This window comes from Dipodomys spectabilis, unplaced genomic scaffold (genome assembly GCF_019054845.1).
Source record: "Dipodomys spectabilis isolate Male_0828 unplaced genomic scaffold, ASM1905484v1 ptg000125l, whole genome shotgun sequence".
NCBI classification, from domain to species: Eukaryota; Metazoa; Chordata; class Mammalia; order Rodentia; family Heteromyidae; genus Dipodomys; species Dipodomys spectabilis.
Window position 1 is genome coordinate 11,876,399 of NW_024870802.1, and position 288,358 is coordinate 12,164,756.

The 288,358-nt window shown below is 43.0% G+C and overlaps 1 protein-coding gene across 7 annotated transcripts; it reads right to left on the reverse strand.

The window, feature by feature from the left end:
* Nucleotides 1-17,607: 17,607 nt before the first annotated feature.
* On the reverse strand, nucleotides 17,608-183,129 carry Btrc (beta-transducin repeat containing E3 ubiquitin protein ligase). 7 transcript variants are annotated; one of them, XM_042689278.1, is made up of 16 exons: nucleotides 182,990-183,129; nucleotides 148,933-148,989; nucleotides 140,675-140,782; nucleotides 107,117-107,194; nucleotides 86,434-86,523; nucleotides 43,152-43,383; nucleotides 39,504-39,690; nucleotides 33,351-33,447; nucleotides 32,725-32,862; nucleotides 31,991-32,109; nucleotides 29,338-29,587; nucleotides 28,627-28,745; nucleotides 26,127-26,237; nucleotides 24,652-24,730; nucleotides 22,455-22,647; nucleotides 20,569-20,906 (listed from the first exon to the last, which is right to left on the reverse strand). In XM_042689278.1, exons 1-15 carry the CDS (start codon nucleotides 183,035-183,037, stop codon nucleotides 22,486-22,488), a joined length of 1,875 nt encoding a protein of 624 aa, XP_042545212.1. In that variant the 5' UTR covers nucleotides 183,038-183,129; the 3' UTR covers nucleotides 20,569-20,906; nucleotides 22,455-22,485. The 7 variants fall into 7 exon arrangements, with proteins under 7 accessions (XP_042545216.1, XP_042545212.1, XP_042545213.1 ...); XM_042689282.1 differs by lacking the exon at nucleotides 140,675-140,782 and having other exon boundaries at nucleotides 17,608-20,906; XM_042689279.1 differs by lacking the exon at nucleotides 148,933-148,989.
* Nucleotides 183,130-288,358: the final 105,229 nt, after the last annotated feature.

Here is a 288,358-nt window from a genome sequence, read left to right on the forward strand (position 1 = left end):
CTCAGCACTCATCCTGCCAGAAAGGGAGAGTGAATTTCAGAGCCCTGGGAGGAAGCTGGTGCTGTCTAGCAACCCAGCTTCCCACAGACCTACCTTGCAGTCATCTCTGGTTTTGATAGGGAAGAAAGGGACCCTACAAATCTGCCTCCAGCCTCAATTAGACCACACATGAGGTAGGGAGAGTAATGGCCCTTAAAGAGACCCATAACGGTATTCCTCGAGCCGGTGGATGCGCTCTTCCTTGACTAGCAGATAAGGTTAAGCTTTCTGAGATGAGGCCCCAAATAAAAAGTCCTTAGGAGTGGAGAACCTGTCCCCATTAAGAGAAATGTGCCCATGGCTGGAAAGTCAGAGAGATGCAATGTTCCTGGTGTCAGTGTGGAATGGGAACCACCAGCCTAGAATGTGTATGATCTAGAGAAGCTGGTGAAGGTGTCTCCAGAATTCTTCCAGATTCTATTCTAGATCCTCCAGAAATGACGCCACCTTGCCAACAGCCATTCTTCCCAGTAAAACCCTATGTGTTTCCAACCAGTAGAAGTGTGACATAACTAGTCCATGTTGTCTTAAGCCATTAAGTTTGTGGCCGTTTGTTCCTGTGATAATGCCGCATGCAGAGCCGGGGCGGGTGTGTGTGTGTGTGTGTGTGTGTGTGTGTGTGTGTGTGTGTGTGTGTGTGTGTGTGTGTGTGTGTGTGTGTGTGAAGTGGGCTGGGGACGGTGGGTGTGCAGTACAGTGAGGTGGAAATCCTCTGATGTACCTGCCATGGTATGGGAGAAAGAAGCCTCTTTTTTTTTTTTTTGATTGGTCGTGGGGCCTGAACTCTAGGCCTGGGCGCCGTCCCTCAGCTCTTCAGCTCAAGGCGAGCACTCTACCACTTGAGCCAAAATGCCACTTCGGGTTTTCTGGTGGTTTATTGGAGGTAAGAGTCTCACAGACTTTCCTGCCCGGGCTGGCTTTGAACCATGATCCTCAGATCTTAGCCTCCTGAGTAGCTAGGATTACAGGCGTGAGCCACCGAGGCTAAAAGAAGCCTCTTGAACCTGAGCCTCAGCCCTCTGGACCTTCTGCATTGGCTGCCTCAGTTGCCCAGAACTCAAGTCCTCTCTGGGCTATCCTGCCCTGGCCCTGCCAAGCTTGGCAACCTCGCCTTTACCCAGGGCCTGAGATGACGACGTGGATCATGGCCATGTCTTGCTATGAAAGGCAAACAGGATAGACCAAACTTGGCCTGTTGGGTTCTAGGTACACATGGGGAGCAGCGAGGGGCAGTGGGACAGGGGCCTCCCAGCAGCACCCACAGTGGGCATTGCAAGGTGAGCCAGCCCAGCCATATCCTATCCTGAACTGCCCCAGCCTAGGCTGGGCTGCTAAGCTCAAGACCTCCAGTGTGGATATGGCAGATAGATTTCCAGAATCCTTGAGCTGCTGGGAAGTCCTGCTTCTGAAGACCTCTGGGCCCAGAGGTGAGAAAGCTCTAAGCATGCGTCTGGGGGATGAATCAGAGCCAGGCAAGGAGGGCCACTACCGCTGCTTGTGTGACTGAAGCCAGTGGTGGCACCTCTGTCTGCAGGCCGTGGGCTTGGCCTTGAGTAAGCAGGTCCAAAGCCCCGGACATAGTGCACCTCCTGTAACCTGCCAGCTCAGCGCATCTGTCCACACCCACCCCTCAGTTTGGCAGCACTGTGTGTTTGTAGGTGCCCCTGGGTATGTGTCCATGTGGTCATTGTCTGCTTACGTAATATCCACTCCTGGCCCTGTGTTTGTGTGTTTGAGACTACCCGAGTATGACCGTGGCTGCACATCCAAGGCCTCTGGGGATAGCCCCTGTGTCCTGAAGGTCTCAAGTGAGCCTGAAGGCTGAAGAGGATCCCTGGTGGTGTTAGCCAGGGACTGTGGAAGGTAGTGGCACCCTAGCTGGGCTCCGGGCTCTGGGTCCTCGTGTCCATGGAGGAGGCCGCAGGGCGGACCGCCTGCGTCAGCCTTGAGCGGCCATCAATAGCGCGCGGTTAATTAATTTGATGGGAACAGCAGGGACCGCCGTTTGCATTTAGTGAAGTTCCAGGAACTTCCAACCTCATCTTCATAATTGGCCTCATAAATTGTAAGAAAGAGAGAGATCAGCAAAGCGGGAGGGAGGAGGGGCCGCCCGTCCGTCCTTATTTAATTTTATTGCTGAAATTCATCTTTTTAGCCTCCTCCGCCTGAATCGGCTCTCCCTGCCGGATTTGCCTAATCATGATAAATTAATATTCATTTCCCTGCCTCTTACCCAGCTCCCGCGCTTGGATGGAGTTGGGGAGGGTCTCCTTCCAGCCCCTCTTCTAAGCCTTGGTGGGAGCCTGCTGGGGTAGGGAGCGCACCACCACACAGCTTGTGTGCAGCACTGAAAATGGCCCCTGGGAAGGACAGGTGGGATCCTAGGAGAAACATGGGACTCTGCTCCATCTTTGTGTGGGGAGTGGGGGCTCAGAAATCGATGGGGACTGTCACAGGGCCCAGGGCACTAAACCTGCCCGTGCAGACCTGGGTAGGAAGGGCAAGAAGAGCTGAGAAGGCCTTCTGAAGACCCAGAGGCTGAAATGGGGGTTGATAGCATGAGCTTGGGAGCAGAGACCGGAGGCCTGCTGGATTAAGAGGTGAGGTGAAGGAGGGGGGCTCACTGACCGGCCCTTTGCCCTCAACCCCCTCAGCAGCCACATGCAGGCCACTTGCCACGTGCAGACTGCAGGAAGATTCTTTGTGGTGAGTAGGCCCCATAAGCAGCTGTGGTCTCAGACTGACTGAAGTCGTCGGTACTCCTCGCAGCCCAGCCAGCTGAATGGGTGGGCCTCTTCCTCCTCCTGTGCCGAGCTAGCCGAGCTGAACGCTAGGTGGGTGTAGTAGGTTTTTTTGTTTTGTTTTTTTTGTCCATCGTGGGGCATGAACTCTGGGCCTGGGCGCTGTCCCTCAGCTCTTCAGCTCAAGGCTAGTGCTCTACCACTTGAGCCACAGCACCACTTCTGGTTTTTCTGGTGGTTTATAGGAGATGAGTCTCAGGGACTTCCCTGCCTGAGCTGGCTTTGAACCACGATCCTCAGATCTCAGCCTCCTGAGTAGCTAGGATTACAGGCATGAGCCACTGGTGGCCGGCTAGCTTTTACTCATCCTCCACAGAGCCCTTCAGAGGTCAGCATGGAAATGGTTCTGCTCTTCTCTGGGCAGTAGGACCCACTCCTGCAGTCTGGTGCCACAGTTACGTGAGTCCTGGGAGGAGTATTCCTATTTCATCCAGCTCCTTTCCCCATTTACAAATGAGGAAACTGAAGGCCAAAGATGGCCAGGTGACTGGCCCAAGGCCTCCCATAGATCAGACGGGAACTATGTGGAGGCTGAATATGGTGGGGCAGAAGTCTAAGCAGTGACTCTTGCCTTTCTTTTATCTCCTCCCTTTTGAGCATGAGTGGAATCTTTGACTTTTAAGTCATGAGTCTTGTGTTATGTCACATTACATGGCAAAAAGGACATTATCTGGGTTGCATCAAGTCTAGCCACATGAACCCTTGAAAACCAGAGCAGATTCAGAACATAAGAACAAGAAAAGGTCAGACCCTCTCTAAGGAGCTGACAGCCAACAAAGGAAGCAGCAGAAACTGTAGTCCTGCAACCACAATGAACTGAATTCTGCCAGCAACAAGAATGAACATGTAGCAGTTCTTCCCCAAAACCCCAAAGAAAAGCCCTAGCTGGCCAGGACCCTGACTTCAGCCAGTGGGGCCCTGGAGAGAGCTCAGCCTGGGTAACCATAAAATGTGTTTATATAGGGGCTGGGAAGTTGGTTCAGTGGTAGAGTGCTTGCCTCATATGTATGAGGCCCTGGGTTCAATTCCTCAACACCACTTAAGCAGAAAAAAGCCGGAAGTGGTGTTGTGGCTCAAGTGGTAGAGTGCTAGTCTTGAGCTGAAGAGCTGAGGGACAGTGTCCAGGTCCAGAGATCAGGCCCTATGACCAACAACAACAAAAAGATGTGTTATACAGAGTAGGAACAGGTAAACAAGGGAAAGGGGTCTTAGGCCAGAGTTTTCAAAAGTACTTTTTTCATGGGGCCCCGTGGATGCTTTGGATTTCCACTGGGGGGCCCAGCTTGCTTAAAGGTTGGGGAAGAGCAATGAATATTCAGCAGGTTGTAGGAGGAGCCTCCAGTGAGGAGCCCAAGTTGCTATGCCATGTGTCTGCCTTATGTGTTGGTTGAAGGCTCAGTCCAGCCCGGCTACATGTAATTCAGCCCCACACATGGCTTGTATCATGTACCCCTTTGGATATTTGTAGGATTCCCATTTTTTACATGAGGAATGTGAGGGCCAGAAAAATTCATTCACAAGTCTTGAGGCACACAGTATGTGAAGGTCAGAGCTGGGTGTTTCCTAAGATCACAGCAGATTTCTCCAATCCACCATGGGACTGGCTGTAGTCCGGATCTAACTGGGCTTTTTGTCCCAACCTCTCCCCCCTCTCTCCCACAGAGCTAACTCAAGGAAAGTTGAATTTCAGAGTCTGCAGCGGGATCTTGATGCTAATGTTGAAGGTCACAGTCCCTAGCCCTGGAACCTGGGTTTATGTGCTTTTTTAGACTAGGTCTTGTTCTATGTGGCCAGCTCAGTCTGGCCTCAAACTCAGAACTTTCCTGTTTCAGCCTCCCTAGTGTTGGGATTACAGATGTGTATCCCCCATGTCTGGCTCATACCTGGAGTTCTGAATCAGCATTGTCTACTGCCCTGAAATGGGATTCCCTGACCTCACCTCCTCCATTTTAGGGAGTTAGTATGTAGGGGGGGGGGGGGGGGGAGAACGACCCTCAGGAATTAAGCCCTGACCTTGCCAGGGGTGTATCCAGGCTCTGTGGGTACACATACCTCTTTGTACATGCTTCACTGGTCTGTCTTCCCCTCACAGGGCCTCTGTACACACTTGGCCCCCCAGCCCCACATCCCCTTACACACACACGCACACACACCTCTGTTATGTTTCACAGGGATTACCACAGTACTGATGGTGCATTGCTAGCCGGAGACATTCTCCCTCTATCTCAGGCTTAGTACTTGGGCCTTGGTTAAGTCTCTCACCTTGCCGGCCAGCTAGACCCCAAAGTGGAAATAAATAAGCCTCCCTTGGCTTCCCTTCGTTTCAGGCTACCCAACGGGGAGAAAGCCCAGGCCCCTCAGGGTGCAGTTTTAGGGGAGAGGATCCAGAGGCTGAGCCCTGTCCCTCTGCCAGCAAACGGTCCTGGGACATTGGGCAGTCTGGCCTTCCTCCAGTGAGGAAGAGGAATCCGGGAAGCCTCCACCGCCGCCCAAGCTAAGAGTGAATCTGGACTGTAGATCCCCTGAGGGCCTGGCTCACAGAGTTCAGTACTCGTTCCACTGTGAGCAAGTCTGGCTTTGTGGCCCTCGCTCCGTCCACCCTCAAGGAACGACCAAGCCTACGGAGTTAAGAAGAGGATGGGAGTGGGGGATGACTAGGCTCGGAAGTCCCCAGGGTGGGGAGGCCTCGGGCCAGGCCTGGCTGGGAGAGGGTGCCAGGGTGCCAGGTGCGGGGGGGGAGGGGGGGGGCGTGCGGGGGGGAGGGGGCTGGGGACGGGGTGGGCACTGAGGCTGGGGTGCGCTTCCCGGACGCTGCCAGCAGAGGGCGCCTGAGGACCGGCGAAGAGGCCGCACAGGGCCCGAAGGCAGGTGGGGTGCAGTGGGGCCTCTGAGCGGAGGGGGTTTGGGGGAATCCCCGATCTGCAATGGGCTTGAGGGGACACCCCACCCCCGGCCCGCCGTCTCCTGGAGTTCTGGAAGCGCCCAGACCTCGCTGCCACGGCGCGGGCGTGGCGGCCGGACGGGCCCGCGGCCCAGCGCGCCCTTCCTCGGGGCGCTCGGCCGGGGAGCTGGGACTGCCGATCCGAGCCTGGTGGCCTAGCGTGCAGGATCGAGAGCGCCCCCCCCCCCCCCCCGGTTCACCTTCGCTTGGGACTCTGTGCCTCAGTTCCCCCTGAAGGAGTTCTGTCCATGCTCCTGGAAGCCCGAACTGGGGAGCGTGGAGGAGTGAGCGCCGGAGGGGGAGGCTGCGTGGAGGCCGACCGACGCCGGGAGGAAGGAGAAGGAGGGACACACGCAGGAGGGACCGGCCTTCCTCCGGAGTTGAGCCTGCGGCCCTCGGCGCCTCTCGCGGGCTGAGCTTTGCGATGGATCCCGGGATTCTCCGCTCCGTCCAGCGGCCATGATTTATGGCTGGGCCAGGCCTGGTGACCTTGGACGGATAACTAATGCCGAGTCAATAACGCTACAGAAAAGTGACCTGGGAAGGGTGGGAGGAGGAGGAGGCCTTAATGAGCCGGCCCATCCCTTTCCCCAGGCAGCTCCCCTCTAAATCTTGGTGCTTCTCCCGGCAGTTCACTTGCTTGGAGCCCCCCAAGGCCTCCTGACAGGTTTGAGAGGTGGTGGTTAACATCAGCTGAAAGGGAGTGGCAGACCAAAACATCTTAGAGAGGGCGGAGGGGGGGTTCACCTGAGAATGAGGGAGGCTGGTGGGGGGGGCACAAGGAATGCACCACCTCGGGCTGAAGACAGGACAGAGTCACGCGTGGGGAAGCAAAGTTGGTGGCTCGGATTCCTGCCAGGCACGAGGCAGAGCACCGCCGGCCAAAAAGAAAGAAGTGAGGTGACCCAGTGCCCTCCACTTCCCTCCACCTGGCTTCCCGCCCTGGCCATGGCCTGGTGCTCTCTCCCATTCCCAGCTACCCCAGGACTGTTTTTCTTAGTCTTGGGGGACTCCCTCATTTGCCCCATGGCCTTCATGTGCATGAGGCTTGTGGGAGGCAGGCCAGTATCTTAACTCCTGTGTCATCTGCTTCCTATTGGGAGTGGACCAGAGCTGCCTCCTTCTTCCCGTCTAGGGGTTACCTGAGTCATCTGGGGGCCCTAGTCTATTTTTGACAGCCGAAGGAGAAAGCGGCCTTCCATGTCTGACGTGAGTTCATCACCCTCTGTTCACAGAAGCATCCTGGAGGCAGTGCGATGCATTCGCATCTCCCAGACCCGTTCTGTAGCTGAGCAGCTGAAGGCTAGACAGGGAAACAGCCGAGGGAGGTACACCCTCATATTGACACTGGTGCCTGTGTATGTGTCCATCCATCCAAGCAATTCACATATTCATTCAACAAATATGAGCCACATGAGGGAGCTTGTATTCTAGTAAAGAGAATAAGGTAGGTGTCCACTATGTATCAAGGGGCATCGTTGTTGGTGTCTAAACTCGTTGCAGAATAGAAATAACCATCGGCAGAGGGTATCCAAGACTGCAGTTTAGGAAGTGGAAATCCCAGGTCTTCCCCATCACCCACTCCTGCCTTTCATTTCCAGCTTCTCACAATCCCCCACCCTGAAACAAAGTCCCCATCTTCCATAGAAGAAGATGACCCTGGCTCCAAATGTGGCTGCATAATTCTGCAAAATAAAAAGCCAGGGCTCCTTGACTGATTGCAAGACAGAAACAACAAAGCATTAAACCAGTCACGAGGTTCTTAGAAATGCAAGGCTCCATGGGATTGCCCAGGTCACATGCCAGTGAGATCAGCCCTGCATGTTGCCTTGCTCAGGCTTTACTTTCCTAAACCATGACTTCCTGCTGGACTGGCCCAGCCCTTGTGGGTCTCTCACTGGGATCTGCTGGGCTTCCTGGTCACAAATCTGGGAAATCTCATTCCCACCACGCTCACCCAACACTGTTCACCTGAGCTCCTGGCCCCTAAGATTCCTGGCCCCTCCCAACACTCCCTGCACTTTCTTGGTTCCATATCTTCTGTTTAGAATTCAATTCTTCTAGAAAACCCACTCTTCCAGCCATCTATGGCTCATGCCTGCAATCCTAACTACCCAGGAGGCTGAGATCTGAGGATCATGGCTCAAAGCCAGCCCGGGGCAGATTAATCGCCAATTAACCATCAAAAAGTTGGAGTGTAGGGGTGGTTCAAGTGGTAGAGTGCCAGCCTTGAGCCAAAAAGTCAAGCAAGAGCAAAAGTCCTGGATTCCAGCCTCAGTACAGTTTGCATGCACATGTGCACACATGTAGAAGGGAAAAAAGAGAGAATCCACTTTTCCATTGGTCATCTCCTCCAGGAAGATGCCTGATTTTCCACATCACAAACTATGTGTTTGGGTCAAAGCACAAATCTGCCTTCACTCATAGCTGAGTCAGGAAACCTAGCATTCTAGAAGAGAGGGATAGTCTCATATCATTGTAATTCCCCTGCCCCTAGCTGACACCACACGGTGAGGGCTCAGTATTTGTTGAAAGAGCTGCAGACATCTTTCATCTGTTCATGTGGCTGTGTTTGGACACCATGAGCCCGGTTCACAGAGAAGAGTGTACATGGCTTGGGTACAAGCATCTCCTGTGGGTGCACAGTTCCACAGGAGTGCATATGCACTCGCGTTAGGGGCATGCATGTGCACTGACCAGGGGCACTTTCCTCCTTTTTCTATCTGTTTTGAAGCAGGGTCTTGCCACGTAGCCCAGGCTAACCTGACCTCAAACTTAACCATCTACTGCCTCAGACTCTCCCCGCTGGCTGGCATTACAGGCATGCCTCCCCAGGCCTAGCTCCTGAGTGGTTTGGGTAAGCATGGGCATGGTTGGTCGGGGCACAGGCATGCCTGGCTGTGGTGTGCGTGGATTTCTGGTGGTGGACGTGTACCCAGACCCAAGCCTGGCACAATGGGACCTAGATGGACGATGGGCGCAGTCCTGTGAGGTCAGGGCTGTGCCCGGGCAGGGGCTGCGGGCGTGCTGTGCAGGCCGTGTGCGTGCGCAGCTGCGTGGCGTGGCCCCAGGCAGGTTGGACTCCCAGGGCTTCCCCGTGTGAGCGGGGCTGCTTTGTTCCTTTGCCGCGGGCAGCCACGAGGTTCTCGGGGGCTCCCTGGCTTGGGTGTCTCGGGGCCCCGCGGCGGCGATTGGTAGCCCGGGCCCCCTCCCGTTCCGAGCGCGGGGTGGGTGGGGGTGGGGGGGCGCGAGGCCATCCATCTTCTGTTATTACAGCGTAATGGGGCTGCTCGGGCGCCCGCCCATTTGTCATCGGCCTCGTTCGCTGATAACGGGCATTTGTCATCACTTTCCTCCGCGCCAATGTCATCAGCGCGCTGACAGCGGGGGAGTGGGGGATGCGTGCCTGCACTTGGCCTGCCCGACGCGCGCGCCGGCACGCACACGCGTGCCCGCGGGACTGGGGGGGGGCACGCCGGTCCTGGGGGGGGTACATGTCCCCGTGTGCGCGGATCCGAGCCCCTCGGAGATGGACACACGCACGCAGCTGCGGCTTGGAGCAGCCTAATCCGTCAAGCAGATATTCCCAGCTGCAGATCCTTTTTCCCAACCAGGAAGGGGGGGCGGGGGCGTGGTTAATGGCAGCTTGTGTGCAGGTGGCTCTCTGCCAGCTCCCCGTGTGCACACGTGTGACATCCGCCGCCAACACTTATCAGGCCCCCACGGGGCTGTGTGTCCTAGTGGCAACACAGAGAGGATTGGGGGAAGAGTCCACAGGGCGGGGGGGGGGGGGGGGGGCGGGGGAGGTGGATGCCAAGGGGATAGTAGTGGTTCCGGAAATGCCTTCCTCAAGAGTCCTCCAAAGGCAGCACGGCCCAGCTGTCAACCTAATACTCAGGCTGATCTGCAGCAAGAGGGACTTAGGAAAGACTCCAGGAAGAACTTCTCAACTGTTAAGGGTACAAGGCAGATCTGGGCATGAAGCCACTGGTAGGTAAGAGGAGGGCTCCTTTATTTCTGTCCTGTGCCCTTTGGTGGATCAGATGCCCACCGGGGACATGGCTGTCTTCCCAATGTTGCTTTCTAGCATGTTTACCTCAAGATGGCAGGGGGGACTCCTTTGGCCCTTATTAAGCAGAACTCCACCCCTCCCCCCCAACACTCCAGTCCCTGGTCTTTTAGCACATATTAGGTGCTCAATAAGCAGCTGCTGCATGAGTAGATGACAGGACATTGGGTGTGGAGGGGAAGTGGTTCTTCCCAGTGCCTTTCACGATGGCCACCGCTGCCACTGGCCCAAATCTCATCACACACCTTCCCCCTGACTCTTCTCAATCCTGCAGCCCCCCAAATTTCCCCTTCCCTGGCCTTTCCCTCCTGGGCAGAGGAGGAGGGGTGGAGGAGGGTCCCCTGGCAGAGCAGGGCTCGCTTGTTCCTTGTAAATGAAGACCATAATTAACATTAAATTAAGGTAATACAAATGAAGGCAACATAGAGGCTGACAAGATGAGCGTTTGGGGAGGCAGTGGGGAGAAGTGATTCATATTTTTAATTTACTGTAGGATGGGCCGTGTGGCTGGGGAGCGGGCGGCTCTGGTGGAGGGGGTGTCGCCCCGCGATGTTTGCTTGGGCTCTGAGCAGCACACAATGACTATTAAACTCAACTGTCCATATAATAGGACAGATTCCACACGACGCCCACCGGGGCACCAGGAGCCCAGCCGGCCAGGCTGTAAATCCTGCCCACCTGCCTGCCTCGCTGGCCAGGCCTGGGGCCGGCACACCTAGCCCCAAGCAGGTGGAGGGGTGTGTGTGTGGCCGGGAAGGGGGGGGAATCCTGGAGGGCTAGGGGGCCAGGCTCCTTGCCCTGCTGCTCTGAAGGCTTGGGGCATGTGCTGGGGTGAGATGGGTTCTTGTCCTCCATGCAGGCTGAGCCTCAGTGCATTCTGGGAATGGAAGATTCTAGTGTCCCATTCTAGAAAGGGAAATTAGCCCTCATTATCATCGTCCTCCTCCTCATTGTCAACACTGCTTATTACTCTTACCAAACACCTACTCTGGACCAGCTTCTAGGCAGATCTGAGTGAGTCTTACATTGAGAGGATGTCAGGTGGGCGCTGGTGGCTCACACCTGTAACCTTAGCGACTCAGGAGGCTGAGATCTGAGGATCATGGTTCAAAGCCAGCCCTGGCAGGAAAGTACATGAGACTCTTATCTCCAGTTAATCACAGAAAAAGTCAAAAGTGGAGCTCTGGCTCAAGTGGTAGAGCGCTATCCTTGAGCATAAAAGCCCAGGGACAGCACCCAGACCCTGAGTTCAAGTCCCAGGCCCAACAAAAAAATAAACACACAAAAAGGATGTCACAATGCTTTTCACATGGAAAAATGCAAGAGACACAGGAACCGTGTGGTCATGGAATTTGTACACATCTGGGGCGCCACTGGGTACCTCCACCCCGTCTTGGGGTGCCTTTCATCCATCCTCAAACTCCATACAAGGCATGAAGACCAGGATCACACACACTTTCCCTTTCTGGGTGCTGGGGTCACAGTCTCAGAGCACTGAGGACTGGGGGGAGGTGCGGGCAAGGGTGTGGCTGTGGGTACGTGCACCCCCATCCTCCCCCCTTTTCACTTCAGCCAGAAGAGAGGTGCCAAGAAATCCCTGGTGGGCAGAGGGATTCCTGCTTACTCACTCCGCAAACAGCCAAAAGATGAGCGTCCCTGGGATGAGAGACGCAAGTGTAATTTAGGTTTTGATATTATGAAAGTCTCGCTGCTCTAAAACAGCGGGGCACTCGGTGCCTCATTAATAAAGGATAAACTCGGAGTCTATTTACAAGGCGCTTTTTGGGGTTATTTACTCTCCAATATACATACGTAATGTTGCTCATACTTACCGCTAGGTACAGCTCATCCGTCCAGCCTGGGCCTCCCAGCCATCCTGGGGAGGGGTGAGGTGGCCTTTGGAGGACTGGAGGACCCCTGGGGAAGAGCCGGTGCCTAGAGGCCACCCCTGGGAGCAAATAGGCCCCATGGGCAATGCCAGGCTTCACAGGGCATCACAGAACTGGGAAGCAGAGGTATACCTCTCTGTCCCTCTCTAGCCCTGCTCTTCCCAATACCCCATTTCTGCAGCCAGACCTGCTATCTCCAAGGAAGAGCTTACACTCCTCCTCCAGACATTTGAGGTCCTCTCTGCCCATGCCCATCCTGGTATCAAACCAGGGCAGCTCCATGCCTCCTGGCACCGCCCTGGCAGGATTGGCTTATGCTAAGGAGGACTGCATTCAGTTTCTTGTCAAACAGCAAGTTCTTCTCAGAAGGATGTTCAGGGCAACACTGCAGCCATCCTACACCGGTCCCAGCTCTGCCATCCCTTTCACTCTGTGTCCAACAGTGTCCGGAGTTGGCAAGGTTTTCCTCAAACCAACAAGGAGTCCATCTCCTAGCTCCTGGTGCCCATTAGTACAGCCACAACGGGAATCATAGCCGCCCAGCGCCCTCTTGCCCTGCAGTGGCCATTAGTCTATATTCTTCACTTAATGGGTTGATCTCAGCAGGCATCCTCTGTGTTGGGTTATTTTTCTGTTCTCATCTTCTAAGTTGCCAAAGGTCAGGGAAGTCATCCAATGTTACTGAACCAGTAAGCAGTAAGGCTCTTACCCTTGGCAGGCCTCCTTGAAGTTCCTGGATCTTCACTACCAACCAGCCTGTGGCCTCAGTGAGAGGCATGATTTCCTTTCATTGATGGACTCAGTTTCACTGAGACATTCAACACGCCACTGTAGCTTTGTGTCTGGGCAAGGTGTCGTAGGTGTTGTGGGAGTGTAGGCCCCTGCCTTGGTTGGAGATCCTGGTAATTCAGAGGAGAGCTGGGCCACTTGGGTTTGTGCAGCCATTTGGGAATTGTGAGACTTTCTATGCTTGGCAGGTGTATGGTCCAGGGACCCATCTAGGGAGGGTAATGGGGTATGAATGGGCACAGTGATGCTGGGGTCAGGGTGTCTATGTGGGAATGGGAGTCTGGCCAGCTTGGACCAAGGAGACATCTGGTGGCCGCTAGGAGACCTGCACCCTTTCTGCAGGTGATATAGGTAGTGGTTTCAGGTCTAGCTTAGGGATCTGAGAAGACATCAACACCCATGAGTTGGAGCTCTAGGCAGCTCCAGGCCATTGTGCCTGGGTTGCAGTGGGAAGACTGCTGGTTCTTGAATCTTCCCATCCCTAAAGCCAGAGGAGAGTTGACCTGGGTGGTGGTGGGGGGGGGGGGAGGGAGGGAGGCAGAGGAGAGGTCTAGATAGAGGGAGGATGGCAAAGAGGAGAATCCGATCCATCATTGTTGGTGGACAATGAGCCGTCACCACCCTAATTAAAGATATAATCGCAGCAAATACATTCTGGGATGAGAATGACAGAGGTAGAAGGCACCTTGTGACTAGTGGCCAAGAGATGCTGCTCTTCAGAGCTGGGGAGCCCACCCCTGAGCACCCCAAGCTAGTTGCAAGGAACTCTATGTCTCCAGACAAGAAGGACTGAGACAGGAGTTGGGGGGGGGGAGTGAAGGACCAGGGATGGGCCTGAGGTGAAGGAAGGGCAGGAAGGCAGTCGTGAGGCCTGGCTGAGACTGGGCTGCTGGCGTTTGGGGTGAGCAGCAGGGTGGGTTAGGAGTGAACATCTCTGCCAGTGAAACAGTACAAAGTAGGATTTCTGGGCACACCTGCTTGCAGGTAAACCAGGCCCTTGCCAAGGAGGCAGATGGGTGCAGGGGCTAGGCTGGGAACTTACTCTATACACATAACAAGGCACAGGCCATGTTAGCTTTTGGTTAGGTTTAGACTTCAGAGACCAGGACAGGATGGGGTAGGGGACTGTCCTGGGGGCTGGTGTGCCCTTTTCTGGGCATCAGGATACAGACAAATGACCAACCACTGGCAGGCAGACAAGATGGGCTTTCCTTAGCAAGATGTTTCTTCTGCTCCTTCCTTTATCAGGAAGGTGTAGCCACCCCTTACTCTCTGGCCTCCTCAGCTATGGATACTGATGACCCCAGAGAGTCTTGACACTTGGGGTGCTGTTTCTTCTCCTGAGGGCTCCAAGGCCTGACTGTTTACCTGGGCCCCTGGCCCCTCTTACTCACCAAGAACAGAGCACAGGGTCAGGTGTTCTGGCACAAAGGCCTGCCCTAATAGGAAGTTTCGTGGCCTCTGCTTCATGGCTCCATTTGCTGTGGTGGCCCCTGGCCAGGTCCTTCAGGGTATATGGACTGGCCCCGGGGGAGTCAGGGTGGGTGGGGAATGGTGGGGAGTCGGGAAGGCAGGCAGAGAGGGAGGGAGGGAAGGCTACTGACAGCAGAACAAATGCTTGTAATTTTATAACCAATCTCAGCGAGTCCGTGGGGGGCCGTTTGTGCCTCCACTCAGGACCAATCAGCCTGACAGAGCTATGAGTCTGCCTGAGTGAGTGTGAGCAGTTCCCCCCAATGCCACTTAACTGCAATCTCATTACCCACCCAGCCCAAGACCGGCCGGAGCTGAGGGGCTGCAGCAAGGGGGGGGACCCCAGCCCAAATCAGAGCAGTGCTAAGCCTGAGCCAGACCCCTGCCAGAGTCCAAAGGATGGGGGTGCCAGGGACCTAGAGACTGAGAAGAAAGGAAGCAGAATCTCAGGAAACAACACTTAGTAAGCATCATTGGGTGCTGAACGCAGGGGCACAGCCCCTGCCTGCAAAGGGCTTGCAATCTGCTCTGAGCAGCTGGAGAGTTTACAGATGGAAGAGCTCCGAGGAAGGCAGCGATATAAAGAGGCAAGAAAGAAGCTGAAGGACAAGCAAGATAGGGCAAGAAGGGCGATCTGGCGTTGGGCCAGGGGCTGGAAGGAGAGAGGGACGGGGGATGAGGGTGCCATTGAGTGCCCGGAAGATACAGAGCTCGGAGGGAGGGAGATCGCCACCCACGGGAGAGTGAGGAGGGGCAGCTGGGGGGAGGGCGGCTGGCCAGCGATGGATATTACAGGCCTGCCTTGCTGGATATCTGGCTCTGGGGATGGCTGTGTGCCCATTAGTCTCTCTAATTGTCAAAAATCTAATTTAGTGTCTGGAGCCCAGGCCGGCCTCGGGTTAAATGGAGGGAGGCAGGCCTAGCTATAAATCTGCCCTTCCAGCCTGGGATGGTGCTAATTCTGCAGTTAAGTGAGTGGGTGAGGGCGGCGCTGGAGAAAGGGTGTCCTTGGTAACCCTGTGTGCCAGCCTCAGTCGGGTTCTCCGCTCCAGCAGGAGGGGCTTGGCTACCCACGGGAAGTGCCTCAAATCTAAGGACTAGTCTCTGGGGATCCATAAACCATCAATGCTCAAGGGCTGGAGGGGGGAGGTGGTAAAAGGCTCTGGGTTCCATCTCCAGCACCATAAAAAGACAAAACAAAAATCAAACAGGTAAACCCATGAGCACCAACTTCATAACCCCACTCTAGGTATATGATTGATTGTACTCTCTCAAAGCTCTGGGGGGCAGTGAGGTGCCTGGGAACCTGAACAGGCCCCTCAGGGCTGCCTGTGGTGAGGGCTCTGGACCTGGGCTCCTAATGACCTCACTCCCCTCAGAGCTGCTAATTGAAAGCAAGGGGTGTGGTAGGCGCAGCGGGAGAGGTTGGGAGACCAAGAGGCCTCAGCTTCCATGGGGGGAGGAAAACAATTTCTCCCAGCTTCAGCTCCATCTCACCAGCCACCACCCAGCTTTTCCTGCTGCTAACCGAGCGCCTTTAATTAGCAGCCTAATAAAATGCTCTTAATTGGCAAGAACCAATCAGGAGGAAGGGAGGTCCCTTCCCCAGTCATTGCTGATGGCACCACAGCCACAGAATTAAGGGGGAGAGGGACCCCAAGTCCAGCTCAGCATCAGGAAGGGTAGCTGAAGGGCTGTCTTCAGGTACACCTGGGACCCCCATCCCTGAGGCAGGCCAGCACTGGGTTTTCAGCGAGGCCTACCCTCCATCAGGAATTCGTAGGGTCACGCCAAAGTAACAGGTGTTGGTGACCCCAAAATGGCTGTTGTCTTGACTGCCCATCCCCTCCCACTGACAGGGAACAGACACCAGGGGGGTTGTGAATGTGGATCCCTTTTCTCCTGTTCACCACCTGTAAAAGGTTGGGTTTATCTAACGGACATTTCCCCAGCTTTACTAGGAGTTCTGCACAGAGCCCCATAGTGACCACAGCCTGGACTACCTTAGTCAGTCCAGGTAAGATGAGGTCCAGGCCCGTGGGCTCATGGAAGACAGGGAGCCTGGTCAAGTCTATTATGAAAAGCCCAGAGGTGTAAGCATGGACCCACAAGAGCCCCGCTTGTGATACCAGAGTGGGCAGGAAGTGGTGCCCAACTCCTGACATGGTTTAGGGGGAGCAGAGGGGCCACTCCCTCAACTCAGCCTGCACTACCTCAGATAACACTTCTGAAGGTGAGCTCGCTCATCTGTGATAGGAATGCAGAGGAAAACTTATAAAACATGACGTGCATGTCAGGAACCATGCATTTCTTCCCATCATTCACGTCAGATATGCTGGGTCAAAGAGACAAGACACTTAAAAAGTTCACTTTAATCTTATATTTGTAATTTAAGTTACTTTTTTTCTGAACAGTTAAAAAAAACAAACACACACTCTATTACCATGATCCTAGGTTATGAACATATTGATACAATGACTACACATCACCATAACATAATCACAGAAGTCAAAGCAGTCAGTATTAAGAATCTAGAGAATGAAGAGCTGAACCAGCTGAAAGCTCTCAGGGGACGCTCACGTGTTGGCAGGCCCTTTTCTACCAGTGGAGTCCACTGAACACCCCTCACATGAGTCAGGCTGGGTTTGAGTGGTCACTGTTTTGGGAAAATGTTGGTTTCCTTGGTACACAGGAGTCTGACCTCCTGGTTGGTCTTTTCCTTCAGTGTTCAAGAATAGGAAGCTTTAGGAGGTAAGTGAAACACACGCGTGCACACACACAGACACACACAAAACCAATCAGGGGTTAAGTCAGCTAGGCTGACTGAAGAGCACATATTTTAGAAGTCTCTTGCCTCCGGAAAATTTTAGATCATAGGCACTGGACTTCCAACAGGAGTTTCTAGTCATCAATGTAGTAGTTCTACCCAAAAGCAGGCAGCCATGCTCATACTGTTTTGGTTTATCTCCTCAGCACTAAGGATTCTGATATCAAAAGTGAAATAAAATGGTGAAAAATAACCAGAAGCAAAGCTCACTTTTATTCCCCTGAGATGGCAGTCTTTCTGGTACTGACTAAGACTGGGGGTTCTGGACTGTCAGTGATCAGATATGTGGGATGAGGTCCCGGGAGATGAACCCAGTGGGTTGTGTCCTAGTCTGTTCAATTTACCCAAGAAGATAAAGAGATCGGCAATGTGGATTAAAATTATACAGTAAACCTCATCACCAAAAAACATGACAGTCTCAGGGATCAGATGTTTATCTGCAAGTACCCTGGATTACTTACTTCAGTCTAACCCTCAGGGCTGCAGCACTGTTCTGGGTTGGACTGCTTCTACTTCTGAGCTGGAAGGTGTTACCATCTAAGGCAAAAGGAAGATGCTAAGGTCAATAATATTGAGGTATCCCAATTCTAGGAAGGAAAATGATAGCCCCAATTATTTCCAATATTCTTCACTCACTTCTTACCCCAAACCTTTTTCTACACACACACACACACACACACACAAAATAAGCAGCAGACCAATGGCAGCTGTTCAAACAATAGTAAGGAAAGATGGCAAGGGATGAGTGCCTAGTTCTTCTCTGCAGCTTTAGATAGTAAACACACACACACACACACACACACACACACACACACACACACTTTTTTTTTTTTTGAATGATCTAGGAGTCTCAGTGACTTTTCCAGTTCAGAAACAAGTTGAGGGCCAGACTTTATTACTTGTCAAGAGTTATGTCTCCATAGTTAGGACAAATCAGAAACAACTTAGTCAAGGAGTAAGTGTTAAAAGGCCTCCCCCATCCATAATTCACATCTACTTTCAAACTGCACTTAAGAGAGTAAAAGGATGCTTTCAGCAGTGACATGCACACAGGCGCAAGGCATGCTGGTCTTGTGCAAGCAGTTTAGTGTGAACTGAGAGGTCACACATGTGCCAGCAGGTGCAGCCATGTGTACACATGCCACACCTGCTTAAAGGGTTTTCAGCCCATCTTGGGAAAGGTGTCTCTCAGGCCCTACATTGAAAAGTGGACTTTAGTGAGAAGAGACTCATCTCATAAGAGGACGCTTCATTTCAGAGCCAACAGACACTTCAGCTCCTTTTCTAACATTCCTTTAAATGCATTGAGACTTTGTTTCTTCTTTTTAAAAAGGTCAAACTTTACATTTATTCTAGCCCAGTTGGGGATTCGTGATAATCAATTCCCACTGAAATCATGCAGAGATGGTAAGTGCGGTTTACCTTCTTTGGAAATGAACTTCTACTTACCTGATTATTTCTTCTACAATCAACTGGTAAATGACCCCCAGAGCTGAGAAATGCGAACGATTCAAGTTTTTCAGACCACTTAACTTCATTCCCATTTCCAGCAGAAACAGAGGGACAACTTGGGAGAGCAATCTCAGCGAAGCTACTGGCTCCCTATCTGCAGGGTCCATCCCTGAGCTCGTCCAGTGGGCTGGATGAGCTTCACCACTGGCTTAGGGATAGTATACTTTGAGCTGAGCCTAGATGGGAGAGCAAAATCCTGGGCACCAGTGAATATTCAACAGCTCCCACTTTATTGTAATTTTTTGCAACGCTAGGGACTGAATTAGGGCGTCACACAGCCAGGTAAGTGTTCTACTATTGAGCTGTATCCCTAGCCCTGCTCCCACTTTAGAATAGCAGCATATAACAGAAGGGCTACTAGTTATGGCTATCAGACAGTATTTGAAACAGCTTGAAACCCATGCCTTTTCATGTCTGACCTATATGTTTTTTAGGGCTGATATCTGCTGCAGAGTCCTTAACCAATCAAAGAGCTATTAATAGTCAACACAAGAAACAAGGAAGCCTGATAGTGGCTAAGTAGAAAACAATTCTCTGTAGCATTTGGGTAGTGGGAAAGTCAGAAAGGGAATTATACTGAGAAAATACTTCCCAGGCAACAGTGTATCATTACACTGGGAAATATTTTCTAAATGTAACTTGAGACTAAAAGCATACAAGTACTCATAAAGCAGGGAAGGAAAACTGACCCTCAATATGCAACATGGCCTAGATGTATTTTATGAAGGGAACACCTTGCAGACCAGTGATGCCTTGCTCTCCCCTCAGATGAACTAAAAAGGTGGTCTCTGGCTGTAGGCTACTTTTAACAGGCTCCCATTCTTCTGTTTTATAGCAACTGGCTAAAAAGTAGCTTTCTTAAACTCAGCTGTGTAGATTAAGAGAACAATGGGTCTGACAGCTCAGCTACCAAAGGACCTGGGAGACTGCACTGCAGCCTCAGAATTTGAGGGTGTGCCCAGTCACTGCTCGGCAGGCCCACTTATGCCCAGGGAGACAAGCTGCGTATGCAGTCACAGTGCTCCAGGCTGGTGTGGCACGTATGCCCTTGCACCTGGAGCCCGCTGGCGAGAAAGCCCACACAGCTACCTTCCAAGTGGCCAGGGCAGCCTGGCTCTTGGGCAGGTCCATTTGCTTACATTGTTTGCCAATTGTCAATGAAATTTTATTGGTTGGGGAAAGTGGAAAGTAAAAATAAGGCCAGGAGGAAGAAGAAAAGGAAAGAGAAGGCAGTGTCTGCCCTATTAGTAAACCCTGTGTGCCAAACTTCACCCTGGTACTCTCTCTGGTAGCTTTGCCTTTTTGCAAATACTGAGTTTGGGAGAAGCAGAAGGAAGGTTCTGCAATACAATGCTGGGATGGTTAGACTGACTTCTAAGAGATGACATTTACTGACCTAGACGAAAAAGAATCAGCTTGCTTTCCCAACCATTTGTTAAGCTATTCCACTTGAGGTCTGGGCTCTTACCGGCTCAGATGAGGACATGGAGATAAGAGCCACGATAAGAATGCACTGAGCCACGGGCTCTGGCTATTTCAAGCCTTTCTGTAGGCCAAGCCTTGCCAGTGATTGAAGATGAAGCACAATGCTTTTTATTACACATCTAATTGTTAATGAGAGGAAATGCAATCAGCAGCTCCCTTCCACACTCTACATGGAATCAAGGAGACTGCTGAGTCCGGAGGAGATGCCCAGGCCATTTCTGTCCCCTTCCCCCATCCCCCTAGGCAGGAGGAAGAAGGGCAAGGGAAGACTGGCAGATATGATGAGAGTGTCATGTCTGCAAATCCACTGCTGCCACAGAGTCACTTACAACAAAAACCTGGGCTTGAAATCATGACTGAACACACTTGACTCTTCCAAGTGTCACTTTTTATAGCAGATCCACCTCATGCAAGCTGAAGGACACTCTCTTCACAGCTTCCCAGGTTGATGTAGGGTTGAGGGGAACAGGGAAGGACAGAAACAGTTGAGGGAGGCAGCAGGCTAGGTCTTCCAGTATGTGCTTTCCTTTTCCCTCTCTTTCTCCCTTTCTCCCCAGGGTGGTACAGGGAGCCCCACAAAGTGGCCTGAGCTGCTCTGGCCAGTTGCCAGTCACTCCTGTAGTTAATGGGGGGGAAGGGGGAATCACGGGCTATTTGCCTGGAAGCTGCTGCTCTCCCCAGTCCCCTGGAAGTGGGCCATATGGGGAAAGTAGTTCTTCTGCTTAATGGTAAAGCAAGAGAGATTCTGGCAAAACACTAAATATATTTATAAGTCATCTTTTGTCTGGAACTCAGTGAGGGAGAAACAGGTGCAAAGGGGAAGGAGGAGGAGAGAAGAGGGGAGGGTTAAAAGTTCCAATCATTCACTCAAGATAGAAGACATCTTCTGATAGCAGCACTGAAGCAGTCGGCTATGCTGAGCAGACCATCCTGATCTGCTGCAGACCAACTGGGTCCCAACAGGAGTCTCAAAGCCCTGCTCCTCGCTGGTCCGGGGAAACCGGGTAGGAGTTTGTTTGTTGCTGTTGTTGCTCATCCTGGTCTTGGCAGATATGTTAAATACTGCAAGTTTTAATGAGTCCTGTGTGCAAACAGAGTGAAGTCCATTAGTCCTTTTTCCTGTATTTCCTCACTTACTCAACGAGAAGAAAAAAGTGCTCAGCCAATTGGGAAAAAGGCTGGCCATGGGGGTGCCGGAGCTTCTGCCCGAGGCTACCTGGCTTGACTGGGGCCACACACAAAGGGCACTTGTGCTCAAGCAGAGATGTCTTGAGGGTGACCCACGGGCTGGGTTAGTGTGTAGCAGCTAGGAAAGCCAGAGGGGCAGGAGCACAGTGGCATCACTGCCAACGGTAGGCAGATAGGAGAAGCTGGCCAGGGTCTGACTAGAGGAACTGTGTGTGGGGGCACTGGCAGTGCTCCTGGCACTTTCAAGGACAAATGAGTAGGGGGTAGCTAGAAATTAAAGTGGCTAGAGATTAAAGCTAACGTCTTGGGAAAAGACAAGGCCGACAAAGAAGGGAGCTTAGACAGAAATGCCAGAGACAGACTTTTAGGGGATGTCTGTGTTGTAGCAATGAGAGGAGAAAGGAGACATAAACAGGAAGAATAAATAGTACAAATTGAAACTGGGGTGTAGGTCACTTGTAAAGCATACAAGGCCCCAGGTCCAATATCTAGTAAACATCAAAACCTCAACGTCTCTAAATAAAAGGAAACATAGGCAAAGAATGGATAGGTAACATGATGATCTATAACAATGGCCAAGGGCTTATTATGTGCTAGACACCAAGAATTTTCCAACACAGTACTCTCAGAGAGAGGTAGGCCTGCGTGGTGCCTTCTGCTCCCATCATCTCATTCTTTGGGTCTGGTGAGATCAGAGGAATTGAGCAGAGGCCAGCTTCACAATCACTCTGCAGAAGCTTAGTGAATGTGTATTCCGATCGTAAGAATCCTAAGGATCGTGATGTTCCCTACTAGTGGATGCCATAGTTCCCAAATCCTCATTCACCTTATGAATTTGATGAGGCTGGACACCAGGTATCATCTGGACATGCTCTAATACAGTTGGATCTGGCTATTTTAGGATATGCCTATCCTCTCTGAGGGCTTGCAGATCTGAGGGAGAGGACACAGAGTCCCCACCAACTTCAGAGCTACTGTCAAGATAAGCAGGTATTCTTTTTTATGAAGGGGCTGGAGGATGGGATGAGGATAAGGAAGCTCCCTTTTATATCCAATGACACTGACGAGGGAGAGCCATGAGATGTCAGCTGGAAATTTCACCAAGAGGTACTTCCATTCACGTTAGATTATCTGCTAGGTTTAAAGGGACACTTCAGGCTATGGCTTATCACTTAGATCTCAAACTGATTCAAGTCTCATTTCATTGTCATGCCATCTTGAAGGAATGGTTAGTTCTACTATACAAGCAGTCCGCAGAATCCTCTAGAATAGGGGTTGGCTGGCCTGGTGAAGGCAGCGTCCCCTGGGGCAGCCCCGCTATGCCTCACACCGTCTGTGTCACCTGTCTCACAACGGGCCAGAGGATAAGGAACCTTCTTTCTGGAACTGGAAACACCTTCCATCACCACCCATGGTGCCATGTCCACAATTCTTTCCATACCTGGACAAGTATGAGGTCAGTGTTTGGTTATTTATCTGGAGATGTAGGTGTATGTTCGAGATGGGGAGCGGGGAGGTTCAGCTTGGGTAGCTGGGTCATTCAGAAAGTCCCAGATGAGGATTGTGTCATCATGAGAACTACTGACAATCTGGAATTCATCAAACTGTAGTCGGAAAACTCTTCCTGAATGCTCCTGGAAACGCAGAAAAAAAAAGGGTAAGAATTTCAAGGAAGTCAAAACCAAGAAGCACACAAATTCAGCAACATGTTCCGAAGAGCCTATGGAAAGGCTATCTATGGTGAGTTGCTTTCTCTCCACTATTTTGTGGTTTCAAAAAACTGTTGGGCGTCAGTGGCTCATGCCTGTAATCTTAGCTACTCAGGAAGCTGAGATATGAGGATTGCAGTTCAAAGCCAGCCCAGGCAGGGAAGTCCGTGAGATTCTCTAATAAACCACCAGAAAACTGGAAGTGGTGCTGTGGCTTAAGTGGTAGAGTGCTGGCCTTGAGCTGAAGAGCTCAGGGACAGCGCCCAGGCCCAGAGTTCAAGCCCTACAACTGGCCCCCCCAAAAAGTTTTTTAAAAAAAGTGAAATACTGGGTAGCTGAACAAAGTGAAGTGGTGTTATTAAGGTAAGCTAGTTGTTTCTCACTGCCAACTCTCATTGGTTTAGACTAGAGGGAAAGCATCCTTCATACCTTCGTGGTATTCTCTCTATAACTCTAAATTTCTCAAGGCCTAGGGATGGTGAGCAATAATAAGTGGTATACTGGAAAATCAGGCCTCCAACTCTACTACTTGAGCCATATCTTTAGCCTTTTTTTTGGGGGGGGGGTAGCGGGGGTCTGGTCATGGGCCTGAACTCTGGGCCTGGGCACTGTCCCTCAGCTCTTCAGCTCAAGGCTAGTGAGCCACAGCACCACTTCTAGCTTTCTCTGCTTATGTGGTGCTGAGGCATGGAACCCAGGGCCTCATGCATACGAGGCAAGCACTCTACCACTGAGCCACCTTCCCAGCACATTAACTACCAAACAGCTAGAAGGATCTGTGGCTTAAGTGGTAAGGATCAAGGCTTAAGCCTTGATCAAAAAAGCACAGGGACAGCACCCAGGCCCTGAATTCAAGCCCCAAAACTGTCATACACATATAATAAAGACAGGTGTGAAGCATGCAAATGAAGTATGTTTGCTACTGAAATAATGTGATTTATTTATTTGTTTGTACTAGTATAGAGAGCTCAGGACTGTGGTCTGAACTTAGGGCCTCCTGTTCCCACTTGGCTTTTTTGCTCAAGGCTGGCACTGTACCACCAGTTGAGCTACAGCTCCATTTCTGGCTTTTTGCTGGTTATTTGGAGATTAAGAATGTCCCAAACTTTACTGCCTTGCTGGTTTTCAACCAAAACCCTCATATCTCAGCCTCTAAAGTAGCTAGCATTATAGGCATGAGCCACCAGTGTGCAACTAGAGATAATGTGCTTTAAACCCAGCAAGGAAGGGCTGAGACTGCCTAAATGTTGATTCAGAATTTAAAACAACGGACTTGAAATGTTTGTTCTCATATTTTCCTTGAGATACTGTTTGGTGCACCACTTTCTATTTGACTGAAGTGGTATTTGTTAATCTGGCTAACAATATGATAAAGAATTTAGTGTTTTTGAAGGTGACATTTCTCCTAGGACTCACTTCTTTCCTCAAGTGTTCAGACAAGGGGATATACATGGAATAGCAAAGATGGGATTCAGATTGCTGGAGGCAACATCCTCTGAATGGGATGCTGAACTAAGGGCTGACTACTAGGTGCCTGGGTATTCCCACGGCACATTTAACAGGCACAGGTGTGTTAGGTCCTCTGATTCTGGACAGTTTCCAATTTGAGTAATTATATTATCTCTCCCTTAGTACCTCCTGCTGTTTCTAGTGGATACAGAATTCTTATTTACTTCCTGTATTGCACTGTTAGAGAGCTGCCATGCAGCTGTTAAACAGCTGCCACATTCTTTACCATATATAGTCTCTAAAGCACTTTTGGATGAAAGGCACTAAAATGTATCTTATTGTCATGTACTGGTTGCCTTTCAACTTAATAGATTTTCTGAGATACTAACTATAAAAACCAGGTCTATATTCCATAGCACATCAACATTCAACTTCTTCCCATATACACTCTCCAACCCTCTTAAATAACGGAGCTCATACCACAAGGGTCCGTAGACAGAGAGTCCCTGCAGGAGCACGGGGGTCCAAAGCAGCCATAAGATCCCAGACTTTAATTTTTCTAAAAACCAAAAAGAAGACCACAGCCTTAGTTAAAAGCAAAATAAAGGGAATACAAGGATCTAACAGCAAAAAAGTTAGGGACACAAATATGGATGGAGAATAGAGTTCAAATGATAAAATCTAGTTCACAAGGTGTCTTCACAAGAAAAAAAAATGACAAGAGTCCTTCATAAGTAATACATTTTGTACTTTTTTTTTTTGTCGGTGTAGGGCTTTAACTCTGGGCCTGGGCACTGTCCCTGAGCTCTTCAGCTTAAGGTGAGTGCTTTACCACTTGAGCTACAATGCCACTTCTGGATTTCTGGTGGTTAACTAGAGATAAGAGTCTCAGACATTCCTGTCCAGGCTGGCTTTACACCACAATCCTCAGATCTCAGCCTCCTGAGTAGTTCCGATTATAGGCGTGAGGCACCAGTACCCAGTCCCATTTACACGTCTTTTGTATTTAGTATCACTGAACATGGGATTCACTGACAACACAAATGGTGCTATCAGTACTGGAAATTAAACCGAAGAAAATAAAGAACCCATTGTAAATGAAATGCTAGAAGAAATGATGAGACCTACTATTAAGAATCACTTAAAAAACATCAATCAAATAGGTAAAATTTAAGATCTTACTACTCATCTAAGCCTCAAAACTATTGCCCTCTAGTGTTTTCTTTTTTTTTTTTTTGGTCATGGGGCTTGAACTCTGGGCCTAGGCGCTGTCCCTCAGCTCTTCAGCTCAAGACTAGCGCTCTACCACTTGGGCCACAGTGCCACTTCTGGTTTTCTGGTGGTTAACTGGAGTCTCATGGATTTTCCTGTCTAGGCTGGCTTTGATCCTTCTGAGTAACTAGGACTACAGGTGTAAGCCACTGGCACCTGTCCAGAGTTCAGTTCTCTTTCTCTATCTTTCTTCCTTTCTCCTTCCTCTTCTTCTTCTCTTTCCCTTCACTTCTTCCCTCTCTCTACTTCCCTTCTCTTTCCATCTACCGACCATCTGACTGTCCACCCACCCACCATCCATCCGTCCGTCCGTCCGTCCGTCCGTCCGTCCATCCATCCATCCAAAAATCTTACTATATATAGCCCAGGCTAGTCTGGGACTAGCAATTCTCTTGCCTCAGCATCCCAAGTAAGGGCTGGGATGACAGGTATGTGCTAGATTTTATTTTTAATTTTGTTAGCAAGGGCTGGGAAGGTGGCTCAGTGGTAGAGCACTTGCCTTGCATGCCTGAGGTCCTCAGCACCACAAAAGCAAAAAGAAAAAAGCCAGAAGTGGTGCTGTGGCTCAAGTGGTAGATCACTAGCCTTGAGCTGAAGAGCTGAGGGACAGCACCCAGGCCCAGAGTTCAGGCCCCACGACCGGACCCCCCCCCCCCAAAAAAAAAATTTTGTTAGCAACTCACCCATCATAGGCGCCACTGACTATTCTTTTGTTATCAAATCGAATACAACGCACCAATTCTTCATGGCCTTCCAACACCCGTAAACAAGCACCACATTCTATATCCCATAATCTGAAAGAGAAAATTTAGTCAGGCAAACTTTTATGTATTAATTTCTAAATGTATTTCATATAACTATGAAAAATCCTCAAAGGAGCTAGATGCATGGCTCAAGTAGTAGAGAGCCTGCCTGGCAAGCACAAGGCTCTAAGTTCAAACCCTGGTACCACCAAAAATAAATAAAATAAATAATAATCCACAAAAATAGTATATGTTTGGGTGACAGGTATAGCAAATATGTTAAGTCTGTATACTTCAGCTGAATTTCCCAAGAGAAATAGAAGGCCCTATCTAAATCCATTTTATCCTTTGACATGGTAAAAATCTGGGAACTTTTCATGTTTAGGTAAAGACAAAAGAGAGCAAGACATGCAAGACAATATCAAGTCCAGAAGGTTACCTGTGTTTCGGGTGGCCCTCACCCATCATACCCACCTAGAATCATTGTCTAAGTTAGATTAAGAGCTGCTTGATGACATGGCATTATACATTTTCCAAGCTTAAAAAGTACAAAAGCTACAAATGGAAACTGCCATTTTGAGTTTTTAACTCTCATTTCCTCTCTGGGGAGCAGAAAATGTTTCTTTTCCGTTTCTCTGTACCTTAAGCATATTCTACAATAAATTCTTGCTAAGACATTAAAAAGATCCACAAAGATAAAATCAATCACTATACATATTGCTTCCAGAAGAATTTCCTTTTTTGCCATACAACCTGGGCAGAAAAACATATGATTTTAGTTCAAATATATGTAGGATAGCTGAGAATATGGCTTAGTGGTAGAGTGCTTGTCTAGCATGCATGAAGCCCTGGGTTCTAATCCTCAATATCACATAAGCAGAAAAAGCCAGAAATGGTAGAGTACTAGCCTTGAGCAAGAGAAGCTCAGGGACAGTGCCCTGGCCCTGAGTTCAAGCCCCAGGACTGGCAAAAAAAAAAAAGAAAAAGAGAAAAGAATGAGTCTATAGCATACACTTGCTTGAAAAAGAAATGACTAGGTCATGAGAAAAATGCTTTCTGAAATCACCAGTGAGAATAAGATGTATGGGTTTTGTGGCCCTCACAAAACATCGTCATCTCTGCCACAGAAGACTCTCTGTTTTCACCCACTGTCCAGGAAAGTTGTTTTCATATAACAGAAATGCAAGGCCAATTCTCAAGAAGTTTCCTGTAATAATTTAAAAAAACTGTATGCTTCCAGACCAATCGAAGTGCTTTCTAGAAATGATAATTTCCTTAGCGACGATAACAGCTTTGGTTTTTGGCAATAGGGAAGTTTGTGAACTCAGGACCTGACTAGGCAGACACTCTTCTACTAAGCCCCTCTGGCCCTTAACAGTTGCTTCAAAATTTTTGTCCTGGTACTAAGATTTGAACTCAGGGCTTCATACCTGCTTGGCTAGCATTCTGCCATTTGACTCAGGCCTCTAATCCATATTTTGCTGGTTATTTTAGGGATAGAGTTTCATGGACTTTCTTCCCCAACTAACTCTGAAGCATGATTTTCTATATATTAGCCTCTTGATTAGTTAGGATCATAGGCATGAACCACTGATGCCCAGCAATGGCTATTGCTTTTGCTTAAGATATATCTACCAAATTCTAATCTGTGATATTCATCATGGTGAAGGGATTTATGGATTAAAAAAATCTTAAAGAATATTAATTCTCTGGCCAATTGTGTAATATGAAGAAAACAGTGCTTAATTTCTAAGTAGGGACACAACTCTTTTTTTTCTTTTTCTTTTTAACAATAGTGAGTAGGAGAAAAGGCTTTTATTTATTATGACTTTTCAAGTAGAGACAAAAGAAATGTAAAAAAGATGTTACTGGGCAGAGTACCAATGGTTCATGTCTGAAATTCTAGCTGTATGGAGGCTGAGCTCAGGAAGACTGCTGTTTAAGGCCAATCTGGGGAAAAAAAGTTTATGAGATCTTTTTCTCAACCAACAGTTGGGTTTGGAGGTATACAGCTGTCACCTAGCTATTGTAGATAAATAAAGGTGTGAGCCCCGGAAGGAAGTGTGAAAAATGGTTGAGGTATGACTTAGTAGTGAAGCATCTAGTTTGCAACTCCTGAGTTCAAATCCCAGTATCACCTACCCGCCTCTGAAAGAAAGGAAGAAAGAAAACAAGCCCTTCAGTGTCTCCATATGGCTGTCTTCCTTACGTAAGTAGTACCTCGGATATAGATTTACAGGGTGATAAAACTATTATGGGAAGGAAACACAAAGACTTTGTTGTTGTGCCTGTCTGAATAAGGAAAATTTTGGCTTGCAAGCTACAGAATGGAAAAAAAAAAATTGATTATCAACGTAGTTGAAGATCATAGGATCTGTGCACAAATAGCAAATGGGAGGGTAACAGTGATCCCTTTGGGGAAAGAGCTCCTGCTGCTCACCTGATAGTGTTGTCAGAGGAACCACTCACCACCAGCCTATCTCTGTACTGCAAACAGGCAATGCCTCGTTTGTGTCCATTTAGGGTCCTTACAAATTCACATGTACTTGTGTTCCATACCTGAGACAGAAATTGATATTAAGAGGTTGATTTGGTGTTTTACCCGGCAAAATCTATGGCAACTGGAGTCCGATATGCAGAAACAGGACTAAGCAGGGATGGGGAATTTTTTCTGCTCAGGGCCACTTAGATATTTGTTATATAATTTGAGAGCCATACGAAATTATCAGTACAGGCAGATGGCCATGGGGAGTAGATGAGAAGCATTTATTTCTGTCCCATCATGTACCAAATAATATGGTGGGTCTAATATAGTCTGCAAGCTGGACATTCCCCAACTCTGGCAGTGTCAACTTCGCAAAGAGAACAAAGCAAAAGCATTAAATTAATGGCAGTATAGGGCTAATCTGAGCTAGATGCAATGAGACTTACTATTGAGGATAATCTGATCTTGCAGGTATATTTTATTAAACTAAAACATTTTTCTTCAGCCAAAATTGTTGCACACATTCATCACCCTTTTACACAAACCAGACTTTGAACTTAATTTTACACTATTTTACAGTGACGCTTAAATATGCAGTTGTCCTTAATCAAACTTTTACATAAACTTCCTATTCCAAGATGGAAACTTAGTGAAAACTCTTACTACCTTTATAGTTCTATCCCCAGATGCAGAAACAATATACTTGTCATCAAAGTCTACAACGTTGACAGCAGCTCGGTGTCCAACCAGTACCCTTCGGAGGGTGATGTCAGTTGGGGAGGCCATATCCCAAACCGCAATAGAACGATCTTTGGAGCAGGTCACCATCATACCATTATTGAAACGCAAGTGCAGAACTGCTTCACAATGGTGAATCAACGTGTTAAGCATTTCACCTGTATTTACATCCCATACTCTGGAAGAGATAGCTGAGAGTTAGATGGTATTCAAACTACACAATATGTTAACTCTATTTAGCCAAGATGTTCTCCATCTCCCTGTACTTTCACGGGAAATGTAATATTCCTTTCCTTTTGCAGCACTGAGGGGGAAATCTGATAGACCACAGAGAAGTGGTAGACAGAAAGAGGATTAGATAGGAACAGAAAGAAAAGGAAAGGGATGGGAGTGCTGTCAGGGTAGAATCCTTAAAGCTTAAAATCTAGTTAAGCTGTGGAGGCCAGGGAGAGAGTGGCAGCTACCATTATCTGACAATTTGGCCCAGACAAATACTTTCATTAGTTAGTTCTAGACCAGCTTGGATAATATATTAAGATCCTGTTTCAAAACAAAACAAAATGAAACTTGTGACATTCAATTTGACACCCAAAAGAATATATATTTTTATGTATGATATATGTATATATGTATCCATGTATGTTTTTTTCTGAGACAAGGGTTTTGTTAATGCACTCAGGCTGGCTTCAAATTCCCTAGGTAACTCAGAGTGGCCCTGATCTCACAATCCTCTTGCCTCTGCCTAGTTACTGTCCCTGACCTTTTTCTCTCAAGGCTGGCATTCTACCACTTGAGCCACATAAAGCTCAAGTTTTTTTGTTGTTGTTGTTAATTGAAGAGTCTTAGGGAACTTTCCTGCCCAGGCTGGTTTCAGACTTCAATACTCAAGCCTTTTGAGTAGTTAGAGTTGAGGCTGGTTTACGGAGAAACACTATAAATGAAGAATCTGATTAATAATAATAGCATTAGTGTTCATTCTTAGGAACCAGAACTGGTAAGGACCAAGAAAATTCTATCACAGACTTACATTGTCATGACACATTTTATTTTATCTTGACTATTTTTATGTATTGATTTTGGTTTTATAACATTTTATTTCCTTCTTCCAGTTTTACTTCTGCTTCCCTTTAAAAAAAATATCATTTTCTAGGTTGGGTTGTGACTAAGTGAGGTCCTGGGTTCAATCCTAGTACCATGGGGGGAAAATAATTTTCCCCTTACCCTATAAATGATGCAGGCATTTATAATGCTTCGGCTCCTGTGAGGTACTCCATAAACACTGATAAATGTTCAGTGTTGACAACTGCAAAGACCAAATTTGCTATGCCTTAAAAGTCAAAAGACAAGAACTAGGGAGTTACTGTTTTTATTCACAAAGGGTAATTTATAATGGTAAACATTTAACTTCAGAGAACTTAACACAGTTAACTACTTTTTGATCCAAAGGGTTTTTTTTGTCTTTTTTTTAAAGTTACTTTTGATGCATTATGTTTGCTAAATCCTTTAGCTTAAGGCAAAACCTCTAACAGAGGTTTCCAGCAGTGTTGCTAGTACCCAGAATTTGAACTGCACTGGACTCCAGCAGCATAATGGCTGTGTCATCAAATCACTGAATGCATCTGGAAATTGAGGGCCCCTCCCTGAGTGAAGCATGCAATTATACACTGCAGGAATAACAGAGTCTCGAGAAGCTGGCAAAGAGAGAGAGCACTGCTCACCTGTACACACTTTAAAGAGATAATGCATGCCTCTGCCAAAGTTATAACCACCTGACAGGAAGGTTTCACTCCATTCCTGTCATTTCCCCTTTGAGGTAATGTTTGTTAAGAAATGCAAGATTTACCATAAAGGCAAGTTTCTATAATGGACGATTCTCCAAATTAAAAAAACAATATAAAGCCAAGCCCCAGTGGATCATGCCTGAGATCCTAGCTATTTGAGAGGCTGTGATCTGAGGATCATGGTTCAAAGCCAACCAGGGGAAGGAAAAATCTGTGATTTTTATGTCTCATTAACCACCAAAAAGGTGAAAGTGGAGCTCCAGGACTGGCCTTGAGTTCAAGCCCCAGGACTGGCAAAAATAAAAACAAACAAACAAACAAACGAACAGAGCCGGGTACTGTTGGCTCATGCTACTCAGGAGGCTGAGATCTGAGGATTGCAGTTCAAAGCCAGCCCAGGGAGGAACGTCCGTGAGACATTTATCTACAGAGTTAACCAACAGAAAACTGGAAGAGGCACTGTGGTTCAAGTGGTAGAGCGCTAGTCTTGAGCTGAAGAGCTCAGGGACAGTGCCCAGGCCCAGAGTTCAAGCCCATGACCCACAAAAACAAAACAAAACAAAAAAAAGAAAAACCATAAAACATATAAAATTGTTTCTTTATTGTGCAAAAATGTGAACTTACCTCAATTATTCCTTTATCAAGTTTACTGATCTAGATTAACAAATGGTGTGTGTGTGGGAGCTGATGATTAAGTCTTCTTTTGTTTCAATATTATATTCATGCATTATATATAGAATTACTATCTATGACAAAGATCTGAGGGTTCACAATTCAAAAAATCATTTGAAATTTTCTACCTGACTGTGGAATCCGATGATCCAGTTATGATCACTCTCTCATCATACTGGAGACACAGGACAGAACCTGTGTGGCCTGTGAGAATTCGCTTGCATTCCAATGTGCTTTTATCCCAGATCTAGAATGGCAAACAAGATCCTTTTAATCACTGTGATAATGGGGTGTTGTGGAGACTTGTTTGCTCTCTTATGTGTTTGATTCCCCCAAAGCATGAAAGCCTGGAGTGGCAGTGGAGTGCATTCTTTTCTACAGATATAGTTAAGCACCTGTGTATATACAGCTTCAGTTCTAATGCAAACTTGATCCTTTTCATTAAGGTACAGGGAGAGCCTATAATTATGAGGGCCAAAGAGTAATGGTCCCCTTAGTGTACTTCAAGAAGGGAATTTAACCCTAGGACTACTATTTGTGTGTTATCCTGGTAGAAAGCAGACTCTGTCCTTCAAGAAAATTATGTTGATGGGGGGAGGGGGGAGTATGGGAAGGGGAAACAAAGAGGAGGCAACAATGCTTGATAAGAAATGTCCTTGCTATCTTGCCCATGTAATTGTAACTCCTCTGTACGGTATTCTCACAATAAAAAAAGAAAAAAAGAAAATTATGTTGATTTTGGTACTTCCACCAGTATAAAGTTTTTATTTTCTAAATGCTTGGAGTTTATGGCTCAGGCTGTTTTGTGAACATGATCAATATTGCTCCCTTAGCTTGCGCCCCTCAATCAATGAGACCTCACCTTGATTGTGTTGTCCCGAAGGCCGCTTACTATTTTCTGGTCATCATACTGTAAACAGTAAACTCCTTTGCTCGTTTCACTTCGGCAATGGATTCTCTGTAAACTGTGTCTTCCACATCTCCAATTAGATTCTATTGTCTAAGAAGAAGAAAAATAGGTAGTTCATGAGGAAAGAATCTGAAGCAAAGTCTTTCTTAGGTGACATCAATGGCAACCCATGGCTCATTGTGCAAAAATGTGAACTTACCCTTAAGGTAAACTTAAAGGTTAACTAAAAATATATGTACTAAGTAAGGCTGTATACTTAGTTCTCCTTATACATAAATGGTGGCCATTTCTACCAAGGAACTCCAGGGAAACTCAATTCAAAAGACAATATTAGCTTTGGAGTATAAACTTAATGGTCTTACTGCTATTGGAAGAAATCTTATGTATATATCATTAAAAACTTTCTTAAAGCTTTACAAAATTTGGCTGGCAATTTATTACTGATTCTATTCACTTGTAAAGATATTGGTTTTAACCCACAACGATAAACTAATGGTTTTCTGTAATAACACTGTAACTAAAGAATACTAATGATTCTCTATCATTTGGTAAACATCCAAAAATACATAGATTCTTACCTCAATATCTTGTATAATTTTAGGATAAAGTGCTCTGTAAAAAGAGTTGGGAGGAGCGTTCCCATCAGGGGGTTTGTTTTTGAATAAATACTGTCCCCTAAAAAGCAAAAATGTTTCCAGTGAATGGTAATATCATACATTTACAAGCAGCTTCATATTTCTTCAGTGTTTCATTTATATTTCTTCTAATATCCATACTATCCTGTCTAGTCCCATGTCAAGAAGGAGTAATTTTCTGGGCTGTAAGGAATTTGACTGACAGTGATTTGCTTTTGGGTAAATCATAGTGCAGAATATAAGGTCTTCTGGGATATTATCATGTCCAGAGAGTATAAGTGCATGAGTGCATGTGTATATCAGAATTTTTCTGTTAGTCTATTAGACCTCTGCATAGATCCACTGGCCTATCTTCTGAAATTTTTGTTAGTAATGGTAATGCTAGGTAAACACTCAACATTGAGCTATGTCTCCAGCCTATTAGTTTTAAATGAGGACAGGCCCCAGTCTTTTACAAGTCAAGTTATGCCATGTTAGAGGAACATGGAGGGTAGTAGAGGTGCCTGTCAAAGAGATCAAGTTTCCAGGTGTTTATCAGGTGTGTAAAGGTGTGTTGCTGGCTGTTCAGTCACTTAGGCCATTTAAGATCAGCATGGTAGCCGGGCGCTGGTGGCTCACGCCTATAATCCTAGCTACTCAGGAGGCTGAGATCTGAGGATTGCAGTTTACAGCCAGCCTGGCAGGAAAGACTGTGAGACTCCTATCTCCAATAAACCACCAGAAAACCGGAAGTGTAGCTGTAGCTCAAGTGGTAGAGTGCTCGCCTTGAGCTGAAGAGCTGAGGGACAGCACCCAGGCCCAGAGTTCAAGCTCCACGACCGACAAAAAAAAAAAAAAAGATCAGCACGGTGGTAGTCTTTTTTTTTTTTTTGCCGGTCCTGGGGCTTGAACTCAGGGCCCAGGCGCTGTCCTTCAGCCGTTGTGCTCAAGGCTAGCACTCTACCAGAGCCACTTCTGGCTTTTTCTGAGTAGTTCAGTGGAGATAAGAGTCTCATAGACTTTCTTGCCCGAACTGGCTTCAAACTACAATCCTCAGATCTCAGCCACCTGAGTAGCTAGGATTACAAGTGTGAGCTACCTGAGTAGCTAGGATTACAAGTGTAGCTCCATAGTAGTCTTCTACAGGGGGCAATTGAGCACACTTCAATAGAAGGATTACACAAATGTCCAGCAGCAGAAATGGAAGAAAAGAAATGCCTAAGAGCCTGTATCAAAACTATAAAACTGACTTTCACAGGTAGGTTCCCAGCTATGTACACACATATATACATTTATTGCCTTTCCTTGATTCCACTGAGCTGCATTCGTTAGATCTCCTTCCTTATGACAGCACATTTCTGGAATACTCATATCCCAAGCTAGATCTTTGGTACCAAAAAGCCCCCAGTAAATGGCAATCACTTCCTGCTGGGTAAAAAATTTAATTCCTCATCCTGAAGTTAAGAACCCACCAAACACGGTGTGGAAGCTAGTAAACCCCACTATGGGTGTACTAACTGCTGTTCTCACTGGCACAGTGCCTTGAAAAGTGGAGATAGGCAGAAATGCCTCTGAGTGTAATCCTGGCACCAGAGAATCATGTTTTCTCTGGGCCAACCATCCACTCCTCCTCTACAGCTCCATTAAAATATAATTAATTGTTCAATGTCTACAGGAGTGCTTCTTCCCTGCCCTCTTCCTATTATCTACTTTGAAAATTAGTGTGTTCTGACTTTTGTGATATTTTTGAAAAGAAAATCTACAATGGGTGTACCCCCCCCCTCACATGCGTGCGTGCGTGTACACACACACACACACACACACACACACACACACACACACACAGAAAATCTACAATGGTGAAGTGAAAATAACAGTTTTTTCAAAGGTGATTAATGAAACATGATATACTCATATAAAGAAAAGGCCAAACAAGATACATTATCCAATAATTCTGGATTAAAGAAAGACATACTTACTGAACAATCAGTCTATTTTTTAGTTTTCAAGTATTTAAAAATTTCTAAGTTCTATGTATTTTATTTTGCAAGTGTTTAAAGTTATTGAACACTTTACATTCAAATAACAGACTTTATTTTAATTTTTGTTGGTTGTGGGGCTTGAACTTGGGGCTGTCCCTGAGCTCTTTTTTGCTCAAGATAGCATTCTACCACTTTGAGCTACATTGCTACTTCCGGTTTTCTGATAGTTAATTGGAGATAAGAATCTTACAGACTCTCTGGCCCCGGCTGGCTGTAAACGGCAATCCTCAGATCTCAGCCTCCTGAGTAGCTAGGATTACAGGCATGAGCCACCAATGCCTGACAATTAATAGATTTTTAAATGGGAAGCTTGTAGACAGACCTACTCCAGAGGCTCCATTCCTAACTACGTCAAAAGCCATCATTCCTGATTCCTGTCTTCCTCTCCATCTCTGGCACTCTAAGATTTCTTCATATTAGGAAACAAATCATATGAACTTCTGATATTTTTATCATGACAATAGATTATCTGAATTTCTTCATCAAAGGTGCTACAAAAGGGATGGCTAGATATTGAAAACTTGTTTCTCAGTCTGTACTTATGTTTTCAGTAAAAATCTTCTACAATGTAAGCTCTTGACAACAGGGACCACTTCTATGTGAAATGCAAAGTACATAGGAGAGTGGGAGTAGATGATAAATGTGAAATATTAAATTCAGAATGTTATAATAAAATGTGATCTGCTGATTAAGAAAATGGACTTTTCCCAAGTGGTTTTTTATTATACTTTTAAGAGATACCATTAGAGAAGAGAGAGAAACATATTCAATATTATTCAAGGAGAAAGTGGCAAAGTTCATGCCCTAGGGAGCAGACTGTCAAATCCATCTAGGTATAAAATAAAACAGTAAAGTGGTAAGTTAAATCTTAGAAACTCAAAGCTTTATTGGACAATTATATTTACTTATTTATCACTAGTTGAAAAATGAAGAACACTTTTAGAAACAGCACATGGGGAAAGATCTAATAGATTTTATCGATGTCATCAGGCTTAGTAAGGTGACTTCAAAAGAAAACAAGAAGCCCATCATAAATTATTGCAATTATTATAATTTTATATTTTAAGAAAGAAGACCAAGGCATGCCTGCAATTGTAGCACTCAGGGGGCTGAGACAGGAGGACTGAGTTTGAGGCCAGTCTGGCCTATCTTTTAAAAAAAAATCTACAAAACCCATCAACAAACAAAAGGGAAGATCAATTAACACAGGAAGCAAACTGAGTGGACAGGTAAGTATTTGTGTATTCATGGGAATATATACCAAGTTAAGTGGATAAATGTGCCAAAGACGGGAATTCAGAATTCTGAATCATAATAAAAACAGCATAGTGGATTTCTTGGTTGAAGAGGGGAAAAGAGTGGTAATTACTGAATCCTGAAATATTTATATATCTTTATATTCTCTGTAAAAACACCCAAAAGCTTTAAAGATTTTTATTTTATTTATTTATTTTTTTAGTGGTGGTTATTGCCTTTGTAACTAATATAAAAGATCTTGCTGCTCAGAGTAGAGTTTATTAAGCAAACTTGTAGTCTACCTTACCTTTGGTATTTTCACATTCACATAGCCCAAACCCCACTTATTTCTAGTTCTTCTTGCATTCTAGAAAAGACTTAATAAATTTCCAATGTCTGGGGTAGATTTACTGTCATTTACAGTCTAACTAGAAAGGAGCAAACCTTTACAGCTAAGTTGTATTCTTTACAGTGCATTTTAATGTCAGTCAGTAGTTGTGTGGAAGAGAGTTCCTTGTCTTTTTCTAGAGGGCTAGAAAAAATTTCCCAGCTGCCCCTTGCTCTATTTTTTTTTTTTTTGTTGGTTGTGGGGCCTGAACTCTGGTCCTGGGTGCTGTCCCTCAGCTCTTCAGCTCAAGGCTAGCATTCATTCTACCACTTGAGCCACAGTGCTACTTCCGGCCTTTTCTGCTTATGTGGTGCTGAGGAATTGAACCAAGGGCCTCAAGCATACAAGGCAAGCACTCTACCACTGTGCCACCTTCCCAGCCCCCCCTTGCTCTACTGCCAGTGCTGTTTTTGGCACTCAGCAAAATGATGAACTGTGAATGTCATATAGCTACATACTTATGTATTTGGCTATGTATATTACAAGGGAGTTTATTTCCATAGTACAAAGTTAGTTATGAAAGATTAAATTTCTATTTTTCTACATAATGAAACAAAGTAGCAAAGACATCTGGGAAAAATAGCAATTTGAATTTATTTTTACAATTATATAGACAAAAAATTATTTGTATTTTGTTTCTTTAACCTTTTGAGATAAAAGGTTTAAAAAGTCTTTCTGAAAGCCCGAATGGCTAAACCCTTAACAGTGAGGTATCTTTATATTTAATGTGCTAATGAATTTCAAAGATACTAAAAAAAGACAGCTAATCATATTTTGATAAAAATTCCATGAGGAATTTTATTTTGTAGCATATATATAAAACTCAGGCTTGGACTTAAACTCTTGATTCTCCTGTCTTTGCCTCCCACGTGCTAGGATTATAGTGTGCAATAGCATACGGGGCAATCTTAATATTCTTAACTGTTTTGCAGTTCTTTATGATCCAAGATAAATAATTGATACAACTAATTTTCAAGGCTTTTACTGAGCACACTTATGCCATTTATTTTCTATCAAATATAAGACTTAATATGTCATCTTTATTTATGATCTACTCAAACCTGATCTTGTGTGCGTTGATACTAAAGCCTGAACTCAGGGCCTTGAGCTCTCCTTAAGCTCTTTTATGCACAGATGGCATTCTACCACTTGAGCTATACCTCCAGTCCAGTTTTATTTCCCCCCCTGGTTAACTGGAAGTAAGAGCCTCCTGGTCCAGGTGCTGATGGCTCAAGCTTATAATCTTAGCTACTCAGGAGGCTGCCTGGGCAGGAAAGTCTTATCTCCACTTAACCATCAAAAAACAGCTGGAAGTGATAAATACTAGCCTTGAGCAAAAAGAGCTCAGGGACAGTGCCCAGGCCTGAGTACAAGTCCCCTTTGCCCCCCCAAGAGTCTCTCAGGCTTTTTTCTGCCTGACTGTGTACCTTGCACCTAGTTTCAGACTTTCTTATACATTTTGAAACAAACAAAAATCTTCTAGAAGACCTAATGAAATAGTATCATTATATTAAAAGAACACCAACATTGTTGAACTCTTTTAGGCTGCTAACTACATAATACCTTAGGGAATTCAGATTTCAACAAGAAGAGCTAAAGAAAATATGAGTCTTAAGAAGAAACAAAAGGCTGGGAATGTGGCTTAGTAGTAGAGGGCTTGGCTAGCATGAATGAAGCTCTGGGTTCGATTCCTCAGTACCATACAAACAAAAAAACCTAGAAGTGGCACTGTGGGCTCAAGTGGTAGAGTGCTTGCCTTATCAAAAAAAAGAAGCTCAGGGGCAGTGGCCAGGCCCTGGAGGGAGGGGGAAAAGAAAGGGGGAGAGAGAAAAAGAGGAGAGGGGAGAGAGAGAGAGAGAGAGAGAGAGAGAGAGAGAGAGAGAGAGAGAGAGAGAGAGAGAGAGAGGTGAAGAAACAATGATTTATACCAAGTATCATTTTCATTCTTTTTGGTAGTTACAGTTCTTATTCTAGATGGGCATAAAAATAGTCTTTGATTACAAAGGTGATAAAATGCCACAGGCATGGAAAAAAACATCCTCAGGAGAAAACAGTCATTTGTCTTAGATTAGGAAAAAGCTAGATATGATTGTGTGTATCTGTTTCAAAGCCATCTAATTGACTAATAAATTGCCCATTATCCTCTTTGCAGAATACCAATTTGTACCCAGAGAGCAGAATGTTTTAAGCAGGGGGCAGTTAGCTTTCTATTATTATTTTTTTTTTTTTGCAAAGCACTATTAACATGGTACTCTGTCATTTTATGATTGATTCATCAGAAGAAAAACTGGTAAGTATATGAAGTATTCTTTTACATTTTTTAGTTACATACAAATCAGCAAAATAACCACATTAAATGATCAGTGGTCTTACTCGATCCCACCAATCTTCCCATGATTCTGAATGGCCAGGTGTGGAAACTCTTAACAGGAAGAAAGTTAAAAGGCTCACCACCCTCTTCGTTCTGCCAGGCCTTTCCACAGAGAATCTGTCCTGACCATTCTTTCAATGAGCTTCTTCCATAACATGCCATCTGATGTCACTCGGTACCATTCTTTACATACAAGTTCAGCAGCACATAGTGATTTGGCATCCAAGTATGACAGAATGTTCTCAGCAATATGATCCAAACCTCGAGCTTTCAGTGGGAGGAGGGGAGAACAAAACAAAAGAAGAGAGGTGGTGAATGCTTTTTTTATACTTTTTGCTGTTCTGTCATTTAAAACAGAATAGTACTCTTCAGCTATGAAGACATACTATTGTCCCTAGTGCAGTCCAGTTTCTTTTTCAAACAGAGGCTTGGGTAAAATGAGTGTCAATAATTTTTCCATAAGGTTACAGAAATGAACAGTATTTTCCATCTTCCTTTAGATAAGGAAGTTAAAGCTAACAACCAGCAAAACCCCCAAGACATTAAAAATAAAAAGGATTCCAGGAAACAATTCACATCTATCTATATGGATTTCAGCACTAGGGGATGTTCTATGGATGGCATCTCAAACTCTGTGATTCAGACTCCCCCAAATCTTGATATTAGGTCCATTTCTCATTCTGTTCCTATTACTGCTGCAGTTCCAAAGCTATTCAGTAAAAGAAATATCCTTGAAATGTACTGAGGGAGAAACACTAAGTCAGAATGTGCTGGGTTATAGAATTTTGGACATGTAGAAAGGAGAGAAGGAGGAAATGCAGACTAGTAAAGAAAAACCCTGAGAGGAAAGACATAGAGGTATCTTTTAAATTCAAGGATTTTAACTTCATGTTAAAAGAAACTATATTTGAGAATTACTACTATTACAAAATCTAAATGACAGGTGACCAAAATGAAAAAAAAATTCTACATCAATAGATAACTTGGCTAAGCATTTCAGAGAGTATTGTGTAGGATGTGCAAAGGAAAACACTGGCAATTAGATCTTGAGCTGTATAAAGTGAAGTTCTTCCTAATTAAAGTTCTTCACTACTCAAATCTATTCTAAGGCCTTGATGGAAAGGACACCCCTTGTAAGATAGGATAACTACACTAATAAGCATATTTTTTTTTGGCTGCTGCTCTAAGTTTACAAGTAAGGGAGACAAAAATATCTGAAGTTTTTCCTCTATGAGGAAAACTTAACACTTTTTGTCAAGTACAAAAGGATTTCCTGGGGCTGGGAAGGTGGCTCAGCGGTACAGTGTTTGCCTTGCATGCATGAGACCCTGCACTGAAACTGGTGCTGTGGCTCAAGGGGTAGAGCACTAGCCTTGTCCTGGAGAGCTGAGGGACAGTGCCCAGGCCCAGAGTTCAAGCCCCACGGCTGACAAAAGAAAAAAAAAATTGACTTTGTGCTTTTCTCCTGAATTATACAAAGAGACACTTGCATGCTATTAGTAACAACACAAATATGTTTATTAAGCATAATTCTAATTATAAAAATTATATGGCTATCTGTCACATTCTCCAGCAGACAGGGAAAAGAAATGGATCTTGTTTGGCTTGCATCACATGTTCATGTTTAGGCATTAACAGATGGAGGCATCAATCACCTAATTCTTATTAAAGGAACATGACTAGAAGCCAATTAAAAATATAATAATTAGTTCTTCATGCAAAATACAATTATGGTACAATTCCTGAATCTATTGAAACTTCCTACACCATCAGAAGTTTCCAAAGGCAGTCCAATATTTTTAATGGCTGCCATCAAATTGCTCTGATCATTTACTATGTACCTGTAATAAGTTGTTGGAAGTAATTTCACCTAACACTTGAAACAAAACCATTACATTAATGCATTACAGGCATTTTTTTGAAGTAGTTTGGTTTACTAAATGTAGCCAGATGGTGGAGGTTTAGAAGTGTAAATGGCCACAAAGCATTAGACATGATTTAATACCTCATAAGAGTGGTCAGCAAATACACGCTAGGGATCAGTATTAGGCAAAATACACTGGTCTAATCAAGTCCTGTTCAATTCTTAGTGGTATAAACTTGAGATAGTAGCATGTCTCAGTGATTGGGGAGAACACAGTAATAGGTACAGTCAGATTGTCTGTACAAAGAAAACTGCCTGTGGCTAAAACAAAATCCAATGTATTATAAGAGGGCAAAATCTATTCTATTAACAAAAGATACAGGTAAACTTCAGTTTTAAAATGGTTCTAAGATATAAATAAGCATTTCTTTAATTTTCAAGGACAATTTAAATTCCAAGTTTAGGAAAATAAAAATTTTTAAAGGTGTAACGAGCAACTATTAGAAGTCACAGTATGCAGTTTTGAGGAGGCTATTAAATTGGTATCCTTTTTAGCAGATAGTCAGCATGTACTGAAAGTCCCAAAATGTTCTAACTCTTGGGCTGGGGGGAACAGATCTGTGATATAGCAATTGTCTAGTATGTGCAAGGTTCTGCGTTTAATCCCCACGACTGAAGAAAAGACAGAAGAGAGGACTGGGAAAGGAAGGAGAGAGGGGAGGGAGAGAAGAGTAGGTAGGCTGAAGGATTCATACTCTTTAATACAGTAATTTCCCTTCAGGTATTTCTCTCAGTAAGATATTTGCAAGACTAATACATACGACTATCCTCCATGGCATAGTTTATAATAGGAAAAAAAACTCACAAAACTACTTAAAATATTCAATAAAGGGGTTAAATAATATGAGTTTTAAACCACTGGGGGAATATTAAGGGAGCTAAAAAAAAATCTAGATAAAATTTTAAGAAGTTTAAAAAGAGCATACTTAGGAAAAGCATGTTAATATATTTAATGAAAAGACAGGACTGGGAATGTGGCTTAGTGGTAGTGTGCTTGGCTAGCATGCATGAAGCCCTGGTTCCATTCCTCAGTACCACAAAACAGAAAAAGCTGGAAGTGGCACTGTGCCTCAAGTGTTAGATGCTAGCCTTGAGCAAAAGCAACTCAGGAACAATGTCCAGGCCCTGAGCTCAAGCCCCAGGACTGGCAAAAGAAAACACATTAAGAGAATACATTAAGAAAAGGAAGGGGGCGGGGAAGAAAGGAAAAAAGGTTAAAAACATATCATAGCTTTGTAGGGAAATATATATATATATACACACACACACACACACACATATGTATACACATACATCTCTGTGTATATACACACCCATACCTGAACAAAAGGGCTATATGCCAAACTACTAATTAATATTAGTAGTTCTTGGGGTGGGGAACTCTGTCCCTCAGCTCTTCAGCTCAAGGTTAGCACTCTACCACTTGAGCCACAGCGCCACTTCCAGCTTTTTGCTTATGTGGTGCTGAGGAATCGAACCCAGGGCCTCATGCATGCAAGGCAAGTGTTCTACCACTGAGCCACCTTCCCAGCCCCTATTTTTATAGTTTATAATTTGTTTCTTCTAAATTTCCAATAACTTCTATAATCAGGAAACAACAATCAAAAGGGAAAAGATGGGTAAAGGGGGGATATCTTTGTTTTTTAAATTTGATTTTTCTTATACTTTTATGAACAAGGTGCAATTAAAACACTTAATATGTAAAAGTCAAGCTAATAAAGACTTTCATAAGAGGAATATAAGGCTGAAGACCCAATAGCATTACCACTCTAGCAAATTGATTTATAGATACATCTACACATACCTGGCAGAGCAGTTATGAAGTCCCTCTGCAACATAGGTTTAAGGTATGAGTTGATGTGCCCATGTTGGTAATGACACATTTGGGATATAAGATGTTCCACAAATTCCACTTGATCAGACTCTGACCACTGCTCAAAATATTTGACACACAGTTCCTTTTCCTTCTCATAGCTTGCTGAGAGTTTCCGCTGCTTGGGCACAATCATGCTGGAAGTGCCATTGGCAAGTTTTGTCTGTGGAAAGAAGGATTGAAGAAATGCACAATAGTGACTATTAAAAATGAAGGAAATATATGTAATTTTCTGGCCTGATGTATTAAGTTGTGTCTTTATCATTTTGCCCACTCTGTTATTTTCCAGTAACTGGACATTGTGAATCACAATTACATGGAAAGCCTCAGAAATACCAAAGTAATGTACACTGCAGAAAAACTAAACATCCATTTCCAAAAGTTCACAAGAAAGCATTCTTATTCTACACAGATGAAAACTGAAAGCCAAAACCATATTATTATTACTAGTAAGCAAAAAAGCCAATCTGCGGGGCTGGGAAGGTGGCTTAGTGGTAGAGTACTTGCCTTGCATGCCTGAGGCCCTAGGTTCGATTCCTCAGCACCACATAAGCTAAAAGAAAAAAAAAAGCCGGAAGTGGTGCTGTGGCTCAAGTGGTAGAGCGCTAGCCTTGAGCTGAGGGACAGTGCCCAGGCCCAGAGTTCAGGCCCCATGACCGGACCAAAAAAAAAAAAAAAAAAAAAAAGCTAATTTGCTTTGTTTATAGCAATTACTGGATATTTATAAAACTACTTGCTTACAACTTATTTTTAATAGTCAAATAAGTCCTCCATGCAAAGAAGGCCAATGATTATTTTGAGACTATGCCACCTTGGAAAGTAAAGCTTAAATAACTCTTTTTTAAAAATCCACTTTCATAGCCATCAAAATTACAAGCCATAGTTATTAACTGATTCACTCAATAAATATTTACCAAGAATCTACAATGTGTCAAATATTATCCCTGTTGCTAGGAATAACAATGAGCAAAACCAAAAGCCTCTTATCATTTGGATATTCTACTAAAACATAAACAACCTGGGTGCCAATGACTCACACCGGTAATACTAGCTACTCCGGAGGCTAAGATCTGTGGATCCTGGTTTGAAGCCAGTCCAGGCAGGAAAGTCTGTAAGACTCTTCAATAAACTACTCAGAAAAAGCAGGAAGTGGTGCTGTGGTTCAAGTGGAGGCTCAGGGACAGTGCCCAGGATCCTCAGTTCAAGACCCAGGACTGCCCCCCCACCCCCACCCCCCCCCAAGACATAAACAAGTAATTAGCAAATATAATCTAGATAGTGCTATGAAGTGTATGTTATCATGGTAGGCATTCTAAGATGGTCTCCCCAAGATTTCCATCATACATGTGGTTCCCCTCAATCATTCAAACAAACACTAATGTAGGTACTATTGTGGTTAAAGTAAGGGCTTCAAAACAGTTAACTTTATGATAGAATACTAAATATGGCATAGTGGTGTGTGGGCCTGTCCAAGCACGCAAGAGGCTAAGGGAAGTGGGTTGGAAGTTTAAGGCTAGCCTGGGCGATGTATACAGTCTCTAAAACGAAAAAAGAAAAAGAAAAAAGGCTTGTAGGGGGGATGGGGGAGAAGGGGGAGGGTTAGGATTACTTAGGTGGGTCTGACCTAATTACATGAGGTCTTTAAACTAGAGAGGTTTTTTTCCCTCCACACTTCAATGGTGTAGAAGAGGAAGGGGATAGGACATGTGGGTAAGAGGAATATGATCAGATTCTTGGAGCTAAATGACCTGAGAGGATTTAGGAGGTTCCACATAAGAATTAGACTGGCCAACATAGTGATTTAAGACTTGTGATACCCTGAGCAACAAACACAGCTAAGCTGGGCCAGACTTTCTACCTGTAGAACTCAGGGTCTCAGGCTCTCGATTGGCTTTTTGTTCAAGGCTGTAACTCTATCACTTGAGCCACAGCACCACTTCTTGTTTTTTCGTTGTTTAATTTGAGATAAAGTTTCATAATTGTTCTGCCCAGGCTGGCTTCAAACCATGATCTTCAGATTTCAGCCATCCTGAGGATCTAGGATTGCAGGTGTGAGCATGCTTACCTGGCAGTGAGGGGAATTTTGACAGCAGAGGTCCTTGTGTGCCTTGTGTGACTGGAATTGAGTGAACAAGACATAATCCGAGTTGTGTTGTCCAGGTCAATCAGTAATGGTAAATAACTTTTAGAAGTGTCTCCAAACAATTCTAGCTCCTTCTCTACACAAGTGTAGCTCTTCCCACCAGGAATGGACTTTATGGTCTCTCTGCTGACTCTGGGCTTTGACTAATAAGATATGGAGACTAGATCAACCAAGTAACAAAAGTGTGGAGGATGAGAGCAGATAGGGACAATCAGAGGCATGAGATACATGTAAGCATGAAAAGACCTCTGCTGTGAGAACAAACTCAAGGGGACAGGAGTGATCCTAAGGAGGGCAACTAAGAGATTACTTATATTTCAACTTCCCACAAAACACAAAAGAATCTTTTGGACTAGAGAGGCAGCTGTAAGGTAGAGGGAAATAACTGGGATTCAATGTATTTTGAAGGCAGATTCAATTGAATTTGTTGATGGATTGGATAAATTGAGACAATGAACATATCCAAGTTTGAAGTTGGAGGACACTTGGAGAAACAACAGAAATTTCTAATACACTGAAGAAAAATATGCTTTGAAACGTGTTGGATCTTTGGTTATTTGCCTGAGATGACTCCAATCTGGCAGGGAGATCCATGTTACTCTAGAATGCATCTCTGCTTACACATTCAAGTGCAAGATATAGAAAATTTGGATAATCCGCTATTTAAAGGTAGTTTGCCTCTTTTTATCAATATTAAGTTCTATATGCAGACCTTTTTTACAAATGGTACCTGAATACACAGCAGAAATCAGTGTATTTCAAGAATAACATGTAAGTTGGGCCCATGCCTGTAAGCATAGCTGCTAAGGAGGTTGAGATCTGAGGATAGATGCTCGAAACCAGCCTACGCAGGAAAGTCTGTGAGATTCTTATTCCTGATTAACCACCAAAAAGCCAGAAGTGGTAGGGTGCTAGCCTTAAGCAAAACAAAACAACAACAAAACCTCAGGGACATTATCCAGGTGCTGAATTCAAGCCCCAGGACTGGCCAAAAAAAGAACATGTAGTCATCTGTTTATAAGGAAAGAGCTAAAACCAATAAACAACAAGCTGGGATGTGCAGCTGGAGGTTGTCTAGCATAAATGCCCACTGTCTATGAAATAGACTTAAAATGATTGAGAAGAACTTTGTTGAACACAAGCCTTGGGGACTTCAGGGATGCTTTTTGTGTAAGGTATTTGTTTGCATCAGAGCAAAGCAAAACTCGTGAAATGTGGTGTAGTTTAGAGGGCTAACAAATATGTGAGTTTATAAGCTTGACCAAATGCCACTTACTCATCCCAACAACCAAAATCACTTTGTTTTTGTTTATGTATTTTCTCATCTTTTAAAAGGTGGAAATGGACCTGAGTTCTGTGTTAAAATCTTTGCTGGTTAAAGCACAAAAATGCCAATAGCAAGGTAATAAAAATGATTCTGCCTTTTTTTTTTTGGGTCTGGTCGTGGGGCCTGAACTCTGGGCCTGGGCGCTGTCCCTCAGCTCTTCAGCTCAAGGCTAGCACTCTACCACTTGAGCCATGGCACCACTTCCGGCTTTTTTCCCCCTCTGCTTATGTGGTGCTGAGGAATTGAACCCAGGGCCTCATGCATGCAAGGCAAGCGCTCTACCACTGAGCCACCTTCCCAGCCCGATTCTGCTTTTACTCTTAACAAACCAGGTATTTCTATAATCACAGGAAGCTATTCTTTCATCAGTGGCTCTCAGATTAAACTGCCTAAAGACTTAACAAAGTTCTTTATTTTGCTGTAAAAGCTAACCTTCATTCAAGACTTTGGTACCTTTCTTATGATTTCATAAATAAGACAAACGTTTGGACATTAGAAATAAGGAGTAAAATGTAATCCCATGTATTGCCAATTATTCTAGGTGATTTTAGCAACTTTATAGTCACTAACCTTCCAAAAAAAAATAAAGAGTGTCTCCTCATAAAGAAAGAAATATACTTGAGAGCCCTTGTTACTTCAAATAGCTACTTCTAAACACAACCCCATACTGCGCTGTTTTAAAAGCTTTACCTGAGCAATGGAAAGACCTACTTTCAAATTCTATCTCCTCAATTTACCAGTGGTGTGACATAGAATAAATAACTTCATCTTTCAGTGTCTATTTCTCTCATCTATAAAACAGGGGATAATACTAGAATGTAGTTCATTAGATTTTTGTGAAGATCAAAAACAAACAGGAGCCGGGTGCTGGTGGCTCACGCCTGTAATCTTAGCTACTGAGGAGGCTGAGATCTGAGGATCGAGGTTCTAAGCCAGCCTGGGCAGGAATGTCTGTGAGATTCTTATCTCCAATTAATCACCAGAAAACTGGAAGTGGCGCTATGGCTCAAGTGGTAGAGTACTAGCCTTGAGCTGAAGAGCTAAGGGACAGTGCCCAGGCCCAGAGTTCAAGCTGCACTACCCACCAAAAAACAAAAAACAACCCCCCCAAAACAGGAATGTACTGGAGTAGTTAAATGATAGAGCACCTGCTTAGTAAGTGTAAGATGCTGAGTTTAAACTCTAGTACTACAAAATAAAAAAAAACCACAAGAAAGCAAAGAATACTTCCTGAAAAGCACAATTTGCACCCCACCTAGCACACATAGAACTGCTCAATTACTCCCAGGCCTCATGTTAGGGATCTAACCAAGTACCTCTTGCAAGATAGGCAAGCACTCTATCATTGAACTATATTCCAAAACTATAAATCTACCCTCTTAAAAACTTAACTCAAGGCTTCATACTTATTCGGCTGACTTGTTTAGCCAGGCACCCTGTCAGCCCAGCTTTTTGCTTGTTATTTTGGAGATGTAAACACAGTGCCTGGGCCCTATTCCTGAGGTGTTTGTTGTTGTTGTTGTTGTTGTTTTCTTTTGCTTAAGGCTAGCACTTACCAACTTAAGCCACAGGTCCACTTCCAATTTTTTGGTGGGCACGTAGAGATAAAAGTCTCATGGACTTACCTGTCCAAGATGGCTTTAAGCAGAAATCCTCCAGATCCTAGCCTCCTGATTAACTAGGAATATAGGTGAGATATTGGTGATTGGCTTAACACTATTAATAATTTATGACACTGAATTAGGCTTTTCCCCTCTTTTTGCAGCTCTTGTTTCTTCTTACTACATAATAGAAACTTTTCCATTTTTATTTTTATTTAACTATAATATACACAAAAGGGCATAATGTTAAGTGTACAGCTCAATGAATTTTCATAGGTACACATGGCCCATGTAGACAACACCCAAGTAAGATAAGGAACAGATCATCCTAAGTTTCACAGTCCCTTTTCAGATCACTAAATACCTTAAGACTAAACACTGACCCATGCACTGTTGGCTCACATCTATAATCCCAGCTATTCAAGAGGTTGGGATATCTCAGGATTGTGGTTCAAAAGCCAGACCAAGCAAGAAAGTCTCTGAAACTCTTATATCTCATTAACTACCAAAAAGCCAGAGAAAAGCCAGAAGTGAAGCTGTAGTTCAAGTGGCAGAATACTAGCCTCCAGGGGGGGGAAAAAGTATTCATTTCACTTTTGAGACAATCATGCTGACATTAAGGTTGCAACCCTCCTCTATCTTAGCCTCCAAATGTGTGGCACAATACCTTGAGAAGGTATTTTTTAAAACCATGGCCCATAATTTATAGAACAACAAAAATAAACCAAGAAACAATCTGGGAATAAATTTTCCAAATGTATAATACCTGTAAAACTATAAAACATTGTGAGGAAAATTTTAAAGAGATTTAAATGAATGGGGAGATATATTCATAAATTGGATTCAATATTGCTAAATGCTCATTCTTTCCAAATTAATTTAAAATATTAGTATGGTATCAATCAAAGTCTCAGCAGGCAAATTGACATACTGATTCTAAAAATCTGTATAGGAATGTAGAGGGTTTGAGGGGAAAGGGCAACGAGCATGAGTACAGGAAAGGAGGAAGGGTAAGCAAATTCAGGCATTATATTTATTGTACATTATGTAAAAATTGAACTATGTAATTTGAAGGTAGGGATGGGAGGAAGAAAAATGAGGAATGATGGAAGGGGTGGTATTGTTCAAATGCATTCTACTAATACATGCCATGGAATTGTAACCTCTTTATACAACTACTTAATAAAAACTGCAAAGGAATTACATATAGCAAACATGCTCTTGAAAAATAAGTGATAGAAGGCTCACAATACTGAATTTCAAGGTTTGTAATAGTAATCAAGACAGATTAATTTTTGTGAAAGGTCAAAGTATATTACCAAAGGACTAGAACAGAAACTCTAGAAACATTCATATATGACCAGTTGATTTTTTTTTCTTTTTAATGTTTTCTCTCTTCCTCAAGACAGGGTCTCACTCTATAGCCTAGGCTGGCCTGCAACTTACTATGTGCCCCAGGTTAGCTTTGATTTAGGATCATCCTGAGTGCTGGGATTACAGCTGTACACAATCAAACCTGGTTTCAAACCACGACCCTTAGCCCTCAGCCTCCTGAGTAGCTAGAAGTACAGGTGTGAGTCACAACTGCCCAGCAGACAACTGACTTTTGATAAAGATGCTCATGGGGAAAGAGTTGGAAGATGCTGCTTAACATAATTTGTTTAACAGAAATTTTTTGCCACCCCTACATATCTTCACTGCTTTTTGTTGTTGTTGTTGTTCTGGTCCTGGGGCTTAAATTCAAGGCCTGGGAGCTGTCCCTAAGCTTTTTTTTGCTCAAGGCTGGCTTTCTACCATTTAAGCCACAGCTCAGCTTTTTTTCTTTTCTTTCTTTTTTTGGCCAGTCCTGGGGCTTGAACTCAGGACCTGGACACTGTCCCTGAACTTCTTTTGCTCAAAGCTAGCACTCTACCACTTGAGCCACAGTGCCACTTCTGGCTTTTTCTGTCTATGTGGTACTGAGGAATCAAACCCAGGGCGTCATGCATGCTAGGCAAGCACTCTACCACTAAGCCTCAGTCCCAGCCCAGCCTTTTTTTCCCCCCTAAAGTGTGGTGTGGGGAAGGGGGTGAGGGTAGTTAACTGGAGAGACTCCTGGGCTCCTTTGAACTGTAATCCTCAGATTTCAGCCTCCTGAATAGCTAGAACAGCAGTGAGCCACCTGTGCCTGGTTTTCTACTGCTTTTTCTTGTATAGTTAACAATTATCTTGGGATAGAGGGATGGAAGAATGAATGAATGATGGATGGATGGAAGAATGGGAAGGAGTGTAAGAAAATGGGAAAGAGCTGTTAAGTCAGATGATAAGCACACAAAATAAAAAGAGTTAATTATTACTAGGACTTTCTTCCAGCATAGTTCACAAAGGCTAAGGAGTAAACCCCCTCCCTCCAAAACCCAAACAGACAAACAACAAAACCAACCACATGACATGTAGTACTTAGTTTCAAAATGACCAATAATGTCCCTGTAGCTGCTGCCTAAGTCAGGAAGAGAAAGTGCACATTTGTGTATACCAACTGGCCTAATAACTACAACTGTAAAATTAAGAGTGTTGATTTTGCTGTCATGTACAGACTGGAAAATATATCACAGACTGGCTGAACTTCATGATGAAATGACAAATGTTTATAGTTTTCATGAACCCCCTGCTTTGAACAGAAGGAAGAATGGGGTAAATAAAAAAGGACACTGTCTCAGACATAGGACACCATTTGCATCTGCATTGTAAGAACTAGATGAAGGGACTATAACCAGTGAAATACAAATGATTAAAGACATCTAGGGATTCTACTTGGCTTTCAGAAAGGTTCTGGCATGAATATTGTGAAAGGAGAAAGGGGACAGTATGATTAAGGTGATGAATTGCTTCATGAATAAAAGGAGCAAGGGTTGTGCTAGGGATGAAGATGCTCTGAGGAGGGACAGAATAAGAATTCCCATTAAGGCTGGAACTTGGACAGTATCAATTAACCAACTACCACTTACTGAGTGACTACTCTCTATGCTGGACACTTTACCAGATGCTAGGGGGAACTTCAGTGAATAGGTACACAGTTCGTCTTCTCGGGGGAAGTTGGGGTAAAATATCGAAAAAATATGACAATTTCAGAAACTAATATGTATTGTGAAGAAAGAATAATAGTCCAGCCTACTTTAACTGGGACATTCAAGAAATAATGCTGAAGGAGGCAACATTTTAACTGATATCTGTATGAGAAAGGGTCAGTCTTGTAAAGACTTGGTGAAAAAGCCTTCCAGACAGAAGACTGAAGGCTACCTAGATAGTTCAAGTGAAGAGCTGCAAGAAAGCCGATGTAGTTGTTGCAGAGTAAGTAATATGGGACAAAGTGGTAACAAATGAGGCAGCCTTGGGCTAGATCTTCTAAGACTGCTGGACCTTCATAAGGAGTCTGGGTTTCTTCTGAAGTGTAAAAAAGCTTGAGGAGGTTTTTGAAGTCATTACATGTGACATTACCCTATGTGTTTCGTATCAATATCTACACTAGGGCTGGAGGTATGGCTTAAGATGTGGCTGCAGGTAGGTACCAGTGGCTCATGCCTCTAATACTAGTTTCTTAGGAAGCTGAGATCTGAGGATCACAGTTCAAAAGCCAGCCCAGGCAAAAAAGTCTGTGAGATGCTTATCTCCAACTAACCATCAAAAAGCCAGACGTGGAGCTGTGGCTCAAGTGGTAGAGCACTAACCTTGAGCAAAGAAGTTCAGGTCCTAGTTTATGCCCCAGGACCAGCCCAAAACAAAACAAAATAACTTTTTAACTTTCAGTGATCAAGGAGTACTACTTAACTGGGTGCTGTTGGCCTATGACTTTATTCCTAGGTACTTGGGAGACAAATAATAGAATGATCATGGTTTGAGGCCAGGCTGGGCATAAAAATTCTCAAGACCCCTTCTCAACCTATAGCTGGGCTCAGTGGCATGCACTATATGGGAAGATCCAGGTTACCCTAGGCAGAAAAGTCCACCAGACTCTATCTTAAAGGAGGGATGCTAGCCTGACTGTGTGAGTGCTTGCCTAGAAAGCATGAGGCTTTGAGTTAAAACTCCAGTACTGGGAAAACAAAAACAAAGACAAGTATAGTCCTTTACCTTTTGGAGGGTAGGAAAGGGAGTGGGAATACAAATAAAAAGAAATTATGGCTAAACATATAAAATGGGCCATACATTTCAGCAGAAGTAAACATCATATTTCTCAGTGGAATTATTGTATTAATATTTTAACAGCTTCTTCTAAATATGATTACATATTAGGTGAACTCATAAATATGTCAGATCTGATTAGTGAATGTGGAAGACAGGAAGGGGCAGATTTGTCAGCACAGAGAAAGTTCACATTATGAATATGACTAGTTTCTAATAACCAACAAGACAAAGCTTGCAATCATTTCAATTGTGTTAAATAAAATTCACTAAGAAATGAACTCACAATGGCCCAGTACATATATGATTATTTAAGGATGAGACACGGGCTAATCTTTTTTTCTATCATTTTGGTTGTTTCCTAGTTTTTGATCTAGATAAACTGACAGGTTGATTCACAGTTTTAGGTTTCAAAACTGAGACTTGTTTCCTTAGTGTGTTCTCTCATGCAACTTTATAGCTTCCAGGGTGATGGGTTCTTTTGTTCTAACCCAAGAAACTCACAGCAGTTTAATTTACTGCTGCATTACTATAGCTACTAACTACACACACCTCCAAGGCTGGTAAACCCACTGATGTAGACAGTGCCACCTTAAAAGGATTTTTTTGGATGGGTCCTAGTGAAGAAAGAAAAAAAAAAAGGACATAATGTTTAATTATAAGAAATGATTGAAGCAGGCACAGACATACCCCGGGTGCCTCTGCACTGCAGCAAGCTCTAAACTTGTTATCGTTAATGGTTTAAATTTCACTGTGCTAATCATTTCAGGACACAAGCCTTTCTTGATAATCTAATGAATTATTCCAACATCCTTCAGCAAAAAAAAAAAAAAAAAAAAAATCCTCCATGACAGCACTAATTACAAGACGTTTTCCCAGTGCTTATGTAAAATATGACAGAGCAGCAGCTTAGGGAATTGCAGAAAACTGCTTCTAATTTCCACTGAGAAACTGACAAACACCTCTCTTTCATCTCTCCCAGCTCTCAAGTAAGATTTAACTTTCTCATTTAGTTAATTACCGAGTGAGGATCATCATTTCCCCGGATCGGAGCGGCACAGAGCCTTTATCGTGTTAACTTGTGAACTTGATCGATGGCTGCTGCTAAAACTTAATAACTTCACCCCCTGGCAAATTGTAAGATAAATATAATAGGAGAAACTCTGACAGTAAAAACCTGCCAGAAATGAGCGCTGTGTTTATGTTTCTTTGCAGGCAGCAAAAAAACAACCGACAGCTTATTACTGGTTGCGTGTTACTTATATTTAAAAGACTCCAGGCAGTTAACTTTCTGTGTATTGTTAAAACTTTCCTCATGAAATAGTCAAAAAACAGGGGGAAAAGTGCAGCAGACTTGGGGAAGTAAGTGGTGAAAAAACAGAGAGAAGCAATACAAGGGACCAAAGACATTACATAAGATCTTTTAAAATGTCACTGTCATATAAAATATCCAATCAGCATAAATAGGCATAATACCCTCTTAAAAATAATTCTTGCCTTATAAAACAATGCATAAACTAGAAGCAAAGCAAGACAATTTTTGCTCACTCAAATTTTTTCAATGACCATGGGTCTATGCCTCAAGAATTCAATTAACAGCTGAATTCCTACATCTCTTTTCAAAAACCCCTGCAGCTAAAAAACCATTCACTAACTCTACCAGTTAACCCTTTAGTGAAACAAGGAGTTCCTATATCTAGGAACTGAAATAACCTAAGTCTAGAACCTTTTATCTAATCTGACATTCACAAGGCTAAGTCAATCCATTAAAAAAAAAATCTAATTGTGAGCCAGGAATTCTAACATTTAACTGTGGCAGGGTTGGTATTGTGGATAAATCTAGCATGAATTTTTTTTAAACAAAAGTTCACTAAAGATAATACATAAAATGTAAAAAGGAAGCATAATAACACTAGAACTGCTTTTCACCAATACCTGTTCCTCCCACTCCCAAGACTGATCATAGTAATGAAAACAAATCTGTATATACATTGCCAAGACTATCAGACTAACCATACTCATAATATACAAATATTATGGGGAAAATTAAATTTTGGGGGAGGATAAACCCAGAAGAGGTCTTATAGGACCCCAGTTTTGTGATTGTATTTAATATCCATCATGTGCTACACCAGTACCAGTGAACTGAAGCTTAATGCTGGCAGACTAAAGGGTCACCATTTGGAAAGTTGAGAGGATCTGGAAAACTGAACATCAAAAATAGCAAACACCTCAGGAGGCTGAACTGGGAGGATAGCAGTTCAAGGCCAGCTCAGGCAAACAGCCCTCAAGAAACCCATCTCAACAGAAAAAGCTGTGGTGCATGCCTGCTGATGAGCAGCATAAATAGAAAGATCTCAATCCAAGACAGCCCAGGCAAAAAGCAAGACTATTTGAAAAATAACTAAAGTAAAAAGGGTGGAGGTATGGTTCAAGTGGCAGAGCACCTGAGTTCAACTCCCTTTCCTCCACTGAAAAGAAAAAACAACAACAAAAAAGTACTTCAACAAACAAAACCATAGGTGCACAATCACATCCAAAGCTGCTGCTGCTTTTTTTTAGTGGCAGTACGAGGGTTTGAACTCAGAGCCTTGTTGGCTTTCTACATAAGCAGCATGCTAAGCCTGAAAGCTTCTTGAGTGAGAGGAGGTAAAAAGAAGGAAGAGAAGAAGGGATCATAGGTCTTAAAGCCTGAGAAGACGTGTGGGAGTCAAAGTGGAAGCCTTGTGTAACTGCTTAGGAAGGATCTGAGGGGAGAGATCCAGAGTGCCCTCTTATGGGGAGAAGTTGTATACAAAGAGTCTTACCCTATCACATTCAATAGAGAAACACTGATCTGAAAATAACTATTTGATTAAGAATTAGTGTTCAAGGATTGTCACATGTTTTCTCTTGATCTAAAGTAAAATACAGAATAGGTTTAGTTAGAAATTTAGTACCTTTAAAATTTTTGTTTGGCCATTTTGTGCTTAGACTTCCTGAGACAAATAATCATTTGGCTGAATTCCTCCTTATAGAAGTAATCCATGACACATTTTTTTTTTTGTCTTTTTTTGTAAAACATGTCCAACTTTATCTTAGAAACAAATGATCAATTCTTAAAAAAAAAAAAAAAAAAAGACAATAGCCGGGCACCAGGGGCTCACGCCTGTAATCCTAGCTACTCAGGAGGCTGAGATCTGAGGATCCAGGTTCAAAGCCAGCCAGGGCAGGACAGTCCATGAGACTCTTATCTCCAATTAACCACCAGAAAATGGCAAGTGGTGCTGTGGTTCAAGCGGTAGAGCGCTCGCCTTGAGCTGAAGAGCTGAGGGACAGCACCCAAGCCCAAGTTCAAGCCACATGACCTATCAGAAGAAAAAAAAAAGGACAATGGATAAAATGTAACTCACTCTGCTTTGTTTTTACTTTCTTTAAATAAGAGTACGGAGGGTCAAGAGGAGATTCACTGATTTTTGTTTTGTTTTGTTTTTTGGTCCTGGGCTTACTCAGGGCCCTGGCTGCATTTCATCTTTTTCTCTCAAGGTTAGTACTCTACATACCGCCTGAGTCACAGCTCTACTTCTGTCTTTTTTTAGTGGTTAGTTGTAGTAAGGAATGATGGAGGCAGGACTGGTAGAGGAAAACAAAAACACATTTAAAATGCAAAGGGTATGTAGGAAAAATAAGGAGGTGATTTTTTTGGGGGGTGGGTGGGGAGAAGTGGTCCTGGGGCTTGAACTCAAGGCCTGGATGGTGTCCCTGAGCCAATTTGTGCTCAAGGCTAGCCCTCTACCACTTGAGCCAGGTGTCACTTATGGCTTTTCTGAGTTTATTGGAGATAAGAGTCTTATGAGCCAGTGGCTCACACCTATAATCTTGGCTACTCAGAGGAGGCTGAGATCTGAGGATCGTGGTTCAAAGCCAGACTGGGCAAGGAAGTCCATGAAGACTCTTATCTCCAATTAGCCACAAGAAAACCAGAAGTGGCATTGTGACTCAAGTGGTAGAGCACTCCCCTTGAGCTGAAGAGCTCAGGGACAGTGCCCAGGCCCAGAGTTCAAGCTCCATGATTGACCAAAACCAACAAATAAACAAAAAAAGGTTTCATAAACTTTTCTGCCCAGGCTGGTTCAAACCATGATCCTTAGATCTCAGCCTCCAGAGTAGCTAGGATTACAGACGTGAGCCATCAGCACCCTGCTGAGAGTTTTAAATAAATAATTTTTAAAAAATCTCATGTGTGAATTCTTGGATTTTCATGTCTTATGTAAGAAGATCTCAATGACTTAGTAAAACTTGCTCCTGAAGAACTTAACTCAAAGTCTGCCCCCTCTTTGTTTTTGGAGGGGAGGGACAGGATCTCAAGAAGCCAACTCAGCTTTCTAGAAGAAATTCAACTCTTTCCAAATGCTTGTTAATGCATGTTAAATGCAGCAAGAAATAATCCTATGAGGCAGCAGCACAGGCCTCTCTTAGCTGCAGTGAATGAAGTAAATGACTTGTAACTTCTGGAAGTCTTGGTTATCTGCAGGTAAAACTTTAATAACCCTTGGAGCATCAAGGGACTAAAGACATTTCTCTCTGGAATACTTTGGTAATTGTTTTCTTAATTTATCCCGGAAAAGCTTAGTTTGGATGTAGCATCTGTTTTTTTTTCTTTTTTAGCAGAGGTGATCAAAATAACTTGCTTAGATTCATATAAATTAGCAGAGTTCAGACTAAGTTTCAAAATGCCATTGTTATATAAGCTGTAGTTTTCCTAAAATGAAATTCTGGCTCTTTTTCTTTTTAATGACAATGTAGCTAACTCAAGAGTCAGAGTAAACAAAGAAGACCAGGACTGTTTTGCATAAATGGAGAAACACATTTTCTTTTTCTTTTTTTTTTTTGCAGGGGGGGGGGGGGGGGTCCGGTCCTGGAGCCTGAACTCTGGGCCTGGGCGCTGTCCCTCAGCTCTTCAGCAAAAGGCTAGCGCTCTACCACTTGAGCCACAGCGCCACTTCTGGCTTTTTTCTTTTTGCTTATGTGGTGCTGAGGAATGGAACCGAGGGCCTCAGGCATGCAAGGCAAGCACTCTACCACTGAGCCACCTTCCCAGCCCGGAGAAACACATTTTCTATAACCAAAAGAGGGTTACTTTAGCATCAAGACCACAAATATCACACTTAAGCCAGCCCAAATGAACCTTTGGAGCTAGAGGCAAGGCTCAAAAAGAAGAGTGTCAGCCAAACAAGCTGAGCAAGCATGAGGCCCTGAACTGAATTCAAGCCCCAGAACTGGTGGGGGTGAGGGGCGCAAACAAAAATATACCTGTAAGGTCCGCTCCTGGATGGCTAGCAGACTCCACCCTCCTCGCAGCAAAGTCTCCACCCAGTACCTGCGTTACCTAGGCAACTGGGACACCTGGAAGAGGTCACATCTGCATCCGCTGAGGTCACATCTGAATTTGATGTGGCCACACCTTTCCCCGCCCATACCCTAGATAAGGGCTAGCCCAGCCCAGACTCTCTCTTTCTCTTTCTGTTCGTTTCTAGCTCTCTTGCTCTTCTTTTCTAGCTCTTGCTCTTGCTCTTCTTTTCTAGCTCTGTCTGCTCTCTCTCTGCTCTAGCTCTTTCCTCTCTCTTTCCCAGCCACGTGGAGTGCCAACCTTGCCTGGTCCCAGCAGGTCTACTGAATAAACCTACCCCTTACCTGAATACCACGTGCGTGGTGCTGTTCTTACTCGGCTACCTCTTTTTAAAAACCTAACATAAATGGTGCCGTGACTCGGATAAAGGCTGAAAGTCAGGATAGCTGGGATTTCTCTGTTTTTTTCCTCTTTTTTCTCTTTTTGTTCTTCCCTTTTTGCTCTGAGGAATACCCACAGTTCTGACGGCCTTTTGCGAACCAGTCTGTCTGCGGCGGAATCAGCGCATCGATACCATTGCTGCCTTCACATTCACGTCCACACCACTTCTCTACTCTGGTGAGTGAAACTACTCTACGGCTCTCTGTTACTCAGTCTCTGTCCAGACGTGGCGCCACGCCAGAGAGCTCCTACGGCCTTTAGCTGAAAGGCCGGTCACCTCTGCAGCCGAGGACGCTTGGCTTTGGGGGCTTGGCCATTTCTCTCTAGACGGCTCTGGGGGAAGTCGGGACGCCGCTTCTGCCTGGTCAGCTCTCCTTCACTCACCAGACTGAGTCTCCTACTCATTTAATGGGGTGCTATGAATCACGCCTGAGCCGTGAAACCCCTTTGAAATGTCTCCTGCACTCCCTGGAAAGCCAGAGAGCCTCATTTTTATGCCATTCTCAGAAGTACAGTTTTTGCTACTGCAATGGTAAATGATCAGAAGTCTGTTTACTTTCGGGCTCTCTTTGCTCTCTCTCTGCCATTCATGTCCAACTTTCCCTATCTCTCCCTTTCTCTTTTCTACATTTTGGCTTGTGCCCTGAAGAGTGCGACGCAGGCTGGGTCCCAGGGACCCCCCTCTAGGTTCCCTCTCAAAGGCTAGCCAATGTAGGCTTGATCTATTTGTTCAGGCTTTCTTTGCATTTTTTCAGAAATTCGCCATCTTGAATTCGCCATCTTGGCCACGTGGTAGGTTAAGGGTTTGGCTCCATCTGACCCTTAACCTTCCACTAAGTTTACTACTCCATCTATTCTAAGGTGCCTTGCTAACAAGTTGCTCTTTTCACAGGCCCTGGTAACGGAGGCCCAACCATCTGATATGCTTTGTTAGCAAAGATGTCTAAATGTTGTCGAAATTTTAGGTTTTGAGTTTTGCCTTTTTTGTTTTGTGTTGTATATTCTACTACTGACTACATGGTTCTAAAATACTGGGCATATCTATGCTAAAATTCTCATCACATCTAATGAGTTTTGTTATTTCAGAATATTTGTTGGTCAATTCTTGATAAGAACCAGGTAAGCTCTACTTATTCTACTTGATCTCCTTGTTGCTTTAATTGGAAATAATAAAGGGCTTTTGTGGCAAAGATTTTGGTTCAAAGCCAGTCCAGGCTGAAAAATCCCTAAGACTCCATCTCCCAACTAACCTGCAAAGAGCCAGGCTGGAAGCATGGCTCAAGACTCTTATCTCTAACCAGCCAAATACTGGAAGTGCTATTGTAACTCAATGTGGTAGAGCACTAGCCTTGAGCAGAAGTGCTCAGGGACAGTGCCCAGGCCTTGAGTTCAAACCTCCTTAAATAATAGTGGTACTATAACTCAAAGTGGTTCAGTGCTAGCCTTGAGCAGAAGTGCTCAGGGACAGTGCCCAGGCCTTGAGTTCAAATCTTGAATACCAACTGGGACAAGCCATCCCAGCAACGAGTACCTAGACTCAGCCAGTCTGGGGAACAAGGGAACATGGAGAAGAGTAAGAGGAGATAATGTCACATCAGCTACTTTGTGCCTGCCATTTCAAAATTAACCAGAGCCGGGAGGTCAGTGGAAGTAAGAAGCCTACCCAGCTAATGTCTATACCTGTGTACCTATTAACTGAACAGGAATTTATATTCTTGCCTTTGTCACCTGACTTCTCTACCTAGTAGCCAGATGTCAGAAGTAGCTAGGGACATTTCTAACAACATTTTCAGCCCAAGTCCTTCCTCTTGCCATTTATTTGCTCTCTAGTATTTTTTTCCAGCCCCTCAATGCTCATGAGACTTCTCCAGACTTCACCTAAGGACTCACGCCACCAAGGGACAGCTGCTGCTCACTGCCTTCTCTGGGAGGAGACTAAATTCCAGCCTTTTACCCCTATTGTCGACGCCCCTTGTCAGCAGGAAGTAGCCAGAGAGAATCCTCGCCCTATTTCATGATTATTAAAAGGCTGGAATGTAAGGTCCGCTCCTGGATGGCTAGCAGACTCCACCCTCCTCGCAGCAAAGTCTCCACCCAGTACCTGCGTTACCTAGGCAACTGGGACACCTGGAAGAGGTCACATCTGCATCCGCTGAGGTCACATCTGAATTTGATGTGGCCACACCTTTCCCCGCCCATACCCTAGATAAGGGCTAGCCCAGCCCAGACTCTCTCTTTCTCTTTCTGTTCGTTTCTAGCTCTCTTGCTCTTCTTTTCTAGCTCTTGCTCTTGCTCTTCTTTTCTAGCTCTGTCTGCTCTCTCTCTGCTCTAGCTCTTTCCTCTCTCTTTCCCAGCCACGTGGAGTGCCAACCTTGCCTGGTCCCAGCAGGTCTACTGAATAAACCTACCCCTTACCTGAATACCACGTGCGTGGTGCTGTTCTTACTCGGCTACCTCTTTTTAAAAACCTAACAATACCAACTCACCAAATGTCTCCTTGAAGTTTGTTAATGTAAGATATTGTAACAAAACCACCATCATTGGACACCAGTGGCTCATGCTTATCATCCTAGCTACTCAGGAGGCTGAGATTTGAGGTTGAGGTTGAAAACCAGCCCAGGGAGAAAAAGTCCATGAGACTCTTATCTCCAACTAATCACCAAAAACCGGAAGAGGAACTGTGGCTCTCAAGTGATAGTGTGTCAGTCTTGAGCAAAAAAGCCAGGCCAAGTTCAAGCTAAGTTCAGGAACATACACAAAGAGAAACACATCCTGCCCCCCTGAAAAAGTCCCAGCCACCATTATGATTATCCCAGCATTTCCACTTACTTGGTGTGCCTCAAATTCATTATCTGTAAAATGCTGATATTTATAATACTTAGCTAGAAGTATAAATGTTAGGATAAACATGCTTCATATAAATGCACTAAAAAGAGTACCTGATACACATAAGAGCATAGGGTGCCACTATGATTTTTAATAGGATACATTCCCCACATAGTTGCTGGTTATAATCAGCTTAATACTTTATTTTCATAATAATTTTATGTTTAAACCTTTGCTTCCAAACTAGATCTTAAGCCATGGAGAGCTATATAAACATAGCAGCAGCTCAAAAATATCCAGTAAACTGAAATTTTAATCCAAACAAAGCTAAGGCGTAGATATTGCTTGGGGAGGACATATTATGAATGGGGTAAAAACATACTATGAAATTTGCCACTATCAATGTATTGATCTATTACGAATAGGTAAATCTGACAATCTATAACCCATTTGTTAATAAGACTGTTTTTCATCTAATACAATATTTAGTATATTATTTTGCAAAAATAATTTTATTTGCATACATTACTTGTACAATGTTAATATTTTCACCCATGTATACAATATATTCTTATCAATCTCACCTCCTCTATCACTCTCCCTTAGCCCAGTCTCCCTTTTTAAAAACAACTTCAACAGGCTTAGCCGCTCTATTTTCATACTCGCTAATGAACACTTCACCCATATTCATCCTTATTCACACTGTTAGCCCTCCTTCCTGTTGTTACCTACTCCCCAAAAGAAACTGCAACAACCAGTAGTTTTTTGGTAGTGCTGGGTTTGAACTCAAGAACTATGTTTCCAAGAATTCTACCACATGAGTCATGCTCTCAGCCTTTTTTGCTTTAGTTTTATCAAGAGAGGATCTTGTGCTATGGGCATCAGACCAACAATCCTACCTTTGCCTCCTACTTTGATTCTTTTTTTTTTTTTTTTGTCGGTCGTGGGGCTTGAACTCTGGGCCTGGGCACTGTCCCTCAGCTCTTCAGCTCAAGGCTAGTGCTCTACCACCTGAGCTATAGCACCACTTCTGGTTTTCTGGTGGTTTATTCGAGATAAGAGTTTCACAGTCTTTCCTGCCTGGGCTGGCTTTGAACTGTGATCCTTGGATCTCAGCCTCCTGAGTAGCTAGGATTACAGGAGTGAGCCACCGGCGCGGCGCCCGGCCCTATTTTGATTCTTAAATTTTTTTTTTTTATTCTTAATAATCCCATATACTCAGGAGGTAGAGACTGGGAGGATTACAGTTTAAGGCCAGGCCTGGACATGGTGGCATATGTCTGTATTCCACGCTGGGCAAGAGGTATAGGTAGGGAACATCATGGGTCCCAAGGTTGAACCCAGATCCTATATTAATAAAATGAAAGCATAAACAAATTAATACATAGGATAGGGGTGTGTGGTTCAAATGGTAGAGATCCTGCCTAGAAAGCAGAAGGCCCTGAGTTCAAACCCTAGTAGGTTTGCCTCTACAAAAAGTAAAATTAAACTTCCATAAGGAATGAGGATACTAGGTGAATATTCCCATGAAATAACTGGATAAGACAGAAAAGAGCAAAAGGAAATCTCGAAATATTTTTTGCAATCTGGATTAAAAGACTTTTGCACACTGATTCTGTTTCCATAATTTTCAATCTTTCAAAACTACTGCCAAAACACATTTCCTTAACACCTAAAGTTAGTGAAGGAAGAACAGTAAAGAAACTATCCAGAATGCTAACTATACCCTCACTGCATTATTCTAATTTTAAAAAATCTACCAGAGAGCTAAGATCCTGTAAGACAAAGAATATGCTTCACTTTCTTCTGACCTCCTACTTTTAGTAATGAGCAAAGCAAAGCTAGGCCAGAAATCAGACTAAAATTCTAGCTGCCAGGAAAACCCACCCTAAGTTTATTACTCTGAGTAACAAGGGTAGGATTGAATGGAATACACTGTAAACATGGGTGTGTGGAAATATAACAATGACATCTCCCAAGGTATAATTAATATAATCTAATCTAAAAACAACAACAACAACAAAAAAACACAACAAAACTGGTCAGCCAAGCACCGATGGCTCAAGCCTGTAATCCCTAGCTACACAGGAGGCTGAGATCTGAGGATCAAGGTTCAAAGCCAGCCCAGGCAGGAAAGTCTGTGATACTTTTACCTCCAAATAACCACCAGAAAAATGGCTCAAGTGGCAGAGTGCTAGCCTTGAGCTGAAGAGCTCAGAGACAGTGTCCAGGCTGTTCAAGCCCTGTGACTGACAAACAAAAAACCTGGCAAAACAAAACCTGTTCCTTAGTTGTTAGACGATTATTTACATTCTCCCTACATGTGTGTGCGCGTGTATGCAGGCATGCATGCCCAAGTGCACACAGCAATTCTGGGGCTTGAACTCAGGGCCTGGGCACTATCTCTGAGCTTCTTTTGCTCAAGGCTAGTACTCTACCACTTCAGCCACAGTTCTACTTTTTGCTTTTTTGGTAGTTAATTGGGGATAAGAGTATCACACACTTTCCTAACTGAGCTGGCTTTCAACTACAATCCTCAGATCTCAGAAGGCATGAGTCACCAGTGCTAGGCAATTCACTCAGCTTTAAAAAAATTGGTTTTAGGGGCTGGGAAGGTGGCTCAGTGGTAGAGTGCTTGCCTTGCATGCATGAGGCCCTGAGTTCGATTCCTCAGCACCACATAAGCAAAAAGAAAAAAGCCGGGTAGAGCGCTAGCCTTGAGCTGAAGAGCTGAGGGACAGCGCCCAGGCCAAGAGTTCAGGCCTCACGACCGGACCCAAAACATAACAAAACAAAACAGAAAAAACAAAAACAAAAAAATTGGTTTTAGGCTGGGACTGTGGCTTAGTGGTAGAGTGCTTGTCTAGCATGCAAGAAGCCCTGGGTTCAATTCCTCAGTACCACATAAACAGAAAAAACTGCAAGTGGTGCTGTGGCTCAAGTAGTAGAGAGCTAGCCTTGAGCAAAAGAAGCTCAGGGGCAGTTACTAGGCCCTGAGTTCAAGCTCTAGCACTGGCCACAAAATAAATAAATATAACAAAAATTGGTTTTAATAGAGGTATCTCTGAATGTTTTACATGGGCCATCCTTGACTATTATAAACCTCTCAATCTCAGTCTCCTGAGTAGCTGAGAAGCCACCAGTGCCTGGCTTCAACTGGTCTTATTTAGGGCTACATGAAGAGTCTATAAACATTTACATTAAAAAACCTATTAGTCTTCCTGACAAGTTCCAAGCTAGCCCAGGCTACATAGGAGGAAGGTAGGAAGGGAAGAAAAGAGGGAAGTAGAGAGGGAAGGAAAGGAAGAAGGGAGGGAAGGCAAGTGGGAATCAAAGTGACTATATATTCAAGATGGATTTTACCCACTATAATAAGCACAGGACTGCCTTTTTTTTTTATTGTGAAAATACTGTATAGAGGGGTTACAATTACATGGGCAAGATCTTCCTTGTAATTTTTAAGAATTATTTCATTGAAAGTTACAAGAATTTCTGGCATGACCTTCTATATGGTGATAGCATTTTTTTTTTATAGTGAGCAATCTAATATACCTGTACTCACTCTACGCAAGGAAGACTAAAGAGGTGGGCTGACAGTAGAATGAACATGAATTAGGACAGTGAAAAATGGGGGCTAGGGAAAGACAAGGACTTAAGACACTTAGAGTCTTAACAAAAACATCAAGGAGTCAGAGCAGTATTTGTGGAAGAAGTAACAGTTTCCATATGTAACTCAGGCGGGCCTCCAACTCACAATCTTCTTATCAAAGCCTCTGGAAGGCTAGAATTATAGGCACGAAATCCCATAGCTAGTGTGGTACTGAAACAATGTATATCAACAACTGAGTAGTTGTATTAGAACCTACCTATCAAAAAAATGGAGCATTATTTTTGGCTTGTTGTTTGCTTTTTTTCAGTAGATAAGGACTATATAGCATAGGGTGGCCTAGAATTCAATGTAGCCAAGGCTAACCTCCAACTTGTGATTCTCCTGCTTCCGACTCCCAAGTTGTGCGATTACAGGTAGTATATCTAGCAAAACTGAAGTTTTAATGGAAACTTCCTATCAATTTCCCAGGAAAGGGAATGAGTTGTAACACTTTTTTTTTGTCTGTCACGGGGCTTGAACTCTGGGCCTGGGCACTGTCCCTCAGCTCTCTAGCTCACGGCTAGTGCTCTACCAGTTGAGCCACAGCACCACTTCTGGTTTTCTGGTGGTTTATTGGAGATAAGTCTCAGGGACTTACTTTCCTGCCTGGGCTGGCTTTGAACCGGGATCCTCAGCTCTCAGCCTCCTGAGTAGCTAGGATTATAAGCTTGAGCACTGGTACTCAGCTGAGTTGTAATGCTTTTACAATATGCTAACTTAAATGAGATTAAAGACAGAACTGAGAAAAAAGAAAATTTAAGATGTGTTTTAGACGGTAAAAAGTAGTTTCACAGAACCAAGGGTCAAAGTGGACAAAATCAGTGGAAACCACAAATTTAAGTAGTGTGTGTGTGATTTTCTCTCTTCCTTCAAGCAGATTTATGTATATTTCAACACATTTAAGGATATCTAGTGAGAGCTTTCCATGTATAAACACTATACTAGACAATGCAAAGGTTATATAGAAGGGAAATACTGACAAACTGATTCTAAATATTTACAAGGAAATGTAAAATAGCCAAGAACCCAGGTAATTGTAAAGAATAACAAAGCTGCCGGGTGCTGGTGGCTCACGCCTGTAATCCTAGCTACTCAGGAGGCTGAGATCTGAGGATCGCGGTTCAAAGCCAGCCCGGGCAGGAGAGACCGTGAGACTCCTATCTCCAATAAACCACCAGAAAACCGGAAGTGGCGCTGTAGCTCAAGCGGTAGAGCGCTCGCCTTGAGCTGAAGAGCTGAGGGACAGCGTCCAGGCCCAGAGTTCAAGCCCCACAGCCGACCAAAAAAAAAAGAATAACAAAGCTGTAGGATTTACCAGAGCTCAAGATTTTGATAAAAAGTTCCATGTATACAGGGTCACATAATTTATGGCAAAGGAAACAATTTCATAGAATCGGAAAAACATACTTCAATAAGTGGTGCTAATATCAAGTAGATATTACACTGAAAAAAGATCATATTTATCTCCCTTATACTACACAACAATTAAATGGACTTTAGATTTATAAATAAAAGGCAAAACAATAAAGATGTAAAAAAAAAAAAAAGGAATCTCATGACTTTGTACCCCAAATTTATTTTTATGATCAGTCATGGTGCTTGAACTCTGGGCCTGGGCACTGTCCCTCAGCTCTTCAGTTCAAGGCTAGCACCCTACCACTTGAGCCACAGCACAACTTCCAGATTTTTCTGCTTATGTGGTGCTGAGGGAGTGAACCCAAGGCCTCATGCATGCAAGGCAAGCACTCTACCACTGAGCCAATTTGCCAGCTCCCAAAATTTATTTTTAAAATTCCTTTAAATCCTTAATAAAGATATAAAACTCAAAACAAAAAAGATCAAAATGTGACTTTACAGTTAAACACCCAGCCAATATAAACAAAGATACCTGAGACCTTAGTATTCATGCATTGTATTCATAAACCCTACATATAACTACTTATTTTTTAATTTTTAATTTTGTTTTTTTGACCAGTCCTCAGGCTTGAACTCAGGGCCTGGGCACTGTCCCAGAGCTTCTTTTGCTCAAGGCTAGTGTTCTACAACTTGAGCCACAGCACTACTTCCAGGTTTTTCTGTTTATGTGGCACTGAGGAATCAAACCCAGGGCTCCATGCATGCTAGGCAAGCACTCTACCACTGAGCTACATTCCCAGTTCTCCACACAACTATTTAAAGATAATTTTAAAAATAAAACAGATTTAAAAAATGAAAATGCTAAAAAAAAAATGAAAATGCTAAAAAAAAAATGAAAATGCTTTAGGTAAACACACAAAGATATCTGACTTTAAATAGATATAACAACAGTATAGATATACTTAATGTTACTGAACTGTATCCTTAGAAATGGTCAGATGGGCTAAAAAAGCTCAAGAACAGTACTCAGGCCCTAAGGTCAGGTCCTAGGACCAGGAAGGAAGGAAGGAGGGAGGGAAGGACAGAGGGAAGGAGAGAAGGAAGGGAGAGAAAGAGAGAGAGAGGGAGGGAGGGAGAGAAAGAAAGAAGGAAAGAAGGAAAGAAAGGGAGGGAGAAAGAAAGAAAGGAAGGAAGGAAGGAAGGAAGGAAGGAAGGAAGGAAGGAAGGAAGGAAGGAAGGAAGGAAGGAAGGAAGGAGGAAATACAAACAACACCAAGCCAAATCCTATAGTATGATATGCAATACTTGTACACACCACCAGAATGCTACAATGAAAAGGTCAGGTAATACCAGAGGTTGATTAGTGAGGAAAGGAACAACGGAACTCTTATTCTCTGTGTCAGGAGGATATTTGTATATGAGTTGAAAATCTGAGTTCTGTTCCTAACTGTGATATTCACCTTTAATGAAATACTGCATATCAATGAGAGCTAACAAATTACAAACTATAATACAACAATGTGAATGGCTTTCAAAAACATTGTATCTCATGAAGTCTCACACAAACCATATGGTTAAAACCAGACCAAACTGATATACACTGTTAGCAGTAAAGGTAATTTCTTGGCTTAAAAAAAAAATCTGGGTAGTAGTTATACAGGTATGTTTACATTGTTTACATTGTGAATATTCACTTAATTCAGAGCACTGCTATGAGAATATATTCCTACAAAAGGAGGTAAGTCTGAAAAGTCTTGTTAGGTTACTGATAGATCAACCTACCTCATTTTCTGAAAAAGGAAGCAGAGATTTCTAATAAACACAATTTAAATTTTTGCCACAAAAAAAGCCTGAGCCTCTATCTTTACTTGCAACCCTGTGGTCACATACAGACAATTGTTCCCACATTCCATTGTGCTGTACAAGGTTAGAGCTCCCTCTAGCACTTTTAACTAAGGAAATCCTACAGGCCCTTACAGAGCTGACACAGTTTGGTGCTGCCCATGGTTAACTGCAATATGGCGATTTTTATTTTTAATTCGCTTTAATTGTTGCTATGATATGAATAATTAATAGACTGCCTACGCCTGTTTTGTAAAGTTCACAGTAGAGAAAGCCAGGAGAGAAATATCTACTTAGGAAGGAAGCTTAAAAATGGTTATAACTGCTATAATATTAGTGAATTCAGAATATTTATTCATGATTTGTAGCAACATTATATTCCCCCAACAAAGAAACATGCTACTAAAAGCGTTTCCTACAAAAAAATCTTCCATCTTATCTATTTTTCTCTTCATGGCTGCATAACCACTGTAACTATAATATGGTACTGTGTATAAGCAAAGTAGGTCAGTGTTAGAAGAACCTTGCTCTTTGGTATAGGAGAATAGGAAGGTCCGGCTGTAAACACAACCTTGTTACATCTATTTAAAAACCCCCTGAACAACAGAAACTATTCAACGTGAAGCTTGAATCATTTCCCCGTGTCTTGCAAACACCTTTTTTCACTGACACTTCAACCTTTGGAAATTATGACAGTATCAATGCTTGTACCCAATGTCTACTCTGTATTTGGGTTACCACTAGAAAATATAATTTGAGCACAATGTTGTAATCCTACACAATTAACACAGAACATGAGCAGGTGCTAAATGTTCAATGATTATAATATATACAATCATTCTGGGAATGTAGTTGGAAATAAATGGAGATTCATTTTCCATTGTTGGATTTCCAATCTCTCCTTTCCTGAACAAAACACTGCTTTTAACATTCTTGTTAAAATCAATTCATATAGAAAGCTGCTATTTAATAAGCTTTTTGAGTCAAGGAGCAGAAAGGATAGAAAAAATATAGTCACTTTGCATTCTCAAAATTAAGAAACAAACAAAACATTTATGTGCATATATATACATGTGTCTTATGTTTGCAACAGTACTGAGGCTTGAACTTGGCTTGGACACTGTCCAGTAGCTTATTTGCTTTAGACTGGTGCTCTACCTCTTGAATCACACTTTTACTTCTGGCTTTTTGGTGGTTAACTGGAAATAAAGAGTCTCAGAGTCTCACAGACTTTCCTGCCTGAGCTGGCCACCGATGGTAATCCTCCAATCTCAGCATGAGCATGAAACACCATCTTCTGGTGAAATTATTTTTTGAGTTATAGTATGAAACAAACATTTTTGTTTATTGAGACAGAGGCTTACTATTATGTAGATTAGCCTGGTCATAAAGTTGCTTAGACCAGGCTAGCCTCAAATTCTTATTCTTAATCTTTGGCATGCTGATTATGAACTACCATATCCAGCAAACATTTGTTATCATTTTTTTTTTGGGGGGGGGGTGGGTGGGTTTGGTCATGGGGCTTGAACTACGGGCCTGGGCACTGTCCCTCAGCTCTTCAGCTAAAGGCGAGTGCTCTACCATTTGAGCCACAGCACCACTTCTGGTTTGCTGGTGGTTTATTGGAGATAAGAGTCTCATGGACTTTCCTGACGGGCTGGCTTTGAACTGGGATCCTCAGATCTTAGCCTCCCTGAGTAGCTAGGATTACAAGTGTGAGCCACTGACACTTGGCTTGTTATCATTTTTAAAGCATATGGATTCCTTGCAAAGTATATCCACAATGAAAGTAGGTTTTATCAATTTTCAAATGAAAGAATTTTTTTTTTTTTACAATTTTTTTGTTTTTGGTGGGTGGGTCCTGAGGTCTTTTGTGCAAGGCTAGCTAACTACTTTGAGACAGCACCACTTCTGGTTTTGTGGTGGTTAATTAGAGATAAGAATCAGAATCTTATAGACTTTTCTGCCCAGTCTAGCTTTAAACCACAAACCTCCTATCTCTTTGCCTCCTAAATAGGTAGGACTAGCTGGGCGCTGGTGGCTCACGCCTGTAATCCTAGCTACTCAGGAGGCTGAGATCTGAGGATCGCGGTTCAAAGCCAGCCCGGGCAGGAGAGACCGTGAGACTCCTATCTCCAATAAACCACCAGAAAACTGGAAGTGGCGCTGTAGCTCAAGTGGTAGAGCGCTCGCCTTGAGCTGAAGAGCTGAGGGACAGCGCCCAGGCCCAGAGTTCAAGCCCCACGACCGACCCAAAAAAAAAAAAAAAAACTAAATAGGTAGGACTACAGGCATGAGCTACCAGCGGCAGGCACCATTTTGGTTTTTAGCATTAGAAATTAAGATTAATACCAGTCAGTATGACTTCTATAGTGCTCTAGTTTTGGACCTGTACTCTCTGGATCTTTTTGCATATACCATTAAAGCCATGATGGAAGTTGCCACCTTAGTTTGGTGTCGTGTCTACTGGTCACATTTACTACAGCTACACTCATTTCAAGAGCAGCTCAAAGTAGGGGTGAAATATTGTCTGAAAGAAGTTATTCATTAATCTACCGAGAGGATCAATCATGAGTTGTGTTCTTCCTAAAACAGGATTCACTATAGCTTCTTTTTCAGTTCACCTACTATCTGTTGGGAGCTGTATATCATGAACTAGAACAAGAATGACAGGTCTAAATTAACACGACAGGAAAGCAATTGGATGCTGCTTCTTGGTTTCTCCATTTCTTTCTCTTTTGCGACAACCAAAGGCTTCAGAGCACTGGCATTAATTAAGCAACAGTTTTATTACACACAATCAAAGCCTGAAAAGAAAAGCCTAACAGACAGCAAGAGAAGATTACAAGGTTCAATTAACCACTGTAGCTTTTTTGTGGTTGCTAATTGAAGTATTTTTAATTTTTTCATCTCATATGAAATGCTGTAAAAGGAAAATACTTTGCATGCAAACCTACAAGGTCTTAAATGGTAATTTCATCTAACCAATTTGCATATTGATATGATTTCCAAACCTCAACTTATTGTCAATAAACAACATTTCATAGGTGCCATAGAAGTCTTTAGTTGATTCCTCTACTTACTATATAGTTAATATCTATGTTCTAAAATTCATAAGCAATGGTTAAAAGCATAAGATCATGTAGTAAGACTATCTGGTTCCAAATTTCAGCTCTACAAGCTTACAATATTACTTTGGTCAAGTTGCTTGATCTGGGTTCTAGTTTATCCATATGTAAAATGGGATGATATGAAGTGAAACCCCTAGTCAATGCTAGCACACTATAAATATCAAAAAATAATGGCACAAAAAAGTTATTAAATTTGATGACAATCACTGATTTTAATACTTGAACATGTCTCACAAATTTTGTTTGAAATATATGATTAACTTCAAATATAACTTTGTTACATTTCTTTGTTAAATGAAAACTAATCCTACTTAAACCCTGCAACTTCTCTTTGTGACAATTCACCCTTCATAAGTAACCTGACTAATTTAGGTGAAGCAGGGAGTAACTGACAATCTGAATTTGAATATATTAAGAGCACTAATGACAGTTTAACACACAGCTGACTAAATAATCACAATAAAATTCTCAGTACTTATCCTTACTCCAAGTTACCACGGTAGAAAGTTTAGATGACTTCTATAACACCCAAAGCAAGATGTCAAGTTTACATTATATAGTGCCCAAATCCTTTAAAGCAAACCACATTAAAAGAAAAAAAAACAACCAAAAAACTTTATTACTGTATATGGAATCTACTATAATTGACCATGTGGTGTGTGTACTTCCTCTATTTTTCAGAACAAAGTAGAAAAAATAATTGTATTCCATGGAGATAATAGATTATAGAAACCATCATTTTTGCCTTCAGTTACCCAGAGAGTTAGGGAAAACTGTTCCTTCTTGTCAATTTTAAATCTAAAATGACTTAAGTATAAAGCAAGACATTTTTTAAAGTTCCCTAATTAAACTGTCAGGTTTGTAATAACTCCAATCACAAGAATAAGAAGAGATATACAAACTGAAAATGAACCTCACACATAGATGTAAATAAAGACACTCTTTAGGTTGCCCATTAATCCACAAGTGGCATATTCATCTTATTTACAGTATTATACCCCCTGCCAAGATATTCCATTACAGAGTCACGCTACAGACTTCATAGTTAACACTGTAGGAACCATTACTTTTTAAACATGTTTCTCTCTCTGTATTTCCCTTCTGGTTTGCTCCCAGGTTAAAAAAAAAAATGTATATAATTTAATTTCTTATGTTCTCAGATATTTCTAGAAAATGTACTAGAGAAGTGTGGTATTTGACATATAAAACAATTAAAATATATACCCTTCTACAAACATAGATTATTCCAGTTCATCATAGTCTTAGTGCTCTATAGAAGCAAGTACTTATACATACTTAAAAAAAAATTCAGACCTGGGCACTGGTGGCTCACACCTGTAATCCTAGCTATTCAGGAGGATCTGAGGATCATGGTATAAAGCCAGCCCCAGCAGAAAAGTCTGTGAGACTGTTATCTCCAACTAAACACCAGAAAACTGGAAGTGGCACTGTGGTTCTAAGTGGCAGAATGCTAGCCATGAGTGAAAAAGCTTATAATAGGACAGTGCTCAGGCCCTGAGTTCAAGCCCCATGACCAAAACCCCAAAAAAATTTAGTGCAGGAAATTAATTAGCTGTCAAAAATTGCTATTTTTCCATGAGAGAATACCCAAGAACGAACACAACACACACACACACACACACACACACACACACACACACACACACACACACAGAGTCTTTTTATTTTCAGAAATCAATTTATTTCAATTGGTCGTCTTTGTCTCAAGCTTTTTCACTGAAAGGATTTCAAGGTCCAATTAAATTCTGATACCCTTACCATTTCTACATAATCACCAGACTATATAGAAGCATAAATAGAAATACAAAAACATTTGTTGAAATGTAATCAGACAGGCCTGAGTTTTTAAAAACTAGGGGATACTTTTTAATTGACAAACAATAAGTCTTAAGTGGGAAAATAATTCTTTAGTATGAAAGGAATGATGATGTATGTTAATACTTCAAGTCTTAACAGACAAGAGGATGAGAGATGTATACCAGAACAACTTTGGAAACAATTACCAAACTGTTAGCTACCACCTTAAACTTTTCTAATAAAATATTTCATTTTCTATTCAAAATAACTTAGTATAAAGTCATGACATCATCTTAGATCCTTTAAAGACTTGTATACTATGTTTATAAATATTATTCAATGAGCAGCTAAAGCCCTTTAGGTATTGACTAGGTAGCACAGAAAAGATATAGTACATGGCCTAGATCACCTCTTCAAGATTTTATAAGCAGGGTGAGAGAGAGAAAAAACAAACAAACAAGGAAATAACTTTTGTCAGATGTCAAAAGTACTACAGCTAAGGCACGGTGGTGTGTACCTATAATCACACAATGCGTGAGGCTGAGGCAGGATTGCAGTTTGAGGCCATAGCAACTGACTCAAACAAAACAAAACAAAACAAAACAGGGGCTGGTAAGGTGGCTCAGTGGTAGAGTGCTTGCCTTGCATGCATGAGGCCCTCGGTTCGATTCCTCAGTACCACATAAGCAGAAAAAGCCAGAAGTAGGGCGAGGCTTAAGTGGTAGAGCGCTGGTCTACAGCTAAAGAGCTGGGGGACAGCGCCCAGGCCCAGAGTTCAGGCCCCACAACCGACAAACAAAACAAAACAACAACAAAAAACCAAAATATAAAAGTAGCCAGGTGCTGGTACCTCACACCTGTAATCCTAGATACTCAGGAGGCTGAGATCTGAGGATCCTGGTTCAAAACCAGCACAGGCAGGAAAGCCATGAGACTCATCTCCAATTAACCACCAGAAAACTGGAAGTGGCAGAGCGCTGGCCTTCAACTGAAGAGCTCAGGGACAGCAACCAGGCCCAGAATTCAAGCCCCCCACAACTGCCAAAAAGAAAAAAAGAAAAAAAGTAAGGTCTGACTTCTCTTAATCTTCAAGTTCCTCATCTGTAATATAGGGGTAATATTCATCCCCTGAGGTTTGCATGAGGTTTGAAACAGATTAACACACAGAACTAGCACTAATAGTGTCTAAACACTAAGGCTCAATAACTATTAATATGTTCTCTCTTCTCAAACTTTTTGGTAAGAAATCAAAAAAAATCTGAAGGTATAGAGGAAGAAAGTGAACATTAAAAAAAAATTATCATATGGTGGTTGGCACCTATAATCCCGGAACACTGGAGTGAAGCTGAGATGAAAAGGTTGGAGAGTTTGAAACCAGACTGGGATACATAGTTAAGATCCTGTTACAAACAAAATAAACCAAAACTGAAGCCAACTAAACAAATCCCAAACCTAATTTACATAAGAACACATCCCCTAAAAAAGTGCCAAGGAGAGGGGGCAGAAAGAAAATTTAGGATTATAATAGGTACAAAAACTGAACTGTTTCCATACAGAAGATACAAGGGGTTACTACGTGAACTCTAAAGGACAAATAAAAATTTCTCCAATGTAAGCCCAGTGATTTACATTGAGATTAGTGGAATTTAAGATGATCTGGTAATTTACCCCTACCAGGAAATTACAAGGGAGTTTCTTGGTCATTTGGAATAAGTTAGACATTGAGATTATTAGTATAAGTAAATAACAACAAAAAAAAAATGCTCTCTCAAAAATGGAACATCTACTTTTAACATTGATCTGAAGGAGCAACTCTTTCTGGAAAAAGAACCCTAGCAACAGGAACAAATATTGGCACAATCCCAAGTCAGCAGAATTACAGACTCTCAGGGCAAGAAAGAAAATGCTATTTTATTTGTGTACAAACTTGGCATAGAGTGGGAATATCATTTAAATTCATAGCCTATTTGCCTAAGCTGAAGTCATGATACAAGAATAAAATTTTGCACGTATGGATCCTGAGCTCATTGGTACTAAAGGTTCAAAAAGGGGTTCGGGTTTCACAAGCTTTGTAAGTGATCTTTTTATACCATATGACTAAGAACATATTTATTCATGGAAAGCTTATGAGCCCAGGCTTCTGAAGCTATCAAACTAGGAGAGGGGAAAATGTTTACACCCATAAACAGCCACAAAAGTCTGCAATAGCTTTAAGAATAATTTATCTTCGAGATTAAGTAATAGTGAAAAAGATCTTACAATTACAAGTGAGCTTTAAAACAGTAATATTAAAATGTGTTTGGAGGAGTCCAGATATTATTTACTAGCATGTCATTGTCCTAAAATATTAATCTGCACATTAAATTAATATTTTCAGAAAAGCTCACTGTTGGTTTAAAAAATTGTTTTTGCTGTGATAGAATGCCAAGCTGTATTAAAAAAGCTTTTGTAAAGGAGGAATAGAGAGACACAGTACGAGGGGAAAGAGAAGTGTGAGTTTTGCATGGGATCATATTAGGGACTTTTAAATTTCTGCGTATGCAGTATCTCACAGGTGCAAAGCTGGAGAGTTATACACTGTATGACAGGAATATCCACATTAGTTATAAGTATGATGAAACAAGTCGAGTTATATGCTGTATGACAGAAATAATCCACATTAGTTTTAAGTATGATGAAACAAGTCCTATTAACAATAATGAGAAAAATTCATCTTATATCTAACCTAAATATTTCATATATTTTTTTCATATTAAGTCTATACTCAGATGGATATCTGATAACCAGCTTGTATTAAGTCAATTAACAATACTGAGAAATAAAATTTATTTTATATGTTTAGAAATTATATGAATTGCTGGGCACCGGTGTTTCATGCCTATAATCCTAGCTATTCAGGAGGCTGAGATCTGAGGATCTAGGTTCAAAGCCAGACTGGGCAGGAAAATCAGTGAGACTCTTATCTCCAATAAACCACTCAGAAAACTGGAAGTAGCACTGTGACTCAAGTGGTAGAGCACTAGCCCTGAGCTGAAGAGCTTAGGGACAAGGCCCACTACCAACAAAAAAAAAAAGAAAAGAAAAGAAAAAGAAATTACATGAATTAATTATATACCTCATTATATTACTTGCTTTTATGATTAACTACTAAGCTTAAAGTAAGTAAGCCCGCCTCACATGTCGATTTATTACATGCGATTTTGACCAAGGGTGACTAAAAAAAATTTCAGTAACAAAAATTAAATTCTTAGTTGGGTGCTGGTGGCTCATGCCTGTAATTCTAGCTATTCAGGAGGCTGAGATCTGAGGGTGGTAGTTCAAAGCAGCTAAGGAAGGAAAATCTGTAAGACTCTTATCTCCAATAGACTACTTAGAAAAAGAAGTGGTGCTGTGGTTCAAATGGTGGGTAGAGCACTAGCCTTGGGCAAAACAAGCTCCGGGACAGCATCCAAGCCCTGAGTTCAAACTCCCAAGACTGGCAAAAAATAAAAATAAACAAATAAATTCTTCACACACAGTACATAATTTAACTGATGAGTTTTCAGTCATTCATACATTATTGTCAGTTGTGATCTGCTGAATGCTTGTTTCCTTACCTTCATTAAGAAAAAGCAAACAAAAAATGCCTCCCAAAAAGAAAATGGTGCCCTCAAATCAAAGTAAATACTATAGTACTCCTCCTAGGACAAAAGGGGTATATATGTGACAAAATGAAAATTTAAGATTTATTGAAAGGCAGCATATTTTTAGTGGAAATTGGATGGCATTATGGGAGAAAGTACAATGCTGAACTCTATGCATTCAGAAAGATGAGAGTTTTCCCTCTATTGTGGTTTCCTTGGAACTACATGGAGATGTCAAAGATCTATTTTATAAAGATTAAAATACTGTGAGTGGGGCTGGGAATACGGCTTGGTGGTAGAGTGCTTGACTGCCATGCAATGAAGCCCTGGGTTTGATCCTTCAGTACCACATAAACAGAAAAAGCTGGAAGTGATGCTGTGGCTCAAGTGATAAGAGTACCAGCCAAGAAACTCAGGGACAGCGCCCAAGCCCTGAGTTCAAGCCCCAGGACTGGCAAAATAAAATTAAATACTGTGAGTGCTGATGGCATCACATTCTTTCCCAAAACGATGTCGAAAACATGCACTGATTTGGTTTAAAAAGTTATTCATCAATATCTTCTATCACTTTATATCATTTTTTTCTTTTTTTCCCCCATCCTGGGGCTTGAACTCAGGGTCTGAGCGCTGTTCCTGAGCTTCTTTTGCTCAAAGCTAATGCTCTACCCCTTGAGCCACTGGCTCAAAAAGCCACTTCTGGCTTTTTCTAAGTAGTTTGTTGGAGATAAGAGTCTCACAGACTTTCCTGCCTGGGCTGGCTTGGAACCATGATTCTCAGATCTCAGCCTCCTGAATAGCTAAGATTACAGGTATAAGCCACCAGCATCTGGCTACCATTTTTTTATTATAAAGATGATTAACAAGGTTGCAATTTTAGCATAACTGCACTTTAAATGGATGATTCTGCCTTTAAATCAATAGATTTTTCCCTTTTATAAACACACTTGATTGATATTCAATTCTCAATTATATGAATTGAAATAACACAGCACCAACACTGAGAAGTCAATGGCATAGGAAATTAAAAAAATAAAAAACAGTATATTTCCTAATACACAGAATAAGGAAAGGGACACAATTTAAATATTCCATTGCTTACCACACAAATTGTATTCCTCTTTTAAATAACTCAAAGTAACAGAAGTCTTCCAAACCAGAAAACCTTCATGTTACTTGCAAGAAAAACTCTACATTGGAAAGATAATTGAGGGGTGGAGGAGGGAGAAAGATTTGACAAAGTAGAACTTTACAAAATTTAATTCCTGACTTTATAAAAATCAAAATGTAAACCCCAAAGTATAATGCCCCCCCAAAACCCACTAGTAATCAAAATCCTAAATGATTCATGATAGAATGATAGTCCATAGATTATTAATCAACCACATTTGTGTCATTATTTTGACAAACAGGTAATATTTCTTAACGTTTGTAAAGACGCTGTAGGGTGCAAATGAAATGCCTAAACACTGCAGGAAAAAGGCAACATGAAACCCATAGCTTTTCTTTTTCCTTTCAGAAACTGTGCCTGGCACTGTGCAGCTGTGGTATTGCCTTTATCATGTCCTCCATTTCCAGTCTTGCTAATTAAAAGGTTGATCACAGCACAATGCTCTTCTCATTAATTTCAGTGTTCCGATTGGGCAGGATCCCTGCTTACCCCACCTGATCTTTTCACACTGCTGAAGTTAATGTGACAGCAGCCTGAAGATGGATTACCTGCTGCCATATTGCCCATCGCCTCCAATCAGGAGCTATCTGTGTAAACTGATTGTTCTAATTTGCTCTCATTATTTTTACAATATCAGGAGAAAATAACGCACACAGCTCACTGTCAAAGTCATGAAAATCATCCATTAGTTAAACCCAGACACTGAGTGGCTTTATTAGAGGCACTGCAGTTTATTGATGTAGCTCCACTCCAACAAGGCAGCACTTGCTCCAGTAAAAGGAAATGTTTATAGTGAAAGTAAATATTTATTATGATAATACCCATAGCAACAGGATATTTTCAAGAATCCTGTTTTTATTTTAGAAGTATGGTTTGACGCAAATTATACAGCAAGGAAAGGTTGAACTGACATAAGAAAGTAGGCAACATTTAATACATGTTCAACAGCATGAAAAATCTGTCTACAAGCTCAAATCTGTAAGCACTCTTCTTTACCTCCTATACCTTATATAAATAAGACACCCAATTCCATGACTATTAATGCCAACCAATAAATAATGGTAGCTCTAATCTGTGCTATAGAGGATTTCACAAAACAAATGTTGGCAAGGAATCAAAATTATTTTATAATGATCACTGAGTTTTAGATTAAAATTTTCTTCTTATACAATATTAAGTTTTTAACAATATTTGTAATATTAGAGTCACAGATATTCACAATATATATTTTGAATTAGAAAACAGAACAGTAAAGCAGGCTAAGCAAACAAGCTGTGCTTAAAACCTTGTAGCAAGTAATGGTTTCTTAGAGCACAAGGCAGAACTCTACAAAGCAGGTTAGTATCCAGTGAGATACTATGTTTAAAAGGTTTGCCGTCCAAGGCATGAAGAAAAATACATTTTCATATTACAAAGAAAATGTTAAACTTCCAAAGACATCGATTTAAACCTGGCTTTTCTAGGCTTGAGTGGCTCAGAACATTTTGTAAAAATGTTAGCTAAATGATGCCTGAACAACATTTTAGGGAGCCAGAAAGGAGTGTATAAATAATAGAACTGATGTCTTTTAAATAAAGGAATTTAATCCACACACTTCCCCCGAATCTCCCCTCTTCATTAGAAGGGAACATAGCTTCCTTCTGTTTTCTTTCTACACTTAAGATTTCTAGGTAATGTGAAGGCAAAAGAGTATGCCCTTCTTGCTGCTTCCCTTTTAATGGCCACTTTTCTTTTTCTAAGAAACATGTGCAATGCTTTTCTCCTTAAAATTCCTGCACTAAAAGACTGCACCATACTGCACTCCGCAAAACGTGCTGATGGCGCCAATTACAAGCCCCCAGCCGAATGCTCCAGCCCCCACCATTCGGGCAGATTTATGCGGACTCTTGCCGACGTTATTACAAGTCAGAGTTTATTGGGAAATTGTTACATTATGCGGAGTGTCTAACAAATTGCTTATGCTGCTATAATTGGATTACAACAGCCGCTTGCTCCCACCGGTAAGATTAGGCAAGTAGGACTCCTGCCGATCTCTGAGCGTTAGCAGTAATTTTATTTGCCTTGCCTCTCTCTTTCCTAACAACATGCCTCTCTCCCTGCCAGCTGTCTGCTGAAAAGGCACAGGCTTGTTCCTTGGCCCTAACAATGCAATTACAGCCCCGCAGATCGCACTGTTTGTGCATTAAGTACAGAGCCAAAACGAGGCGAATTGATCGTTTGACTTTTGGAGAAACCATGTGATCTCTCTGTGCGGGTGATCCGACATGCATCAGCAGGCAATACTGCAGTCATTCTTGATGAAGAACTTTCTTCTTTCACCCTTGTTGCCCCTAACCTTTCCTTTTTTTTTGCCGAGGAAGACACTGACTGGGCTCATCTCATGATAATCTAGATCAATCCACAAAGACAAACTCAATCTTATTAGCTCCCTGGCTAGATAGAAAATGTGAATAGGTTCTAGAATCTTGAAGTGCCTCAGTCAGATCAGTGGTTCTCAGTAGTTGAACGGCTGCTGCTAAACCAGACAAAAAAGGTTCAGAAAGAGTTCATTAAGAAAGAGTTTACAAAAACTCTTTGTAGTTCAAAAGAACTACAAAACCTTAGGTTTTATCAAACAAAATTATCTTGGAATGTCTTCATCAAAAGTTGTGTTTATCTGGGTGCCAATGGCTCATGCCTGTAATCCTAGCTACTCAGGAGGCTGAAGAGCTGAGGAGCAAGGTTCCAAGCCATCCCAAGCAAGAAAGTCCTTAAACTACCAAAAGCCAGAAGTGGATCTGTGGCTCAACTGGTAGAGTGCTAGCAAAAGTATCTCAGGGCTGCGAGTTTAAACCCCAGGACTGGTCCATAAAAAAGTTGTGTCTATATTAAGGTAAATCAACAGCCTGCACTAAAACTTACACCCTCCTTTTCTGTACAGTTCTAGTCTGCTAGAAGATGTTACTGGGCAATGTGCATCATCAATGCCAAGTTTTTAATACATTTTGTGTACAACTTTCAGTTTCTTGTTTCTTTTATGTTTTCAACAATGAGTATCAATAGCAAGTAGACCTCTAATTCTAAGGCATTTATAAAGATTCAGGGCTAGAATCTGGACTGATTACACAACAAATACAGTCAATTCTCTGATCCATTTTTGGATTTCATATGTCTGTATTCTTAAATACCACACACTTCTACAAGAAAATGTATTTATACATCCTTAACCTGACAGATGGATCTAGTCTTAATAATTCAAAGTGACCTAGCTGGGCACTGGTGGCTCATGCCTGTAATCCTAGCTACTCAGGAGGCTGAGATCTGAGGATCATGGGTCAAAGCCCCAGCAAGAAAGTCCAAGAGACTCTTATCTCCAATCAACCACCAGAAAACAGGAAGCTGTGGCTCAACTGGTAGAGCTCTTTGGATTGAACTGAAGAGCTCAGGGACAGTGGCCAGGCCCTGAGGTTCAAGCCCCATGCGGACCAAAACAAACAAAACATAAAAAGTAACCTAGACAAAGTCAACTTGCTATATATTTCTCAAAACTTCCGAACTATTAGCACATTTAAATCCATAATAACAGTTTCTTTCATTTAAAGATGAGAGAAAAAAAATTTTACTTCTGAATATAATTCCTGGCTTCTTGAAACAGTGATAAGCCTAACACATAACATGTTACACTCTAGATTTCCCAATTTACATCAGCCTTAATGATACGGTTAAACCTCACTATGTATCCCACAAAGCAAATATGTACACCTGAACAGAGGCAACTTTGAACAGACCAGCTGACACACTACTTGTGGAAAGGTATATTAAAGGAGCCTGTTAACATGTAGTCTAAAACTCAAAAGAAACTCTGAACAGCTGAAATGCCTTATAAATAGCGCAGACCCAGAGGAAGTGCAAACGTCTGCATTGTGAATTGTAGATCTTAATTACCGACAATGGCTGGTACAGCAAGTAGCAGGGAAAAAAAAAGTGAAACAGTTGCACTGTTCATGGTTGGCAATAATTCTTCAGGAAAATATTTACTATCAATCAGTTATGAGAAAAGGGACTCTGTGCTCGTAAAACAGCACGTTGCTTCTCATACCAGGACCATTTTGCTTCAGCATAATCTGAATTTAAACAGCTTGTTTCCTGCGGATATAATTTTGGAAATAAATAAAACAAGTCTTCTATCAAAATCTGGAGTGAGTGAAAAGGAACATCACATTTTTCTGTCTCAGTCAGTTTGAAGCAGATTATTAGTCTCAAGTAAAAAACAATAGCAACAAACAACAACAAAACAGAATATCTACACAGGACAACTGACTGAGTTTATTTCCAAGCATAAAAAGAACTACTCCTATCTAGGTCAGGTACTGAGATAGATATATTCAAATAATTCAGTTTAAATGTAGGGACTTGTAGGGATGTTTGTAAATGTAAATTACAGAAAAGCCTAAAACCAAAAATTTTAGTAGTAATTCAATAAAATCAATAAAAATAATATAAAAAAGAACAGAGTTTTTCAGTTTTCCAGTTAGTTTTCTTTCCTAATTAAAAAACATCACGAAGGTTGACAATTAGGTACAATGTAATTATGGATTTTAAAGACTAAGTTGACAGTCAATAATGACTATCCATTTAAAGCTACAATAAATATAGAGCTCATCCTGTTACAAACACAAATCTCATAAACTACTGAGCTATAATTAGAAGAGGCTTTCAAAAAATATAAATAACATTCCAATGCTACCAATTATTACCTATATTAAATTATACTGATAAAATACCCCCTCCCCATTTTTATTTCTAAATCTTTTCTTAGGACTCTTTCTTCACTTTGGAGATTCAGCAGATTACTGTCAATTTAGGGTATATTCTAACAAGGTACCCTTTTGTAAAGCTATTGTAAGACTAAGGTATCTGGCAAAGGAGTTATATTAATACTAAAGGGATCTGAAGATAACATTTTTGCTTTTAAGAGAATAACTGATATTAAAACTCTAAAATTCACATAAGCAATATTCAATAAAAAGGTTTTGAACTGTAATTAAGATCTCAATCCAAACCAAAATCACTCCGATCAGAATCTGAACTTCATAGGAACAAAATGATTTGCCATCACCATGTTATAGTGTTCTTATGTGGAGAGAGCTGAACAGCCAGACCACTCTGGAGCACAATCAGAATCAACAATAATTGCTGTTATATCAAGTTTGATAGAAAAACCACTGCAATCATATCAATGTTGCAGATGAAACTGTTAAGGGCTCAAGGTGTAGAATAGGAAATAGGGAAAAACTTGCAGACCTACCAGAATAATGATCTCTTTTCAAAGGTCATGCAATAAATGAACCCAAAAGAAACAGTATGGAATTATGAGACAGATATAGTGCATATATAAAGGAGAAGAAGAGAGCTATCCCTGAGCTTTTTTTGTTCAAGGCTAGCACTCTAATAGAAGCCACAGCTCAAGTGTTAGGGTTTTTTGGTGGATAAATAGAAATAAAAATTCCAAAGACTTTCTAGACAAGGCTGGCTTTAAATCATAATCCTCAGATCTCAGACTTCTGAGTAGCTAGGATTTCAACTATGAGCCACTGATGCCTGGCTTCAGCTATGTATTTTTATTTGCTATGGATCAATGGATTATTTGGCTCAAATTGGAAACAATGAACTGGAAGAAAATACGGGCCAGGGGCTGGGAAGTTGGCTCAGTGGTAGAGCGCTTGCCTTGCATGCCTGAGGCCCTGGGTTCGATTCCTCAGCACCACATAAGCAAAAAGAAAAAAGCCGGAAGTGGTGCTGTGGCTCAAGTGGTAGAGTGCTAGCCTTGAGCTGAAGAGCTGAGGGACAGCGCCCAGGCCCAGAGTTCAGGCCCTACGACCGGACCCAAAAACAAAACAAAAAAAAAAAAAGAAAAATACGGGCCAATAAAAGGAACCTGGAAGTTAGCTGTGTTCCAAATGGGAATTATAGGACTAATTCCAGGACTATTGAGTATTTACAGGATAAAGGAAGGAAATTAACATCAGACTAATGTTAAAATACACCAGAATAGGAAGAGAAGACCATTGTTTGGGAACAAGTGAAACACTGATGAGCAGCAATGAGAAAACTTATTTCCTCACCCAAGAGCATGGAAGGAATTACACTGCTGTGCCAGATGCCAAAGATTTCTAACTATGTACCACCATAGTACAGAGTGGGAGAAGAAAAACAAACCCACTCCACATCAGATACACCAACAAAATTATGTAACTTAGATACTAGCTTATAAAAAACAGGAAAAACAAAAGGAACAGATGCTCATTTGGCCAGCTCTCAATGACATTCATTAAAATTGTCACCCTGTCCCTGGATTAGCATTCATGTTAAGATTTTACCTTGTTGAGCCAGAAGTCACTGGTTGGTGCACAAAGTGAGAACATCAAGGCCCGAAAAGGGAAAAACAATAGTATTTACTTATTTATTTATTTGCCAGTCATGGAGCTTGAACTCAGGGCCTGGACACTGTCCCTGAGTTTCTTTCGCTCAAGGCTAGCACTCTACTCCACTACTTGAGCCACAGTGCCCCTTCTGGCTTTTTCTGTTTAATGTGATACTGAGGAATTAAACCCAGGACTTCATGCATGCTAGACAAGCACTCTGCCACTAAGGCACATTCCCAGCCTGAACCAATGGTTTTTAAAAGTTCCAAATAGTTACACCCCTCTCTCCACACAAATGCTAAATATAAAATAAGGTCAATTAGCAAATGCTAATCTTGACTGAAAAAAGAAACGTGTAACTTACATTAATACATTTTGTAGCAATTTAAGATTCAACTGGTGAATTTTATCTTTTGTAACTGTACTTGTAAATAAATTCTGGTATTTCTTATATAAATCATTACAATGATTATTTAGTGTATGACAATATTCCCAGTTAATGAATAAGCAAAGACTATAGCATATTGTAAGAAACAAGATACAAATAATAAAATTACTATGGTTGGGCTGGGAAGGTGGCTCAGTGGTAGAGTGCTTGCCTTGCATGCATGAGGCCCTGGGTTCGATTCCTCAGCACCACATAAGCAGAAAAGGTTGGAAGTGGCACTGTGGCTCAAGTGGTAGAGTGCTAGCCTTGAGCTGAAGAGCTGAGGGACAGTGCCCAGACCCAGGGTTCAGGCCCCACGACCAGCAAAAAAAAAAAAATTATTATGGTTCATATGGTCGGAATGTTTGTACTTTCCCCCCAAAGCATCTACAAGTTCAAAGAATTCAGAAATAAAACTGGTATTCTTTTTTTTTTTTTTTTTTTTTGGTCCAGTCATAGGGCTTGAACTCTGGGCCTGGACGCTGTCCCTCAGCTCTTTCAGCCCAAGGCTAGCACTCTACCACTTGAGCCACAGTGCCACTTCCGGTTTTTTTCTTTTTTGCTTATGTGATGCTGAGGAATCGAACCCAGGGCCTCATGCATGCAAGGCAAGCGCTCTACCACTGAGCCACCTTCCCAGCCCAAAACTGGTATTCTTAAAGCAAAGAAACAAACAAATTAACTGACTAGCTAGCAACCAACAAAATAAAATGAAATGAAATCTCAGAGAGCATGGTTGGTCCCTCCCATCATGAGAGACTATAGAAGAAAGGTGCTATTTATGAAGCACAGTGAGCCCTCAACTAGGCAGCAAATGTCCTGGACTTTGATCTTGGACTTGCCAGCATTTAAAACTATAAGAAATAAATCACTGTTTATAAACCATCTAAATTTATGGTATTTTTGCTACAACAGCCCAAAAGGACTAACACAGTTGCCCTTAGATTTTGTAGTAAAAGGTGGAAACAATATGACACCAGTTTTGGCTCAAACACTAAGAGTAAGTATGTGGCTGTGTGTATGAGCCAACAGAATAAATTAAAATGTTAGAAAAGTTGTAATGGTGAAAAATTTTTAAATGGTAATAAAGTCATTATTTTTTCAGATTAGTGAAAAGTCTAGAAGCATACCCCATATTAAACATTACTCTTGAGATAACAAAAACAGCTGACACTTAAATTTCAACGTTCCAGATTTGATTAATAGATGAAAGCAAAAGCTCCTGATCTCTAATACTGAACATTATTTTTACATTTACGATAGAGATATAACATGTTTATACATGAACAGGCAGCACATACGCAGCACCAAACACACTTATCCACTCAGATCAAGAACACTAAAGGCATTATTTCTTAACATTAGCCACTCAATAAACTAGTGACCTAACAATTTTTCTGTAGTGTATTTCACATTTCTTGCAATGATATCCTCTATACTTATATTTGAAATTACTTATATTTTAAAAACATGAAAAAACTTATAAAAGCAGTTGTACATTCTTATATAGATCTTACCGGTGATAATCTATAACTAGTGTCAAACAATAAAAATGAATCTGTTTAAAGTAGGACAAGAGTACACAAACGATTCTGTTGGGAATGAAATGATAGAAAGTACAACTTGTGCTCTGTATAAAATGATGTCTTTACTCAGGAGGCTGAGATTTGAGGATCGCAGTTCAAAGCCAGGCCAGACAAGAAAGTTCGTGGAAATCTTACCTCTAATAAAACACTAGAAAACTGGAATTGGCGCTATGGTTCAAGTGGTAGAGTGCTAGCCTTGAGCTGAAGAGCTCAGGGATAGTGCCCAGGCCCAGAGTTCAAGCCCCAAGACCAAAAAAAAAGTCTTTTTATTCTTTTCTTAAATATATAATCTTACATAGTAGTCTTTAATAGCAATAGGGAGTAAAGCAGTATAGACACAGAAATATTTTGATGTATGCATTTTTGAATAATATTACTTACTTTGGCCACACAATTTTCAGTCTTCATAGCAGTGCTTGCTAGGCATACTGTTTCCTGGTTTATGCAGAGTCTGGCACAGCTGTTGTAAGTCTGTAAGGATAATTTTTTTTATTCAGATTTTTTTTCTGGATATTGAAGTATTGGTATATTCAATGGTCAAATTCTGCTCTAGTTTTCAAAAGCAATACACAATATATCCTATTTATAAATTCCAGATTGATAGGAGTTGAAGGACAAGGCAAAAGGAGGGTTGTCAAGACATTTAGAAAACCTAATGGTTTCCTCATGGTTCCCATGAGGAAGTATGTGGACTTCCTATTTCATTGTATGTATGGAAAGTGGTTATGAAGAATCTTTAAAATCCAAGTATTAGGAACTTAGGTTTATTTAAAATAGCGATTACTGTTCTGAGATGTTTATTTTTGTTCCTTTTCCTTTAAAACAAAACAAAACAAAAAACATCAAGCCAGGCTCTAATGGCTCATACCTGTAATCCTAGCTACTCAGGAGGCTGAGGTCTGAGAATCCAGGTTCAAAGCCAGCCCAGAAACAAAAGTCCGTGAGACTTTCATCTCAATTAACCACCAGACAACTGGAAGTGGCGCTGTGGCTCAAGTGGTAGAGGGCTAGCCTTGAGCTGAAGAGATGAGGGACAGTGTCCAGGCCCAGAGTTCAAACCCCACAAATGACAAACAAAACAAAACCAAAAACATTGAGACCTGAAAGGATGGTTTGATCTTCAGCACTGAAGGAAAAAAAAGAAGACCAAAAAGAAAAAAAAAAAAGGAAGAGAGTATTCATTTAGAACAGATTTAAAATGTTCAAGACAAAAGGGTGTGATTGTACATGCCTATTGTCTTAGCTACTCAGGAAGCAGATACCTGAGATCAATTCAAGACCAACCTAGTCAAAGACTTAGTCAGTGAGATCGCCATCTCAACAAATAAACTATACGTGGTGGTATGTACCTATAATCCAAGTTATGTTGGGAGTGTAGGTAAAAGAATCAAGGTCTAAGACAATCCTAAGTAAAAATACAATACGTTCCTAGAAGGAAAAAAAAAAAGAAGCAAAAAATTCTAAACCAATCACAAAATATTTTAAAGAATCTCAATACAAATATATTAAGCTTTGAATTTTTTTGTGTATATGTGACAGGTCTAGGGATTGAACTCAGGGCCTCAAGCGCTTCCTCAGCTCTCTTATTCACAACCAGTAGTCTACCACTTGAGACTGATCAGACTGGCTTTGAATCAAGACCCTCCTAGGTCTCACACTTACAAGCAGCTAGGATATTACAGATGTAATTCACCAGTGCCCAGTTTAATCTTTGAATTTTTTTTTTGCACAAAAGATATATAAAAAAATCAAGAGCTGTGCTGGCAGAGGTGACTCTTGCCTATAATCCTAGCTACTCAGAAGACTGAGATCTGAGGATCAAGGTTTGAGGCTAATCCAGGCAAGAAACGTCTGTGAGACTCTTTATCTTCAATAAACTACCCATAAAAATCGAGAAATGGGGCTGTGGCTCAAATGGTAGAGTGCTAGACGAGTAAAAGAAGCTCAGGTCCCAAGACTGGAAGAGGAGAGAGAGAAGAAGAGACTAGGGGAGGGGAGGGGAGGAGAGAGGAGGAGAGGAGAGGACCTAAGAAATTAACTTGGCACTAATATAAAATACAGACCTTCTTCAAGGTTTACCAGTTCTAACACTTAAACCAATTTTTGTTCAAAATCTAATTCAGGATACCACACTGCATTTGTCACATCTCCTTATTTTCCTTATACCTAGGACAACAATTTGTCTTTCCTTACTGACACTGGGAAAGTACTAATAAATGTAGTGTAGATTAACAATCTACAGTCTATTACAGCGGTAATGTACCTCAAGATATTGTGGTAAGTATTTCTGGTGATATTAACCTGATGACCTGGCTAGGGTTATGTCTGCCAAAATTCTTTTAAGTTATTATTTTTCTGTTACTATATATATATATATATATATATATATATATATATATATCAAAGAAAATACTTTGGGATTATAAAAATACTCTATTTCTATTTCACCCTTTGCCTGCTTGTTCCAGTGTACCATTAATTGGTCTTGCCTACTGTAATCCTTATACTGTTGTACTCTAACAATATACTTTTTTGTAAACTTTTTGTTTATGTGGTGCTGAGGAATCAAATCCAGGGCCTCATGAATGCAAAGCAAGTACTCTACCACTAAGCACCTTCCCAGCCCCTTTTTAGACTTCTTTTCCCTTCTATATTAGGCTCCCTCTATAAGAAAGAGTTGTGCCAGGTGCTGGTGGTTCACACCTGTAATCCTGGTTACTCAGGGAAGATAGTGGTTTGAAGCCAGCCCGGGCAGGAAAGTCCATGAGACTCTTATCCCCAATAAACTACTCAGAAAAAGCCAGAAGTGGTACCAAGTGGTGCTCAAGTGGTAGAGGGCTAGCCTTGAGCAAAAGAAGCTCAGGGACAGTGCCCAGGCCTAGAGTTCAAGCCTAGACTGGCAAAAAAAATAAAGAAATAAAGGAAGCAAGGAAGGAGGGGAGGAAAGAAGGGAGGAAGATAGGAAGGAAGAAAAGAAGGAAGGGAGGGAGGGAGGAAGGGAGGGAGACATCTTTCACACTTATTTATTTATTCATTTGTTTACTTGTATCAATATGGACAAAAAGTTTAAAGAATTTGGTTTTATGGCCAACTTTTATTCTTTGGAAAAATAGATATACAAAAGCAAAAATAGTTTTTCATTTATTCTCGGAATAAGACTGATGCCAGAGAATTGCTTTGAGCTTGTAAGTTCAAGGCAGGCCAACTCCAAGACAAATTAAACCAAACTAGGCTAGGCACCAGTGGCTTATACCTGTAATCCTAGCTACTCTGGAGTCTGAGATCTGAATATCATGACTGGAAAACACACACACCACACACACACACCACACAACACAAACACACACACACACACACACACACACACACACACACACACACACGACCCCAGAGACAGTTCCCAGGGGCCGTGAATTTATACCCCCGAACCAAAATATAACAATTTAAAAAAATTAAACAAAACTAAATTAAGACTGGGAATGAATGTGGCTTAATGGTAAGAGTCCTTGCCTAGCATGCATGAAGCTCTGGGTTAGATTCCTTAGTACCATATAAACAGAAAGAGCCAGAAGTGGTGCTGTGGCTCAAGTGACAGAGTGCTAGCCTTGAGCAAAAGAAGCTCAGGGACAGTTACTAAGCCCTGAGTTTAAACCCTAGGACTGGCCATAAATAAATAAATAAACAAACCCAAATTAAATAAAAAATATATAAGGCAGGTGCCCTTGGTTCACGCGTGTAATTCTAGCTACTTAGGAGGCTGAGATCTGAGGATCGCAGCTTGAGTCTGCCTGGACAGGAAAATTGTGAGACTCTTCTCTCCAATTAATCACAGAAAAAGCTGTAAGTGTTGCTGTGGCTCAAGTGGTAGGTAGCACCCTAGCCAGGGACAGCATGCCCAGGCCCATAGTTCAAGCCCCAGGTCTGGCAAAAAAAAAAAATATGAGAAAGGAAAAAAGGGTAAATTTTAGTGGAGTGACATAGCCTCCAATGGGTGCTGTAAACTTAGTTTTCCTTTTAAGTTTTTTTTTTTTTTTAAATGATGGCCTTATGCTTGTTAGACATGTGCTCTAATGCATCCCTTAGGTTCCACCTTCCCCTCCATTTTTTTTGTTCCTGGTCTTAGGGCTTAAAAAATCAGGACCTAGGCACTATCCCTGAACTTCTTTTGCTCAAGGCTAGTGCTCTCAACACTTGAGCCACAGCTCTACTTTCAGAGAAAAAAGACCTCAATAGCATGGACTTTCTGCCCAAGCTGGCTTCAAACAGGGGTCCTCAGATCTCAGTCTCCTGAGTAGCTAGGATTACAGGCATGAGCTCCAACTGTCCAGCTTTATTTTTCTTTTAATTTTTTGTGCAGGTTCTAGGGCTTGAACTCATGTCCTAGGCACTTGTCCTTGAGCTTCTTTTGCTCAAGATTAGCACTCTACCACTTGACCACAGCTCTGCTTCCAGCTTTTTGGTAGTTTATTGCAGATGAACATCTCATGGACTTTCCTGCTTGGGTCTGTAATAACAATCCTCAGATCTCAGCCTCCTGAGTAGCTACGATTCTAGGTATGAGCCACCTACGCCCAGCAAGTTTTCCTTTCAAATAATTTAGATCTCAAAAGATTTATCCACTAACTTAAAAAAAAATGTTTATTTTTAGTGCCAGTCCTGAGGCTTCAACACTAGGCCTGGATGCTGGTCCCTAGTTCTTTTGTTCAAGGATAGTGCTCTACCACTTGAGCCACAGTTCAACAGCTGGTTTTTTTTTGTTTTTGGGTCCGGTCATGGGGCCTGAACTCTGGGCCTGGGCGCTTTCCCTCAGCTCTTTTAGCTCAAGGCTAGCGCTCTACCACTTGAGCCACAGCGCCACTTCCAGCTTTTTTCTTTTTGCTTATGTGGTGCTGGGGAATCGAACCCAGGGCCTCATGCATGCAAGGCAAGCACTCTACCACTGAGCCACCTCCCCAGCCCCAACAGCTGTTCTTTGTTGTTGTTGTTGTTTATAGTTAATTGGAGATAGGATCTAATAAGCTTTGGTGCCTGGGCTGGCTTTGAACCCAATCCTCAGATCTCAGCCTCCTGAATAGCTATGATTACAGGCATGAGCCATTGGCAACTGGCTCCACTTAAACTTTTTATCCTCTTATCATTCAAGTTCAAATTATTTCAACATACATGAAAAACAGAGCATGTGAAATTAAAGTAGAACATAGGGACTACTGGTACAGATAAACTCTGGGCTCAAAGTTCAGTATTTTTTTTTGTAACATAAACATTTACTGTATATAGGTACAAAACATAAATGTTTTTTAATAAAACACTGTTTTTAAAAATGCACTTATGGGGGCTGAGAAATTGGCTCAGTGTTAGAGCGCTTGCTTTGCATGCCTATGCCCTGGGTTCGATTCCTCAGCACCACATAAGCAAAAAAGAAAAAACCCAGAAATGGCGCTGTGAATCAAGTGGTAGAGTGCTAGCCTTGAGCTGAAGAGTAGAGGGACAGCACCCAGGCCCAGAGTTCAGGCCCCACGACTGGACCCCCCCCCCCCCCAAAAAAAAAATTGCACTTATGAAGTATCCAGTGTTTACTGAATAAAACTTTAAGCCAAAGAGGTCATTCAAGTTCTTACAATGATATAGAAAAATATTTTTAAATCATGTAATGGGTATTAAAAACTGAGTTTAGCCGGGCGCTGGTGGCTCACGCCTGTAATCCTAGCTACTCAGGAGGCTGAGATCTGAGGATCGCGGTTCAAAGCCAGCCCGGGCAGGAGAGACCTTGAGACTCCTATCTCCAATAAACCACCAGAAAACCAGAAGTGGCGCTGTAGCTCAAGTGGTAGAGCGCTCGCCTTGAGCTGAAGAGCTGAGGGACAGGGCCTAGGTCCAGAGTTCAAGCCCCACGACCGACAAAAAAAAACAAAAAAAAACCCTGAGTTTAGGAAGGAAGTGATGGGAGGAGACTGATCCTGAAAAGGAACTACATTGGATAAGATGTGAGTTTATGTGCTTTCCCCTGAAAGCATTCACCAGTTAGTGCATTTGGTACAAGATGAGTAAAATTCAAAAGTGAAAGCTGCAGTCCATGGCTTGAAATATCAAAGCTACAGTTCAAGATTGCCACAGTTGCTGACAATGGAAAAAAAAGCCTAGAGAATCACAAGAAAAGGAGGAAGTCTCAGAAAATACATACAAATGCTCCTCAAAAGCATGGCTAACCCACAAACAACAAAAATCAAGGGAGGAACTCCAAGAATTCAAATGGAAAGCAACAGCTGGGAGATGAAGGACTAAAGCCGAGACTCCAGCTGCTGCCCATGAATGCAGACAAAAGTTCAGAATTTGATTCCTGCCAAATTAGAGAGATGTAATAAGCATCTCAAGATTTCCATTGAAACTAGCTTCAACCTCTGGCTGAAGGTAAAGAGAATATCTTAGGACAAAGGATACCTTGGAAATGTGGGCAAAACCAAAACACTTCCAACATTATCAAATGTAACACTAATTCTCTTCAAGAACAGTAATTGGTTAGTAATTTAATGAGATGAAGATAAAAGAACTGAGGTTTTTCAGAAGATAAAAGAACTGAGGTTTTTCAATGTATCATTCATCACTATAAAATAAAGTTACTAGACTAGTCAAGCAGACAAGACCATCATAGTCAAGAGAAAAATGAATGAAGATGACCTACCCATGAAAAATTGCACTTAAAAGGCTCTGAAGCTATAATAAATATCTTCAATGCAATAACTTAAATAAGAATCATAGTGGACTGGGAAGGTGGCTCAGTGGTAGAGTGCTTGCCTTGCATGCATGAGGCCCTGAGTTCGATTCCTCAGCACCACATAAGCAAAAAGAAAAAAGCTGGAAGTGGCACTGTGGCTCAAGTAGTAGAGCACTAGCCTTGAGCTGAAGAGCTGAGGGACAGCGCCCAGGCCCGGACCCCCCCCCCCCCTCAAAAAAAGAATCATAGTAAGTAAACAAATGAGAATATTTCACTGGTGGCTCAATGGTAGAGTGCTTGCCTAGCATGTATGAAGCCCTAGGTTCGATTCCTCAGTACCACATAAACAGAAAAAAGCCTGAAGTGGCATTATGACTCAAGTTGTAGAGCACTAGCCTTGAGCTAAAAGCTCAGACCCAATGGCAGGCACAAAGAGGAAGGAAGGAAGGAAGGAAGGAAGGAAGGAAGGAAGGAAGGAAGGGAGGGAGGGAGGGAGGGAGGGAGGGAGGGAGGAAGGAAGGAAGGAAGGAAGGAAGGAAGGAAGGAAGGAAGGAAGGAAGGAAGGAAGGAAGGAAGGAAAAGGAGGAAAAAAGAAAGAAAGACAGACAAAGAAAGATCAAACATAAAATGAACTAAAGAGAAATGTAGAATTCAGAAGTATAGATGTGAGCACAGTCTTACTCAAAGAGTGTTTATATAGCATGTACAAGGCCAAGTTTGACTTCTAGTGTCATAAAAAGTACATCGATGCTGGGCGCCAGTGCTCACGCCTATAATCCTAGCTACTCAGGAGGCTGAGATATGAGGACCATAGTTCAAAGCCAGATCAGGCAGAAAAGTCCCCATAAGACTCATCTCCAATTAACCACTCAAAAACTGGAAGTGGCACTGTAGCTAAAGTGGTAAAGAGCTAGACTTGAGCAAAGGAGCTCAGGGACAGTCTCACAACCAACAAAAACAACAACAACAAAAAGTATGTTGTCTAAAATTTTAAATTTCACAGATGGGCTTGGAAAGCAGATTGGAAGAGTCAAATGGGCTAAGCTGTTGGTGGCTCACGCCTGTAATCTTAGCTATTCAGAAGGCTGAGATCTAAGGATCCCAGTTCAAAGCTAACCCAGGCAATAAAGTCCATTAGACTCCTATCTCCAATGTAGTTGTGGAGATGGGAGAGAAGGGATGGGAGGGGAAAAACAACAGAGGAGCCACAATGCTTGGTAAGAAATGTACCCATTACCTTGCCCATGTGATTGTAACACCTCTGTACAGTATTTTCACAATTAAAAAACATATATTAAAAAAAAAAACAACAGAAAGCAGGAAGTGGTGCTGTGGCTCAAAGTGGTAGAGTGCTAGTGAGCCTAGAGCAGAAGAGCTCAGGGATCCTGCCCAGGCCTGGAGTTCAAGCCCACAATGTTAAAAAAAAAAAAAAAGTGACCAAATTATTTCCCAAACCAGAAATCCCAAAGCAGATAGATTATAGAAAATTCCTAGTCCAAATACCATCAAAATGCTGAAAACCTGCCGGGCACTGGTGGCTCTCCCCTGTAATCCGAGCTACTCAGGAGGCTGAGATCTGAGGATCACAGTTCAAAGCCAGCCCGGGCAGGAAAGTCCATGAGATTCTTATCTCCAATAAACCACTAGAAAACCAGAAGTGGCACTGTGGCTCAATCGGTAGAGTGCTTGCCTTGAGCTGAAGAGCACAAGGACAGCGCCCAAGCCCAGAGTTCAAGCCCCACGACCGACGAGAAAAAAAAAAAAAAAAAAGCTGAAAACCAGTAGTAAGCACAAAACTCTGAAAACATCCAAAGAAAATAGCTAGTTACAAATAATGGCAAGCTTTTTACCATCAACAATGAAAAATGGAAGACAGATATATGACTCAAGTGCTAGAGCAACCAACCTTGAGCAAATAAGCTAAGGAAAAAGTACAAAGGCCAAGCATCAGTACTGGTGTACATGTGCATATACAAGACTGAGAGAGAGAGAGAACATGTACAGAAGCTAGCTAACAAGGTTCTCATTAGCACACTTGAAACAATCTGATTTTCTGGTTTGTTTTTTGGAAGAACTGGGGTTTGCACTCAGGACTTGGAACCTGTTAGGTAGATGCTCTACCACTTGAGGTATGCCTACAGATTTTTTTTTTTATGTTTTAGTTATTTTTCATATTTTGCTCAGTCTGGCCTGGTCTGCAATCCTGTTTAATTCTCCCACATAGTTGGGATAACAGGTACATACCACCACATACACAGATTTATTTACTGGCTGATATTGGGGTCAGAACTGGCCTGGAACTGTGATCCTTCTAATTTCTGCCTCTCAAGTAGCTGGGATTACAGGCATGAGCCACCACAGCTGGCTTAAAAACAAAACAAAAAACAAAACAAAACAAAAACCTAGCAGAGTTTAAACTCAGGGCCTTGGGTTTGCTAGGCTGATACTCCACTAGTGGAGGCATGAGGCATTTTCTGCTTTAATTATTTGTGAAACCCATCTCAATTTAATTGTTATATGTGTGTGTAGTAAAGTTTGGGATTATTTGTGCCATCCTTTTTTTTTTTTTTTTGCCAGTCCTGGGGCTTGAACTCAGCGCCCAGTCACTGTCCCTGAGCTTTTTGCTCAAGGTTAGCTCTCTACCACTTGAGCCACAGTACCACTTCTGGCTTTTTCTGTTTATGTGGTACTGAGGAATCGAACCCAGGGCTTCATGCATGTTAGGCAAGCACTTACCACTAAGCCACATTCTCAGCCCCTGTGCCATACTGTCTTTCAGATTTTCTCAAATCAATTATAAGGGAACATTTAAGAAAAACCAGTTAAATGTGTGCATATAGTCTATTTCTGAACTGAAAAGGCTGTGGCTGTATATAGTGGTGTGTGTGTGTGTCTCTCTCTCTAGCATCCTGGCTAACCCTAATTCAAACCCCCTATTTTTGTCCAGGGCCAGCATCAGACCAATAAGATAGTAACATGTAACACTGCAATAAATGCTGAGATTTAATATAGTACTATCCCTCTAAAACTGGGGACGAGGTGAATGTATTTTCTTACTATACCAATTTAACATTATATTGGAGGTCAAAGTCATTAAAATAAATCAAGAAAAAGAGACAAAAGACAGCCGGGTGCTGGTGGCTCACGCCTGTAATCCTAGCTACTCAGGAGGCTGAGATCTGAGAATCACAGTTCAAAGCCAGCCCGGGCAGGAGAGACTGTAAGACTCCTATCTCCAATAAACCACCAGAAAACCGGAAGTGGCGCTGTAGCTCAAGCGGTAGAGCACTCGCCTTGAGCTGAAGAGCTGAGGGACAGCGTCCAGGCCCAGAGTTCAAGCCCCACAACCGACAAAAAAAAAAAAAGAGACAAAAGACAAATAAGTTTTTTAAAAGTAGTAAAATTGTCTTTACTCATAAATGTCAGGAATTGATGCCAACAGTAAAAAAAAAAACTGTGTTTCTACATTTTAGTAACAAGAGAATGAAGTGAGAAATATATTAAATTAATTTTCGTACAAGCAAACACCGTTTAGGAAACTGCTTAGGAAAGCCTTTAAAAAACCAAAAATAGGGGGCTGGGAAGGTGACTCAGTGGTAGTGTTTTACCCTGCATACATGAGGTCCTGGGTTCGATTCCTCAGCACAACATAAGCAAAAAAAGCTGGAAGTGGTGCTGTGGCTCAAGTGGTAGAGCACTAGCCTTGAGCTGAAGAGCTGAGGGACAGTGCCCAGGCCCAGAGTTCAGGCCCCACAACTGGCAAAAAAAAAAAAGGCTATCAGTCTATTTATATGACATTCTAGAAAAGACTACTTTCTAAAAATAGTGAGAGAGGGTTGACCATGAAGTAGCATTACAAGGAAAATTCAGTATCAATAGACCTGTTTAATACTTTGATTGTAGTATAGTTATACAAGTTTATTGTCAAAACTTACAGAACTATACACTAAAATGAGACATTATTTTATGACCTTGGCTTAATTGTGTTGGTAAATACAGATTTTACTTTCACAGGCTATCCCTCAATTTGAGTTAGTTTGATGTTTTCTTTTTAAAAAATTGTTTTTTATCTTTTTTTTGTTTTTATTAATGAATGTGCTGGATGTCTAATTTTGTTCAGATGACTGCAGAACCTGGAAAAGCTGTTGCTGCTATTGATGCATAACATACTGCTATTATTGGTCTTTTTATATAAATATAAATATATATATATATATATATACATGTACATAATTTGAATTTTTGAAAACTTTAGCTATGCTGTCAACTTTGGAAAAAGTATCCCAGTTTATTGTGTTGAGTTGGCATTGTACAGAAATTAATAGCCATATTGGTCTAGAAATGTTAAACTTAATTTTTTTCCATTTGTACAGGGGTAAAGGCACTGTATTAAATATGTAAGGTCTTATCTACGTGGGTTTGATTACAGAAACGAATAAAGTATTCTCTAAATAATGAAAAAAAAATTGTTTTAGGGCTGGGAAGGTGGCTCAGTGTTAGAGTGTTTGTTTTGCATGCATGAGGCCCTGGGTTCGATTCCTCAGCACCACATAAGCACAAAGAAAAAAGCCGGAAGTGGCGCTGTGGCTCAAGTGGTAGAGCACTAGCCTTGAGCTGAAGAGCTGAGGGACAGCACCCAGGCCCAGAGTTCAGGCCCCATGACCGGACCCAAAATAAATAAATAAATAATAAAATTTAAAAAACAAAAATAAATGAAGATATACTATTTACCATCAAAGACTCAATATTGTTAAAATGTTAACTTTAGCAAGGAATTGGTATTTTAGGACTATAATCCTAGCTACTCAGGGAGGCTGAGATCTAAGAATCACAGTTTGAAGCCAGCTGTGACTCTTTTCTCCAATTAACATTCTTAGGTAAAGAAAATGATGTACATATTGATCATGTTGAGGTAGTCAAACTTCTTTTATATGATTCTTTTATTTTTTTAAATAAAACATAAAAAGTATCTGCAGCTAACATTTTAGGGGCAAAAGAAGTGTAGGAAATGGAGACATGAGTTTTGTTGTTGCTGTGATGGTAGTTTGTTTGTTTCTGCTTTTGGGCTGGTGAGTTTTTTGTTTGTCTGTTTGTTTCGACTGGGGGTGGAAAGAACTGAAAGGGAGGGAGGAAGAGTGAACAGATGGAGAGTCATAGTATTTGACATGTGGGAAAAAAAAAAAAGGATGGCACAAATAATCCCAAACTATACAACTTGTGGCAGGTCCAGGAAGGCAAAAGTAAAGGAAGGAGTGACACTGTCCAAAAAGTATCATACTCACATTTTGACTTATGAAACCCTTAATAATGATAAAATTATATTCTAAAAGAAAAAAGTATAACATGGGGGGGCTGGGAAGGTGGCTCAGTGGTAGAGCGCTTGCCTTGCATGCATGAGGCCCTGGGTTCGATTCCTCAGCATCATATAAGCAAAAAGAAAAAAGCCGGAAGTGGTGCTGTGGCTCAAGTGGTAGAGTGCTAGTCTTGAGCTGAAGAGCTGAGGGACAGCACCCAAGCCCAGTGCTTTGATGAGGCTTGGTCTCCACCAAACATGTGGCTGTGGGCTGTTGTCTTTAAAAGCTTGGTACAAACTCTGTTTGGGGCTGCAGGTCTTTGTAATAATTGGCTGTCTGCAGACCACTACTGCTCCAAGAAAGACTCCAAAATCTGACCTCGCAAAAAAAAAAAAAAAATAGACCGGTGTCAGTGGTTCACATCAGTAATCAGGAGGCTGAGATCTGAGGATCGTGGGTCAAAGTCAGTCCCAGCAAGAAAGTCCAAAAGACTTATCTCCAATCAACCACCAGAAAACAGGAAGCAGAGCTGTAGCTTAAGTGGTAGAGCACTAGCCTTGAGCTGAAGAGCTGAGGGACAGTGCCCAGGCCCAGAGTTCAAGCTCCACGACCAAAACCAAACCAAACCCAAACAAAACCACAAGCCAGAAGTAGAGCTGTGACTCAAGTGGTAGATGGTCACTAGCTTTGAAAACAGAAGTTTAGGGACAGTGCCCAGGCCCTGACTGCCCAAGCCCCATGAGTGGTGCGTGTGTGTGTGTGCACGCAAACGCACACCCACACTCACATACCCACAATGTATAACTTATTCAGGAGAATATTACACAGATTCAGGAAACCCATTCAAGGTCTGAGAGAGTTGCCAGATTGTAAGCAGAAGCTAAGGATGTAGGCTTTTTAAAAAATCTGTAAAGCGGGTCTATGTGTAGCTCATCTGTGAAGTAAGTAACAGATTAGTAAGCTAAAACTTGTCGTAGGGGCTGGGAAGGTGGCTCAGTGGTAGAGCACTTGCCTTGCATGCCTGAGGCACTGGGTTCGATTCCCCAGCACCACATAAGCAAAAAGAAAAAAAAAAGCCGGAAGTGGTGCTATGGCTCAAGTGGTAGAGTGCTAGCCTTGAGCTGAAGAGCTGAGGGACAGCACCCAGGCCCAGAGTTCAGGCCCAAGACCGGACCCAAAAACTTGTCGTAGTACTTTGACCACTATGGCATAAAAAAAGCTAAAATAGTCAATATTTTACTGTTTTAAGGCTCTTTTCAGCTGAATTCAAGGTAGTGAATACAATAGCTGCAGACAAGATGGGTTCTGTCCCCATGCAACATTTGTAAAGGTAGCTTCATTGCTGAACCAGAAGCATAGAGTTTTGTGTTGGAGTACTTTAATACGTTTTTATATTGCATATAAAGTACATAAGCATAAACCAGTAAGATGCCTTGCTGAAAACTACCTTCTTTGTGAAAGCAGGCTGTAATTCTGAACAAGTTTTCAATTTTCACACTGCTGCTAGGGTAAAACATTTTAAAGAGTTTAATTTTTTACAATGGAGTCAATGACATAGGATTATCTAACAAAGTAATGGCTAATCAATAGAAGGTTTAGTTGTCAGGTGAAACATATAACACACTAAAAGGGATTGATTGCCAGGCTTCTCCTTATTTACTAGAAGGTATATATTTAAAATGACACACTTGTTACCAGGCTGCATTCTTTTAACCTTGCAAAAAGCTGCTTAAGAAATCTGTTCAGCAGCCCTATAGCAAAGCAAGATATAGTATAATAAAACTAGCAAGTGAATGGGGGTGGTGTGGTAGAAACAGGGACCTTCAGATATATAGCAACATCATATCATGTCCCTAGTAAGAACGTAAGAAAAAAACAGGACATCCAGGGAAGCTGAGACTGAGCTTTAAAAATGTCACACAGATGCTACCAAATCCTTTTCAAAAATGAGAAGCTATATATATTGATCTTGGTTCCTTATTTTGCCAAGGACAGATTTTTTTTTTTTTTTTGGACTCCAGCGTTAGGCACAGTAGGCTCCCTGTCACCCACCCCCACTTCCCTTTTCCCTCTTCCTTTTTTTTTTTTTTTTTAGGTGATACATACAGATTAAGCACTAAACACAAAATGAATTGGGCCCATATTGACTTTGACCAGCATATAAGCTATTTCTTTCATAATTCATTCACAGATCTCAACTCTATATGAAAATACACTTTTTACGGTCATTGCAACCAAGGAGTTCAATAATATTTTTTCTACTAAGTCAATGATTACACAATTTATCAAAGAATGATTACACCAGAATAAAAATAAAACAAAACACCAACCCCCTATACAGTCTTCTTTCCTCAAAGTAATTTTAAGAAAACTGGTTATTAAACTGCTTCTTTTTGAAGAAGGATTTTGTAGCTAGGCACAAATTGCCAAACCATGTTAAAAAAAAAAAAAGTTATTAGACTCTGAAGGATTCAGCAGAAGTGGGAAGTTATATAAACAAATCACTTCATCAGATTCAGAAAGATCACTTTTGTCTTACTTAAGAGACCTACATTAATTACCTTTAAGGTCTTTTACATGGACTATTTAAAATATGTACAATTTATTTATTTATTTCAAATGAGGTGCTTCTTCCAAAGTATTAAATAATGTCTAAAAATGCAAAAGCATTTTTATAAATAGGTAATTAAAACAGATGACTAAAATTAAGTCAAGCTGCAAAACATTACCCAGAATGCACTATGATTTTTTTTTTAATAAACATTTCAGGCAATTTTTTTCCCATCCAATGCCCAAAGCACTTCAAGGGGGGTGGGGGGGGAAGGTAGGAAGTTTCATGGGGTAAAAACACACAACACATATATAATGAAATAATGACAAACCCTAAACTAAAGTATTTACAAGATACTCCCTTAAGCACAGTTTGTCATATTGCAATTACACCTTGCCTACTGCCAAAACCAAAGTGCTTACTATTGCCACTAGAGGGAGAAGCATCTTAACACAAAGCAATGGCATACAGGGAATGGCTTTTCTTGAGCAATTATCAGAACAAAGCTCCCTTGGCTGTGTGTACCTTCTAATTACTCAATACAATTAAAATGACTAACCTAAAACAAACAGAAAAAAATGCCTGCATGATAGCAGGGACTTCATTAAACCTTTTCCTCCCATCAATCAAATTAGAAAGAATGGAATGTCAACATATACCAACAATACAGAGCTATTTAAAAAAGAAAATTATGTGAAGTTAAAAATTTTTTTTTCATGGAAGAAAATGACTGTTGAAAAAAGAAGTGTCATGGTATTTACCCTTCTGGCTGCTTCTTGAAAACAAACTGTCCTCTGAAGAACAGAAATACAGAATGTTTTCTCTCAGTTCACTGGTTTATGAATGAGTTTTTGTTGTTTTGTGATTTTAATACACACTATAATGTCATTTTCTGTGTCCATGATGTGCTTTTTCCTCCCACTCATCCAACTGGAGAAAGGAGCTATGCCCGTCAAACTTCCATGCATATACTGGCTGATTTAACTTTAAGATCCTCATTGGTGGTTTTTTGTAGCTCTACTCTAAGGTGATGTTTATAACAACAGAAATTTTTTGAGGGGAGTGGGAATCTGATAGGGGAATGGAAAACAGTCCCTTATTCCTTCTGAAAGGCTTATGGAGTTCCTTTTATAAGGCCAGGTCATTAACAGAAAATGACAACAGAGTCATTTTTCTTTCAGCTGACAATTGTGACATTTTTCCAGCAGTGTGCAAGGTGTTGAAAACCTGGCAGCTGTTACCTCCTGGGATGAAGATACTTTTTTATCCTCCCTTGACAGTTTAACTCAGTGGGTCAGCACCTTTAAAGACTGCAAAGTATCCTTGAAGAGGATGGAAGCTTGAATTACTGCTCCCTCTCTAATCAATGTAAACCCTCACTGCAGGTGAAGTCTCCATCTATAGAGGTGCATGGGGGAGGAAAATGTAATGCCCTGAGCCAGATGGTTTTTATCTTGTTTTTAAAGAATAAAGGAACAAGCTAACAAGGGAGACAGCTACTTTGTTAGCTTCTTGGCCTCTCTCATGGCTTTGCATCCCCAGGGTTCCAGCTACACAAGAGAAAGAATACAGGAAAACATAAACACTTAAAGAAATATAACTAGAGGGCTGGCATCATGCTGCTTTCAAAGAGTTGAGAAAGCTCTACTCAATGCTTTATTTATCACTGCCCACGTTCTCAGGGTGGTAAGTGGACTCATACACAAAGAGGATGGGGGATGGAAGAAGGATTAGGCAAGGGTCACAATTTACTCAATTACAGAGAAAGGCAATGCTGACAGATCCTATTAGCACCAATGTGAAGTAAAGAAAAGTTGCATGCTATAATGCTACATTTTCAGAAAGCAATGAGTACTTTCATGTATCCTCCCAGGCCTTTGCCCTCCATAACAAATATGAATAAAAGGTGGTTATGGTCTTTTTGGCTTCACATTTTAGAAGTAGAAAGAAAATTGTATCCACTTTATAATACATTTTTTAAGTTCTTAAAGCTAGGAGAGAGGATTATCCCAAAACTAAGAAAATTAACTTTCTCCAAAAGGATATGGTTCTGCTTTACCCCACCTTCTCAAAAAATAAATAAATAGAAGAGCAGGTTTATAAAATGATTTTGAAATACAGAGAGATGTGTTTTCTCTTCTGCTTGTTTGTAGGGTTCTGGAATTACTCTTATCATGGACCGTACAAGTCAGTAAGTATTCATCCTTCTCTATTTTCAGAAAAGGTTTGCATAGGATTGTTATTACTCCTACCAAAAAGAAATGTACTCTTCACCTGATTATGTAATTAAACACCTCTGTATATCACCTTCATAGTAACAATTAAAAAAAGAAAAGCTTATTGAATTTGCCATTAAAACCATTTTTGATAATTTATTTAATTAAATTTTTTATTTAATAGACACAGGCACTTAAACATTTTACCTTATGTTCATCTTAGTAAGCTGAATTTTTCAAGGAATTTGTACAATTTTCAGAAAAAGTTATTTACTAGTAGTCTATTATTGGTCTGTTAATACCTTTGAAAATTATAATAATGACCCTTCTTTCAGCTCCCCCAATATTTAAAGTTTTCCAAATTAACATGTGATGGCTATATCCTATAAACAATGGCAAAACTTTTAAAACAACCTATTATGTATAGTAGTTTAAAATAACCCTAAGTTTTCAGAACATAAAACTTTTTTATGATCAATGGGAAGATTTCCTAAAATCTCATTAGAAATATCTGAAAATAAATCTCAAATTAAGAGACTAGACCACACAACACAAACGCTATTTACATCAAAACTAAGTACAAAGTGGTCTTAACAGCTTTTTGTTGTCAAAAACAACAAAACAGACAAAAGAGCAAGTGGCACTTTCTAACTGTCATGCCACAGAGAAGAGAAGTTCAAATAGCTTATATGTTATGTCCTACCTTAAAAAACAAAAACAAACAAACAAACAAAAAACCAACCAGGCAGTGGGGTAATCAAGTTCAGGGCATGGACAGCTGCCCTGTGACCTGCTTCTATTGACCTCTGTTATTCATCACTCTTCCCTGAGATTGAGAGGGCAAGCTCCTAGGGAGTGACCACCACAATAGACAGACACAAGCCAACAGAAATCTGGTTCCAGCAAAAAACCAGATGGCACTGCAATAAATTTACAAATCTGCATTCATGGGGCTGTTAAAACACCCAGAAGCTAAAAGACTGAAAGCCCCAGGAGGATCTCCCTACTTCCCTGTTTCTAAAGGCCATTTCTCTTTCCAAGAACACTGAGTTCATGCTCTTCACAAAGAGAATGGAGATAAAACCTTTTACAAAGGGGGTTGGGGGAGGAGGGGGGAGCCTTGTGACCTAATTAATCTCCAGAGCTTGGATCTCAACACTGAGTGACAGATATTAGGAAAAACATTTTGGAGCACAAGGGGGGGGGGGGGGGGGGGGAGGGAAGAGGGAGGGTTAAAGTGGGGGAAGGATAGTAAAGAGAATCTGCTAAAAGTGCAATGAAAAAAACAGCATTAAATCTCTTTCAAATACTGCACACAGCAGATCTTGCAAGTAGAAAATGATTCAATAATGTATGCATTTATTTTTAAAATGAATCAGATTAGTCCCATGTGTGACCTGCTGGTCCATCTGTATGTGCTGGACTTAATAGGCACGATTCTCTCTCTTGCTTCAGTTTGAAGTATGAGAGAGATAAATTTAGTTTAATTTTCAACAGATCAGCCTATCCATTTTCCAAATGGACCATCTGGATCAGCCTATTAAAATTAATTTATAACTTTGCAGAGTGAAAATTCGTTTGTTAGCTTAAATAAAGTTGCCAAAACTTTTTGTTGTATCATTGTTTTCTGACAGTTGTTTCTGTATAGTGGGCAGAGTATTTTCATCTCTAAATTTATCTTATTCAATATTATTCTACCAACTTGGCTTTACAGATCAGGTGTTTATCTCCAAATAATTAAAACTAAAACTGTGTTAACAACAATTAGAGATCATTTGTTTACAAAGCTTTGAGAACTGACTCAATTTTATTTAAAACAATTAGTTTTATCAACAAAGGGGAAGTCTGTAATTCTAGATACTTAGGAGACCAAAATCAGAGGAATCAAAGCCAGTTCCAACAGGGAAGTCCTTGAGACTCTTATTACCAACTAACCATTTAAAAAAAAAAAAAAGGAAGTGGAAGCTGTGACTCAAATTGGTAGATCCCTAGCCTGGGATAATGACTAGTGACAAGGCCTTGAGTTCAAGCCCCCAGTACTAGCACCAAAAAAAAAAAAAAAAAAAGGGGGGGGGGAGTTGGGGTGGATAGAAGAGTGCTGGTTGCTGATGGCTCACATCTGTTATCCTAGCTACTCAGAAGGCTGAGATATGAGGATTTAGGTTCAAAGCCAACCAGGGCCAAGAAAGTCCATGTGACTCTTTTTTTTTGGGTGGGGGTGGGGTGGGGTGGTCCGGTCGTGGGCCTGAACTCTGGGCCTGGGCACTATCCCTCAGCTCTTCAGCTCAAGGCTAGCACTCTACCAGTTGAGCCACACTGCCACTTCTGGCTTTTTTTTTTTTGCTTATGTGGTGCTGAGGAATTGAACCCAGGGCCTCATGCATGCAAGGCAAGCGCTCTACCACTGAGCCACCTTCCCAGCCCTGCATGTGACTCTTATCTCCATTAAAACACAAAAAATCCAGAAGTGGAGCTACAGCTCAAGTGGCAAAGTGCCTTGAACAAAAAAGCTTAGGGAACAGGGCCTGGGCCCTGAGTTCAAACCCCAGGACTGACACAAAATAGAAAAGTGAAAGTGCCTATTCAAAAAATGTTTACAGCAGGTGGCTCACGCCTGTAATCCTAACTACTCAGGAGGCTGAGATCTGAGGATCCTGGTTCAAGGCCAGCCCAGGCAGGAAAGGCCATGAGACTCTTATCCCCAATAAACCACTCAGAAAACTGAAGTGGCTCTATGGCTCAAGTGGTAAAGCTCTCCCCTTGAGAGAAGAGCTGAGGGACAGCGCCCAGGCCCAGAGTTCAAGCCCATGACTAACCAAAAAAAAAAAAAAAAAAAGAAGAAGAAGTGGCGCTGTGGTTTAAATGGTAGAGCACTCGCTTTGAGCTCAAGAGCTCAGGGACAGCACCCAGGCCCAGAGTTCAAGTCCTACGATTGGGGAAAAAAAAAAAATTGCCAGGCACTGGTGGCTCATGCCTGTAATCCTAGCTACTCAGGAGGCTGAGATCTGAGGATCCAGTTCAAAGCCAGCCTGGGCAGGAAAGTCAATGAGAAAATCTTATCTCCAATTAGCCACCAGAAAATGGGGAGTGGCACTGTGGCTCAAGTAGTAGAGCACTAGCCTTGAGCTGAAAAGCTCAGGGACAGCAGCAAGGGCAAGTTCAAGACCCACAACTGACAAAAAGAGAATGTAAACACTATGCAAACTGTCAAAAGGCAGAAGTAGAAACATCTTGGCAACACAGAAGTCTAAGAAGTCTAAGTCAAATCTAATCTTTTTAAAAAATTTTTTTTATAACTTTTATTGAGATTAAAGGATTACATATATTTCACAAATTCACAGTGTTGTGTTAAAGTGACAAACACATTTTAACCTTCACAAGGCAAATTGTCATTATCTTGATCTATAATGTTTGTGAATTCTATAAGCTTTGACAATACAACTATTTCTTACACATTGGGTGATATGTACCAAATCTAACCTTTTCTAGGCTTCACTTTCTTCACCAACAACTTGGAGATAAGATTTTCTCATTGACTTTCCTGCCCAGGCTGGCTTTGAACTGGATTCTCAGATCTCAGCCTCCTGAGTAGCTAGGATTACAGGCATGAGCCACCAGTGCCCGGCAAGTTGGCAGTCATTATGAGGATTAAATAAATATGTTCTGATGAGTGCTGAAAAAATATTAATTAATATTAATTAATTAATACCTTACAGCTCCTACTCTAGAACAATGCCTTAAGCTTATGCAAGTAAATTAGAATTCTTTTTACTAGCCAGGCACCAGTGGCTCAAGCCTGTAATCCTATCCTCTCTACTCTGGAGGTTGAGATCTGACAGTCATGGTTCAAAGCCAACCACCACCAAAATGCTAGAAGTAGAGCTGTGTCTTAAGTGGTAGAGTACTGGCCTTGAGCAAACAAGCTCAGGGACAGGGCTTACTTAGGTCCTGAATTCAAGCCTCAGGACTGGCACATACACACAAAAGAAAGCCTGAATTTATGAAGGAAAATATGGCTTAGCACCAATTATTCATTTTTCCCAAACAAGAAACTATTTTGTTTTAGTATTTACCGTATATAGCTAATTGACTATTCTGTACTTGATACCTAGAATGTTTTTGAAATGATTAGGAAAGTGTGTTACTTGATTGAAATTGATGACTATGGCCAGAACAATTTCAGAGTATAGTACTCTTAATTTAAGCTCCAATGTTTAAAGAATGGTAAATCAAGGGTTTCCTGTCTTTTGTCATTGGAAGCTTTTATTTTAAGTAAGACTGAATTTCATACCTGTCTAAGTGAATTCTTCTCTGGTATTATCTTCCTAGGGGGTTCGCCATTATTACAATCTTCTCTCTCTGAGGAATTCTGTGAAAGAAAGTAAGCTTTAATTCAGTTCTCATTATCTTCAATCTTATTCTGTGAGAGTAAATTGAATTACATTTCTAATTCTAAGCTAGAATATCATGTATATTTACACATTTGAAGATTTATATACATACAGACATACACATATGGAAAGGGAAACATATGCCCATGTATGTAAATAAATGTATGTAGGGATCTAGGTGGTAGGTATTTCATCTACTGGAGCACTGCCTAGGATTACTACCTTCTCTTTTGAGTAGTTTTTAACTATTGTCAATATTTGATTGATAGAGATCCCCAAGTCTAGGTTCTAAAATATAAATCTTCCTTTTTTTCCCTCAAATTTGATCTCTTTTCTTCAATAAAAGCAGCATAGTTCTTTTTTGTGTATGTCTATCAGTTCCTAGATTTTGAACTCAGGACCTGGGCACTGTCCCTGCAGAGCTTTTTCTACTCAAGGCTAGTTAGTACACTACCCCTTGAGCCATAGCTTCACTTTTGGCTTTTTGGTGGTTAATTGGAGATAAAAGTCTCACAGACTTTCCTGTCAGGGATAACTGAACCATGATCCTCAGATATGAGCCTCTTGAGCAACTAGGAGGTGTGATAGGTGTGAGTTATCAACATGAGGCAAGAGACTCATCTCTAACCAGCAAAAAGCAGGTAGCAGAAGTGTAGCTCAAGTGGTAAAGAACTAGCTTGACATTTTCACAATAAAAAAAAAAAAACTAGCTTGACAAAAAGGTGTGAGGCCCCAAGTTCAAGCCCCAGTTTGACCAAAAATAAAAACAACAGCACAACTGTTATATACAACAGAGGTAGGAATGTGAAAAACAAGTCAAGATACTGGAGCGAATGGGCAGACGCTATCCTAACAGTGAAAGGGAGATGAGTGTGAGATGAAGAGCTCTAGTTTTTTGTTTTGTTTTGTTTTGTTTTTTGGGTCCAGTCCTGGGGCCTGAACTCTGGGCCTGAGCACTGTCCCTCAGCTCTTCAGCTCAAGGCTAGCACTCTACCACTTGAGCCCAGCGCCACTTCCCGCTTTTTTCTTTTTGCTTATGTGGTGCTGAGGAATCAAACCCAGGGCCTCATGCATGCAAGGCAAGCGCTCTACCACTGAGCCATCTTCCCAGCCCCGAAGAGCTCTAGTTTTGAGAATAGGAAGGAATGATGAAATATCAGCAGTCACCCCAGTGGTCTGAAAAGCCTTTCCAACCAACATCCAGGAGAACTCAGTCACACACTCATACTAATTGCATCCTTAGCTATGGGGAAACCCAATAAGCAAGGTGTGTTTAACCTGGGTTGACAGGCTAAGTTATATCCAATAAACTCTATTTAAGGGTACAACTAGTTGAAACAAGCAAGAATTGTGGATGGATGCTAAATTAGCAGGTGAAAGCTTTACAAATAGCAAAACAGTTACATAATCTCAATATATCTTTCATTAACATATAAGAAAAAATAGAAATCTTAGAGAAACATGATAAACCTATTAATATGATATACTGAGAACACATCAGTTAGTTCTGAGATATTTTTGCCCAAAATCCTACTCAAAAGAAAACATCATGAGGCTGGGAAGGTGGCTCAGTGGTAGAGTGCTTGCTTTGCATGTATGAGGCCCTGGGTTTGATCCCTCAGCACCACATAAGCAGAAAAGGCTGGAAGTGGTGCTGTGGCTCATGTGGTAGAGCACTACTAGCCTTGAGCTGAAGAGCTGAGTGACAGTGCCCAAGCCCAGAGTTTAAGCCCCACAACTGGCAAAAAAAAAATTTTAATTAAAACAATTTTTTTTTGTTTTTTGGGTCTGGTTGTGGGGCCTGAACTCTGGGCCTAGGCGCTGTCCCTCAGCTCTTCAGCTCAAGGCTAGTGCTCTACCACTTGAGCCACAGCACCACTTCCAGCTTTTTTCTTATGTGGTGCTGAGGAATCGAACCCAGGGCCTCATGCATGCAAAGCAAATGCTCTACCACTGAGCCACCTTCCTAGCCCTAAAACAATTTTTTAAAAAGAAAACATCAAACTAACTCAAATTGAGGGACAGCCTGTGAAAGTAAAATCTATATTTACCAATACAATCAAGCCAAGGTCATAAAATAATGTCTCATTTTAGTGTATAGTTCTGTAAGTTTTGACAATAAACTTGTATAACTATACTACAATCAAAATATTAAACAGGTCTATTGATACTGAATTTTCCTTGTAATGCTACTTCATGGCAACCCTCTCTCACTATTTTTAGAATAGTAGTCTTTTCTAGAATGTCATATAAATAGACTCATAGCCTTTTTTTTTTTTTTTGGCCAGTTGTGGGGCCTGAACTCTGGGCCTAGGCACTGTCCCTCAGCTCTTCAGCTCAAGGCTAGCACTCTACCACTTGAGCCAAGCGCCACTTCCAGCTTTTTCTGCTTATGTGGTGCTGAGGAATTGAACCCAGGGCCTCATGTATGCAGGGTAAACACTCTACCACTGAGCCACCTTCCCAGCCCGACTCATAACCTTTTGAATTTGGACCTCTTTTTCCCCTCACTTAACCATTATTCATGTTGTTTCATGAATTAGGACCTTTTATTTTTATTGCCAAAACAGTATTCTACTGAGAGTGTGTTGCTCTATGTAATTCCCTGATTTTGATCTTTTGTATTTGTGTGTGTCAGTGCACGCACCTGGGGGGGGGGGGGGGGGGGCGGCAGTACTGGGTTTGAACTTGGCCTCACACTTGCTAAGCAGTTGCTCTATCTCTTGAGCCATGGTGCCTGCCCTCTGCTGTGGTGTGGCTGTTTAAGACAATGTCCTTGTTTATAGAAACATTAACAGCAAAGAGACATTATATCTGTAACTTTCAAATGGTTTAAAAAAATACATAAATGAATATATGTGGTAGTACATGTGTTTAGATAAAGATAATAAAATGTGGCAACATTAACATTTACATGAGGAGTGTGAGAGGAATCTTTGTATTTTTCTTTCAATATGTCCACAAATCTAAAAGTAAGTAAAAATAAAAATTAAAAACTATAGCTGGACACTGTTGGTTTATGCCTGCAATCCTAGCTACTCAAGAGGCTAAGGTGTGAGGATTGTAGTTCAAAAGCCAGTCTGTGCAAAAAAGTCTATGAAACTCTGATCTTCAATTAACTACCAAAAAGCTCGAAGTTGAACTGTAGCTCAAGCAGTTCAGTGGTAGCCTTGAGCAGAAAAGCTCAGGGACAACACCCAGGTCCTGAGTTCAAATCCCAGGACACACAATAAAAACTTAAAAGAGAATGGGGGGACAAAGGGTGAACAAATGCAGTACAAGTCATACACACTGGACACTATGTTGAAAATGAACTATACAATTTATGGGTGGAGATGGGAGGGAAAAACTGGGAGAGTAAGGGAAGGGGTAACACTGTGCAAAAAGAAATGTATTCTTTAACTGACCTATGTAACTATAACCCATCAGTACATCACCTTTATAACAAGATTAAAAAAAAAAAGCTAAGTCAAATCTAGAATGAAACATTTTGAAATGAAAAAAAGTCCAATAAGTAAAAACCTCTATAAATAAGGGAGAAAACCTCTATAAAATATAACTTATATTCTATCACAACACTAAACCTTAAGGAAACTTGACTGCTACAACCAACACATACTCAACACTCAGATCAAACATTACATTTTAGAAAATAATTTGCTACATGTTTGTAGTCCTTGAGTAACCATGGTCTAAAACAAACATTTTATTAAAATACTTTTTTTTTTTTTGTCGGTCATGGGGCTTGAACTCTGGGCTTGGGTGCTGTCCCTATGCTTTTCAGCCGCTTAAGCCACAGCACCACTTCCTTAAAATAACTTTTGAAAAAGACTTTACATAACTTGTTACTATTTATATTCCCTCAGATAGTTTTTCTTAGCTTAAACAACTTTGAATGAAAAGGAACACAATAAAAAGTCTTCCTTTCAAACAACTTTAACTTGAAATTGGAAGCTTTCAGGAAATGAAGATACAGCAAAGTTTAGGGAGGTTAATGTCAAAGATGAAATACTGCTACAACAAAGACAGGACATCTCAGAAAGTCCTTCTTTTCTTTTGGCAGACTGGAGTTTTGAACTTGGGGCCTTCCATTGGCTAAGTAGTGCACTCTACCAACTTGAGCTACTCCACCAGCTATTTTTGCCTTGTTTATTTTGTGAGATAAGGTCTTAGTTTATGGCTAGGCTAGCCAGGACTTTGATCCTCCGATTTGTGCTTTGCTGTATAAATGGGATGACAGGCACATGCCACCCCATGAAGGCACTGATTGAGGTAAGAATCTCATAAACATTTTTTGCCCAGGTTGGCCTCTAACCAGTCACCAGATCTCTACCATCCAAGCAGCTGGGATTATAGGTTTTAAGTCTTCAGTCAGTTTTTACTCACTGCTTTTCTTTGGAGCATATCCAATTAGTTTCTAGTTTATAATTTTTCCTTCCAATTATCTACTTAATACATTTGATCCTCATCTTGCAACTTAACTGCCTGTCCTCTGGTCCAGACCTCCAATACCCCTTACTACTGTCATAAGCTTCTAACATCTTAACTTTTTATCTAAAACATTCTATATACTATTGTCATCTCTTATTGAGATGAGAGGTCTCCCTAACTTTTGCTTGGGCTGGCGTCAAACCAAGATCCTCATGTTCCACCATAGCTAGGTTTATAGGTATAGACTCCATGTCCAGACCCAAACTAATCTTAACACAGAATACCATAATCTGGCCAATTTAATTTTGTATCAAAATCTCTGCACCATTTATATTCCAATATCTACCATTCATCAAAACAAGCACTCATCCCTGTGCTTTTACTCTATACTTCCTTTCCCCTTCTCCCTCCTTCCTTAGTGCTAGGATTCAAGGAGTGTGCTACCTTGCATGGCTCACTTTTGCTAATTCTTTTTTTTTTTTTTTGAGGTGGGGGGGGGGTCAGTCATGGGACCTGAACTCTGGGCCGGGTGCTTGAGCTCTTTAGCTCAAGGCAAGCGCTCTACCACTTGAGCCACAGTGCCACTTCTGGCTTTTTGTTTATGTAGTGCTGAGGAACCGAACCTCATATGCATGCGAGGCAAGCATTCTATCACTGAGCCACCTTCCCAGCCCCCGTTTTTGCTAATTCTTTTACCACTGATATATATTACATTAACCTTCTTTCACAATCCCTTTATCTAGCAAAAGAGTCAACTAAAAAGATCAAAGAATTTTATTTTTTGTAAGTTGTAGGCTTTGAACTCAGGGCCTGGGTACTGTCCCTGAGCTCTTTTGCTCAAGGTTAGTGCTCCACCACTTTGAACTACAGCTCTGTTTTTTGAGTGGTTAATTGAAGATACTCTTACAGACTTTCTTCCCAGGACAGCTTCAAACCATGATCCTCAGATCTCAGCCTCCTGAACAGCTAGGATTACAGGTGTGAGCCACCAGCGCCAGCCTCCAAGTAATCTTTTTTAAGTACCACTGACATTGTGATGATTTTTTTCCTTTAAAAAAAAGTGGAGTTGGGGATTTAGCTCAGTGGAAGAGGACTTGCCTAGCAAATGCAAGGCTAAGTTCAGTCCTTAGCTGGGGGGTAGGGGAGGGAAGAAAGGGGGGTGACAGGGGAGAACAGGCATCACTGGCTCATGTCTATAATCCTAGCTACTTATGAGTCTGACATCTGAGGATAAAGTTCAAAAACCAGCTTGGGCAGAAAAATCCATTAAACTCTTACCTGCAATCAGCCAGTAAAAAGCCCAAAGCAGAGCTTCTACTCAAGCGGTAGAATACTAGAGCCTTGAAAAAAGCTAAGAGACAAAGTCCTTCATTCAAGCCCAGTAGTGCCACACGCACAAAGCAAAACAAAAAGCCTTAGTGGCTCTTTGAAATCAAATGTGAAGTTCTAGACTTGGTTTTCAAGGCTGCCCAGAATTTTCTGCCATGTTTCATTGCCATTTCCCTCAACATGTGTTTTGTCTCCATGAAACAAGGTCTCTTAAAAAAAAAAAACTCACAAAAAATGTGATCTTGAAATTAGGCTGGAAGAATCTAGTCTAGTTCACTTGACGATTTATAAACACAAGATTATTTAATTTATTCAAGTCCTATATATTCTTTAAATGATGTTCAACTGTCATCTTCTCTAAGAAACTACACAATTATTCCTCTATCTTATGATACTAGGAATTCCTTAACATTTTAGTGTCTTGATTCACAAAATCTGGCAGCTTGACACATTTCTGCATTGTTATTCTCAACGAACAGTAAGAATGAAAGCTTACTGGGGAAAGTCTTATAGCTCTCTCTACCCCTCAGTACATTATGACATAACATACAAATAAAAGATGCTCAATAAATAGCTCAAAACATGAACAGACATCATCTAGCTGGCTTAAAAGTAGTTTCCATTTCAAAGAAACTTCAGTGATAGCACAACTACAACATTATCAATAATGTCACTGTGATCATTTACATGCCAAAGCAGTTGCCTTTTTTGTTTTGTTTTGTTTTTTGGTTGATCTTGGGGCTTTGAAATCTGAGACTGGGCGCTGTTCACCAGCGCCACAGTACCACTTCTGGTTTTCTGGTCATTTATTGGAGAAAAACGAGTCTCATGGACTTTCCTTGCCGGGGCTGGCTTTAAACGGTGAGCCTCAGATCTCAGCCTCCTGAGTAGCTAGGATTACAGGCATGAGCCACCAGCGCCCGGCTGCAGTCACCTTTTTCTATAGCAGCCAAGGTGAGTAATCACAACAGGAGTCCTCCTCCACCCATAAAATACTTTATAGAAAAAAGGTTGCCAAATCTTGATCTAGGATATAACATTCTTTCATGGCCAAAATACTTTTATTTCCAAAGGTTTGGGGTGGCTTTTTCCCCCCCTCAAAAAGTAAGTATTTTTATGGTAGCATTTGGCAGGGTCATAGAACAATATTCTCCAAGACTTAGAAAGTAGCTTATTTACTGTTTTCAGTTATCTATTTGAACATACAATTCCTGATACTAAGCTAATTTACTCAGTGATGTAAAAAGCCAGTCAATCATAATGGCTTAAAATAATCTTTGAATAAGCACCTGGACAGCCTATTTGAACAAATATCTGTTATAATCAGTTCCAAAACTAGGACTAACATTTTTCACCAGTATCATATTTTTCATTGGAAAAGATGGGATATTACCATTTCACCAAATAAACTGTGATAAATTATAACACTGAGTCTGAGTCCATTTTAAAAACTGAATCCAACTGCTTGTCATCATGAAGATTGACAACCCATGGGAAAAAAAATTGAGACTAATTTCTAATAATTAGTTGGACATATCATAAAATGAACTTTACTAGCACGTAAAGTAAACTGGATTAATCTTTTTTCCCCATTAACTTAGATGGCTTTAAACTAATTTTAGCCTCCAGACAAGACACAATTTGCAGTTTATAAAAATAGAAACAATTAATTTTTAGCAAAATTAAAAGATAGTTTATCTAGCTGAATAAAATCATGAAAAAACTCTTCAATGAAAGGTGACATAAAAATACTGTGTGAATGTGTATACTTAAACAAATTTTAATTAATCCTTTTAAGATACAAAAGAAGACACTTGAATGAGTTGAAAAGCTAAAGGCCTGTTGTTCCGTTGTATTTCCATGCACAGTGCTTTTCCAGTACATTTTGTTAAGCCACAACCACATCAAAACTTCCATATATTTCTAAACTTCAACTAATCTCCCAGTTAAAGCTTTCAAGGAGTACTATTTTCTAACAATATGCTAAAGTAAGCACAGAACTAGAAACTGTACAGGATATAAAAGTATTCTCTGATACAAACAAGATTTCCATTATGACTGCCTTACTCCCTGTGACAGAAGTCAAAAAAGTGCCAAGTAGGTTTTTCCCTGTTACATTGTCCAACACTAATTATAAAACACTACAGATGCAGCCTTTCTCAAAATGCAAAGGGATTGTGTGTATCTGCAAACAACTATTTTTTATGCTTCCAAATTCTTAATCCTGTTTGGAGCTGTCAGTGGGGGTTAATGGAAGCCTTGGATAGGAGAATTCCAATCTGGTTGGCAGATGGATAGGTTGGTTATAGCTGCATAACTATGTCTTGCCTGCAGGCACAATTCAGAACACTGTTAAAGCAATATAAAGTCTCTGTCAAGCTGAACCATTTGGATCAGTAGCAAGGAGAAATAATAATAAAAAAGAAGTTCATTTCTAGGCCTTGTGCATTTATGCTAGTATGCAGAAACTGATTAATTGTCATAGTGTGCTGGTCTTCTATACCTCAGATTTCTACTTCTGGAGTAGATTTTGCATGCTAATATAATCATTCTCCCTCTTGAGACATTAGCAAATAATCAAATGAAAAACAGGATCATAATTTACTGAGATTCGAGCAATTCTCTATGCAAATTTGACTTGTTATTGCTGCTGCCTCGTTAATCTGAATGCCTTTGACAAACTCCTTTGATTTATGAACTCATGACAACTCCAATGTGTATATATTTTGCTAGATTGACATTATCATTAAGAGTGGGTGGACTGAGCTCACATGAATGGCTGATTTTATTCGCTGGTGTCTGCTGCTCAACAGCTGAGCATCTCCTCCTCACAAAGCCCCTGAGCGGCAGGCTCTTCCCATCTTCCCATCCATTCATCATCTCGATGTTAATTGGCCCAGGCTTTAAGCAAATTTTCAACACGATTTAAAGGCACGATGACACTGATTACTGACCCTCTGCCATACGGTGCCTATTGATTAACCTGACAGAGATGATGAGCTTGAAGGAAACTAGGTGTGTGGGGACCTCAGGGGGAAAAATATATTGTCTATGCAGGCAAACACTTGTCATTACCTCACAAGCCAGAATTTGCACAGCACACATTCTTAAAAGATACTACTGCTCTAACATCTATAGCTAATACAATGCACTTTCTGTGTTCAGAGATGTTATAAATGTCATGTCAAAACATATGACACATGTAGTATTTAGAATTCCCCAGATAAATGGCTACCTTTTATGCTTGTAGTGGCTGATACATACATATATAGACATACACAGACACATGCACATATATACACACATACATATATGTGGTGTATCTGTTAAAGGTTAAATTAAAAGTACTAGGTCTGGTAGTACCATACATAAAACAGTAACAACAGAGAAACCAACTAGGATCTTGAAAATAGAAGAAAGGAAAGATTAGAACTATCTGCTGCTCTCCTACCATTATTACAGTAAGCTGCCATACTAGAATTAAGAGAGATAGTCTTAAAGATAAAGTATCAGCCTGATTTCACATATTTTGTTCTTTTTTTAAATACTGCTACCTGATTCCAACTGCCAAACCATTCCTAATACAGAAATTAACAATATTTTAACATAAAGCAAAATAGTATTTTAACAAACACAGCCCTTAAATTCTTGCTTACCCATATCTAATAACTATTATACAAATTGTTTACTTTGGAAAATTGTGCAGAATCTGTGACATTAAGCTTTATAAAATCTAAATGCTTCATTATTAAAGGAAGACATAAAAGTTCATAAGTAATAATATAATAATTATTGTATTAGTCAATGAACAAAAATCTGCCTTATGATACTGCTAGGTCTGCAAATTTCCACAAAGTCAGGCAGCATACCATCAAGGATCTGACAAAAACCATCTTTAGATAGAGATTGCTATTATTTCAAACAAGCCAAGAAAATGCTACCACCACCCCTGGCCACATATATCACCTTGTTTACTTACGAGTCCTGGAGGGGGGGGCGGGAGGGACAGCCAATATACAGTTTTATACACGAATACTGTGAAGTAGCACTAACTGTTATTTCAAAGGTAAAATAATAGAAAACTGTACAACAACTCAGCTATAGTCCCTATTACAGTGACTTGGGCTGTTAATGTAAGAGATCAAATGTTTTTCGCATCAAAAGCATTGGTGACCGTTATACTGGAACATGTAGCTTACTCCCTAAAAGACTGCCTCCTGCTCTTTTAAGATAAACAGGCTCAACTGAGCACTGAGATGCTCTGATAAGGACAGAAGAGATGAACTGTACCAGGGAGTGACAAGGGCGGAGCATGAACAAGCAATGTTGCTTCTGTTAACTCTCAAGTCAAAACATCTCAATATAACATTTTAATATTTTATCATTAAAAGTGTAGCTACCTGAGAAAGACAAATTCAGCAATCAATATGGGGGAACCCTACTCCAAGCAGCTAGAACAATTATGTCTGTTTTGGGAAGAGGAGCGATATCACACCATTGCCTGAACCTATTTCCTTTGTGACTTCTTAATGAAAGGCTTTAACAGCAAATTAACAATGACTAAGTATATAAAAGAATTTATCATGTTAATATGTTCCACATCAGAAGCAACAGTCCATTTAATTTCTAAAGTTTTTTTTAAGCTCTTAACTCTTGGTTTAAAAATGAAACTTACTATCTTACCAGTATGTAGATTTCCCCTCATTTTTTGTGCTTAAAATGACAATACAATCACCAAACTATTAACTATTTATAGTAATATGGGCTTAATACTTTACTATCCCAAATAGGTTTACAATGTAGGCCCATTTATATACAAGCACTGGTTGTTCTTCTTGTCAAACTACCAGTCCTTAAAAAGTTTCTTACATGTTTATCTATTTAAACTATAACAATGCATACTGAACCAAATAAGCATAGTGAAATAAATATAAATCCACTGGGGGAGGGATTAGGAACAGAAAGTAAAACAGACAACATGTGATCAAAGAAAAAAATTAGCTTCTATGTGAATGCTACCTTTCAATCTAAATATTACCCCCATGATTGTGTTCAGGACATGATTCTCTTTGCTGCCATAATTAATATTTTATCCAGTGACCATCATATTCATCCTAGTTGAATTAAGAGGCAAATATCTGCATCTACTAATAAGGATATCTGGTTATTTCAGTAACTCAAAGCATTATGTATACTTTTCTGATTTCTCAGAGAAGGATGAGAGTTCAAATCCATTTTTGCTAGTGAAATATTATCTTGTTATCCCTTTTTCTGAGTGTTTTCTGGGGTTTGGTTTTGTTTCTTGCTAAATGACTTTACTCATCTTGGATATCTTCCTTGCTTTGTTTTTATTTTACTTCAGTCCAAATATGTCAGAAACAGATTTCTTTTTTTTTTTTTGGGTCTGGTTGTGGGGCCTGAACTCTGGGCCTGGGCGCTGTCCCTCAGCTCTTCAGCTCAAGGCTAGTACTCTACCACTTGAGCCACAGCGCCACTTACAGGTTTTTTCTTTTTGCTTATGTGGTGCTGAGGAATCGAACCCAGGGCCTCAGGCATGCAAGGCAAGCGCTCTACCACTGAGCCACCTTCCCAGCCCAGAAACAGATTTCTTTAAACTGATAAATACTGTGGTCCCTAAATGTCTGCTATTATGGAATGAAAACTGTCCCACATGAAAATATATTGTGGAAAAAGCAGACTTGGCTAAGTTAAGATTTATGTCTATATCACTATTGTTGAACTGCCCCTTAATTTAATCATTTTTTGCCTTATTAATAGTCATTTCATCATTTTGTTATTATTCTGTGGCCATAGAACCTTATATAGTCTTTTGTTGTTGTTGTCGGTTGTGGGGCTAAACTCTGGGCCTGGGTGCTGTCCCTCAGCTCTTCAGCTCAGGGCTAGCACTCTACCACTTGAGCCACAGTGCCACTTCTGGTTTTTTCTGCTTATATGGTGCTAAGGAATCGAACCCAGGGCCTCATGCATGCAAGGCAAGCACTCTACCACTGAACCACCTTCCCAGCCCCCCTTATATTGTCTTTTGGCATCAGTGGCTCATACATGTAATTCTAGTTATTGGGGAGGCTGAGATCGGAGGACTACAGTTCAAAGACAGCCCAGACACTCTTATCCCCAATTAACTGCCAGAAAACCTAAAGTGGCACTGTGGCTTAAAGTGGTAGAATGCTACCCTTGAGCGAAAAAACTCAGGAACAGTATCTAGGCCCTGTGTTCAAGCCACACAACAAATAAATAAATAGATAGATGGATAAATAAATAATATTGCCAGGTGCCAGTGGCTCATGCCTGTAATCCTAGCTACTCAGGAGACTAAGATCTGAAGATCATAGCTCAAAGCCAGCCCAGGCGGGAAAGTCTGTGAGACTCTAATAGCCAATAAACCACTCAGAAAACAGGAAGTGGCACAGTGGCTCAAGAGGTTTACAAAATACTAGTTTCAGATGTTTACAAGGGGCTGGGAAGGTGGCTCAGTGGTAGAGTGCTTGCCTTGCATGCATGAGGCCCTGGGTTTGATTCCTCAGCACCACATAAACAGAAAAAGCTGAAAGTGGTGCTGTGGCTCAAGTGGTAGAGTGCTAGCCCTGAGCTGAAGAGCTGTGGGACAGCATCCAGGCCCAGAGTTCAAGTCCCATGACCGACAAAAAGAAATGAAATCTACATTAGTTTCTTTTCTCAGTATTATCTCAAAAGTCTTAGTGAAAGGGCAAGTTTTACCATCATTTAGTAGGAGTGGAGTGGATATTAATGATCTTTTGTTGATTTAAAAAAAAAAACAAGGGGCTGGGAAGGTGGCTCAGTGGTAGAGAACTTGCTTTGCATGCTCGAGGCCCTGAGTTCAATTCCTCAGCACCACATAAGAAAAAAGCCGGAAGTGGCGTTGTGGATCAAGTGGTAGAGTGCTAGCCTTGAGCTGAAGAGCTGAGGGACAGCGCCCAGGCCCAGAGTTCAGGCCCCACGACCGGACCAAAACAAAACAAAAAAAAAAAACCTAAAAAAAAAAACAAGTTAGAAACATTAATTCAACTGTTCCTAAATTATTCTGGTTTTCATTTTAAAGTGACCATTTAATTTAATAATCATTTTACCACAAAAAAATCAAACTGGGCTCATTTTGATCAATGGTCTGTTATTAGCTATTACCAAAATAATTTGTTGTATAGAATTTTAAAAAGTGTTCCATTAACTTCAGAATTTGATGATAAGAGGTTAATTTCAAACATTAATTTTAATACCACAGCACTTTTTCTTTTTTTGGGGGGGGGGAGGGGTCCGGTTGTGGGGCCTGAACTCTGGGCCTGGGCGCTGTCCCTCAGCTCTTCAGCTCAAGGCTAGCGCTCTACCACTTGAGCCACAGCGCCACTTCCGGCTTTTTTCTTTGTGCTTATGTGGTGCTGAGGAATTGAACCCAGGGCCTCATGCATGCAAAGCAAACACTCTACCACTGAGCCCCTTCCCAGCCCGGCACTTGTTCTTATAGTACAAAGTTTTTCATTTCATAACAGACAATTTTGGGATTAATTTCTGTGCCAAGATTCACTCTTGTAAAAATAATGAATTCTTTTGGTAGTGAAGACAAGGGAGAAATAGCGGAATGTAAAACCAGTTACCTATCACTAACTGCTGTAACAATGTATCCATTCTGAGTGGATACTGGTCAGTAAAGAAAGCCTAGACATTTCTAAATGCCAGTGGTTCCCAACATCTCCTTTCCCTCTGAGTAGAATGAAGTCTGAGAGTACTGACTGGTGGGTCATTCAACCCACCAGAGCCTTGAAAGGTTTCAAGAATAACAGAGGTCATGTAATTGCCAAAAGAGCATTAGCCACTCAATCATAATGGATAATTAAATGACCTACAGGATTCTTGAAATAGCTGCTCTATATTTGGTCTATTACTTGTGTCCCTCAAGATAAGCTAGTGTTTGGTCTGTCTTGACCTGCGTAAGTCCAACCTGTGCCTGAAAACCAGCTGCAGTCTTCTCTATTGCTTTGTAACCCCCACCACACTATACTTTCAAGAGGACACACATTTAAAAAAAAAAAATCAATCTTGTATCCTTCTCCCTATTGTGCTCTCTAGAATACAAATTATTTAAGCAAAGAAAAAAAGTAAATTCCTAGCTCTGATCTTTGGGGGACAGAATAAAACACAAAAAAGTATACAAAGGAAAGTCAAGATGACATTTTAAAACAAGTTTTGCTCATAAGCTTTCAAGGACTTTACATTTGATTATAGCTAATGTGAGATTATTATTACTATTTTATTATTATTATTTTGTGTTGGTGTAGCTAGTCATTAAAACTCCAATTGCCTAAACTGCTTTTTTTTTTTTTTTTTAATCTTTAAGTAGTTGTACTAGACTGCCTTTTTGATAGTGTGGGCTATTGGGCTATTAGACTCTCCTGGTCTAAGTTTTAAGTCTATATAGAAAGCAAATTGCCTCAACAAAATGAAATGTGTGTGTGTGTGTGTGTGTGTGTGTGAATGTTTACATAATAGCAGCACCAAAACGAGTAAGAACCTCACTTCAAATTTTTATCTGAATAGTTTACCAACCACACAACAATACTGGCCTGAAATATACAACCACATAGAAGCAGCTGCATGAAATAACAAAAATATACTAGAGAATTTGCTTCTTTAGGAGAAAAGTGTCTGCCTGTGGCCCTAGAAGTAATTGTATATCTAGCAAGCACTACAGAAAGAGGCAAGGGACAAGTAACCAAACACAACCCCACAATAATGGCAAGGAACAAGGGATGTGAGGGACAAAAGAGCTCACATTTAGTATACCTTGGAGGCTTGTAGGATTTTTCTGTTTCCACAGGAAATTATGTCGTTTGAGGCTACTGACTATCATGATCTCTTACTAGTACATGAATGGCTTATTAAACCTAGAACATATCTGTTTTAGTTAACTTCTGGGCAGGGAGGGGGCTAGAAGGAGAGAAAAGAACAAAATGTACTTAAATGCTGAATCTTTTCTCCAGGCTGAATGCCTTTCATCCAATAAGACATTCAAAGCAGTGACCCAGCAAATGGATTGAAAAAGCAATCTTCCGTCCCAGTGCCACATTATCATTCCTATTCAGTATTCTCCATGAGATATCTCAATCAGCTGTGTGTAAGTGACAACGCAGCCCATTGCTGGGTTAATTAAACATTTGACTTTAACACCCTCCCCATCATTAAGCAAATAAAAACAGATAATTCAAACTGCACTTCATCCTCAGGGTACACAACACACATGTCAAAATTAAGAGAGTCCAAGGCCTCTAGGGAATTCTGCTGCGGCTATAATCAGTTTAAATCTTATCTGGTTTATCAATTATTCTATTGATTAAACCAAAGTGATTACACACAACTCCTCTGCCACATGGGATTGATGTCAGCAGAGTAAGAAAATAACTCCAGGAGGTTCCAAACTGATTTAAAAAGAGACCAACAGACAGACCAATAATAGTCGATTATTACATACCAGTGATCCATAGACTGAAGAGTTGATTCTTAGTTTCAGGCGGGTGAAGTGAACTGTTTCCAATCACTATGTTTCTCTGATATACCTTACAGTTAGCTTGAGTAAATTTATGTTGTGGAAGATCAACATATTTTCTACTGATTTAAGCAGAAGCTAACATGGTCAGCAGTTGAGATATTTTTATAGATACAAACACGTAGCTGTAACAGAAAGAAGCTAAAACATGGAAGACTAATATTTTTCTGATTTTATTACCTATATGTAGATGGCCAATAATATGTATAGAAAAGTGACAAGAAATGTTTCTCCTGAAAAGATGCACTCATGCAATCCTAAAATACCAAGTTCCTATAAAACAGAATCTAAAACATCAGAAAAGATCTTACCCCAGACAAGTCATGACTCCTTTATTAATTCCAAGGGCAAATATCTTCAAAGCCAGGCTGAAAATACAGATCTGTACCTTCAAATGGAATGTTGATGCCCAACCATAACACATTGGAATTTCTACCAGAAAACTGTAATCACAACTTAGATATCCTCCTGCCCCATTCATTGTGTGATTTCAACTGTCTGGAATCCTTATCACCTCAACGTCAAGCATGCCCTTTCTCTCTATGAGTAAAACATTAATAAATCTACTAACAAAATCAGGAGAGGAGAGACATAAGACACACCTGAAATCTGTGTACTACTAGCCATGCTCTTCAGAAAGGCAATGTGTGCAATATTATGTTGACACCACATGTGCATTCAACCATAATTTAACTTATCTCCTTCAGATTTGTTTTCAGGCAGGCTAAGAAACCTGCATTAGCATGCTGTATTCTACACTCACCACTAGAAATACTGAGGGTGCTATTTGTAATTGTATTCTTTTTAAGAGGTTTGTTCTCTGCAGCTGTTTTCTGCTTGCAGTGTATTTTGTGTAATCAGCACATCATCATAAATACATTGGCTGTTCCCCTGAGGGTAGCTGTCAGTGTTTAATTTACAGAACAACCTGGCCAATGTGAATTTTAACACTACAGCACTATGGCAAGGAGTTACCACATTCTGTGAAAAACAAGTTTCTATGAATTTTTATATCAAAAGCTGGTCCCAGGACAATTTAGACTCCAGAAAATAGACTGTTTAAAGAAGTACTTTATACCTTATATGCAACAGACTCTCCCAATGATAAACTTAGCAGAAGCCCTAATCTATAACTCCCAAACCCCAAGTGGATACTACCAACACTGGAGACACAAAGATTAAGAATCTATTATCTAAGCCAGTGCCAGTGGCTCACGCCTATAATCCTAGCTACTTGAGAGGCTGAGATCTAAGGATCACTGTTCTAAGCCAGCTCGGGCCAGAATGTCCATGAGACTCTTATCTACAATTAACTACCAGAAAACTGGAAATGTTACTGTGGCTCAAGTGGTAGAGTGCTTGCCTTGAGCTGAAGAGCTCAGGGACAATGCCCAGGTACAGAGTTCAAGCCCCACGACTGACACACAAACACACACACACAAAAAAATAAATCTATTATCTACCAGCAGGAGGCAGTATAACAAATATTATCCTCTTCAGAATCATCATTGCTCTCTTAAAAGGTATGTAAAGTGTCAAATACCAGCCTTGAGCCAGTGGCTCACACCTGTAATCCTAGCTATTCAGGAGACTGAGATCTAAGGATCACAGTTTAAAGCCAGCCTGGGCAGATAAGAGTCCATGAGACTCTTATCTCCAATAAACCACTCAGAAAACCACAAGTGGCACAGTGGCTCAAGTGGTAGAGTGCTAGCCTTGAGCAGAAGAGCTGAGGGACAGCATTCAGGGCTCAGAGTTCAAGGCCATGACCCAAAAAAAAAAAAAAAAAAGTCAAGCACCAGTAACTCATACATGTAATCCTAGCCACTGAGGAGGCTGAGATCTGAGGAGATTTTTTTTTTTTGGGGGGGGGGGGGGGGGAGTGTCCGGTCGTGGGGCCTGAACTCTGGGCCTGGGCACTGTCCCTCAGTTCTTCAGCTCAAGGCTAGCCGTCTACCAATTGAGCCACAGGGCCAGTTCCAGCTTTTTTCTTTTTGCTTATGGGGTGTTGAAGAATCGAACCCAGGGCCTCATGCATGCATGACAAGCGCTCTACCACTGAGCCACCTTCCCAGCCCTCTGAGGAGATTTTTTTTTTGGGGTCCGGTCATGGGGCCTGAACTCTGGGCCTGGGCACTATCCCTCAGCTCCTCAGCTCAAGGCTAGCGCTCTACCACCTGAGCCACAGCGCCACTTCTGGCTTTTTTTCTTTTTGCTTATGTGGCGCTGAGGAATCGAACCCAGGGCCTCAGGCATGCAAAGCAAGCGCTCTACCACTGAGCCACCTTCCCAGCCCTCTGGGCAGATTCTTAATCAGCCATTAACCAACAAAAAAACAGAAGTGGAGCTGTGGCTCAAAGGCAGAACACCAGCCTTGAGAAAAAGCTCAGAGACAGCACCAGGCCCTGAGTTCAAGCCCCAAGATTGCCACAAGAATAAATAAGCTGGTGCTGGTGGTTTATGTCTATAATCCTAGCTACTCAGGAGGCCGAGATCTGAGAGATGAGGTTCAAAGCTAGCCCGGGCAGGAAAGTCCAGGAAAGTCCATGAGATTCCTATCTCCAATTAACCACCAGAAAACTGGAAGTGGTGCTTTTGCTCAAGTGGTAAAGTGCTAGCCATGAGCTGAAGAGCTCAGGAGATATTCAAACTTCCTCAAAATTATAGTAAAATTTAATTTTAAATGAGTAGAGATTCTTAAAACCTAATTATTTATATGTAAGATTTTCTAACATCTTTAAGCGACTGGCCTCAATATTTTTAAACTCAGTGATCAATTTTATTACAGCTAAAATTGATATACTTTTGCATAATCAAATTTTTTTTGGGGGGGGGGGGTCCGGTCGTGGGGCCTGAACTCTGGGCCTGGGCGCTGTCCCTCAGCTCTTCAGCTCAAGGCTAGCACTCTACCACTTGAGTCACAGCGCCACTTCCGGCTTTTTTCTTTTTGCTTATGTGGTGCTGAGGAATCGAACCCAGGGCCTCATGCATGCAAGGCAAGCGCTCTACCACTGAGCCACCTTCCCAGCCCTATAATCAAATTTTTATCTTAGCTGGGCACTGGTGGCTCACACCTATAATCCTACTCAGGAAGCTGAGATCTGACACAGTTTGAAGCCAGTCCAGGCAGGAAAGTCTGTGAGACTCTTATCTCCAATTAATCACAGAAAAAGCCAGAAGTGGCACTGTGGCTCAAGTGGTAGAGTGCTAGCCTTGAGCAACAGGAGCCCAGGCACTGCACCCAAGCCCAGAGTTCAAGCCCTGGGACCAGCTAAAATAAATAAATAAATAAAAATAAAAATCGAATTTAGCATAATACAGAATAATGTACTAATGATGTACTCTGTAGCCTTTATTCCTGTCCATTTTGCAATCTAGTCAAGGATATGACTTCAAAATTTCTGTTAACCAGAAAGAAGCACTGCTACGTAGGAATGCAAATAAACCATGGTACAAATTCATTCTTTTAAGACATCTCAAAAGAGTAATTTTTTGCATTTATGTCACATGAAAGGCAAAGTGAAAAAGGCTAGAAAATTTTCGATCAGTTCAATATTTGTATCTTAGTAGTTCATAAAAAAACTCCATGCCTAATAAAACAAATCTCAATTTTAAATGAAGAAATGTATTACCATGCTTTATCAATTTAGAATTTCAAAAATAAATTCTAGGACCTTTTGAACTAAACTGGATGGGGTTAGACTAAGGTCATGCTAGATCAGATGACTGTATTTTCTTCCCTGGAGACCATGTAGTAGTTCCATAGGCTGCCATTAGATAGCAGCACAGTACACACCATCAGTCATGCCTCTCATAATCTCTCAGTTAAAAGTGAGAATTACCTCAGTTACACACACACATACCACACACACACACACATACACACACACACACACACAGATTCTAATTCAATTAGTGCAGTCGGCAACTCCAGAAAAGAGTAATTCAATTAGTGCATTGTGGAGCTCTACAATACCTCTAAGCAGATGTTCACCATCTTCAGGAACGCAGCTAGGTTTAAAATACCTGTACCATTCAGACATGCCACTACAGTATGTCATTTGTCAAAGTGCTTACATATGCTTTACTGGCTTCAAAGAAAGGGCAAGAGAACAAACAGGCTATACTCCTGGAAATGGTTCACCATCCATATCAAATAAGCATATGCAACTTTAGGCTGCAATAATTAAATTACATTGTCCTAATGGTGTTTAAGACAAAATGTATCCTGGCACTTCAGAGGTCGGAGCAGAAGAATTCCAAATTGTTGCCAATGTAGACTATAGTAAGACACTGTCCTAAAAGGAAGAAGGTACACGCCGGTGGCTCATACCTGTACTCCCAGATACTCAAGAGGCTGAGATCTGAGGATTGCAGTTCAAAGCAAGCCTAGTCTGGAAAAGTCTGTGGAAACTCCTATCTCCAATTAACTAGCAAAAAGCCAGAGTGGAACTGTGGCTCAAATGGTAGAATGCTAGCCCTTAGCAAAAAAAGCTCAGAATCAGCATCAGGCCCTAAATTCAAGCCTCAGGACCACCACACACACACACACCAAAAAGTATATTATATTATTATACACTTTTTTTTCATACTATTAGTGCTTAAAAAAAAAAAATTCTCCCAAGGCCAGGAGCTGGTAGCTCACGCCTGTAATCTTAACTACTGAGGAGACAGAGATCTGAGGATACAAGTTCCAAGCCAATCCATGCAAGCCCTAAGATTCTTTATCTCCAATTAACTACCGAAAAGGCTGGAAGTGGGTGAACAAATACAGCAGTGGTACTCATTAGACATTATGTTGAAAATGAACTTGTGGGTGGGAGTGGAAGGGAAAAACTGAAAGAGAACAAGGGAAGGGGTGACACTGTTCAAAAATAAATATATTCATGCTGGACGCTAGTGGCTCATGCCTATAATCCTAGCTTCTAAGGTGATTGAGATCTGAGGATCACAGTTCAAAGCCAGCCCAGACAGGAAAGGCTGTGAGATTTTTGTCTTCAATTATCCACCAAAAAACTGAAAGTGGTACTGTGACTCAAAGTAATAGAGCACTAACCTTGACCAAAAAAGCTCAGTGACAGAGCCCAGGCCCTGAGTTCAAGTCCCATGACCAAAACAACACACACACACACACACACACACACACACACACACACACGTCTATATATTTAAAATTTCTAGATTACTTATGATGTAACACAATTGTTATGTTGCTATACAATATTATTTAAGGAATAATGACAAGAAAAAGGTCTATTACAAGTGTAATTACATTTTATCTACAACTAGATAAATTCCCAACTGAGAATCCAAGGTTATAGAGGATCACCGTTATATGAAAAAGACAACAATTACCTTATATTATCACAAAGGGCAGAAGTAGAACCAGTGAGTGAACAGAATTTGGCTTGGGCTGGAAATGTGGCTTAGTGATAAGAGTGCTTGCCTAGCATGCACGAAGCCCTGGGTCTGATTCCTCAGTACCACATATACAGAAAAAGCCAGAAGTGGCACTGTGGCTCAAGTGGTAGAATGCTAGCCTTGAGCAAAAGAAGTTCAGAGACAATGCATAGGCCCTTCGTTCAAGCCCTACGACTGGCAAAAAAAAAGAAAAAGAAAAAAAAAGAAAAGTTTGGCTCATTCTTTTTTTTGTGTGTGTGTGTTTTTGTCGGTCGTGGGGCTTGAACTCTGGGCCTGGGGCGCTGTCCCTCAGCTCTTCAGCTCAAGGCTAGCACTCTACCACTTGAGCCACAGCGCCATTTCCCGCTTTTTGCTTTTTGCTTATGTGGTGCTGAGGAATCGAACCCAGGTCCTCATGCATGCAAGGCAAGCACTCTACCACTGAGCCACCTTCCCAGCCTCTGTTTGGCTCATTTTTAAAGGAATTATTTCAAAAAAAAAAAAAAATCAAGAAGTTGAGCTCACTATAAAGGTGACTGAGCACAGATTAGATGTCCCCTGGCAAACATACTTGATAACAGATTCCTGTATTAAGAAATGTATGTGACTACATGGCCCTCTGATATACCTTTCAATGCTGAAATCCTATGGCTGTATAAACAGGCTGATTTTTGCACACGAGGTAAGCCTGTAATATAAATAATAAAGCTAATTATTATAGGGTGTTGGTAGTATAAAAGCCCATAGGTTCTGACATGTTTTCAACATAACACATTAAAAGAATAAATAGACCAAGAGAAAAAGAAATTTTGTAGTTTCTTCTCCATTAGATTTAGAAGATTCCATAAATGCACAAAATTTTGCCTCATTTCTTGAATAAATACTTGCACCCGCTGGGCGCTGGTGGTTCATACCTGTAATACTAGCTACTCAGGAAGCTGAGATCTAAGGATCAAGGTTCAAAGCCAGTCCGGGCAGGAAAAGTCTATGAGCCTTTAGACCAAATAAACTACCAGAAAACTGGTAGTGGCATTGTGGCTCAAGTGGTAGAGCACTCGCCTTGAACTGAAGAGCTGAGGGACAGCGCCCAAGCCCCGTTCAAGCCCAATGACTGACCAAAAAAAAAAAAAAAAAAAAGATTGAAAAGAATGGTTTATTTTCATTCATTCTCTAGAAATCAGACAATGAAAAGTCAATATCTAGAAGAATAAGTTTTTGAAAACTCCCCTGCTGAGCTATGACAGTGGGTTCTTATAGCTTACATGCAAATGTACATCAATATTTATGCTTTAAAACTACAGAGTAATACTTAAAAATAGTAACTAGTTCTTAATATACTCCCTTTTGTCTTACTTTCTGAGCACTATATTTCTAAGGGAGGATGGTATATAATTCTATATGCTACATACTCCTTCCAGCATAACCACAAAGTGGGAATTAAGAAATGTCAGAAATGGGCTGGGAAGTTAGCTCAGTGGTAGAGCACTTGCCTTGCATGCCTGAGGCCCTGGGTTCGATTCCTCAGCACCACATAAGCAAAAAGAAAGAAGCTGGAAGTGGCGCTGTGGCTCAAGTGGTAGAGGGCTAGCCTTGAACTGAAAAGCTGAGGGACAGTGTCCAGGCCCAGAGTTCAGGCCCCACAACCGGACCCAAAAAAAAAAAAAGAAAAAGAAATGTCAGAAATTACTATTATCATCTTCCTGGTTCATTTCACTACGTGTTTGAGATACAGAAAACTCTTGATTTACACATTTGCAGAGAGGGCTAATTGTCCAGTAAGAGTAAAGTCAAGTACCTTAAAGATAAACATGGTCTACATTCCAAAAGAATTGCAATTAAAACATTACTTGCAAGTTCTATGCTTCCAAACTAAATGAAAATAAAGAATGCATTTCATAATAGTATAAAAAATATTTGCTTTTAAAATGTACCTCATTTAAAACAATCAAACAGGGCTGGGAAGGTAGCTTCATGGTAGAGTGCTTGCCTAGCAGGCATGAAGCCCTGGGTTCGATTCCTCAGTACCACATGAACAGAAAAAGCTGCAAGGGGCACTGTGGTTCTAGTGGTAGAGTGTTCACCTTGAGCAAAAGGAAGCTCAAAAACAGCGCCCAGGCCCTGAGTTCAAGTGCCAAGATGGCAAAAAAAAAAAAAAAAAAATCAAACGAAAGAAATCTCATTCTTTCCTTGAAAATATGTACCAAGAAATATGGGTAGGCTTTGTTGTTGTTCTATAGTTTGAACTCCTGGCCTCTAGCTGTCACTTGGCTTTTTTGCTCAAGGCTGGCACTCTACCACTTGAGCCACATCCAGCTTTTCCCTGGTTAACTAACAATAAGAGTCTCTTGTAAGCCAAACGCCAGGGGCTCACGCCTGTAATCCTAGCTACTGAGGAGACTGAGATCTGAGGATCACAGTTCAAAGCCAGCCTGGGTAGAAAAGTCCGTGAGACTCTTATCTCCAATAAACCACTAGAAAACTGGAAGTGGCGCTGTAGCTCAAGCGGTAGAGCGCTCGCCTTGAGCTGAAGAGCACAGGGATAGCACCCAAGCCCAGAGTTCAAGCCTATGACCAACAAAAAAAAAAGTCTCTTGCATTTGTCTGCCTGAGCTAGCTTCAAACTTTCATTCTCAGACCTCAGCCTCCAGCACAAAGCCTATGGGTGTTTTTTTTGTTTTGACAACAAAGATTTTCTATTCATATGCCATTATTCTTCCATATTACCTATTTATTCATGAACCCTCTTACTATAAAGACACTTTTTTAAAATTTATTTTCCTTACTAAAATTTTACTCTTTCATAATTTGACCACCTGTCAAAAGACACTGGATAATTGGAGCAGTAAATGAAATAGCTGGAATAATTCTGATTTGACTGGCAACACTGCCATATAGTAATTGCCATATAACTAACAAATGATAGCACCACACCTGTCATCTATATTATCTACCACATCTTTCCCACTATCCTGGCTCCACAAAATGGAACTGGGACCCAAGGTGATTCTTCATAATCAAGGTTGCCTAAACCACAATATTCATGTACTAACCCAAATGTAATCTCCCTCGCCCATGCCACATAGCTTGCATTTATGCTACAGTGTGAAGTTTACTTAGCTCTATTGGCACCACTTCTCTTTAACATTGTCCCCTTCCATGAATTTAAGGCAACTACTTCCAACCCTATCAATGAAAGCAGACAAATGGGGGAGAAAGGAATGAACTGCAAACACCTCAAACAAGAAAGGTTGCTTAAAAAACCAAGTGTCACATTCTGACAGTTCAATATTTCATAGCCAATACAAGGAATGTGCACCGACACTGCAACTTTAAATCTTTTCCTCTATGTCAGTCTCTCTTTCTCTCATTGTAATGCCAAAGGGAACAGCAATCAGAGTGGAGATGTTCAACGTGATAGAGGTCAGGACACCATCGGATCAACGTACCAGAAACACGACCTTGTTTATTTTTTTTCCACAGTATTATTGTTTACAGGGTGCTTTGCTCATGTACCTTGTGGTTCTTAGCTAAAAGATGAAATTACAGCCCAGGATGAAGCGCTCAGGCACACATCCAATTTGTGTTTCCATCTCAGAAAACAAAAAGCTTCTAAAGCCCTCAGGCTGCCATTCAAACTTGGAGGCTGACATTTTTAACAGCATGAACCAGAGACTGGCAGAGAGAATGATCTAATACATTTCTGACTTGTCAATCAAAGATCTCACCTCTGCTGTCTTGTAAACAGTTGGGGGCCATCTAACTACATTCATAAACCTAGGGAGAGCTTACTGCCAGCTGGGGTGCTGGAGCCACATGCACTGGCTTCTATTCACCAAAATCATGATTCAGTTTTATAATCTCACTCTAAATAGTCCACAGGCACATTTCCAGAACTACTGGAATAGAACAGGAGTAGGGAATACAAAAGAGATTTGGTCAAACACTGTGGTTATTCTCAAGCTATTAGAATCTTGTACCCATTTTATCCTCATCTTTCCAATTCCTCTCAAAGGACTGCTCTATGCTATAGCTGAAATGCTTAAGAAAATTAATGACCTACCCATTAAAAAAATTATAAGGGAAATATTATACTAATACTGTATATTAATAGTACACTAGAAATGTCCCTGCTGGTTTATTACCAGTAAAGAAACTGGTACTCCCCCCAACCCCCAACAATGACTACAGCAAAAGGAAGAAACCATAATCAACAATAGAAATCTTTTTTAGTAACGCTGATCATGAGCTTTCATTCAAATATGAAACTTCACATTCATATGCAAACTTTGTTATTTCAGAAGTGTGGAACTGTCTGTGTGTGTAACATGAGAATATAAAAATCATACTATTAAGCTGGGCACTGTGGCTCACACCTGTAATCCTAGCTACTCAGAACGCTGAGATCTGAGGATAGCGGTTCAAAGCCAGCCCGGGCAGGAAAGTCCATGAGACTCTTATCTCCAATAAACCACTTGAAAACCAAAAGTGGTGCTGTGGCTCAAGCAGTAGAGCGCTCGCCTTGAGCTGAAGAGCGCAGGGACAGTGCCCAGGCCCAGAGTTCAAGCCCCATGACCACCAAAAAAAAAAAAGATACTATTAGCTGGGTGCTAGTGGCTCAGACCTGTAATCCTCAGGAGACTGAGATCTGAGGATCAAAGTTCAAAGCCAGCCTGGGCAGGAAAGGCTGTGAGATTCTTATCTCCAATAAACCACTCAGAAAACCAGAAGTGGTGCTGTGGTTCAAGTGGTAGAGCACTAGCCTTGAGCTTAAGAGCTGAGAGACAGTGCCCAGGCCCAGAGTTCAAGACCCACGACAGACAAAAAGAAGAAGGAGAAGGAGAAGGAGAAGGAGAAGGAAAAAAATAAATCATACTATTAGCTGGCCGCCAGTGGCTCACGCCTGTAATCCTAGCTATTTTGGAGACTGAGATCTAAGGATAGTGGTTCAAAGCCAGCCTGGACAGGAAAGTCCGTGACACTCTCATCTCCAGTAACTCATAATGAAAACAGAACAATAAGCCAGGCACCTGTGGCTCACGCCTATTATCCTAGCGACTCTGAAGGCTGAGATCTGAGGACCACAGTGAAAAGCCAGCAGGAGCAGGAAAGTCCCCATGAGCCACTTATCTCCAATTAACCACTATGGCTCAAAGTGGTAGAGCATTAGCCTTTAGCAAAAGCTCAGGGACAGCCCACAACTGACAAAACAACAACAAAAGGGCTTTCATCATCATCTTAACGGACTCAACAGACTGAGCAAGATGGTAGTACACATTTATAATCCCAGCTACTTGGAAAACATAAACTGGGAGGACAGCCGAATGAGGACAGCACAGGCAAAGCATCAGCAAGAAGCAACAAGCTGGGTATAGTAGTAAATGTTTGTGATCCAAGCTACACAGAAAGCATAGGTAAGGGCTGGGCAGGTGGCTCAGTGGTAGAGTGCTTGCCTTGCATGCATGAGGCCCTGGGTTCGATTCCTCAGCACCACATAAGCAAAAAGGAAAAAAAAGCCGGAAGTTGCGCTGTGGCTCAAGTGGTAGAGCGCTAGCCTTGAGCTGAAGAGCTGAGGGACAGCGCCCAGGCCCAGAGTTCAGGCACCACGACCTAACCCCCCCCCCCCCCCAAAAAAAAGCATAGGTAATAAGAACACAGTCTAAATAAATAAACTTGATATCACTGTATTGCATATATTCACTAAAAAAAAAAAAGAATACAGTCTAAGGCTAGTCCCAGGCAAAACCTTTCCTAAAAAATAAGTCTTGAGATATAGCTGAAGTGGCAGAATACATGCCTAGAAGCACCAGGCCTTCTTGAGTATAACATTCTGTTCTGGTTTGCAGACTGAGGCAACCTCAGGTTACCTGTATAATCATTAGGGGTATTGATGGAGTTAGGGCAATGAGGTAAATGGATTATTCAACATAAAATAAACAATAAATCCTTGGTGATTTTAATGTTAGAATCACTGTGAATAATAAAACAGGAAATCACTGTCTCACAAGCAAGATAATTTACTTTAAATATTAGATGTCATGGTTGGGAATGTGGCTTAGTGGTTGAGTGCTTGCCTAGCATGTGTGAAACTCTGGGTTTGATTCCTCAGTACCACATAAACAAAAGAAGCCGGAAGTGGCACTGAGGCTCAAGTGGTGAAATGCTAATGAAAAAAAAGAAGCTCAGCTAGTTCAAGCCCCAGGACTGGCCAAAAAAAAAAGATGTCATTACTTGCATCACAGACATGTCAAAATGCACAGGAAGAGAAGAAAATATTACCAAATTTAATTAGGAGCATTAAAATAACCCAACAGGGACGGGAAGGGATGGGAAGGGGAAACAAAGGAGGAGGCTACAATGCTTGATAAGAAATGTACTCATTATCTTGCCCATGTAATTGTAACCCCTCTGTACAGTATTTTCACAATTAAAAAAAAAAAAAAACCCAACAGGTATCTAAGAATATCAGTCAGTCCCAAATGATACTTCTCCAAATTAGACTATTTCCAAGTTAAGGTGAAATGCAGCCAATTCAGGTCATCACTATTGTTTGTATTGAAAATACATATAAATAAAATGAAAGCACTGAAGCTTAAGTTTATACTTTTTTTGGGGGGGGCAGTTGTGGGGCTTGAACTCAGGGCCTGGGCACTGTCCTTGCCCTTTTTTTTCCCTCATGGCTAGCACTCTACCACTTGAGCCCCAGCTTTTTCGGTTTATGTGGTGCCAAGGAATCAAACCCAGGTCTTCATGTATGCTAGGCAAGCACTCTACTGCTAAGCCACATTCCCAGCCACTTGACTTGATTTCCAATAATATATTTTAAGACTTGATTTCCAATAATATATTTCCAACACTCTGTACTTTAATACAGGATCTGATCAAGGCTAAAGGAGCACTAGTGTAGATAATTTATGTATTTTTTTCTAGCCTGCTGATATCACTATCAGCATTTAAATTTTCCCAGTGTCTATTCATATCTATAGAAGAAAGGTAAAATGCAAAAAAATAATTGTACAAGCATACACTGCTGTGATGATAAAGAAAGGTGTTGACTTCATTGAAACTGAACTGTTAGCTGGTTGGTAGAGTCATTACTTTGAAATGTGCATTTATCAACAACAGTCCAAATTCAACATACAGAATCCAATTCAGAGGAGATCATCATTCTGTGGGTGGTATGAAAGCCAAATATCAAATTTGAAGACTAATCATAAATCAGACTCAGTATTACGGGTTTTTCCCCATACAAATGTGTGGTTTTTGGAACTATGATTTCTTTCTTTCTGAATACAGAACTTCCGTCAAATATCAGGAACAAATCAATGGTTTCTCTCTTCCCATCCCCTATATGCTACTTGATAGTTTTCTTTGAATTTTATGTGTCCATTCATTAACCTAGCAAAAATATAAACACTATACTTACAAACACTAGATATAGGCAATGAATAAAACACAGTTCTACCTTCAAGGCAAACTATTACAAATACCATATTAAAATTTTGTAAAACATTTTTCATGAGGATAGTGTCAAAATTGACTGAGCAGAGGCAAACACCAAATAGCTTTCCTGCTATTTCACAAAAATACATCATGTATATATGTACTAAATAAAAATTTGGCTGATAGGGCTGGGAATGTGACTTAGTGGTTGCCTAGCATGCATGAAGTCCTGGGTTTGATTCCTTAGTACCACATAAACAGAAAGGGCTGGAAGTGGCACTATGGCTCAAGTGGTAGAGTACTAGCTTTGAGTACAGAGAGGTTCAGGGACAGACAGAGCCCAGGCCCTGAGTTCAAGCCCTGAGACTGGCAAAAAAAGTAAGTAAATAAAAATTCAGCTCTGGTGGTTCCACTTGTAATCGTAGCTACTTGGGAGGTTGAGATCTGAGGATAACAGTTTGAAGCCAGCCCTGGTAGGAAAGTCTGTGAGACTCTTATCTCCAATTAACCACAGACAAGGCCAGAGTGGCTCTGTGGCTCAAGTGGTAGAATGCTAGCCTCGAGCAAAAGGAGCCCAGCCCAGGGACAGCACTGAGGTCAAGTCCTAGGACGATGGGGGGGGAAGGAGGGGAATTTGCTTTTCTATTTGTGTATAAAATCAATAATTCTCCAAGGAGTTGTGACTCTTATGTAGTGAAGAATTAAACTTTAAGGAGAAATCTGACCTTTGCACTTTGGCTACTGGGAGGAGGACTCTTGGTCCCAATAACTTCTAGCCAGAGTGTTCTTGCTTACCTAGGGATATTAGCTGCTGGATAAATGCAATCTCTATTAACAGCTTCAAACCATGTTTAATTAGTTCCAAAAGCAAGAAGAAATATAACAATTAAAGGCATTTATGTGTGTGACCTATAGAAGGGGCTGGACACTAAACATCAGCCATGATGAGACTAAATGATTGAGCCTCAATAAATTCTCTATACACCATGGGCCTTGATAAGCTTTGTAACTGGCAATATTTATATATATGAATATATTATATATAATGTCATATTATATAGTATATATTATATGTATACATTATATATGTGAATACATATTATATTGTATGTATATTGTATATATTATATATGTATATAATATATACATATAATTGTCATAGGATGGCAGAATTTCATCCATGATTCTGTGGGAACAGGATGGTAGACATCTCTACATTTTACTCCTACATTTCTCTTCTTTTGACTAATTTAAACTAGAATCCTTTCTCTGTAATAAGTCATTCCTTTCAGAGAGTTCTTTAAATTCTTCCTAACATGTAATTAAACTTGAGAATGGTTATGAGAGACCCCATACTTGCCAGTGGTGTCCAAAGTGGGGATAGTCTTAAAAGGATTCTTCAGGTGGGGCTGGTGGCTCATTCCTATAATCCTAGCTATTCAGGAAGCTGAGATCTAAGGATCACGGTTCAAAGCCAGCCTGAGCAGGAAAATCCATGAGACATTTCTATTAACCAACAAAAAGCCAGAAGTAGAGCTGAGGCTCAAGTAGCAGTGTTAGCCATGAGCTTTAAGCTCAAGGACTGAGAGCTCAGGCCCTGATTTTGAGTGCCAGAACTGAAGCAGGCGCACAAGCACGCGCACACACAGACACACACACACACACACACACACACACACACACACACACACACACACACACACACACACACTCTCTCACACAAGACTTCACTCCACTCAGACTGCAAATGGGCTAAAGACACTACAACTTTTAAATGGTTAAAAAAACAACAGTTCATCCAGAAATAGTGGTATACATCTGAACTACTGCATTATACAGTAGACCACTGGTATCTGTAATTCCAAGGAGTCCTCTAATGAGAAAAAAATTAAGAATGCCCCATATGTATAGTTCAAACACAAGTGACAATATATGCGAATGACAGAGTACATCTCTGCATCAACTGAGCAAATTAATGTATGTGGATGCCTTTATATTATCTGTGACATTATTGGGGTAACAATGAATAACAACAGTAGCAGTAACAGTTATGGTAAGAACAAAAGCAGCAACCATTACCACATGTCCTTTCTATGGTTTCCATTTACAGATGTAGAAAATAAGAATTAGAACAATTAGTAACAAAAAAAAGTATTTAAAACTTGATTTAACTATTTTTAGATTCACCATACTTTATCATATTGCATCTCAGAGTAAGCAAGGAAAATTAGTATCAAACTTTGCAAAGAAAAATGGAAAAATCATCATTAAAATAGTATCATTATTAAGGGGTGGGAAGGTGGCTTTGTGGTAGAGTGCTTGCCTTCCATGCATGAGGCCCTGGGTTCGATTCCTCAGTACCACATAAGCAGAAGAAAAAGATAAGCCAGAAGTGGCGCTGTGGCTCAAGTGGTAGAGTGCTAGACTTGAGCTGAAGAGCTGATGGACAGTGCCCAGGCCCAGAGTTCAGATCCTATGACTGGACCCACCCCCCAAAAATAAATAAAATAGTATCATTATTAAAACTAACAATAGATAACACTTAAGGTTCTCTGTTAAACCAAGATTGAGCCATAAGCATTCTGACACTTTAAGGTCATCTTTTAGTTTCGTCTAAATAGACTAGATTAGGTTAAAAATAGACAAGCTGGGTACAGATGAGTAATGTCTATAATCCTAGCTACTCAGGAGGCTGAGATCAGAGGATTGAGGGTTGAAGCCAGCCCAGGCACCAAAGTCCATGAGACTCTTATCTCCAGTTAGCCAGCAAAAAGACCAAAGTAGAAGAAACATGGCTCAAGTGGTAAAGTGAAAGGCTTGAGTTTTAAACTCAGGGACAGCACCCAGTCCTAAGTTCAAGTTCCAAGCCAGGCACAGACACAGACACACAGACACACACACACAGAGATATACACACAGAGATACACATACAGACACATACACAGCAGCTGTAGACAATAATATTAACTTCTCTATCCCTCAGTGTCATCATCCATTAAAAGGTCTTAATAGGGCTGGGAAGGTGGCTCAGTGGTAAGAGTGCTTGCCTAGCATGCATGAGGCCCTGGGTTCAATTCCTCAGCACCGCATAAGCAGAAAAACTCGGAAGTGGCACTGTGGTAGAGCACTAGCCTTGAGCTGAAGAGCTGAGGGACAGTGCCCAGGCCCCCCAGAGTTCAGGCCCCAGACTAACAAAAAAAGGTGGGGGAGGTTAGTAATAGTACCCACTGAATTAAATAATGTATGTAAAGTACTTAAAACAGCTTGGCACATGGTTAAATGTTCAATAAATGTTGACTATTATTATAACAATAAGCAGCTAGTACTTGCTTTGTGTTAAGTAGGTTATCATGGAGGTTAAGGGCTTGAGGTTAGGAAGTTAGTTGAGCCACTTGCCAACTTTGTAGACTTGAAAGTCATAGCCTCTTTGAGATTCAATTTCTCATCTCTAATGGGAAAATGGTCTTTAGTTCAGAGGGTTGTTGTGAAAATTACTTAGGCTACTCAGGACCTGGGTTCAAGCTTCAGTACCAGCACAAAAGAAAAATGAAAAAAAATAGCAAGCACAAAATACATGCTTATAAAATGCTAAACCCAAGTTCCAAATATCTAAGGTAAACAGCTAACAATAAAACCATTATGTATATAGTACAGTCTAATCTATAAACAATGAGGGGCTGGGACAGTGGCTCAGTGGTAGAGTGCTTGCCTTGCATGCATGAGGCCCTGGGTTCGATTCCTCAGCACCACCTAAGCAGAAAAAGCTGGAAATGGCACTGTGGCTCAAGTGGTAGAGTGCTAGCCTTGAGCTAAAGAGCTGAGTGAAAGCACCCAAGCCCAGAGTTCAGGCCCCACGACCAAAAGAAAAAAGTGTAAAAAGTGTAAACAATGAGCACATGGATAATTTTCTATTTTATTCCTGGATAGCTTTTTCACTGAACTGAACTTCAGGGCTCTAAGGAAGACTGAGGAGAGTTAGAATCTACCAATTTATGTAAGACCAAATGGACAGTCTCAAGCTGAAAATTCTATCCAAAGATTTTGTTTTTTGTCCATCGTGGGGCTTGAACTCTGGGCCTGGGCACTGTCCCTATACTCTTCAGTTCAAGGCAAGCACTCTACCACTTGCGCCACAGTGACACTTCCAGTTTTCTGGTGACTAATTGGAAATAAGAGTCTCATGGACTTTCTGGCCCGGGCTGGCTTTGAACCACAATTCTCAGATCTCAGCCTCCTGAGTAGCTAGGATTACAGAAAGGCATGAGCCACTGGTGCCCAGCCTCTACCCAAATATCTTAAGGAACTTTCCATTTTGAAACTAGAAATGTTAATCAATATATAAATAAAACATAATTCTTATAAACATACATATTTTTATAAACATGCATCATAGTATAATAACCAAGAGACTCTTAAGAGTACTAATTTTTACTAATCAGAAGAAAAACATAAGATGTTCATGCCACGGACTGCGATTAATTACATTAATTAGTTTTATAAAGTCCAGAGAAAAATATTACATTTTGAATTGGTATTTAATGAGATTTTTTACTTTAAAAATTACTTTTACTAAATGTGAAAAACAAAAGTCACATTATGCAATCTATGCCCATTGTGACAAACCAATCATGATAAAAATGTCTTAAAAGAGTAAATCAGGCCGGGCGCCAGTGGCTCACGCCTGTAATCCTAGCTACTCAGGAGGCTGAGATATGAGGATCGCGGTTCAAAGCCAGCCCGGGCAGGAAAGACCGTGAGACTCCTATCTCCAATAAACCACTAGAAAACCGGAAGTGGCGCTGTAGCTCAAGTGGTAGAGTGCTTGCCTTGAGCTGAAGAGCTAAGGGACAGCGCCCAGGCCTAGAGTTCAAGCCCCATGACCGACAAAAAAATAAAAAGAGTAAATCAGGTGAAGGGCCAGTGATAGAGGGGATGAGATTGATTAGAATGTATTATAAACACGTATGGAAATGTCACTATGAAATCTCCTTCTGTATAACTGTGTCCTAATTTTTTTTTAAGAGCAAATAAGTCTAGATCTACTTTAAAAGAATGTGGAGTGGTATGAAAAACAGGCAATGATGGAAAAAGGTACATCGTAAGTCAAACATAGGAAAAAAGAGGGAGGAATATTAATGAACTAGACACACACACACACACACACCACACACACCACACACACACACACACCAGACACACACACACACACACACACACACACACACACACACACACACACACACACACACACGTATATAACCCATAGAGACAGAGAAAGTACCTGGAAAGCTGTGAGTGCGCCAGTCCCTGGGTTATACAGGCACCGCAGCGAAGGCATGCTGTCCGCCAGGCTGGAGCAGCCCAGCCACAGAGACCTGGGCATAGAGCACTGCAGAGAAAGGACAACTATGAGATGGGACAGTATGAGACAGGATGGCACAGAGTACAAGAATTTTCAAGGGTTGGCTGAATGCAATATTTCAGTTGCAGCTAGCTTTTATGACAAAAACATTTTCAAGAAACACATTACTTATTGATTCTAAACCCAGAGAGAAACTCAAAAGGAACACTAGTAGCCAAAAAGGACAAAAATCTATCAAAAACTCTAAATATTTGCAAAAGAAAAAAATTGCTCCTATTCTTCTATGTATGCATGTGAAGGAAATCTACCCCTTTACCCAAATGATCAATTATTTTCCCTTGTGTGTCTTGACTCATCTCCTATAAAGTTACCACAGTTAGGCTGCGTGCCGGTGGCTCATGCCTGTAATCCTAGCTACTCAAGAGGCTGAGATCTGAGGATCACAGTTCAAAGCCAGCCCAGGCAGGAAAGTCCATGAGACTCTTATCTCCAATAAACCACTCAGAAAACTGGAAGTGGTGTTGTGGCTCAAGTGGTAGAGGGGTAGCCTTGAGCTGAAGAGCTGAGGGACAGCACCCAGGCTGAGCTCAAGCCCGGTGACAACCCCCCTCCCCCCCCCAAAAATGATCACAGGTGAAATATTGTGCAGACTAAGCAGAAAGGTGAATATTCTGTGGTAGTATTACAATATTAGGAATGGAAAATTAGAAAACAAAATAACACAAGGAAGTTGAGTGATTTTTTTTTTGCCAATCCTGAAGCCTGAACTCAGGGCCAAGACACTGTCCCTGAGCTTCTTTTTGCTCAAGGCTAGCACTCTACCACTTGAACCATAGTGCCACTTGTGACTTTTTCTATTTATGTGGTTCTGAGGAATCGAACCCAGGACTTCATGCATGCTAGGCAAGCTCTCTACCATTAAGCTACATTCCCAGCCCCTGTTGAGTGTCTTTAGAAGAAAAATAATGCATCTCCACGGTACTTATAGCAAACAACTGTAGACTTTACATGTTTTATGTAGTTAGTCTGCTATTCATTAACCAAAATGCATGGTTACCATAGCAGCTGCCTCTTCATCTTTCCAGATGGATTAAAGGGGGAGGGAGAGGTGAAGCGAGAAACTAACCCACCAGGAGAAGAAACAAATAAGGAAAACAAGGGCAGAAAGAGAAAGAGAACCCAAAAAGCTGTAGTGTTAAATCTTCTAAACAAATGAAAAAGTGTGTGTATAAATACATTGTATTCCATTGCAAAAAAACAGAAAAACCAAAAAATTAGAAATCACAATTTCTAGTAACACTATTATTATTATTATTGCACTTAAGAATTTTAGAAGCAGGGAAGAGGTAACACTGTCCAAAAAGAAATGTACTCATTGCCTGACTTATATAACTGTAATCCCTCTGTATATCACCTTTAAGTAACAATAAAAAGTTTTTTAAAAAAGAACTTTAGAAGACACTACACATTAAAGAAACATTTTTGTATTGTTCATGTTTCTCTACAAGTATTCCAGGGCTGAGGTTTTGTACATCAACTCGAGTGCTGTTATAATCTAATAACTACAATATTAACCTAACATACTCAACAAATACATTTTTAATAAAGAAGCCATTTTACACAACACTAATCTTTACATTACAGACTTTGAAAATTTAATGTCATCATACTTTTTAAACACTCTAGTGAAAATTAATACTAGGAGGGAAAATACGATATTCACTGTTCACACCATCTATAATTGATACAATTCGTGGCAAAACAAAAGATGGTCTGACCTATACTATTGTCTTCAGATCATTATCCTCATACTGAGACAAAATTAGGTACACATCTGATGTGCTCATGAATTTAGAAAATAGAAAAGTAGAGACTAGAATCCAGACCTATTGCTACCTAAGCACAGAACTTCTTCCTTCTGGCCCTGTGTTCAAGCTCCACAACCCATGGGGGGAAAGAAGATGTAGAAATAAAAAAAAAAAAAGTATGAAAATACAGAACAGGAAAAAGAAGGTAAAAGATAGTGATAAAGTAGGAATTAGGAGATAGCTTGTTATTTCTCCCACATGCTTTCAGGGAGGTCAGTGGCTCTCACTCTAAGCCATGCTGAATTATGCACAGCACAGCTGTGTCTAGAAGCTAACCAGACAGGCTTCATTCACAGACTATGGGACTCATCTTACTTCTTAAAATATACATTACTTATTCCTATTTGTGAGTATTCTGAGGTAAGTTTTCAAGGTATTCCTCATGTGAACTGTCTCGCCCATTTTACATAAGAATATTATGAGCTTCCTTTTTGTTACTAATTCTAAGGCTTTTTCTCATTTCTGCATGCCTAACCTCCATCAAAACTACTCTAACAATTAAAAATTTGAAAGGGCTTATCCTATCCCCTAAAACTAAAATTCCAAAATAAAATTTTGATCAATAATAAATCACAAAAAATTAGGGAAGCAACTAGAAAATACCAGTGTGATTTCCAAAATAGCGTTAACTAGCAAACACCACACAGAGGATGCATTCCCTGTTATTACAAGACAATTGGTATGGGTATGAAAACTGCACTTGAATATAGTCAGGTGTACACATTACTGTAAGATTTTATATATTATGGTTCAACTTAAAAACTAATTTTCAAATTGGTTAGTATTGTAACAATCTTACCTATACTGGTAAATTCAACTTAAAATTTTTGGCAAAAAAATATAATTAGGCTGGGAAGGTAGCTCAGTGGTAGAGCGCTTGCCTTGCATGCCTGAGGCCCTGGGTTCAATTCCTCAGCAACACAGAAACAGAAAAAGTCAGAAGTTGTGCTGTGGCAAAGTGGTAGAGCACTAGCCTTGAGCTGAAGAGTTGAGGGACAGTGCCCAGGTCCAGAGTTCAGGCCTTATGAACGACAAAAAAAAAAAAAAAACAAGCTGAGTGCCAGCGGCACATGCCTGTAATCCTAGCTACTCAGGAAGCTGAGATCTGAGGATCATGGTTCAAAGCCAGCCATGAAACTCTTATCTCCAATAAACCACCAGAAAACCGGAAGTGGCACGTGGCTCAGGTGGTAGCCTTGAGCTGAAGAGCTCAGTGACAGTGCCCAGACCCAGAGTTCAAGCCCCATGACTGACAAAAAATAATAAATAAATTATATATATACATATATATATATATATATATATATATATAAAACAAAATAAGTAAACTATAAATTCTACTCTAGGGGGCTGGGAAGGTGCGGCTAAGTGGTGGAGCACTTGCCTTGCATGCATGAGGCCCTGGGTTCGATTCCTCAGCACCACATAAGCAGAAAAAAAAAAAGCCGAAGTGGTGCTGTGGCTCAAGTGGTAGAGCGCTAGCCTTGAGCTGAAGAGATAAGGGACAGCGCCCAGGTCCAGAGTTCAGGCCCCATGACCAGACCCAAAAAAAAAAAAAAAAAAAAAAAAAATTCTATTCTACCTTTTTCCCTTCAAAGTTAACAGCATTGTCACAATGAAGGGGTAAAAATTCAAAGCAATAAGAGTGGAAAGGACTACCATTTTGGTTACTATTCCCATATAATATCTTTTTTTGGGGGGGAGGGGGTGGGGGAAGCTGGTCATTTGAACCTAGGGCCTGTGCACTGTCCCTGAGCTTTTTTGCTCAAGGTTAGCACTTATCACTTTAAGTCACAGCTCCTCTTCTGGTTTTCTGGTGGTAGTTGATTGGAATAAGAGTCTCAAGGACTTTCTTTCCTGGGTTGGCTTTGAACTATGTCCTCCTGAGCAGCTAGGATTACAGGCATGAGCCAACTAGTGCCCAGCTACATCCTATATCTTTTACAGCCATTCTGATAGAGCAGTCTCAAAAAAAAAAACAAAAAACAAAAAACAAAACTTGCCCTACCTATCTTTCATCATCTAATAAACATGTCCTCTAATATAAGGAATCATAATGAAAGCTGTTGAAAGAGAAAAAAGCAATAGAAAGGGTTCTTCACAGGAGGCTGGTAGCTCACACCTGTAATTACACCTAGCTACTCAGGTGGTTGAAATTTGAGGACCAATGTGAAACTCCAGACAGGGCAGGAAAGTCCATGAGACTTTATCTCCAATTAACCATTGTAGCTCAAATGATATAGTACTAGCCTTGAGCAAAAAAAAAAAGCTCATGATAGCACTCAGGCCCTGAGCTCAAACCCAGGACTGGCACCAAAAAAAAAAGGTGTGTGTGGAGGGGGAGGGGGTAATTCTGATATACACATACACATATGCAAATACCATGTTAAAACTCCATGATACAATACATAGTTTAAAATATTAATGATAGGTAAGTAAAACAGGCTCTAGCTGGTGAATAAGGATGAATATAGTTAAAGCGGTTTGCATGTATGAAAAAAAACAAAAAAAGGTGTTGGAATTGTTTTAAGAAGGGAGATATGGGGCAAAGAAGAATGTGGAGAGGGTAAGTTTCATCAGCATACATTGTACACATGTGTGGAAATATCACAACCCCTCCCCATACAACTAATGTATGTTAATATATATGTCCTTAATTGATTTTGGGGGGAAGGGAGTCAGTCACAGGCTTAAACTCAGGGCCTGGGCACTGTCCCTGACCTCTCTTGCTCAAGGCTACTTTGAGCCACAGTGCCACTTCCAGTTTTCTAGTGGTTAACTGGAGATAAGAGTCTCACAGACTGGGGCTGGGAAGGTGGCTCAGTGGTAGAGCACTTGCCTTGCATGCATGAGGTCCTGGGTTCAATTCCTCAGCACCACATAAGAAAAAAGCCGAAGTGGCGCTGTGGCTCAAGTTGTAGAGCACTAGCCTTGAGCTGAAGAGCTGAGGGATAGCGCCCAGGCCCAGAGTTCAGGCCCCACGACTGGGCCCAAAAAAAAAAAAATGTAAAGCTTTAAGCTTCCCTTGTTTCTCCTTGTATATTATATTTAAATTTCTAAAATCTCCCTGGACGTGGCGCAGTGGCTCAAGTGGTAGAGCACTTGCCTTGAGCTGAAGAGCTGAAGGAAAAGTGCCTAGGCCCAGAGTTCAAGCCCCGCAACAAAAATAAATAAATAAATAAAATCTCCCTATAATTGTTTGCTTGTTAGGAAGGAGGGAATTAGGAATACAATTCAGTGTTTCATGAATGCTGGGTAGGAAAATGCTCTATTATTGAGCTACATTTTCAGCCCTTAATATTTTTTATTAAAAATAACAATAAATGGTTAAGGTATACTCCAGAACCAGCAACTAAATTCTCAGGTTTAAATAAATTTAATTTCTAACTGTTAAAGAACTTTAAGATACTCAGATGGTTCTTCTAGGCAATCTCAAAAACTACAACAAAGTATGATTAGTTTATAGGTCTCTACATAGTTTCTTCAGATCATTTTCCAACTAACCCCACCCAACTGACTCTTTTCTATAAAACTAAAGAGAGAGACTAAATAATTTGAACTGCATTTTTATCCAATTAAAAGTTCACAGGCTTGCTGGTTGGGTGCTGGTAACTCACACCTTACAATCCTAGCTATTTGGGAGGCTGAGATCTGAGAACAGCAGTTTGAAGTCATACAAGTTTGTGCATACAAGTTTAAGAGACTCTTCCAATTAACCAGCAAAAAGTATAACCCCCAAAAAAAGAAAAGACTGGGAATATGGCTTAGTGATGGAGTGCTTTTAGCATGCATGAAACTCTGGGTTTGATTCCTTGGTAACATATAAACAGAAAAAGCGGAAGTGGTGCTGTAATTTGAGTGGTAGAATGTTAGCCTTGAGCTTCAAAGCTCAAGGATAGTGCCTAGGCACTGAGTTCAAGCCCTAGAACTGGCAAAAAAAAAAAAGAGAGAGGAAAAAAAAGCATATATTACATGTATGCGCTCACATTTCTATTACTGAAAGAATCAGATAGAATGAAATGTTACAACAACAAAGGGCCTCTAGTGTTCCAAGAATATAGTATTCAGTGTCTATCAGATTCAGTGGTACAAATTCACTTATACAAAGAACACTGAAAATCTCTACTCCTCCCCCAATACTTGACTGCCATAAGTAATGTCACAGATCCTCTTCACTGATTGAAGGCCCTACAGGCAAAGGGCTGGCCTCAGCATTTACTATATAAAAACTGAAAGACAAAATCTCCTAAACTCAAGTCCCTTATGGTCAACTTCTAGGAGTAATAGAAGCTATAATAATCAACAATAAAAAGATTGCTGCATTGAGAGTTTATGTATCCTTAAGCCATAGAATAGAAGAATTCCCTTTTCACTACTTTATCAACTAAAAAAATCCAGGCCAAGGAAGTGGCTCTGTGGCTCAAGTGGTACAGCGCTAGCCTTGAGCACAAAGTAGCTCAGGGACAGCTCCCAGGCCCTGAGTTCAAGCCCCATGATCGACCAAAAAAAAAAAAATCCTGGCCAAGAGAACTGCTTCTCCTGCCAAGCATTCATACTCCAACCTATACAAATTCAGTAACTACTTTTTAAGAATTCCTATTCAATTCATCCCAAAACTGAAACTCTCGCCTGTCATATAGGATGAGTATATCTCACATAGAGCTATTGCACAAACTTATGTAGAACTAAATAAAGGCACAGTGGCATCATTATCTATCAAGAATAGGCTGACATGAATGTCACTTATATTTTGAAATGTTCTAAGAAGCCACTATAAACTAGTACCCATAAAAACAACACTTATGGGCTGGGATAGTGGCTCAGTGGTAGAGCCCTTGCCTTACATGCATGAAGCTCTGGGTTCAATTCACCAGCACCACATAAGCAAAAAGAAAAAAAAAGCCGAAAGTGGCGCTGTGGCTCAACTGGCAGAGTACTAGCCTTGAGCTGAAGAGCTGAGGGACAGAGCCCAGGCCCAGAGTTCAAGCCCCACGACCGGACCCAAAAACAAAACAAAACAAAAAAAAATCAATACTTATTTTTCATGTCTGAAGTACACAGATAAGATAGATCCAAAAACTATCAAGTAGCTGGGAGCTGGTGGCTCATGTCTGTAATCCTAGCTACTCAGGAGGCTGAGATCTAAGGATTGAGGTTCAAAGCCAGCCCAGGCAGGAAAGTCCATGAGACTCTTATCTCCAATAAAAACAACCAGAAAACTGGAAGTGGCACTGTGGCTCAAATGGTAGAGTGCTCACCTTGAGCTGAAGAGCTTGGGGACAGCGCCCAGGCCCAGAGTTCAAATCCCATGACTGACAAAACAAAAACAAGAAAACTATCAGGCAAAAATTATTTGCCAGGCATTATGTACATTATTTATGCATACTATTTCACTTAACCATTACAATCTGAAGATTGTAATGTATTAGTTTTATTGTGTTAGTTTTGTGTATTACTTTAATAGAATAAACAAATTTAGATAAGTTATATACAACAATCTATATATATAGATTCACTATTATAAATACCTGCTCTTAGTTATTTTTCACTCCTTTTAATTTTTTTTTCAGAACCATCACTATATGCTAGCTACATCCCCAGCCACAATTTGTCTTCCCATTTTAGGGAGATAAATGAACACAAATAGTAAATACAGGAAAGAATATAATACACTAGACTGGTTTGATATAGACACTGTAATGTTAAATTATTTTACTATTAAGAAGAGTTCTCCTATTAATGTTTGCCAGGCATTGGTGGCTCACACCTGTAATCCTAGCTACTTAGGAGATTGAGATCTGAAGATGTGGTTCAAAGTCAACCTGGACAGGAAAATCCTGCAAAAAACTGCAAAAAAAAAAAAAAAAAAAAAAAAAAAGGAAGTAGAGCTGTGGATTAAGGGATAGAGTGCTAGCCTTCAGCAAAAAAAAAAAAAAAACCTCAGGAAGAATTCAACATTAGCCCAAGCCCTGAATTCAAGATCCAGGACTGGCACCAAAAATAATCATAATCATAATCATAAACTTCAAAAATTGAAATTAAGAATGTACTAATGCACTAATATATTAATGTAGTCATTATATTCAATGTACATTATGTAAAAATTCAACTATATAACTTGACAAAGGAAGAGATGACACTGATCAAAATAACATTGTGCTCATAACTTTACATAGGGAATTGTAAGCTCTGTACAACTACTTAATAACAAAAAAATAGGGAAAAGAAGAATGTATTAGATTGGTTGAAGAGAAGATTATAGATATAGAGCAAGTGAGAATTCATAAACATGAAAATCAGAAAAATCACCTTGCTCTCCCTGCCTTTGAGCCCCCTCGGCATCTGGGTGTGGCACCAGGGGTCAGGCTGCAGCAGAAACAAAAAAAGAAAAGAAAGAAAATCACTATGCTGAACCAGAGATCAAGGATGGGAAAATGACGAAGACAACCTAACATACAGAAAATCACAGAATGAACATTTAGAATCCTGTAAAGAAAAGCAGGGTGGGCAAAAGTAACTCAGGTAACCATAAAGAGATTCAACCACAAGTTTTCAAAAAAGTTGATGACCAATTGTCAAGTCTTTCAGCTTTTTCTACTCTGGGCTGGGACTCTTTTGTTTTTGTTTTTTGGGTTCTGTTGTGGAGCCTAAACTCTGTGCCTGGGCACTGTCCCTCAGCTCTTCAACTCAACGCTAGCGCTCTAACACTTGAGCCACAGCGCCACTTCCGGCTTTTTTTTTCTTTTTGCTTATGTGGTGCTGAGGAATCGAACCCAGGGCCTCATGCATGCAAGGCAAGCGCTCTACCACTGAGCCACCTTCCCTGGGCTGGGACTCTTTATAGCTTGAGCCACACCTCCATTTTTTTTTGCTAGTTTTTTTTTGTGGATTTATCTGCCTGTGTTGGCTTGAAATGGCCACTGATTAGAATCAGCATCCACATACAGAATTCCTACAAACATACAAAGCAAGCAATTTTACTGTACCTTGGCAACTGTTGTTGAGGTCATCTACTAACATTTTATCCTTTCCCTTTTCAATGTTGTGAAATAGCTCCAGGAGAACTTTTTATGTAAAGTTTTTTACTTAATGTAAAATTTTTCCTCTGGGGAATCTTCATATTCTTTTTTTATAACCAATTTCCTCATTTATTTAGGCTAATAAATTCAACTTTGCTAACTTCCTCTGAATATCTGGAGACTACCAAATGATGGCAGTATCAACATTACTGTGGTCAGCTATTTTTTCTTTGACTTCATCTTTCACTCCAACTTCAACTCAACACTCCTATCTCCAATAAACTATTCAGAAAAAGCTGGAAGTGGCACTATGGCTCAAGTGGTAGAACATTAGCCTTGAGCACAAAGAGGCTCAGGAACAGCACCAGGCCCCAAGTTCAAGTTCCAGGACCAGCAAAAACAAAAACAAAACACAAGAAAACACTTCAAGTTTTGTTATTATTCTTCATCTTTAACTAATTCCCACTTTCATCTATCTTTTTTTGCAAAATATCACAGAAGGAAACAGTGAATCTAAACACTGGCACCTACATATGAACTTGATTAACAGATGTTTACATCAACAGACTGGACTGACTGATCACAACCTACATCCGTTTGCACATAGTGATTTGTGGACTCAGAGCTAGCAAATAAGTTTTTTCTTTACAAAGTTACAGTTAACATACCATGGCAGTTGAAAGTTGAAACATATTGGTGGAGAAAGAACTGATATTATTTAAGTGCACTGTGTTAATTGAAATCTGTGTATAGTCAAACTAAGCAAAATGAGGACATAGCATACTAAATGAGTAGGAGCTATGAATAAAAGGTTTGGCTTCCACCACAGGATATTAACTGTATCAAACTTGGCCTCACACCATAAATTAAGCCATAGATTAAGGAAACCAGGTAAAATGTGTGGGGTATGGAGTATGTATTTTAAAAGCTGGGGACTAGCCAGGTGCTGGTGGCTCACACCTGAAAATCCTAGCTACTCAAGAGGCTGAGATCTGAGGACCGCAGTTCAAAGCCAGGCCAGTCAGGAAAGACCATGAAACTTCTCCAATCAACCACCATAACACCAGAAGTGGCTCTGTTGGCTTAAGTGTTAGAGCACTAGCATTGAGCTGAAGAGCTGAGGGAAAGCACCCAGGTCCAGAGTTCAAGCCCCATTAACAACAACAAAAATAAATAGGGAGGGGGTGCCAGGACCCAAGCTTCAAGTGATAGAGCACCAGCCTATGAGCACAAACGATAGATCAAAAGTTTGAATTCCAATCTCAGACAAGGGGAAAAAAATGGACTATAAACAATGCAATCATGTAATCCCTGATGGAAGGAAACAAGATAAAAATTAAAATGTACTATATCCTTTTATATGGAGGTACTTTCCAGCCTATAAAAGAGAAAAAATAATGCAGCTACTTACCAAAAGAAACAGAAGGATGGGAATGTGACTTAGTGATAGAGTGCTTGCCGCCTAGCATGCATGAAGTCCTGTGTTGAATTCCTCAGTACCACATAAACAGAAAAAGCCAGAAGTGGTGCACTGGCTCAAGTGGTAGAACGCTAGCCTTGAGCAAAAGAAGCTCAGGACAGTGACCAGGCCCTAAGTTCAAGCTCCAGGACTGGCAAAAAAAGAAAAAAGAAAAAAGAAACAGAAGAATTTATGGGGGACTAGAAGAGGTATAAAACACACACACGGGGCTGGGAAGGTGACTCAGTAGTAGAGTGCTTGCCTTGCATGCATGAGTCCCTGGGTTAGATTCCTCAGCACCACATAAGCAAAAACAAAAAAGCCAGAAGTGGAGCTGTGGCTCAAGTGGTAGAGTGCTAGCCTTGAGCTGAAGAGCTGAGGGATAGCACCCAGGCCCAGAGTTCAGGCCCCACAACAACAACAACAACAAAAACATACACACACACACAGAATAAGAATACAGAAAAACCCTACACACACACACACACACACACACACACACACACACACACACACACACACACACACACACACACACACACACACACACACACACACACACACACACACACACACACACAGAATGAGACATACAGAAAAACCCTCCACACACCACAGTAAGATGGCAGTTCAAAAAAATAAGAATAAAAAGCCATCCAGATATATTAAAAAGGTGCTTTATCATCAAAGTACAAAATAATCCTATGGTAGAAAATAATTGATGCTAGGAAGAATGTGAATGAAAAACGAACTCTTGTGCATTATTGGCAGGAATATAAAATGGTTCAGCAAAAGCAAAAAAATGTTTGGCATTTCCTCAAAAAGTTAAACATAAGCCAGTGCCAGTGGCTCACTCCTGTAATCCTAGCTACTTAGGAGGCGGAGATCTGAGGATCGTGGTTCAAAGCTAGCCTAGGCAGGAAAGTCCAGGAAACTTTTTTTTCTTCTTTCTTCTTTTTTTTTTTTCTGGTCATGGGGCTTGAACTCTGGGTGTGGGCGCTGTCCAATGAAACTCTTTACCTTCAATAAACCACCAGTAAACCGGTAGTGGCGCTGTGGCTTAAGTAAGTGGTAGGGCACTAGTCTTTAGCTGAAGAGTTGAGAGACAGCTCCCAGGCTCAGAGTTTAAGCCCCATGAGTGACAAAAAAAAAAAAAAGTTAAACACAGAATCACCATATGAGCAGTCCAAGCAATTCTCATTCTAGGTATATTCTCAAAAGGATGTAATAGTTACTGAAATACATATAACACATATGCTTATAACATCTTTATTTAAAACAGCCAGAAATGCAAAAAATGTCAATGAACAAATTTTAGTGTACGTACAATGAAATATTAGACACAAATTCAGACACAAAAAACAAATGATACACTACAACATTCCTCCAACATGTTATGCTAAGTAATTTATGCCAGACACAAAGATCAAAGATACAACCCAAAATTTGCTTTTGTTTTTATTTTTTTTTGTCAGCCTTGCGCTGTCCCTCAGCTCTTCAGCTCAAGGCTGGCCCTCTACCACTTGAGCCACAGCGCCACTTTCAGCTTTTTTCTTTTTGTTTATGTAGTGCTGAGGAATCGAACCCAGGGCCTCATGCATGCAAGGCAAGCGCTCTACCACTGAGCCACCTTCCCAGCCCCTCAAAATTTATTTGCAAACCAAAAAAGAAGAAAATTTCGACTGCCATCAACAAATTCCAATACCTAAATGATATATACATTGGAATTAACTTCAAAGATAAAGGGTTTAATGTAACTAGGACTAAGAAGTTACAATAACTAAGGGCAAATATTTTTTAAAGAAAATGTCTGGGCTGGGAACGTTGCTTAATGATAGAGTGGTTGTCCAGTATGCATGAAGCCCTGGGTTCCATCCCTCAGTACCATATAAACAGAAAAATCTGGAAGCGGCGCTGTGGCTCAAGTGGTAGAGTTGAGCAAACGAAGCTCAGGGACAATGCCTAGGCCCTGAGTTCAAGCCCCAGGACTGGCATAAAGTAAAAAGAAAAGAAAAAAAAAGTGTCAGCAAAGACCACAAGAACTGAAAATAAGTGATATTTAAAAATTGACTGAGGAATGTAATAGAAGAATTACAAACCAACAACCTTTGTAAAGATAAAAGCAAAAGTCTCAACAAAACCTTCAATAAAATCCACCAGCAGCCAGGCACCAGTAGCTCTAGGCTGTGTAATACTAGCCTATTCAGGAGCCTAAGATCTGATGATCATGGTTTGAAGCCAGCATGGGCAGGAAAGTCTGTTTAACTAATCACCAATTAAGTAACCTAAAAAATCCCAAAGTGGAGCTGTGACTCAAGTGGTAGAGCACTAGCCTTGTGCACAAAAGCTCAAGTACAGTACCCAGTCTTTGAGTTCAAGTCTCAGGACCCGTACGTGTGCACACACAGTCCAGCAGCAAACGGACTATATACCAAGACCAAATGAGATTTACCCTAGGAATACAAAGTGGCCATCTTGAATGCTAATGTTGGGCTCAGGTTCCTTGTGAGGACTGTCAGCTCCTTTAGTTCCAAGAGCTTTCTCTGTATTATTAAAATGCTTGCCCCTTCTTGTTCCAAGGGAAAATGAGCCAAACCGTGATCTGAAACTGTGTGTTATTGATGAAGACAGAGATATAACTCCAGAATGAATATCATCCACAAAGCAGACACCTTGGGATGCTGTAGTTATACCAAAACAAAGCCCTCAATTTTGGGAAAAAAAATTTTTTAACTTTGCAAATCAAACTAGGTTAACTCTGAATATTGAAGATTATAACCTAGTAGAAAAAAGTAAAATTTAAATGCCATACATTAGCATAAATGCTAGAGAATTCTAGGCAAATGAGGATTATTACTACTTTGATATTATTATTGTATGTGCATCTTACAAACACATATTGTTTTTTAACTTCTGGAAGACTAGAAGTATGCAAGAAGTCTCTAGTGAAATGAGCTGTTAGATTATTATGACAACTGAAAAAAACGCAGAGACTAATTAATCCATGAGTGCAGACTTTTCCTCAAACCAATTATATGAACTTGAGCAATGCACCTAATTCCTATGCACCTCAGGTTCAGCACTGACAAAATGGATAAACTAATTTAAGTCTATCTCTAATAACTTCTAATAAGGATTTTTAAAATAGAAATCATTGATTTCACCACACAACTTCATCTAAAGGGATGAAAATGCTGCTAAACAAGAAGGGGGGGAGAGAAAAGCTCCCAGTATATTCAGAACCATTAAAATTCAAACCTGGATGCCATCTAAAATAAATTTCATTGAATTATTAAATATACAATTAGTCAAACAGTCTGATAAACTAGAATTGTGAACAAACAAATGCTTTAAAATTCTAATAACTATGCATTAGCGGTAAATTTTTCTTACTTGAATTTCTACTGCTGTGTAGAACAAGGCTACTAAGTACATAATTACATAAGAGAGCCACCCAACTTCCAAAGGAGCCATTCCAGTGAATTGTGTAAATAATATGCTTTAAAAAAACATAACCTCCTCACATATGAATTTAGATTTGCCAGATATGGAGTAGCTGTGTACCTGTGAGACTAGAACACAGTCTTAAAAAGGCCTTCCTAATTATAAATTTACCACAGAGACTAAAATGACCCAAAGCAAATTAATATACTTTTTTTCCAACTTTCTATAAAGACATTTTCACTATTCTGCTTTAGCAAAGAAAACAAAAGGTCTTAAAAGTCATTGACATGAGATAATCATTACAAAGTACAAGACAACCCAGTTTTTCTAACATCAACATTCTACTTTTCTTTTTTTTTTGTCAGTCATGGGGCTTGAACTCTGGGCCTGGGTGCTGTCCCTCAGCTCTTCAGCTCAAGGCAAGCGCTCTACCACTTGAGCTACAGCGCCACTTCCGGTTTTCTGGTGGTTTATTGGAGATAGGAGTCTCACGGTCTTTCCTGCCCGGGCTGGCTTTGAACCGCGATTCTCAGATCTCAGCCTCCTGAGTAGCTAGGATTACAGGTGTGAGCCACCGGCGCCCGGCCTAACATTCTACTTTTCTTAGTTGCCAAACACAACTGTGCTTCATTTTGATTTTATTTGCATCAATGTAAGTTGTATCCTGCTTTATGTCTGATTTTACTATAAATTGTTGAATTTGAAAAAAAAAAAAATTGTGCCCAGGTCCTGGGGTTTGAACTTAGGGCTTGGACACTGTCCCTGGACTTTTCCCCAGCTAAAAGATTAGGGGTTTTTTTGTTTTGTTTTTGTGCAGGGGCTTGGACTCAGGGCCTGGGTGCTGTCTTTTAGGTTTTCTGCTCAAGGCTAGTGCTCTACCAGTTGAGCTACTTATGACTTTGCTAACAGTTAAATGGACATAGAGTCTCAGGTACTTTCCTACCCTGGCTGGCTTTAAACCATGAGCCTCATATCTCAGCCTCCTGAATAGCTAGGATTACAGGCGTGAGCCTTACTCTTTAAAGAAAAAATTTTTTACTTGTACTTTATTTGCCACATTGTTAACAATTGTGTGATGTAGATAGACTGCTGTAGTTTTGAAGTAATCTTGGTAATGGTCCATCTTCAATTACTTCAGATTAAATTCTATAAACTCAACTGCCTCTAACTGTACTTAAAGGTCTTTTAAATCATAACACAACGGGGCTGGGAAGGTGGCTCAGTGGTAGAGTGCTTGCCTTGCATGCATGAGGCCCTCGGTTCGATTCCTCAAGACCACATAAGCAGAAAAAGCAGGAAGTAGGGCTGAGGCTCAGGTGGTAGAGCGCTGGTCTACATCTGAAAAGCTGGGGGACAGCGCTCAGGCCTAGAGTTCAGGCCCCACAACCAACCAAAAAAAAAAAAAAAAATCATACCACAAAAAAACTATTTGTAGCCGGATACTGGTGGCTCACACCTGTAATTCTAGATACTCAGAAGGTTAAGATCTGAGGATCTGAGGATCATTGTTCAAAAGCCAGCCTGGACAGGAAACTCCACGAGAAACTTATCTCCAATTAAGTATCACAAAACTATAAATGAGCTATCACTCAAGTGGTAGATCACTAGCCTTGAGCATAAAAGCTCAGGGGCAGCATGCCCAGCCCTGAGTTCAAGCCGCAGGGCCAGCAAAAAAAAAGTTATACTGAAAATTCACTGCACTGAATTCATGTTAAATCCCACTGCAATAAGCTCTAAGGGACTGCCCAAATTCCTTTATTGCCTTAGGATTTATTGCACTAAATATTATTTGAAAGAAGTAGGCCACCAGCTGAGGCCTGGGAATCATGGGGTTACAACACAATTTTTGATAATGTGAACTTGGCCTCTACACAAATTTTAAATGACCACAATGCTCATTGGAAAGATTAGACATTATATATTTCTGAGAGATGGAGGATAGGAAAGGTGGGAAGGAGCAGCAAGGAGCAAACAAAACTACGTAAGCTTGATTTTAACCAGAGGAGTTTTAAAAAAGTTGAAGCAATCTTCCACTTTGGAAAAAGGTATTTGAACCATTCTTACATGTTTGGGGCAGTTGCTATAACCCACCAAAGAATAGTAGCATGTTAATAATCCACATACTCATTTAGCCCTTTTATCCCTCACTTTCCAGGCAAACAGCAAAATAAGACACAGTAGCCAGCCGGGCCTATAATCCTAACTACTCAAGAGGCTGAGATCTGAGGATGGCGGTTCAAAGCCAGCTGGGGTAGGAAAGTCCATGAGACTCATCTCCAATTAACCAACCACCAGAAAACCAGAAGTGGTGCTTTGGTTCAAGTGGTAGAGAGCTTGCCTTGGGCTGAAGAGCTCAGGGACAGACAGGGCCCATGCACAGAGTTCAAGCCCCAAAACTGACAAAAAGAAAAACACAGTAAAATCTTTTGTTAGGGAGAGAAGACAAACTCCCATACTTACAACAAATCTTCCTCTTTTTATGAATATGTTTGCTCTGACAACAAGTTCAAAAGCCATTTTGTTGTTTTGTTTTTTGCCAGTCCTGGGGCTTGAACTCAGGGCCTGGACTTCTTGTGCTCATTCTAACACTTGATCCACAGCACCACTTGGGGCTTTTTCTGTTTATGTGGTACTGAGGAATTGAACCCAGGGCTTCATGCATGCTAGGCAAGCGCTCTACCACTAAGCCACATTCCCAGATACCCAAAAGAATTCATTGTTGTTGTTTTGTTCGCAGTTTCTTGAGGGCATTTTTGGTGCCAGTAAAGGGGCTTAAAATTCAGGGCCTTGGGGGGAGGGGGGAGGCTGGGAAGGGATGTGAAGGGTAAACAAAGGAGGAGGCTGCAATGCTTGGTAAGAAATGTACGCATTATCCTGCCCATGTAACTGTAACTCCTCTGTACAGTATGTTCACAAATAAAATTAAATTAAATTAAAAAAAAAAAAAATTCAGGGCCTGGCCATTGTCCCTTAGCTTTTTCATTGAAGGCTAGTGCTTTACCACTTGAGCCACAGCTTCACTTCTTGCCTTGTGATGGTTAATTGGGAACAAAAGTCTCAAGGATTTTCCACCAAGGCTGCCTTTGAGCAGAGATCCTCAGATCTCAGCCTCTTGTGTAGCTATGACTATAGATGTGGGCCACTGGCACCTGGCCATGAATTCTATTCTTAAGGAAAAGGAAAGCCTATTCATGGAAGGATCCCCTGATATCAAACAGTATTTCAATGGCTGCAAACCAAGTCTCCTGGGTACTCCTTAATTTAACTTTTGTGTGGGAGTAGAGAAAGGAAAATTACTTGCTCATTAGAAGGAATAAATGCCTACATAAATAAATATAACCATATTATATCTGATTTCCTGGACAACACAAACCAACAGAGGGAAGAAATTCGTTTTCAGCAGAATGTTTATTACTTCAGTATTTGCAAATATCTGATTGGCAGCTACAATATATGAAATAAATAACTATTTCAAAGACTAAGTGTCATGTTCTCTGGTAAGTAACAAAAATGAACATTATCTACTCTCCCAATCCAGTATATGGAATTTAGCAAGAGAATAGGTTTATTGGCTATTTGACTGCTTGATATGTTGTGAGGACATTTTCTGTGATGGTCTGATTATTACTAAGGTTAAATAAAAAAAATTCTCCTCTCTCAGGACATTAATATTAAGAGTTACATATTCACAAGAAGGATCCAAAATGAGTATTTTGGAATCAAGTGAAATGTGACAAGAAATTGTGAAATGAGGAATGATGAATATACCAAATAATCTTTGTTCTTTCAGGAAAATAAAGAACATGATTTTTCCAATCCAATTTATCATAAGCCAAGATGTAAACTATATCTAAAATGCACAATGTGATGCTATTGTCCACTTTTGGACTCCAATCTAAAAATCAGACATTAATGTAATACATTTTTATGGATTTACAAACTAGCTTTAATTAAAAACATGTATTCCAAGACAAGTTAAAACAAAAGGAGATTAAGTGACAGGCATCATTATGAGATATGATACAATACCAAAGCATGAGTACATAGTAAGGTTGACTTACAGTCAACCTTCTGTCAGCTGTGAATTGGTATCATTTGGTAGCCTAATCTTTGTGACTTACACAAGTCATATAGGATCTACCATTTGCTGTTGCAAAGGCAATTTTATTTTTTTACAAATCCTTCAAAAAAGAATCACTGGGTCTCCCTCCAATCATATCTAGTCTTTTCTTTTCTTTTTTTTCTTTTTTTGGTTGGTCGTGGGGCTTGAATTCTGGGCTGTCCCTGAGCTCTTCTGCTCAAGGCGAGCTCTCTACCGCTTGAGCCACAAAGCCACTTGCGGTTTTCTAGTGGTTTTTATTGGAGATAAGAGTCTCACGGACTTTCCTGCCCGGGCTGGCTTTGAACTGTGATCCTCAGATCTCAGCCTCCTGAGTAGCTAGAATTACAGGCATGAGCCACTAGCACCCGGCTCATAGCTAGTCTTAAAATAAAAAATAAAGGGCTGGGATGTAGCTCAGTGGCAAAGCGCTTGCCTAGCAAGTGCAACATCCTGGGTTCGATCCCCAGTACCAAAAAAGAAAAGACAAAAAAAATACAATTTAAAAAACCCAAACAACAAAATAAATAAATAAAAACAAAAACAAAGAAAAGATTTCTTTCCTAAACCTATATGTGAAAGGACATATTTTGATTTGCCAGGCAATAATAAAATATAGAGGTGACTTATGTAAATCAACTTATCTGTAACAAAATCAATATTAGTATTTGGATTGACAGAAAATGTTCAATTTCTTTCTTTAAAATACTGTCCTTATGGTTAGTATTATTTCTCATAATTGGCTTTTCTGAGGGAGAAGTAACACTAAATCTTACACAAGCTAGGCAAGCATCCTGACACAGTCACACCAATTTTCATCTACAACACAAGAACATTAAATATGAAAACTTCTCCAAAAGGGTTTAAATGCAAAAGCTCTAAAAAAAAGTTAAAACTAATGGTATTCGTGTATTCACTAATGCTCATGTAATGTTCAACAACAAAATGAGAATGAAAATATGGGAATTTAGACATGAGTTTTCAGATAAAAATCTTCAGTTTTATGGAATATTTATAGCATGTGTCCATGCCCAGTCTTGCAGAACTCCATCTTCTCCCATCCCATTTGTAATATAAACTGCTCTTCAACCACTTTAATACATTGCTACTGGGATACTTCATACCTACCAAGAAGCAGATCAATACTCTAATATAGAGATGCCGAATCCATTACTACAAAAACCTGTGCAAGCAGCCAGCTGCTGAACAAAGAACACAGCTTTCATCAGGTTTATTCCAAACATGTCTCTACTCTGCTAGATGAAACATTTTGCTTTAATGGGCAAGTAGAAGTTAGAAATAAATAATGGCACTTAAAATAATATTTAAGAAGCTCTAATTACAGAGAAAGTTTGGAAGATATATCTAAAATTTAATTTCTTTACACATAAAGGATGCTTATCATTTACCATCAAATCTATCTGTTCATTCGCAATCATAATGCTAGACTTGATACTTCATAAATGGCCATATTAGTTTTTGTTGAATTTACCACTTAGTTCAAACATGAGCAGCAAGAAGGTTAAAAAATGAAAACGAGCACCAGTGGCTCAAGCCTGTAATCCTACTCAGGAGGCTTAGATCTAAGGATAACAATTTAAAGCTAGCCGGGGCAGGAAAGTCTATGAAACTCTTATCTCCAATAAACCACTAGAAAACAGGAAGTGGCACTATGGCTCAAGTGGTGGAGCACTATCCTTGAGCTGAAGAGCTCAGGGACAGCGCCCAGGCCCAGAGTTCAAGCCCCACAAACAACAAAAAATAGAAAATGAATTCCAGGAAATGGAAAAGGGGGCTTCTTTTTTCTTTTCTGTTTTTTGGTTTTTTGTTTTGTTGGTCGTGAGGCCTGAACTCTGGGCCTGGGCGCTGTCCCTCAGCTCTTCAGCCCAAGTCTAGCGCTCTACCACTTGAGCCATAGCACCACTTCCAGCTCTTTTCTGCTTATATGGTGCTGATGAATCAAACCCAGGACCTCATGCATGCAAGGCAAGCACTCTACCACTGAGCCAAAGAGGCTCTTTTTTTGTAGCTGCTTTGATTTTTTTTTTGTCGTTTGTTTATATGTTTTAGGGAGGGTAACAGAGTTGTCTTGTTTATTCGTTTACATGTCTTTGGGAGTGTAAAAGGAGGCACAGAAATGGAAGAACAAAGGGTGAAAAATAGTGGTGCTGTAGCTCAAGTGGTAGAGCGCTCGCCTTGAGCTGAAGAGCTGAGGGACAGCGCCCAGGCCCAGAGTTCAAGCCCCACGACTGACAAAAAAAAAAAAAAAACAAAGGGTGAAAAATGCAGCAGTGGTACTCACTAGACATTGTGCTGAAAAATGAACTATACAACTTGTGGGGGGCAGGGGTGCAGGGAAAAATGGAGAGTGAAGAAAGGGGTGTCATGGTCCAACAAGTAATGTACTCTACCTGAGTTAAATAACTGTAACCCCTCTGTACATAACCTTTATAATAACAATAAAAAATTTTAAGATGTTAATAAAAAGAATGAGAATTAAGCAGTAACTTACTGAATAAAATAAACGAGGGAAAGAGGAAAGAAAGGAAAACACTTTTAAAGAAGTCATTCTGCTGGGAGCCAGTAGCTACCATTATGCCTGTAATCCTAGCTACTCAAGAGGCTGAGATCTGAGGATTATAATTCAAAGCCAGCCTGAACACAAAAGTCGGTGAAACTCTTATCTCAATGAAGTTCCAAAGAGTCAGAAGTAAAGCTTCGGACCACGTGGTAGAATGCTATTCTTGAACACAAAAGCCAAAGGATAGCACCCAGGCCCTGAGTTATAGCCCTAAAACCAACACACACACACACACACACACACACACACACACACACACACACACACACACACACACACACACACACACACACACACACACACACACACACACACACACACACACACACACACACACACACACACACACACGGGGGAGGGCAGAGGGGAAGTAATTTTAAAGGAAAAAAATTCCAACTGATTTCTTTCCAAATGTGCTAAAATGCTAATTCATAGCATTTTCATATAGTTATTACAGTTAGCCAGGTGACACTAGCTCACTCCTGTGATCCTATTTAGGAAGGAGGCTGAGACTTGAGGATCCCAATTCAAAGTCATCCTTGGGTAGGAAACCCTGTGAGACTCATATCCAATCAACCACCAAAAAACTAGGAGTGGGGCATTGCTCAAGTGGTAGAGTGCCAGCCTACCACTTATTATTACACTTATCTTTCCTTCATGTAACCATTATGACCTGAGGTAATAAAACTGAATTGAAATATAATTAGAAAGGACTGAGACCTGTCTATACACAATGGTAATAGTAACTGTGGCACCAGAAGGACTAAACTTTTGTCTAAAACCAATTTTCTCTCTTTTTCTTATACCATTTACTTTCAATAGACTACAGCTGCACTATATCCTTTCTAGACCAGCTTCAATCATTTTCACAACTATGGTTTCTATGCCAACAGGATGCAGCTTAGCTGTGCTGTTTTCATTTTCCCCATTTGAGTTGCTGTAACAACACATCATTCTGCTTTTCTCCAATATGTAACAATTTTATATTAGGACTGTGTTCTTCAGAATACAGGATTTCTCCATAAAGAAAGAAAATAACAGAATTTAATTTTTAATTAAATGTTAATATAACTTTAAAACATTTTAGGGTCTGGGAATGTGGCTTAGTGGTAAAGTGCTTATCTAGCATGCAGGAAGCCCTGGGTTTGATTCCTCAGTACCACAGAAAAAGAAAAGGCCAGAAGTGGGCCTGTGGCTCAAGTGGTAAAGTGCTAGCCTTGAGCAAAAGAAGCCCAGGGACAATACCAGGCCCTGAGTTCAAGTCCTACGACTAGCAAAAAAAAAAATTACTGCCCTTTTACCTTTTACTGCCCAGGCTAGCTTTGAATTGTGATCTCTACCTCCTAAATAGCTAGGATTATAGGTGTGAGCCACCAGCGGCTGGCCTAACCACAGACCTTTTTATTTTTGGAGGGGGGAGTGGGGGGGAGTGGTAATCAGCCATGGGGCTTGAACTCAGGGCCTGGGTGCTGTTTCTGAAATCTTTTTGCTCAAAGCTAGCACTCTACCACTTTTGAGCCACAGCTCTACTTCCAGTTTTCCCGTAGCTCATTGGAGATAAGAGTCTCATGACTGCCGGGCGCGGGTGGCTCACGCCTGTAATCCTAGCTACTCAGGAGGCTGAGATCTGAGGATCGCGGTTCAAAGCCAGCCTGGGGAAGGAGAGACTGTGAGACTCCTATCTCCAATAAACCACCAGAGAACCGGAAGTGGCGATATAGCTCAAGTGGTAGAGTGCTCGCCTTGAGCTGAAGAGCTGAGGGACAGGGTCCAGGCCCAGAGTTCAGGCCCCACGACCGACAAAAAAAAAGTCTCATGACTTACCTACCCACGCTGGCTTCCAATAGTGATCCTCAAGCCCACAGCCTCCTGAGCAGCTAGGATTACAGGCATGAGCCACCAGTGCTCTGCTCTACTTCTAGCTTTTTTATTGTTCTTGGTGGTGGTCATGGGGCTATGGCTGCTGTCCCATAGCTTTCTTATTCAAGGTTAGCAATTTACTACTTAAGTCACAGTTCTACTTCTTGCTTTTTTGGTGCTTAACTGGAAATAAAGAGTTTCACTGAGGGCTGGGAAGGAGGCTTGGTACAGTGCTAGCCTAGCATACATGAAGCCCTGGGTTTGATTCCTCAGTACCACATGCACAGAAAAAGCTGTGGCAAGTGGTAGTGTGCAAGCCTTGAGCAAAAGCTCAGGGACAGTGCCCAGATCGAGTTCAAGCCCCAAAACTAGCCTCCCCAAAAAAGTCTCATTGACTTTCCTGCCGGGCTGGCTTTGAACCACAACCCTGAGATCTTAACTCCTGGAGTAACTAGGATTACAGGCATGAGGGCAGACTTTTAGGAGTTTTCAATCTCTCAATGCTTTTATGTAATTGTAACCCCTCTGTACATTCCCTTTATAACAATAATTAGACTATTACAATACTTGAGTTTGACAAAGACTTTGTGTAGGCAAAAGAGTATCTCTAACAGCTTCAATCACTGTTTAGATCCTTTGTAACTTCAATTGGCTAAGAAAAAAAATTAGAAACTTTTCCCATCCTATAAATAGCCAAAGATACTTATATATTTGTTGTTTACAAACAAAACAGAAATATTACTCCCATTTAAGTAAAATTATAGCCAGGTGCTGTTGGTTTATGGCTATAATCCTAGCTACTCAGAAAGCTGACATGAAAATCACAGTTCAAAAGCCAGCTCAGGCTGTAAAATCTGTGAGACACTTTTCTCCAAATAGTGACCAAAAAGAAAGCCAAAAGTGGAGCTGTGACTCAGGTAGTAGAATGCTGGCCTTGAGCAAAAGAGTTCAGGAACAGCGCCCAGGACCTGTGTTCAAGCCCCAGGACCGCCCCCCTTCCCAAAAAAGAGAAAGCCATGCAAGAAAAAATATATCAGTATTACTAAATTTCCCACTGGTGCCTTAGAGGCAAGATTTACAAAACTGTATTATTTTTGCAAGATAACTAATTTTCATATTAATACAACAAGACACATCTTAATTTTAATTACAATTGAGGTAATTTAATAAATGTTATAGTATGCAATCAACTGAAAAATATAATTTATTTAACCAAACCTAAGAATAAAAATATTTAAAGCTTTTGATGGCAATCAATTTCTCAATTTCATTTGTTAAAAGTCAAAAAGCCCACTGGTGTTTCAAAGTATAAATAAATTTTAACTGTGGAAGTGAATGGAAGAGAAAAACAGAGCAAGGGAAGGGGTGACATTGTCCAAAAAGAAATGTACTCTTTGCCTGAGTTATTAACTGTAACCCTCTGTATGTCACCTTTGTAACAATAAAAAAAAAATTGTGCATGTTAAGACTTTTTTTAAGGGTTTGTAGATATTAAAAACGAAAATAGGGGCTGGGAAGGTGGCTCAGTGGTAGAGCGCTTGCCTTGCATGCCTGAGGCCCTGGGTTCAATTCCTCAGCACCACATATGCAAAAAGAAAAAAGCCAGAAGTGGCGCTGTAGCTCAAGTGGTAGAGCGCTAGCCTTGAGCTGAAGAGCTGAAGGACAGCGCCCAGGCCCAGAGTTCAGGCCCCACGACTGGACCCAAAAAAAAAAAAAATGAAAATAATTACTGAGTCCTAATTTTTTTCTGTAGTATTTTTTTTTTCTGCAGTCAGGGAAATGTAGACCTCCAAAGCAATAACTATAAAAACAAAGCAGCGTGATCAAAATAGCAGGTACACTATTTGGAGGTAAGGCTGGGAAAAAAGGAATAGCAGCACAAAGAGTATTAAAGAAAAAGCAAATAAATAGACAAGAATAATATAGACTCTGATGATAAGTGTCCTAGCTAGACCCTCAAAATAAAAGCCATCAAACCCTGATCCCCTTTTTGAAAATTCTTTTACCTTGCAATGACATCTAAATTAGTGGAAGCTAGTAGGTCCTATATTGTAAGCAAGATGATGCAGTTTTATTAGAACCTAATAATGTGAATTTAGGTGATAATAATGCAGTGATACACTTTGAGAAAATCAGTAAATTGCTTGTACCTGCATGTCCCAGCATTTTAGTAACCACTACGACTCATTCAGAACACTGTTTAACAAAGAGCCTCTAGGACTGTCTACATGAGTGGACAAGTGTTCAGATCTGTACTACTGCTGTTATAACTACTGGAATTCAGTGATCTGACATGCCTAGACAGGTATTGGCATAGGGAATTCGAGGTTTTGGGGATTTATACTTCTGCCACCCTTCTCAAGAATTTCAAGAGTGGAAATGAAAGGAGATATGACAAAGTAAACAGGACTCAAGAAACAACGGACCTCTACTTAATTTGTCCTATCATTTCAAAATGACTCCATGTTTTTGACCACATCTATTGGGTGTGTGTGGGTGTGGGTGTGCGCGCACGCGCGCGCATCTGAGGGAAGCTAGGAAGAGGGCACAGAATCAGAGGGAAATGGGAAAATGTACAACAGAGAGGCCAATCAGCTGCAGTGGACATGGATGAAAACAAACTAAGCAACTTGAGGACAGCTATGGGAAGGAGGGAATGAATGGGAAAGAGGGAACAGCTTATACTAAGCAAAAGGAAAGAAACAGCTTATACTAAGCAAAAGGAAAGAAATGTACATATCACCCAATGTGGAAGAACTAGTTGTACTGTCAAAGGTTATATACTATACAAACTTTATAGACCATGATAATGACAATTTGTCTTATGAAGGTTAAAACGTGTTTGTGACTTTAACTATCACTACCCACAATACTGTGAAATTTATGTAATCACTTAATCTTGATAAAAAATTATTTAAAAAAGAATCTTCACTTATATCTTCTCTGGTCAAATGCCATCTGTGTTTTTCCCTTTTTTCCCAGTTTTTGTTTTACCAACAACTGACTGGTCAGTTTGTGACTATTTTGTGGCAAGGGGTAAAAGTAGAAAAACTTCTTTTCTTTGAAACAAGATTACTGAGTCTTAAAAACTTTTATGTCAGGGGGCTGGGAAGGTGGCTCAGTGGTAGAGCGCTTGCCTTGCATGCATGAGGCCCTGGGTTCGATTCCTCAGCACCACATAAGCAAAAACAAAAAAGCCAGAAGTGGCGCTGTGGCTCAAGTGGTAGAGTGCTAGCCTTGAGCTGAAGAGCTGAGGGACAGCGCCCAGGCCCAGAGTTCAGGCCCCACAACTGGACCAAAAAAAAAAAACAAAACAACTTTTATGTCAGGAATGAACTAATGTCACTAATAGATATGAAATCCACAAGCTAGGCAAAGTATATAATACAAAGAATAGGTCTTCGGGGATGGACTAAGAGTTCTGTATATACTTACGATACATATACTGTCCCTCACCTACCTTTATAAATACTTGTAGTACTCTAGCTACTCAGGAGGCTGAGATCTGAGGTTCACATTTAAAGCTAGCAGGGGCAGAAAAGTCTTTGAGACTCATCTCCAATTAACCACCAAAAAACTAGAAGTGGTGCTGGGGCTCAAAGTGGTAGAGCACTAGCTTTGAGCAAAAAAGCTCAGGACAGTGTCCAGGCCGAGTTCAAGCCCTATGATGGACCAAAAAAAAAAAAAAAAAAAGTCTCATGACTTTTATGCCTGGGTTAGCACTGAACCTCAATCTTCCAGGTCTCAACCTCTTGGATAACTAGGATTACAGACATGAGCCCCTGGTATCCAACTCTGCATCAGATGTTTTGAATACCACGTGTGAGTAGAAGCACACTCACTCTTTCCTTTTCTCCAGCATGGCTTTTTTCAATGTATCCAACACTAAACACTATTCTGTTTTTTTCAAGGAAACAGGCACATTCAATCTCTTACCCCAACATGAAAAGTCCACATGAACTTTCTGAAATGGCTGATTTTACAAAAGAATTTGAAATTGCTTCTAATCTTCCTTGAAGCTTTTTTCCATGCTTGCATTTCAAATAAGATGAATAAGTAGGCACTCCTTCCACTCCCCCCAAAGAATAAAAAGCATGCATAAGCAAAAATAAATAATTTTAAATATAATTTTATTATTATTAAGGTATACAGATAGGTTATCATTTCTTAGTCAGATAATGAGTACATTTTTCTTGTTGGACAATGCTGCTCCTTCCTTGTTTTCTACTTCCATCCCTGCCTGTAACTTAGTTCCTTTTCCACAAAATGTATACTGAATAGCATGATTGTATTTGCTTGCTTATCCTCCCTCCCTCCTTCTGTATCCTCCCTTTGCTCCCCCCCTAAATAAACCCAAAAGCAAAAACAAACACTAACACCACAAACAATAACAACAAATATTTAAAAAAAAAAACCTGGGCAATGGTGACTCACAACTGTAATCCTAGCTACTCAGGAGGCTTAGAACAGAAGAATCACAATTTGAGGCCAACTCAGAAAATTTCTGGAGACCTTATCTTGAACATTACCTGGAAAGAAAAAAGAACACACAGCTAAAGCCAGGCGCCAGTGGCTCACACCTGTAATCCTAGCTACTCTGGAGGCTGAAATCTGAGGATCATAATTCAAAGCTAGCCCAGGCAGGAAAGTCCATGAGACTCTTATCTTTTAACCAACCACCAGAAAACCACAAGTGGTGCTGTGGCTCAAGTAGTAGAGCACTTGCCTTGAGCTGAAGAGCTGAGGGACAGTGCCCAGGCCAAGTTCAAGCCCCATGACCAACCAAAAAAAAAAGAACACACAGCTAGAGGTGTAGCTCAACTGGTAGAGCACCAGCCCAACAAGTATGAGCCCTTTCAAACAATAAAGCAAACTGAGCAAAAGGTGTAGCTAAACAGCTAGACCACCTACCTAGCCAGTATGAAACCCTAACTTCAAGCTCTAGTACTAGCACGTATGCATGCAAAATAAAAACTACAAATAATCAAGATTAAAAATAGTAAGGTATGAAAACGTATTACAAAGTTATGTGGAAAAAAAAAACAGAGTTTAGCAATAACAAAAGATGTGATGGAGATCGTACTGCAGAGAATTCCTATTCGTCTAATAAATTATATTGGAGGTCACTGGAATCCAAGGGAAAAAAAAAAGCTGGGCATGGTTGGCTCATCTATAATCCTAGCTACTCAGGAGGCTGAGAACTGAGGATCACAGTTTAAAGCAGCCTCAGCAGGAAAAATCCTTGAGACTCATTTCCAACTAACTATTGAAAGTCAGAAACGGTGCTGTGGTTCAAAGTGGTAGAGCACTAGCCTTGAGCACAAAAAGCTCAGGAACAGTGTCCCAGGCCCTGAATTCAAGCCCCAGGACCCCTCCTCTTCCCTCCCCCCTCCCCACACAATGAAATCCCTTCCTCATAACAAATCCAAAAAACAATTCTAGATAGACACGTTTTCAATGTAAAAGGCAAAACTATAAAACTTCTAGTAGAGAATGAGATGCTTAATAAGCTTAAGTAAGGAGGCCTTCCTTAAACAAGTCACCAAAGTGCACACACTGCACACTGAAGTCCACATTTGGTGGAAGAAACAACCAACCATAAACAAAACAAAAAAGTTTAAAGAGGAAGTGGCGCTGTGGCTCAAGTAGTAGAGCACTCGCCTTGAGCTAAAGAGCGCAGAGACAGTGCCTAAGCCCAGAGTTCAAGCCCCACGACCACCACCACCACCACCAACAACAACAACAAAAAGTTTAAAGAGCAGCAACCAAGCTTACACCTGTGACCTTGGATAAACTCTACAAGTCTTCAGGTGTCCAATTGCTCCTTTTCTAAAGGAAAGAATATTCCATGACACTTTTTACTAATATCACATAAAAATACATAAAAATTATTTTTCCATGTAGTCTGTGATATTTACAAAGTAAATTCTAACCAAGCAAGTCTTTTTGATCAAGAGTATACTGCTCATCTAAAAGTGATCACAAACTACTTTTTCTTAAATGAGCTAACTAGATGGATAGCATTCTGTGTGCAGATACCTTAAGAGGATGCAGAAAAAGAGAAGATAAATGTTTGCAAGTCTCCCAGAACTGTAGAGTATAAATAACTGAACATGCTGACAGTGTTTAAGGTTGACCTTGATAGAATAGTCTATTTCAAATGCTCCTAGATGTAAAATGCACTCACTGGAGTAAACTGACCTTGCTGGGCATTTTGCTTGGTCATACTATTTCTCTAATAAAATGCATAAAAGCAGAAGATCCTGGAAATATCACTAGCACAGGAATCAAAGAATTTAAGCATATCTATCCACATACTCCTGACAAGTAAAATTTCATCATCCTAGACAGGGATAAATTGTGGCTGCTTGCCTGAGTAGCTAGGGGAATGAAAATATTAAGAACAGGATGTTCCAGTAGGATTTTTTAATAACCACCAGCCAACTCATCTTTGTACCATTTTCTGTGACACTACCAAACAACCAACTCAACATTTCATTAGCTTCCCAAAGACATTTTATGATTCTTAGACCTTATAGCCAGACCCTTATTAAGTCATAAATAGTCATATTAAAATGATAATTAACAAAGGCTTTGTAGTAACTACATTATGCAACTATCAAAAAATAAGACTAATTCAGGGGATCTTAACCTAGGCTTATAGGATTCAAGGACTGCTGAATCTCTTGGAATTATGTGTAAAATACATGCACATGACTGATGGAGGATCTTATAGCACACAAAAGCTTTTTTTTTAGGGAGGTCTCTGACCCAGAAAGGTTACTGGGTACTGGTGGCTCATGTCTGCAATCCTAGCTAATCAGGTGGCTGAGATTTGAGGATCATGGTTGGAAGCCAGCCAGAAACAGGAAAGTCTGTGAGACTCTTACCTCCAATTAACCACCAAAAAAGCTGGAAGTAGAGCTGTGGTTCAAGTGGTACAGTTGCACCCTGGAGCAAAAAAGCTCAGAAACAATATCTCACCATAAAAAAAATTAACTAATTAAAACTTAAATTTAAAAAAAAAGCCAGAAATGGAGCTGTGACTTAATTGGTTGAACCCTAGTCTTGAGCTTTTTTTTTTTATTTGTTATTTTAAAGGTGATATACAGAGGAGCATCCTTGAGCTTCTTAAAAAGCTCAGGGACAAGCCAGGCGCGGGTGGCTCACACCTGTAATCCTAGCTACTCAGGAGGGAGATCTAAGGATCGAAGTTCAAAGCCAGCGTAGGCAGGAAAGTCCATGAGACTCTTATCTCAAATAAACCACTAGAAAACTGGAAGTGGCGCTGTGGCTCAAGAGGTAGAGTGCTCGCCTTAAACTGAGGGACAGCGCCCAAGCACAGAGTTCGAGCTCCACAACCAACCCCAAAAAAATAAAAAACAAAAAACTCAGGGACTCGGGCCTTGAGTTCAAGCTCTAAAACTGGCACTAAAACAGAAAAAAAAAAAAAAAAGACAAACTTACTAACAAGAACTAAAATTTACCAACTACTACTCATAAGAAATTGTAGTTCTGCTGACTGGCAAGTAATTTGCAAAGCCAGATCACTTTAGCTACATAAAACAAATATCCACCTGCACTTATTAGCTAATCAGGGCATGAAATTAAACTTTTTATTTGAAAAGAAATAGCTGCTTCAAGGCTGCGATTTAGTCTGGGAAGCAAATATTAAGGTCATCCTCTTCTCAGTGATGTTTATAGTATTTCTGATAGAGGAGACAAGAAAGAAAGCCAACTGGCAAACTTATATGAAAGTAAAAATACCTGTGACATGAAAAATTTGCCACTTGCCTTTACTAATTGCAGATTCAACTGAACCAAGCTCCTGAAGGGTATAACAGAGATCACTTACATACCTGAAACTTTCCCCAAAGTAACCACTATAGATAACTACCCAATTTGGCTTAAACTGAGAGGTCAGGTTTGTTTTTGTTATTGTTTTGTTCTGTTTCAGCCAAGTAAAGAAAATTCAACAACTATGAATGCTAAAATAGCCAGGCGCCAGTGGTTCACACCTATAATCCTAGCTATTCAGGAGGCTGAGATCTGAGGATCACGATTCAAAGCCAGCCCAGGGAAGGAAAGTCTGTGAGACTCTTATCTTCAATTAACCAACCACCAGAAAATTGCAAGTGGTGCTATAGCTCAACTGGTAGTGCACTTGCCTTGAGCTGAAGAGCTGAGGGACAGTGCACAGGCCCAGAGTTCAAGCATAACCTTAAAAACAAAAAAGGCTGTTTTTAAACTTACTTTAGCTTTTTATTTGGGGAGGAGATGTGTCAGTTGTGGGACTTGAACTGTGGGCCAGGGTTCTCTACCACTTAGGCCATAAAGCCACTTCCGGTTTTCTGGTGGTTAATTGGAGATAAAAGTCTCATGGCCTTTCCTGACCAGGCTGGTTTTAAACCATGATCCTCAGATCTCAGCCTCTTGAATATCTAGGGTAACAGCCAACAATGCCTGGCAAAAAAGCCAATTTTGATTAGCCAGTTATCAAAATTTCCCCAACATCTATCAAAGTCCACTAGCACAACTTCAACTTAGACTGGACCAAACAATCTATAATAAAGAATTGGCTTAAGTCACTTGGAAAGGTGGCTCAGTGGTAGAGTGTTTACCCTGCATACATGAGGCCCTGGGTTCCATTCCTCAGCACCATAGAAGCAGAAAAAGCTGGAAGTGGCCCTGTGTGCTAGCCTTGAGCTGAGGGACAGTGCCCAGGCCCAGAGTTCAGGCCCCACGACTGACAAAAAAAAGAAGAGGAAGAGGAGGAGGAGGAAGAAGAGGAGCAGGAGGAACACGAAGAGGAGGAAAAGGAGGAGCAGGAGGAGTCGGCAGCAGCGGCTTAAAAGCTACTCAGGAGGCTGAGATCTGAGGATCATGGTTCAAAGCCAGCCCGGGCAGGAAAGTCTGTGAGACTCTTATCTCCAATAAACCACTCGAAAACCAGAAGTGGTGCTGTGGCTCAAGCGGTTAGAGCACTTGCCTTGAGCTTAAGAGCTGAGGGACAGCGCCCAAGCAGAGTTCAAGCCCCACGACCGACCAAAAAAAAAAAAAGGTATACAGTGGTTCCCAAAGTGTATGGCTGAATAATCTCATACCCCCATCCAACAACTAAAGAATGAAAATTCCAAAAGAAGCCCAAGCAGCATCTCTTCAAAAATGTTTCCCCAAGTGATACAAATACATCTGGAAAACATCTGTCTGATATAAACAAAGGAAGAAAAAGGGGCTAGAAATGTGGCTTAATGGTAGAGTGCTTGCCTAGCATGAATGAAGCCCTGGGTTCAATTCCTCAGTACCACATAAAAAGAAAAAGCTAGAAGGGACACTGTGGCTCAAGTGGAAGAGTGCTAGCCTTGAGCAAAAGAAGCTCAGAAACAGTGCCCAGGCCCTGAGTTCAGGTCCTAGGACTGAGGAAAAAAGAAGAAAAAAAAAGAACAAGAAAAATATGAATAAGAAAATATGGGGGCAAATACATATAATCCCAGTCCTGAAGGCTGAGGCAGCAGGGTCATGAATTCAAAGCCAGCCTGGATTACACAGGGAGACCTTGTGTTATTTTATAATAGTTCTTTGAAACAAAAGTAGGTATTACCTTTGCGTTCCAATAAGGAAAGCAGAGGTTAAGCAACTTAATGTCTTAAGACTTCTAGAAAGGGGCTGGGAAAGTGGCTCAGTGGTAGAGTGCTTGCCTCGCAATGCAGGAGGCCCTGGGTTCGATTCCTCTGCACCACATAAGCAAAAAGAAAAAAGCCGGAAGTGGAGCTGTGGCTCAAGTGGTAGAGCGCTAGCCTTGAGCTGAAGAGCTGAGGGACAGCGCTCAGGCCCAGAGTTCAGGCCCCATGACCGGACCCAAAAAAAAAAAAAAGACTTCTAGAAAGTAGAACCAGAGAGCCAGGTCTTATGCACACTATAGCACACATAAATTTACATTCCAATCTAAACCAAGTACAAGATATTTCAAAGAAAACATACTACTAGGGCTAAGAATGTGGCTTAGTGGTACAGTGCTTGCCTTGCATGCAAGAAGGCCTGGGTTCAATTCCTCACTACCACATAAACAGAAAAGGCTAGAAGTGGTGCTATGGCTCAAGCAGCAGAGTGCTAGCCTTGAGCAAAGAAGCTCAGAGACAGCACCCAGGCCCTGAGTTCAAACCCCAGGACTGGCCAAAAAAGAAAAAAGAAAAGGAAAAGAAAACATACTACTGGAGGAGGCTACAATGCTTGATAAAAAATGTACTCATTATCTTGCCCAAGTAATTGTAACCCCTCTGTATAGTATTTTCACAATAAAAATAAAAATTAAAAAAAAAAGAAAGAAAACATACTACTAACAAGACCGGTGAAATTCCTATACTACTGGTTATAAACAAATCACCATTAGTCCACTCAACAACACAAAAGTCACTTGGCAGAGTTTTGATATTTTCCTTAAATACCTTTGAAAACAAGGATCAAAAATATGAACTCTTATAAAAAGAGCTTTATTGTATTTTTATAGCTTATTACATACCTTGTAACAATCATTTTGTTAAATGTGAATGTCAGTTTTATTTTCAGTCCCTTTTTTCCCTGGCTATTTACAAGCTTTGTAAGAATCATTCCTTAATTAAGTCTAAACATAGTTTTATATAAATGGATTCCTGGAAATAAAACGTTCAGACTTAAGAAATGATTGTTACAGAGACAGTAACAGGCCGTAAAAAAACGAATGCCACTTTAAACAAAGATTTCTCATTTTAATTAAAAAGATAATCATCAGAACATTCCTACACTTAACAGAAGCATTTCAAGGAGCGTCTTTGAAAAAAAAAAAAAGGAATATCTTATTCAGGCTTCCATATTTAAGTCAAAGTTTCAGTTGCTCTGATAAGAATTCTAATGTACTATTCTACATACATTTTAGACACAGATTGATAAAGAATATGCCCAAATGAGATAAACCTTCTAATTCCATTTTTTTCAAGTTTTGTTTTTTGTTGCCCATGGGGCTCGAACTCCTAGCCTAAGCCCTGTCCCAGAGCTCTTCTGCTCAAGGCGAACGCTCTATCACTTGAACCACAGCGCCACTTCCAGTTTTCTGGTGGTTAATTGGAAATAAGAGTCTCATAGACTTTCCTTGCCCGGAGCTGGCTTTGAACCGAAATCCTCAGATCCCAGCCTCCTAAGTAGCTAGGATTACAAGGTGTGAGCCACCAGCTCCCTGCCTAATTCTTAAATATGAAGAGCCTAATTTTTTTTTCTTTTTGTCGGTAATAAGGCCTGAACTCTGGACCTGAGTGCTGTCCCTAAGCTCTTTCAGCTCAAGGCTAGTACTCTACCACTTGAGCCAGAGTACCACTTCCAGCTTTTTCTGTTTATGTGATGCTGAGGAGTTGAACCCAGGGCCTCATTCATGCAAGTGATACAAGCACTCTACCACTGAGCCACCTTCCCAGCCCAAATAGCCTATTTCTTAAATATGAATGCTTCCAAAAGATATCTTTCTACAAGATACTGATAAAATTCATTTAGCAACACTTACTTTTTGTGCTGGTACTAGGGCTTGAACTCCAAGCCGGGGTAAGGTATCTGAGCTTCTTTTTGCTGGAGGCTAGCACTCTACCTACCACTTGAGCCACAGCACCCCTTCCAGCTTTTTCTGTATATGTAGTACTAAGGAATCAAACACAGGGCTTCATGCATGCTAGGCAAGCACTCTACCACTAAGCCACATTCCCAGCCTAGAAGTTTGAACTTGGCCTGGGCACTGTCTTTTTAATTAAACTTGAGCTTTTGTGCGCTAGCACTCTACCACTTGAGCTACAACTCCACTTCCAGCTTTTTTGGTAGTTTTAATGGAGATAAGAGTCTCAAGGACTTTTCTGCCAAGGCTGGCTTGGAACTGCAGACCTCAGATCTCAGTGTCCTGAGTAGCTATTGGCATGAGCCACGGGAGCCCAGCTCCACTAGTTTCCTAAATGTCATGCCTAGATATGGATAGATGGTTTGAAAACTGTTAAGAGGTGTAATTCCATGGGGTTTTCAATCAATTCATTTGTTTTTTTTTTTTTTGGGGGGGGGTCCAGTCATGGAGCCTGAACTCTGGGCCTGGGCGCTGTCCCTCAGCTCTTCAGCTCAAGGCTAGCACTCTACCACTTGAGACACAGCGCCACTTCCAGCTTTTTTCTTTTTGCTTATGTGGTGCAGAGGAATCGAACCCAGGGCCTCGGGCATGCAAGGCAAGCACTCTACCGCTGAGCCACCTTCCCAGCCCCTCATTTGACTTTTAAACCGTTTTCAACGCAAAGCATGCAAAATTTAAGCCTTCCAAGATAACGCTACTGTAATACTCAACTGCAATGTGAAAAACAGATACACCATTTACTTAGGTCCTCTATTTAAGTCACGTTGTTTAAATTACACTGAGCCCTAACCTGAATCACTCTACTTGACAATATTTCTGTATCAACACATAACTAAAAAATTGTTTCAAAGTAAATTATATCTACCCATGGAAAGAAATAATAATAGGGAAGCTATTTTCCAAACTTGGCAAATTAAGTACTGACACAAGACTATCCAAAGATTTAATAACTAGAACTCTACAATCATTAATGAAACTATGTCCCAACTTCATAAAATGGAAGTTACATATATACACACTGAAACTAAAATTGGCAAGAGAAATAAATAGGCTCTGTGTGGAGATGGGTTACTAGCAGGAGCAGGTTAGGCTAACAAGGAAAGTAAGGATATATATAGTCCAAGTTCTTTGGTTCCAATCATGAAAACAAAACAATTGCTACAGAAATTGCTATAGAAAGGGGAGAGGAAAGAAAAGTGATGAAGTGAGACTGATTGGAATACATTGTATACAAGTGTACAAATGTCACAACAACCCCCCCCCCCTCTTATAAACATCTAAAAATAAGCCAGGTGCCAGTGGCTCACATCTGTAATCCTAGCTACTCAGGAAGCTGAGATCTGAGGATCACCAGCCCAGTGAGACTCTTATCTCCATTATCTGTCCAAAAACCAGAGGTGGTGACTGTGACTCAAGTGGTAGAGCAGTAGCCTTGAGCACAAAGAGGCTCAGAGACAGCACCCAGGCCCTGAATTCAAGCCCCCACAACCCATCAAAAAAGAAGAAAGAAAGAAAGAGAGAGAGAGAGAGAGAGAGAAAGAAAGAAAGAAAGAAAGAAAGAAAGAAAGAAAGAAAGAAAGAAAGAAAGGAAGGAAGGAAGGAAGGAAGGAAGAAAGAGAATGAAAAAAAAGGACATAAAAAGCATAATTCCAGACTAGGAAGGTTGCATGCATGAGGCCCTGGGTTTAATTCCTCAGCACCATATAAGCCAAAAAAAAAAAGACTGAAATATGCCAAGTGCCAGTGGTTCACACCTATAATCCTAACTACTCAGGAGTCTAAGATGTGGAAATTGTCAGCCCAAGCAGAAAACCATGAGATCTCTCCAATTAATAGCAAAAAAAAAAAAACAAAACTGGACTGGAAGCATGGCTTCAAGTTGTTAAGTGATAGAGGAAAAAACAAAAACAAAACAAGCAAGAGCACAAGGGCCTTGAGTTCAAGAGCAGATGCAGTTTAGTACACCCTTGAGTGCATCTGGTCTACAAAACATTTATCCCCCTGGTATAATTCCCAGGTATGTCTGTCTCTATGACTTTTCTATAAACCCTCAAAGTTTCTCAGACATCTAAAAACTTTAGCACTAGATCTCTGTAATTTTAAATTTTGATGTAGAGACAGAATTAAAAATCTCTAATCTTGCTACCAAGGGAGATGTTAGAGCACTAGTATCCTGCTACAGTTCAAATTCTGTTACTAATGCCTTTGAAGTAACATCAATAAGACTTATCCTGCCTAAAATCAGAATACTATGATCAGCCCAACTTTTCTTTTTTTGCCAGTCCTGCAGGGCCTAGCACTCTACCACTAAGCTACCTTCTCAGCCCAAAAGGATAAAGGGTTTTGAAATGTAAGATTTTGTCTTAAGGGCTGGGAAGGTGGCTCAGCATGCATGAGGCCCTGGGTTCCATTCCTCAGCACCACATAAGCAAAAAGAAAAAAAGCTGAAGTAGCGCTGTGGCTCAAGTGGCCTGAGTGCTGCCCCTCAGCTCTTTAGCTCAAGGCTAGTATTCTACCACTTGTGCCACGGTGCTACTTCTGGCTTTTTCTGCTTATGTGGTGCTAAGGAATCAAACCCAAGGCCTCATGCATGTGAGGCAAGCACTCTACCACTGAGCCACCTTCCCAGCCCTCCTCTTTGTGTTTGGCCTCAACTGGATTTGATCAAAGTGACAATGTGTGTGTGTGTGTGTGTGTGCACGCCCATGCACTACTCCTGGGTTTGAACTCAGGGTCTGTATGCTATCTCTGAGCTTTTTATGCTAGCACTTGAGCCACTGTTTCACTTCCAGCCTTTTAAGTGGTTAATTGGAGTCTTTCCGGACTTTCCTGCTTGGGCTGGCTTGCAACCGGTCCTCAGATCTGAGCCTCTTAAGTAGCTAGGTGTAAGCCACTAGAGCTTGGCCATAGTGGCATACTTGCTTTGTTTTCCTTTCTTGGACTTTCCAATCCAGGACTTAAAAAAGATTGGCAATATCTACTTCCTACTTTCTGGAAGTAGGAAGTACTCCACTACTTGGAGTACAGTCACCATGTTAGGAAAACCAAGCAACCATGGAAAGAACAGCTCATAGATAACTGAAAGACTTTTAAACCTAGCTGAATTTACAATCAGTAGTCAGCCACATGAACCCAGTCACAGTCTGAATTCCAGCCACGTGGGCACTCCAGTCAATACCAAGTGAAGCAGAAAATCCATCAAATTTAAGAGAAATAAGACATTGATTTTTTTTTTAAGCTACTAAGTTTTGGGGTGGTTTGTGTCATACTTTCTTTCTTTTTTTTTTTTTCTTTTGGGTCTGGTCGTGGGGCCTGAACTCTGGGCCTGAGCGCTGTCCCTCAGCTCTTCAGCTCAAGGCTAGCACTCTACCACTTGAGCCACAGCGCCACTTCTGGCTTTTTTTCTTTTTGCTTATGTGGTACTGAGGAATCGAACCCAGGGCCTCATGCATGCAAGGCAAGCACTCTACCACTGAGCCACCTTCCCAGCCCCTTGTGTCATACTTTCTATACTATTTCATCTACAAAAAAATTATCTCACCGGGCGCCGGTGGCTCATGCTTGTAATCCTAGCTACTCAGAAGGATGAGATCTGAGGATCCCAGTTCAAATCCAGCCTGGGCAGGAAAGTCCGTGAGACTGATCTCCAATAAACCACTAGAAAACCGGAAATGGTGCTGTGGCTCAAGCGGAAGAGCACTCGCCTTGAGCTGAGGAGCTGAGGGACAATGCCCAAGCCCAGAGTTCAAGCCCCACAACGGACCAAAAAAAAAAAAATTATCTCTTAAGCCCAGTTGCCAGTGACTCACACCTATAATCTTACCTACTCAGGAAGCTGAGATCTGAGGATCACGGTTCAAAGCCAGCCCAGGCAGGAAAGTCTGAGATTCTTATCACTAATAAACTCAGAAAAAGCTGATGTGACTCTGTGGATAATTATTTCATACCAAAAAGGAGGCGCAGAAATGGAAGGAGGAGAAAAGTGAACAAATGCAGTCATGGTATTCAGTAGCCATTATGTAGAAAATGAACTATGCAACTTGTAGGCAGGGAAATAAGAGAATCTGGGGAAAAGCAAAGGAAGGGGTGATATTGTCCAAAAAGAATTGTACTCAGAGCCAGGCGCCAGTGGCTCATGCCTGTAATCCTAACTACTCAGGAGTCTGAGATCTGAGGATCAGGTTCAAAGCCAGGCCAGGCAAGGAAAGTCTGAGAGACTCATCTCCAAATAACCACCAGAAAACTGGAAGTGGTGCTGTGGCTCAAGTGGTAGAGCACTCACCTTGAGCTGAAGAGCTCATGGACATCGCCCAGGCCCAGAGCTCAAACTCCACAACCAACAACAACAAAATTGGGCTGGGAAGGTGGCTCAGTGGTAGAGTGCTTACCTTGCATGCATGAGGCCATAGGTTCAATTCCTCAGCACCACATAAGCAGAAAAAGCTAGAAGTGGTGCTGCGGCTCAAGTGGTAGAGCGCTAGCCTTGAGCTGAAGAACAGTGCCCAGGCCCAGAGTTCAGGCTCCACGACCAACAAAAGGAAAAAAAATTTACTTCATTCAAGTTTCAAGCATTCCCTCACTTAAGTCTTAGGACTGGTTAGACAAGAGTACATTTACTCTTCCTTAAAAAAAAAAAAAAAAAAATCAGCCGGAAGTGGTGCTGTGGCTCAAGTGGTAGAGCACTAGCCTTGAGCTGAAGAGCTGAGGGACAGCACCCAGGTCCAGAGTTCAGGCCCCATGACCGGACCCAAAAAAAAAAAATCATGGGGCTGGGAAGGTGGCTCAGTGGTAAAGTGCTTGCCTTGCATTCATGAGGCCCTGGGTTCGATTCCTCAGCACCACATAAGCAAAAGAAAAAAGCCGGAAGTAGTGCTGTGGCTCAAGTGGTAGAGCTAAACTAGCCTTGAGCTGAAGAGCTGAGGGACAGCGCCCAGGCCCAGAGTTCAGGCCCCCTGACCGGACCCAAAAAAAAAAAAAAATCAAATTCTTCCATATAAATTTAAGGACGAAAAGACAGGCTGACTCTATAACAGAACCTATATATATTCCCTCCATCATTTTTATTTTCCGGCTCAAATCATCTGCCAGTTCCTGCTTATAGTTCTGTTGACCAAGGAAATATTAGGAAAGGTCCTTGAGGACTTGCCAAAACTGAAGAAGAGATGTCAGTGTTCCAAGGTTATTTGTTATCAATTGTTTTTAGAAGGTAAACAATTTTCTTAAACTAATTTTCCCAATTATTTGAAAATAAGTTTTTAAAGTCTATAGACTACCTGTGAATTACGGTCAACTCAGAATTGACCATTAACAGCATTTCCTTATGGACCTAGTCAAAGCCCTATATTAACATAACTAGTAGACTCAAGAGTGAAGACATTTCATATTGATATCCTAAACAAATTTTACCTTTGATGATTTTAAAACTATGAAAATCACCATTGGTTCACATCTGTAATCCTAACTACTCTGGAAGCTGAAATCTGAGGATCAAGGTTCTAAGCTAACCAGAGCAGGAAAGTCCATAAGACTGATTTCAAATTAACCACCAAAAATAAAAAACAAAACACAATGGAGCTGAGGTTCAAGCAGTAGAGCCTTGAGCAAGAAAGCTAAAAGGATAGTGCCCAAGCCCTGAGTTCAAGCCTAAGTACCAGTTTTGTTTTTTTTTTTAAATCTAACTGAAAGGATAACCTTTCCATGTGTACTGTGAACGAATCACTTGATGGAAACTTAAACAATATATCTTATCACAAAATGAATGAATAAACATACATATTATAGCGGGATAAACGGTATCAAAAGGAAGTTGTGACTTACTCAGATTCATAATAAGGCTGCTACTGAGCTGAAAGAGAATACCAAATCTATAACTCCCCAAAAACTTGCTTCATTTATTAAGGTGTCATTCCTGGTGACTTCTTCTAGTTGGCCTTTTCTCAAACAGTTGCCACAATAGCAAGCAAGGTCATAAATTTAAGTAGGTAAATCTTTTTTCATTGGCTTCTTCCTGTGAAGACTGATTCAACATTTAATAAAATGGAAGCCCCCAAACTGCAAACTACTACTTGACCATCTTCATGTCCACTTTAGCTCAATCAGGATGTCATTTTTAAAACGTAACTCGCTGGTACATAGCAGAGATTAAATACTTCAGAATGTTCCTAAGCTGAGGTCTAAAAGGGAGTAATAAGGATGATCTCATAATGTCTCTTTATGATCTGTAAGCCACATTGTTCCATAAATCTGACACAGGTGTCAGGATTAAGTCAACTCTCTAAATAGGAATACAAAATAAGCAGTTGGCACTTTAATGACTTAAATCTAGAAGCTTGTAGAGAACTAAGGCAACTTTCACTTAGTTCTAACACTCCCCCCCCCAAGAAAAATTCAAAAGTCACTTCTTAATATTTTTAAATTTCAACAATGAGAAGAAACCAAGAAAAATCTTCAAGTCAAATAGAATTTTGTTGAAGGTACTTACACAAAAGTTTTTTTTTCATAAGTCTCTGAAATAATCTTTAAAAAATTTGTACATATATATATATATATATATATTTTTTTTTTTTTTTTTTTTTTTTTTTGGTCAGTCATGGGGCTTGAACTCTGGGCCAGGCGCTGTCCCTCAGCTCTTCAGCTCAAGGCTAGCACTCTACCACCACCACCACAGCACATCACTTCCGGTTTTCTGAGCGTTTTATTGGAGGTAAGAGTCTCATGGCTTTTCCTGGGCTTTCCTGCCAGGGATGGCTTTGAACCACGATCTTCAGATCTCAGCCTCCTGAATAGCTAGGATTACAGGCATAAACCACCGTCGCCGGCTAAAATATTCTTGTAAAGAGCAGTTAAAGCCTAAATTCAATAGGATTTGTATTTTTATCTAATTTGCTGTTGTACTTTAGGCAAAGAAACTATTAAAAAAGGAGTAAGTTTTACCATGACAAGTCATAATTACTTCTGATAAAGATCTTACTACAAATAATAGCATAAAGGCCTCCTGTTAAACTGAAAGTCTATGCATTCCATTATTTGTTAGCTGTAACCAGAGTTAATTTACACCTATCCTAGGTACAGTAGAAGCATCAGATTAAAAGCATCAAGTATCACACTAATCAAATTTGCCAAATATAACCATAGCAAAATGTAAATCATGATACAAAGTGAAAGGAACAGGATCCAAGGGGTTTAAACCTACCCACAAAATCCAATCCATGCTCGCACTGTGATTCCATCTACTGACAGGTAACTACCAATCCTGACTTAACTCACATCTCCCCAATATTGGCATCTTTTCATCTCCTAAGTTTCTGCACTATCTCATCACTTATGGGTCTTTGCAACCCTACTTTCCATGGCTTTTCCTCTCTTACAAAGTGATACAGCACCTGGCCTTTACATCTTCTTACCTTAACCATTTAGGTCTAAGTTTTGTTTTGCTTGACCCTATTAAAATATTAATTTTGCCTCCAGTTTGATTTTTCCATGACCAATTAGACTCTTACTTTTATCACTTTGTCCTTACTACAAATAATTTAGCCTCTCTCTTCAAATTAAAGTAACTCTTCTCCAGGCATTTGTAATTCTGACTCACGGTCAAGGAGATCTTCCTCTTCCCAAGGAGACTTTCACTACAGACCTTGGTCTTCGCCCTTATCTTCCAGAGTATGCCTTCCTCCCCGAGTTTGTCAACAGTAGTTGGACTGTGGTGGGATTCTGGACTCTTCTCAGTCAACAAAACCAGAAGTCTCCCACAGCCTGGGCCTGCCCATCCACCCAGGCCTGCCCGTGCCTCCACCCCCACCCCCCGGCCTCCCGTCTGGCTTCTCACTTCGCCGTGTTCCCCACCATTCCCTACTCCGGAATGCACCTCCTCTCCCAGGTTGTACCCGTAACCCTGACACGGGGAAGGCCCTGCCAGTGGCCCCTCGGCGTCTCTCCCCTGGGTTTCCTCCGTTGTTCAGTAACTGTCCCCACGCCTTCCTTCCAGGGCCCCGCGCGCTGCCGGGAGCCCCCTCCTCGAATAAGCTCCCGCTGTCACTTGGCCTCTTTTCCACAAGATGGCGGAGCTGCTCCCCACCCCCTCCCTAGGTCCCCCTCTGTAACCCTCTGCCTCCTTCCCGGACCTCAGGTCTCGTCCCTTCAGCCGCCCGGCCGCCAGCCTCCGCCCGGGGTCCCGCTGCCCGCTCCTGTGGTCGGCGGACAGCCCAGGCCCGAGCCCACCCACACCACTAACGCCACCGCCTCCACTCATCCTCGGCCTACACCACATCCTTACCATAAACTTGAGCGCTTTCTCCTGCAGTACCGCCTCTGCTGGGTCCATAATCGCCGAAGCCACTGGGTCCGCTCTCTGCCGGGGCCGCCCCTTTGGTGCCAGGCCGCAGCCAACGCAGAACCCGAATCCCGCCTCCTCTTCCTTCCCCCGCCCTCTCTTACCTCTCCTTCACAGGCCGGGGGACCCACGAGGCGGACCAGCAGTTCTGCGCATCCGCGACGGGTAGCCTTACGGGATTTGTAGTTTTGAAGCGTCCCGTGGCAGGGAGCGAAGCTATGCAGGGAACCTCAACTCCCGCGGGTCACTGCGCAGGTTCGCGGCTGCCGCCAAGCCAAATCTAGACACCTCCCCCTCCCCCCCACCACACACACACACACCTTGCACGAGATGAAAGGGACTGATGGGAAGTGTAGTTTACAGCATCTACGGATGGAAAAGGGGGGCGGGGGCGGGGTGTCTCCATGGTTACCGAAAGACGCTAGTGGCGGCTTGCCTGGCTTTTAATATCAAGATGGCGGCCCGTGCCTTACCTGTATACAAAATTCTGGGAGAGTATTCAAGGGTCCTCAGGCCTCTCCACCCGTGATGTTAGAGAACCAGACCCTTCCAAATTTCATATATCTGGTGCTTTCAGGAGGATTGCGACCTGGAGGGCTTGAGCCAATGGACACGTGGCAGGAGCTCATACAAAACCAATGCAGGTTTCCAAGGTCCTTCTAAGTTACTGACTCATATATATAGATATATATTTTTGGGGGGGAGGGGGCCAGTCCTGGGGCTTGAACTCAGGACCTGGGCACTGTCCCTGAGCTTCTTTTGCTCCAGGCTAGCACTCTACCACTTGAGCCACAGTGCTACTTCTGGCTTTTTCTGTTTATGTGGTACTGAGGAATCAAACCCAGGGCTTCATGCATGCTAGGCAAGCACTCCACCACTGAACCACACTCCTCATATTTCTGAAGAGCCTTTTCTCCTCCACAGCAAGTCAGGGGCAGAAGCAACAACTTAGCTGAGGAAGTTCTCTGTGTTTAGCATTTAGAAAGCATGGCCTGCTATTGCTAACCCTAAATCCTGCACCAAAAGTCAGACAACTACTTACATCCATTCAACGGTGGAATATAACCAACATCCAGCAAATAAAGCATATAAACATTTTCAATGGCCTTGAAAGGACAAAATGAACTTTCTTCTGAAATTGAATGTTATTGGGTAAAAAACTAGAACTGGAGCCAGTCTGCTGCTGATGGTGAAATTCTAGTCCCAGTCTCTGATCTAAAAACAAAACAAAAACAACAACAAATTTTTGCTATTGAATTGTAAAGGTTAAACAATTCCACAGAAATGTACATGGAAACTTAGAGCCTATTGGTGAACTATCAGAAGTGTTTAAAAGTTGCTTTTGCTGAAAATTACTGACTACTTATTGACTGGGCCCAGGAGTTAACTAAAAAGCAGAAAAGCTAGGCGTACCTGCCACCATTTTGTCTGCTTTAGGCATTCTGCAGTCACTTTATAATCACCTTTGGTTTAAGGAAGCACAGAACTGGTAGATAACATCTTTATGACAATGGACAGAAACTTCCCCTAAGCAATTACATAGCTTGCTTTAGAAACACCTTCCCATCCATACAAGATTACTGATTTATTTGGGCCACTAATGACAACAATTACAACTTCTCTGGAGCCTCTTCCTAAGAACTTAAATAATAATCCATTAGCCATACTTTGGCTTGAACTGTTTAAAAATATTATACATACTTTTCCTTTTCTCCAATTCCTTGTCTACTTAAGGCTAAAGCTTATGTCTGTTCCCTGCAGATGGCTTAAGTGCTGTCTTGTGACATGTAATAAACCTTTTTCTGAGCCAGGTGCCTGGGCGGCTCATTCCTATAATTTTAGCTACTCAGGAGGCTGGTATTTGAGGATCATGATTTGAAGCCAGTGAGGGCAAAAAAAGTCCCTAAGACTCATCTCCAATTAATCATCAAAAAAGCCAAAAGTGGGGCTGGGAAGGTGGCTCAGTGATAGAGCACTTGCCTTGCATGCCTGAGGCCCTGGGTTCCATTCCTCAGCACCACATAAGCAAAAAAGAAAAAAGCCGGAAGTGGTGCTATGGCTAAAGTGGTAGCATGCTAGCCTTGAGCTGAAGAGCTGAGGGACAGCACCCAGGCCCAGAGTTCAGGCCCCACGACCCAACCCCCCCCCCCCCAAAAAAAAAGCCAGAAGTAGCCAGGTGTTGGTGGCTCACACGTGCAATCCTAGCTACTCAGAAGGCTGAGATCTGAGGGTCACGGTTCAAAGTAAGCCCAGGTAGGAAAGTCTATGAGACTCTTATCTCCAATAACCACCAGAAAACCAGAAAACCCGAAGTGGCACTGTGGCTCAAGTGGTAGAGCACTAGCCTTAAGCTGAAGAGCTGAGGGACAGCACCCGGGCCTAGAGTTCAAGCCCCACGACTGACAAAAATTAATTTTTTTTTTGGGGGGGGGGTCCGGTCGTGAGGCCTGAACTCTGGGCTTGGGCGCTATCCCTCAGCTCTTCAGCTCAAGGCTAACGCTCTACCACTTGAGCCATAGCACCACTTCCAGCTTTTTTCTTTTTGCTTATGTGGTGCTGAAGAATTAACCCAGTGCCTCGAACACGGAAGGCAAGCGCTCTACCACTGGGCCACCTTCCCATCCCCCAAAATTTTTTTTTTAATAAAATGTTTTTAAAAAGCCAGAAGTGGAGCTGTGGCTTAAGTGGTAGATTGCTATCCTTGAGCAAAAAGCTCAGGGACAGTGCCCAGATGCAGAGTTCAAGCTCCAAGACTGGCGCACGCACACGCATACACACACACACACACACACACACACACACACACACACACCTACCTTTACTGCCCTTCACTGTCTCCTCATTGGATGCATAAGGGACAAGTGACTGGCTGCCTGACATTGGGAACTTCTGGAGTTTGAACCCTGGGTCTAAAAGCTCCAATTTCATAACCAATGTAATTATTAGTAACTAAGTTTGCTTTTGTGTATATTTTTAAAGTGTTAATATAACTTCAAACTTCCAAGAAACTTGCTGCAAGTACAGTCACAATTCTGAAAATATATTTCAAAATATATTTTCAGGGCTGGGAAGGTGGCTCAGTGGTAGTGGGCTTGCCTCGCATGCATGAGGCCCTGGGTTCAATTTCTAAGTGTAAGGTGTAAGGTTCGCTCCTGGATGGCTAGCAGACTCCACCCTCCTCGCAGCAAAGTGTCCACCCAGTACCTGCGTTACCTAGGCAACTGGGACACCTGGAAGAGGTCACATCTGCATCCGCTGAGGTCACATCTGAATTTGATGTGGCCACACCTTTCCCCGCCCATACCCTACATAAGGCCTAGCCCAGGCCCAGACTCTCCTTCTCTCTCTATTTGTTTCTAGCTCTCTGCTCTCTCTGTTCTATTCTAGCTCTCTTTGTTCTTACCTCTGCTCTCTCTGTTCTATTCTAGCTCTCTCTGCTCTTTTCTAGCTCTTTTCTCTCTCTTTACCAGCTCTCTCTCTTTCCCAGCCACGTGGAGTGCCAACCTTGCCTGGTCCCAGCAAGTCTACTGAATAAACCTACCCCTTACCTGAATACCACGTGCGTGCTGGTGCTGTTCTTACTCGGCAACCTCTTTTTAAAAACCTAACATAAGGTATATTAAATAGGTAGGATTCATTAGATAGCCGATGAAGAAAACACCATGCGCTAGTCAGCAGGGCAAGAAGTTTATTTACCAAACTGCTGCCCTGGCCATGCATGGTGGTAGGGCATGGCTGAAAAGGAAGGGGCGACCCACCCCTGGGCCAGGACTTATCTAGGCCAGGGACAGGAAGAGGTGTGGCCACACTGGATTCAGATCAGACTTCAGGGTCTGGGACCCTCCTAGGTTAGTTGGGAGGCATGTGTCCAGAGGTGGCTCAGGATGTGACCAGCTGGAGGGGAAGGTGACTGCTTCCATGTGTGCCAGTTACCTAGGTAACAGATACTGGGCGGAAACTTAGCCAAGAGGTAGGGAGGTGTCCCTGTGCAGACCTTACATTAAGCACCACATAAATGGAAAAAGCTGGAGTGGTGCTATGGCTCAAGTGGTAGAGTACTAGCCTTGAGCTAAAGAGTTGAGGGACAGTGCCCAGGCCCAGAGTTCAAGCCCTATAACCAAAATATATATATATTTTTTTCAACTGGATATAAGAACTCCACCTAGCCATACTTTACTATTTCCTATAAATCAGTACATTTCTATATTACTAGTATATTGGTATATAGCCATCAAAATTAGGAAATTAATATCAATAATTATCATTTTATCTTTAGGCTCCATTTAATTTTTTTCAGTTGTCCCCATAATGTGCTTTAGAACAAAAGGATCTAGTTCACAATCACCCATCACATTTGTTTTTCATATTTCTTTGCCTTTTTTTCTTTTCATGCCAGTCCTTTTTTTTTTTGCTCAAGGCTAGTGTTTACCACTCCGTTTTTCTTGGGAGGGGGGGGTGGTTTCAGTCATAGGGCCTGAACTTTGGCCCTGGGCACTGTCCCCTCAGCTCTTCAGCTCAGGGCTAGCACTATACCACTTGAGCCACAGTGCCACTTTTTTTTTTCTGCTTATAAGGTACTGAGGAATCAAACCCAGGGCCTCATGCATGCAAGGTCATGCATGCAAGGCAAGCACTCTACCACTGAGCCACCTTCCCAGCCCCCTGCTCTACCACTTTGAACCATAGAACTACTTCTGGTTTTCTGGTGGTTAATTGAAGATGAGAGTCTCGTGGACTTTCTTTTTTCTTTTTTTTCTGCCAATCCTGGGGCTTGAACTCAGGCACTGGGCATTGTCCCTGAGTTTCTTTTGCTCAAGGTTAGCACTCTACCACTTGAGTAACAGTGCCACTTCCAGCTTTATTCTGTCTATGTGGTACTGAGGAATTGAACCAAAGGCTTCCTGCATGCTAAGCAAGCACTCTACCACTAAGCCACATTCCCACCCTCATGGACTTTCTTTCCTGGGCTGGCTTTGAACCATGATCCTCAGATCTCAGTCTCCCAAGTAGCTAAGATTAAAAGCTGAGCTTTTAGTACTCAAGGATAGTGCTCTACCACTTAAGCTACAGCTATACTTCCAGCTTTTTCGTAGTTAATTGGAAAAAAGAGTCTCACAAACTTTCCTGCCCCAGCTGGTTTGAACTGCAATCTTCAGAGTTCAGTTTCCTGAGTAGCTATGATTGTAAGTATCAGTCACCAGTGCCTCTTTAATTTGGAATCATTCCTCAATCTTGCTTCAACTTTTATGACCATGATACTTTTTTCTTCAAATTTAGGATCCCACTGCCTCATCCTCCTGAGTGCTAGGATTATAGATAGCAGTGTAATACAATGCTTGACAGCCATGACACTTGATTTATTGTGTAAATCAGATTGATTCTGCTTCATCCTTTCAAGTGCTAGGATTACAGCCATGTACCAACAATGTGCCCTCTGAATATGACAACTTGTTTTTTTCGGGGGCGGGGGAGCAGTCATGGGTCTTGAACTCTTGTGGGTCTTGAACTTTGGGCCTGGGCACTGTCCCTCAGCTCTTCAGCTTAAGGCAAGCATTCTACCTCTTGAGCCACAGCACCACTTCTGGTTTTCTGAGTAGTTTATTAGAGATGAGAGTCTCATGGAGTTTTCTGCCTGGGCTGGTTTTGAACCATGATCCTTAGAGCTCAGCTTCCTGAGTAGCTAGGATTACAGGCATGAGCCACCCGCACCCGGCTGAATAGTACAATTTTTGAAGACTGTATATAAGCCAGTTCTTTTGTAGCATGTCTCTTTTTGTTTCCTCCTCCTCCTCCTCCTCCTCCTCCTCCTCCTCTCCCTTCTCCTCCTCCTCCTCTTCTTCTCCTCTTCCTCCTCTTTCTCCTTCTTTCGTCTTCTTTTACTTCCTCCTCCTTCTTTCTTCTTCTTTTTCTTCCTTCTCCTCCTTTCGTTCTTCCTCTTCCTCCTTTTTCATCTCTCTGCTGTCCTTCCCTTTCCCTTACCTCTCTCTTCCTCTCAGTCTCCTCATTCCCTTCTGCCTCTCTCCATTCCTCTATCCCTTTCTCTCTCTCTCTCCCTCCCTTTCCCTTTCCCTTTCCCTCTTCTATCCTTCTCCCTCTCCCTCCTCTCTTGATCTTGAACTCCTGGGCTCAAGTAAAGCTCAGTCTTCCCACTAGCTGAGACAGATGTTCCTTAGTTTGAATGTATCTTCTGTTTCTTTGTTTATTAGGTCTAGGTTATATATTTTCATTAGTAAAAAAAACCCTGAAGGGCTGGGAAGGTGGCTCAGTGGTAGAGCGCTTGCCTTGCATGCTCGAGGCCCTGGGTTCGATTCCTCAGCACCACATAAGCAAAAAGAAAAAGGACGGAAGTGGCGCTGTGGCTCAAGTGGTAGAGCGCTAGCCTTGAGCTGAAGAGCTGAGGGACAGCACCTAGCCCAGAGTTCAGGCCCCACGACCGGACCCCTCCTCCCAAAAAAACCCTCAAAACTTAGTAGCTTAACAGCTTAAAACAATAATAAATGTTTATCTTACCTGTGTCTGAAATTCAGGCTAAGCTGAAGTTCTACCCAGTGTCTCTTGAGACTACAGTCAAGGTTGACAGGGCTGTACCCATCTGGGGCTGGAGAATCTTCTTTCAAGATCCATGTAGGACAGTTTACTCAGGCCCAAGATGGCTCAACTGATGGTCATAGTGTTTTGGACCTCTAATCCCAACACTAAAAATTGACATAGAGTTTGGAGAGTTTGAGGCCAGCTTGGGCTACATAGTAAAAGTATCTGAGGAGAGAGTACTAGGGGAAAAAAGAGACAGACAGAGAGAAAAAAGATTACTCATTTAGCCGGGCGCTGGTGGCTCACTCCTGTAATCCTAGCTACTCAGGAGGCTGAGATCTGAGGATCGCGGTTCAAAGCCAGCCCGGGCAGGAGAGACTGTGAGACTCCTATCTCCAACAAACCACCGGAAAACTGGAAGTGGTGCTGTAGCTCAACTGGTAGAGTGCTCGCCTTGAGCTGAAGAGCTGAGGGACAGCACCCAGGCCCAGAGTTCAAGCCCCATGACCGACAAAAAAAAAAAAAAAGATTACTCATTTAGTTTCCAATTTAGTGCTTACTTGGCAGAATGCTTCAGTTTCTTGCCATTGGAACTTCTCTGTAAGTACTACTTAAGAGTCTTCAGGCCGGGCACCGGTGGCTCACGCCTGTAATCCTAGCTACTCAGGAGGCTGAGATCTGAGGATCTCAGTTTAAAGCCAGCCTGGGCAGGAAAGTCTGTGAGACTCTCATCTCCAATAAACCACTAGAAAAAAAACCCAGAAGTGGCGCTGTGGCTTAAGTGGTAGAGGGCTTGCCTTGAGCTGAAGAGCTGAGGGACAGTGCCCAGGCCCAGAGTTCAAGACCCATGAGAGTTCAAGACCCATGACCGACAAAAAAAAAAAAAAAGAGTCTTCAGGTTGGGCACTGGTGACTCATACCTGTAATCTTAGCTACTCAAGAGGCTGAGAACTGAGGCTTGTAGTTCAAAGCCAACCCCAGCAGGAAAGTCTGTGAGATTCCAATTAAGCACCAGAAAACTGGTAGTGGCCTGGAGCAAAAATGCTCAGAGACCAAGCCCTCAGTTCAAGCCCCATGACCAGCAACCAAGAATCCTTACAGCTTTGTACCATTGGCTTACACCTGCTCAGAAGGCCAAGATCTGAGAATCAGTTTGAAGCTAGCCTGGGCAAGAAAATTTGTGAGATTTTTGGGCTGGGAAGGTGGCTCAGGGGTAGAGCGCTTGCCTTGCATGCCTGAGGCCCTGGGTTTGATTCCTCAGCACCACATAAGCAAAAAGAAAAAAGCTGGAAGTGGCGCTGTGACTCAAGTGGTAGAGCGCTAGCCTTGAGCTGAAGAGCTGAGGGACAGCGTCCAGGCCCAGAGTTCAGGCCCCACAACCGGACCTCAAAAAAAAAAAAGAAAATTTGTGAGATTTTTTATCTCCAGTTACACACACACACAATCAGAAGTAGAGTTGTAGCATAAGCAGTAGAGTAACAGCTTTAAGCAAAAACGTACAGGACAGTACCCAGGTCCTGAGTTCAAGCCCCAGTACTAGTACACACACACAGACACAGACACAGACACACACACACACACAAGTGCTCACACTACGTTGTCTAATATCCCCCGAAACAAGTTATCTAAGTAAGGTAGAAGCCACATTATCTTTCACATCCTAACCTTCAGGAGTTACCCTCCATCATTTCTGCAATCTTCTGGAACTAGAATTCTCTTACTGAAGAGCTTAAATGTAGTTAGTGTCTCATTTATTAGAATAGTATCCAAAAGCAGAAATTTTAGTCTAAACAGAGTAGAAGAGTGTTCACTTGGTTGATACACGATTTTCCCAGTTTGGAAGATGAATTCATTTTCGGCCTTTTGTGCTGACTAAGCTAGCTTTTCTAAAATGTCTGTACTTCATTTTGTTTGACAAGCAATACTTATCCCTTCAGTCTTCAGATTTTCATCAAAGTTTGTACAGGTTATTTCCCCTTTAACATCTTTATCAGACCTCAGCACTACCAGTCCTTCAAGTTGACAATTCTGGCTGCTATCACTTCTCCAACATTTACATCATCTGCAGCTATTTTTCATTTGATCCCCTCTGTTTCCCAAAAATGTCATTTGAGGAAGAGATGATCAGGACTAGGATTAGTTCTATCAGAGTATTAAACACTCAATTTGTGTCTATCTTCCTGCAGATAAGTAAGAAATGAGCACTACCTTTAAGAAGCACTTTATTTTGTAGAGGAAACAGAACATAAATCTCTATATATGAAAAAAAATCTCGAAAAACAAGTCGTTTAAGGATACAGGTGGGGGCTGGGAAGTTGGCTCAGTGGTAGAGCGCTTGCCTTGCATGCCTGAGGCCCTGGGTTCGATTCCTCAGCACCACATAAGCAAAAAGGAAAAAGCCGGACGTGGTACTGAGCTCAAGTGGTAGAGCGCTAGCCTTGAGCTGAAGAGCTGAGGGACAGCACCCAGGCCCAGAGTTCAGGCCCCACGACCAGACCCCCCAAAAAAACAAACAAAAAAAAAAAAAGGATACAGGTGGACCTGTTGCAACAATGAGAAGTACAAGTTGTCATGTCGAAAACGAGCGTTACAATGTTGGGGGGGGGAAGCGGGGAGGATTGGGTGGGGGGGTGGGAGGGAGGCTGGGAAGGGATGTGAAGGGTAAACAAAGGAGGAGGCTGCAATGCTTGATAAGAAATGTATGCATTAACCTGCCCATGTAATTGTAACCCCTCTGTACAGTGTGTTCACAAAAAAAAAAAAAAAAAAAAAAAAAAAAATATATATATATATATATATATATATGGCACTGTGACAACAGTGTGGGCCCCTTTCAGTCACAGAAAACCTGTAAACTTGTGCTGGGAAGGTGGCTCAGTGGTAGAGCATTTGCCTTGCATGCCTGAGGCCCTGGGTTCGATTCCTCAGCACCACATCAGCAGAAAAAAAAAGCCGGAAGTGGTACTGTGGCTCATATGGTAGAGTGCTAGCCTTGAGCTGAAGACCTGAGGAACAGCGCCCAGGCCCAGAGTTCAGGCCCCACGACCAGACCCCAAAAAAAAAAGGAAACTTGTAAACTTGATTAATTTGCAAAGCACTAGATTAGAGGCCTGTTTGCAGGGTCATGGGCAGGATTTAGGGATACCCTCAAGGACTAATGAATCCTCTTGAGCTAGTAACAGGCCTGGGCTAGGGGAAAAAAATGAATCCTAAGAAGACAGCTATGGAGGATGGGGGAAACTTAAAATAGCTATGGCTTTCACAGTAACTCTGCAGGGAGGCATTTGGAAAAATCTTTTTTTCTTTTCTTTCTTTTTTTCTTTTCTTTTTTTATTTTTTGTCATCAGTTATGAGGTTTTAACTCAGGGCCTGGTTGCTGTCTCTGAGCTTCTGCTTTTTCTTTTCCTTTTTTCTTTTGCTAGTCCTGGGACTTTAACTCAGGGTCTGGGCACTATCCCTGAGTTTCTTTTGCTTAAGGCTAGCACTCTACCACTTGAGTCACAGCACCACTTCTGGCTTTTCTGATGTGGTACTGAGGAATCAAATCCAAGACTTCATGCATGTTAGGCAAGCACTCTGCCTCTAAGCCCCATTCCTAGCCTCTTGACTCCCTCCCTCACCCCACCCCCCACCCCCCACCCCCAAGGCTGGCCCTTGACACTTTGAGCCACAAAACTAGTTCTAGGTTTCTGGTAGTTAATTGGAGATAAGAGTCTCTTAGGGGCTGGGAAGGTGGCTCAGTGGTAGACGGCTTGCCTTGCATGCATGAGGCCCTGCCTTGCATGCATGAGGCCCTGGGTTCGATTCCTCAGCACCACATAAGCAGAAAAAAAAAAGCCGGAAGTGGTGCTGTGCCTCAAGTGGTAGAGCGCTAGCCTTGAGCTGAAGAGCTGAGGGACAGCGCCCAGGCCCTGAGTTCAGGCCCCATGACCAGACCCCCCCCCCCCAAAAAAAAAAAGAGTCTCTTAGACTTTCTTGCTTTGGCTGGCTTTGAACTGCAATCCTCAGATCTCAGCTTCCTTAGTAGCCAGGATTACAGGCATAAGCCATTGGCGCTTTGCTAGGAAAAAGTCTTATCACCACATTCTTTCCTGTGTGCACTGATTTTATTATTTCTCCTCCTGGCCAATACCAAACAAAAACCACAGGGCAAGAACCTTTTATTGTGTGTATGCACACTTCTTTTAACCTCCTCTGGGTTATATTGGTGCAAACCTCAGATACCATAATTTTATCCATAAACACATCTATCACTTCAATGTACAAGGTTATAAAATTCTGTACTGATTTCTGTTCCCTAAGCTTTGCAGAGCATGAGGTTTGCTTATTCTAATAGAATATCTTTCTACGTAGTGTCCCAGACAACCACCCATCTTCATTTCATCCCCAGCTCTTGGGTTCTCTCTACTGGTTTCAGCACTGGCCTGAGGTCTGTCTCCTTTATAACCTCAGGGATTGACCATCTGGTTCAGGCTCAGTACAAATTTGATTGGGTCCAGGCTGCTGGTGACTCCTGCCTGTAATCCTAGCTACTCAGGAGGCTGAGATCTGAGGATCATGGTTCAACGCCAGCTTGGGCAGAAAAGGTCATGAGACTCTTATCTCCAATTAACCAACAACCGGAAGTGGAGTTGTTGTTCAAAGAGGTATTGCACTAGCCTTGAGCAAAAAAGATCAAAGATAGCACCCAGGCCCACATTCAAACCCGACAGCAGGCAAAATACCACCACCACCAACTATACCACCACCAAACAAATTTGACTGGGCCAGAAAGAGATGATTCATGTAGGGCCGTTTGCTCAGGCCCAGTTCTTGGTAAGGACTCTGGAAATGCTATATGGCGGTGATGACTGATGATGATGGCGGTAATGTTGATGATAAAAATGACAAGGGGCTGGGAAGGTGGCTCAGTGGTAGAGTGCTTGACTTGCATGCATGAGGCCCTGGGTTCGATTCCTCAGCACCACATAAGCAGGAAAAAAAAAAGCCAGAAGTGGGGCTGTGGCTCAAGTGATAGAGCGCTGGCCTTGAGCTGAAGAGCTGAGGGACAGCGCCCAGGCCCAGAGTTCAAGCCCATGACCAGACCCCCCCCCCAAAAAAAATGACAAGTATGTGATAAATAATCCACCAGTTGCCAGGCACCAGTTGCTCACCTATAATCCTAGCTACTCAGGAGGCTGAGATCTGAGGATCGCAGTTCAAAGCCAGCCCAGGCAGGAAAGTCTGTGAGACTCTTATCTCCAATTAACCACCAGAAAACTGGAAGTGGCGCTGTGGCTCACGTGGTAGAGCACTAGCCTTTAGCTGAAGAGCTTAGGAACAGCACCCAGGCCTAGAGTTAAAGCCCCATGACTGATTAAAAAAAAAAAAAAAGAAAGAAAGAAAGAATTCTGTCCTGAACAAAACAATGAGTAGATTAAAGAAAAAGCAAGGTGCTGGGAATGTGACTCAGTGGTAGAGTGCTTGCTTGCCTAACATGCATGAAGCCCTGGATTCCATTCCTCAGTACCACATAAACAGAAAAAGCCAGAAGTGGCGCAGTGACTCAAGTGGTAGAGTGCTAGCCTTAAGCAAAGAAGCTCAGAGACAGTGCCCAGACCCTGAATTAAAGCCCCAGGACTGGCAAAAAAAAAAAGTCTGTAATCCAAGTTACTTAGGAGGCTGGCAATCTTGAAGCCAGTATGCACAAATTCCAGAAATTCTCATATCCAATTAACCACTAAAAAGTAAGAAGTGAGTAGAGAACCAATCGAAAAAACAAGAGTACAAGGCCTTGAGTACCAGCACAAAAGGAAAAAAGGACAAGTTTTCATTTTTCCCTTTTCTCCACCTCACTAAGAATTGAAGCTTATAGTTGAAGGATTCCACACATCCATCCCAGGGGACTATGCAGAGGCAGGCAGCCACAGGAGAAATATTATCATTAAGTTTATTAGAGGAGCCATATTTTCCCCAAGAAGGAATACATGGCACCTGTCCCCATCCATGTAGCAGGAGAGTCTGGGAGATGGGAAGTGAGGAAGACAGGAGTTTAGGTGGGTCTGGGTGGAGGAGGGAGAGGCCAGCTGTAAGGTGGGAACTCCAGGAATGAGAAGGGGCCCAGGTGTGGGTGGAGCTGAGGACCAAAGGTAAGCATAATACTAACAATAGTAATGATCCGGTATTTGGTGGCATAAAACAAACGGCAGGGTGGATTGTTTCATTTAAAAGAAGGTGAACTATCTGGCACTGATGGTTCATGTCTGTAATCCTAGCTACTCAAAAAAGGCTGAATCTGAGGATTCTGGTTCAAAGCCAGCCCAGGTTGAAAAGTCCCCTCCAATTAACCACTCAAAAACTGGATGTGGTGCTGTAGTTCGAAGTGGTAAGTGCTAACCTTGAGCAAAAAGAGGACAGCACCCAGGCACTGAGTTCAAGCCGCACACCTGACCAAAAAAAAAACAAAAAACAAAAAAACAGTGAACCAGGTAGAAAGCTGAACCTGATGGGAAGAGGCTGAAGAAAGGCCATGGAGGTCAGGGAGAAAGATTCTCCTTTGAGCTCAAGTAGGAGATCTTCCCCTGACTTTTTTTTTTTTAATCTAAAATGTTCTTTCCTCTATCACATCTGACTCCTCAGCTCCTAGGCATTGTTTAGAATGTGTCATTTGAAATTTGTAATTATTATTTGCTTACTTGTGTTTCATTTGTCTCCCTACAGGAGCTTGTAAGTGCCAAGAAAGCTGGAACCAGGTTTATCTTGTCATTATCTCCCCAGCAGCTGATAAGTTAAGTGCTCAGTAAATATTTGCAGAGGAAACGGAAAAAAAGGAAGAAGTGAGAAGTATTTTACATGGGAGAAGCTTTTACTAGGAGAAATCTTTAAGGCTTGTCATGGAATTTTTGCTGCTCCTTTAAGAGATTAAAGACTAAAAATATTCTTCAGTGCTATTTAAGGTCAAATTTGTGTTTTAAACAAAAAGAGGCTCCATGCTGGCTACATTGGTGTATTCATTTGGAAAACATTCTTTGAGTGTAATCTTATTATTCTGTATATATGTGACACTTAAATAAAAATTACATTAAAAGGGGGTGGTCTGGAAGTGGAGCTCAGTGATAAGAATACATATTTGGCAGGAAAAAGGCTCTGGATTCCAACCTCAGCAAAGCAAAAAGAAGAGTGAGAACTGGTATAAGTAGCTCAGGCCTGTAATAATCCTAGCTACTCTGGAAGCGGAGATCTAAGTATTTAGCAACATCTAAGAATTGATCTAATTTTTTTTTTTTTAATTTAATTTAATTTTATTTGTGAACATACTGTACAGAGGAGTTACAGTTACATGGGCAGGATAATGCGTACATTTCTTACCAAGCATTGCAGCCTCCTCCTTTGTTTACCCTTCACATCCCTTCCCAGCCTCCCCCCTCCCCCCCAATCCCAATCCTTCTCCTTCCCCCCCCTTCCCCCCCCCCCCCCCACCCCCCCCCCGCACCCACATTGTAAAGCTCGTTTTGGACATGACAACTTGTACCTCTCATTGTTGCAACAGGTCCACCTGTATCCTTAAACAACTGGTTTTTCCCCATCTCCTCCACAAGTTATACTGACATCAAATATAGTGAAAGCAGGGGTTATACTGTGGGGGAGGGACATACAAAGCAACAAAGAGATAATCTTATAAATGTGTTAGAAACACTTGCATGAAAGAAAAAAACATTAAAATACACATCTAAGGGTTCATTTTCCTGACATCACATTAGAATTGATCTAATTCTTGAGTGAAAAAGCCAAAGGACAGTGCCCAGGCCCTGAGTTTAAGCACCCCCCCCCCAAAAAAAAAGAAAGAAAGAAAGAAAGGAAGAAAGGAAGGAAGGAAGGAAAGAAGGAAGGAAGGAAGGAGAGACAGAGAAGAAGACCCATTAGAACCAGCCAGGTAAAACACATATATAGGCCAGCAGTAAAGGTGTTAGCAGTGATTACTGCTCCTGATATTCTAAATGTTCCCCAGTTCTTTTGTTTTGTTTTGTTTTGTTTTTTGGTTGGTCGTGGGGCCTGAACTCTGGGCCTGGGCGCGGTCCCTAAGCTCTTCAGCTCAAGGTTAGCACTGTAACACTTAAGCCATAGCACCACTTCCAGCTTTTTCTGCTTATGTGGTACTGAGGAATCGAACCCAGGGCCTCATGCTTGCGAGGCAAGCACTCTACCACTGAGCCACCTTCCCAGCCCAATGTTCCCCAGTTCTTGTATGCACCATGCAAGATTAGGGCATTACAACGGGTATAGCAAAAGAACCAAGAAGAATAAGATTATAGTAAAGAATTACCCATTAGCAAAGCAAAAATACATTTGAAGGGTAGCTTTTTGGTTTTTTGTTTGTTTGTTTGTTTGATGTTGGTCTTGGGGCTTGAACTCAGGGCATGGGCATTGTCCCTAAGCTTTTTTGTGTTTAAGGCTAGCACTCTGTCACTTTATGCACTTCCCATTTTTTGGGTAGCTAATTGAAGATTAGAGTCTTTGGTGCTTTCCTTCTTGAGATGGCTATGAATCAGGATCCTCCCATCTCAGCCTTGTTAGTAGAGGGGATTACCAGAGTGAACCACTGGTATCTGACCAGGGTAATACTTTCGTTTGTTTGCTAGTTTTTGCTGGTACTGGGGTTTGAACTCAGGACTGAGCTCTTCCTTAGCTTTTTTGCTCAAAGCTGGCATTCCACCACTAAGCCACAGCCCCACTTACAGCTTTTTGCTGGGAATATTTGGAGATAAGAATCTCAACCTGGCCGGGCGCTGGTGGCTCACGCCTGTAATCCTAGCTACTCAGGAGGCTGAGATCTGAGGATCGAGGTTCAAAGCCAGCCCGGGCAGAGAGACCGTGAGACTCCTATCTCCAATAAACCACCAGAAAACCGGAAGTGGCGCTGCAGCTCAAGTGGTAGAGCGCTCGCCTTGAGCTGAAGAGCTGAGGGACAGCGCCCAGGCCCAGAGTTCAAGCCCCACAGCCGACAAAAAAAAAAAAAAAAAAAAGAATCTCAACCTGTCGGTAGCTCTTGCCTGTAATCCTGGCTACTCAGGAGGCTGAGATCTGAGGATCAAGGCTCAAAGCCAGCCTCTTATCTCCAATAAACCACGAGAAAACTGGAAGTGGCGCTGTGGCTTAAGGGCTAGAGCGCTTGCCTTGAGCTGAAGAGCACAGGGACAGCGCCCAAGCCCAGAGTTCAAGCCCCATGACCGACAAAAAAAAAAAAAAAATCGCTTAGACTTTTCTGGTTTGGACTAGCTTGGAACTGTGATAAGCAGATCTCAGTCTCCAGAGTAATTAGGATTACAAGCAATAGTCACCAGTCTCAGCCCAAGGGAGGGGTTTTATCCAATGCTGTCGTTTGAACTTTAGGTCCTACCCTTGTAACTCTTCCTTAAGCAGATTGACTCAGGGCAGAGGTTGCCTGAGTATGGAAAGGTGTGTCTTGTACATTTAATCCTCCTTGTCCTTCCCAGAGTTTGGTTGCCCATAGAAGGTCACATAGCAGACACTGGCCTTTGAGGAACACGCCTAACCTTTATAAGGGAGAGAGCTTCAGGAAGATCTATGGCCTTCTAAAGTTTTAGAATGAAATCTTGTAGCCCAGGCATTTTCCCATTCCTGCCTCTGCAAACGAAAGGACAAGCTTTGGTGACAGTAGGGACTTGTGTGAATTGAAACAAAATTAGGAAGAAATGAATGAGAGAGACTACCAAGAGCTAGAGGCTTGGAGGTAAGGGCTTTCTATTGATAGTTTATAATAATGGTTCCCAATTTTATGCCTAAGTATTTTTAGGAGAGTTTAATGAAAAGCAGACTTAAGAGTTCTATATGCAGAGATTCTTATCAAAAAGATTGGATGGGGACTGGGGATGTGGCTTTGTGGTAGAATGCTTACCTAGCACGCATGAAGCCCTGGGTTCCGTTCCTTAGTACCACATAAACAGAAAAAGCCAGAAGGCGCACTGTGGCTCAAGTGGTAGAGTGCCAGCCTTGAGCAAAAGAAGCTCAGGGACAATGCCCAGGCCCTGAGTTCAAGCTCCAGGACTGGCCAAAACAAAAGATTGGATGGGACTCACAAATCTGCATTTTAGCCAGCTCCCTAGAATTTAGATAAAGCTTATCTTCCCATTTTATATTTATCTCTAACATAGGGCCTCATGCATGCAAGGCAAGCACTCTACCACTGAGCTATCTTCCCAGCCCCTTATTATCTGTCTCTATATCCATAGATCTATCTATCTATCTAATCTCTATATCTATACCCCTGACCTCTTCATATGATTATCGTAAGAATTAAGTGGAATATACTTTCCATAGTACTAGGCAAATAGAAAAGGGACTTTTTTTGGTAAACTGATTATATAATGACAGTAATTGTTGTTTCTTTGAAATCCTTTCCTAGCCCAATATCCTCCTGGGTCCCCCTATACTGAGTAATACAATAAAAAAGTACTGGAGTAGTAATTTGACTTTAGCTTTGCAGACCCAGTTCAAAACATCTTATAGCCTCCCCAAACTCTTTTTTCTCTTACAAAATACTCTATGCTGCCCCCATCCCCCCACATCCCTACATCCCAACCTTGTTCCAGGGCAACCAGGCAGAGAGAAAAGAAGACTGTCCTCCAGAGATCTCTATTAACACCTGTGTGAGAGAAGACTTCTACTAAAGACCCTTCCTTGCTATTTCCTATCTGCCCCCAGACTACACAGCTAGATCACATTGCTATTAGGCTCTGAATTTGTGGCTCTAGATCAATGAAGGAGTTGATATAGTTGTGCTTCACAAGCATATAGTCTTATCACAGATTGTCTTCTTCAGGAAGTTGAGAAATCAGTGGAAACCAGGAAAATTCCTTGGAGGTAACCAGAAGGAAGGACTTAAGATGATCACCTCTTTTCTATTTTTTTGATTGTTATTTGTTTGTTTTTAGGAACAAGATCAGTACCATGTGCTAAGAACCTTATGAGCTGGACCTTATGAGCTGAGAGGGCCAGATGTAGAACTACTCTCTCTCCCCATGGCTGGGCTTCAGAGAGTGATCTGGCAGTTAATTCATCAATATTATTTGTTGTTAGCTTAATTGTAGGAAAATTGAAAAATATAGTGCATAGCCATGAAACCCTTAAGGCTGGTTAATCTTTTTGGATTGTAACTAATGTGATTTTTATTAGCTGATCCCATCTTGATTATAATATGCAGAGTCCTAGAAAAGCTGCTGAAGGCTTCAAGTTATGCTGTGCGCAGGGAACCTACAGACTCCAGTATCTGCATTTGCTGTCAAGGAGAGAGAGAAAAGGTAGAGGGGGCTAGACTGAGTAATTAGGGTTTGAGAGGCTGTGGAGAGAGAATGATCTCTAGAATGGTTGCAGAAATAATGATGGCCATCCCATGGGTCTAAGGATTAGGCCAAGTTCCTTTAGGTCCTGTGCCTTATATGCTGGGATGATCAGGCCCAACATGTGCTGAAATTCAAATATTTAAGTAAGAGCCACAAACTCAGAATTAGGCTTCAATAGAAGAAGCTGAGGGTTGGGAATGTGGCTTAGTGGTAGAGTGCTGGCCTAGTATGCATAAAGTCCTGGGTTTGACTCCTCAGTACCACATACACAGAAAAAGCCAGAAGTGGCACTGTGGCTCAAGTGTAGAGTGCTAGCCTTGAGCAAAAGAAGCTCAGGGACAGTGCCCAGGCCCTGAGTTCAAGCCCCAAGACTGGCAAAAAAAAAGAAGCTGAGATGATAAGTCTAGAAGGCCAAAGAAAGCACATTTCCTTTCCATTAACAGTGGTTTATTATTTGCTTATGATTAGTTAGGGAGGTCCTATTCTTCAATATTTTATTTTAAATAAAATGTTTTTGTTTTATATATCTCTATCTCTATCTATCTATCTATCTATCTATCTATCTATCTATCTATCTATCTATCTATCTATAGCTTTAAGGAAAATCGTCCTAGGGCTATGAACTTAGGGCCTTCCAGGCCAGACAAGGGCTTACCAGTTGGGCCACTTCCCCAGTCCCTTTGCTTGTAGTGTTTTTTTTTTCAGATAGGATCTTGAATTCTTTTTTTTTTGTTGTTGTTGTTGTTGTTTTTGCCGGTCCTGGGGCCTGAACTCTGGGCCTGGGCACTGTCCCTCAGCTCTTCAGCTCAAGGTGAGCGCTCTACCACTTGAGCCACAGTGCCACTTCTGCTTTTTCTGCTTATGTGGTGCTCAGGAATTGAACCCAGGGCCTCATGCATGCAAGGCAAGCACTCTACCACCAAGCCACCTTCCCAGGCTGGATCTTGAATTCTTATACATCGCTGGTTTCAGACCATGCCATCTTCCAAATCTCTCCCTTATAGTAGCTTGGATCACAGGTGTATACCACTACTCCTAGCACCCCTATTCTTCAGCTTTGTAGTTCAAACACAGTGACATCTCAAATCAGAAGTATATCTACAATATCTCTGAGAATTTGGAATTTGTAAAGGATGAGCGTAATGGTCTCTGGTTTCCCCCTCTGGACTTTGATTTTCTGCACCAAAGAATAGGGAATAGACATTCTCATCTATTCTGCTACCCTTTTCTTGGCTGTGAAATATGAAAGGGCCTCATTTTCTGCTTTGGCATCTGCATAGAGAAGGAAAAAGCTTCACCTTCCTTTGGGTATCTCTAAATATTCAATCCAGCCATGAGCCTTTTGAGAAGATTTGAAGTTGGAATACAGGAATATTGAGATTCTGCTGACATTTGACTGATTTTTTTTTTACCCTGAACCATACTCCCCAGCAAATGAGCCAGCGGCTTATCGCAGATAAATGGGGAGCCTAGAGGTAGCATGTGGACATTTTTTTTCTAACCCTTTATGAATATAAATATTTAGTGCATGGTGTTTTGCAGAATTAAATCTCTGAGCTTAGATTAGCCTGGTAATATCATTATGTAGATGCCAGGGATGAGATACCTGTGACTGCTGTGTATCTTCTCATTCAACGATGCCTGTGAAGACTTGATGCACTTTAATTTGCCAGGGCAATCATTAATTGCATATGAAACAGTTGGTGTTTGGCTTTAAGGGAAGCTGATTGGGTCAGTCACCCAGTGTTTGGCTCAATGATCTACAGCTGGCTCTTTGCTCCAGCACGCCTGCTTTCTTTTCAAAAGCATTCTTACTCAGTATTTTGGGGACCCCCTGAGGAAGAGACCGCGAAACATTGGGGGTTTTAATCTGTGTTTTCCTTTGGGCATTATAGCTTTAATTTTAATATTTTGGATAATAAAGAATGATTTTAAATTAAATTTTCAAGTCTGCCATCTGTGATTGTTTGGACTTTTTTCCCCCTCTCTGGCAGTTCTTTGACTTAATTCTCCCTGAACAGGAGCTAGTGTGGAGTGTGAGGAGGAACAAGGGACAAAATGGCAGGCAGATAAGCCCCCTGGAATGTAGAGAAACAGAGGAATGCCTTGCAGGCTGGCAGAAAAAGTTTGAAGCCCAGAGTCAAAAAGCACACAAGTGATGAAAGCTGAAATTGCAGCTTCCTGTTGTCACCTCTTGATTGAATTTTGAAATGCTAATTGCCAAGGTTTTACCTCAGTTGTCCATCTGTAAGAAAACTGTTTTATTAAATTACTTTTTGGGTGGCAGTACTAGGGTTGGAACTCAAGACTGCAGTCTTGCTAGGCTCTACTACTTGAGCCACATCTCCAGCCCTCTTTGTTCTTGTTTTTGAGGTAGGCCTTCCCTTTGTGCCCAGACTGTGATTCTCCAATTTACACTTCTGTCGTAGCTTATATAACAGATGAATGCCACCACATCCAGATTTTTCTGTTGAGATGGGAGGGGGGTGTCTCAAGAAATTTCTTTCCCCAGGCTGGTCTGGAACCATGATACTCCTGACCTGAGCCTTCCAAGTAGCTAGGAAAAACAGGCAGGATTAACACTGCCACCTGTTAACTAGAATTAACATTGGTACCTATTAGGTTTAAAAAGGAAAGAAGAAGAAGGGGTAATGGGGATGGAAGAGGAGGAGGAGGAGAAGAAGGAGGAGGTAGTGGTGGTGGAAAGAGCCCTCAACACAGTAGCACAGGTTTATGAGGGAGAAGAAAGCCTATGGAGCTTGACCTAAGTGGCTCATGCCTGTAACCCCAGCTACTCAGGAGGCTGAGAGCTGAGGACTGCAGTTGGAAACAAGCTAGGCAAGAAAGATTGTGAGACTCCTATCTCCAATTAACCACCAAAAAGTCTAGAAGTGGACCTGTGGTAGAGCACTAGTCTTGAGCACAAAAGGTCAGAGACAGCATCCAGACCCTGAGAGTTCAGCCCCAGTACTGGTGCTAGAAAAACAACAACAACAAAATACCTATAGAGGGGAGCCTTCAGGCAATGCTAGAGACTCACCCTCTCACTCTCAGGCTGGGGTATTTGCAGTGGGTCTGAGAAATGCTAGAGTGTGAGTTGGTACAAAAGTAACTCATGGTGAGGCATGATAATGTGTGAAACGGGTCACAGCTGGAGAAAAAGAGGAAGTAAAGTGAAGGGTCAGTTCAAACCCCTCCTGTAGGGGCTGGGAAGGTGGCTCAGGGGTAGAGCGCTTGCCTCTCATGCATGAGGCCCTGAGTTCCATTCCTCAGCACCACAGAAACAGAAAAGGCTGGAAGTGGCACTGTGGCTCAAGTTGTAGAGCACTACTAGCCTTGAGCTGAAGAGCTCAGGGACAGTGCCTAGGCCTAGAGTTCAAGCCCCACGACCGACAAAAAAAAAAAAAAAAATCAAACAACAACAACAAAAAAAACTGGTGTGTTTCTAGCCAAATAGGTTACAGTCAGTTTAGAGAAAGGTGGAAGTCTTTGTAAATCTAGAGCTTCAAGACAAGGATACCTGGCTATTTGGACCTAACAGCACCTGTTTTTTTTTTTTTTTTTGGGGGGGGGGGGGTTTGGGTCCGGTCGTGGGGCCTGAACTCTGGGCCTGGGCGCTGTCCCTCAGCTCTTCAGCTCAAGGCTAGCGCTCTACCACTTGAGCCACAGCGCTACTTCCGGCTTTTTTCTTTTTGCTTATGTGGTGCTGAGGAATCGAACCCAGGGCCGTGAGCATGCAAGGCAAGCACTCTACCACTGAGCCACCTTCCCAGCCCCCTGTTTTTGTTTTTGTTTTTTTGCCAGTTCTGGGGCTTGAACTCAGGACCTGGGCACTGTCCCTAAGCTTCTTTTGCTCAAGCCTACCACTCTACTACTTGAGCCACAGCAGCACTTCTGGGTTTTTCTGTTTATGTGGTACAGAGGAATAGAACCCAGGGCTTCATGCATGCTAGGCAAGCACTCTCCCAGTGAGCCCCATTCCCAGTCCCCCATTATTTATTTATTTATTTTTCAGTGCTAAGAACCCATACTAGGCATGCAAAGTGTTTTTTTTTTTTTTAAAGGACTAGCTCACTGAGATGCCCTTATAATTTCCACTCAATTCTTCCTGTGAAGACACCTGCTGGAACCTAGGGCATTATCATTATCCACTGAAAGCTAAGAGGGGTCTGAGGACTTACCTGTGTTTCCAGATCTCAAATGAAATCTGAGAAGTCTCTACCTATGCACATACTCTTCATGTTGTCAGTGAAACCTGGGGGTGGGGGGAGAACTTTCTACCCTTACAAGGGAAGTGAGGACATGTCATCACCACTGCAGACTGACATTAATGAGTCAGACAGACAGACAAATGCTGAGTGAATGCCAGGATAAAATGAAAAAGCACCTGCCAGCAGAGCAGCAGGGATGACAAGTGGCTCAGCTAGGGAAGGCAGGAGAATGGGGTTTATACAGCCAAAGCGAAGAACTCTCCTGCCTGTTTAGTGAAGGGAGACTTCTTAGATGGTCGGGTTTTTGCATTTTGGGAGAGAATGAGAGTTTGAGGAGCTGTTCAGGCTGAAAAGAAGCCCTAGCAAAAAGAGAGCATTGTGACCAAGCCTGGGTAGGCTGAGTGAGTGGAAGGAGCTGGAGCAGGGGAGGGAGACACACAACGGGGGCAGGGAGATCACCTTAAATACTCTCTGGCACAAGAATGGGGCACCCAAAGCCGGATACTGGTAGCTTGTGCCTATAATTCTAGTTATTTAGGAGGTTGAGATCTGAGGCTCGAAGTTGGAAGCCAGCCTGGGCAAACAAAGCCAATCTCTAACCGGCAAAAAGCTGAAAGTGGAGGCATAAGTCAAGTGGCAAAGTGCCAGCCTTGAGCATAAAAGCTCACCAAGAACAGGAGGCCCTGAATTCAAGAATGCAAGCCCGAGGCTGGGAAGGTGGCTCAGTGGTAGAGTGCTTGCCTTGCGTGCATGAGGCCCTGGGTTCAATTTCTTAGCACCACATAAGCAAAAAGCTGGAAGTGATGCTGGGGCTCAAGTGGTAGAGCGCTAGCCTTGAGCTGTAGAGCTGAGGGGCAGCACCCAGGCCCAGAATTCAGGCCCCACGACCGGCAAAAAAAAAAATTAAAAAAAAAAAAACAAGCCCCAGTACTGGTATGTGTGTGTGTTGTGTGTGTGTGTGTGTGTACACATATGCATCCTCCCCCCCATCCCCCCACCCCCACACACAAGGGGCATGCAAGAAATGCTGGAAAGTGCTGGAGCCTCCAGTGATGTGTAAGTAGGAGTTTTTGTTTTGTTTTCTGAGACAGGGTCTTGTTATATAGCACATGCTGGCCTTGAACTCATGACCCTCCTATTTCAGTCTCCCTACTGCTGGGGAAACAAGTATGTGTCACCATGTCCTGCCTAGTAGATGACTTTGTTAGTAACAACGTGATTTCTCTTACCTCTGCTGACTTCCCCCTTTGTTCCCCCATACACACCAAATTCTGCTTTTATCAAATTGGGGGTACAGCTACCTCTGTACACACAGAAAGGTCAAATTCATTGCCCCACAGGTAGGTCAGAGGGTAAAGGTTCATGAAATGACCTTGAAAATCTGAGAGGCAGTATCTATGATTTTGAGTAGGATGGAAACTCAGATAAATATTTATCATATTTTCCCCCTTTTTTTGGATGGCTGAGGGGCTTGAACTCAGGGCCTAGGTACTGTCCCTGAGCTCTAGTGCTCAAGTCTAGTGCTCTACCACCTTGAGCCACAGCACTACTTCTGGTTTTCCAGGGGTTATTTGGAGATAAGACTCTCATGGACTTTCCTGCCTGGTCTGGCTTTGAACTGTGACCCTCAGATCTTAACATCCTGAGTAGCTAGGATTACAGGCATGAGCCACCACCAGCACCCAACTTATTTATTGTATTTTTAAGACCTCATATGACTATCCTTTGTCTTCCATGACTCCTAAACTGAGATAAGCTTGGGATCTCAATCTCTCTCACTCTCTTTTTCTTTTTCTATTTCTCTTTCTTCAGATATACACACAGTCTGTCTGCCTTCCTTTTCCTCTCTAAAAATCCCTCCTTCCCCTAAGTAGATACAACCTTGGTAGCCACCCCCGCCCCCCGCCCCTCCCAAGTAGAAAACAACCCCAACAAGTGCCTTGGAAAAAAAGCCTTTAAGACTCATGAATATTTAGCTCATCCTCATGTAAAATATATGACTTTGTGTAAGGATCAGGCGAACGAGGTGCATGATTTTTTTCTGATTTATGGGCCTGGAGACGGATTATTCATAGCAGAGCAGCTGTGTGGAAAGATTCATCCGCTGCAAAATGTGATTGTACATCAGGCAGTGTGTGGGAACGGAGCTATGACTAATGGCTGCTTTACATATAAATGAGAAGGTTTGTGCTAGGAACTGTAAAAAAATACAATCACTCAGCTGACGGGCGGGCTCCTTATCGTGGGTGCAGGAGAGGGACCACAGGAAAAGGTAGATACCGGAATGCCTCCCCCTACCCCCCCAACTATTCAAAAAGACTGCGCCAGGTGATGGGGGAGAGACATAATGCAGGAGAAGGGTTGAGGAAGTTTGGAAAAACAGCCTCCTCCTCTGATCAGTCTGCATTTGACTCCATCTTCCAGGCTCTACTATGACCTCTGAAAGCTTGTCCTGGCAGAGGTGCAACCCAACAAAAGTGACTGAATGTTCACATATCCAAGGGCAATGACCATGCCCCAGACACTTCTGAGATTGGCTTTGGGTTGCTGAGGGTTTGGGGTCCATTTCAGAGCATTGAATGCAATGAGAAAACAAGACTATGCAAATGTGAGACTTCCCTCTGCTGCTCCTCACATCTCTCTTGCTTTTCCCTGATCATCTCTCTCCTCTCTTGTAGCTGAGACAGGCTGTCTAGACATTGCAGATGTGGACAGATGTTGGGTCTGTAATTTATAACAACGGCCTCCAGAAGGCAATTCCAATTTGTTTCGGTAAGGCTTTGAGTTACAGGCAGAAAAAATATCCTGTAAATACCGTTGACTTACATGGTAACTACACCAAGGCTTTACTTAGTGAACAATCACTAACTACAGCATAATTACACATGCCTGCAGATTACCAGAGAATTTAGTGTCACTAAGCAAGCAATGACCACCAGGCTTTGGGAGGGCCTGGAAAATAAGGGAGTTGATTCACCCGTAATAGGAGTTTATGCCTATTTCTTCAAATCATTAATTAATCTTCATTTTGAGGGCCCTTCCAGTTTTATTTGCACCCTGATAACCCCTAGCCATCATACCAAACTCTAATCAGGTTAGAAACTTGTGATTGTTTCATACTGTCACAGTTTTAAAGCATACCATATCTATGAGTACTCACAAAACTCCCAGACAATCTAGGAGGCCAGGCAATTATCTTCACAATTATCATAATGGGTCACACACTCAGCAGCAGGGCTAAGAGGCACTGAGCCATCCTCACTTTCCTGCTGATGACCGATAACTCAACAGCTGTCTAAACTAACAGTGAGGCTGACTAGCCCACCCAAGATCATGTTAATCCTTGGAATGACTCTATTTGGATCTGGTCATTATAATGGGAAATGGAAAGATGAATTTCTAGAATCCTTTTGCTAGAACTCCAGGCTGTTTCTTACTATCTAGGGGTGGTATGAGTAAAAAGAATACTGGCAGCTGAAATTAAGACCAATAGTACACAGAGAAGAGAAATGATCTATACTTGACTAGCAGAAGCCATATTTTCACTGGGGGTCTACAATCTCTGAGAATTCTGACCAGCTGATCCCTTTGAAATTAGGGGATCAGAGTTGGCTGGCAGCTGGGAGCTCAGCTTCCCTGGATTTAAAGGGTTACAGCTGAAATAGCCATCAAAGTATCACTTGTGTCAGTCCAGGCATAGGGAAAAAGAAAAGGGGGTGGGGAAGAGTGGTAGAATAATTTGGAAATCAAACACATTGGTTGCATACCCATTTTTAATGCATTACCAACCTCTTCTAGTTCATTTGTTCTGTATAATTTCTCTTCCTCTTCTTACCTGTCCAAAGATGATCAGGAAAAACATTATATAGGTCTAGACCTCTGGGTTTACAGAAACCTAAGAAAAATGCCATATACCCCTTTAAGGACAGATGTCATCTGGAGAATACCTGATTCTTTGTAACTGTTGTTTGTGTTCTCTGTCATTTCTCCCTCCCCTGATCATTTGCTGAATCCTTTGTATCCATCCAACTTGACTGATATCTTGTTTCACCTGAAGAAGTAGATCTGGTTTAGAATGACAGCAGAGCCACAGAACTGATCACTAGCTGGAAGGGTCGAGCTTTTGAGCCAAAGGAAATGACTTAGGATTATGACCAAAACTGTATTTCTCTGGCAAACATTAGCCATTGGATCTGGCCTCAGTCCCACATAAGAGAAAAAGTGCTTGTGGAAAGGGATGATAGAAAGCAATTTGTGTCTTTGAAGCTTAAGGTTTTGCATACAATGTCTAAAGGGACTCCTGAGACTTATTTTATGAGGACTTTAAAAAATATATATGAGTGAATGCTGCCTGCTAGGAATGATTGAGAATTTTTGTCCTACTGAGAGATATGGATAATGATGGCCTGGAGCCCTCTAACCCCAGAGATCCTTCACAGTGCTCCAAGCTTAATGCAGCTTCCTAGCAAGAGTAGGCGTTCTTGTATTTCCAACTCTAGGAGAGCTGTTGATAGAAGGTGGACCACCCTCTAGTCAGGGAGGGCAAATGAGTTGTGACAATGTTAATAGCAAAAAAAGCTTGAGAGATTACATCCTGCCAAGCATATATCATCTTTTTGATAATCTATCCATGGATTAGCTCTTTGATAAAGAAACTATTACTCTGGCTGGTCATGTTGGCACATGGTTATAATTCCAGTATTCAAGAGGCAGAGGTAGGAGGATCACAGTTTGAGACTAGCCTGATCTACATGGCTACAGCCTATCAAGAAAGGAAGAAAGACAGAAAGACAGGAAGGAAGGAAGGAAGGAAGGAAGGAAGGAAGGAAGGAAGAAAGAAAGAAAGAAAGAAAGAAAGAAAGAAAGAAAGAAAGAAAGAAAGAAAGAAAGAAAGAAAGAAAGAAAGAAAGAAGGGAAGGAAGGAAGGAAGGAAGGAAGGAAGGAAGAAAGGAAGGAAGGAAGGAAGGAAGATGGGCACTGATAGCTCACGCCTGTAATGTTAGCTACTCAGAAGACTGAGAGCTGAGGATTGCAGTTCAAAGCCAGCACAGGGAGGAAAGTCCATGAAACTTTTTTTTTGTTTTTTGTTTGCTCGGTCATGGGACCTGAAATTTGGGCCTGGGCACTGTCCCTCGGGCCTGGGCACTGTCCCTCAGCTCTTCAGCTCAAGGCTAGAACTCTACCACTTGAGCCACAGAGCCACTTCAGGCTTTTTCTGCTTATATGGTGGTGAGGAATCGAACCCAGGGTCTCATGCATGCGAGGCAAGCACTCTATCACTGAGCCAACTTCCCAGCCCTTCCATGAGACTCTTATCTCCAATTAACTACCAGAAAACCAGAAATGGAGCTATGGCTCAAAGTAGCAGAGTACTAGCCTTGAGTAGAACAGCTTAGTGACAGCACCCAGCTTCTGAGTTCAAGCCCCACAACCGACTAAAGAAGAAGGAGAAGTGGCTGGGAAGGTGACTCAGTGGTAGAGCGCTTGCCTCGCATGCATGAGGCCCTGGGTTCGATTCCTCAGCACTACATAAGCAGAAAAAAAAAGCCAGAAGTGGTGCTGTGCCTCAAGTGGTAGAGTGCTAGCCTTGAGCTGAAGACCTGAGGGATAGCGCCCAGGCCCAGAGTTCAGGCCCCATGACTGAGCCCCCCCCCCAAAAAAAAAGGTGGGGGAGGAGGAGGAGAAGTTTTCCTGTTGGGGAGCAGAGATGTCCTCAAAGTAAGAGACAGTACGTATCATGTGGTCTGTGAGTATTCACTGGAGGATCAAGTATAAGTATAGTCTGTAAAAGTGAAAGATAGAAGCAAATGGAAAGGGAAGCAACAGGGACCAAGATCCATCAACACCTGCAGAAAAGCAGCTTTGGGTATACTCAGTGCTACCTCTATAGTGAGTCCATATCACTGGGCTATGAGAAAGCTAAAGAAAGGATGAAGTTACTCACACACATGTATACTTGTGTAGACATATGTACATATAACATGCACACATGGCTATATCTCATCTGGTGAGTAAACAACTTTGAATTCATGAGTGGACCAGATAACTCAGACCCAAGGGACATATTTCAAGACATGCTTGCACTGGAGGCTCAAGTGGTACAGTGCCTAGTGTGAGGTCCTGAATTCAAAGCACAGTAACACACACACACACACATATGTGACATGCTTGATTCTATACACATAAGACTGAGATTCCATTTACCATATAAGACTCTTTCACAGGCCTCTTGACTGGCTAACCCAAGCCTGGGGTATTGATGGAAGAGTGAGCATCAGAGAAAAGGAAAGGGCTCATTTTATGTATATTTCTTGGCTTAAGATCTGATATTCTCTAGAATCAGTCATCCTGTCTTGTCCAAGCCTGGTATCTGAGGTGTCATATATATCTGTGGGGAAGCCATAAGTGGACAAAGGGTCTAGATTATGGGACATACATATTCAGTGCCCAAAGCAGGTCTTTTTTTTTTTTTTTCTTTTTTTGTTTGGTCGGTCATGGGGCTTGAACTCTGGGCCTGGGCGCTGTCCCTCAGCTCTTCAGCTTAAGGCGAGCGCTCTACCACTTGAGCTACAGCACCACTTCCGGTTTTCTGGTGGTTTATTGGAGATAGGAGTCTCACAGTCTTTCCTGCCCGGGCTGGCTTTGAACCGTGATCCTCAGATCTCAGCCTCCTGAGTAGCTAGGATTACAGGCATGAGCCACCAGCGCCCGGCTCCAAAGCAGGTCTTTTATTTTTTTATTTTTGCCAGTCGTGAGGCTTGAACTCTGGGTCTGAGCGCTGTCCCTGAGCTCTTCAGACAAGTGCTCTGCCACTTCCAGTTTTCTGGTGGTTAATTGGAGTTAAGAGTATTACAAACTTTCCTGCCCGGGCTGGCTTTGAACCATGATCCTCAGATCTCAGCCTCCTGAGTAGCTAGGATGACAGGCATGAGCCACCATGCCTGGCTAACCACCTATTTTTCTTATATTGATTCCAAGGTCTACAAACTAATGCTTGGGATAGGATAGAAAGATGAAGAATTTGGGCTAGGGTGCAGGTGTCTCATGCCTGTAATCCTAGCTACTCAGGTGGCTGAGATCTGAGGATCGCGGTTCAAATCCAGCCTGGGAAGAAAAGTCACTGTGAGACTCTTATATCCAATAAACTACTGAAAAGAGCCAGAAGTGGCACTGTGACTCAAGTGGTAGAATACTAGCCTTGAGCAAAAAGAGGCTCAAGGACAGCCCCCCAGCCTCCTGGGATGATAGGTGTGAGCCGCCAGCATCTGGTCCTGTACTAGCTTTTGAACAAGTTATTTAAAATCAGGTAGCTAACTTCACTCTCCCCTTTCTAAGCAGGGATAATATAACCTATATATTATAGTTGTGAGAATTATGTGAAATGAGGTGCTTGCACACAGTCAGCATTTAATAAATTAGTTCACATTTGATAGCTGGGCACTGGTGGCTCATGCCTATAATCCTAGCTACTCAGGAGGCTGAGCTCTGAGGATTGCAGTTCAAAGCCAGCCAGGGCAGGAAAGTCCCTGAGACTCTTATCTCAAATTAACCTCTCAAAAACTGGAAGTGGAGCTGTGGTTCAAAGTGGTAGAGTGCTAGCCTTGAGCAAAAGAGCTCAGGGACAGGGCTCAGGCCCTGAGTTCAAGCCCCAAGACTGACAATAAAAATAAAAATAAAATAAATGTTTGATGATATTATCACTGATAATTCAAATTATAACTCTCTAACATTACTGGCATTCCCCTCCTAAAGGTGCTAATCTGTACCTGGGAGAAGTTTAGGGAGAAGTTTGTATAACCTCAGGGAAGCAACTCCTTCTTAGGTGACTCTTCTCTGAGTGAGGCAGCACCATAGTTATCTTCTTTGCTAACCTGTCTTTCACCAAATGTGATCTCTTTATGGGCTTGGACTATGTCTTTACATGTTGAGGATGGTGGCCACAGAACCTTTGACAATGCCTGAAAGACACTCTCCAGATGTTTGTGGAAGGAAGGACAGAACCAGGCTTCTAGCACTGTCACAATTGTGCAGGAATTGTGCAGTCTGTGCTGGCAATGGAACAGGGTGGTACTGCTGCTACTGACAAGGAGAATCTTCCAAGGACAGTAATCTTTGCACAATCCCAGTAACTCCTTTCAATATGGTCAATTCAGAAAGCAGGAATAGGCCAACATGGTGGGAGCATGGTTTGCTTGGGTCTTTGGAGAGGTAGGTTTCTGTCTTTAGCCCCAAAGCAAGGCAACATCACAGCAGAGCTTTAGGTTGGGAGATGTAGTAATGACATGATCACTACACAGCTGAGTTAAGGGACAAGAAACACACAGGGAGACAAGGTAGGAGGGTTTTGAGTTCTCTAGACAGCAGATGGGATGGCTGTGACCTTGGACTGGGATAGGAGTAGGGATAAACATATATTCTAGAGTAAATTGAACAAGCTCTCTGATGGTGTGGGGCCTTGCACATGCAGGTAAGGGTGAAGGAGGAGGCGCAGATAGATAACTCCTCAGTTTGTTAAACTTGCTCCAAGCATCTACCTGCTCTTTGGTGACTTCTCATTCACTAGCTGGTTTCTAGGTGATAGCCTTCAGAGACAGATTTCCACTTCTAGGAGCCCCGCAGAATTTGGGAGATGATGAGAGGGTCATCCCCCTCCTCCAAGTAATCCTTTGCCATTTAGGTACTCATATTCATGTCTCCTATCCAGCCAAACTCAAGCACACATATCCTCTGCCTTGTCAGGCATACACTGACTTCCAAGACACTCCCCAGACCATTACATCCTGATCTGATTTATCCTCAGCTCCCCAAAGCCTGGACTTCCCACTCTTCCCCTCTCCTCCCAACCCTCTGCCCCAGCCCCTGCTTCCACTTCACCCTATTAAGAAACAACCACCCCACAGAAGCCCCTGCCCCTGGCGGCTGCTCCCTGAGCCCCGCCTGCTCTCCCTCCTCCTGCTCCTCTCCCTGACAGATGCCTCAGAGCCCCGGGCCGCAGTTAAGGTGACGAGATGCAGCAATTCTTTATGAACATTTCATTCCTGCTCGCTACACGACGTAAATTAGATGGTGTGTTACATTCGGGCAATAAGAGAGATATGTCACCACAACGCTGGCCCATTGGATGGAGAGGGTAATCCTGCCGTGAATTTCATTACTGCTTTTATATAGACAGAATTAGCTCGGTGACAGCGAGCCTGATTGTCTTTCACTAGGGGTTTGGCGAAGAGCTGAAAGGATTTCACCCTGATGTGCACACTACTGAGTGACCCCGCTTACCAGCGGCTCCGATGATTGCTTTGCACCTTGCAGAAGCCCACAATTGGCTTAGCCTCTCCCCGCCTTGCCTGCCTCACCTCCCTCCCATCCTCACCCTCCCTGACTGGCTTTCTCTTGAAGGAAAAAAAAAAACAAAAAACAAAAAAACCCCAAAAAGCAGACCTAATGGAGGAGTCACAAGGTCATAAAGGGGAATGTGTATGTTGGGAGGGACAAGGTGACAGAGCTAAAAACAAAACCCCAAACAATCCCTTTCCGATCAAGCTTTCCTAGCTAGATTCTGTCCCCACTCACTCTTGCCCTCCAGAAATGGGCAAGAAAGACCATGTCCAGCAAGGTGTCAGTGGCTCATGCTTATAATCCTAGCTACTCAAAAGGCTGAGCACAAAGGATCAAAGCCAGCCTCCACAGGAAAATCTGGAAGATTCTCTCTCTCTCTTTCTTTCTTTTCTCTTTTTTCTTCCCTCCCTCCCTTCCTTCCTTCCTTCCTTCCTTCCTTCCTTCCTTCCTTCCTTCCTTCCTTCCTTCCTTCCTTCCTTCCTTCCTTTCTTTCTTTCTTTCTTTCTTTCTTTCTTTCTTTCTTTCTTTCTTTCATCTATCACAGGGACTGAACTTAGAGACTGGGAGCTGTCTCTGAGGTTTTTTGCTCAACATTAGAGCTCTACACCAGGCACTGGCGGCTCACACCTGTAATCCTAGCTACTCAGGAGACTGAGATCTGAGGATTGGGGTTCAAAGCCAGCCTGGGCAGGAAAGTCCATGAGACAATTATCTCTAATAAACCACCAGAAAACCAGAAATGGTAAAGCACTAGCCTTGAGATGAAGAGCTGAGGAATAGCACCCAGACCCAGAGTTCAAGCCCCACAACAAAAAAAAAAAAAAAAAAAAATTAGAGCTCTATCACTTTGAGGCACAGCACCACTTCTGGTTTTCTAGTGGTTAATTGGAGATAAGAGTCTGGTGGACTTTCCTGCTGGAGCTGGCTTTGAACCACAGTCCTCAAAAGTCAGCTTCCTATGAAGCTATGATTACAGGCATGAGCCACCAGCACTTAACTAGAAGACTGTTATCACCAAAAAGTTTGAAGTAAAGCAGTAGTTCAAGTGTCATTTTTTTTTAAAGCAAAAAAGCTAAGGGACAGTACCCAGGCCCTTAGTTCAAGCCGTAGTACCAGCACACAAAAAAGACCCTTTAAGATAAGAGCTGGATTTCCCCATAAAGACATGAGTTCTGGTCCTTTGTCCTCCTGAATCTCTGGGTCCTTCAAGAATGGCTGTCATAGGGCTGGGAATGTGGCTTAGTGGTAGAGTGCTTGCTTAGCATGCATGAAGCCCTGGGTTCCATTCCTCAGTACCACATAAACAGAAAAGGCCAGAAGTGATGCTGTGGCTCAAGTGGTAGAGTGCTAACCTTTAGCAAAAGGAGCTCAGGGACAGTGCCCAGACCCTGAGTTCAAGCCCCAAGACTGGGGCAAAAATAAAGAATGACTGTCATACTCAGCCTGTGGGCCCAGAAATTTCAACCTAAAGGCAAGAGGGTCCCTCACTCTGGTTCTCCCAAACAGCTGATCCTGTCATGCCCCTGATACACTTAGCAGTGACTTCCCTCATGTTTAATAGGCCCTAGATGGTCCAATTCTCATAGCTTGCAAACAAGCACAACCAGCGGATTCCTTCCCCACAGTCTATGTCTGTGGGTATGTGATTTTTTTTTAGGAGGGGGAGAGGTGGCTGGTCTAGAGACAGCCAAGGCCCTCCTTGTTTCTTGGACTCTGCTGTCACCTTGTCCATTCCCTGTTGTTCTCTTGGCCTCTGCTGAATCCTTAGCAATGGCCTTCTGCTAGACTTTTCTGAGCAAGGGGCTGGTAGGTTGAACATTGCTAGGCCCCTGTGCACCACTCTGTGGCCCTTCCCATAAGCCCCCAGTGTTCCTCTCTCAGCTTTAATAACTTGGAGACTCAGGGCATCCAGTAGACAGCATAATCTCCACAAAGCCCCTTGTCTTTTGGTCAATCCGACACATCTGTCAGGAAAGCTTCTCTCCACGGCCCACAAGAGCCAGTGCAGTAGCCTCTGTGCTGGGAGGGATTAAGGTCACAGTCTCCATTTTCTACAGCGGTGGGGCTTCAGAGACCTTGCAGGCTCCCTGGAAATCTGGCACAGGGTCTCTGTAGTCTGATTGTCTCTAGCCAACTGAGCTTCCCTTCTCAACCTTCCAGCCCAGGATCCTCAACTCCAACTGCCTGAGCGCAAGCATTTCCCTCAGTAAATGGCTCCTGTCATGAATGAAACACTGGAGTTTTATAGAATAGCCCTTCTTCATGCTTCACATTCACTCTTATCTGGCTATATGATGGCACTATGACCAGTCATGCCTTCTCTTCTCTCTGGACTTCAGTTTCCTCACTTAAAAAGTGAGAGTGCTAAGTGCCGTGGTGGGTGCCACCATGCAATGCCTGCAGAGCTGGAAGATGTTTACCCTGACTGCTGCCATTATCAACCAGCCTGTTTTAGATTTGCCACTGCTAAAGATAGCTGCTCTGCTAACCTTTACTTCTCTTTCCCAGAGCAGTCTGACTCTATGACTGGCATCATGGGCACACAATGTCCACCCACCCTCTCCCCAGTTTATGATCATTTTCTGAAGGGTCATTCCTGCTCCGGAGTTTGAGCTGGAACTTGAACTCAGGGTTTCAGGCTCTTGCCTAGCTTTTTTGCTTGAAGCTGGCACTCTACCGCTTGAGCCACCCCTCTACTTCTGGCTTTTGACTGATTAGTTGGAGATAAGAGTCTCTTGGATTAGCTAAGATTATAGGTATGAGCTACCGATGCCCAGCTAAGTCATTTTTGGGAAACCTCAGCCCAGTCCAATATCTCTCTCTGCTCAGTCTTGCTTTCTTCCAGTTCTTTCTCAGAGCAGTCCCAAATAGTTTCTGCACAGAATTCTCCATTTCAGTATGCTTCCTGATCCCCCTGAGGACATTTCCTGCCCTGCTCACCAGTGGGCCGACCACAAGGATTAAAATATTGTGTAAAGCCTGGCACTGGTGACTCATGCCTGTAATCCTAAGCTACTCAGAAGGCTGAGATCTTCAGCCCAGGCAGGAAAGTCCATGAGACTCCTATCTCCAATTAACCACCAGAAAACTGGAAGTGGCACTATGGCTCAAAGAGGTAGAGCTCTAGCCTTGAGCAAAAGAGCTCAGGGACAACAACAAGTCCCCAAGACCAGCAAAAAAAAAAAAAAAAAAAGGTGTTGAGTAAGGTATTGTGCCATTAAAGCAACAGTGACTGTGACTGCCGTGTTAACATCGCTTTCACCATCCTCCTTTTCTTCTCCCTCTTCCTCTTTTTTCACATTGCATATCCAAGCTGATACAATAGAGTAAGCAGGGTTGGGAGGGTGGCTCAGTGATAGAGTGCTTGCCTTGCATGCATAAGGCCCTGGGTTCGATTCCTCAGCACCACATAAGCAGAAAAAGCCAAAAGTAGTGCTGTCGCTCAAGTGGAATGCTAGCCTTGAGCAGAAGATCTGAGGGACAGCGCCCAGGCCCAGAGTTCAGGCCCTACGACTGACAAAAACAACAACAATAAACAATAGAGTAAGCATACTTCAGACAGACTGTGAAATAAATGTGCCCAGCTTTCTTTATTTACTTTAAAGTTGAGGTCTTTTGAATTCTGATATTTTCTTTTCTTTTTCTGTCAGTCATGAGGTTTGAACTCAGGGCCTGGGTGCTGCCCCTGAGCTTTTCTGTACAAGGCTAGCACTCTACCACTTTGAGCCATATCTCCACTTCCAGTTTTCTGGTGGTTAATTGAAGGTTAGAGTCTCATGGCCTTTTCTACCTGGGCTGGTTTTGAACCGCAATCCTCAGAGCTCAGTAGCCTGAGTAGCTAGGATTATAGGAGTGAGTCACCAGCTCCTGGCAAAGCTCATACTTTCTTTTTTTTTTTTTTTTTTTAATTTTTTTTGGGTCCGGTCGTGGGGCCTGAACTCTGGGCCTGAGCTCTGTCCCTCAGCTCTTCAGCTCAAGGCTAGCGCTCGACCACTTGAGCCACAGCCCCACTTCCGGCTTTTCTTTTCTGCTTATGTGGTGCTGAGGAATCAAACCCAGGGCCTCAGGCATGCAAGGCAAGCGCTCTACTACTGAGCCACCTTCCCAGCCCCAAAGCTCATACTTTCTTACCATAGATCAAACCCTCCATCCTCCCTGGAAGAGCAGAGAAATGTCCCCAGGCAGGACTGAAGGAGGAATCTTCCTCTGCTTTGAGCCAAAACATTTGGGCCTTGTGTACTGGTTCCCCAAATAAAAAGAGTCTAAGATTCCCAATCTCCTAAAGCAATAGAGAATAGTATAGCCAATGGTCTGAAATACTATTCCTCTTAAATGTGTCTACACTGTTTCATTCCCAGGCCCACAGTCTCACTGACATTTTGGAATGATATGGCAGGTGGAAGCCTTCCCAGGTGAGTGAGAGCTCCAACCCAGTGCTCGTTCTTAAGCTCTGACCCCAAACTCTGCTCCTCAGAAAGGCAATGGCTTGCCTCTCTTCCTCTGAAGCTTTCTTTTCCAGGCTACAACCACAGCACTAGAGCCTGGGAGATGGGGAAGATGGAGTTCCTCACCCCACCCCCACCTTCCTTTGATGTCATAGTCCTCACTTCTTGACACTAATTGGTTGCCTTGGAAACAAGTTCCTTAAAATGTATGCTGACTTGATGTATGTAGTGGGAGGCAGAGGCCTTAGGAACCAGCCCTCCACAAAGAGACCACAGAACCCCTCAGAATCAAGCACTGTTGCTCAGAGCCCTCTCGGTTGCTGGTTTGCATACCTGGCATGCAAAGAGCCATGTTTACCAGGTCAGGAAAATGCCTCAGGAATGGGCCACTCAGATATCTCAGCTTGCATATAGCCAAGACTATGTAAAGGCAATTCTCATTCACCTCGTCTACAATTTCTTAATTTATTTGGGAATATTTCTGGTCCTTCAGTGGGGGAGATCTTGCTACCAGAGTTATGCTCAAAGCAAAAAAAAAAAAAAAAAAAAGCCAGGTACTAGTGGCTCACATCTATAATCCTAGGGACTCAAGAGGCTGAGATCTGAGAATCAGGGTTCGAAGCTAGCCTGGGCAGGAAAGTCCATGAGACTCTTATCTCCAATTAACTCTCAGAAACCAGAAGTGGAGCTGTAGCTCAAATGATAGAATACTAGTCTTGAGCAGAAAAGCTCAGGGACAGCAACCAGGCCCTGAATTCAAGACCAGTCATAACTGGCTAAAGAGAGAGAGAGAGAAAGAGACAGACAGACAGACAGACAGACAGACAGACAAAGAATGGAAGAGAGAAAAGAAAAGAATAATCAGCCAGCTACCTTGGACCAAATATATAACATGTAATCTGGCCTCTCTCTTCCAGTGCCAGATCAAAAGCCATCTCTTCTAAGAAACTATCATTAAGTAGCTAATCTCCCATTGCCATCTACACACACACACACACACACACACACACACACACACACACACACTTTACCACTTATACTAGAGTTCACACATTTCACCAAATACATACCTCTCCTATGTGGTAGATTCCTTGCCAGTCCTTAAGGGTACCTCCTGGAGCTGACAGCCTTGTACTTAGGGAGCTGACAATGTACCTCATTTGTGTGTGTGTGTGTGTGTGTGTGTGTGTGTTCACATGCACACTTGTGCAGTGTGCTTGTACTAGTGCTTGACCTCAGGACTTAGGCACTGTCCCTTAGTTTTTACCCTCAAATCTGACAATCTTCTACTTGAGCCACACCTTCACTTTTTGCTCTTTCATGGTTAATTGGATATGAATCTCATGGCTTTTTCTGCCCAGTCTGGCTTTGAACAGTTATCCTCAGATCTCAACCTCCTGGGTAGCTAGGATTACAGAAGTGAACACAATGCATATCTCATAACAAGTCCCTCTATACTCACGTTTATCTCCTTACTAAATATCTCTTTCATTCTGGTTCCTAAACCTTGCTAGCTTTTGTGGCTGTTAGGCTGAGATAGAACTTGCTTACTACCCTCTACTCATGGCATTTCAGAGAACCTTGTATCTGTTAATGCCCATTCTTACCTGACACTAAATTCCAAAATTTCAGCCCCCTTGGGCTGCCATATAACTGCACTGATTTTTAAACCCAAAGTTCAGGAAATAGCTCCCAGAATGAGCCTTCCAAGGAGCCTAGAGTTCAAGGGCGAGGAGCAGAAAAATGTTTGGTTTTTACAGATAAGAGCAGAAAGGTGTCCTGTTATATGTCTGCTGGAGTTCATGCCTGGGCACTAGTCACATTGCCATGCTTCCATGCAATTGGGTCTTGCCCCCATACTTGTGCACATTCCTTTTTCTTTTCTATTCTTTCCTCTTCCTTCCTTCTTTTCTTTCTTTCTTCCTTTCTTTTCTTTCTTCCTTCCTTTCCTTTCTTTCTTTCTTCCTTCCTTTCTTTCTTTCTTTCTTCCTTCCTTTCTTTCTTTCTTTCTTCCTTCCTTCCTTCCTTCCTTCCTTCCTTCCTTCCTTCCTTCCTTCCTTCCTTCCTTCCTTTCTCTCTCTTTCTTTCTTTCTTACTTTCTTTCTTTCTGTTTGGACAGGTAGGGTACTGGAGCTTGAATTCAGGGCCAGGGATACTCTCCCTTAGCTTTTGTGCTCAAGGCTAGTGCTCTACCACTTGAGCCACAGTTCCACCTCCCAGCTTTTCTCTAGTTAATTGGAGATAAGAATCTCACAGACTGGGCTGGGATGGTGGCTCAGTGGTAGAGCGCTTGCCTTGCATGCCTGAGGCCCTGGGTTCGATTCCTCAGCACCACATAAGAAAAAAGCCGGAAGTGGCGCTGGGGCTCAAGTGGTAGAGCGCTAGCCTTGAGCTGAAGAGCTGAGGGACAGTGCCCAGGCCCAGAGTTCAGGCCCCACAACCGGACCCCCCCAAAAAAACAAAAAAGAATCTCACAGACTTTTCTGCCCAGGTCTGGTTTCAAACTTTGATTTTCAGCTCTCAGCCTCTTGAGTAGCTAAGATTATAGGCATAAACCACAGGCACCGTGCTCTTATGCACATTTTTTGGGCCAGAACCAGTATCTGTGACTTCTCCTAAATCGGCCAGTGAGGGGTGCAAGCATGTGTGTGATTCCACTTATGAGCGTGAGTGAGCATGTGTTCAGGGTAAGGGGAACTTAGGGCTATGTCTCTGTGGTTTTTTTTTTTTTTTTCCAAATGCTTGGCTTTTTTCAAAATGGCTTAGAGCACTACTGTCATTTATGGGGTTTAAAATGTCAGAACAGGGCCCGCGGGGAGGCAGGGGAGATTAAACTGCAAACAGTGAAGGTTATAGATGACGTTTCTGATAGGCTGACAGGCGGACTCAAATGATACTGCACTTTAGCAATCATTTAAACACACACATGCTCACACACACATGCACACACACCAGTTCATCTTTCCATATTTTAGTGGCATATTCAGAAAGCTAGTTCCTTAAATCCCATGTCTACCATGTTTAGAAAACCACAGGTCTGCTTTTGGAACATATCCAATAACTCTGTGGAGTGTGTATGTATATTCAAGTGCACCTACCTAATGCACATTTGCTTCTTTTTTCTTTTCTTTTAGTGTATTTCACCCCACTTCCACCATACTATCTTAATTGTATAAAACAAAACATATATCAATTAGGGTACCTGAGCAGCAGGCAGATTTGAGATGTACAAATATAAGGAACTGAAGCTCAATGAGGCTGATCGTTCTCAAGACCAACTCAAAAACTGAACATCAAATCCAGGGTCTTCTGCAACTATACATTAGAATCATCTAGGGAGGAATTAGAAAAGTGACTCAGTTGGTAGAGTGCCAACTAGAAGCAAAAGCATCAACTACTTAGCTTGAGTCCCAATCTCAAACCAGAAAAGAATCATGTAGGGAGATTTATTTATTTATTTTATTTGTGTCAGTCCTGGGACTTGAACTCAGAACTTAGGCACTGTCCCTGAGCTTCTTTTTTTTTTTTTTGGAGGGGGGTTCCAGTCGTGGGACCAGAACTCTGGGCCTGGGCGCTGTCCCTCAGCTCTTCAGCTCAAGGCTAGTGCTCTACCACTTGAGCCACAGCGCCACTTCCGGCTTTTTTCTTTTTGCTTATGTGGTGCTGAGGAATCGAACCCAGGGCCTCATGCATGCAAGGCAAGCGCTCTACACTGAGCCACCTTCCCAGCCTCCCTGAGCTTCTTTTGCTCAAGACTGGCATTCTACTTCTTGAGCCACAGTGCTACTTCTAGCTTTTTCTAAGTAGTTTTTTGGAGATAAGAGTCTCGTGGACTTTTTGACAAGGCTGGCTTTGAACCACAATCCTCATATCTCAGCCTCCTGAGTAGCTAGGATTACAGGCATGAGCCACCAGTACCTGGTTTTATCTGGGGAGCTTTAATGACTATCAGTGGCCCTGAGATTCTCATCCAAAGATCCAATGGTTTCAAATCCAGGTTTCTGCCTGGGCTGGCTTTGAACTGCAATCCTCAAATCTTAGCCTCCTGAGTAGCTAAGATTACAGACGTGAGCCCCCAGAGTCCAGCTTTGCTGTGTGTTTTAAAAGCCTATGTAACTCAGGAGGGTTGAGTTACATGGCTTGGAGACCAGACTCAACATCACCTCGCTGTGAATATAAATTCTAGCTTCATTCCTCCTCAAGATGTTTCTCTGTATCTCTTGCCTCACAGACCTTTTTCCAGAAGGATCAGATCTTTGGTTTCTTCTGCCCTGCTTCAAAGACTGTTCACTCAGTTCAGGCTGGCAATGAAGCCTCTACTGGCCAGCTGCCACACAATGTGGCCACCCCCATGTATGAGAACTTGTTGTCTTACCTACGAGAGAGAAAAGAGGGAAGGGGAAGAGCTGAATACATGGAAGTTTGCCCTGACCATCTAGCTGCTAAAGCCCACATCTTGCTTGGAGTTCTGCTTGACAGGCAATATAGCACAGGCTGGGTAGTGACCTATCCAGGCTTTGTGTGTGTGTGGGGGGGGGATGGAGGGGGTTGTGGGACTTGAACTCTGGGCCTAGGTGCCGTCCCTCAGCTCTTCAGCTCAAGGCTAGTGCTCTACCACTTGAGCCACAGTGTCACCTCCAGTTTTCTGGTGGTTTACTGGAGATGAGTCTCATGGACTTTCCTGCCAGGGCTGGCTTTCAATTATGATCCTCAGATCTCAGCCTCCTGAGCAGCTAGGATTACAGGCGTGAGCCACTGGCACCTGGACTATCCAGCTTGAACCCTGGTTTCTGCTTACTAGATATGTGAGTTTGGGCAAGTACTTAATAACTCTGGGCCCGAGTTTCCTTATCTTTAAAATAGCGATGCTGATGATGATAATGATGATAATACCAGCCTCAGAGTCTCTGGAAGGATTCAAAAGTTCATGTAAAGCCCCTAAACTGTTGTAAGTATTGCAAGGGAGTTAATCTTTATTTATTTATTTATTTTTTTGTCGGTCGTGGGGCTTGAACTCTGGGCCTGGGCACTGTCCCTCAACTCTTCAGCTCAAGGCGAGCACTCTACCACTTGAGCTACAGCGCCACTTCCGGTTTTCCGGTGGTTTATTGGAGATAGGAGTCTCACGGTCTCTCCTGCCCGGGCTGGCTTTGAACCGCGATCCTCAGATCTCAGCCTCCTGAGTAGCTAGGATTACAGGCGTGAGCCACCAGCTCCCGGCTAATCTTTATTATTCTGCATAATTTGATGCTCTTATATTCTCCCTTCATGCCAGGTACTGGTAGCTCACACCTAGAATCCTAGCTACTCAGGAGGAGGAGATCTCAGGATCAAGGTTTGAAGCCAGCCCAGGCAGAAGAGGACTCTGCATAAGATGCTTATTTCCAACTAACGATCAAAGAGCTAGAAGTGGTAGAGCACCAGCCTTGAGTGAAAAAGCTAAGGTTTAGTGCCCAGGCTCTGAGTTCAAGCCCAGTACCAGCATAAACACACAGAAGTTCTCTCTTCATCAAAGTTACTCCCTCTTTTGCTCCATAATGGCCTGCTTCCCTGCCTTCATTTTTGAGAACATTCCTTCTCAGTATCTTTTACAGGCTCTATTCCTCTGGCCTCCCCTGATTCCATATAAGACTCACCCAAGGAACCTTGACAATTCATTCCCAGATTCAGTTGGTTTATTGGAAGGCCCAGACACTGTTGTTTTTCATGTCCTCAGATGATCCTGATACACTGCCATAGTTGAAAGCTAATCTTCTGGGTGCTGCTGCTCCTGAGGCTCTACGTAGCCTCTTTGTCTTTCCTAAGTAACCAACTTTCTTCATATGACCTTCATCATCCATACATCAGAGATAGGACAGTTAGATGAGGCAACAAGAAAGTTTAAAATAATAGGAGCTGGGTAAAACTAGAAGTGGCGCTATGGCTCAAGTGGTAGAGCATGAGCCTTGAGCTGAATTGCTCAGGGACAGCTCCCAGGCCTAGAGCTCAAGCCCCATGACTGACAAAAAAAAAAAAAAAAAAAGGAGAGAGAGAGATCTTTCATGAGATTGTTTCTAATATATTTATAAGATTATGTCTTTGTTGCTTTGTATGTCCCTCCCCCACAGTATAACCCCTGCTTTCACTATATATGATGTTGGTATATGTGGAGAGGAAGGGAAAAAAACAAATCGTTAAAACCGGGATAGAGGAGGACCCATTGCAACAATGAGATGTACAAGTCGTTATCTCGGAAAAACGAACTTTACAACTTTGGTGGGGGGGACAAGGGGGAGGATGCGAAGGGATGGGAAGGGGAAACAAAGGAGGAGGCTATAATGCTTGATAAGAAATGTACTCATTATCTTGCCCATGTAATTGTAACCCCTCTTACAGTATTTTCACAATAAAAAAATATGTTTATAAAAGAAAATAGTAGCTGGGTGCCGGTGGCTCACAGTAGCTACCAAGGAGGCTCAGATCTGAGGATCATGGTTCAAAGCCAGGCTAGACAGGAAAATTCATGAAACTCTGATCTCGGATTAACAAGCAAAAAGCCAGAAGTGGAGCTGTGACTCAAGTGGTAGAGAACTAGCCTTGAACAAAAAAGCTTAGGGACAGGATCCAGGCTCTGATTTCAAACCTCAGAATGGGGACACACATTAAAAAAAAAAAAATAATAATTCAGGGGCTGGGAAGGTGGCTCAGTGGTAGAGTGCTTGCCTTGCATGCATGAGGCCCTGGGTTCGATTCCTCAGCACCACAAAAGCAGAAAAAGCCAGAAGTGGCGCTGTGGCTCAAGTGATAGAATGCTAGCCTTGAGCTGAAGAGCTGAGGGACAGTGCCCAGGCCCAGAGCTCAGGCCCCATGACTGGCAAAAAAAAAAAAAATTCAGGCTAGGAATGTGGCTTAGTGGTAGAGTGCTTGCCTAGCATGCATGAAACCCTGGGTTTGAGTCCTCAGTACCATATACACAGAAAACCAGAAGTGGTGCTGTGGCTCAAGTTGATCTTACGTTCTGTGATTTTTCACTGAAATTGGAAGCTGAGGAAATACTTATTCAGTGATACTTTGGTAACTCCCAAATCTATATACAGAAAAAAAGAAAAACACTTCTCTCTTGAACATCATATAACTATTTTCAGCTCTCTATTGGACATCTTCTAAAAGTATAAAGATAAAGTTGTTCTTGTTCTAATGTTCTTTTAAACTCCTGAATATCTTTAATTGGAGATGAGTCTCAGATCAACTTTTCTGTGCAGGCTGGCTTCAAACCTCAAATCTTAGCCTCCTGAGTAGCTAGGATTACAGGCGTGAGCCATAGGCACCTAGCTTACACCCAGCTTTTTTTTTTTTTTTTTGTCGGTCATGGGCCTTGAACTCTGGGCTTGGCCCTGTCCCTCAGCTCTTCAGCTCAAGGTGAGTGCTCTACGGCTTGAGCCACAGCACCACTTCCAGTTTTCTAGTGGTTTATCGGAGATGAGAGTCTCATGGAGTTTCCTGCCCAGGCTGGCTTTAAACCGTGATCCTCAGATCTCAGCCTTCTGAGTAGCTAGGATTACAGGCGTGAGCCACCGGCGCCCGGCACCCAGCTTTTATAGATAGTATTCTTCCACCACACTTGCTCTCCCTCCCCACCTGGCTCTCTAGATCCAATGGACCACTCTCTCCTTTGGTACCCCTTCTCCTGAGCCCTGTAGTTACCCATAACATGACTCTCACTTGATTCTGACTTATCTGCGTCATGCCTATCTCCCTCCTGGAAGGCATGGACAATTTCTTACTCTTGGAGCAGAGGAGCAAGGAGCAAAGAGGAGACTGGACTTGAGTAGTGAGTTTCCCAGCAGTTCTGCTCCCTTGCTGAAGCACTTGGGTAAGAATGATTTGGCTGCTGAGTGCTGGTGGCTCATGCCTATAATCCTACCTACTCAGGATGCTGAGATCTAGAGGATGGAAGTTTGAAGCAAAAAGTGGGGCTAGGAGCTGGGAAGGTGGCTCAGTGGTAGAGCGCTTGCCTTGCATGCATGAGGCCCTGGGTTCGATTCCTCAGCACCACATAAGCAAAAAGAAAAAAAAAGCCAGAGGTGGCGCTGTGGCTCAAGTGGTAGAGTGCTAGCCTTGAGCTGAAGAGCTGAGGGACAGAGCCCAGGCCCAGAGTTCAGGCCCCAGGACCAGACCCCCCCACACACACACAAAAAAAAAGTGGGGCTAAAGGCATTGCTATCAAGTGGAAGAGCACTAGTTTAGCAAGTGTAAGGCTCTGAGTTCAAATTCCAATAACACACACACACACACACACACACACACACACACACACATACACTTACAGTAGCCAAGGCAGACAGGCCAATTATGAGGGCAGAGACTCAGATTAGCCTCTGGTCAGACATTGTACTCCTAGGTCTATCTCAGTGATGTTGGCTTCCCAGTTCCCCAAGGTCTGTTTTACAATACTTGAGGCTGGTTCTCAACAGGACTGAGACAAGGAGAACTTTTCTTATACAAGATCAAGTTGGAAAATTTCCAAGGAATCTCTCTCTCTTTTTTTTTTTTTTGTCAGTTGTGGGGCTTGAACTCTAAGCCTGGTTACTGTCCCTGAGCTCTTCAGCTCAAGGCTAGCGCTTTACCACTTGAGCCACAGTACTACTTCTGGCCTTTTCTGTGGTGCTGAGGAATTGAACCCAGGGCCTCATGCATGTGAGGCAATCACTCTACTGCTGAGCCACCTTCCCAGCCCTGGCTCCAAGGAATTTTTAGAGAAAAGAAAAGAAAAGAGGTAAAAAGCAAGCAAATATTTAGGTTTTTTCTTTCTTTCTTTCTTTTTTTTTGGGTCCGGTCGCGGGACCTGAACTCTGGGCCTGGGCACTGTCCCTCAGGTCTTCAGCTCCAGGCTAGAGCTCTACCACTTGAACCACAGTGCCACTTCTGGCTTTTTCCTTTTTGCTTATGTGGTGCTGAGGACTCAAACCCAGGGCCTCATGCATGCAAGGCAAGTGCTCTACCACTGAGCCACCTTCCCAGCCCCTCTTTCTTTGTTTCTTTTCTTTTTCTTTTTCTTTTTTTTTTTTTTCCAGTCCTGAGGCTTGAACTCAGGGCCTGGGCACTATCCCTGAGCTGCTTTTGCTTAAGGCTAGCACTCTATCACTTGAGCCACAGCTCTACTACAGCTTTTTCTGTTTATGTGGTACTGAGAGCTTCATGCATGCTAGGCAAGCACTCTACCGCTCAGCTACATTCCCAGCCCGCAAGCAAATATTTAGAAATATAGAACAGAAAGAATGAAGATTTGGATTCTAATCACCTCAGCTTAAGAAAGGACATCCAAGAACTCAGGGCCTAGCATTCACTCTTGACTTTTTTGCTCAAGATTGTTGCTCTACCATTTGAGCTACACCTCAGCTTTCAGGTTTTGCTGGTTAATTGGAGATGAGATAAATCTCTCAGATTTGTATACCCAGGCTGGTTTAGAAAACCACAATCTTTAGATCTCAGCCTCTTGAGTAGCTTACAGGTATGAGCCATCGGTGTCTAGCTCAAAAGTCATCTTCTAAGCTGGACACAGTGGCATGCACCTGTAGTATCAGCTACTATGGAGGCTGAGATGAGAGGAAAGCTTGATTAGTGAAGTTCAGGAACAGATTGGGCAACAGAGTGAAACTCCATCTCCAAAACACAATCACCTTCTAGACATTGTCACCCATACCTAACAGAGCGCATTCAGGAGTTATCTTCTCTCACAACCCAGGGAAGAGACGGGACAGGAATCTTCATTTTACCCCATGAAAGCAGATAATGGAAAAAAGTATGATTCTTTCAGTTAGAGAAGCTGAAGCAAGTCCTCATCCTGCACAGGAATGAAGGTCAAGGCCACCAATGAACTAGAGCAACACAGAAAAAAATCAGGGCCTAAACCTTAACCCACAGAATGTGATCTCTAGGATACCAGCGCAATGTTTGCCTCTTTTGCTGCTGGATCTACAGGCTGACCTTTCCTTGCTAATATTCCTAGAGCCCTTGCCAGAAGTTAGTGCTGTGAGCTGGGTTCTGGTGACTCACACCTGTCATCCTAGCTACTCAGGAGGAGATCTGAGGCTCATAGTTCAAAGCCAGCCGGGGCAAGAAAGTCTGTGAGACTCATATCTCCAACTGACCACCAGAAACCCCAAAGTGGTGCTGTGGCTCAAAATGGTAGAACATAGCCTTGAGCAAAAAGCTCAGAGAAAACCCAGGCCCTGAGTTCAAGCTCCATGACTGACAAAAAACAAAAGGGAAGGAAGAAAGAAATCAGTGCAATACCAAGCACTGGAGTAGCCTAAGTAATCCCCACAGTGACCCTCTGAACTAGAGACCATTTAGTATTCCCCTTAGAGATGAGAAACTGAATCTCAAAGAGACTGTGACTTCCCCAATTCCACAAAGTTGGCAAGTGACTCAGCTGAGCTAACTTCCTAACCTCAAGCCCTTAACCTCCATGCTATCCTGCTTTAACACAAAGCAAGTGATGGTTCAATGTTTGCTGATAGTAATAATAATCCTCAACACTCACTGCGCATGTAACAATGTGCCAGGCTCTGTGTTAAGCATTTTAATTTTTGTCAGTGGGTAGAAACTATTATTCAGACCTTTTTGTGGATGATGACACTGGGGGGTAGAGAAGTTTAAGGTTATTCTCTTATGTCTCTAATCTAATAATTGAAACAAATACAATAGCAGGAGTACACATAAATGAATGACCAAACCAAAACACTCACCCATCAGCATGACTACCAACCTGGAGAATACCCACAGAGGAAGGAGAAGCCTTCTCCAGGAGTTAACAAGGTACCATGACATCTCGATCAAGGTTCTACAGGCTTTTTATCACCATATCCTGCCAAAGTCAGCTCTAGCCTGGGCGGCGGTGCCAGGCTCTGCACTGAGCTGGACTCAGAAGAAATCCTAAAAGGCTGAGTTAGTTCTCCCCACCCTTTTCCTAGGCCTCTCCAGAGCACCCTTCCCTTGGCTCTATTTACTCATAATACTCGAATATTGGGAATTTGATTGAGTTTTGCCCCCCCCCCCCCTATCCAGAAAGTCAGAGCCCCTCAGGACTTTCTCCTAAACAGAAATGCTTCAAATCTCCCTAGCTGGATCCTTGGGTTCCTGGGGTTCCTGCTTTGGCATTTGTGATGTAAATCTTTGCAGAGCTATCCTGTTACCTAAGGGAAGAGAGAGGGAGGAGACAGAAGAGAAAGAAAAAGAAAAAGCCATCATAGCCTCCCCTCCCCTTCCCATCTCCTCACCTTCTCCAGATGCTTAGCAGGCCACCCCCCACACCCATCCAGCAGACTCTCACCTTCAGGCAAAGGCAGATGATGGCAGAGCTGGGGAGCAGAACTTAAAGGAACCCTGGGGGCACAGCAAATCTCCGCCATTAGTATTTAGGAATGTGAGTCCCAGAGGTTGAGAGAGAGAGAGAGAGAGAGAGAGAGAAAGACTAGAAGAGGAAGATGGAAATGTTCAGAGTAGCAGAGATAGAGATGGAGACTGTTACCGGGAGGGGTTGAGCAGAGACACAGGGAGGAGGCAATGAGGGAAGGAAAAAAAAAAAAAAGGAGAAAGGAGGGTGGGAGAGAGGCAGAGAAAGGGAGAGGAAGGAGGGAGGCAGAAAGAGCCAGTTGCTTTATTCATGGCTGGTGATATTATAGACTGAGTGAAAATCACATTATCGTAATGGGAAAGTTAGAGTTGCTGAGATGATGCCCTGAAGCCTCAGCGCTGATTGGGGTGTGATTGCTATCTGTATTTATATGTAGAAAGCAAAGTTCACTGCCAGTTCAAGATGGTGGCGGCTGCTTTATGCAACATAATTCTTCAGTAGGGAGACGCCCCAAGCAAGCCGAGCAACCCAGCTAGGGAGTGAGAACACTAGCCCAATGGGAGCCCAATGGGAATGAAAGCCTGAGCAGACAGAACAGAACAGGCACTGGAGCCTGGGGTGGAGCAGAACAGAGTTTGAGGACCGACCGAAGACAGAGCAGTCCGGGCTGGTGGCCTGGAGTAGTTAGGTCTGAGTTCAGGGCCTAATAGATAAACAAGGGACAGCTCCCACCTTTGGAAACTCCTATATCCCTGCCCCCCTCCCTGAGTTTGGCCCTCCCTAAGGGAAAGATGCTAGAGCTGTGGCTCCAAAGGCAGGTTCTCAGCCTTGCGATGGTGGCTCACACTTGTATTTTCAGCTACTCAGGAGGCCAAGATCTGAAGATTACCGTTTAAAGCCAGCCCAAGCAGAGAAGTCCTGTTTCCAGTTAGCCACCAGAAAACCAGAAGTGGAGGCTGTGGTCCAAAGTGATAGAGCACAAAGGACAGTGCCCAGGCTCTGAATTCAATCCCTATGACCAACAAGAAAGAAAGAAAGAAAGAAAGACAGACAGACAGACAGGAAGGAAGGAAGGAAGGAAGGAAGGAAGGAAGGAAGGAAGGAAGGAAGGAAGGAAGGAAGGAAGGAAGGGGCTGGGAAGGTGACTCAGTGGTAAAGCGCTTGCCTTGCATGCGTGAGGCCCTGGGTTCGATTCCTCAGCACCACATAAGCAAAAAGAAAAAAGCCGGAAGGAAGAAGGGAGGGAGGGAAGGAAGGAAGGAAGAAAGGAGGGAGGGAGGGAAGGAAGGAAGGAAGGGAGAAAAAAGAAGTCCTAACCTTAAGTAAGTTTTACTCTTGACCCCCTCCCCCCACCACCTCCCCTCCCCACACACACTGTGGAATTCACCAGTACAAGCAAGGTCTTGGGAGTTTTAATTGTTTTTCATGACTGCTGTTTGATACTTTTTTTTTTTTTTACATTTCCAATTTCTTGATTTTAATTTTACATTTCTTTTCCAAGGATCTCTGTTAAGCTAGTGACCCACTTATGGTCTGTTGTGTCTCTTAAGGGTCAATCATTGTTGATGTGAACATGATCTCTGGTTTTCTCAGTGGGAAAGTAGGGAACTGAGTGAGGGTTTGCACCTAGAATCCCACTCCCAGCCCGACCTTACTCAGGAAGGGAGAAAGGGGCTTCAGGGACAGCCTGAGTGATCTAATGAAGCTCACAGCATCTCTTATTTGGGTATTTTTCTCAAGTCTTGGGGAGACGGGCAGGGCTTTGCCTGCCTGTGACTCTATTCTAGAAGTACCAGACAAAATATAAGACTATTTGGATTTCAGATAAACGAAAAAAAAAAACATTTTTTTTTGTCAGTCCTGGGGCTTGAACTCTGGCCCTGGCCATTATCTCTGAGCTTTTTTATTTATTTTTTGTTGTTGATCCTGGGGCTTGAACTCTGGGCCCAGGCACTGTCTCTCAGCTCTTCAGCTCAAGGCTAGAGCTCTACCACTTGAGCCACAGCGCCACTTCTGGTTTTCTGGTGGTTTATTGAAGATAGTTTCACAGACTTTCCTGCCTGGGCTGGCTTTAAACCGAGATCCTCAGATCTCAGCCTTCTGAGTAGCTAGGATTACAGGTGTGAGCCACTAGCGCCGGTTTCTGAGCTCCTTTTTGCTCAAGCTTAGCACTCTAACACTGGAGCCACAACACCACTTCCCACTTTTTCTGGTGGTTAAGTGGAGTTTCATGGTCTTTCCTGTCCCGTCTGGCTTCAAATGGTGATCCTTAGATTTCAGCCTCCTGAGTAGATAGGATTACAGGTGTCATCCACCAATATTTGACTTAATGCATGTTTTGTCTGTCAGGGGTTGGCTTTAAAACGCCTCAGCTCTCAGCCTCTTCAGTAACTAGGATTACAAATGTGAGCCACTGACGCCTAACCGAATGCAAAATTTTGGTACAAGTAGCTAGGCGCCAGTGGCTCATACCTGTAATCCTAGCTACTCAGGAGGCTGAGATCTGAGGATCTCTGTTCAAAGCCTGCCCATGCAAGAAAATCCATAAGACTCTTATCTCCAATTAACCATCAGAAAAACAGAAGTGGCACTGTGGCTCAAGTGGTAGAGTGCTAACCTTGAGCTGAAGAGTTCAAGGACAGCACCCAGACCCAAAGTTCAAGCCCCACAACTGTTAAAAAAAAATTAGTACAAGTACATACCATGCATTATGGATCCTTTTCTAAAACCTGTGTATTTGAATTTCAAGTTTAAGTAAACATCTTTTATTTTTAAATTTGTTAAATCTGAAACCCCTGCTCACTGATTTCACATGGATTTACTGAGAAAAGCAGTGGCCCTGATTTAAATTTGCCACTTAATAGCTTTGTGGCTTTGAAGCAGCTTTTAACCTGCTAGAACTTTGAGCACTAGGAGATAATAATACCCACCTCACTGGATGGCTGTAAACGTTTAATGAGTTGTAGTGTGTAAAATGCCTAGTCTGGGATGGGAGTGTAGTTCAATGGTAGAATGCTTGCCTAGCATAAGGCTCTAGGTTCCATCCTACCATTGGGGAGTTGAGAATGGGGCAGTCTGCTGCTACCTGGCACAAAATATAAGTTCAATAAACATTGACTCATATATTCCCTCTAAGTCACCCTTGCTTCCCTTCCCATCTTTTGGCTTTTGGAAAGTCAAATAAAAGGGTTGAATCAAGATTTCTGGCAGCTACTGCCTGATGGGGTCATACCAGGAACAAATCTGGTCTCAGTATTGAACCCTTCTGGTGGAGGTCTGATCTTACAAGGTTGGCTGAGAGTTTTGGGAAGCTAATTGAAAGAATGAAGTCAACACTAAGAATAAGCCTATCCTATTGCATTTCACTCTATTTCTTTTTCTTTCTTTCTTTTTTTTTTTTTTTTGGGTCCGGTCGTGGGGCCTGAACTCTGGGCTTGGGCGCTGTCCCTCAGGTCTTCAGCTCAAGGCTAGCTCTCTACCACTTGAGCCACAGCGCCACTTCTGGCTTTTTTCTTTTTGCTTATGTGGTGCTGAGGAATCGAACCCAGGGCCTCAGGCATGCAAGGCAAGCACTCTACCACTGAGCCAACTTCCCAGCCCCAACATTTCACTCTATTTCTATCTCTTTTTTCTATCTTTTTTTATTTTTGAAACAGGTCATCCAGGTTGCCCTCCTACTCTGAATCCTCCTATCTATACCTTTTGAGTGCCAGGATTATAGTTGTATACCATCACACCCCACTTCCCAGCTACTTCTAGAACAAAATAGACTTACCTTCCTTTGGGTTGCCAAGATGGGCAGAATGAAAGCCTACCTACCTGCTTACCTGGAGGCCCCACAATGAGCCATTCTAGCAACCAGTATGCCCAATAGCCATTCCATGGTGGTCAATATTTGTCAAGTCAAATCCCTCTCCATCAAAAAAAAATCATAGCTTCAGGAAAATTATATAAATATAAAGAGGACAGTGAAATGCAATAAGGAATGGTAGAGTCTGTGACTATATCTCAAAAACACAGGTGTCTCTCCAAAGCATTCAGTTTCCTATTTGTTTTCTATTCCACACAATGCTTTTGAGGTTCCGACAAGAAGGCCATCACCAGCCAGGCACTGGTGATTTACACCTGTAATCCTAGCTACTCAGGAGGCTGAGATATGAGGATCCTAACTTGAAGTCAGCCTGGGCAGGGAATTCTGTGAGACTATTCTTTTCTTTCCTGCAGATCCTAGGGCTTGAAGTCTGGACCTGGCCTCTGTCCCTGAGCTTCTTTTGCTCAAGACTAGCACTCTACCACTTGATCCACAGCACCACATCTGGCTTTTTCTGAGTAGTTTATTGGAGATAAGAGACTCATGGAGGGGGCTAGGAAGGTGGCTCAGTGGTAGAGCGCTTGCCTTGCATGCCTGAGGCCCTGGGTTCGATTCCTCAGCACCACATAAGCAAAAAGAAAAAAGCCAGAAGTGGTGCTGTGGCTCAAGAGGTATAGCACTAGCCTTGAGCTGAAGAGCTGAGGGTCAGCACCCAGGCCCAGAGTTCAAGCCCCACGACCAAAAAAAAAAAAAAAAAAAAGACTTCTGTCTTGTTTTGGTTATTAAGTCTTTGAGGATGCTTTTTAGACATTCCCAGTGGTAGGAGATTTGACTGGCCACTCAATTATTCAGATTCTTTCTTCCTCCTCCTCCTCCCCTCCCTCCGCCCCAGGGTTGCCATTCTGAGCATTAATTCTTTTTTCTAAACTTTATTTTAATTATTTTATTGTTGTTTTAAAGGTTAGATGCAGTGGGGTTACTTTTATATATGTCAGGTAGTAAGTACATTTCCTTCCTTTTGCATAGTATCATCTGTTCCCTCATTCTCTCCCATTCCCTCCCTCCCATCTCTGTCCATGAGTAGTATGGTTCACTTTTATCAATGTCCAGTTCAGCCAGTGGGCTCTGCTGCTACACTTTTCACCCATTTCCCACTGATTCTGTGCCCTCCCCCCACCTTCCCTTAGCTGTGCTTGTGTGTACACTGTATATAAGGTAAAGAATACAGAGTCATCTGAAAACAAAAGAACAAATTAAGAAAAGGTCTTTTGCTTCCTTATCTTTTTGTTGTTGGTGTTGTTGATCGTGGAGCTTGAACTCCACAGCCTGGGCGCTGTCCCTGAGCTCTTCAGCTCAAGGTGAGTACTCTACCACTTAAGCCACAGTGCCAATTCCAGTTTTCTGGTGGTTAATTGGAGATAAGAATCTCACAGACCTTCCTGCTCAGGCTGGCTTTGAATTTCGATCCTCAGATATCAGCCTCCAGAGTAGCTAGGATTACAGGTGTGAGCCACTGGTGCCTGGCTTGTTTCCTTATCTTTAAAGTTCGTTTCAGTATATATATTATTTTATATACATATGAAGAGGTGCTTGGGTATTACAAGTTGGTGATTTTCTCCTCAGACTATCCTCTTTTAGTCTCACTGTATATGTGTGTCTAGAATCTTGTATAATTTGTCATATCCCATTGTGTTTTAAATCTAACTTCTGTGTATCAGGGAGAAGATATGTCATTTGTCTCTCTGATCTTGGCTTAACTTGCTCAACATGATATTTTCTATTTCCATCCATTCCCTTTCAAATGACATTATTTTATATGTAAAATTATTTGATATGTAAAAGTCCATTGTATATAGGTACAACATTTTTTGGATTCATTCATCTGTAGTGGGGCATCTGGGTTGTTTCCATATCTTCTTGGCTATTGTGAATAGTGCAGCAATGAACATGGATGTACAGGTGTTCTTGTCATATCCTGGTTTATGATGCTCAGGGTAGATACCTAGGAGTGGTATGGCTGGGTCATAGGGAAAATCTATGTTTAGTTTTTTGAGGAACCTCCAGACTGCTTTCCAGAGTAGTTGTATTCATTTACATTCCCACCACCAGTGCAGTGGGGTTCTTTTTTCTTCATATCCCCACCAGCACTTGTTGTTGTCTGAATTCAGAATATTAGCCAGTCTAACTGGGGTAAAATGATATCTTGGGGTTGTTTTGATTTGCATTTCCTTTGCGGCCAGTGATGATGAACATTTCCTCATGTTTCTTTGCCATTCTTATCTCTTTTTCTAAGAAGTCTCTTCTTAGCTCCCTTGCCCATTTAGTGATTTGTTTATTGGGTTTGGGAGGGATTAGTTTCTTGAGCTCCATATTCAGATTTTTTTATTTTTTATTTTTTTTGTCGGTTGTGGGGCTTGAACTCTAGGCCTGGGCACTGTCCCTGTGCTCTTCAGCTCAAGGATAGTGCTCAACTCTCGAGCCACAGTACTACTTCCAGTTTTCTATTGGTTTATTGGAGATCAGAGTCTCATGGAGTTTCCTGCCCAGGCTGGCTTGGAACTGTGATCATTAGATTTCAGCCTCCTGAGTAGCTAGGATTACAGGCGTGAGCCACCAGCACCCAGCTATTCAGATTCTTTTGAGATTCATATTTTATGTCTCATTTGGACTGAGTCAGAGCAGCATGTTGGGGCTGATCCCTAGGGTGACTTGGTCAGAGGAATTTAGATTTGGCAGAGAACATTCCACTTGTGGTAGAGGAAAGAAAGATGAGGCACCTGCCCCAGAACGACCACCCCACCCCCATCAGAGGAGAGAGCAGAAAACAGCCCTGTGGTGCTAGGATAGAGGAAGGGGCTAATCTGTCAAAAGCTGGAGGCAGGATAAAATGACCCCTGCTGGGGAAGGATGTCAAAGAAATGTCTGTAGGGAAATGTCATTCCATTTCCCTGGAGGGCCCTGTTGGTGGCGGGGTTGGTTGGTAATCTACCCACCTCTTGCTACTCCCCCCTCCTCCCCTTCCCCAACACACACACACACACACACACACACACACAAATAAATCTTAATTGTGTCCGGGGCTTTTTACAGTGTTAATTAATCATATTTAGGGCTGTTTCCAGCTGTTGCTGAGGGAGAGAAGGTCCCACACGCCTGTGACTTAGGGTAAATCCAATCAGGCAGAGGAATTCTTTGATTTTGCAGAAGCAGAGCCTGGGAAAGACACCTCTAATCCCTAAGCTGCCTGGACCCCTGCCTGCCACCTCCCCCATCACTGCCCTTGGAAACTGATATGGGCTGAGAGGAGAGGGGAGAGTGGCAGGAGAGACAAGGGCCTGTGCAGGGAGCTGAGCTAGCTGCCTCTGGATCTGCTTGAGACAGCTGAGAGCTGGCTGGAATCTTGGGTTTGGGGCCTGGTGCTCATTTGGAACGCCTGTCCCTGTACTTGGGGCGGTTTAGAGGGCTCAGGAGAGCCTGTGAGTCCTGAATTGCCACTAGGCCTAGGAGTTATTACAGAAGGCTGGGCCTGGACTAGTCAGACCAGCAGGTGGCCAGCACTGACCTAATTACAGTTCTGCACAGCCCTTGTGGTCTGAGGAAGGGCCTTGCCCCAGCCTTTCTGCTTTGCTGTGACTTTTCCCAAGTCCCTTTCAGCATTTCTCAGAGCCCTAGGCTCTGCATTTCAGCATTTGTCTTTCTCTCTTTTCCTGTGTCGCTGGAGCTTGATTTGATTTCAATCAATTTCACGACCTCTGAGATCCTAGGGCACCATCTCTTATGTCACAGAGATGCACCTTAAGATATAGTGACATCTTAGGGGAAGGAGCAAAGTCTGTCTGGTGCTAATGAGGCCTTCTTTGGTTTTTGCTAGTACCCATTAGGTACTCTTGTGGGGCAAATGGAAATGGACTGCCTCAGCTCTTTCGGACCCAAATGTATATGAGGGGGTTCCCCAAAGTGGAAAATGAGAATGTGGAGGGATGTAGAAAGGCCAATAGTTATTACCCTATACTTCCCCTATGGGTGACCCTACTGCAACATACTCCCCTGTTGAGGCCTTGTGGGTCTTGGCCTAACTGGGCCTAAATAATTGAGAAGCCCATTATAGCCTTGCTGTTTCCTCACTGTCAAGTGTAAACGCAGCACTGGTTGGGTGGGGAAATGGGACTAATTTGAATTGATAATGGGAAACGCAGGGAAAAGTCATCTATAGTGAGTGAGGAGCGAGCGATCCCCGAGCAGATGCTAAATCTTGTATAATGAAAGAATCTGCCGATGTCAATTATGTACGAGCGTCTTTGCAGTGGTTGGAGGCGGTGGGCGGGTGAGGGAACGGAGGGCTGGGTGCATCCCATAAACCCAAACACCCATCAAAGCCTCATACATATGGAGCGGCAGAGATTACAGCATAAATTTGAATGTTATGAATGTGCATGAGGGACAGGCAGGAAGCCCACCTCATAAGAGTAAGGAAGGGACTGTTTTTCAGTGCATGTATACAAGAGAGCTTTTGTCCTCTTGGCTCCTCAGCTGTGTCCCCTGTGCACCCAGTTGTGTCCTAAGATGAGAAAAAAATAAAGTCAGGATGTGGGGGTGAGGGGCATGGAAAGGTCAGCTGTGTCTCTGGGGCCCTGATGGGAATCTTTGGGGGCTTTGAGCCTGAACTACCCTTGACCCAGTCTGTGTGCAGGCAGGGTGAACTCTAGGGATCAATATGGCCATAGAGCCAGACAAATATTTGACTTATCTGTGATACAAATAATAAGCTTTCCATCCTGCCTATGGAAGAGACAAGAGGGATGATGTAGACAGAGATGCCCACTACAGAATGGGCAGAGGCTCCTCCCCTCTTATTTTTTTGTGGTACTGGAGATCAAACCCAAGACCTCATGCATACTAAGCAAGGGGTCTACAACTGCCCTCCATCCCCAGCCCACAGGATGGGCAGAAGGATCCTGGCGGTTTGACAGAGGAGGCCAGTGGCTCAGAATGACGCCAGGGGCACATCTTTCTTTTCCTAAGTATAAGTCCCCACCACACATGGGAGTGTGTTTGCGAGTGTGCACATGCATACACACCTTGTAACAGGCCCAGACCCCTCCATCCATTCCCAACCTGCAGCCGTTTCCTGAGCAGACTCCTGTGATTTGTAGTGCAGGCCACCCAGGGACTTTAATCTTCACCGTGACAAATGCAATAAAAGGAACAATTTGGAGATCGGAGCTAAGGAAGACACATTTACAAACCCTTCCCCAAAGGTTGGATGGGGCTGTCACCATGTGATTTGTGCTGGAGATGAAGCAGGGAGGGGGAGAGGGGGAGACAGAGAGCTGGAGAAGGCAGCAGGGTAGAGGAAGAGCAAGCATCCTGCCACTCTCCCCCTCACCCTCTCCTGGATCACAGCTGGGAAAGGACCAAACCCACAGGCGGCCACTGCCCTCTCCCCCATCACTTCACAACCAAAGAGCACAACTCAATTACCAGGAACACAGAGCAGAACCATGAAGCCTCAAAGATTCATCTCAGCAGTTCTAGGGCTCTGTCTGGGCAGGGGGTGGGGGAAGCCGCGTGGAGCAGGGGGGAACATCAAGAAGGGAAGGAAGCAGGCAGAATGGGACAGACATTGTAATAGGAAGACCATGACATCACAAGTTACAAAGGAAGCCCCACAGAAGTCCCAGGCTGGGATAGGAAAGGAGAGAGGAGGTGTCCCAACCAGACTCCTTGATGGAACAAGTATGGGAGGAGCCAAATATGGCAAAAATGGGGCTGAGAGAGCTTAATCTGGGAAGAAATCTTGGGGCAGGTAGGCAGATCAGCCTGCTGCTCCATGGGAGGAGGCCAAATTGGGCTATGAGAATGAGGCTGACTGATGGTGGTAGTGTTGGGAACCCAGGAACTTCTTCTCTGATCTTCCTTTCCCTATTTGTAAAATGGGTGGTAGGTGGGGTGGCCTGGAAGGTTCATGTCTTCAAGTGTGGTAGGGAGGGGAATGTGTATAGGCTGAGGCATTAGGGCTTCATGTCATTCAAGGTCACACATCAGATCTCCATGTTGCTGCTCCCTGTGCTTAACCCCTAACACAGGACTTTCTTCCTGGGAAGCCTATGCTGCCTCCAGGGCCAGACTGGTTCTCATACCTATGGCCTACTGAGTGCCTAAGTGGGAATAGGGGAAAGGAGTCATCAATTAAAGTGTCACTAGAAATTCCCTAGGGAGGATTGGGAATCCGATGCTGCCTACCGTGGTTATGGCACAGTGGGCACAGGGCTGGATCCCTTGTCTGGAGTGGTGATAAGGCTGGGTTATGGGCCTCAAGAAGATCTTGGTGTTAAAGAGTTCAGTAAGCTGAAAAATGTAAGGAGATGGAGAGCAGACAAAAGTGTTTTCTGCCCTGCACCAGTGGCTCATGCCTGTAATCCTAGCTACTCAGGAGGCTGAGATCTGAGGATCATGATTCAAAGCCAGCCTGGCCAGGGAAGTCCATGAAACTCTTATCTCCAATTCACCACCAGAAAACCAGAAGTGGTACTGTGGCTCAAATGGTAGAGTGCTGGCCTTGAGCTGAAGAGCTGAGGGACAGCACCCAGGCCTACAGTTCAAAGGGATGGTGATGAGAAAGAAATAAGACAGGCTACTTTCCCCTCTTCATCAAAGTTAAAACTGTAAAAGCTTCAAACCAGGTGAGTCTCTCCATGTGGACTCTACAGTGGACAGAGGACATGAAGGGAACTGAACTATTCAGTTAGATGGGGCAATTCCTATGGTCCTCTGCTGCCTCCCTCTGGAGAGGGCAGGAGGGGCGCTTCCCCCTCATTCTAGCTCCTCTTCATTCTACCCACCCCATCCAGCTGTGGATGTTTTTGGTGGTACTAGGGTTTGAACTCAGCTGGGCTGGCACTTTGCCACTTGAGCCATGCCTCTAGCTCTGCTTTTCGCTGGTTATCTTGGAGATGGAGTATAGAGAACTTTTCTGCCTGGCAGGACATTTTTGTGTCCTGATTAGCTGGATTGTAGGCAAAAGCGCATGGCTTATCTCTAGATTCTGACACGATTCATCAGGGTTCTCCAGAGAAATAGAACTAATAGGAGATATAGATAGATACAGAAATAGATACAGATAAAGATTTATTATGAAGGACTGGGCTGGGAATGTGGCTTAGTGGTAGAGTGCTTGCCTAGCATGCATGAAGCCCTGGGTTCAGTTCCTCAGTACCATATAAACAAAAAAGGCCGAAAGTGGCACTGTGACTCAAGTGCTAAATCGCTAGCCTTGAGCACAAAGAGGCTCAGCGACAGTGTCTAGGTCCTGAGTTAAAGCCCCAGGACTAGCAAAAAAAAAAAAAAAAAGACCACTTTATTATGAAGGATGGCAGGGGCTGAGAGATCCTATAATCTGTTATCTGTGAGTTGGAGGCTCAGGACAGTTGGTGTTTTGGTCCAGACTGAAACAGAGAGAGCAAATCCCTTCTCCTCTCCTTTTTCCTTCTACTCAGGCTTTCAGTAGGTTGGATGGTGCCCACACACATTGGTGAGAGTAGATCTTCTTTCTTGGTCTACTGATTCAAATGCTAATCTCTGGACACTCTCATAGACTTACCAGAAATAATATATGACCAGTTATATGGGTATCTCTTCTTTTTTTTTTTTTGCCAGTCATGGGGCCTGAACTCTGGGCCTGGGTACTGTCCCTTAGCTCTTCAGCTCAAGGCTAACACTCTACCACTTGAGCCACAGCACCACTTCTGGCTTTTTCTGCTTATGTGGTACTGAGGAATTGAACCCAGGGCCTCATGCATGCAAGGCAAGCATTCTACCACTGAGCCACCTTCCCAGCTCTATATGGGTATCTCTTTGCCCAGTCAAAATTAATTATCACAGACTCTAGTTCATCTTCCTGATACTCTCAACCTAACCCAACCCCAGAGATGGCATTGGATAAAAAGTACACTAGTAATTGAGCAAATAGGGAATCTGGGATCTTCTCTATTTCCTCCCTGCCTCTCTTCCTTAAGATGCATTTGCAGCACCACCCCTATGGGTGGTCTGAGCTGGAGAAAGAGAAGTGGGCTTAAGGCAGTCCATCCATTATGCACTCCTCCTTTGCAGAAAGCATGGCTTTACCCAAGGTTACCACCTGCATCAGCCAAGCCCAGGCTGTGTCAGCCAAGCCCATGCTTGGTGGGGGTTTATGTTGACTAGTAGGTCACTGTCTTCCAGTGCCCTTCTCCCCCTATCCCACTAAAAGATTGAATCTGGAAAATGCCTGACCCCAAACTCTGCCCACCGCCTACTAAGTTTGGTCCATTTCTGTACTAAGTTTGGTCCATCTCTGAGAGGCCTGAGAACCAAGATGGTGGGGAGGGAGGGCCAATAAAAGTGCTAGGAATGATTAAGGGGTCATGTGGGCTGAAAAGATGTGCCTAGTCCTTAGATTCCATCTAGCAGACATGGTCCATGGACAAATAAGACAGTCAAGGAGAAAGTTATTTTAGGTCTTTCTCCTCCTGTACAACTGATTGTACAACACGTACACATATATACACACACTCAGCTGAGTTATATCCAGAATTAATCTCACATAACAAATTATAGGGTGGGGACCAGTGTTGAGGAGGTAGGGTAGAGAGTGCACATCAGGTGTTTAGGACACCCAGCTGAGAGGCAGGAAGCACATAGAAGCAGGAGAGCAAGAGACCTTGGAGAGGGAGATGAACTGAAAAACAGGAGGTCAGCCAGAGGCTAAGCAAGGCTGTCTCCAAAGAGAAGAGTGTGGGTAAGGAGCCGCTCTAGCAGAATTCCATGAGTGGGGGACCAGGCCTTGGGTCTTTCATTATCTGTCCTGAGTGCACAGTAGGCCTGCACAGGTGTCACCCCTATAGGAAAGTCAGGGGCCAAGAGTGCTGCTTCTTCTCATTATTGTTCTTTCTTTCCACTCTTCAGTACATGGCACATGTGGGAATTGGGCAACTTATCTCCATTTCCCCTCCTTCTCCCCTCCCCCCCCAAAAGGGTGGACTCTCCTAAATTCAGTCATCCCTTGCTGAGACTCATACTGCCACAGTAAATTTTCCTATTCCCTCCTAATGTGTTTGTCTGTGTGTGTCTGTGTGTGTGTGTGTGGGGGGGGGGGATGATCAGACTAAAGCAGATTTTCTCTAGCATGCTCCAAATTCTAACTTAGTAAGGCTTAAAGTAGAAAGAATCAAGAGGGGAGGGGACTGTGGCTTCCTGTCCATTTTTTTATTTGCCTGGGCCTATTTATGACCTCTTGCCCTATAATAGAATTTAAGGTCAGCCCAGGTAGGAGGGTGGGCATTTTGACCTTGGGAGGATTGCCTCTGTCTCTATCCCCTGCCAACTCTTGGTGTCCTTTGGAAGTTTATAGTCATATAAATCGCAGAGTCCCATGCCAGGCTTGGAGCCTGTGACTATAAATAGACACGAGGTAAACAAGGTGGCAGATGCAGGGGCTTGGGACAAGACAAGAAGATCTACTCCTCTGCCTGATCAGAGGCCAAGGCACATTCGTGGAAAGGGATATGTTTCCTCCTTGCTCCTTACCCCTCTTCCCCTGCCTGCTGGCTTCTGGCTGCCTATGCTCTGGGCTTCTAGTCTTTTCCCTCTGGGGAGTATCACCCAAGGCAGCTTTCTGCTCCCAGTTTCTCTGGTGACCTGATCTGTTTCATCTTGCCAAATAAAGATGGGGCAGGGGATGTCTGCATTACACTCGGTATCCTCCGCTGTCTTTCTCCACCAGCTTTATCTTGGTCTCCAGTTCCTCTAAGCAGAAATCTTTAAGGAGGTGTTGCTTCTGTCAACTATCAGTTTCTGCCACTAGGGGCGCCCTAATCGCTCTATTCTAATAGACAAAGTATTGCTAATGAACCTCAAGTAGGAAACCTCACTAAGAAACTAGAGAAACAAAGCAAAAGACCCTCCTTAACCTCCTAGCCATTTCTTGCCAAAGCACAGAATACAAGAGTGCATAGAGTTACTGTCATTCTGATTGATTGATAGATGCCTGGCTACTTGAATTTCCACCCATCAACACTGTGCTTTGCAAGCTGGATCCTAGTCAGACTCAGCTGGAGACAGACAAGTTAGGTGGCCCTCAATCTATCCCTGTATTTCCTCTGCTTTAGGGATGGGCTGCTTTCTGCTCTGTACTTGTCCTAATTTCAACAGGGATTATCCCCTGAGAAATTTCAGGCCCCATTGGAACCACAATTACCTCTCTTCATCCCTCTTGGAAGAGTTTACATCTTCAGCTCTGAAATTCCTTCTTTCATGACAGGCTAGGGTTACTCACTACATAGTCATAGAAATTAGAACTGAAATTGGCTGTCATGTTTTTATTTTAAGATGAGGAATATGAAGCCCAGAGAGGTGAGCTGACGATCATGCCACATAGCTGCTCCATTTAGACCTCCTTCAACCTTTTACCTCCTGATAGCTTCCTTTGTGTCCTAGAAATAGGTTATGATTTTTCAAAGGCCTATTCTTTTTTGAGCCCTACCTTCAGGCAGGAGATCTCAGATCTCCCCTAGGGAGAGGAAATGGACAGTCTCCGTGAATGGTTGAGCTTTATGTAGTGGCTTTGTTGCCTCAAACCTCCACTCCTCCACGTCATTGGGTTACTGGGCAGATGATCCTGGAGAAATAACATCTGTCTTCATAAGGCCTGGAGGCGCAAGAGCCACCCTTCCCCCTGTTGGGAGCTATTTCCCTACATACTCCTTTTATTTATTTATTTTTATTGATTGATTAGTTAATTGATTAATTAACTTATTTTTGCCAATCCTGGGCTTGAACTCAGAGCCTGGGTGCCGTCCCTGAGCTTCTTTTGCTCAAGTTTAGCACTCTATCATTTGAGCCACAATGCCACTTCTGGCCTTTTCTGTTTATGTGGTACTGAGGAATCAAACCCAGGGCTCCATGCATACTAGGCAAACACTTAGCCACATTCCCAGCCCCTATTTATTTCTTTAAAATATCAATTTCCTAATTTGGAAGGCAGGGTATGCTCAAGGCTACTCCATAAATGGTGTTCCAGGGTACGTAGTGCCTGATTGGCACACATCCATACAGTGCATTCATACACATGCATTCTATGTTCTTATCACCAGACTATTCAAGAATATTTAGTCTTTACTTGATACCATAACAAAATATTTTAGGTTGGGTACATTCAAACAATAGACATTTATTCCTCACATTTCTGGAGGTTGGGAGGATCAAGATCACAAACAGATTTGGTATCTGGTAAAGACTCCTGAGAGAGAGAGAGAGAGAGAGAGAGAGAGAGCTCGCACTGGAGTTGAACTCAGAACCTCTCATTCTTGCTTAGCTTTCCCCCTCAAGGCTGACACTCTACCATTTGAGACACATCTCTACTTTTAGCTTTTGGCTGGTTAATAGAGCCAGCACCAGTGGCTCAGGTCTGTAATCTTAGCTACTCAGTAGGCTGAGATCTGAGGATCACAGTTGGTTCAAAGCCAGCCCCGACAGGAAAGTCCATGAGACTTTTATCTCCAATAAACCACCAGAAAACCAGAGTGGCACTATGGCTCAAGTGGTAGAGGGCTAGCCTTGAGCTGAATTTGCTGAGGGACAGTGCCCAGGCCCAGAGTTCAAGCCCCACAATAGACAAAATAAAGTGTCAGATTTGCGTGCCTGGGCTGGCTTCAAACTGAGATCCTTAGATCTCAGTCTTCTAAGAAGCTAGCATTATAGGTATGAACCACCAGTGCCTGGTTTGATAAAGACTCCTTGTCTGCTACATAGATGCTATCTTTTGCTGTGTCCTCATATGGTAGAAAGAAGACATAAGCACCCCCAAGTCTTTTTCTGAGGTCTAACACCAGGACTCAAACTCAGTGGCTAGCTCTCTACCAAATGAGCCATGTGTCCAACTTCTCCTCCCCTAAGTCTTTTGTACAAGGGAATTATTCCTATTTGTCGGGCCCTTATGACCTAGTCATCTCCTAAAAGTCTTACCTCTTAATATTATTTCACTGAGGGTGAAGTTTCAGCATGGATTTTGGAGTGATACAAATATTAAAACTATAGCAGCATCCTCAGCTAGAAGTAAGACCAGAATCTCAAGGTCTATGTGTCAAATGAATTACAAAGAAGAAAAAAACAGATATAGAACACATGTTCCTGTGGTTTTTGAGGGCAGAGGTGCAGGGGAGGCGCAGGTATCTAAGGCAGGTGCTAGTGGCCTTGTTCCCTGACAGCTGAGAATGGGCTCCTTTTCCAGTAGGCTCTCAGGATGAATGTGATCTATAGGCAAGAGGGAAGATGTTGATAGGAGTCAGACAGGGAGAGTTTTGGAAGGGAATCCAGTTACCTAAGACTACTCCAATCTTACAGCTGGACTGCAGTTCCCAGGATGCCACCATCTGGGAGTGCTTGGGATGTATGGGGGCAGCTGGAAGGATGACTATGATCTATCCAGCACCTGTCCTCTCCAAAGCTGATGATGTAACAGTAAAACAATGTGGCAGAGGGATGGGGGGCTTTGGAGTGTTACTCTGGGGGAGGAATGGTCCAGCTTTCAGTGGTATGGCTAGAATAAGGCAGCTGTTGACTATTTTGTGCTCAGAACCCCTGCTCCTTCAGTGGGCAGTTTGAGCCTAGGTCAACTATCCCAATTCTAGTTCTTCAGCCATGATGGCTCATGAAAAGCTCTCTTTTAAAGGAATAGAAATGATTGGCTATAACTGTCAAGACACCTAGACCCTAATCACCCTAATCACACCCAATCAGGCACAGAAAAAAACTTGCCCAAGACTGAAATGGAGACCTTCTTATGATAAACAGGACATTCAGACAGGAGAATTTTTTTTCCTTTTTTTTTTTTGTGCTGGTCCTAGGGTTTGAACTCAGGGCCTGGGTGCTGTCCCCAAGCTTTTAGGCTCAAGGCTAGTGCTCTTCCACTTGAACTACAACTTTACTGGTGGCTCTTCCTTCCATCTTTCCTTCCATCTTTCCTTCCTTCCTTCCTTCCTTTCTTTCTTTCTTCCTTTCTTCCTTCCTTCCTTCCTTCCTTCCTTCCTTCCTTCCTTCCTTCCTTCCTTTCTTTCTTTCTTTCTTTCTTTCTTTCTTTCTTTCTTTCTTTCTTTCTTTCTTTCTTTCTTTCTTTCTTCTGTGCTTAATTGGAAATAAAGGTCTCACAGACTTTCCTGCCCAGTCTGGCTTTGAACCACAATCTCCTCAGATCTCAGCCTCCTAAGCAGCTAGGATTACAGGTGTCAGACACAAGTGCCTGGCTTTTATTTTTATTTTTTTAATTTAATTTATTTGCCAGCACTGGGGTTTGAACTCCAAGTCCATGTTTATTCATTTTGCTTGCTCCACTAGCACTCTATTGGGACTCTACCACTTGAGCTACACAGTCAGCTCTAGACACTGGAGAATCTTTATCCTAGGCTCCCAAACATCTACTCTTTGCTCACTTTAGTTTGGATTTTGATGTCTGCCAAAGGAGACATCAAAGATTTAAAGATTTGGTCCTTCCTTGATAGTGGGAGGTAGAGGAAAATTTGAGAGGTAGGTCATAGTGTAAGGTCATTAGTTCATAGGTGTGGGGGAGGTCACCTCAAAGGGGAATGTCAGGACCTGGAGCTTCTCTTGGCTTTTCTTGCTAACAGCTGGTGTTCTACCACTTGAGCCACAATGTGTGGCCACTTTTGTTTTTTTCCTAGATTTTTTTTTTTTAACTGGTCATGGACCTGAACTCTGGGCCTGGGCGCTGTCCCTCAGCTCTTCAGCTCAAGGTTAGCGCTCTATCACTTGAGCCATAGTACTAGTTCCAGCTTTTTCTCCTTATGTGGTGCTGAGGAATTGAACCCAGGGCCTCATGCATGCAAGGCAAGCACTCTACCAATGAACTACCTTCCCAACCCCTTCCTAGATTCTTTTTTTTTTTTTTTTGGGTCCGGTAGTGGGGCCTGAATTCTGGGCCTGGGCACTGTCCTTCAGCTCTTCAGCTCAAGGCTAGTGCTCTACCACTTGAGCCACAGAACCACTTACAGCTTTTTTCTTATGTGGTGCTGAGGAATCGAACCCAGGGCCTCGAGCATGCAAGGCAAGTGCTCTACCACTGAGCCACCTTCCCAGTCCCCCCTTCCTAGATTCTTATTTGTCAATAAGAGTATCATGGATTTGTCTTCTCAGGATGACTTTAGATGGCATTCCTTAGATCTCAGCCTTCTTAGTAGGTGGATTATAGGTATGAGCCACAGGCACCTGACTTGATTCTTTTTTGGGGGGTGGGGGGGGTGTCATGGGGCTTGAACTCTGGGCCTGGGCTCTGACCCTGAGCTCTTCAGCTCAGCTCAAGGTTAACACTCTACCACTTGAGCCACAGTACTACTTCCCGTTTTCAGGTGGTTAATTGGAGATAAGAGTCTCATGTACTTTCCTGCCTGGGCTGGCTTTGAACTGCCAACATCAGATCTCAGCCTCCTGAGTAGCTAGGATTACAGGCATGAGCCATTGGTGCCTGGAGATTCTTTTTTGTTTTCTTCCTTCTTTTTCATTTTTCTTTATAGTGATGGAGACTGAACTCAGGGTTTTGCACATGCTGCTGGGCAAATGTTCTACCACTGAACAAAACCCACAGCATCCATTTTTTCTTCCTTCCTGTTGAAGTGTTTTATGTATGTATAGCCTCTTGTATGTGTATATAAATAGTATGTATTGATGTGCCATTTGAGCCATGCCCCATGTGATGAGTGATTTTTTCCACTAATACACTCCACACACCCATCTCCCATCTCCCTGTTCTTCCAATATCCCTATCTGTCATGATCTTTCCTCTTAGGCCTACCCCAAAAGGCTCTTCACTAAGATCATCTTGTCATCTTTTACCTGGTAAAAGGCTTCACCTTGTTCTTGGATGCTCTAGAATCCTAACTGTCCAGAGATACACACCAGGATTCCTTGCCAACATTTTGTGTGTGAACTGGCCTACAGACTCAGTAGCCACTGATACTGAATTGGTCCCAGATGTTCTGGGAACAATTCTTCTTCCCAATTTAACTGACTTCCCTTTCCTTCATATAAGCTCTCCTACTGGCCAAGTCCTAGACAAAGAACCTTAGCACCAACTAAACCTACCTTTCCTTTTCCCTCTCCCTTAACTTGAACCCTGCTCCTATGTCATTCTCCAAACAGATTGTCCTTGAAAACAGCAGCCATGCCTAATCTACTCATTCCTGTGCCTCAAACATGATATCTCAAAGGTAAAGGTTCAGTAAATACTGAAAGAGTCAGCACTCAGATTTCTCCAATCTATTGCCTTCTTTTTTCAAGCCCCTGACAAACATACTTCTATTCCCCAAACTGCTTTTGAGGAGCTGTTGAGAGTCATTAACCTCTTTCAGTCCTAGATGATGAGAAAGAAAGCATGAATGTCCAGGTTGGGGACCAGGAGTTGAGCCCAGAGGCTGCCTGCTTCCCTCCCCTGAGCCTCCCTGCCCCAGGCGAGATTGGGATCGTCTCGCCTCACTCATCCTTGCCGCCAAGACATCCTCGCCTGTATTTATATACACTAAAGCCTCTGCCCGAATAAAACATCCATGTAAAATCCAATTTCCTCAGAATCTCTTTGGAGCCTGGACCTGAGATAGAGTAGGTAACCCTGGCGGTTACCGCCTGAACCCCTCCTGCTGGCTGCAAAGGTGAGGCCCATTTTTCAATTATCTATCTGCTGTGACAGCAATGGTCCAGCCAAGGAGCTAAAGCAGGGGGGAGGGGAAGGCAGCACAGGAGAGGCGGGAGAAAGAGGGCCAAGGGCATGATCTCGGAGGAGAGGTAGAAACCTAGGCAGAAGCACCCTGGGAGAGACCCTTACACGTGGCGCTCAGTAGGTGCTCAAGGATTATTTGGAAAAAGGAATCAGTGGAAGAGTGAATAGGGAGGGAAGAGGTGAGAGAGAGAGAGAGAGAGAGAGGAGGGAGAGAGCTGGAGGGAAACGGAGTGGATGGAGAAAGGGAGGAGAGGGCGGGGAGGGGGAGGGGGAGGGGAGGCAAGCGTGGTTGGAGCCAACAAGAGGCTCCTGTGTCAATCCGTGGAAACGGGAGGCAGAGTGATGCGGTCACAGCTCCTGCCATCAATATCCTCTAATATAAATGTCAGTGATGCTATTTTCCGCGCAGTCATTTCGCACACTGCTGATTACATTAACGTATAATGGAGGGGCGCCGGCTCCACTGCTTTCTCCTCTAACCCTCCCCCCGGTGATGTGTCAATAGCCGCCTCCATGAACAAGTCAATTTTCTGCAGGCTTGGCAGCGGAATAAATCTGCCCGGCTATGGGGAGAGCTGGAGATATTTATATACCCAGCGCCTGCCTTCCGAGTGCGCGCGTGCGTGTGCGCGGCGGGCGCGGGCGCGGGTGAGGGCCCGGGCTGGGGGGGGAGGGGGAGAAGAAGGGGGAGGGGGGGTCCTGGGGCGCGCCGCCGAGCTGAATGATTTCCAGCCCCGACTCAATAAGAGGAGAATTTAGAGCGGTCCCTGAGCTGGGCTCCCAGAAACAGCCTTACACGTTTATTTTCCTTAGCTGAACAGGAAAGGCGAGAATTATATGTGGATTTATAGGACAGGCGCCGCTCAACCCAAATGCTCCCGCTCCGGGGGGGGGGGGGGGGGAGAGGAAGGGAGGGTGGTGGTGGGGCCAAGCGCGGGCCGCTGGGACCCCCGCTCGCGCTAGTGCTGGTAGGGGCGCACCCCCCTTGCCGGTCGCTTTAATTACATTTGTTCTTGTCCTTCGTGAGGGCGAGACTTCGGCGCGGCCCGGCTTGGGGCGGGCGCGGGGGCGGGGGGGGGGGAGGAGGCCAGGGCTTCTTGGAGATGGAGGGAGGGAGAGAGGGAGGGAAAGGGGCGTCGGGAACAGGGACAAGGGGAGATGGCGGGGGCGGGGGGGACGCTGTCAGCTTCGGCTCAGAAGCGGATCAATAGTACGAGATCTAATGGGCTAACTGCCAAGCGGGCGCACGGAGGCGCTGCCCCGCGGGGGCGGGGGGCGGGGGGCGAAGGACGAGAGAAAGGAGTGGAGGGGGGGAGGAAGGAGGGCAGGAGGGGGGAGGGAGGAGGGCAGGAGGAGGGAGAGAGGGAGAAATGGGGAGGGGAAGAGGAGCAGAGAAAGAACGGGGAAGGGATGGAGAGAGCAGCCAGGGAAGGGCCAGGACTGGGCAGTCTGGTGGTGGGGGGCGTTTCTTCAGCATCCTTCGCCCCACTTAATCCTAGAAAAGAGGAACCCATCCCGGAGCGCCCCGACCCCGCAGCCACGGCTTCTCGAACTTCCACTGTGCTACTGAGCCGCCAGGGGGCGGCGGGCCCCTGTGCTCTCCAGGAGGATCTATGCCTCATCGTGGGGCCTCCAGTGACCTGTCGCCTGGGACACCTGGTACCCGTGTAGAGCCTTCTGCCCTTCTCCAGAGGCGCTCCTGCGTGGCACGGGTGGGCACCGCGTCGCTCTCCAGTGCCCATCGCGAACAGAAGTAACCTTCTTACTTTCAGGGTGTTGAACAGGGAACGTTCCCTGGGAGTCTGGGCGAGGGGTGGGTTGGGGTGGGGTGGGGTGGGGTGGGCCTGGAGCTGTTTACGGCCTAGAGGATGGGTCACTAGGTCTAAGGCTGATCAGCATTTTCTGAAAACACCAGGGTAGCTGTGGCAGATGCAGCTTCGAAGGCAGTGTGGTATTTGGGCCTTCACATCCAGTCAAGGATCTGGACATCCTGGTCTGTGTGGACAACTAAGGGGACCTGACCGTGGTCGCTGGGGATCAATACCCAGTTTTAACTCTTTATGTTCCTGGTGAATGCATCTGACCTCCCACTGATGTATCCTTTCCTCAGCTAGCAGTCCGTCCCTTTCTAAACTGAGTAAGAAAATAAAAAACAGCCTAGAACCCTTGCCAGCAAGTTCTGCCACCCAGGAGAGACTGATGGCGCCAGTTCAATGATTCTCAACCTCACTTCCTGTCAGAATTACTTGAAGGGACTTTTCAACACCAACATTTTTACCTACATAACTTCTGTATAAGGGAATGTATATGTACCAACAGACATCCTGGAAACATGCACTTGATCTAACTTCCCCAGGTAATTCAGATACATTTCCACATGGACCAAGCCTAAAGAAGGACATTAATATTGCATTTTCCCTTATGTTGGGTATTTGCCCTCATAGAAGTGCTTTTATGTTATTATGTGCAAATGTCAGGTACCTGTGTCATTGTGTGAGCATTGCTTTATTCATCTCTTTGTGCATCCTCTGTATGTGGATGTCACTCTGTATGCATCTTCCTGTGTCATTGGGGCCATCAGCATTCATATAGAGCACCTATTGTGTGTGTGTCATTGTACATGCCTGTCCTGATGAGAGTGAGTGCGAGTCCCCTGGTGTGTTTGTGTCACATTGAGCACGTCTCTGTGGGCTCCATTGTAGGGCACAGCCATTGTCTTCATGTCATTGAGAGTGTGTGTGCTGGCAAGAGCTCGTGACACAAATGGAACGAAGTTGATCTGCCCCAGAAGCAAAGGCGGCAATGACCTTCTTTTTCCAATTATATCCTGGTCAGAGGTGAATGACCTCTCCCCACCGAGGCGGCTTCTTGTCATGCAAACCTCGCAGAAGGATGGAGATTAGAGGAATGTGACTCCCAGTCAGGAGTCACGTGTGAAAACAATCAGCTATCAATGGGCCCCAATCAATGTCCCAGACTACAGATGAGTCCTGGGCAAGCAGTCACTTTGGAGTTTTTCTCAAGGTGGGGAAAACACACAGTGCCCAGGCAAGCTACATGTCATGTGCCTCAAGATACTCTCTCCTACCCATGCACTGACACAGCCTGGGGGCAGGTAGAAAGTGGGTTGGGGGAACCTGGGCAAATAAATGGTTACCCTCTCTAAATTGATGGGTAACTATTAGTGTTACTCGGTGGTTCTGGTTGTTTTTTTTTTTTTTAGTTTGCTTTGTTTTGCTTAAGATGCAACCTTTATTTAGCGGTAGCGGGAAGTGTAAAAGCTTGTGCTGAGTGCTTTCTATTTTAGGTCCGGAGAGTTAAGATTCTAAGTGGGTCACCGGAGGCAGTGTGGGGATTTGGAGGAAACTCTTATGTCAGGAACAGGAACAATAGAGGGCTTGTGTTGAGGAGGTGGCAAAAGAAAGTCTTTGGTCAGCTGGGGGCCAGGGAGGTGTGCGGCAGAGGGAGGGGCTCCTGGCACTCAGGACAACTTGAAACCAGGCTGCAGGGTAAGGGATCCAAGCTTCTGAAAGGCAGAGTTGGCCCTAATCACAAATATGCTGCAGGATGACAGGCAGGACTGAGCTCTGTGAGTAGCTAAGGCCTCGTGAGGGAAGGAGCTGTCATGAAGGTCCACTAGTCTCTGGGGGAAAGGAGGGACCAGCATTTGAAGATTCTGTGGACTAGTTGCGGTGCCAATACTAGGTCAGCACCCACAGGGTCTAAGGAGACCAATAAGAAGATGGGAAGGGGGCTGGGAAGTTGGCTCTGTGGTAATGCTTGCCTCGCATGCATGAGGCCCTGGGTTCAATTCCTCAGTACGATATAAGCAGAAAAAAAGCCAGAAGTGGCGTTGTGGCTCAAGTGGTAGGGCGCTAGCTTTGAGCTTTGAGCTGAGGGACAGCACCTAGGCCCAGAGTTCAGTCCTGTCCCCAATGGACAAAAAAAAAAAGAAGGTACTGGAAAGGCCACAGGATCTCATCAGTCCTAGCTCGAGAGTTGCCGAGCCCACCTCTGACTAGCAATTAGTGTTGCTGAGTCTGGCATACCGTCAAGGTCAAGGCAACCAGAGGTATCTTGTCTTCTGTGCTAGGGGTTGTGGTAGGCAGTCCTCTGAGGTTTTGACTTGTTTTTAAAATTTATTAGGCAATGCACTTATGGATGTCCCATTTCACCTTAGCCTTATGGTATAGGAATGCAGTGATGGGCAAGAATGTCCATAGAGAATAAAGAATTTAAAGACTCCAAACTTGCTTTTTTCCTCTTTGGAAAACCATGTTGCATAAGAGCCTACTGCCTGGAATTCAAATCCCAGCTGTGCCATTTACCAGCTTGAGCTTATTAGTTCTCAGGTTCTCCTTTCCTCCATCTGTAGAATAGGCCTATCTACCTCTAAGAACTGTTGTACAGATTTTAGGTAGAGTCCATGGCCATGCTACCTTGGAAGTGCTGGCTCTTCTCATTTCTCCTTTCAGCTTTCTACTACAGTGCAGAAATAAGGTGAGCAAAGACTTGTTCACACCTGAGACAAGATGATGGGGTGGAGAAAAGCCCCCTGAGAGCCTAGAGTTTGGGGCTAGGGCAGAGGGGAGTAGAGGTAGGGGGGCAGCAGGAGGAGGGTATGGGAAATCTGGTATCCATAGCCAGACAGCCTCTTTCTAAGAGGGTTGAGGGAGGGTGGCGCCCTGACAATGGGCAGAGCAACTGCCCATTGATAGAACTCAACCTATAGGATGGTTCAGTGTCTCTTAGTCTCCTCTTCCTAGGAAGGTAGTCCTTGATGGATCTTCTGGCCCCTAGATGTCCAGCACATCACCAGATTCTCAGCACCTTTGTTTTCCTAGGACCAACCTCTCCACTCTTCTGTCTCCTACCACTTGACCTTAGTTACAGCAGCCCCCTCTGCTGGTCTCAACGAAGTTAAAACTGGCCTGGTCTCTGTCTCCTTTCCTTGGCTGGCTGGCTCTGAGATGAAATCACAGGTTAAAGCGGGCCCAATCTGTAGACTGGGAACTGGAGGACAAAGCATACCTTAACTGGGTCTACTCATTTAGCCAGATTTAAGTAACACTCAAGAAAATCTGTGCAGACTGCTTAATAAACAGTGGGCTCCAGAAACAGTCTCAAGTTTGAGTTCAAAGTCTGATTTATACACCTAGGCAAATCCTTATTAAGCTCAGTTTCCTCATCTGGAAAATGGGAACAACACCACTATTTTTGCCAGGATGCTGGTGTAGATGAAATAAGGCAGTGTATTTTATCAAGTATTTGCTACTGACCACTAAGTAAGTGATGAAGTAATTCTCCAAGAATTTGTCCAAAGCGAAACTTCCTACTGTGGCAGAACTTCTGGGTATCTTAGTCTTTGGGTGTAGATTGCTGGGGCCCTCACTATCTCAAGTTTGTTTGTTCAAATCCAAAAGTGCCAAAATGGCTGAGCAGCTGCCTGAATCTGCTGCTGCTTTATAGGACCCGTAGGAAGGATGAGTGAGGGGCAATTTGCTTACTTTGCAGGGTACAAAGGGTTAAGGCAGGTGGGGGGTGTGCTGGCTTAGGAGTGGGTCACCTCTTCTTTCTACTTCCATTGATTATTCTCCTCTCCAGGTGTTTTTTTGTGGCCTTTTTCCGCCTCCCTTGGGGTGGGAGTGGGGGATGCTGGGTCCGCTTCGGGCTTAGTTATTGTTTTAATTTTGGTGCTGGCTCCCTAGTGCCCAGAGTGGATAATGAAAGAGGAAAAGAGAGGTCAGGGTGGTGCCCAGGCAGCAGATTTCTGCCCGTCAGACTGGGCCAGGGAGGGTGGGGAAGTGGTGGTGTGTGTGTGGGTTAAGTTAATATCAATAAAGCAACTGGAGTCTCAGACGTGAGGAGCTGCAGAGCCAAGCACAAAGTCTTTGTGCTCTGGGAGCCTAGAGGGGCACTTTGCCTGTTCACAATGAATCCTCCAAATGGGGCTAAGCAAAGGAGTAAGTAGGAGTACAGCAAGCACACAGGCAGGATGGTACAGCTCAGTGGCAGCAGTGACAGTGTGACACAGAATGAGTGTGTGTGTGTTTGTATGTGTGTGTGTGTACGTGTACCATTATAAGAGTTTGAACTAAGGGCCTGGATGCTGTGCTTTAGCTTTGTTGTTGTTGTTGGTTGTAGGGCTTGAACTTAAGGCTTGGGCACTGTCCCTGAATTCTTTCACTCACAGCTAGCATTCTACCACTTTGAGCCACAGTGCGACGTCCAGTTTTCTGGTTGTTAATTCAAGATAAGTCTCACTGACTTTCCTGCCCAGGCTGGCTTTGAACCGTGATCCTCAGTTCTCAGCTTCCTGAATAGCTGGGATGACAGGTATGAGTCACCAGCGCCTGGCTCCTTAAGCTTTTTCACTCAAGGCTAGTGCCCTACCACTTGAGCCACACCTTCACCTCCAGTGTTTTGCTGGCTAATTGGAGATAGAAGTCTAGGGACTTTCCTGCCAGGGATGAAATGATCCTCAGATCTTAGCCTCCTGAATAGCTAGGATTGCAGGTGTAAGCTACTGGTCCTGGAGAGAATAATAGTCTTAAACGCTGTATTATGCTCAGACCATACACTTGCTTTTCATTCTTCATTGCCCTACTGTGTACAGTCAAATCCATGGGGTGAGTTGGAAGAATATGATGTTGTGAAGCTACTGGAGATGATGGCAAATAGATAAAGGAATCAGGATAGTCAAGGGATGACGAAAATTTGCTCTCAGACAGGCCTGGGTTCCTTCCTAGTCAAATTCTGCTTATTGGTAATGTGACCTCTGTGTATGTGTGTGTGTGTGTGTGTGTGTGTGTGTGTGTGTGTGTGTTTGCTTGGCAGTACTGGGGTTTGAACTCAGAGCCTTGTACTTGTAAGCATTACACCACTTGAGCCATCCCTCCAGTCATTTTGTTTTATGTTATTTTTCAGATAAGATCTTAAAGCATTTTGCCTGAGCTGGTCTCAGACTGTGATCCTCCCAATCTTGACCTCTCAAGTAGCTGGGATTTCAGATGTGACCCACTGTATCTGATCCTGCTGTGTAACTTTGAGCATTACTGAACCTTTTCAAGTATCAGTTTCCTCTTTGGTTTGTTTTTGCTGGTCCTGGGCCTTGAACTCAGGGCCCGGGTGTGATCCTTGAACTATTTCCCCCCCACCTCAGTTGTAGGGCTTGAACTAGGCCTGGACACTGTCCCTGAGCCTCTTTATGCTCAAGGCTAGCACTCTACTTCTTGAGCCACAGGACCACCTCTGGTTTTTGAGTGGTTAATTGGAGATAAGAGTCTCAAGGGGACTTTTCTGCCCTGATTAGCTTCAAACTTTGATCCTCAGATCTCAGCCTCCTGAGTAGCTAGGATTACAAGTGTAAACCATGGGGACCCAGCTAAGAGTCCCTTCCTTCCTTCCTTTCTTCCTTTCTTTTTTCTTTTTCTTTTTGTCCATTGTGGGGCCTGAACTCTGGGGCTGGGCACTGTCTCTCAGCTCTTCAGCTCAAGGCTAGCAATCTACCACTTGAGCCACAGTGCCACTTCTGGCGTTTTCTGTTTATGTGATACTGAGGAATCGAACCCAGGACCTCATGCATGCTAGGCAAGCACTCTACCACTAAGCCACATTCCCAGCCCTAGTTCACTCTTTTGTAGGATAGCACTAATAGTACTGCTGACCTCAGGGGGTCATTGACATTATACTTGAGAACTCAGCACAGGGACTAGTGTGCAGTGAGCATACAGTACATGCCAGGGACCCTATCAAGCTTCTTTGCCACAGCTGTGAAATGGGGATATCAGTTGTAACTTCCCTGTAGGGGTCTTCTGGGAAGCAAATTAGATAAAGCCTGTAACATGCTTAGCACAATGCTTGGTACATAAATAAGCCCTCACTACATGTTAGCTGTTGTTATTATATTATTTTTATTTTTAGTGTTCCCTGCTGTCTTGGAGCTGGTGATTTAGTTGAGGAGACAGGCCAGGCCACTCCCTTCTTGGCCACCTAAAGTACAGGCTCCTTTGCTAGGGGCTTCCTGAAGTCCAAGCCCACCTAGAGAAGGCTTCTGATTCTTCTTTTTCTAATCCAACAGACAGAAGTCTCTAGGAGCTGGGATGACTCCTGGACTTGCAAGAGAATGGACGGCCACAATCCCCTCTGCCCTAGGAGAAGCTTACCAACAAAACGGCTGGCCAGGAAGGGCCATCTGCCTCCCTGTGAGCAGCCCCTGGAGTTCAAAATGGCTAGGCTGAGGGATGCTTACCTGTTTCCCTGAGGAAGGCTTGGTGATCCTATCAGAGAATGTGGGTCTCAGAAACCCCTATCTTACCCCATTCATGCTCCCCCAAGTCTGTTTCCAGTTTCTTCCCTGGGGGATGGGAGTGGGGATGGAGTAGATCAAGAAAGAGGGTAGTTAATGGTTCCTACTTGACCTTTCTCCTCCCACCCCCATCTCACCCCCACCGCAGCAGGCGGGCAGTCGGAGGGGATGAATGGAGTAGAGGGCACGATTTTCACATTAATGGCAGCATATGTTGTGTTTATTGACACCGCAGGGTCGGTGTTTGTGGTGGTTGGGGGGTGGGGGGAGCGCCTGGGAGGCCACAGGCAGGAGGGACAGGGGAAGAGGAGGCAGAGGGGAAGGCTGCTGGCAGGGAGGGGGAGAGGGGAGCCTGGGGCCTGGGGAGGAGGGAGGGAAGGAGGCAGGAGCAATATTGTAGCAGGAGCACACCAGGTGCTTGCTGTCAGCCTGAACAAAAAGGAAGAGTCAGCAACTCTGGGGGGGGGGGGGGGGGAAGCTACCGCCTGCTCCAGCCCTGGCTGCCTCTCCCTATTAACCCCTGCTCTGCCATGCCACTGTGCTGTTTGTGTAAAAACGGGGAGGGGGGGGGTGTTTAAAAGGAGCTGTCCCTAGGCCCTGGAACATCTCACACCACAAACTCTGGCTTCTTTAGAGATACCATGTTCCTTTAGTCATCTGGGAAAAGAGGTTATCTTTGTGGCAAGCAGTGGCAGAATTTTCCTTTGCTTTCTCCAGAGTAGAAAGGAAAAGCAACTCTTTCCTCTGTTCTAGTCTTCCCATGATAGAGGAGCTTAGGTGATACTGGCAAAGTTGGCAGACTAGGGTTCAATGACCAGAGTGCCAGGGTTCAATGACCTTGAGTTGGTTGGGGTTTTTTTGTTTGTTTTACTGGTCCTGGGGCTTGAACTCAGAGCCTGGATGCTGTCCCTGAGTTTTTCTGCCCAAGGCTCTACAGCTTTAGCCATAGCCCTACTTTCAGGCCTTTCAGTAGTTAACTGGAGATAAGAGTCTCATGGACTTTCCTGCCTAGGCTGACTTTAAAGTGAAATCCTCAGATGTCAGCATCCTGAATAACTAGGATTACAGGCATGAGCCACCAGCAACCTTGAGCTTTTGAAGGCAGGGCAGTGTGTGTGTGTGTGTGTGTGTGTGTGTGTGTGTGTGTGTGTGTGTGTGTGTGTGTGTGTGTGTGTGTGTGTGTGTGAAGAAATACAAAAGGGTGATTGGTAATTGTTTCTCTGCTGGGAGGTGCCTACAAAGATCCCCACATCTCCCCCCCTCCCACCCTGCACTGCAGATTCATTGCCTACTGGAAATCTCTATGGATCATGACCTGGGGCAGCAGGAGAGAAGGGAAGGAAACAGTCTGTTCTGTAGAGATGGCCCTCAGTTGACTGGAAAGACTGGGCTTGGCAGCCTCTCTCCAGGAAAGATCTGGGGTGCAGAAGGTAAATAACAGAATGGGTTTCTACCTTGCACCCTCATTCTGGAAGAGGCTTCTGTTTCCTGGCTTGGGAGCAGAGCTGCAGGTGTGTGCTCCTGCACGTTCCTCCTTTCTTTCTCTCCCTGCAAGATCCTGGCAAAAACAGGCTTTTGGTTTGGGAATCCCACCGAGGATGTGGGGGGGAGGGGGGAGAGGAGGAGGGGGAGGGGAGAAAGAAAGGACCTGTAGGGAGAAAAGGGATTGCCTTTTTAACTCCAAGGAGGCAAGTTGGGGCTTATGCCTCCACCTCTGTATGCCGATCTCCAGAGTCTGATCTAAAATTCTGGAACCTTCCATTTGGGCATTAACTTTTGCTTTGGGTATTCTAGAGCCCATGTAGTGGTTCCCCACACATGTCCCTGGAGAAGGGCTAGTAGGGGGAAAGGGTGTCCCTTCTATATTCCCATACTCTGGTCCATCTCTATTGGGCCACCCCCCACCCACCCACCCCCGTCGGTGAATTTAGGCGCAGTGGCCTGAGTGATGGCCCCACCCAGGCTGCAGGCTAGGCAGACCAGGAAAGGCAGGCCAGCAGGAAATCTTTCTCTGCCAGCGACTTTGGCAGGTAGGGCCAACTCCTGGTACCTGGTCCTCGCAGCCTAGGCCACACGAAGCCCTTGGGCAGATCCAGCCAAGCCTTCTCGCCCCTCTTGTCCCTGCGCCTCCCGGGGCTCCGGGCCCTGTCCGTGCCCCCTCCCTCTTCCTTGGCCCTCTCGCCCGGGCTCCAGCTGCGCATGGAGCGGTCCCCGGCTCGGCTCCAGCTCCTCAATGGCCCTACTCCCCCATTACCCTGATGTCGGCCCCTCTCCCCCTCGGCTTTATCGGCTCTCAGCCGGCTCCGCCAGGGTAATGAGGGCCCTCCTAATTACCATTGCAGAAACTCCACTTACATTAACGGCTCCATCCGAGGAGCGGCAACATCTGCTGTGCGCAGGCAGGCGCGCCTCCCCCGCCCCTCGCCCCTCGCTCCCGCCCCTCGCTACTCCGCTCTTTCCCAGCCCTTTCCCCCGCGACCCTCCAAGCCACACTCTCTGGCTGCCCTCTTCAGTCCTCCTCTTCTCATTTCTCATGCTCTCCCACCATCTTACCGAGGTCAGTATCCCAGGATGAGAGAGACAGGACCCCAGAGAGAAGGAGAGAGATGGAGATACTCAACTCCAAGAGACCTATAAACTCAGGATCCCAGGAACACAGCCAGGGAATCCAGGAACAAATAGAAAATAGAAGCAGCAGAGATTGTGAAAGAGTTGGAGTGTGGAATGGGGCAAACTGTCTATGTGTATGGGGGGGTGGGGGCTCTGATGTTTACCAGTGCTATGTGCATGCTATGCACACGTGTGCATACACGTGTCATGTTTCCAATGCTCACTTCTTCAAGCATCATGTATAGACTGTGTGTGTGCCTCTCTTTACTTTCATGCATATGCATCTGCTATGTGCATGCATGAATACGTCGCTTATGCATTTTTGTCATATCTACAACTGCGTTCATCGACATGTATCACTGTGCTTGCATTTAGCAAGCATCTATCTGTGTTTATGCATATATTTGAGTTGTATATATGTGCAATTTTCTATTCAGTATGACTTGTGCACATGTGTGATCCAGATTCAAAGTCATGTGTGCACATGTGTGGATCTAAGTGCCTCTGGGAGTGTTTGCACTTCTGAGTGCATGCCTATGCATGTGTGTATCATCTGTGTAATTATTTGATGAGAGTGGGAGCATGTGTGTGTTCTTGCTCCATGGGGGATGACAGGCAGTTGGGAAGACGCTGAGCCCATTTTATCTGAGGTTAACAGGGGTCACGTTTCACTCCTGGAAGTCCCCCCCCCTTCTCCCCATCCCATACAATTAAGCCTCACTGTGGTGGAAAGACAGCCAACAGACATTAAGAAAGGTCAACAATATTATCAGCTCCTAATCCAATTAGTTACTGTTTATTTGGGAATCAGCACCAGGTCAGCTTCTAGGGAGGAGGCTTGGGAGAGAGGAGTGTATGTGAAGAGGAGGAGCTAAAAGAAACTATGAAAGGGCAAGGGCTGAGGGGGACCTGTCTCTAAAGCATCCCCTGATCAGGCACCTCTCACTAGTTATTTTGAGCTGGGCAGCTCTGGGGATGGGCCTGAGTTTCATAGGAGGGACCAGCATCTGGGTTTCATTTCCAGAAGCTGGACTACAAAAGATTCATGGTCTCCTTGTCCTGAGAGACTTCCCAGTCCTGGGATTCCTGAGTAGGACTGGGAGCTGGACCTGCTGCTTCTGGGCCACAGCCAGCTTTCCCTGGAATGGGAGAGTCAGAGGAGGAGATGTTGGTAAATGCACTATTAGCTTCTGAAGCTACTTCATTAATCCTGCCCTCTGTTTTATTTCCTCTCGATCTTCCCACATGCTTTTCTTAGCTGAAATAGGACCTCTACTCCCTCCCACTCCAGTACATGCAGGGGCCCTAACTTAGTCCCATAGGTTTATCAGATCCCCTCTACTGAGTATAAACAGTAGGAGAACCCAAGAAATTGCTCTCACGGTCTTGAATGGAGAACAGACCAGTGGACCCGAAGGCCTGGGGAGAAAGGGAGTTGGTGAGGTGTTCTTTGTGCCTTGGATTTTTCAGAGATGGTCACTCTCTTGTGGTACTCAGAATAGGGAAGATAAGCTAACAGGAATGAAAGAGTTAAATGGAAAAGAAGAGCTAACAGCAATGAAAGAGTTGGCTGTAGGGGTTTTGAGGCCAGATCCCCAGGTGTCCCCCTGCCCCCCAGCTCAGCTGTCAGGATAGACAAGATGCGACCATTCCCACACACAGCTGTGGCCAAATCAGGATGCTGGGAATAGCTATGCTCTTCAAAGAGCCAAGTTTGGGGATCCTTTTTCTGGCATGTGTGTATCAGAGTCTCACACTCAACTTGTTTCTGCTCATAGCTGGTATACTACTGTTTGACCCACACCTCTATTTCCAGCTTTCTGCTGGCTAATTGAAGACAAAAGTCTTTACCTCAGCAGTTCTCACCATAGTTGAGCATTGAAATTACCAGAGAAACTCTTAAAAGATGTCCATGTCAAATCAACCTAGGGCTTCAGGGTTGAGACTTGGAATCTATATATTATAAAGCTCCACAGATAATGGTTATAGTTTTAAATTTTTATCTATTTGAAAATTACAATTAATCAGCACGTGGGAGTCTGAGAAGGGAGGATTGTGGGTTGAAGGACAGTCTGGGTTAAATAGAGAAAACATCTCCAGCAAACGAAATCTTTATGATTCTTATATGACAGAGCACTTCCTCTCACGCTCTCATTTAGTCAGGACAGTATTATGATTTCCATTTTACAGATGAGAAAACTGAGCCCAAGTGATTGAGAGCAGTGAGTGACTTTTCCTCTCTTCTTTCTTCCCTTCCTCTTTCCCTCCCTTCCCATCTCTTCCTTTAAGAACAGGTCTCAGGCTGGGCACTGATGGCTCAGGCCAGTAATCCTAGCTACACAGGAGGCTGAGATCTAAGGCTTGTAGTTCGAAGCTAGCTTGGGCGGGAAAGTCCATGAGACTCTTATCTCCAATTAACCACCAGAAAACCAGAAGTGGCACTGTCACTCAAAGAGGTAAAGCAGTAGCTTTGAGTGGAAAAAGCTCAGGGACAGTGCCCAGACTCTGAGTTCAAGCCCCATGACTGACAAAAACAAACAAACAAACAGGTCTCCTGATTTCTACCCACTACAATCAGATTGGGGTTAAAACAGTTCTCCAGGGAGTCTGCCCTGATGCAATAGCTCCCCCCTCTGTGCTGAGCACAGCCTCTTCATGAATAACAATTTATTTAACTTAACAATCCTTTATTAAGTGCTTACTGAGGCATCTCAATTCCCAGAAGAATAAAATAAGCTCCCTACTATGTGGCAAGAGAGAGGCTACAGAACATATCTGGACAGTGAGGTAGTTCTGCATCCATATTCTGCTTCTATTATTTACCATCCATGTCGCTTTGTCCAATTTATTAGTCACTCAGTGCTTTACTTATAAAATGGAGACAGTAATACCTACTTTCTGGAACTAGCAGTGTAGCTCAATTGTAGAGCACGTGCATAGCATCACAAAGGCCTGGGTTCGATTTCTAGCACCAAAATAAAATTTTAAAAATTCAGTAATGTAGCTGGATACTGATGGCTCATGCTTGTAATCCTAACTACTCAGGAGGCCAAGATCTGTAGATCTCAGTTTGAAGCCAGCCCAGGCAGGAAAGTCCATGAGATCCTTATTTCTAATTAGCCAGCATAAAGCTGGAAGTAAAGCTATGGCTCAAGTGGTAGAGCACTAGCCTTCAGCTAAAAAGCTCAGGAACAATGCCCAGGCCCTTAGTTCAAGCCCCAGGACCAGCACCAAAAACAAACAAACAAACAAAAAAAAACCACTAATGTCTCCTTTTGGAGGGAAAGAGCAAGGAAGGGAGAAAAAAATTACTTTCTAGAGTCATGGGATTAAAGGCAATGAATGCTAAGGTTCTAATGTCATGTCTGATCCAAAGGTCATAAATAAACATTATTATTATGAAGTATGAAGAAATAACCATCACATTTGCTAGAATGGCTAAAAAGACTAACAGTACAGGAGCAACCAGTGACATTCCTAGGATATAGGTTGGTAGAGTCACTGTGAACACATGTTTGGCAGTATTACAAAAGATAAGCATATGTGTATCTTACCCTCCTGAGTATATACTCATGAGAAATCAATGCTTATAGCCAGGAGCCAATGGTTCCTGCCTGTAATCCCAACTTCTCAGGAGACTGAGGCCTGGAGGATTGTGGTTTGAAACCAGGCTTGGCAGAAAAGTCTGTGAGACTTCAACTCCAATTAGCCAGCAAAATGCTGGAGTGGAGTCTTGGCTCAAGTGGTAGAGCACCAGCTATGAGCAAACAAGCTGAGAAAGCTTAAGACCCTGGGTTCAAGTCCTAGTATCAACATATACCAAAACAAAACAAAACAAAAAACCAGGGATGATAATAGGGCTCTGGGATCCTAAGTGCCAGGGCTGTGCTTTAGAGGAACCAGAGCCCAGTGAACGAAGTGGTCAGGAGAAGTGGGCATTAGGAGAGGGCTCAGCAGAGAGCACAGTCCTTTGAAAGACAGCTTCTTCTCAAGCCCCTGCTGAGGACATCTGCTGCTTCTGTGTTGCTTTATCCCTTGGCAAGAAGATTGCCCTCTGGCCCTTGCCTGCAAGGCTTTGGGAAGCTGGGCCCTGGAAAGCTCTTCTCTCTATCTGCCTTGGGCTTCCAGCAGGACCTAGTGCTGTGCTGGGGACAAAAGTGGGTAGTAAACATGTACAATGAGAATAATAGAGGTCATATCCAACTAAGACAGCAAGTAACTATAGGAAGCCCACTAGAAAATACTTGGCAAACAGAATCATTTTAAGATTGGGAAGCAAGTGTCATTGCCTGAGTTTGCTACCTTCCTTTACCACTTTTCTAGCTATACAGTCTTGGGCAAGTTATCTTCTGTGCCTTGCTGCTTCTAAAATGGACATAACTGTTTCCTATGAGGATTAAATAAAAATAAAACATCCAAAACATTGCAATAGTCGCACTTGTTAAGAATTTTTACTAAATGGTGGTACTGGATAGTGTGTGTGTGTGTGTGTGTGTGTGTGTGTGTGGTCCTGGGGATTGAACTCAAGGCCTCGGCATTGTCCCTGAGCTAGCACTCTACCACTTGAGCCACAGCTCTACTTTTGGCTTTTTGGTGATTAATTGGAAATAAGAACCTCACAGGCTTTCCTGCTAGAGCTGTCTTGGAGCTGAAATCCTCAGAGCTCAGCTTCCTGAATAGCTAGGATTACAGGCATGAGCCACTGGCACCTGGCTTCTGCTTTTTAAATTTCTTTCTTCCTTTCTTCCTTTATTTTTCTTTCTCTCTCTTTGTTTCTTGCTTGCTTTCTTCCTGCCTGTCTTTCTTCCTTCTCTCTTTCATTCTTTCTTTCTCTGTAGTACCAGGGTTTGAATTCATGGCCATGACACAGATTTATTTTATTTTATTTATTTTATTTTATTTATTTTTTGGGGGGGTCCGGTCGTGGGGCCTGAACTCTAGGCCTGAGTGCTGTCCCTCAGCTCTGAGGTCAAGGCTAGTGCTCTACCACTTGAGCCACAGCGCCACTCCGGCTTTTTTCTTTTTGCTTATGTGGTGATGAGGAATTGAACCCAGGGCCTCAGGCATGCAAGGCAAGCGCTCTACCACTGAGCCACCTTCCCAGCTCCGATTTATTTTTGCTCTAGCTATTTTTTTAGTTATTTTTGCTTAGGACTGGCCTTGGACTCCCACTCTCCACCCAGGCTCTTACCTAGTTGAGATCATAGGAGCTTGTGAGTGAGTGAACAGAATTATTTGAAGAAATGGGATCTGTGCTAACTTGTTGTTGTTTTTTTTTTTACACAGAATGGTTTGAACTTGATCCTATCAATCTCTGCCTCCTGAGTAAATGGAATTACAGGCATCAACCACCAGTGCCTGGCTAATAACCCTTTTTTAAATAATCATTTATTGAGCGCTTACTAGATGATAGAGATTTTGTACATTGTCATGGACTGTGACCATGATCTTGCAGAGTAACTACTAATACCTGATTATGACACCACTCTGAAGAGTAATTTACCCAAGGTATTAGGAAGGGGGGATTTGAGGTGACATCTGTCGACTTTCCAGCCTATTTTCCACAGGCGAGATACATCCTGCATGAGGAGGCTGTGTTTCCGGGTGAGCAGGCTAGAATCTCCTACCCAGGTAGGACCTGGTCATAAGGACCTCCTTTCTCCTATCCCTTCTTTTCCCCCAGGTATCCTAAGAAACTGTTGGCCCCTTGGAATTGTCCCCAGATCTCCCTAAAGGCGGGTAGCAGGGATTGGTCCCTTACTCCAGCTCAATCAACACCCCCCTCCTCCATTCTGTTACCCTAGCTGCTGACACTTCCTCCCCTCCCCCACCTGCCATCACCATCCATCAGCAGCATTTTAAGCTCTCCCTCAGCCCCTTGAAGTTGCTAAATCCCCTATTTGTTTTAGTTCCACTCCAGCTCTCCCTGCACGGAGGGACCCAATGGGACACAGGGAAATTATACATGTAATAAAGAACTGGTTTGCTCTGATAATTCTGATAATGATACACACCTCACCCCTTCCCATGAACACACATGGCCATACTTGCATACACATATCATGCTCCAACTTCCCATGGCACACCCACCCAAACATGGTCCTGCCTGCTGCCATGCAGCTCATGACCCATGATGCTCTCCAGCCCAGTGTCCTTATTCCCCTCACTAAGGAACATACCTCCTTCTCTGGAAATTCTCTGGTCACCCAGTCTGTTCCCAGCTCACATAAGACACGGGCCACTCCTCCATCATGGCATTTACTAGGTATGTCCTAATGGCTTGATGGGAAGTAGGAAGAGAGCCTGTATGATGTACTGATGGTAAGTAGGAAGAGAGCCTGTGTGCTGCACTGGGTTTTGTCTTTTTTTTTTTTTTCTGTCAGTCCTGGGTCTAGAACTTAGGGCCTGGGTTCTCTCCCTGAGCTTTTTTGCTCAAGGCTAGCACTCTACCACTTTGAACCACAGCTCCATTTCCGGCTTTCTGCTGGTTAATTGGAGATAAGAGTCTCATAGACTTTCTTGCCTAGGCTGGCTTTGAACCATGAACTTCAGATCTCAGCTTCCTGAGTAGTTAGGATTGCAGGTATGAGCTACTGGCACCCTGCTAGTTTTTATCTTTTACTTACACACACACACACACACACACACACACACACACACACACACACAAAACATATGATGGGTCCACTCACCTCTCCTAGTGAGTACTCATAATACACTTGTGAAGTCCATGGAATGTTGTCAACTGCTGCCTGGAATTCTCCTGGGCTGGGTGTGTGGGGAGGGGAGAAGGGGTTAGGAGGGAACATGTGTTAGGCAGGAATGTGTGTGGATGAGCGTGTTTGAGTGAGTGTGGGAAAGTGCTCCACAGGGCGCACGCATGTGTGTGAGTACTCTGGGTGTGCACATATTGGTGCTTGAGTAGTGTTTGGGAATGAGCATGTATGTGTGTCTACATACATGTGTACATGGTCGCACAAACTCACTTTATTCCCCACACTACTAAAAGATATTGAAAAGCCTTATGGGATTCTAATCAGATTTCCTCTTCTCTCTCCCACCCTACAATCTGGCTCCTGTTTTCTCAGCCTCCCTATTTTTCTATAACCCAGGGAAATTTAGAATGAAGAGTGGAGATGCTAGCTGTGAATTCCAGGTCAGCTTTTCTCCCAGCATCCTGGTCAATAGTCCACCTGTTTCCACCTCTCACCAGTTCTTCCCCACCCCATCACGCCAGGGAAAAGGGTGAGCCAAGAGCGTCAGAGCCTTCCAGGTTTGCTGAGTACCCTAATACAGACACTTCTCTGTCCCCACCCATTAGCCCTGGTCACTGCAGCTCACTGCTCTTTCTGGTGGTCCCCTTCTCCATTCTGACAGGATAACATTGCCATTGTCCCCAGCTGCTTTTCTTCCAGCCATATCAGGGCTTTCCCAAGCCCCTGTCTTTGGACATATTTTCTCTGGGGACTACAGTGTTCACTTGACTCCTTGGGACACAGCCATTTTCCCCAAGGTGGAGCCCTCTTCTGGGAAAACATGGTTACTGCTGCAGCTTCATATCTATGAGGGACTTAGGTACGGCCTCTTCTTCCAAATTGTAGCTGCGTGTAGAGCCCAACTCTTGGGTACTCTCTGGGTCACCTCCTCTGTCATGCAGAAGTCCCCTTTGTTCCTTCTCCTTGACTTATCCTTTGATCTCCTCCCTTGCAGGTTTTCTATGCCACCCCAGACCTTCTACAGGTACCTGCAAAATGGCCTTAGTTAGATTGCCAATTACTGGGCCCTAGAAGGTTCTTGCATTGCTGGGAATGTAACTTAGTGGTAGAGTGCTTGCCTAGGATGCATACAGCCCTGGGTCCAATTCCTCAGTACCACATAAGATGGAAGAGAGGCTGTGGTTCAAGTGGTAGAGTATGAGCCTTGAGCAAAAGAAGCTCAGGAACAGTGCCTAGGCTCTGAGTTCAAGCCCAGAACAAAAGAAAAAAAAGAATTACTTATAACCAACCATCACTCACAAGTGCCACACTTGTTTGTTTTTAGAACACAGATCTGCTTATATCATAGCTGGGTACACAGCAGCTTTCTCTAGGATAAAGGTACAAGCCTTGTACAGCCTGCTGGGCTCTGGTATATTCTGGCCTCTACTGACCTCCCTGCCTCCACATTCTCCAAAATCCTAGTGACCAAGCTACATGGGACCTTCATGGACTCTTCACCTCTGGGCCTCTCTAGGACTCACTTACACGTCATGGGGCCTTGCTCTGTCTGAAAGGCTTTTTCTCTCTTACCTATTTAACTCCTTCTTCCCTTTTGAATCAGCCCAGCTGTCACTTCCTCAGAGCAGCCTTGCCTGGATTTCTAAACCAGATAAACCTCCCCACTACCATCTGCCCTCATGACATCAGAAACATCCTCCTTGTGGACTTGGGATGCTTGTACTGTTATGACGATATGATCATTTCATTTAATGTCTGGCTCGCCCACTAGAGGATTGTAGGATGAGGAGTATGTTTTTGTGCATCACTGAATCCACAGGACAGTATCTGCTACATTGGGACTGTTGATAAATATCGGAGGGATTAATGAACTAATTAGCAGTCTCAGGCTGGACTAGGAGAGAATTTTCACCAGGCGCTACCTGCTCAAGGTCTGAGTTCTTCTGACATGTTACTTACTTGTTCAAGCACTTTCTGCAAGGGAGGATTTTTTTAAAGACAAGAAGGTAGTAAATATTATAAAAAAAATACATGATATGTATGCATGAAAATGTTACAATGAAACTCTTTTTTTTTTTTTTTTGTTGGTCGTGGGGCTTGAACTCTGGGTTTGGGCACTGTCCCTGCGCTCTTCAGCTCAAGGTTAGCACTCTACAGCTTGAGCCATAGCGCCACTTCCGGTTTTCTGGTGGTTTATTGGAGATAAGAGTCTCACGGACTTTTCTTTTTTCTTTAATTTTAATTTTTATTTTTTGTGAACATACTGTACAGAGGGGTTACAATTACATGGGCAAGATAATGAGTACATTTCTTATCAAGCATTGCAGACTCCTCCTTTGTTTACCCACATCCCTTCCCAGCCTCCCCTCTCCTCGCCCCCGCCCCACCCAATCCCCCCCCCCACAGACTTTTCTGCCCAGGCTGGCTTTGAACCTTGATCCTCAGATCTCAGCCTCCTGCGTAGCTACGATTATAGGCATGAGCCACCAACGCCTGGCTTGAAACTCATTTTTTGTGATTAATATATGTTAATAAAATTTTTTGTATGTGTGCCAGTCCTGGTGCTTGAACTCAAGGCCTGAATACTTCCCTTTGTTTTTTGGCTCAAGGTTAGTGCCCTACCTCTTGAGCCAAAGCTCAATTTCTGGCTTTTTGGTGGTTAATTAGAAATAAGAGTCTCATAGAATTTCCTGGGGTCCTCAGATCTCAGCCTCCTAAGTAGCTAGGATTATGAGCCACTGGTGCCTGGCTTCATGTTAACAATTTTTTGTTTGTCAGTCATGGGGCTTGAACTCAGGGCCTGGGCATTCTCTTTGTGCTCAAGGCTAGTATTTTGAATCACAGCTCTACTTTCAGTTTTCTGGTGATTAACTGGAGATGAAACAGTCCCATGGCCTTTTTTCCTGTGATCCTCAGATCTCAGGCTCCTGAGCTGCTAGCATCTAGCTATGTTAACAATTTTTTTTTTTTTTTATGGTTGTGGGGTTTGAACTCTGGGCCTGAGTGCTGTCCCTCAGCTCTTCAGCTCAAGGCCAGCGCTCTACCACTACAGCGCTCTACTACTACAGCGCCACTTCTGGTTTTCTGAGTGGTTTATTGGAGATAAGTGTTTCACGGACTTTCGTGCCCAGGCTGGCTTTGAACCGTGATCTTCAGATCTCAGCCTCCTGAGTAGCTAGGATTACAGGCGTGAGCCACCGGTGCCCGGCAACAATTTTTTTAACTGTATTTTTTTGTCTTTTTTCTTGCTTTTTGGTCCTGGGGATCAAACCTAGGACATTGCACTTGCTAGGCAAGTACTTTGCCACTGAGCTATATCCCAACCCTATTAACAATTTTTTAAATGCACAATTCAGTGGCATTAATTACATTCACTGTTGTGTTATTGTAACCATCATCTATCTCTAGAAGTCTTTCTTCCTAAACTAAGTTTGGTACCTATGAAATGATAACCCCTATTCTGTTCTCTACCTTAGCCCCAATTCCACTGTCTACTTCTGACTTTGTGAATTTGATTACCCCAGACATGTGCTACAAGTGTTTGTCCTCTTGTGACTGGCTTATTTAGTAGACGTCCTCAAGATTCATCTATGTTGTAGCATGTATAAGAATTTCCTGGGGCTGGGAAGTTGGCTCAGTGGTAGAGTGCTTGCCTTGCATGCATGAGGCCCTGGGTTCAATTCCTCAGCACCACATAAGCAAAAAGAAAAAAAAACTGGAAATGGCGTGGTGGCTCAAGTGGTAGAGCACTAGCCTTGAGCTGAAGAGCTGAGGGACAGCGCCCAGGCCCAGAGTTCAAACCCCATGATTGGACCCGCCCCCCCCCCCCACCAAAAAAAAAAGAATTTCCTTCCTTTTAGAAGTCGAATAATATTCTTGATTTTCTTTTTCTTTTCTTTTTTTTTTTGTGCTGGTCCTGGGGCTTGAACTCAGGCCTGGGTGCTGTCCCTCAGTTTCATTTGCTCAAGGCTAGTACTCTATCATTTGAGCCACAGCTCCAATTCCAGCTTTTTTTGGTAGTTTATTGGAGATAAACTTTCCTGCTTAGGTTGACTTCAAACCTCAATCCTCAGATCTCAGCCTCATTAGGATTTCAGGCATGAGGCACCAGTGCCTGGCTAGAAGTTGAGTAATATTCTATTGTAGATATATACCATTTGTGATATACACATTTTGTTAGTCTCTTGCTGGGCACTTACATTTCTTTCACTTTTTTGAATACTGCAAATAATACTACCATCATCATGAGTGTAAATGAAGTTATATATTTTACAATAGCCTAACTTAACTTTGCATAATAGATTATTTATACTGTAACCAAAACAAAAAATCTTTTTGTGACATACATCAATTATATGACTCTTAGCAGTATGATATTATGCAAAAATAAAAAATACATATGCAAGGCTGGGCACCGGTAACTTACACCTGTAATCCTAGTTACTAAGGAAACTGAAATCTGAGGATCGAGGTTCAGAGTCATCCCAGGCAGGAAAGCCTGTGAGATTCTTTTTTTTTTTTTTTGTCGGTCGTGGGGCTTGAACTCTGGGCCTGGGCGCTGTCCCTCAGCTCTTCAGCTCAAGGCAAGCGCTCTACCACTTGAGCTACAGCGCCACTTCCGGTTTTCTGGTGGTTTATTGGAGATAGGAGTCTCACGGTCTCTCCTGCCCAGGCTGGCTTTGAACCGCGATCCTCAGATCTCAGCCTCCTGAGTAGCTAGGATTACAGGCGTGAGCCACCAGCGCCCGGCAGCCTGTGAGATTCTTATCTCCAATCAACCACCAGAAAACCAGAAGTGGCACTGTGATAGAGCACTTGCTTTGAGCTGAAATGCTCAGGGACAGCACCCAGGCCCAGAGTTCAAGCCCCCTGACTGACAAAAAAGAAAAACATGCAGCCTGGTGTTGTTTTGAATAAAATTAAAACCAGTTAAATATTTTGATTTTGAGACAGAGTCTTACTCTGTATTCCTGGCTGGCCTCTTAATTCTCTATTTAGCCCCAGATTGGACTTGAATTTGAGATTTTCTTTCCTCAGACTCTTGAGTTGAGGAGAAGGAGGAGGAGGAGGAGGAAGAGGAGGAAGAAGAGGAGGAGGAGAAGGAAGAAGAAGAGGAGAGGAAGAGTAGGAAGAAGAGGAGAAAGAGGAAGAGGAGGAGGAGGAGGAGGAGAAGGAAGAGGAGGAACAGGAGGAGGAACCACCACCAATGAGTCAGGTGCCAGTGGCTCACACATATGATCCTAGCTACTCAGAAGGCAGAGATCTGAGGATCACAGACTGAAATCAGGCCAGGCAGAAAAGTCTCTGAGACTCTTACCTCCAATTAATTAGCAAGAAGCTGGAAATAGGGCTATGGCTCAAGTGGTAGAGTGTCAATCCTTGAGCTAAAAAAAAAAAAAAAGCTAGATAGTGCCCAAGCCCTGAGTTCAAGTTCCAATACCAGCACTAACACACACACACACACACACACACACACACACACACATGCTTAAAAAAAGAACCAATGATGAGAGTGAATTATGAATCAATAAATTTGATTTATCTATTTCTGTGAACCCTAGTCCTGATGGAAGAAAAGAGGGCTAGAAAGAGAATTCACAAGGAAAACACTTTCTGTGTGACTCCATGTGATTTAACATCTTGTCAATGCACCATCAGGGATTACCTGGCTTTCTGCCAGAGGTACAGCCCCCTGGACAAACAACTCTAAACCAGTGGCTGCCTACTACCCCTTTCCTTCTTCTCCTCCAGAATGGAATTTCAGGTGGGTTCCACCACACCCTGCCTGAGTTTTCTAACAAACTTCATGGGATTCAGATTTCTTCTCAGAAACCAGTTTCTCACCTAACTTGCCTATTATAAATATGATAAATTTTATTCAGGCATTGTTTTTGTTTTTTTGCCAGTCCTGGGTCTTGAACTTCAAGGCCTGGGCACTGTCTCTGAGCTTCTTTGGCTCAAAGCTAGTACTCTACCACTTCAGCCCCAGAGACACTTTTGGCCTTTTCTGTTTATGTGGTACTGAGGAATTGAACCCATGGCTTCCTGCATGCTAGGCAAGTACTCTATCACTAAGCCACATTCCCAGCCCTCAGACATGATTTTTGAGTGTTTATTTTAACAATGGTTAGTTCCTGCAAATGTGTCTCCCAAAAGATAATCTTGAGTTGGCTTCTCACACATTTTTTTCACTTATAGTAAGACTGAAATAAAAGTTTGACATGTGCTCATAAATAAATTGTCTAAAGAAGCCTTTTTTAATGTGTGAAGTTTTTCTTTAACACGACTTAACACTTGAGGGTAGGCTAAAATTTCTTAGTCATATTGTTATTAACTCCCAGCTGGGATTAACTGGGACTTGTTGGTCTAGACTTAGGCTCTGATCAGACACTGTCTTACCTTGACAGAATCCGTGGTCTTGAGAGCCCTGGGGCTGGGGTGGACAGGACTCAACTGCAAGCCAGAATGTCTCTCCCAGTTCTGAACCTCACCACCTTCACCCCTTCTACTGAATCTTCAAGCCATAACCTGTTACTGGGGCAGAACAGTAGACCCTTTGGGCAGAGGCTGAGTCTATTGCATCTGTTCTGGTTTTAGGGGCAGAATTTGGGAAGAGCAGGGAACACCGGTCCCTAGGTTGCTGTTTGGCAGACTCAGCCCCTGAGCCTGGCCCCCATCCAGCTCAGAAATGAGCCCCACCTCCCATTGGACACGGATGGTCTCCTGGCACAGCTGACTCCCAGCTGCTGACCTGCCCTTCCCCCCATGGGCTGCCATCAAGGGGGCCCGCCAGAGATTACCCACACTGGAGTGTAGGCTGTGGGCCTGGGGGTGGGGGTCTGCAAAAGTTCTGGGTCTATCTTTGAAGTGACACCTTAATCCCCAAATCATCATCTTGTTTTCTTAATTTCTTAAATTCAAAATATAAAAGTTGATAGTAGAAATTTTGAAAACTAAAGAAGGACAAAGGGTGCCGGGAATGTGGCTCACTGGTAGAGTGCTTGCCTAGCGTGCATGAAGCCCCAGGTTCAATTCCTCGGTACCACATAAAGAGAATAAGCCTGAAGTGGCACTGTGGCTCAAGTGGTAGAGCGCTAGCCTTGAGCAAAAGAAGCTCAGAGACAGTGCCCAGCCCATGAGTTCAATCCCCATGACAAGCAAAAAAATAAAAAATAAGAGAGAGAGAAAAAAGGACAAAGAAAAGAAAATAATAAGCCAGGCACTGGTGGCTCATGCCTATAATCCTAGCTACTCAAGCGGCTGAGATCTGAGGATCTCAATTCTGAGCCAGCCCAGACAGGAAAGTCCATGAGACTCTAATCTCCAATTAGCCACCAGAAAAGTGGCACTGTGGCTCAAAGTGGTAAAGGACTAGCCTTGAATAAAAAAGCTCAGGGACAGTGCCCAGACCCTGAGCTCAAGCTCCATGACTGACAAGAAAAAAAAGAAAAAACAATCACTATCTATGTTTGGTCTTATTTCAATCTTCTTTTAAATCTATGGATTAATTTTAATTTTAATTTTTGTCAGTCGTAGGGCTTGAACTCAGGGCCTGGGTGCTGTCCCTGACCTCTTTTGGGGATTAAGCCACCAGCTCCCGACTCATGGATTTATTTTTGTTTCATAGATGAGATCATTCTAGAGCTAATGTTTTGTATTCCTATTTTTTTCTTATTATATCTTGAGTATATTCCTCTGTGATTAAACGTTTTTTAAAAACCAGAATTTTAGTAGCTATGAATTACCATAAGACCTACAATCTATCTCTCTCTTAAGCATAACCCTGGCCCATTGTTTTCAAGGGCTCCTCATATGTGTAGCTCAGCTATTATTCCTAGGGACTTGAGACTTCTTTGAGGGCAAGAGGAGAAGCAGACTAGGCTACTGGGGCTCTTTAAAAAAAGAATTATGCTGACACTGGGGTTTGATCTCAGGGCCTCGAGCTATGGCATTCTCCCTCAAAGCTGACTTTCTACTACTTGAATCACACGGCCATTTCCAACTGTGTGTGTGTGTGTGTGTGTGTGTGTGTGTGTGTGTGTGTGTGTGTGTGTGTGTGTGTGTGTGTGTGTGTGTGTGTGTGTGTGTGTGCGCGCGCGTGTGCTGGTCCTAGAGCTTGAACTCAGGGCTTTAGCATTGTCCTTGAACTTATTTTTACTTGACCCACAGCTCCACTTTCCATTTTTAGGTAGTTAATTGGCGATAAGAGTCTGATGAACTTTCCTGCCAGAACTAGGCCCCTAAGTAGCTAGGATGACAGGTGTGAACCGCCAACACCTGGCCACTTCCAGCTTTCTGGTGGTTAATTGGAGAAAAGAGCCATATGGAACTTTCCTGACTGGGCTGGCTTTAAACCCAGATCCTTAGATCTCAGCCTTCTGAGTAACTAAGATTACAGGCTCAAGCCAGTGATGCTCTTAAACCAGCTGTGAGGCAGACTCCTTTCACTGTCTAGACCCTGCTGTAGCTACTCCTCATACCCAGACATGGAGACTTGAGAAGGAAATTCATGCTTTGGGGTCATCCTCTCACTCTAGTCATACACAATTCCATATTCCATCTCCTTTCATTTCCATTTTCTTTAAGAAGTGAGATTCCAGAGTTTCTGAGGCTGACAAGGTAGTTCTGGGTTACTTTGATCCACTTTAACTATCCCTAGCCACCTGCTTCCCCTTGGGCTCAGGCTGCCTTTCTTAAGCAAAATTAGTGGGGGATTGAATGGAAAACAATGAGGAGTCAGAAAATGAAAGTAGAAGGCCAGGTGCTGGTGGCTCACACCTGTAATCTTAGCTACTCAGGAGGCTGAGATCTGAAGATCTTGGTTCAAAGCCAGCCCAGGCAGGAAAGTCTGTGAAACTTTGTCTCCAATAAACCACCAGAAAACCGGAAATGGTGCTGTGGCTCAAGTGGTAGAGCGCGAGCCTTGAGCTGAAGAGCTGAGGGACAGCGCCCAGGCCCAGAGTTCAAGGCCCATGACCGACAAAAAAAAAAAAAAAAGAAAGAAAAAAAAGAAAGAAAATGAAAGTAGACTTGGAGCCAATGTTTGATGTTTAGGGTTTTAATAACCCACCTTTCCTTAGCTGGGTAGCTGTTGGGAGCCTCAGAATGGCCCCGGCCTTCACTGAACTCTGGGGAAGGAAGGATTGGCAAGGCCTGGGAAAGGAGAATCCTTGATTTAGCAGAAACAGAGGCTGTTGCCTCTCCCTTTTCTCTTCCTCTGTCCCTCAACAATTCCTGTCCAAGGCCCTTTTCCAGTACCCCGATCACTGTCCTGACTGCTCACTTTTGTGTTATACTGTGGACCTGTGACACCACTGGCCAGTGCTAGAAGCTTCCAAAGTCTGCTCTTCTTTTCCTTCTCCTTCTCCTTCTTCCTCTTTTTTGTCAGAACTCTGGACCTGGGCACTGTCCCTGAGCTCTTCAGCTCAAGGTGAGCGCTCTACCATATGAGCCACAGCGCTACTTCCCGTTTTCTAGTTTTTTAATTGGAGATAAGATTCTCGTGGACTTTCCTGCCCCGGCTGGCTTTGAACCGTGATCCTCAGATCTCAGTCTCCTGAGTAGCTAAGATTATAAGCGTGAGCCACCAGTGTCCCGCTAAGTCTTTTCTTCTTGAAGGAGGAAATCTCTAACCCCAGATCCACAAGCAGGCCAAGGACAGGTACCCAGCCTTACCACTCAGTTTAAGCTGACCCTAAGGCACAAGTTTTGAATCTTGAGGCTAGGTCTCCTGCCCTAGGGCAGTTGCTGTTTTTTGTTTTTTTTTTGCCGGTCCTGAGTCTCGAATTCAGGGCCTATATGCTGTCTCTGAGCTTATTTTGTTCAAAGTTAGTGCTCTGCCACTTGAGCCACAGCACCGCTTTCAGCTTTTTCTAAGTAGTGTATTGGAGATAAGTCTCACAGCTTTTCCTGCCCAGGCTGGCTTTGAACCATGATCCTCAAATCTCAGCCTCTTGAGTAGCTGGGATTAAAGGCCTGAGCCACCAGCATCCAGCTGTAGGCACAATTCTATACACAGCTCCTCTTGTGCAATACTTTAAACAGTGTCTGTTCAAATGTATCTTCTCATCAGATTGGCTAACATTACTAGCAGGTAAGTAGGATAGGTTTTATTTTCTGTCTTATGTGTTTATTTAAATTTTTGTGCCACTACTGGGACTTGAACTCAGGGCCTCACACTCTCCCTTAGTTTTTTTCCTCAAGACTGGCTCTCTAGCACTTGAGCCATACCTCCATGTCTGGTTTTTTTTGCTTGTTTACTGGAGATAAGTATCTTCTGGATTTGTTTTCTAGGGCTGGCTTTGAATCTCAATTCTCAGATCTCAGCCTCCTGAGTAGGTAGCATTGCAGGCATGAACCACCAACATCTAGATTTTTCCTTCTTTTATAGATGAAAAAACAGAGGCCTGAACTTAGATGATTGCTAGTCAGAACCAGATCCCTTGGTCTGTGGCACCACATTCCAGCTTGCCTTCTATCCCCAGCTCCCCTGGACCCTGAGAAACCAAGGTCCTCATGTCTTGGTTTTCCACACCTGCAGGTTTTCGACTGAGGCAGCCTCTGGTTCTTGTGCTCCCCAGCACAACCTTGCTTCTCCTGATTATGGCTTCTGCCTGCTTATGGCTTTCCCTGGGTAGCTTGTTGGGAGGTAGAAAGAGGAGCTTCTCATTTCCAAACCTCTCCTAATTGATTTCTCTCTGATGAGAGGCCTTAATCCTTTCTGGCTGCCCTACGGCTTCTCCAGTTTCTTCATACAGACTCTCCATATTCTGCCTCCCAGTCTCTTGCATATTCCATGGGCTGGAAATATCTTTCTGGATTTTAGTCTTGGCAGCCATTACCCATGATGCTTTGTGCCCCACATGTCCATCAGAAGAGCCTGGCTTCTTCCCCAGAGCCCTGCACACAGGGACACACAGTTGTATACAGGTGTACATACACATCCTTTGTTGTAGCAGGATTTAACATGTTCTGCCTCTTCTACTAAGCCAGACTAAGAGGGCAAAAAGTTTTAAGGATAGATTTAAAATAATTCTGCCTGAGGTGAGTCCTTTCTTGCCAAATCTATCAGTGGCTTGTGGGGGGGGGGCGGGGGGATGTTGAGGAAAGGTTCAGTACCTGCTGTTTGTTCTTTGTTCAGCCTTGGGATAGCTAGGAGAGACAGGCTTTCCTGGCCACCCCAACTCTCTGACTAAGGAAGTAGATGTCAAGACCCTCAACCCCTTCCAAGGCCCCTGCCTGAGAGGAGAGCTGAAGAGAATGGGTAAGGTAAGGTACATGCATTGGGCCCTCGCTTCTTCAGGGCTGAGCTAGATCAAAACTCAAACTGTTCTGCCTTTCATTTTTGTCCCCCTTCATCCTGCCAGCTCTGGGGGATGGAAGGAGGAGATTGGCTGGGTGCAATGCGGTGTTTCTGGGGATGGGGGGGGGTAGGGGAGTCCATTCAAATTGACAAAAATAGAACATCAGCCTCATATCATTTTTCTCAAAACAAGATTTATTGAAGTTCTGTCGGTGAAAATCGCTGCTGTGTGGAACGCTTAACTTATAGATTAGATTACTCAGTCGTGCCTTACTACATTTTTCATTAGAAAAATATTGGCTGGGAGAGTTTGACCTCATAATCTCTGCATTTTAAACAATAACCAGAGGAAAACCAAATAGAAGGCACAAGTTAACGGGTTTTATCCCCCCGGCAATTCCCCCTGGGAGAAATCCAAGCGAGGGCTGAGAAGGGAACAGGAGTGGAATCTGCTGCGTGAGCAATTCCCCATCTCCAGGCCCAGTCCCCAGAGGCTGCAGGAGGCACTGGGGGTGGTGGGTGGTGGGGAACTGCACTGCATACTTGGGGTATAGGCCCTGGCAGCTCCCTGACTGGGAGCCCAGAGTTCGGTAGGGCTCCCAAGTGGAGTAGTAGATTAAGAAGTGACTGGCCTTTCCTCTGAAGGGGCAGAGAGACAGGAGTATCTGGAGAGGAAGAAAGGCTCTTTTTTTTCTGTCGAAAGGAGCCCCCTCTCCCAGTTTCATGAGGAGACAAGAGCAATAATGATCCGGAAGATTCTATCAAATCATCACATAGTACACCTTGAATATTTTCAATCTTTATTTGACATGGATTAAATATTGTTTTAAAAGAGAATCTAGAATCTCAAGGCACCTGTGGGGCTCCATGGGAGGAGAGAGAGAAAGACACCCCCCCCTTTTCCTCCAAGCCCTAAAGTGGAGATGTCTCTTTCCAGAAGGTGTTTATGAAAGAGGAAGGAATTCTAAGGCTAGACCAAGCTGGGATCCTGTAGCTGGCCTTGAGTGCTCTGACCATTCTCTGCTGCCCAGGAGCAAGACAAGCCTGAGGATGCTGGCTGGTTCCAGAGGAAGCAGGAGGCCACCCAGTGCACAGATCCTGGGCCATTTTTATGACTTCTGATCCAATTCCTTGGAGAGCAGCACCTCCAATCCTGTCTATGTCTCAGTTTCTACTTTCCAAGGCTTTGGTGATTTCTAAGTTCTGACACAGTCATTAGTTACAAAGAGCAATTATTTTTTTTTTTTGTCATTAAGTCATTTTTTAAATGGCTCCAGGCGACATCACAGAACAAAGAAACAAAATATCCATGAAAAGACTTAATCACAAATTACTAATTATTTCACCCACCTCCTCCCTCCCAAAATCGTGAAATCTGAGCCCCATGAAAAGGGAGAAGGTCTCCCCTTCCATGAGCTCGCCATGGCTCTTAGCCACCTAATCCATCATGGGGGGGGGGTGCATTTCCTGGCCCACTCTGAGCCCTGGGGGAGGGAGTAGCAGGGAGTCCCCTATTCCTGACCTTTGAAGTCTACTTTTGCCTAGAGATAGAGCTCCTATGTCAGTGGGGAGAAGGGAAAAGTTTGAAAATGAAGGGGATCACATCCAGAGCCCCTCATACCTTGGACTGACATTGCTTCCTCTTCCCAGGGCAGCAGTGTCCTGGCTGAAGCATTCCACTCCTGGTCCTTTGAAGCTTGTGGGCCACAGAGGAGGAGCCGCCCCCTGCCGTGGGGCTCCTAGAGTCTCCAGCTGGAAAACAAACCGGAGGAGGAAGTAATCCTGGAGGGAAAGCCCCTGGGTCTCCAGACGTGAGGAAATAAAATGTGTTTGACACCAAGATGTATGAGAGGAGGGGGAAGTCGAGAGTATGGGCCCCTCTGCCAGGCCAGGCCTTGTCCTAGGGCGAATTGTGGCCTCCTTATCTGACCCTGACTGATAGAGAAGACACTGAATGGAGCAGGCAGCAGTGGGGGTAGTCTTTTTAGTCTGAGAACAAAGCAGGGAGATAGGTATTAAGGGAGGCTAGCCTTGTAGGAAATACCCACATCTTGCCCCATTGTTCTGCCTAACATGTCTAGTTCATCAGGAGCAAACTCACCCTGAGCTGAAATGACCAGCTCAGCAGCAGTGGAGTGAAATATCCTGGCAAGGATGGAGCTGCAGGTCCAGAGTCTGGGTCATTGAGAAAGAGGTAGAGGTAGAGATGGGGGCAGTTATGAAGTCCTCAAGTTCAAAACCCAAATAATCTCCTATAGGCTTCGTTCACAGTTTAAACTTGACGCCAGAGCAAAGCCAACTCTATTCACTTTTCCATTTAACAACTGCTCTTCAGATTCTTATTATGTGCCAGATATCAAGAATACATCTATGAACGTGATGGATCTAGGTCCCATCTTCATGGAGACCAAGTTTATCTTTCTTTGAAAATCTTTTCCTTAAGGCCTATATCAAAGAGAAATTCAAAGCTAGGCCCAATGTGCCTGGCTCAGTCATTGCTTGTTTCATGGACAATTGTCTTTGGTTGTTTTCTGATTTCTTAGTCATACTACTCCCTTAAATATAGGCCTTATATGTCTCTTAGGTCCACTTTTCTGTTAGCACTAGGCACTAGGTACTAGTGGAAAAGGTATAGGTAGAACGAAAGCAAGCAAGTGTGTGTGTGTGTGTGTGTGTGCGTGAGAGAGAGAGAGAGAGAGAGAGAGAGAGAGAGAGACACGGGCATGAGAGTAAGGTACCAACCAGTTCTGACGCTTGAATTCAGAGCCTGGGCACCGTTCCTGAGCTTATTCACTCAAGGCTAGGGCTCTGCCACTTGAGCCATAGAACCATTTCTGGCTTTTTTTTTTTTTTTTTTTTTGCTGACTAATTGGAGATAAGAGTATCATGGACTTTCTTCCCTGGGCTAGCTTTGAACTCTGATCTTCAGATCTTAGCCTTCTAAATAGGTGGGATTACAGGTTTGAGCCATCAGTACTCAGCCCCTTTTCTTCCTTCCTTCCCTTCCTTCCCTTCCTTCCCTTCCTTCTTTTCCTTCCTTCCTTCCCTCCCTCCCTCCCCCCACCCCTCTTTCTTTCTTTCTTTTTTTTTCTTTTTTCTGCAGGTCCTGGGACTTGAACTTAGGGCCTGTGTGCTGTCCTTAAGCTTCTTTTGCTCACGGACAGTACTCAATCACTTGAGCCAATGTTCTACTTCTGACTTTTTCTAAGTAGTTTAATGAACATAAGAATCTCACAGAGCTGGGCGCTGGTGGCTCACGCCTGTAATCCTAGCTACTCAGGAGGCTGAGATCTAAGGACCGTGGTTCAAAGCCAGCCTACGCAGGAAAGACCATGAGACTCTTATCTCCAATAAAACCACTAGAAAACCAGAAGTGGTGCTGTAACTCAAATGGTAGAATGCTAGCCTTGAGCTGAAGAGCTGAGAGACAGTGCCCAGGCCCAGAGTTCAAGCCCCATGACCAACCAAAAAAAAAGAATCTCACAGACTTCTTTGCTCAGGAAGGCTTCAAACCATGATGCTTAGATCTCAGCCTCCTGAGTATCTAGGATTATAGACATGAGCCACTAGGGCCCAGCTCAGCCCTGTTTTTCACTGGTTACTTTTAGAAGAGGGTTTCACTTTCTGCCAGGTTTGGACCTGATCTCCATTCAATCTACTTTTGGCTTCCCATAGTTACTATGATAGGCACAAGCCACCACATCTAGCTTCTCTCCATGAAGACAAAGTCTCATGGACTTTTCTATACTTGCTGGCTTGCAACCACAATCCTCATATTCTTAGCCTCCCACATAGCTTGGGATAAGCATATCCCTGTCCCCAGCTATGGGACTCCCAAGCTTTTTTGCTCAGGCTGGCCTTGAACTGAAATTCTCTCATTCTTAGCCTTCTAAATAACTAAGGTTATAGGCATGAATGCCTGGCACCTGTCTGCAGGTAGTACTTAATAACCATAGTCTGCTTAAATGCTTGAAGACATTGTTCCTGTGCTCTGTGACCAGCATAAACCTTAAATATCAATGTCCGGGCTGGGAAGGTGGCTCAGTGGTAAAGTGCTTGCCTCGTATGCATGGGGCCCTGGGTTCATTTCCTCAGCACCACATAAGCAGAAAAAGCCAGAAGTGGTGCTATGGCTCAAGTGGTAGAGCACTAGCCTTGAGCTGAAGAGCTGAGGGACAGTGCCCAGGCCCAAAGTTCAGTCCTCATGACCAACAACAACAACAAAAAAATCAATTTTCAAAATATTGAAGTCAGAGTCATTGCCCAATAAGAAAATAGAGATATCAAATGCCATACATTCCCTCTCCTTTTTCTTTCTAGTCAGATTGTCAAGATATTGCTGATTTATTCTTTCTTTCTCTCTTTTCAGTTCTTTCTCTTTTTCAGTTTTTCTTTTTCAGTTCTGGGGCTTGAACTCAGGCCTAGGCACTATACCTGAGCTTCTTTTGCTCAAGGCTAGCACTCTACCACTTGAGCCACAGTGCCATTTCTGGCTTTTTCTGTGTATGTGGTACTGAGGAATCAACCCCTGGGCTTCATACATGCTAAGCAAGCACTTTACCACTAAGCCACATTCCCAGCCCTTTCCTTTCCTTTTTTTCTTCTGATTAAAATCCACAAATGTTACCTGAAATATGGCTATCCAGATGAAAACTACATTTCCCAGACTCCTTTGCAGCTAACTAGGTCCAGGTAAATAAATTCTGGCCCATAAAGGAAAAGCAGAAGTAGCGTGTATTTTTTGGGCTCTGCCCTTAAGAGAAGGAGCTGAGTATCTAGATCTTCTCTTCTTCTCATATGATGTAAAATGGACACAGAAGTAGAGCAGCCAATATAGAAGGCTTGTGTTGAGGATGGTAAAGACATAATGAAGAAAGAGCCTTGTGCCAGGCATTGATGTAATCCTAGCTACTCAGGAGGCTGAGATCTGAGGGCTCAATTCAAAGGCAGACAGTCCAGGCAATAAAGTCTATCTTATCTTCAATTAACTACCAAATGGCTGGAAGTGGAGCTGTGGTTCAAGTGGTACAGCACCAGCCTTGAGCAAAAAGCACAGGGACAGTGCCCATGCCTTGTCCCAAGTTCAAGCCCCAGAATGGGTACACAAAAAGGAGCCTGAAGCTTTGACCCTGCGATGCCGCTGCCTGTATATGTCTCCACATAATTCAGCTTACAAAACAAACTTACTAATTTGTTTTTTGTAGTTAACATACTTATTTTTGTTTGCTTGTTTGTTTGTTTGTTTGCTGTATGGTTGAAGCTCACTTGGAGCTCACCACACCAGAGTGCAGTATTCTCCTGGGCAGTCCACCAAATATTAGGGTTACAGGTGTATGCCTTCATTTCTTTCCATTTTCTTCTTTGGGCAAAGGAAAAGCAAATAAGCACAGGCAGCCCTGTACAGGGTAATGTGAACTGCATATGATGTTTAAAATCATGTAGTAGACACATCAAGAAAATAAAAATAGGGCTGGGAAGGTGGCTCAGTGGTAGAGCGCTTGCCTTGCATGCATGAGGCCCTGGGTTCAATTCCTCAGCATCACATAAGTAGAAAAAAAAAAAGCCGAAAGTGGCGCTGTGGCTCAAGTGGTAGAGTGCTAGCCTTGAGCTGAAGAGCTGAGGGACAGCGCCCAGGCCCAGAGTTCAGGCCCCACAACCGGACCCAAAAAAAAAAAAAAAAGAAGAAGAAAATAAAAATAGCTGGGTGATCGTGGCTCACGCTTGTAATCTTAGCTACTCAGGAGGCTGAGATCTGAGGATCACGGTTCAAAGCCAGCCTGGGCAGCAAAGTCCATGATACTCTTATCTATAATTAACCACTAGGAAACTGAAAGTGGTGCCATGGCTCAAGTGGTAGAGCGCTCGCCTTGAGCTGAATTGCTCAGGGACAGCGCTCAGGTCCAGGGTTCAAGACCCATGACTGACAAAAAAAGAGAAGAAAAATAAGCCTGGCATGGTAGTACACACATATAAACCCAGCACTTAGAAGGCTAATGCAGAAGGGAGGACTGCAATTTCTTTTTTTTCCCTTTTTTTGTCAGTCATGGGGCTTGAACTTGGCCTGAGCGCTGTCCCTTAGCTCTTTAGATCAAGGCTAGCGCTCTACCACTTGAGCCACAGTGCCACTTCCAGTTTTCTGGTGGTTAAGTGGAGATAAGAGTCTCATAGACTTTCTTGCCCTGGCTGGCTTTGAACCATGATCCTCAGATCTCAACCTCTTGAGAGGCTAGGATTATAGGCATGAGCCACCAGCGGTGTGAGATTGGTTTTAACAATATATTTATTCAACTTAACCCAATGTTTACAAAATATTACTTCTTTTTTATTTAAATTTTATTGTAAAGGTGATATACAGAAGAGTTACAATTACGTAAGTCAGGTAATGAGTACATTTCTTTTTGAACAGTGTCAGCTCCTCCCTCATATTCTCCCAGTTTTTCTCCTCCCTCCCCCCAAATATCTTTTATTGACATGTGCATAATACAGAAAACTTATTAAAGAGAGTTACATTCTTTCCTTCAATCTAAGTGTTCAAAATCCAACATAGCTTTAGCACTAACAACTCAATTAGACTAGAGGTGAAAGAAACTGGCCAATCCAGATCTAAGGGACTTGCTAAAGGCTGAAAAACAGTTAAGGACTGAGAGCCTGTTCTGAATTAAGAGTAGCCACTGCTCTCACTGCTGCAAGAGGACCTTTTGGCAGTTACTCTATTTCTACCAGGAGCTTGGCATAGCATATCTAGCGTGTTCTGGCTTCCGCCCAATGGCAAACTCCACTATGCCTTAGCTTCCTATATTGGACCCTGAGGCAGGACTATCTTAGGAAGCAAGGAAATGTAGAAGCAGAAGGGAAAGCTGGAATGTGGGTTACTTTCTAGTCTCCACTTTGCTTTTGATCAGAGTACAGTGGGCCAGAAAATGCAGCATCCCTGTGGCCACAGAAACATTAGACTCAGGAGACCTGGGGTCATTAAATGTTTCTCCTGAACTCACTTAAGGAATCAGGTTTATCTCATGCATTTGAAGGATTAAAAAGAGAACAACACTCCCACATGAACAGCTAAGATTTATCAAAATAATCTTACCACCAACCTTACTGTCACTTCTATGTGTGATCATAATTATTGTCACTATCATCTAGCGATGTGACGTCAATCTCAGGAATCATTGTTTCTATTAGGCTAAGCTTCAATATCACCACAGCCCTCACCATGATCATAGTTATCACTGTGTACACCCTTTATCGCTATGGCAATCTTCATTTACAAAGCCCCATTCACTCACCACCCACATGCCAGCTACTGCTATAATCACTATCAACTTCAATACACATGGCAACTCATCCCCCATGTCTATCATCCTATAATAAGTAGGACCTCCAACATCTTCACCACTTTAGCCTATAAAGATACCCCTGCTTTCCTCCTTCTGTCTAGAAGTCTCAGAAAACATCCATAATTTCCAACTAGTCAAAAGAACCTTACATTCCCCTTGGTCCCCAGAATCTTCCAACACTCAATCCTTCTTGCCTCAGATCAAGTTTCCATTGTACTATTTGACCTTTGGTGTTCTGGCCTCTTGCCTGCCATGAGCAGTATCTATTGAAATTTGTGATCTCTTTCTCTGTGCTCGGATGCTCATTTTTAGATGCCTGGTTTACATTTAACCTATGGCTGTTGATCTCTAACTCATGGATACTTAGCTCTGGCTACTCTGTTATCAGTTTCAGAGGTCTTCCTGGTTTGGCCGAGGGAGCTTGGCAGTGCTTGGTCCTCTCAAGGGAATGAACATCCTGCCAACATCTTTTCTTGGAGTTTTGCTGAGCAAAAACAGGCTGTGTTTGTATAGTTGGTCTCTGACGGCTGATTTGGGATTCCCAAGCCCAAAGGAAGCTGGGAAAGAACATTTCCTGGCAGGATTTACCAATGTAGAAAACCTGGTGTATAGAAATATAAGCTGGCAGGCATGGGATGGGGTAAGAGTTCTATCTCAAGGAGATTAGAATGGTCTTATTCTAGCTCATATATTTGCCATGTTGTTCCCAGAAAGACACTTGGTTCTATGGTGAAGAGAGATCCTTTGTAGCCTTTGTCTTTCCCATAGGCAACATAAGATTTGGGGGTCTGAATATCCCAACATCTTGCTTAAGGGGAGGGTCCTCCTCTACTCTTACTGATGGCATGACTGTGTCAGAGGTAGCAAGATCTGAGCACCAGAGTCTCCTACACTCGGGCTACAGTTGCTCCGATTACCTTTTTCCTGTCCCAGGGATACACAGGACATCCAGGTTTTTTTTCCTTCTCTCCTTTCTTCCTCCCTCCACTCCTTCCTCCTCCCCTCTCCCTTCTTCATTTCCCTCCTTGTACTTGTTAAGCAAGTGCTCTACTACTTGAGCCATGCCCCAATCCAGGACCAGGTTCTCCCCTTCAGCTGTCTTTGGCTCTCTTCCCCGTACAGGGAGGGAACCCAGATGTGTTCCCAGACTTGTATCTGGATTAGGTTCAGATCCCAAAGTACATCTCTTGATCTGAGTATATAAACCAAAAGGTAAGGGTCACTAACCCCTAAATCTGAATAAACTTGCTAGAGGGATAAAACAGAAGGGATTTATATCCTTAGTGTATATATTTTAAGACCCAATCCCTTCCTAATGCCTGGCACTGGGGTCTGCCCAACGTAGAGCCTATTTGTAGAGGGGATGGAATTGGTGTAACAGGTACCCAGGATGCTAATAGTTTGAGAACCGCTCGGTGCTCATTAATAATGGCCCCTCTAACCCAGTGCTGGGCAAATGGGTTGTGAAGCGACAGAGGTAAGGCCAGGTATGAGGGAAGGAGGCAGCTTCCCCAATCTACCTGCAGAAAGCCTATGGCATAGACATGTCCGCCTTCACCACAGAGCAAAGGGATGCAGATCTCCTATCATTTCCTTCCTTCCTTCCTTCCAGTTTTTACCAAGTGACTACTATGTGCTGACTGCTGAGCTGGAGTGTGAATACCCTTCATGAAAAGGAATTTCTTGTTGTCCTTACGGAGTCTCCAGTCTAATCAAATCATTGCTGAGAAGAGAGGAAGGACGAACAAATGGTGGTCCTTCTGCTTGTCAAGGGTCAACTGAACACTTGAGCCAGTCTCCTGAGGGGACTGTGGGTAAGATCCCAGCAAGTAATGGATGATCTCAGCTATGCCCTGACAGGGGCATTACCTGAAATTGGTTCCAGTCATGTATGGAGCCAAACAGATTTAAAACTTGGGGGAGAATGATGACAGAGGAAAACAAGCCCAACCCCTCTATCTCTAGTCTGAGCTTAGACCCTGTCCCGTTCCCTTTGGAGGCAGAAAGATATGCATACCGAAGGCCTGGGACAGAACCAGCACCTTTTACTTCTTTGCTTGGCTGGGCAGGCCTCTGCATAGGCTGGAAACTGTGATTAAGGAAGCATTGATGGCCCTAGGAGAGAGGGCAGAGGCCAGAAGCAGAAGATATCTTGCTTTTGAGGTCAGATTCCTGAGCAAACAGCAAAATGTCTGCCTTTTCTGATGAGGATGGCAGGCTGAAGGAAGGGTAATAGGTTAGTCCCTAGCTAGGGGAGGGAGTCCCCGG

Excerpts from the sequence above, each read along its gene's own strand:
- Btrc (XM_042689278.1), bottom strand. The coding sequence starts at position 183,037 with ATGGACCCAGCAGAGGCGGTACTGCAGGAGAAAGCGCTCAAGTTTATG. Across the intron at positions 148,990-182,989 it reads AGAAAGCGCTCAAGTTTATG|CCTGACCCCTGGTGCCACAC; the intron begins GTAAGGATGTGG and ends TTTCTGCTGCAG. Across the intron at positions 43,384-86,433 it reads CTGAAAATTGTGTGGCCAAA|ACAAAACTTGCCAATGGCAC; the intron begins GTAAGTAATATT and ends TTCTTTCCACAG.